This window comes from Typha latifolia, chromosome 7 (assembly GCF_019914945.1).
Source record: "Typha latifolia isolate L0001 chromosome 7, TyphaL0001v2, whole genome shotgun sequence".
In the NCBI taxonomy this organism is placed as follows: domain Eukaryota; kingdom Viridiplantae; phylum Streptophyta; class Magnoliopsida; order Poales; family Typhaceae; genus Typha; species Typha latifolia.
Window position 1 is genome coordinate 1,003,735 of NC_133092.1, and position 268,689 is coordinate 1,272,423.

The 268,689-nt window shown below is 37.6% G+C and overlaps 38 protein-coding genes, 4 long non-coding RNA genes and 3 pseudogenes across 64 annotated transcripts; 28 read left to right on the plus strand and 17 right to left on the minus strand.

Annotated features, from left to right (window-relative positions):
* Nucleotides 1-2,209: 2,209 nt before the first annotated feature.
* On the plus strand, nucleotides 2,210-3,459 carry LOC140792427 (transcription factor RAX3-like). Its single transcript, XM_073143426.1, has 3 exons — nucleotides 2,210-2,577; nucleotides 2,663-2,792; nucleotides 2,885-3,459. The coding sequence occupies exons 1-3, from the start codon at nucleotides 2,442-2,444 to the stop codon at nucleotides 3,327-3,329; spliced, it is 711 nt and encodes a 236-aa protein (XP_072999527.1). The 5' UTR covers nucleotides 2,210-2,441; the 3' UTR covers nucleotides 3,330-3,459.
* A 3,437-nt stretch (nucleotides 3,460-6,896) lies between these two features.
* Nucleotides 6,897-10,185, plus strand: LOC140792492 (serine/threonine-protein kinase Aurora-2-like). The gene is made up of 9 exons (XM_073143534.1): nucleotides 6,897-7,037; nucleotides 7,415-7,525; nucleotides 7,924-8,070; nucleotides 8,198-8,293; nucleotides 8,547-8,642; nucleotides 8,709-8,805; nucleotides 8,886-9,003; nucleotides 9,504-9,576; nucleotides 9,733-10,185. Exons 1-9 carry the CDS (start codon nucleotides 7,005-7,007, stop codon nucleotides 9,832-9,834), a joined length of 873 nt encoding a protein of 290 aa, XP_072999635.1. The 5' UTR covers nucleotides 6,897-7,004; the 3' UTR covers nucleotides 9,835-10,185.
* Nucleotides 10,186-10,561: 376 nt separating this feature from the next.
* LOC140791979 (uncharacterized) lies at nucleotides 10,562-22,443 on the plus strand. Of its 2 annotated transcripts, XM_073142723.1 has the most exons (15): nucleotides 10,562-11,445; nucleotides 11,624-11,679; nucleotides 11,977-12,035; nucleotides 12,177-12,248; nucleotides 12,933-13,016; nucleotides 13,725-13,832; nucleotides 14,660-14,722; nucleotides 15,537-15,617; nucleotides 16,949-17,014; nucleotides 17,984-18,139; nucleotides 18,770-18,847; nucleotides 20,270-20,308; nucleotides 20,522-20,604; nucleotides 20,934-21,006; nucleotides 22,189-22,443. In XM_073142723.1, the coding sequence occupies exons 1-15, from the start codon at nucleotides 10,685-10,687 to the stop codon at nucleotides 22,363-22,365; spliced, it is 1,956 nt and encodes a 651-aa protein (XP_072998824.1). In that variant the 5' UTR covers nucleotides 10,562-10,684; the 3' UTR covers nucleotides 22,366-22,443. The 2 variants fall into 2 exon arrangements, with proteins under 2 accessions (XP_072998824.1, XP_072998826.1); XM_073142725.1 differs by lacking the exons at nucleotides 20,934-21,006; nucleotides 22,189-22,443 and having other exon boundaries at nucleotides 10,572-11,445; nucleotides 20,256-20,308.
* A 315-nt stretch (nucleotides 22,444-22,758) lies between these two features.
* LOC140791980 (ATP-dependent 6-phosphofructokinase 3-like) lies at nucleotides 22,759-28,155 on the minus strand. Its single transcript, XM_073142726.1, has 14 exons — nucleotides 27,653-28,155; nucleotides 27,288-27,334; nucleotides 27,113-27,152; nucleotides 26,902-26,964; nucleotides 26,682-26,819; nucleotides 26,401-26,559; nucleotides 26,211-26,264; nucleotides 25,916-25,984; nucleotides 25,677-25,806; nucleotides 25,170-25,210; nucleotides 24,804-25,028; nucleotides 24,341-24,389; nucleotides 24,107-24,261; nucleotides 22,759-23,169 (listed from the first exon to the last, which is right to left on the minus strand). The coding sequence occupies exons 1-14, from the start codon at nucleotides 27,908-27,910 to the stop codon at nucleotides 22,990-22,992; spliced, it is 1,608 nt and encodes a 535-aa protein (XP_072998827.1). The 5' UTR covers nucleotides 27,911-28,155; the 3' UTR covers nucleotides 22,759-22,989.
* A 5,250-nt stretch (nucleotides 28,156-33,405) lies between these two features.
* LOC140792902 (NAC domain-containing protein 75-like) lies at nucleotides 33,406-38,726 on the plus strand. 5 transcript variants are annotated; one of them, XM_073144130.1, is made up of 7 exons: nucleotides 33,406-33,455; nucleotides 34,447-34,655; nucleotides 34,753-34,930; nucleotides 35,374-35,960; nucleotides 36,584-36,838; nucleotides 37,070-37,150; nucleotides 38,297-38,726. In XM_073144130.1, the coding sequence occupies exons 2-7, from the start codon at nucleotides 34,533-34,535 to the stop codon at nucleotides 38,375-38,377; spliced, it is 1,305 nt and encodes a 434-aa protein (XP_073000231.1). In that variant the 5' UTR covers nucleotides 33,406-33,455; nucleotides 34,447-34,532; the 3' UTR covers nucleotides 38,378-38,726. The 5 variants fall into 5 exon arrangements, with proteins under 5 accessions (XP_073000231.1, XP_073000233.1, XP_073000230.1 ...); XM_073144132.1 differs by having other exon boundaries at nucleotides 33,408-33,455; nucleotides 37,073-37,150; XM_073144129.1 differs by lacking the exon at nucleotides 33,406-33,455 and adding an exon at nucleotides 33,623-33,732.
* A 4,199-nt stretch (nucleotides 38,727-42,925) lies between these two features.
* On the minus strand, nucleotides 42,926-43,550 carry LOC140792112 (acid phosphatase 1 pseudogene; annotated as a pseudogene).
* Nucleotides 43,551-44,568: 1,018 nt separating this feature from the next.
* On the plus strand, nucleotides 44,569-52,522 carry LOC140792113 (probable LRR receptor-like serine/threonine-protein kinase At1g51880; annotated as a pseudogene).
* A 1,914-nt stretch (nucleotides 52,523-54,436) lies between these two features.
* LOC140792114 (putative leucine-rich repeat receptor-like protein kinase At2g19210) lies at nucleotides 54,437-58,408 on the plus strand. The gene is made up of 8 exons (XM_073142949.1): nucleotides 54,437-54,506; nucleotides 54,731-55,301; nucleotides 56,051-56,529; nucleotides 56,623-56,752; nucleotides 56,901-56,972; nucleotides 57,385-57,456; nucleotides 57,824-57,904; nucleotides 58,017-58,408. Exons 1-8 carry the CDS (start codon nucleotides 54,437-54,439, stop codon nucleotides 58,234-58,236), a joined length of 1,695 nt encoding a protein of 564 aa, XP_072999050.1. The 3' UTR covers nucleotides 58,237-58,408.
* Nucleotides 58,409-58,421: 13 nt separating this feature from the next.
* On the plus strand, nucleotides 58,422-60,092 carry LOC140792119 (probable LRR receptor-like serine/threonine-protein kinase At2g28960). The gene is made up of 5 exons (XM_073142960.1): nucleotides 58,422-58,610; nucleotides 58,782-58,908; nucleotides 59,061-59,135; nucleotides 59,225-59,420; nucleotides 59,572-60,092. The coding sequence occupies exons 1-5, from the start codon at nucleotides 58,422-58,424 to the stop codon at nucleotides 59,996-59,998; spliced, it is 1,014 nt and encodes a 337-aa protein (XP_072999061.1). The 3' UTR covers nucleotides 59,999-60,092.
* Nucleotides 60,093-64,715: 4,623 nt separating this feature from the next.
* On the plus strand, nucleotides 64,716-71,730 carry LOC140791732 (probable LRR receptor-like serine/threonine-protein kinase At1g05700). Of its 2 annotated transcripts, none has more exons than XM_073142371.1 (13): nucleotides 64,716-64,819; nucleotides 64,967-65,531; nucleotides 67,454-67,932; nucleotides 68,247-68,376; nucleotides 68,525-68,596; nucleotides 68,827-68,898; nucleotides 69,295-69,375; nucleotides 69,488-69,651; nucleotides 69,844-70,092; nucleotides 70,274-70,402; nucleotides 70,569-70,634; nucleotides 70,724-70,919; nucleotides 71,055-71,730. In XM_073142371.1, the coding sequence occupies exons 1-13, from the start codon at nucleotides 64,750-64,752 to the stop codon at nucleotides 71,491-71,493; spliced, it is 2,712 nt and encodes a 903-aa protein (XP_072998472.1). In that variant the 5' UTR covers nucleotides 64,716-64,749; the 3' UTR covers nucleotides 71,494-71,730. The 2 variants fall into 2 exon arrangements, with proteins under 2 accessions (XP_072998472.1, XP_072998473.1); XM_073142372.1 differs by having other exon boundaries at nucleotides 69,844-70,034; nucleotides 70,276-70,402.
* Nucleotides 71,731-72,640: 910 nt separating this feature from the next.
* Nucleotides 72,641-77,397, plus strand: LOC140792120 (LRR receptor-like serine/threonine-protein kinase IOS1). Its single transcript, XM_073142961.1, has 13 exons — nucleotides 72,641-72,704; nucleotides 72,894-73,458; nucleotides 74,175-74,659; nucleotides 74,758-74,893; nucleotides 75,038-75,109; nucleotides 75,181-75,252; nucleotides 75,347-75,427; nucleotides 75,545-75,735; nucleotides 75,995-76,251; nucleotides 76,331-76,457; nucleotides 76,545-76,607; nucleotides 76,694-76,889; nucleotides 76,968-77,397. Exons 1-13 carry the CDS (start codon nucleotides 72,641-72,643, stop codon nucleotides 77,395-77,397), a joined length of 2,739 nt encoding a protein of 912 aa, XP_072999062.1.
* A 750-nt stretch (nucleotides 77,398-78,147) lies between these two features.
* LOC140792121 (acid phosphatase 1-like) lies at nucleotides 78,148-79,106 on the plus strand. The gene is made up of 3 exons (XM_073142962.1): nucleotides 78,148-78,524; nucleotides 78,642-78,848; nucleotides 78,929-79,106. Exons 1-3 carry the CDS (start codon nucleotides 78,148-78,150, stop codon nucleotides 79,104-79,106), a joined length of 762 nt encoding a protein of 253 aa, XP_072999063.1.
* Nucleotides 79,107-79,384: 278 nt separating this feature from the next.
* LOC140792974 (leucine-rich repeat extensin-like protein 7) lies at nucleotides 79,385-81,010 on the minus strand. Its single transcript, XM_073144252.1, has one exon. The coding sequence runs from the start codon at nucleotides 80,905-80,907 to the stop codon at nucleotides 79,648-79,650; it is 1,260 nt and encodes a 419-aa protein (XP_073000353.1). The 5' UTR covers nucleotides 80,908-81,010; the 3' UTR covers nucleotides 79,385-79,647.
* Nucleotides 81,011-83,216: 2,206 nt separating this feature from the next.
* Nucleotides 83,217-84,089, minus strand: LOC140791799 (protein OXIDATIVE STRESS 3-like). Its single transcript, XM_073142458.1, has 2 exons — nucleotides 83,754-84,089; nucleotides 83,217-83,636 (listed from the first exon to the last, which is right to left on the minus strand). Exons 1-2 carry the CDS (start codon nucleotides 83,957-83,959, stop codon nucleotides 83,333-83,335), a joined length of 510 nt encoding a protein of 169 aa, XP_072998559.1. The 5' UTR covers nucleotides 83,960-84,089; the 3' UTR covers nucleotides 83,217-83,332.
* Nucleotides 84,090-85,878: 1,789 nt separating this feature from the next.
* On the plus strand, nucleotides 85,879-90,189 carry LOC140792889 (derlin-1). The gene is made up of 7 exons (XM_073144115.1): nucleotides 85,879-86,024; nucleotides 86,763-86,898; nucleotides 88,416-88,489; nucleotides 88,602-88,695; nucleotides 88,874-89,002; nucleotides 89,108-89,268; nucleotides 89,714-90,189. The coding sequence occupies exons 1-7, from the start codon at nucleotides 86,008-86,010 to the stop codon at nucleotides 89,823-89,825; spliced, it is 723 nt and encodes a 240-aa protein (XP_073000216.1). The 5' UTR covers nucleotides 85,879-86,007; the 3' UTR covers nucleotides 89,826-90,189.
* A 1,708-nt stretch (nucleotides 90,190-91,897) lies between these two features.
* On the plus strand, nucleotides 91,898-95,221 carry LOC140791800 (profilin). The gene is made up of 3 exons (XM_073142459.1): nucleotides 91,898-92,087; nucleotides 94,400-94,537; nucleotides 94,867-95,221. Exons 1-3 carry the CDS (start codon nucleotides 91,965-91,967, stop codon nucleotides 94,999-95,001), a joined length of 396 nt encoding a protein of 131 aa, XP_072998560.1. The 5' UTR covers nucleotides 91,898-91,964; the 3' UTR covers nucleotides 95,002-95,221.
* A 5,496-nt stretch (nucleotides 95,222-100,717) lies between these two features.
* LOC140791708 (protein IQ-domain 26-like) lies at nucleotides 100,718-103,973 on the minus strand. 4 transcript variants are annotated; one of them, XM_073142334.1, is made up of 4 exons: nucleotides 102,785-103,973; nucleotides 102,237-102,650; nucleotides 101,604-101,810; nucleotides 100,718-101,525 (listed from the first exon to the last, which is right to left on the minus strand). In XM_073142334.1, the coding sequence occupies exons 2-4, from the start codon at nucleotides 102,639-102,641 to the stop codon at nucleotides 100,818-100,820; spliced, it is 1,320 nt and encodes a 439-aa protein (XP_072998435.1). In that variant the 5' UTR covers nucleotides 102,642-102,650; nucleotides 102,785-103,973; the 3' UTR covers nucleotides 100,718-100,817. The 4 variants fall into 4 exon arrangements, with proteins under 4 accessions (XP_072998435.1, XP_072998433.1, XP_072998436.1 ...); XM_073142332.1 differs by having other exon boundaries at nucleotides 103,679-103,963; XM_073142335.1 differs by having other exon boundaries at nucleotides 100,718-101,522; nucleotides 103,679-103,876.
* Nucleotides 103,974-109,997: 6,024 nt separating this feature from the next.
* Nucleotides 109,998-112,024, plus strand: LOC140792576 (protein DETOXIFICATION 52-like). The gene has a single exon (XM_073143650.1). It carries the CDS (start codon nucleotides 110,202-110,204, stop codon nucleotides 111,864-111,866), a length of 1,665 nt encoding a protein of 554 aa, XP_072999751.1. The 5' UTR covers nucleotides 109,998-110,201; the 3' UTR covers nucleotides 111,867-112,024.
* Nucleotides 112,025-117,512: 5,488 nt separating this feature from the next.
* Nucleotides 117,513-121,705, plus strand: LOC140791963 (hexokinase-2-like). The gene is made up of 11 exons (XM_073142699.1): nucleotides 117,513-117,625; nucleotides 117,734-118,050; nucleotides 118,319-118,469; nucleotides 118,558-118,740; nucleotides 119,648-119,722; nucleotides 119,871-120,026; nucleotides 120,173-120,271; nucleotides 120,367-120,497; nucleotides 120,890-120,971; nucleotides 121,058-121,421; nucleotides 121,556-121,705. The coding sequence occupies exons 2-10, from the start codon at nucleotides 117,767-117,769 to the stop codon at nucleotides 121,400-121,402; spliced, it is 1,506 nt and encodes a 501-aa protein (XP_072998800.1). The 5' UTR covers nucleotides 117,513-117,625; nucleotides 117,734-117,766; the 3' UTR covers nucleotides 121,403-121,421; nucleotides 121,556-121,705.
* A 4-nt stretch (nucleotides 121,706-121,709) lies between these two features.
* Nucleotides 121,710-125,109, minus strand: LOC140791962 (uncharacterized). 2 transcript variants are annotated; one of them, XM_073142698.1, is made up of 2 exons: nucleotides 122,408-125,109; nucleotides 121,710-122,335 (listed from the first exon to the last, which is right to left on the minus strand). In XM_073142698.1, exons 1-2 carry the CDS (start codon nucleotides 125,022-125,024, stop codon nucleotides 122,313-122,315), a joined length of 2,640 nt encoding a protein of 879 aa, XP_072998799.1. In that variant the 5' UTR covers nucleotides 125,025-125,109; the 3' UTR covers nucleotides 121,710-122,312. The 2 variants fall into 2 exon arrangements, with proteins under 2 accessions (XP_072998799.1, XP_072998798.1); XM_073142697.1 differs by having other exon boundaries at nucleotides 121,759-122,327.
* A 5,988-nt stretch (nucleotides 125,110-131,097) lies between these two features.
* On the minus strand, nucleotides 131,098-134,957 carry LOC140792435 (amino acid permease 1-like). The gene is made up of 7 exons (XM_073143436.1): nucleotides 134,686-134,957; nucleotides 132,783-133,016; nucleotides 132,618-132,711; nucleotides 132,311-132,528; nucleotides 132,082-132,221; nucleotides 131,765-131,992; nucleotides 131,098-131,672 (listed from the first exon to the last, which is right to left on the minus strand). Exons 1-7 carry the CDS (start codon nucleotides 134,804-134,806, stop codon nucleotides 131,247-131,249), a joined length of 1,461 nt encoding a protein of 486 aa, XP_072999537.1. The 5' UTR covers nucleotides 134,807-134,957; the 3' UTR covers nucleotides 131,098-131,246.
* LOC140792436 (uncharacterized) lies at nucleotides 131,398-133,232 on the plus strand. Its single transcript, XR_012109756.1, has 2 exons — nucleotides 131,398-131,535; nucleotides 131,613-133,232. It is a non-coding gene; the product is annotated as an uncharacterized lncRNA (long non-coding RNA).
* Nucleotides 134,958-136,589: 1,632 nt separating the features above from the next.
* LOC140792782 (auxin-responsive protein IAA16-like) lies at nucleotides 136,590-139,612 on the minus strand. 4 transcript variants are annotated; one of them, XM_073143972.1, is made up of 7 exons: nucleotides 139,464-139,610; nucleotides 138,595-139,315; nucleotides 138,335-138,500; nucleotides 137,498-137,745; nucleotides 137,175-137,322; nucleotides 136,978-137,041; nucleotides 136,590-136,869 (listed from the first exon to the last, which is right to left on the minus strand). In XM_073143972.1, exons 2-7 carry the CDS (start codon nucleotides 138,911-138,913, stop codon nucleotides 136,828-136,830), a joined length of 987 nt encoding a protein of 328 aa, XP_073000073.1. In that variant the 5' UTR covers nucleotides 138,914-139,315; nucleotides 139,464-139,610; the 3' UTR covers nucleotides 136,590-136,827. The 4 variants fall into 4 exon arrangements, with proteins under 4 accessions (XP_073000073.1, XP_073000070.1, XP_073000072.1 ...); XM_073143969.1 differs by having other exon boundaries at nucleotides 137,498-137,748; nucleotides 139,464-139,581; XM_073143971.1 differs by having other exon boundaries at nucleotides 138,595-139,612.
* Nucleotides 139,613-143,358: 3,746 nt separating this feature from the next.
* On the minus strand, nucleotides 143,359-145,542 carry LOC140791894 (clavaminate synthase-like protein At3g21360). Of its 2 annotated transcripts, none has more exons than XM_073142614.1 (3): nucleotides 145,056-145,542; nucleotides 144,735-144,988; nucleotides 143,359-143,890 (listed from the first exon to the last, which is right to left on the minus strand). In XM_073142614.1, exons 1-3 carry the CDS (start codon nucleotides 145,416-145,418, stop codon nucleotides 143,530-143,532), a joined length of 978 nt encoding a protein of 325 aa, XP_072998715.1. In that variant the 5' UTR covers nucleotides 145,419-145,542; the 3' UTR covers nucleotides 143,359-143,529. The 2 variants fall into 2 exon arrangements, with proteins under 2 accessions (XP_072998715.1, XP_072998714.1); XM_073142613.1 differs by having other exon boundaries at nucleotides 143,359-143,944.
* An 85-nt stretch (nucleotides 145,543-145,627) lies between these two features.
* Nucleotides 145,628-148,148, minus strand: LOC140791895 (small ribosomal subunit protein eS24z-like). The gene is made up of 5 exons (XM_073142615.1): nucleotides 147,868-148,148; nucleotides 147,733-147,774; nucleotides 147,437-147,607; nucleotides 145,975-146,061; nucleotides 145,628-145,827 (listed from the first exon to the last, which is right to left on the minus strand). The coding sequence occupies exons 1-5, from the start codon at nucleotides 147,940-147,942 to the stop codon at nucleotides 145,786-145,788; spliced, it is 417 nt and encodes a 138-aa protein (XP_072998716.1). The 5' UTR covers nucleotides 147,943-148,148; the 3' UTR covers nucleotides 145,628-145,785.
* Nucleotides 148,149-149,253: 1,105 nt separating this feature from the next.
* Nucleotides 149,254-155,038, plus strand: LOC140792803 (NADP-dependent malic enzyme-like). 2 transcript variants are annotated; one of them, XM_073144007.1, is made up of 20 exons: nucleotides 149,254-149,391; nucleotides 149,684-149,892; nucleotides 150,431-150,551; nucleotides 150,631-150,705; nucleotides 150,826-150,977; nucleotides 151,063-151,168; nucleotides 151,246-151,311; nucleotides 151,465-151,560; nucleotides 151,638-151,709; nucleotides 151,802-151,885; nucleotides 152,021-152,119; nucleotides 152,462-152,509; nucleotides 152,698-152,751; nucleotides 152,842-152,940; nucleotides 153,344-153,433; nucleotides 153,520-153,597; nucleotides 153,836-153,910; nucleotides 153,988-154,078; nucleotides 154,500-154,628; nucleotides 154,709-155,038. In XM_073144007.1, the coding sequence occupies exons 1-20, from the start codon at nucleotides 149,362-149,364 to the stop codon at nucleotides 154,795-154,797; spliced, it is 1,863 nt and encodes a 620-aa protein (XP_073000108.1). In that variant the 5' UTR covers nucleotides 149,254-149,361; the 3' UTR covers nucleotides 154,798-155,038. The 2 variants fall into 2 exon arrangements, with proteins under 2 accessions (XP_073000108.1, XP_073000107.1); XM_073144006.1 differs by having other exon boundaries at nucleotides 149,319-149,391; nucleotides 149,660-149,892.
* Nucleotides 155,039-156,023: 985 nt separating this feature from the next.
* On the plus strand, nucleotides 156,024-158,042 carry LOC140792948 (uncharacterized). Its single transcript, XR_012109849.1, has 2 exons — nucleotides 156,024-157,772; nucleotides 157,878-158,042. It is a non-coding gene; the product is annotated as an uncharacterized lncRNA (long non-coding RNA).
* A 228-nt stretch (nucleotides 158,043-158,270) lies between these two features.
* On the plus strand, nucleotides 158,271-160,407 carry LOC140792949 (uncharacterized). The gene is made up of 3 exons (XR_012109850.1): nucleotides 158,271-158,285; nucleotides 158,445-159,431; nucleotides 159,640-160,407. It is a non-coding gene; the product is annotated as an uncharacterized lncRNA (long non-coding RNA).
* LOC140792947 (transcription repressor MYB5-like) lies at nucleotides 158,651-160,033 on the minus strand. The gene is made up of 2 exons (XM_073144210.1): nucleotides 159,626-160,033; nucleotides 158,651-159,501 (listed from the first exon to the last, which is right to left on the minus strand). Exons 1-2 carry the CDS (start codon nucleotides 159,943-159,945, stop codon nucleotides 158,973-158,975), a joined length of 849 nt encoding a protein of 282 aa, XP_073000311.1. The 5' UTR covers nucleotides 159,946-160,033; the 3' UTR covers nucleotides 158,651-158,972.
* A 3,565-nt stretch (nucleotides 160,408-163,972) lies between the features above and the next one.
* On the plus strand, nucleotides 163,973-167,590 carry LOC140791808 (transcription factor MYBS3-like). The gene is made up of 3 exons (XM_073142466.1): nucleotides 163,973-164,594; nucleotides 166,572-166,780; nucleotides 166,878-167,590. Exons 1-3 carry the CDS (start codon nucleotides 164,345-164,347, stop codon nucleotides 167,400-167,402), a joined length of 984 nt encoding a protein of 327 aa, XP_072998567.1. The 5' UTR covers nucleotides 163,973-164,344; the 3' UTR covers nucleotides 167,403-167,590.
* A 3,512-nt stretch (nucleotides 167,591-171,102) lies between these two features.
* LOC140792978 (pseudo histidine-containing phosphotransfer protein 2-like) lies at nucleotides 171,103-173,567 on the plus strand. The gene is made up of 6 exons (XM_073144259.1): nucleotides 171,103-171,191; nucleotides 172,355-172,485; nucleotides 172,574-172,642; nucleotides 172,960-173,031; nucleotides 173,189-173,261; nucleotides 173,384-173,567. Exons 1-6 carry the CDS (start codon nucleotides 171,132-171,134, stop codon nucleotides 173,432-173,434), a joined length of 456 nt encoding a protein of 151 aa, XP_073000360.1. The 5' UTR covers nucleotides 171,103-171,131; the 3' UTR covers nucleotides 173,435-173,567.
* Nucleotides 173,568-173,966: 399 nt separating this feature from the next.
* Nucleotides 173,967-188,252, minus strand: LOC140792977 (probable RNA-dependent RNA polymerase 3). 4 transcript variants are annotated; one of them, XM_073144256.1, is made up of 20 exons: nucleotides 187,725-188,240; nucleotides 187,425-187,647; nucleotides 187,204-187,333; nucleotides 186,413-186,487; nucleotides 185,687-185,876; nucleotides 184,732-184,924; nucleotides 184,153-184,240; nucleotides 183,893-184,036; nucleotides 182,921-182,995; nucleotides 182,737-182,808; nucleotides 182,117-182,223; nucleotides 181,833-181,981; nucleotides 181,423-181,645; nucleotides 180,647-180,693; nucleotides 180,468-180,550; nucleotides 179,022-179,167; nucleotides 176,813-176,972; nucleotides 175,863-176,007; nucleotides 174,626-174,798; nucleotides 173,967-174,528 (listed from the first exon to the last, which is right to left on the minus strand). In XM_073144256.1, the coding sequence occupies exons 1-20, from the start codon at nucleotides 188,068-188,070 to the stop codon at nucleotides 174,292-174,294; spliced, it is 3,006 nt and encodes a 1,001-aa protein (XP_073000357.1). In that variant the 5' UTR covers nucleotides 188,071-188,240; the 3' UTR covers nucleotides 173,967-174,291. The 4 variants fall into 4 exon arrangements, 3 of the variants coding, with proteins under 3 accessions (XP_073000357.1, XP_073000356.1, XP_073000359.1); XR_012109854.1 differs by having other exon boundaries at nucleotides 175,900-176,007; nucleotides 180,468-180,693; nucleotides 187,725-188,248; XM_073144255.1 differs by having other exon boundaries at nucleotides 180,468-180,693; nucleotides 187,725-188,237.
* A 603-nt stretch (nucleotides 188,253-188,855) lies between these two features.
* LOC140792625 (uncharacterized) lies at nucleotides 188,856-189,749 on the minus strand. The gene has a single exon (XM_073143728.1). The coding sequence runs from the start codon at nucleotides 189,649-189,651 to the stop codon at nucleotides 189,004-189,006; it is 648 nt and encodes a 215-aa protein (XP_072999829.1). The 5' UTR covers nucleotides 189,652-189,749; the 3' UTR covers nucleotides 188,856-189,003.
* A 2,287-nt stretch (nucleotides 189,750-192,036) lies between these two features.
* On the minus strand, nucleotides 192,037-196,393 carry LOC140792903 (uncharacterized). Its single transcript, XM_073144133.1, has 7 exons — nucleotides 195,719-196,393; nucleotides 194,492-194,530; nucleotides 194,121-194,191; nucleotides 193,423-193,487; nucleotides 193,227-193,316; nucleotides 193,047-193,139; nucleotides 192,037-192,808 (listed from the first exon to the last, which is right to left on the minus strand). The coding sequence occupies exons 1-7, from the start codon at nucleotides 196,156-196,158 to the stop codon at nucleotides 192,395-192,397; spliced, it is 1,212 nt and encodes a 403-aa protein (XP_073000234.1). The 5' UTR covers nucleotides 196,159-196,393; the 3' UTR covers nucleotides 192,037-192,394.
* A 2,999-nt stretch (nucleotides 196,394-199,392) lies between these two features.
* Nucleotides 199,393-200,231, plus strand: LOC140792646 (uncharacterized). The gene has a single exon (XM_073143756.1). It carries the CDS (start codon nucleotides 199,444-199,446, stop codon nucleotides 200,008-200,010), a length of 567 nt encoding a protein of 188 aa, XP_072999857.1. The 5' UTR covers nucleotides 199,393-199,443; the 3' UTR covers nucleotides 200,011-200,231.
* Nucleotides 200,232-200,886: 655 nt separating this feature from the next.
* On the plus strand, nucleotides 200,887-205,937 carry LOC140792122 (phosphoribosylaminoimidazole carboxylase, chloroplastic-like; annotated as a pseudogene).
* A 3,109-nt stretch (nucleotides 205,938-209,046) lies between these two features.
* Nucleotides 209,047-209,391, plus strand: LOC140792124 (uncharacterized). The gene has a single exon (XM_073142963.1). The coding sequence runs from the start codon at nucleotides 209,047-209,049 to the stop codon at nucleotides 209,389-209,391; it is 345 nt and encodes a 114-aa protein (XP_072999064.1).
* Nucleotides 209,392-211,450: 2,059 nt separating this feature from the next.
* Nucleotides 211,451-213,824, plus strand: LOC140791687 (nuclear pore complex protein NUP35-like). Its single transcript, XM_073142300.1, has 3 exons — nucleotides 211,451-212,123; nucleotides 212,472-212,583; nucleotides 213,164-213,824. The coding sequence occupies exons 1-3, from the start codon at nucleotides 211,531-211,533 to the stop codon at nucleotides 213,503-213,505; spliced, it is 1,047 nt and encodes a 348-aa protein (XP_072998401.1). The 5' UTR covers nucleotides 211,451-211,530; the 3' UTR covers nucleotides 213,506-213,824.
* A 12,075-nt stretch (nucleotides 213,825-225,899) lies between these two features.
* On the minus strand, nucleotides 225,900-227,050 carry LOC140792540 (ethylene-responsive transcription factor TINY-like). The gene is made up of 2 exons (XM_073143609.1): nucleotides 226,919-227,050; nucleotides 225,900-226,798 (listed from the first exon to the last, which is right to left on the minus strand). The coding sequence occupies exon 2, from the start codon at nucleotides 226,744-226,746 to the stop codon at nucleotides 226,105-226,107; it is 642 nt and encodes a 213-aa protein (XP_072999710.1). The 5' UTR covers nucleotides 226,747-226,798; nucleotides 226,919-227,050; the 3' UTR covers nucleotides 225,900-226,104.
* A 4,206-nt stretch (nucleotides 227,051-231,256) lies between these two features.
* LOC140791934 (uncharacterized) lies at nucleotides 231,257-231,905 on the plus strand. The gene is made up of 3 exons (XR_012109657.1): nucleotides 231,257-231,417; nucleotides 231,494-231,544; nucleotides 231,796-231,905. It is a non-coding gene; the product is annotated as an uncharacterized lncRNA (long non-coding RNA).
* A 1,103-nt stretch (nucleotides 231,906-233,008) lies between these two features.
* On the plus strand, nucleotides 233,009-241,705 carry LOC140791932 (probable serine/threonine-protein kinase At1g54610). Its single transcript, XM_073142659.1, has 8 exons — nucleotides 233,009-233,749; nucleotides 234,745-235,029; nucleotides 235,191-235,508; nucleotides 236,587-236,814; nucleotides 238,154-238,254; nucleotides 239,480-239,591; nucleotides 240,054-240,503; nucleotides 240,875-241,705. The coding sequence occupies exons 1-8, from the start codon at nucleotides 233,333-233,335 to the stop codon at nucleotides 241,142-241,144; spliced, it is 2,181 nt and encodes a 726-aa protein (XP_072998760.1). The 5' UTR covers nucleotides 233,009-233,332; the 3' UTR covers nucleotides 241,145-241,705.
* An 826-nt stretch (nucleotides 241,706-242,531) lies between these two features.
* LOC140791933 (beta-glucuronosyltransferase GlcAT14A-like) lies at nucleotides 242,532-244,761 on the plus strand. The gene is made up of 4 exons (XM_073142660.1): nucleotides 242,532-243,151; nucleotides 243,228-243,303; nucleotides 243,382-243,497; nucleotides 243,689-244,761. Exons 1-4 carry the CDS (start codon nucleotides 242,533-242,535, stop codon nucleotides 244,186-244,188), a joined length of 1,311 nt encoding a protein of 436 aa, XP_072998761.1. The 5' UTR covers nucleotide 242,532; the 3' UTR covers nucleotides 244,189-244,761.
* A 392-nt stretch (nucleotides 244,762-245,153) lies between these two features.
* Nucleotides 245,154-250,068, minus strand: LOC140792068 (proton pump-interactor 1-like). Of its 4 annotated transcripts, none has more exons than XM_073142885.1 (8): nucleotides 249,762-250,068; nucleotides 248,038-248,399; nucleotides 247,643-247,837; nucleotides 247,386-247,565; nucleotides 247,079-247,273; nucleotides 246,570-246,668; nucleotides 245,865-246,500; nucleotides 245,154-245,750 (listed from the first exon to the last, which is right to left on the minus strand). In XM_073142885.1, exons 2-8 carry the CDS (start codon nucleotides 248,386-248,388, stop codon nucleotides 245,436-245,438), a joined length of 1,971 nt encoding a protein of 656 aa, XP_072998986.1. In that variant the 5' UTR covers nucleotides 248,389-248,399; nucleotides 249,762-250,068; the 3' UTR covers nucleotides 245,154-245,435. The 4 variants fall into 4 exon arrangements, with proteins under 4 accessions (XP_072998986.1, XP_072998985.1, XP_072998987.1 ...); XM_073142884.1 differs by having other exon boundaries at nucleotides 248,038-248,818; nucleotides 249,762-249,871; XM_073142886.1 differs by having other exon boundaries at nucleotides 249,556-249,779.
* A 949-nt stretch (nucleotides 250,069-251,017) lies between these two features.
* Nucleotides 251,018-252,002, plus strand: LOC140792571 (transcription factor bHLH162-like). 2 transcript variants are annotated; one of them, XM_073143644.1, is made up of 3 exons: nucleotides 251,018-251,191; nucleotides 251,286-251,678; nucleotides 251,784-252,002. In XM_073143644.1, exons 1-3 carry the CDS (start codon nucleotides 251,066-251,068, stop codon nucleotides 251,865-251,867), a joined length of 603 nt encoding a protein of 200 aa, XP_072999745.1. In that variant the 5' UTR covers nucleotides 251,018-251,065; the 3' UTR covers nucleotides 251,868-252,002. The 2 variants fall into 2 exon arrangements, with proteins under 2 accessions (XP_072999745.1, XP_072999746.1); XM_073143645.1 differs by having other exon boundaries at nucleotides 251,034-251,191; nucleotides 251,286-251,657.
* Nucleotides 252,003-258,134: 6,132 nt separating this feature from the next.
* Nucleotides 258,135-259,130, minus strand: LOC140791672 (VQ motif-containing protein 4-like). Its single transcript, XM_073142282.1, has one exon. It carries the CDS (start codon nucleotides 259,006-259,008, stop codon nucleotides 258,376-258,378), a length of 633 nt encoding a protein of 210 aa, XP_072998383.1. The 5' UTR covers nucleotides 259,009-259,130; the 3' UTR covers nucleotides 258,135-258,375.
* Nucleotides 259,131-268,689: the final 9,559 nt, after the last annotated feature.

Sequence of the window (268,689 nt, forward strand, 5' to 3'; positions counted from 1 at the left end):
GATGAAAGGAAGGGGGAAAAAAAAGGGTCCAAATTCTGTCTCTCCAAAGATAATGGCATAACCTAACTATAGGATTTGTAGATCAACAAACAGATCTTAAAATTTAAGACGTAAAAACCTAACTGGCTAACCAAGAAGGAAAGAACATCATAGACTAGTTTCACTCAACTAAAACATACCCATTTAATTTCTTCACAATTTAGCTGAATACAGTCAATAAACCAATTCTGAAGATGAGTGCGCTTTGTGAATTTCAAAATGATGTATGCATTGTTTCCATTCATAACTTACTTGAACAAGCATAGGAAGTGAACTGAGATGACCTGCATGATCCAAACATGTTAAGTTCTGTTTGAGACAAGCTACAACACGAGGCCCAATTTGAATTGGACGAGGTCGCTAATATCCAGCCTCTCAAAATATTTGTGAGTTCGAAGCACACGTCTATGTCCAATCTAATAAAATCAGGTCATAGTTCGTCTCAAGCCCACTTTGGACCTGGCTAACCTGACCCAAAGTTCTATTGAACTAATTCGGGGTTAAGCCATGTCCAAACCCAACCCGGCTCGAGCTCATAGCGCCCAGCTCATCCATTATGGCCCATAGATTAATTTTTGCCTTTTTAGCTCTAGCCTATCTGCCCACAGTTAGTTTGATCCATATCTATTAAATTTAAATTTAAAATTCTTAAATTCTATTTAATTACTTATATTTCTTAAACTATAAATATTTATTTCTATTACTGTGCTCATTAGGGAGTATTAACAACAGTCACAAAATTGATTGTAACTAACTTAGCCGAGATTAAAAATAATTATAAAAGTGAGAATATTTTTAAAAAGTAAAAAAAAAAACATTCTTTCCAGTCATTTAGAAAATTTTCTACCATATAAAAAAATTATTTCCACACATTTAGATTCAATTAGACATGATTTTTCAATCGGGCCCGCCCAAAAACTTGGGGAGGATTAGACCGGGTCAGAAAACTTAAACCCGGCCCGAGCACTGAGCCAAGTCTTGTCTAAGCCCGAGCTTAATTTTATTTTGTCCGGCCAGGCTGACAAAATAAATTTTAGCCACTATTTCTGGTTTATATAAATTGAACGCTTTTCTTCATCATTGGATCTGCACATGTTCACAGGAACATTGAGAGAATTGCTTTCAAGTTGCATGACGGTAAACTACTATCGATAACTCTAATTCCAATTTGGCATTCTTGTTCAAATTTTCTTTTACCATAAATCTTAACCACTGTTTACTTAGCGTGCATTAGTTCACCAAAAATTATAAGAGAATTGTTGAGATAATATTTTCAATATTCCTAAAATTGGCGAGAAAATCTTTGCAAACCTGGGAACAATCCTCCTGTGTAAAGTGTGTAACACAAAATAAATCCAAAGAACTTCACATGATTCGCCCAAAACCTCAGGACTTCTTCAAACTTATTCGGTATTTGAAAAATCTACAAGATATAAGATAAAATTTGGACAAATCACACCTTCGTAAGTGCCAACCGTTGCAACTTGCTTGCTTCCTCGAGCAATCGAACCAGAAGAAGAGAAGAGAACCCTAGCTCCAGTGAATAGGGAAGGCTAAGATTAGGGCCTGGAATAGCGGGCGGAGGGAAGAGAGCAAGCAAGAGCGGGTTTTTATCCGAGTAGTTTTTTTGGCGGGGATTCGAATTTGAACTCTGAAGAGTTTGGGCTTCTAATCTTAAAAACAGCCTGGCCCAATGCAATTTTTGAAAGAGGCCCATTAAAATTTATATAATTGGATCTAGGAAACATTTTTATTTCAACCCCTCCTTTTTGTCTATTTAATATCTAGAGCACCCTTCGTTAGTTTTCTTTATTAAGACTAGCTATAATTTAAACTAATTTGTGGTCCGTAATACTACTGTAGTATTACTAGAGTTATCTTAACAGAGTATTCTATATTTGATACATTTAGAACAGGATAAATTGACGAACTCTTCCGTATTTGTTGCTTTCTTCTCGCCAAACGGCAAAATGGAGATCAGCTCTGAGATCCGTTCCCACCACCATGCGAGGTCCTAATCACAGCCGCCCATCTGTCGCCCTACCAGGGAGCCTCCAGTGGTCCCCGCGCCTACTGTGGGCCCTACTGATCCGACGGTCGAGATCTAATCTCTGGCAACGTTGACCAATCTCTCTCTCTCTCTCTCATCTTCCTCGAGAAGGAAGCAGACAAAGTAAGAGGAAAGGTATTACCACCGGAGTGCATGAAAAGTATCTTTCTTTTACAATGTATATAGTTCTCGGGTCAGACTCGGTCAATCCTTTCCTTTGAACCCTTTTTTTTCTCACCCAGCTTTAATTCTCTCTCTCTCTCTCTCGCCCCCTCTCTTAACTCTTTTTAAAGACTTTGTCTTGCAAAATCAAATCTCTTCTTTGCTTGTTCTCGAGATCTACTAGCTAGTGATGGGGAGAGCTCCGTGCTGCGACAAAGCAAATGTCAAGAGAGGACCATGGTCTCCTGAGGAAGATGAGACCCTTCGCAACTATGTCGAGAAGCATGGCAGTGGTGGCAATTGGATCGCTTTGCCTCACAAATCCGGTACCTTTGTTTGTTTCTCCTACGCCCATATGTTAAATTTCTAGCATCTAATTTAATTAACTCTAGCTGTTTATTATTTTTCCAGGGCTTAAAAGATGTGGGAAGAGCTGTCGCTTAAGATGGCTTAATTATCTCAGGCCAGACATCAAACATGGAGGGTTTACGGAGGAAGAGGATAGCATCATTTGCACTCTTTATAACAAAATAGGAAGCAAGTGAGTTATTTTCCTATTCTTCTTCTTCTTCTTTTTCTAAAATGTTTGTAGACAGAGATTTATAACAACTCCTTGTTTTGTGTGAGATTTAGGTGGTCAGTTATAGCTTCCCAACTTCCTGGAAGAACAGACAACGATGTCAAGAATTACTGGAATACCAAGTTAAAGAAGAGGATGATAGCATCAGAGAATAGCCTGTCAACTACAACCACCGCTTCTTCTAGTATTCAACTTGTTCGTAATTCTTCACCACCACCATCACCTCTACCTTCTCTAATCATACCAACTATCAAGACTGAAAAGTACACCTATGAAGATTTCATGGCCCCTGCTGGATTAGCACCGAGCTACCAATTGCCCTACGCCGCCTCGCTGCATGAAGACAGCTCGGCTGCTTCGTCTTCCATGAGTATGGATAACAACAGCAGCAATTACATCAATTGGTCGACCACTGGATCTGGTGAGAAAGATGGGTTCTTTTCGGACTTTGCCTTGGGTTCTCCTACTGAGTTCTTAAGTGGTTACTATGCTTCTTAGTTATACCAACAGGCTATTTGCCACTGTTCAAACCTCATGTAAATGGACAGAAGAAACCACTTCGTTAGCTCGAATTGGTACTTAGCTTGTGTTTGATTTAATACGTATAACTAATGTTGAATGAGACCAAGTCTATCTAGTCCATGGCGGAAAGATCCTCCTATTCTTCTTATGTCTTGTTTCCTTCTTCATGCACCTTTTGCTATAAACTTGATACACGGAAAGCTTCAAATTGTATAAAAGCTGAGACAGGATGGGTCCACTGGGTAAGAAGATAATACCATTTGGGTCCATAAAATAGATAAATATGGTTGCAATAATTTAAGAAGAAAGAGAAAGTCTCATGCACGAGGCACATGAAAGTTTGAACATGTCAAACGAATCAATTTCGAAGAGCCAATCACGCCTGCCACCTCCCTGAGTACAAGTATCTTTTCTGCAACACCCTCTGACTCGTGGTTCCCTAATTAATTAGTTTAACTTTTCTCTTATGCATCATGTGAATATTAGGAATTAAACATACGAACTATTGTCGCTTATTCCTACTTATATTGAAAGCCATGAAATATAGATATTAAACCCACCCCATGTTTATATGTATATCTATAATGCAGTCTCGAGTAACCTTTAGATGTTTTAAGATTTCATTACGAGTAATGTTTTTTTTTTTCTTATAGTGAATTTGCAGTATTAGAGTTGAAGGTCTTTATCTTAAGAAATTTCTTTTAAACTTTCTCCTTGCTCTCTTGTATCAAATCTATAATTTAGGTTGAATAATTAAAAGTTGAGTGGCACTTTTGTAGTACATACTCCAAAAGGGAGGGGACCAGACTTTAGTACCAAAATTAAGCCAAGACTAGAGACATAACGATAGCTAAGTTTTATCTTCACATGCTTGTTCCATTCTTTTTTCTCAAAATTCTTTCTGCAACCAAGCGAAATTGTCCAACTTCTTTGTTTTATGCTTCCTGTGTCTTCCTTGTTTTCATTGATTCCCATGAAAACACCTGGAAAACAATTTAATGCCATGTTTAATATACTGATCTTTTTTCTGTCAATTTGCGAGATATTCTTTAACGATTTGGTCAAAAATAAATTTTATTGAAAAAAATTGAACGAGCAACAAAAAAAAGGGGGATATCAAAGGATTTTAAAAAAAGAATTCATATGAAATGAGCAATATTTGGAAAGTTCTGAATGTAATTATCACATGTCTCTCTTGCAATGGAATCGATCAAAATAAAAGGTGCGCTCTTTGTTACAATTGCTTAATGATTTACTGTGTTGACCTTGCAAAGTGAAGTAGAGAGATGATGTTGATGCAGAGTGATAAGACTTGATTGCATCCCAAGATATACAAAATAGGTCTTCTAGACGAATGGCATGTGGAAACTAATCTTTAATTGATTAATAATGTTATCGTCAAATACTACTGTAGTGGAGGGCTAGTCATTGAAGAAAAATAAAAATAAAACCTTTGCTACAAGATTCTTAGATCAGTTTAATTATGGAGGAAGTTTATAAAGTTATAATATCCTCTACTTTATGAATTATATATATATTCAGGTTTTTGATGATGAAAGCCTCTATCAGAGGTCAATTTCCAGTATATATATTATATATATACACCGAAATTTGGACCCAATCTGCAGCCATACTGCTGTGAAGTCCACTTCTATTTTATAAAGAGAAATATTTTACTTATTAAAATCTTTGATGCGGTAGGTGTTGTTTGCACATATTTCTTTTTTTAACCTAATTATTATTTTTTTCAATTTCAAATAATTTATAATTATTTTATTTTCAAATAGTGATATATGCGATCACGTCATCTTGCAGAAAAAAATGACCTCCTAAAGTCTCGTCATTGGATCTTTGACACTATTTTAGTTAAAAGTTATAGAGAATGGGGATAAAGTCAATTAGCCTCGTATTACAGGGTAATATACTTGGCCATCAGAGCGAGTTAATACTAGACGATCAAATCCTTGTTTAGTATATTCTCTTCTAAATTCCACCTCGGTTGATATTTATTACACATAAAGTCTGAAACAACTGGATTTCCTCGCAATAATTCCTTTAGTCACGCTTGAGCCGTAATAAACATATAAAGTAGGGTGGGGAATGAAAAATTCACTTGATTTTAATTAATTGCCGGTTTGCCACCCAGAAGTCCAGAACACTACTAAGGCTTATGAACCCAAGCAACAAATTATATTTAATTTTCTTTTTCTTTTTTCGTACATGCGACAAAAATATAAATACCACCCTGCCTTTTCTTAAATTGGACGCAATGCTTTATTGTGGTTCACAGCTTTTCTCAACTTGTCCTAAGTATGATGTCCGTCGCTTTACTGGCACCGAACTCGTCCATCTCTCTCTCTCTCTCTCTCTAACCTTTTTCGAAACTCGATCACGTCTCTATCCTTTTTTCTCTGTAGATCTGTACATGCTAAGCAACTTAGGCAAGAGGAGGAGTGACCACTATCTCACACTAAACACTACTCTCTCACGAACTCTCAACCACATCGTAGTAAAATATTCTGCATGCAAGGTGTTTGTTGGATAGCCTCAAACACAAATGGTTGTACGAACGTATTCAGATGTTATATTCCCGAATGCACTCAAACAAAAGGCAAGCTATCTTGCGGCCGGAGCACTCAACCTAGTGCTCACCACAGTGATATATCCCACTGCTATCCGACACCACCGTCAATCCAATCGCTCCGACTTATGCCTACCTCTCCTTCAGCTACACCACGACTTCATAATTGGTTGCCCTCCCGCCTGAGATTCGCAATGTGCACCTCATTGCAATATCCATCACCTTTTGGAGTGACCTTGCATCGTAGTCACCTTGTAGATTTGCATCAATTATGTACCCATCGAACTACCGGCAAGCCTGCGATGATCTTAAAAAAGAACAACGTACGCCAAACCTTCAGCAGCAGCACTTGCAACTCGAAGCCTCCCTATATATCCAGCCTAGCTAAGACCTTACTGTATGTACGCGGCCACTCTTACCTGTATTGAATATTTAACATGTATTAAAAATTTAAGGTTTTTTAAGCAAGATCCATATATTACTACAACCACTAGTGGGTCATTGTTCTCTTTTATGCTTTCATGCACTTTTGATTATTAAGTTACAACAGTTATATTTTTAATTATTTGTTTTATATTTATATGTTAATATATAGAGAGGTGTAGTCGATAAAAAATAAAGTTCACGGGATAAAATTAATTTAGTTTAAAGAAAGGGGGTTTAATCACATCAGATGCAAAATTACTAATCATTAAATAACTGGGGCTATTTGCACAAAATGTTTTTATTTTTTAAAATAATCAAAAATAATATCTTATATCTGGTATAAAAATATAAATGTGTTCAGTTTCAAAGCCTAATCTTGCTTTTACTAAAGCTTAAGCTTTATTTTTTTACAATTAGCCCATATAATTATATATAAAAAATTAAGTATCATGTGCTAATATCTACAAACTATAATTCGCTATTCAAATTCGCTATAACCCCGAAAGCAGTCTCGTGCTGGGATACAAGGGACACGTGCCTGTCACATGGGAATTCGACCGTTGCAACTCAATCTGAAAATCCCCAATTCCCCTTCTTCCCCGTTACCCTTGAATTAACGAATTCTCTCTCATCCAGTCTCTCTCATGGCGATCTCCGCGGAAACCCAGGAAGAGAAGGTATCTCCAAGAAATTTGCGCACTTTAGATTTCTTTGTTGTTGGGGATCTTGTCGTTTTCTAGTGCATTGGATCATCACGTCCGGGGAAAGCTAGGGCTTTCACTCCGCCAAGTTATTATCACTAGACATTCTTTTATATGTTCTTGGTATCCGAATTCGTGATCTCCTTCCTATGCGTTCTCTTTGTATTTGGAGATTCTATATCTCACGGGCGAAATTATGGATCCATTAAATGCAAAATAATTTACATTGATTTTTGGGTTATTTCTCAGTTGGATTTATCCGCCTTCCAAGGTCTTGCTATTTGATTTCTCTAAAAATAGGTACTGCTATATGATAAAAGATAGTAATGTTTTTCCCTATTTCTTTCCGGCAGTGTTCATCAAAACCGACGGTTGAGAAGCGCTGGACATTGAATGACTTTGACATTGGAAAGCCTCTTGGAAGGGGGAAGTTTGGTCATGTCTATTTGGCCAGAGAAAAGAGGGTAAAATTACTTCCTGCTATAAAGTTTATGTGTGTGTGTGTGTTTGTCCAGGGATAAATATTTTCTTCAGCCTTTCACCTTAGGGATTATGCTGTAGTGCAGAGGACTTTATAATCTATAATGTTCTATCAGCTGATATTCTTTACTCTTTAGTGCCTGTTTGGTTTGATAAATTGCTATCAGCTGACGACCCAAAGAGGTTTTCTTTTTTTATTCTTAAACAGCTGATAACTATTAATGTATCTGTCTATTTAGATGGTTAATAGAGAAACCTTGAAACCATATTTGGGTATTCACACTTGAATGCATCCAGTACCGCATGCCAGTCTTCTTTTCTTCTTTTTAGTTGCTAACTGAAGAGTTTAAGAATATTGACTCACTGAACTTTTAATCGACAGAGCAATCATATTGTGGCTTTAAAAGTTGTATTTAAGAGCCAGCTGAAACAATCCCAAGTGGAGCATCAGCTGCGCCGTGAGGTGGAGATCCAAAGTCACCTCCGGCACCCAAACATACTACGTTTATTTGGCTATTTCTATGATCAGGTTTACAAGCTCCCCTATTAATGTTATCTATATTAGACAAAGGGAATTTTTATATCTCTGTTTAACATCTCTCTCTCTCTCTCTCTCTGTGTTTAACTTGATTGCTGGATTGGCCTTGATACCTCAGACTCGTCTTTATCTGATATTAGAATATGCTGCAAAAGGTGAACTTTATAAGGATTTGCAGAAGTGCAAGTACTTCAGTGAAAGGCGTGCTGCTACGGTGAGCTATGATATGCTCACTTTGATACAGTTTCTTTTCTCAGATTATGTCAATTGATGAATTTACATTATAAAGAATAGTCATTGCTAGAATTACCTCATATATTATCGCCTTACATAACTTCTCCTTTTATTCTTTTAACTTGTAGCATCATATTACTTATTTGTCAATACTTGAAACTGACAAGCTAAGTGTCGTTGGACCTGTGTCTGCAGTGGATAATATTTTTCTTGTACTCTTGTTTTGCTTTCAGTACATCTCGTCATTAGCAAGAGCACTGATATACCTACATGGAAAGCATGTAATCCACAGAGACATCAAGCCGGAGAATCTTCTCATTGGAGTGCAGGTGTCTCTCATCTGGTCTTATCTCCAAACTTGGGGCTTCAATGCTTATATAGGTTCTTTTTATTAGGGTGAACTAAAAATTGCGGATTTTGGGTGGTCCGTTCATACTTTCAACCGAAGGAGGACAATGTGTGGTACACTGGATTATCTTCCTCCTGAGATGGGTATGTTACCACATATGATTTTCCTCGAGATTATGTAATAAGATCTTTGGTCCCTTCTTGAGTGGACACTTTTGTTGTAGTTGAAAGTCTAGAACATGATGCCAGTGTTGACATTTGGAGCTTGGGTGTCTTGTGCTATGAGTTCCTCTATGGGGTTCCACCTTTTGAAGCTGAAAAGCATTCTGATACATATAAAAGGTAATATTAAATTTACCATGAGTTCTTTAAGTTTGTATGTACTGGCAAGCTTTCTTTTTATAATAATTGAAATATTATGCACCTCTCTAAAAGATTCTTGGGCCTGGTAATGTTGCCATCTAGAATCTTAAAGCCTAAATAAGAGGCTTGCATTAGTATATTTTCCTTGCTAATGTTTATCTTCTCATATGTGAAATTCAATTAACTATATTTCATGGTACATCTTTGTGCTAATCACTTGTTTTTAAATAGCTGGATTAGTGTTGATTTGTCTTAACTAATCTTCATCTTGATGGGTATTATACTATTATGTCAAGGCCTTTTATGCATTCTCGAATTTTCATGAAAAAAGCTTATCAAATGCAAGATTTTGTCATAATTTCTCTGAGCCTGTATCAAAGTCATATTTTAATCTGTCACATGTAAGTGTTTTTGTCGTGGACTTCAGCAGTGAGTAACAATAGTTTGAATTCACTATTCAAACTGTGTTCTTGATACAGGATAATCAAAGTAGACCTTGAGTTCCCCACGAAACCCGTTGTTTCTTCAGCTGCAAAGGATCTCATTAGCCAGGTCGAACTCTGTCCTTGTACTTTATTCGATCTTTACTTGGAAATCAAGAAGTTATTGAATTATTTGTGCTTCCGATGACTTCCCCGAAAAGCAGGGAGTTTGTGAATTTTCCATTCTTGATATTAACTCAAGGTTCTTCATTTTTTTTTATCTCAGATGCTTATAAAGGAAGCTTCACAACGCCTACTCCTTCACAAGCTGCTTGAGCATCCATGGATAGTTCAAAACGCTGACTCGTCAGGAACATATAGAGGGTGATTTTTGGGTTAGGGTTGACGTTATTCTTTGTATTAGAACAAGTTCTTGGCTTCTTCTGCAAAGCAGGAGGTTTATGAGTTATCCATGCTTTAAATGAACTCGGGAGAGACTCCTGGACAAAGTCTTCTCCCTCACAAGCTGCCTTGGCATCCATGGATGATCCAGTGTGCATATATGGGCGATTTCTGGGTGTTTTTTTCCTTCTTTCTTACACTGTAAGCTGAAATAGCTGAAACGAATCACTGTATTATTCAGTTCTTTGTTGTACTTGATATTGAACTGTGCTCGAATGATGCTTTTGAGTGTGGTAATATATTCCAGGAGATTGAAATGAAACCTTCTTCTTAGTTATCTTGATTTGTTTATTATTAATTCAAACACTGTATTATTCAGTTCTTTGTTGTACTTGATATTGAACTGTGATTGAATGATGCTTGAGTGTGGTAATATATTCCAGAAGATTGAAATGAAACCTTCTTCTTAGTTGTCTTGATTTGTTTATTACTAATTCAAATACGATTTCGAGTTCGACATACTATTACCTTACATAGCCATTGAAATTTAAATCAACCTCGGATGGGTTGACTTGTGTTTAATTGTAGTGAGTTGACTAATATCACGAGTACGTCGCCCAGAAAGTTATGGATCGGGTCCTGTCCGGGTTCGGACCCGCTGCCACGTCGGACGACCTTCTATGAAATAGAATAAGATTAAGAGCACTTCCAGCAGGCAGCGGCTCGCTTCCCTCCTTTCTCGAACTCCTGTCAAAGAAATTAGAATTACCTTTATCGTATAAGCTTCCCGCCCCTCCTAAACCCTAAACCCACTGTACTCTTCGTCTTCCTGCTTGATGCTAAAATCCCATCGCCATCTGTATCAAATACCACCCATGCGATCGCTCCGCAATCTCCTCCACCTCCGCAGAGCTCGTTTCCTCCTCAATTCTCGACACCTCTCCTCGAACCCCTCTCAGAGATGCAGTTCGTTTCAAAAATCCAAACCCGTGATTCATAAACCTAGTGTTTGGTATAGCTCTAGGGTTTGGACATCTTACGATCCCGTATCGAATCGGCTCGTCACGAAGCGAAGTCGATTGGAGAGTTCTGAGGAAGAGGGTGGTGGAGGAGAAGAAGCGGATTCGAGCGATGGAGAAGGTAGGCGTCCTGTTTTGGCGTACTACGATCCTGTGGAGGAAAGGCTCGTGGCGAGGGCGGACGAGGAGGAGGAGATGCTCAGGAAAAGTGATTTGAAGAAAGTGAAGGATTCAAAGGAGGAGGATCCGAGTGGGAATGATGAGGAAAGGAAAGGTTCTTTGGGATCGAAGAAGACGTGCTCCTCTATTGTTAGGAGGAGGACGGGGAAGATGAAACTGTCTTTTGTTTGTGAGAATTGTGGTGCGAGTTTCGGGCAGTGGTGGGGGACTTGCCGGTCTTGCCACACCACAGGATCCGTGAAGGAGTTCTTGGAGCCGGAGGTTAACAAGGCCAGAGGGGTTGATGTTTCGGAGGCGGCTGTGAGGTCATGGCTACCGCAGCAGCAGGGGAGGTTGGTTCCTATGAGTTTGGTAGATATTAACAAGGATAGGGACCAGTCAGAGTGGCGAATACGGCTGTAAGTTTGCTAGGTCTTACGATGTTTTCTTTTACGTAGATTAAGTGCTAGAGAAGTCCCCTTTTTCTTATTCTTTTTTAAGACACATAAGTAGCGCATAAGCTTGCTTTAGTTTGATTATTATTCTGGTACGTATTTGACTCATGGCATCCCATACTGATGACTGCATAATATATAGGGCTGGACTTTTTGGGATGGAGGTTGCTAGGGTGCTTGGAGGCGGTATTGTACCTGGTATGGCTTATGATTACACTCTGATGTTTTTTGTTGGTTAGGATTGGTTAAATGAATTTTTGCAATAATTTAGCTGATGTTTAATTCCACTGTCTGAGAAATTATAATTACTTGGTACATGATGCGTGGTTTATTTAACAGCTTTTCTTGTATTATCAACTATTTAGAATTTTCCATTTCTTCACCAGAATGACATGCATATGCAATACTATTAATATCCTTGACACAAATAGATGATCTTGTTAATTTTTTGATGAATTTAGTGTGAGTAGACCAGTCTTTCATATAATCTGGCAGGCTCCTTGGTTTTAGTTGGAGGAGACCCAGGTGTTGGTAAAAGTACATTGTTACTGCAGGTTAGACTGTTATATCTTTGCTTGTGATTCTTTTGTGAATAAAATGTGGTTTTGTGCAGACATAGGTTCTTGCAATGCTATTTTGTATATTTGAATTTTTGATCTAGGTTTGATACAGAGCTTTTGTTTTTGGATTTGAAGATTGCTGCTATTATAGCTCAAGATTTCAACTTTAAGGAGCCTGCTTCAGTTGTTTATGTCTCTGGTGAGGAGGTTGGTTCTACTTTTGCAATTTGTGCTTTTACTCACACTCATCTTGCTACTGACGATTTTCAAGCATCTGTCATGGTGTTTTTCCTGCATCATAGTGACCGCATTTACTTTACTTTATGCAGCTCCCCATCACTTATATATGTTCTGTGTGATATGTGTAACATCAAGATATGATTCTTATTGTTTAGTTGTTGGACGTATATTATCTATAGATACCATGTATATGGGTCACATAGGTTATTGTTATTACCTTTTTTTTTTTTTTTTTTGAAATAACATGGAGAGTAGGTTGTATTGGATCTTAATCTTTTCAAATATGGTAGTTACATCTGTTCAATCTGCTCTGCATTTCGTTTGTTAGACTCTAATACTAGAGCATGCTCTTCTTACATACCCATCAGTGGCAGTGGACACACTACTAAATATTGTGAAAAGTCCAATGTGCAAAGATTTTGAACCACTTATTATTTCTAATCTGATGTCCTTTTTCTCTTCTATCAAAACGGGCATTTTCCTTGCATTTTTGCAATTTTAGCTTGCTAATTACAGATATAAAATGCTACGTATATGTCACCGCATCAATGTGGGTAATTGTGTTAAACTCAGTGTTTTCTCTTGGACTGGATAATTGTTTTCTTTTCTTAGCATGCATATGAAAAATGTGTTTTCCATGTGGATTGGCAGAGTATTGAACAGATAGGGAACAGGGCTGACCGCATGCGGATCACGACAAGGAATCTCTACTTATACTCAAGTACAGATATTGAGGTGCTTTATATTTATTCTTCTTTTCTGTACCTTCCATGACTTGTTTTGTGCTCATGAGGATTTTTGGGGCTGTGTTTCTGACGTACATGTTATTCTGTACCTCTGAGTTACCATTTCCTGTTCTAGTTATTATCTGAAATATATGCCAATGAATTGGGAAAACTGAAGATTACTATGAAAATAAAACTCGATTATGGATCATTTATGGACTCAGATGGCCCTAGCAATGGGATATTTCCATCTCTTATGATTGCTTCTTGAGCGTCGACACTCTAGAGCACATCTGTGCCATCTTAGCCCAATCAAGACATATGTTGTGTATTCAAATGAGATCAGAAGAATGAAAGAGAATATCATGGATGAAAATGGTTAGGAGTGAGATTAGACTAGATTTGGCTTTTATATGATCATGAATTGTGGATATCTGTAATTGTGGAGATATTAAAGTGTTCTATGTTCTGTTGATTCTCATATCACTTTATTAAACTGTTTGTCCTAAACTTGTTCCAACTTCCTTATAGAAATTCTGCATGTGCTTTCTGCTTTCTCTTTTCTTGTTAGGACTAATTTCTAGGTTGTAACACGAGGCTTGAATTATATATGAAGTTAGATCTTTGGTAATATCCTAAGGAAATTGAGTTTTCAATATCATATTATGGGGATTTTTTTGTATAATTATTTCCTTTGGTTTCTTTACTTCTTTTGCAGGACATCTTGGATAAAATACAACCACTCTCTCCAGCAGCAGTTATCATTGATTCAATTCAGACTGTTTATTTGAGAGGAGTAGTTGGTAGTGCAGGGAATATTATGCAGGTAATTTTTTTGATTATGGATGTAATAGGAATTTCTTGATTGGCTTTCTCCAACAACAACTGAACATGATACTCTTCATCTCTGGAGAATCTACTCGTGAGAAATTTATATGTCGCCATTAGCTCCTCTTCTGTAGGTTTTTATCTTCAGGCATAGACCTATTTATATCACTAAGGTGCCAAATCTTTTAACAAATATAAACAAGGTTTTGAGTATCAGCTTCGGAATCAGGATCGGATGTTTGAAAAAATGATACATATCGGCCGTATCGGTCTTCTATTTCGGACAATTTGGAGCGAGGATCAACTAAATCGGCCATATCAATTGATCCACTTTGGCGATACAGATAGGGATCAGCCGATACTTGAATTCATGAATATAAGTTTCCATGAATGGACTTACTGGATTCAATCACATTTATTGGTTTGGTTTTCTTTGCACATCCATCCGTTTGATTACCCCACAATTTATGTTGGCAGCTTTATTGTTTTATATCCTAAATTTTGCTTTATTAATTATAAGATTCTTATCCATATGATATAGAATAGTATAAGCTGAGTTTTTGAGCCTGATCCGAGACTAGCGCTTAGGTCAAACCCATTTTGCTTATCCCTTAAAAGGTTTAAATGCCCTCTTTTGGTCATAAAGTAAACCATTTTGGCCGATCTGAATATTGCAGCCCTTGACCAGTCAATTTACTAGTTCGCCCTGGATCAGATTGGGCCTAATCGATACTGTTAAGAATCAGCAGATATAGGGAGGTATATGCTGACCTTTTTTCCCCTGAGAAGTATTTCATATAATGCTAACGTCTTTTGTCTATCCAGGTCAAGGAGTGTACTTCAGCCTTGCTGCGTTTTGCTAAACAGACAAATATCCCCATCTTTTTAGTAAGTTAACTATATATTGAATGCTGCATTATGTTTTGCTGGTTCTAAATAGAGACTTAGCACATTTTATAATTTTGGATTGTGCAATTTTATTATAATATTTGGCAAGTGATGGTAAGTCTTTTGCATTTTCCTTTCTCCATACATTTTTAAAACTGAGAGCCTCAGATTCTAGTCCATATACTTGTGCCATTCCGAGGAATCTAATTTCTCATGATTGAAAAAAAATAAATTAAAAGAATATATCATGGTTGACAGCAACAAGAATGAGGATGACAAAAACAACCACATGTTTTGTTCCAAATTCCAACTATTTGGGATCATTTACCTGAATCATTTGCAGCATTGATTTTTTGTCACGTTAGCTCTTGATGAGAATCGCCATATTTTTTCCATTGCTGCAAGTCCTTTTATGTCTTCTGTTCCTTTTGGCAGTTTGAGATAAAATCAATTCAATCGGCAACCTAATATATAATGGATATACTTGAACCATATTAAATTACTTGAACAACTGAGGTAGTATCTGTGAAAAGAAGTTCCTACCTATTGCCAGTCATATACACAGTCATGGTTGCTGATGGTATCACACGTTTTATGTTAGTGCTACTTGAGATATTCCATATTTTAATGTACACAAACATGGTTATGGATGTGTAGCAGTATAGGTATGCATTATGTTGTTCTGCTTGGGAGTCAGAACGTTGAATCTATAGATGCTTTCTGAGGGAAATATACATTTGAGAAGCATTTCTTTAACATTTATCCAACTTCTGTTGCTCATCCGGAAGCACTATTATCCTTTTTTTTTTCTCAGATAGGACATGTCACAAAATCTGGAGATATTGCTGGTCCTCGTCTTTTAGAGCACATAGTGGATGCTGTTTTATATATGGAGGTTGGTGCTTTATACCTTTAGACAGATCTCTCTCTCTCTCTTTCTCTCTCCCCGTCTCTAATTTTGAGGTCAAATTGCTTTACCTATTATATTTGACATGAGAACTGGTCGCACATGATCTCCTTTGTATTTATGAAAATATTGTTGTTCTATATGAGGTCAAGTGTGAGATATGGAGGCCAATATTGTTTGATTGTTTCGACTCTGAAAACTTGCTATGGTGGGCAGGCCTCAACTTGTCATGCATAGGCTTTCAAAGGAAGCCACCTGAATGGGGATCACTAAAGATATTATTTGTTTGGTTATACATAAGCTAATATAACTCTTGAAGGATAAGTTTGCAAGGAAAACTTCTCTATTTTTTGTTGTAAGACAACTTTTAGCCTTTTAGGACATATATAGTTGCAAGTGGGATAGCTGTAAGAAAACATTGTGGTTCAACAAGAAAGTCTTCTCTGCTCCTAGACTGCACGACTGTTTGAAATGATTTCCCCTGCCTTGATTTCTGCCACTTCAATAGATATACTTCTTTTGACTTGCATCTCATCTTAACAACTGGCTGAGTAGTGGTAGGATTTGGTTAGATAGTGACAATATCAAGAGGATATGATGTCAACAATTTTGAAGGTAACAGTTGAGGAGGACTCAAACAATTAACAAGGGTCATATTTTTTTCTACCATGTTTGACCATGATCCGTCATGCTACAAAAGATGTAATGACTAGGATATAAGCTGCAGTTTATATTGCTAATCCATATATTTTTTTTCTCTTCATGTCATAGAGTTGATGTTGTGTAACATAGTTGGAGCTAATACTAGTTTATCAATATTATTTATTTCTATATAACTATGTATTCTAATTGCATTATTTTACGTCATCTCAGTGCATACCAAGTAGTCTTGATAATTTATTCAATTCTTAAAAATGTTTCCAAGCCGTTAGCAAGTTAGTGATGCCCATTTTCTAATAAAATCTATTGCAGTTATAGTTTTTCTGTCTGTCCATGTGTTGGACAATGTTCTTTTATTAGCTTGTGCTTTATTCATGTGTGGATAACTTTTTCTGAAAGATATGAGCATATGCTAGATTGGAAGAAAAAATTAGCACTACATGGAAATCCCTGCTTAAAGTGGTGGATGTATGTAACTGTCCTAATGTGGAGGGAAAGAAATAGGGGGCAATTGCTTTCTGTTATCATTTTTTTCATAGATGTTAACTGGTTGCTACTCCTTTATATTAGTCCTGTAGAAAATCGTTGGCATATGTACTCTTTCATTACGCATTTGCCTGAGTAATTTGTTCTAATTCTTATTAGTTTTTACTGTTTAGGGTGAGAGGTATTCATCTTATCGTTTATTGCGAGCTGTGAAAAATCGGTTTGGTTCAATAGATGAGGTATCAAATCCTTTCCCCTAATTCAGTCATTTAATTTTGTTGGTTATCATGGTTGACAGAGGTAAAGTATGAACTTATGTAGTTCCTAACCTATATAACTGTATATCATCTTATGCCCTGTATCTGTTGTTGATCATTTCATTCTGGGAGAACTTTCCCTTAATATTGGTGATGCAATTGCTTAAAGTCGGTTTTCTTTATTAGATTTTGTTCCTCTTTTGGCAGGTTATAGCGGAGATTGTGATTAACAACCATCATAACATCAAGTTCCCTAACTAGTGGGACAACATGAATATTTTAATATTTTCATCTACCATTAGGCAATATCAAAATATCATTGAACTCTAATTGGGTGCTACTTTGATAAAATGATCCAAACAGAACAGGTTTTGATCTTCTTCCATCAAAGTGCAAAAAGAGCTTTTTACCACATAAGTTACCTCGACATCTAAGTGAAAGATTCAAATGAATTGAAATATTTTTACATAACAACAATCCTCCAGAAGATGTTAGCAAATTTTAGAACAAAGCAAAATCAGATAATAGAGGGACTTGCTGCATAACATTAATAAGGCCAGTTGGCAGGTAAACTTCTCAACCTATTTTGTTGTTTAGGCTCATGCAACCTTGCAGCACACCCCTCTAGGAAGTCCTCTTGATGTGGAAGTTGCAGTCTAGGGTGACAACCTAATCTTTATATTTTGATTGTTATGGGCTTCAATAATTAGAAATCTAGAAAGCCTATGCTTATGCTTCAATTAGTCTATTTGCTATTTATGGATGCCAGTTGCAACATGCATTGACTTGGTATAATCTCTACTGACTTCATTAATGAACACAATAAGTGTTTATATCATAAATTTGTTCAGATATTATTTGTTGCTTTTGTATTAAGTATCTTCCCTAGATTCTTTATGTTTATCTTTGCTGTTAAGCATTTTACAAAGTTGTTGATCTCTCTTCCATCAGCTTGGGGTGTTTGAAATGTCAGAGTCTGGTCTGCAAGCTGTTTCAAATCCTAGTGACATATTCTTGAGTGAAAATAACAGTGATTCTGAGATATTAGCTGGACTTGCAGTTGCTGTGGTTGTGGATGGATCTCGGACTTTTCTTCTTGAAGTTCAGGTAATTGTTGCTTGGATTTTTGGAAAATGTAATCTAGTGCACTTATTTTTCATTTTGTATTATTTTCTTGTCAAATCGCTTTGGATACAACAATTCAAAAATGATTAGCATTATGCTTTTGTACATCTATTCATCTATTTATTGTTGTATTGCATTTTAAAAAATACTTTTTCTTCCTTGTGATGTCATGTGCTATGGACTACAGTCTTTGTAAAGCTGGTAATTGGAGAGACTGCAAGCTTGTCATGATATAGGACAATAACGATCAAATATGATTATGCTTTATAGTTTTAGCCCTAATATGATATGGAAAATAGATAAATAGACATAGACAATAAGTTTTTGTTTGCAGATTAATAAAAAAGATTAAAACACTTGACAGCTGTTGGTGAAAATTGTATCAGCAATTTGGCAGACAATTTAAAGACATGCTAAACATTTAAAAAAGTAATTAAATGTAGATTGGAATTTGATCACAGTTGCACCTACAGACTGAAAAACTATTAAAGAAAAGCATGACTGGTGTTCCTCTAGAGGACAATATGCATATGTGGTTGCATAGACTGCATTCTGGAATGCTGTTTCACGCCTTATAATTTCTTCTGGAATAACAACAAATATCTTTTGCAGGCATTGTGTGTATCTGGCTCATCAGTTGCAGGACATGTGAATGGAATACAACCAGGCAGGGCTGACATGATAATTTCTGTAAGCAACTAAATAAGAAGCTCAAAGGATGCTTGAGATGTTCTATGTTTTTACCAAAATTATTGCTTTCATTTCTATACGTTTACATACTGTAATAAAGCTGGAGTTTCTGATTAGATGTCTTATTAGGGAGAAAAGGAAAGTGGAAGTGGTCAATGACTTCTGATTATGCATATTATTAATTTGATAGCATAATGTAAACATTGTCCGTCAAATGCCTTTCACTTAGGCCTCGATTGCTTTGAGATTAAGGAAAAATCTAGATTCTTACTTGTAAAATTGTATCTCCAATCCAGGGAAGGGTATTCTAATGTTTACTTGTAATATAAAACAGTAGTGTGATAATTACTTTTGGTATGATATAAAGTTGAGATAAAGTACAAATAAGAAGTGAAAATTGACTTAAATGCTCTCAATTGGTGTATAAATTTAAATGAAAGTGTTCTTATTTTTTATAGGTATTCTGTTCATACTTGTAGATATGCATTTTATATTTGTAAGTTTGTAATGGGATAGGTGGGTAGCAGGGGAGAGAGAAGAGGTTTTTCAAAATAACTTTAGTCAAATTGAATAATATTTCTAATTTAGAGTAGAAATAATTTGATATATCTTTTCTAATATAGAGTACTGTTTCCTAATTGCAAATAGAGAATAAGATAATCTTTAAGGTCTTATTTACTTTAGGAATAAAGCTAATTTTAGAATATATATTTTTCTTTGTTATTCTTAAAATGAAGAATTATATGAATAATTATTTTTATATTCACTTGTATTCTGGAATAGGAGTGCAATAATTATTTTTGATGTGATATAAAATAAAGAAAAAGATGAGGAAATTATGTTTTATTTTTTATAAAATTATTATAAATATCTTTTGATTTGATATAAGGTAGATTCATGAGATAGATATTAGGATAAATTAGTAATTAAATTAATATATAGTATAAGATATAATTTTGATAAATAGTATTTGTATTATAGAATAAGGTTATTGTGATGTTTAGCTGTTATTCTGAAATAAAGAGTTTTATTCCAGAATAAGAAAAAAATTATTCCTAAAGTGAACATGTGCTAAGCAGATGGGGCCTTAAAGATTACTAGTAAAATGTTCTACATTTACAAAAACATCAACTGAAGATGCATGACAAACAAGTCAGAATAGCTTTTCTATGCAATGAGAAAATTATCCACCCTGCAGAAATATCCAGGAATTAGTCTGATAGGATTGTCATTATATATATATTGCTTTAATTGTTATTTACAGTGTACTAGATAACATATATGAACCTTCAATTTTCTTGCTAATTACAGCTGGAAGTGCAAGGTTTAACCTTGAACTTAGCTATTTGTATTAATCAAATTTATTTGTTCTTTTCATTCTTTAAGCAATTGACAAGTAATTTTAAAGCTTTTATGTTGAAGGTTCTTATGAAGCAAGCTGGTCTAAAGCTGCAAGGCAATGTAAGTAAATTGTATTCTGGCTCCGCTCCTCTCTCTTTCAGTAATGTGCTCTATCAATTCCTTTATCTTATCTGGTTGTTTAATTGCAAAGAATCCATTTTCTTTTTTCTAGGTCTATGACTTCTGTTGTATTCACACCTGGAGAAATTGTCCAAACCTGATCTTGATATTTTAATTGTTAAGCCTTTATTAGGTTTTTGTTTTGCTCTGCAGGCCATTTTTCTGAATGTTGTTAGTGGCTTTAAGCTGACAGAGACTGCAGGAGATCTTGCAATAGCAGCAGCAATTTGTAGCAGGTACTGCCACTTCTCTTTTCTTCTAAAGTTTCCTTTTGCACTGGTAAGTCTATTGAAGTACTATTTAGAAAAATTAAAGTTTCCTTTTACACTGTTTATGAGTTTATGGTTCGTTTAGTGACATTCACATAGTGCTAGTCTGGAGGTACATTACTTGCATGAAAATATTTTTTCTTTTGTATATTTTGGGTGTATTGTTTAGGTCAGAGCCTTCTATCATATATAGCATTATTAGGTTCTTGTGTTTTGCTCCTTTGCCAAATATGGATTCACTTGTATACATATACACTTCTTCACTTTTTAAAAGAACCTTGTTTGCTCATCTTCAGTTTCTTGGAACTTCCTATTCCAAATGATATTGCATTCATTGGAGAGGTTGGCCTAGGTGGTGAGCTTCGCTCGGTGAGTACACCTCCCTTGTTATTTTCTACATGTTTGTATAGAACTGTTAACAAGCTTTTGTTGGACATAGCCTTTATTGCTCAAATTGTACTCACTTTTGATTCTTAGTAGCATTTAAATTTATCAGATTTTATTTGTATAACGAAGGTTCCGAAACTCAGTATCAAGATCGGTATCGGTTGTCCGGATAAATGATATATATCGGCTGTATCAGTTGCCCATATCGGATTAAATTATTTTTTAATTATAGAAAATTTTAATATTATTTAAATATATAGGAATTTAAAAAAAATAGAAAAAATGATAAGAAAATAAAATTAATCATTTAAAAAACTTATTTATCTCTTTTCTTCTCTTCCTCCTTTTTTCTCTCTTAGCCTCTCTTTACTCTCCCTCCTATTGCCGCAACCCGACTCGCAAGCATAATTTTATATTTTTTTTCTCCATGTCTTCTCTCTCCCTTCTCTTTCCCTCTCTCTCTCTCTCTCCTTCCCTCTCTCGCATCCTAACTCCTAAGCATGAAATTTTTTCCCTCCATTTCTTCTCTCTCCGCTTCTCTTTGCTCTCTTTTTCTTTCTCTTTTCTTCCCTCCCTCTTATTCGCAACTAAGCATTGCTTTTTTTCTTTTACATCTCTCTCGCTCTCCCTTCTCTTCCCCTCTCTTCCTCTCTTTTCCTTTCTTCCTTTCTCTCTCTCTCCCCCCCCATCTCTTTCTCTCTTACCTGTACTTATTTCGGGTGAGATTAGCTGAAAACTAGGATCCATGTGTGCAACCATGCAATGTTAGTGAAGTCTGAAATGCTCTAATCATTAACTAGCATAAAACTAATTTCTTATCACCTTGACTTTTCCCCCTGGTATTTGGCAAATAAAATTCTACCAGGTTGTTGCATCCAATCGTGTAGTTTGTGATCATCCAACTCCTACTGAAAAAAAATAATTTGAGGCCTTTGTTTCCATTTGCATTTTCCACTCAAACCTCATTCCCATGTCAATTGCTAGTTGTTGGCATATTCATCTCATATTTGAGATAAGTTGGGTTCACCATGGTTTAGTCTTGTATGCCAAATGGTAGCACAAATGTTGGGAAGAACAATTTTCTAGATTTTATGTCGTCCAATAAACTCAATAATTCTTTTTTGTTTAATAATGCCCACTCTTTTGCATGGATTTCCTTTGAAGGTTCCGAGAATGGATAAGAGGGTGATTGCTGTGTCTAAGTTGGGATACAAGAAATGTGTTGTACCTAGGACGGCTGAGAAGTTGCTTGTAGCTCTTAATCTGGACATTGCAATTTTGGGTTGTAAGAACTTGAAGGAGGTAATCAATACGGTATTCAATGAGGGATGGAGCCTTTGAAACTCCATAACCTGCTTTATTCAACTATGTATAAATTTGTAGTTTTTGGTATCCTTATAAAATATTCAATTCCTAAAAGATCTAATTATCAGTAGAATGTTTATTCCTGTGATTAACATATTGATCGCTCTGTTGAGGTGAAGGGCCAGGCATAGGATAAGTGAGGATTCTAACTATTATGCGGTTGGGCCTGAGAGAGGTTGTATCAAGTAGACGCTCTTGACGTAGTCATTTTCCTGGTGCATGTTATGAATCAAACCATGCTCCAGTATAGTGTGACATTGTTGGTGCCTGCTAGGAAATTACACTCCATGCCTATGTTCTGCTAAACCTCAAATGGTCAATAAAATGATTTTACAAAGCATATCCAGTGGGTATTAACAATCCTGGAAGTAGAGAAAAACAAAATTTTATTTATTTTGCGGATAACAAATTTATTTTATTTTGCAGATAACCTTTACACGATGCACACAAACAATATTGCATCTCCACGAACAAAATTAGGTAGACCTTTCTGATCAATAAATCACAGGTCCCCTTCACACCAGTAATTTTACATCCTATGGGTTTCAGGCACTACAACCGCTGAACCTGATCTAAACTCAATAATTTATTTACTAAATCTCAAAGAAGAATATCATAACTAACTTGATGATCACCCTGCGTCGCGGTTGCAGCTTCTTCTTCCTCTCTTGCATCCTCTACATCTTTATGACTAAGGAAGCTTGGTTGATTAGTTGAAGATAGCAGCCTAGCCCACATCCTGTCAGTTATCACAACTTTGCGCTGTTTCTCTGTGATCCTCTGCATTATTGATAAACCCAAGGGTCAATATTTGAAAGAGAGTTTACGATGAATCTCCAAACTGAAGCATTAGTTGGCAGAAACAGGAGAAAAATTATCAGATTCCGTAAAAGGTATTCTTTTAGTCTATAGCAGGATCTGTTATCGGGGATTCAATAGAAGGATGATCGATAAGGGTACAGGCAGTCACTTGAATTCTCTGCAGGTTATTCTTGGAATGAGAAAGTGGGGGCAAAAAAAACAGAAAAAGGCAGTATAAAAGGACACCCATTAGTCACAGATGTCCGCAATACTGTGCTATGAGAGTGGAAGAACAATAACCACAAACTTGTCGGAGACGAGAATAATGAGCATCTAATTCTCGCCACCTTTCATCCTTGGTCATCAGGTCAACAGGTATTCAAGTTTAAAGTTGCTCCATTACTAGTGTTCTATTTTCTAATATGCACTAGAGCATCGTAAGGTAATTTTAAATGCTCTAACCCAAACAGTAATAAAGTAGACAATGAAAGGAATTATTGATGCTCCCTACTCCGTAAGCAAGTAGAATCTCGTATGCACTGACAACTCTGTTAAGATTGTCAATGTGCGGTGCAGGTATTCAAGAATCTAGTTTAAAGAAAGCCTGTGCTGGAGAGAGTTTCCTTCACCGCTATCAATCGAAAAAAAGTCAGGATGCATGATAACTAGTATTCGGTTGCCTCAGGATGAAAAAGCACAGGCCAAACATATATGGGGGTGAAAATGCACCAGCGGACTGGTTAAGCCCGATGATCAAGTATTTTCTACTTCACATAGCCCCTAATGAACTGGTTGTGTGGGCAAGGTTACATTTACTCTCCTCTCCCAATAGCAGATTAGGTCAATTTTCGTCATTGTAAAATAAGAATGAGCTATGTAATATTAGGAATGAACTTGATGAAAAGATGGAACTTACATAGAACGGAATATAAGCATGCCTGCCATTAACAGGCCCAACCGTGAAACCAGTATATCCTGCCATGGCTCCATGGACAGCACTATGAGCCAGTAATGTGCAGTATACGTTGTCAGAAGCATTGCTTGGAACTGCACGTATCATGTATGTAGGATCTGCAATGGGAGTACAGTAAGTTAGGTATAATCACCTCAATGATATAAGCAAATCATGTCAATAAGATTCCTCACCGACCTATATATTTAAGATTCATGGGCATCTTCTGTAGTTTTGCAAAATGCCCCTGCATGATAAGAAAGCCGACGATTAGCTTTAAAAACCAATTTCATCTGATTCCGAAAGTTTAAAAGGTTTTAAGTTAATAACACAACAAATTTAGCATATGATGATGATATACCATGACAAAAAAAGGTGCAGTGGAGTCACCCCTTAGTCATGAGGCAAAAAGTTATATGACTACATTAAACATGATTAAGTATACTCTTTATAGGAGAGCAAGGTGGCTTAGGCAATTAAATTTGAAGGTCAGGCTAAAGTGAACCATTCTTTAGGAACAAAGAAAGTCAAATTCAAATGCAAGAGGCGTATAAATCTAACATGTTAAGTTGGGATTATTGACTCACTATTGACCGTAAGCTGCTGTATGAAACAGAGGCAACTTAATTGTTGATACTAACAGTTTGTCCATAGGTCTAACCTTAATCTTTTCAGACAACCAAAGTCCAACATCAAGGAGAAGCTTATTTCCAGAAGGATCTTTATGGTCCATTGACCGCATACTTTCAGCAATAAGCTCCTGTCCTGCACCCTCGGCAACAACAATGACCATATGGCCATTCTCCTTAAGACGCTTCTCTACGAATTCAAAAAGTCCACCTTTCCCTTCCAGATAGAAGGGGGATTCTGGAATCAAGCAGCAGTCCTGAAAAGAGTAACAGAGAATTCATTAGTCTAACAAGGAAAAAGAACATTCACTATTTTCTTGTCAATGGCATCTGGGAAGGTGATTATTTAGCTAGAAAACAAGATCATTATGTACGAGGAATGGAAGACTTCAACATACCACGTCTCGACTCGCAAGAGTAGCATACATTGCAATGAAGCCTGCAACAATATAATATATGGTTATTCACTTAAAGTCAGATAATAAAGACAGTAAGCAAAACATGCTATCTGTAATAATGGAAATTCTCTTAAATATAGTCCTTTATAATGCAGTTTATTCCCTAGAAGTTTGGCTGTGACTTATAATCAATCACTTAATGCAAGAATGAAAATCAATAAACTTACCAACACCAAGAGAGATTCCACCAATTCAACACAAGAGAAATACGCTGAAAGTAGCATATTTCCATGGAAATGTTTCAAAAAGATCTTAGAATATGGGAATAACACGGTTTTAGAAGGATATTATCTAAAAGGATAGGAATGGGGTAAAAGTTCGATGATGTTTAATCTGATAATAATAGAAAATTGATTAACAACAGAGTTTGTATGGACATGATATGCAGATGCAGATATCAAGAAAATCAGAGCAAAAAGGAAATTGCAACTCAGAAGAGAAACTTACCGCTGTAGCGACCCATTAACTTCACAATGCCTATACCATTCTCAACACTTTCGGCCTCCACATGTGCTGCATTTATTGCGCGTTGAGCCTCCTCTACGGCACTATCAAATCCAAATGACTTGTCGATTGCCTGAATCAACAAGTGATGCTAATAGTAAGATGCTCAAGTCTCGAGACATTCTAATATGCTAACCATTAAAAAAGAGCTCAAATGAAAAATATATATGAAGATGAAGTACCGCAATGTCGTTATCTATAGTCTTTGGGATGCCAGCAACAGCAACTTTGAGACCCCGTCTTCGAATTTCCTACAAAATACACACACCCAACATTGTCAAAATGAATTGATCTGTATATTACTGCTTCCATTATTATGTGATACTGATTATCAATACACTGTTTTACTTTCCATAAAGATTAGGAAGAAGTGATGTCAGAAATAAAGATTGAATAGTACAAAAAAATATTTATCACAACAGTAAACATAATGTAATAGAGAGTATTTCTACATAAAGTTCATCCATAGAATGTTACCTCGAAAATCACTGAGGCACCTTTTTGAGTACCATCTCCTCCAATTATGTAGACCTGGAAGACAAATTATAAATAAGTAAAACTAGATCCTAACTGGAGGTGTTGTGATTGTGTAAAACTTATTAGATGAATTTAATAAAAAATTTCAAGCAACAAAATGCTAAAATTATTAAATAAGTAGTATTCTCACCTGATTGATCCCGCGATCTTGAATGCAATCAACAATCTTTGAAGTGTCATGACCCCCTCGAGATGTTCCAAGGATGGTTCCCCCTCTTTTATGGATATTGTTGACAGTCTTGGGAGTCAAGGTAATGGTATTTCGAGCATAAAATCCTTTGTAACCACCCTAATGATGCAATGATCCAGATTACAAATTAGAAAACACAACCCAAAGTACACCAAAAGAATGGAGTAGTACTATAAAAAATAAAAAAAAAGGAACGTAGCCTGTAGGTCTGCAGTTCTCACCTCTATGCCAAGGATTTTGGTTACCCCATACATATCAGACAAGCCGCATACAATCTCCCTTATCACTGTGTTAAGTCCAGGGCAGAGGCCCCCACACGTTACAATGCAGGCATGCACCTCATCAGACTCAAAATACACCTGTTCATGATGCAACAAAGGTCAAGAGCTTGAGCCTATATCCCGACAGTACTATTTGATGTTTAAAATCATCATGACCTACCTTTTGTCGAGGCCCAGAGCGTCGAAAATGCATTCCTCTGGGGCTGCTCTTGTGAACCACAATCTACAGAACAACCGTAATAGATGATTAGCAAATTATCATTAGCACATATTAGCTCAACAATTGAAGAAGATGAGCAATTATCACGAACGTTAATCAACGGCCAAGAAAACAATCTTAAATTTGGTAATGTAATCCAAAAAGGGCTCACCTTCTGAGCAACAGTATCATCCGTATTAACGAAATACTGCCTGCAAATTACAAAATACAAGGTTGAAATTAGTAAATAGATTGTCCACTTCCAGAAATAATGGACAAGATAAAAGAACAATAAATTACTGAATTGGGATAGGAGTATAGAAATAGAGGAAAGAGAAGAATCATACTTAACAACCGAGTATGCTGGATTGTCTTGCAGCGGATTGGAATATGTCTGTGAATTCAGAACATCAAAAACGTCAAAAACTTATCGAAATTTATTGCATTAAATTGATAGAGTACTCGTGTAGTCCTATCGCAAGTAAATGATTAAGTGATTAAATTCTAATAATTTGGAATACTGTATTCAACAAACAAAAATATCGAAGAGGAGTAGAATTAAGAAGAAATCCACTTCAAACAATTTGATGCTTCAAATCACAATCACAACGAAAAACAGAAACAGAAAAAAAAACAACGAAGAAACTAAAAAATCCATAATAAATCTCTCTCAAATTTCCAACAAACAGAGCAAAATATAAGGTAAACTCACAGGGAGATCAGGGATGTAATCCGTGAGATGCGGCACGTCTTCAAGAACATATCCGGCTTCTCCATAAACAATCTTCTTATCAAGTTTCCCCTCGCTCCCCATCTTTCTCAATCCAGTCCTCACCTCGCCGTTGCTCGCCGGAATCTTGACCGCCGAGAGCGAGCTCCTGAGATTGAGCAGATGGTTCGAACTCGTTGAAGCGGAGTTCGGTTCCGTGCGGATGGTCTGAGACACTGGAGGATTAGGCAACGATCCCATTGGAGCAAGGAGAGATGGAGAATGAAATAGTAGTAGTAGTAGTAGTAGTAGTAGTAGTAGTAGATTTCGAGGAGAAGAAGAGAGATGCTGGAATATTTGGAGGAGCTCTTGGAGAAGCCATCAGTAAATTTATAGCTTTTCGATGTCACTCGGGTTTGACGAAACCTGTGGGTTTCTTTGACGCTTGGTTTTGATGGAGATGGAGAGGAAGAAAGGCGAGCAGAGAGACGAATAAGGAAGGAGGTGAGGGGGTTCCTTTGGTCGTGGGAGAAAGAGGGTGTAGTTGTCAGATGCGGTTTCGTTTGTGTTTATTTGCGATTTTGCCACTGGAGGTTACGAACGGAATGGAATATTCGGATAATTTTGGATTTCATTGGGGCTTTGACGAGAGTGAAACGCGGACGTAACTTTCGGTGGTAGAAATGGGGCAGGCAACGGATCCCCCCAAGCCCAGGGCGCTACAATCTGCTGCAGCCCGGGATGCTTGGCACTTGGCAGCTCTTGATTTGGCTGCTAAATCAGTAAAATTCATCACAAAAAGCCTTCCTCTTTTGAGTCACCTCTTTCCTATCACTTTTCTCATACATTGAATGTAAACATAATGGAACTGAAGTGGAGGAAGGAGAAGTAATTTACAAAATGAGCAGAACCCTAACGAATTTAACTGCCGATTAATCGAGGCTGTAGCAAATTCGTGCATGTTGTGGCTAGCCGCCAGTTGGTGGTTGGATCCCTCGCTGTTCCACGTGAATCGGCACGTGCTTTGAAATCACGTGGTGGGCAAGGTTGGTGTACTCCCGCTGGTCCTTTTTCCCTGAAGACCAGTCTACTGCAGCCATCAAATTGGACAGGGGTATCATCGTAATTTACTGGGGTAGGGCATTTTAGACTTTCGCACGAATGCCGGTAACTAGGCAATAATGGTAGTTGGGAACGCAGGATCTCTAGACAAAGGAAGTCTTTCTGGGGCGCGAAATAGTAACAGAAACGGATGCAGTGCATCCCTCGAGTCCACGAACTGCGTGCAGTCGAGACACTTGGCATCTAATATATAAGCCCTTCCCTGTCCAAGAGTGGGACCCACTTAACCGACCACCTTGTCTTGTGCTAGTTTAAAAGTACACGTGGATCCGTGACCGGACTATCACGTTAAAAAACCGACGGCGGAGTGACGGGAGCCAATGGTGACTCCGTTTGCCGGTTTTTGTGTGTGTGTGTGTTTGTGTGGTTGGGGGGTCAAAGATGGAATTAAGTCTCAATTTTCACGATAAGCGATTCATAAGAGAGGTCTTCGTATCAGATTACAATGGGCAAATTAGGACTTTGCTTAAGATTACGATTCTTCTCGAAGGCTTAGGAGTTTTGAAATTATTTATTGCTTTTAATTATAGGAATAAAATAATTTGTGTTTTTGGAAATCGAAGAGGATTATTCATGGGTTCATCGCATATTCTCTTGTTTTGATCGAATTGCTTTTTTTATTAAAACTCCCATATAAGCGTAAAATATTCCATGAAATATTCTACTTTAATCGAGAGGGCGATAAAGTTTATTATAACAATCCGTGAATAGCACGGCTCTTCTTTAATAATCTTTCTTCAACTCAGGTACCAATCTGAGAGAATTTAGATCGAAGTATATGCAAATATTTTATAATAATAACAAAGAAAAAGAAAATAAGGACTTGCATTATTTAATTTGTAAGCTTTGGCAATTGATCACTCAAACATGACAAACATAATGCTCTTCGTCACGCATCTAAGCGTATTTTTTTTTTCCCCGTAGCATCTCCAAATTGACTTAAAAGAATTCATAAATAGAAAGAAGATTTCCTTTTTATATATAAATTTTGTTGTGGATTTCTTGTGTGAAAAATTGAAACCGTAATGCAAATTGCAAGCCTGCGACCAGGTGAAGGGAGTAAAGAAAATTATGTGCTCTTCATCTGGTTGTCTTGCGAGATGTCAAAAGTATTCGTTTATGTACGCCGTACAACTTAGTAATACGTGATTTTAAATAGTTTATTGGTGCTTGGTTTTTGCAATATTGGACGCTGCGAATGGTCGTGGATTGCACCAAAGGGCAACATGGCTTCCCTTAATTTAAAATTCAGAAATAGCTGAAGAAAGAAAAAAAAAATTAGTGACCTCTAGGATGATAACTAGAATCTAATCCTAATCCAACCTTGGATTCAATCTGATTACAGGTACTTGGACTTTTTTTATTGTGCCGATTCTTTTTAGAGCATTTATATATACCTTTAATGTGTAGAGTATCATAGAATATCAATTTTTGAGAGGCATACATGCTAATAAACATTTTAGAGAGGTATAGATGCGGAAAAAAAATAATCTAACATTTATATTTTCACCTTGTATTATTTTTCTTTACCAAAATCTTATAGTTTATCTTAATATTTTTTAACTAAAGAATGTCTTTATTGCGGAAAAACGAGACTGCACTCAGTCGTCAGAAATAAGATGGTGGATTTAAAAATAAAATAAAATAATATGGTGGTCAAGTGGCATTGACATAGGCAAAGCAAATTGGCTTCTATGACATTAAACTAATGGCAGCACACAAATATCAATTAATCAATCAGATTACTTTCTTGCTGTTCTAATCTATATCCCAAGAGTCACCTACAAAGTTCCTAAAATAACAATGTGACGAGATGAATGATGCGAGTTTGGACACTAGAATATAATTTATTAACTTATAGAAAGAATCCTTGCAATGCTTTTGCTTTCCTTGCTCATAATTAAATCATAAATATCACCTTCATCTAGTCGTCTATCACCATTATGATTCACGGGAAGTAGTTTACTAATTCGACATAGCATGATTAGCACTTTTCTTAATGCAAGTAGACTTCTTAGATTGCAACCAAAATTTAAACAACTAATTTTGGGCTTGTTAAAGTATTGACATTGTGATATAAAGTATTGGCATTCTTAAATATATATTAAGAATCGAATAGGATAGCAAAGATGGCTAATTGGATGCTACCTCTCAATAACATCGATTAAAACTTAGGTTTACTAAAGACCCATCATTAATTCATTAACTTTCAGAGATTATAACAAAGCAGTCTGATACAACATTATAAATGAAAAACAAAATATCAGGAACATAAAATAATTAAAAATGAAGCACGACCCATCCAAGGTCTTTCTCATATTCATGTGCGTTACCAAATAACAAAAGTACTACTTTTTCTTTTTATAATCCAATTAGATCAAAAAGAATGATTCGGTTGTACAGCGTAGGACTATGTATACTCTTGTACTCCTCTTCTTTTTATGCTGCCAGAATCTATCCATCAATGAGATTGGAGGGAAGTAGAACAATGTAGAGAAGAGAGCCAAAACTGGACGGTTGAATTTTCCTGGAATCGTGCGGAGATGTTACTGGTAGCTTAATCTTAGATTGTTACCATTATTCTAGGTCTTTCAACCTGCCAATGGCGAGTTTTATCATTTAAACATAAGTTTAATACACAGAAGAAATAAGATCACAGCCCTTGGAACAGGCTCCTTATCAATAATATAATGAAAAAAAGAAAGATATAATACAAGGGCAAATCTTAGGAACCAGAAATTTATTTCGTTTTATGTTTCAATGATTCAGTTTGCGAAGTAAGTAGAACTTTCGCTGATCTCAAATGCGAAGGGTATTCTGATCACTTCAGCCTTGGAGCTAACTATGCTTACATATATAGTAACGTAACGTCAGGAAACTACGATATGTTTCCATTGTTCTCCAGGAAAGAGTTTCCAATCTGCTTGTTGATATCTCAAAGCTGTTGCATGGTAAACTTTGCTGAGAAAGATGATAAATCGTAGATCGATTGCAAGAGATGATCATGATAGCTGTGTTTCTCTCTCTTTGGATTAGATGAGCAAAGAAAGCTGGTGGGCTGGACATCTCCCTACATTCCTGGCCCATGGCGTTCAACTTAACTGGGCCTTTCTTATCTACGTTAATGTCATCATATCTCGCATATCCAGTTATGTTGATATTTGTAACTAATTTGTGATTGGAAGGAAGAAATTAAGCACTAGGTGTGATTATTTTTTATTTACTTATTGTCTTTAAGGGTTTTAAATATGAATGAGATATTTATATGATCATCTCCACACAAAAAAAAAAGAAAAAAAGAAAAAAGGAAAAGATTAAAATTATACTAATTAACACCTTGTGTCAGTGAAAGCCTGAACGGTGCACCGTCCATAGAATAAAGCTTTTCTTGTGCGCTGTCCCACCACAGTCATTAATTTGACGCAATTGACCGTCCCTCTATCTAAGTTTTTATTTTGTTCTTCCCTTTTTAGGAAAGCAGTAAGTCATTGAGGACAGTGTGGTCTATAAATTAAGAGCTAAAATAGGATCATAATTTGTGTTATACAACACTACAATGAAAAATATAATATTAAGTTAACTTGCGACTCCATCGCGATCCGCTAGTTGAAATCACATAGCTGTACAAATATTTGGAAGGCCGGAGAAGGGAGATACTTAGCCGACACTAAAAACATAAATAGAAAATAAATGATCCAGAGGTGCACAATGCAGCAACATGAACTAGATAACTGACGACACGCTAGCCCGAAGTTGCCCTATAGTTAGACAAGCGGGAGCTAGAGATGAGCTCTCCCTGACTTGCACCCAATCCATCAGATCCATTATGACAGGAAAACAAGCCAGGGCAAAGCAGGCAGTTTAGAAAATAAAGAGAGGGAGAAAGAAAGAGGACTGCTATGACAGAGAGGAGAGGTGGATATGAACAGAGGAGAAAGTAGGGCGGACTCGACGGCAGTGAAGTAGTTAAGAAGAAGGATGGTGACAGCAGATGCTACAAGGACCAACGGAGACTGACAATAAGAGAGGAGAGAGCTATAAAACTGAAGAGACAAGTAATTACTTTATACGGCGACGAGAAGAGGACACAACAACAAGAGAAAAAGAAAAACAGATATAAAAATGAAAGAGAAAGAGAATAGATGGCGGCAAAGAGAAAGATAGATTAGGGCAAACTCCTATGGAAGAGAAGAGCCCGCTCTTTTCCCTTCACCTAACCACTTGGCTAGAGAGGAAGGAAGAGGGGGAAGTCGTCGATGATGGAAGGAAGATCCTCAAGACGATGGAAGAATTAAAAAACTTTATATTCTAAACCCTAAATTCTAGGAGAGCTCTAATGTAGCAATGATGAGCTGGAAAAAGGAGTTGACTATTTTCTCTTCAGTTCTTATATTAATCAAAATATTAGTTTCTCTACTCGTCTAAATTAGATAAACCTAACCATATCCCACACTCTCCGTCCTCACGGTTGTACCCACTCAAAGACAAAGAGCAAGAAGCTATGTCTAAGATACTACGTTCTAGTTAACCATCTTCACACACAACCTCCTCCACGACGACGACAAGAGTATATTCTCCCCGTGGGTCCAAGCTCATGATGGTTCTATAAAAACTGCATGAGAGATTTGTACTCTATGGAGCTTAAACACGACACTTGTCTATGGAGGGTAAAGTAAATCAGCAGGTACGCTTCTTTTCTGTATATTGCTATATCGATGTTATTAACCATTTTTAAGAGTAAAATAGTAATATATATATGGTGGTGCGTGCAGTAGAAGTTTGCTCGGGCATGTGGCATTTTATATCTTTTGGTTTAATTTTATTTGGGGCCCATCAAGTGTACTGCTCCTTGCCTTGGGTATGAAGCAACCTATGGATTCACACCCTTCTTCCTCTCTCTCTCTCTCTTCTCGTTCTCATGCCAAAAAGTATCATCATTTCATCACAATCCCAAAGCCCATGTGAGTTCTGATCACTATAATACTACCCTTCCCTTCTTTTAATTTCCTTTTATTTCTTATTGCACCTCCGTTTACAACTTATTTCATGCAAGAAAATATACGAATCATACGTTACTTCATTAGGGTTTTTATCTTATTACCTTGCCCTTTATGTTAAATTCCAAGTACTAAGTTTTAATGCCTTTTGGTTTAATAGTATCGAGTTTGGGTCTTTGGAATGTGCGGTAACAGCTGGTGATGGCCGTTTCCTACCCTTTTGCTTTACCAACTCTTTCTCTCACTCTCTTATCTCCCTCTAACCGCGTAGAGGAAGCTTAAATTAGCATAGGGTTTAAAGGTGTTCTGTGTGTGTGTGTGTGTGTGTGTGTGAGAGAGAGAGAGAGAGAGAGAGAGAGAGAGAGAGAGAGAGAGAGAGGGGGGGGGGGGAGGAGAGAGTTGTTTTAAGAACCTTTTCCTTTTTCTCATGGGCTTCAGTTAAAGTAGTCAGAGTTCTACTAGTGTCTTGTTTTAATTGTTAAAAAGAAGATATAATTATATTTATATATATATATCAATATCGCACTCCGCACTCTCTCTCCTTTTCTTCTCTTTCTTTTTATTCCAGCATCTCTCTCTCCTTATCTCCCCCACCTCCTTCCTCTTCTACCTTCTATTTCCTTCTCTCTGAGTTCCTTATTTTGTCTATCTTCCTGATGAGTTCAGTTCTGGAATCAGGCTAGGAGTATTCATGTGCACTTTGATGTTGGATGGAATCAAGCATAAGAGAGTTTCTTAGGAAGTTTTAAGCCCATGCAAAAGCCATGAATAGGAATCAGATAGGATCAGGAAGTAGCTCGAATCTCATCGACGCAAAGCTCGAAGAACATCGGATGTGCGGATCCAAGCAGTGCCCTAGTTGCGGTATCAAGCTCGATCGTAAGCCGGTACGGAAATTTCTATTAACACGGTGAAACTATTTTTTATCTTACTTCTTTGGAGGTTTCACTGTTCTTTGTGTGTGTGTGTGTGTGTAATTTATAGGACTGGGTTGGACTACCAGCAGGTGTTAAGTTTGATCCAACAGACCAAGAGTTGATAGAGCACTTGGAGGCAAAGGTTAAAGAAGAGGACTCAAAATCCCACCCTTTGATAGATGAGTTCATACCAACTATTGAAGGAGAAGATGGCATATGTTACACTCATCCTGAGAAGCTACCAGGTGAGAGAAACTACACCTAGAAAGTGAGATACTCTTTGTTTCACAAAATTATTCTTGTCACTTTAGTTTTGGATTGTTATTTTGAAAAAAAAAAAAAAACAAGTTGAATAAGGTATAGGATCCATTTCTCTTCCTCCCTCCTGCAGCACTCCACTGTACTCCAATTTTTTAATATAAAAAGTAGTACCTTAAATTTTTTGAATCTCCAAGTCTCTCTCTCTCTACTCTCTTGAAATATGTGCCTCCATCTCTCTCTATCTCATGATGGTAAGATGCTTCTGAAGTTTCCAACTGAGTCTTTCCAAAACCCTCTCGGAGTTTGGTGTTATCTCGCAAGGTTGTTACATCTGACAAGAAAATCTGAGCTTGTGGCCCTATTGGTCACACCTAACCTTGCACAATTCCTTTTTCCGATCCTTCCATATCTTCTATTTGTTTTTTAGGTGTGACAAGGGATGGCCTCAGCAAACACTTCTTCCACAGGCCATCCAAGGCCTACACCACTGGAACAAGAAAGAGGAGAAAGATACAAACTGAATGTGACCTCCAGAGAGGCGAGACCAGGTGGCACAAGACAGGCAAGACAAGGCCAGTTATGGTCAATGGCAAGCAAAAGGGATGCAAGAAGATACTGGTCTTGTACACCAACTTTGGCAAGCATAGGAAGCCTGAAAAAACTAACTGGGTCATGCACCAATACCACCTTGGAGAATTGGAGGAGGAGAAGGAAGGAGAGCTGGTGGTGTCTAAGATATTTTACCAGACACAACCAAGGCAGTGCAATTGGTCAGACAGGTGTCCTACAGTAGCAACAACAACAACACCACCACCATCACTACAAGTAGGTGGGGATGGAATGGAACACAGAAGGGATAGTGGGAGTGGGAGTTGCTCATCTAAAGAGGTTGTGAGTCAAAGGGATGAGCTCTCATCTGGGACTAGGATCTCAGGCTACAGTGCCATTGATATGCAGCAGCACATGAAGCCTGACAACTTCAGTTTTGCTCCATTTAGAGGAACCTTTCCTGAGGTACTTCTATGAACTTATGTTTTGATTGTCAGATTTATCTTTTTTTAATCACTCAGCAAGCAACACATCTGCCGCAGAATTTGTAAGCCTTTCTTTTGTCTTTTTTTTTTTTTGGAAACCAAAGTATTTCTAAAGTTTTATGGGAAAATAAAGGGCTAGTAACGAAGGATAGTGCTTGATATGTTCATGCATGATAATCAAATGAGAAGTGAAAAGAAGGGGCTAACCTAATGCGTGCGTATGAAATACTAATAGTGATGTACTGTTCACACCACTATCTTTCTTCATATGGATGAAGAGAACTTTCTACTAGAAACCAAATATGACACGTCTATTTAAGGAAACATCATAAATGGACCCTCTTAGATAAACTCTCACATCATTTTATTTCAATCACAAGCAAAACCTAGGAATCATGTACACATTGATCATCACAAGAAACACCACCAATATTTGACTTATAAACAATAATTACAGAATCTTCTACATTTGGATCACCTACCCCATCAAACCAAGTTTTAAGAAAAAGACAGATAACAAAGAAAACTGAAAGGGAATGGGGAAAAGAAAAACAAAGAATAGAAAAAAAATTGACTTGCAATTGTTTCATTGTTTTGTAACAGGTTGGCATAGGAGAAGTGCCATCCAAGGGCAGGGAGGACCACGAAGAGCATGAGCACCACCACCATAGGCCGCTGCAGCATCATATGAATCAGGAGCAGCAGCACCGGCATGCGGCTTCGACAGCGGCCTTCCACATCAGCAGGCCGACAAACGCCATCTCCACAATCATTCCTCCGCCGCTCCACCAGACCTCAGTTGTTCTTGATGACCCGTACCATGTGCCGCCGATCCTTCTCCAAACCAATAAGTTTCAGGTATTTATTGGATTATTCTCATCAATAATGCTAGTCTACATCAATCCAAATTAAGTTTGAATTATGGAAAATCTCGATCGACTCAGCCTCAGACCCTGCACAACGTTTGATGATTCATTTTTCTTCTCAAATAAATAAAAGGAGATCATTGCATTACCTTCTCTTAATTATTTTCTTGTGCCATTACTGAATTTATCATCTTTGATGTTTTCTTAATTTTTCTGGGTGCAGCAGCAGCCGCAGCTTGACCGCAGATCTACATCTGGCTTGGAAGAGCTGATTATGGGTTGCACTTCAGCGGGCATAAAAGGAGTAAGTATTGCTATTTTAAGCAGTAATCTTCATACAACAGCATTTCACTACCCTTTTTCCATTTTTGGGTGTTCCTGGTTTGTTACAGTCTACTTACTGCCTATATAAAATAGAGCACCTGCATTCAATTTTGTAAAAGAAAAGAGATGAAAATAAGCAGTAAATATTATCACCGATGTAATTTATTAATTGTCGTTGCTCAAGGGCTACCCGCACCCCACATCCAAATAGATGACTTTCTCATGCAACATATATATATATATATATACTTATCTGCATTTATTTATAAAAGAAGATCTATGTAGTTTTATTACTGGACTTAAGAAGACAAATGTGAACTATACAAAGGAAAGGTTTACAGCGGTCGAACAGCTAGAAGAGAGAGAGAGAGAGAGAGAGAGAGAGAGAGAGAGAGAGAGAGAGAGAGATCACTTGACCAATAAAAGAAAAGATACTGAAACATCCCTTTCCTTCAAAAGACATAGAAGTGAAATATAATAATTAATATATATACAGGACCACTCTTCCTTCACTTTTCAAGATCAAAGAAGAGAAGCGCAGTTACCAATACGAACAATATCATCCTTTCTTTCCTTTTAAGACCATAGAAGTGAAAACACAAGCTTTTTTTTTTCCTTGTAGGCTGTCTTCCTTTCAGACTAGATCCTAAAGGCTATTCTGTTTACTTAATATTTTCTAGAACAATGCATAGGAAAAGAAAAAGGATTCTTTACTTCTTTTACTTTCATGTCTATTGGCATTCCTTTACCATTAAAATATTGTTTATAATAATCATGTTTGATCACTTTTTAATTTTCTCCCCTGTGCATTAGAAGACATAAGTTCCATTCCAATCTTAATTGTAAGCAGTATATATATAAGAAAGTGCCACCTTTTTTCTTACTAATCTTCTGCTTTTAAAGAAAGAGGAAACTGAGATATTTTTCAAGTCTAAGCATATGTATATGCACTCCCTAAGCAGCTTCATTGGTAGCACAGTGAAATAATCCATAATAAATGGAGAACATAGTTTCTTTTTTTCCATTGAAACTTCTATTATCTTCTATGCTACTATTTGTCATTAACTGGTTCATTAAACTGTCGCACTTCAGTAGTTCCTTTTTAACTCTTTGCCTGCTATTGCAGGAAACATCCATTCCACACTCCCAAGAGACAGAATGGCAGTACCCATACTGGCCGCCTGACAACCCAGATCATCATGGCTAATAAGAGGTGGAAACCAAGAAAACTAACACAACAGTACATCATAACTACCTGGACTTGCACCTGGAGTTGTTTTTCCCAAGGAAGAAGCAAGCTAGGGAAGAACGAAAGGTTCCTTCTCTCTTCCTCTTCAGTCAATGGGGTTTTGGGACAAGAAGTTGAAGGAAGCTGAAGATTCTGCAACTAAAAACTAACTATATATTAATGCAAGATAGAAACAACAAGACAAGATAAGATGTTGGTGGAAAGAAAAAGAAAAAAAGGAAATATATTTAAAAAAGAAAGAAGAGAAGGCAAGGAAAAGAAAAAGAAAGGTACTGCTGTTGCTGACATCAGAAAGAAGGGCAAAAATGCTTAGAGATAATCAATCATACGTCAAAATCAACAATGTAATCATTATCAAATCATCTTTTTCATTGATATTATTTATATTATTCTGTAATAATTAGGTGTTTTCTATGTGTTATAAATTTCTTTACTTCTCAGATAGTATTTTTGTTTTATTGTATGCAAGAAAAATGTGAAGAGGAGAAGACAAAACAAGAAGGTTTTGAGTGGTGTTTTGGAAATGATTGGAGGAATGAAAATAATAAATGGTGTTGTTCATTTGCTAGTTAGTTCTTTGTATTCATACATACGTGTGATCTCTGATCTTATGATAACAACTACAGATCTGCCCTTATGTACGCGCTATTAGGAAGTGATACTGGTCTTACTTTGCCATTTTTAGACCTACAGAACTCGGTTTCTTTAAGTCATTAAAATATGTCCGCATCCTATGTTAACCGGAGTAAGAAATTAATCATTCCACTCCTTGTAAAATTCCAAGCAACATATTCTAGAGAATAAATTTCTTTTCATATATATTACTTGCCAAAAGTACATTGCTTTTTCTTCTTCTTCTTCTTTTTTAATTGGAAATGGAAACTTTACTATTTCACAACCAACTCTCTACACACCTTCTGCTCCGTGCCCTAATACCTTTGCATGTGTATATAGCTAACTAAGATTGTTTTAATCAACTCATTTTATGCTCAAAAACAAAATTCCAAACAATGATATCCACTTTGTTAAGTGCTTTATGCTGCATTATTCTATTTGGCTGTGCTCTACTAGATACGAAGTTTCTCAGCACTAATGAATCACCTGGCTTTAGCCATTAATTAGTATCTTTTACTCACTAGAATGAGAGAGAGAGAGAGAGAGAGAGAGAGAGAGAGAGAGAGAGAGGAACGTGCATGCTTTGAAGCATCTTTTGCTCACTTAGCTTTGGACGTGCATGCAGAGAGCCTTGCCGAACCTTCTTTGTAGTTTCACAGCGAAAGGAATAAAGTGCGGTAATGGGAGGATTTGACTGAATTATCCTTCTTCTTCTTTTTCTCTTTTTTTCCTCGAAAGTCGTGTACTACTACTCTGCCACTCCCACACTATCGATTTCGAAATCCCCTCCTTCCTTCCATGTATAACTCCAGATCTTACTCTCCACAATGTTTATTATATATATATATATAATATATTACTTGCAAATGCAAAGACAAGCTGCAGTCCAATTGGTGTAACTTTTCTTTCACTGTATCATTCATGACTCTAGCTTCAAAGATAGCTCGATATCCAGACGATGACTTTTAGCTCAACTAACACAGCGGTTAGATATATGCTGCAGCTAAAAGCAATCGGTGGCATGCTTCCCCTTTTCACTTGGAAAATTTCTAATGCAGTCGAATGACGGTGGAGATGCTGATGGTAATAGTGTTTGCGTTTGGGGTGGATTAAGAGTCGGTAACCGAATCTAAATTTGACAAGAAAACGGAGCAAAGAATGATGTAATCGACTAAAAATTGGACAAAACTTAGTACATATATGGAAAATGTAGAAAGAATTAAAAGCTGGACCCTTTGGCGGTCATGATGTTTCGTGTTATCTTCGAATAAGCGATTTCACTATTTTAAAATATATATATATATATATATATATATATATATATATAACTTATATCTTCCTGTGTGCTTGAGTCCAGCCAAGTTAAGTATCTATAAATCCAAGTATCGAAACTTTCTATTCGTAAAAAGTTTGTCATTTTTATACGATTAAGGTTTTGGATCCTTGTACTAGTCTACAAATACTCCTGTTGGCATTTGGTCGAGTTGCTTCATTTTTATAAGATTGTTTATCTTTCTCAACACTTCTCTGCATAAAAATTAATCCTATAATCTAAATCGAAAATAGGTTTCAGGGGGGCATGATAGCCATTTTAGAAAATGCCATGCGGGCGAATCCTTGTACAAGGACAAGGGATGGCTTTGGTTCTGAAATCCTCATCCAAATAAATAAAGTAAGAACCAACCAACCCTTCCAAGTGGGCGTTGAGTGGAATGGAATGCAACTGTGCATCTATCTGTGTCCCTTTCGACAGGAGATAGAAAGAATGCTGTGTCTTGTTCTCCCTTCCAGAAAGCTTTGATGTTTCATCTCTTTCTCTTTGTGTGGAGATCTTTGATTCTCTTCAAAGGTCTTGGCTTAGCCTTGTTAGGCTCCCATGTGCTGATTCGGTTCCTTAAAGAAGTTGCAAGAGGAATTGTCTAAGTGGGAGAGAGAATAATAGAACATGGCCTTCCTTTTTGGATTCTCACCCAAATGATCTACTTTACTTATCATCTTTAATTCCCAGAGATAGCTCCATTGTTAGTATATCTTATTCTCTTAGGTTAGGCAAATTTAACTTGTAAGATTCGTCTTTGTTAGGTTGCAAATGACAGTGTTGTTTTTATGTAATAGAGATGTATTACATATTATAAAAAGTCCTAGATACCAGAAGTATTAATTTAACCACCTCTTTGATACCTTAACTATATTATTTCGAACTTAGTGCATGATCACTGATTCGATTCACTAAAAGAAGCTAAAGAATGATGGCTTCCTCTCTATAAATACTCTCATTTTATTGTTGCAACTCCGTTAGGCTTATCCAGTTTGTCGATGTCATTAATGAATGTCTCGACTCTTGAGCTCTCATGAGTCATGAGCATCTTTTGGGCTTCTTTTAAGTTTATTGGGACTCCAAAAGGTAAACTAATTAGCTCAGGCAAATAAACAAACAGGAAGAGTGCATGTGGTAAAGTTGGCCCAATAAAGAGTAAAGACCCATATCCATGCCAACCTAAGAGGTTTTTTGTTAAGCCCATTTATATCCCAGTAAAGGAAAAATTATTATGGGCCGGGCTTAAACATCCTTTTCGGTCTTCTATATCCAATTGCAATTATATATATTTTCAACTTTTTTTAATAAAAGTCAATGCAATGCACAATAAAAACTTAATCAACTAAATGTAACATGGATAATTTCACCTGGACTAATTATTTTTTTTAAAACAATTCCTTTCTAAATTTACATTACCTTGGATCCATCATCCATCAGTTAGCCTATGACAACTCTTCAGGTCAGAAAGAGGAACTAACCTTTTTTCTATAACCATTTCGACTCATTGGATTACTAATCACACTTTCAGCATCTTCTTATCCCTGGAGAAGTATATAGTGGAGGTGATCTAATAGTTTTTGGCGTCCTTTCATGTGATACACGTTTCCTTCTTGTTTTCTTTTATTCTTTCAATCCATAGGATTAAGGGGTTAAGATAAAGTGCATGCCACTATATTCGTGACCTGTTTCACGTGAGGCTCTTATATTCGATGCTCATTAGATTTTTATAGATACGTCTATGTTTTATTCGACAAACTATTCAAATCCAATAATTATAATAATCTAAAAGCTGTATAACATATAACGAGAAGTCTTGTTTGACGAAGAAATGAACACTAAGATAAAGGCTATTTAAAGTGTGCTCTCCTACTGCATGCAGTAGTTCAAATAACAGCAATAGTTCTTATTTCGCAATTACAAACTGCTAAGAGACCTTGGCTTCCAATATTACTGATCATGATAGAAGAAAATTGCTAATTGTGCTACACAATTTTGTAGATCGCAGCTAATCATCCTATGTGATGAGAGCCCATTAGAAGCCCACTAGAAGCCCAGCTCTTCGTTGATAGTTCAAAGGGTTATACTCCCGACTAGATACATAATTTTGGTTTTTTTTATATGTACTCTTTTCATATCTCTTATTCATTTATAAACCTCTCAAAGATTAGTAATTATATGTATATCCCTCGAAATACTTGGTATTTGTATAGATATCTCTTAAAAATCTTATGTTTCTTACGTAGAAACTTGAAGGGCAGTATCGTAAAAAAAAAAAAAAAACTTTACGGCAGTATCCATCTTCATATGCAAATTTGATTATCAGATTTGAGTGAAAAATTTACCCAACTTTAGCATAACCACATATTTTGACTAGCTCGGGCATAGTATCAATCATGCTTTATGATTTATGAAGCAACAACGTGCAAATTAACCCACACTTCTCGATCGTTTTGGAATTCAACTAAAAGCCCTGCCTAATCGCATTATTAATCCTCATAAAGGAGCTCCAGAGTGCAACAAAGTTTCAGACTAGAAAACATCTGCTAATATATAAGATGCAAATCTAATGCAAATCATTCCTTGTAGTATATGGGATTAGGGAGTTTAAACGATCTTAGTGCCATCGGATAACCCATCAAGTCACTCCATTGATCCCCTGAGCTTCCTCGAAGGATGTATCCTTCATTCCCAAGTTCTTCTCGCTTCTCTGATTTGAACTGCCTCGCAGTCTTCGCGGTGTCAGCCTCATCCCTATGTCGTGCATCATTCATTAACAAGTCAATAGCAAATACTTTCTCAAAAATCTTTAATGTAGCAGTGAGTACCAACATATATATATATATATATATATATGTATCAAACCTTAGAATAAGCCTTGTCCAAGAGTCGTATCCTGCATTCAGTAGCTGGCTCACAGTCTCGTTCCTTTGATGCTCACTTTCTCCCAGACAAGATGAACAACTTAAAGCCCAGATTCTTGAGCTCATTGTACAGCCATAAACTTGAAGGTATGGCTGATGGTGCATCAGATGATAACTCCTTTGGATCCTTCCATCTAAAATGTTAGAAAGAGAAAGCAGGGGATTAAGTCTGCATATCGCCTTATACCTTTTGTCTTAACAGGGAAACAGGTACTGACCCAAGTTGCCCAATGTTGGAAAGCAGGGTGTCATCAAGGCCAAAGACCCAGCCATTCATCCCAGTTCCTGAATTCGACTCTAATTTGGCGAAATCAAGAGACTGTTTGGAAATAAGATCGAAGTCTGAGTCATATTGGCCTCCTGTTATGTATATAACTTAACTTGGTTGGATTTATATATATAGTTGTGGGCGCCAACTTACATATTGAGGGCAATGCCAATCATATTTCTGTAATTAATAGTCCACAGTTTTGTGCACGTTGACAAAATCCCATGAAATCTAATGTGGTTTGCTATGATTAGGTGATGTAACCAATAATCATAAAAACAATCCATAGGAAAATTAAGTTGACAATAAGTGACATGTTGGAATAAAAGATCAAAACAAACTACTTTGATTTAGCCCAAGAAAACTCTCTCCCTCTCTCTTGTCCCATTTTTTTTTTTCTTTTATGTTTTTCTTCAACTGACTTATGCGTTATTTATTAAACTATCTGTTAGGATAATTACATTTAGGAGTATCATGAACTATCACCTATTTTTATATATACCTCCTCATATACCGCCTCAACTATATATAACTTTATAAATGTTTCTTTCGCCAGCTATTTGTTTAATTTTTTTAGTAATAAAATATCAGGTGACTCTCACATAATTAATTTTAGGCTATTTGAGAATTATATATATATAAAGTTAAAATTTTGGTGTCCTAATTAAATCAATATTACTAGGATTTGAACCTGGAATACAATATAGCATTTTTAACAATCTAAGCATTATGCAATTAGATGAGAATTATTTTACCATTGTTTTAAAAGAAAGAAAAAGAGAAGTTGGAGATAACATGATTATTTGATATTTTTCTTCTATATTTATAAGGAGAAATATATTAAATAGGTGAGGAAATCCAAATGCTACCAAAAAATAAATAATGTGCTATATAATATAATAAGAATAATGTTCGGAGTGTCTCAAAGATGTACAGCAAGATGGAATATCGACTATATTCCATCAAAACTATGGTTATCTCGATCCAGAGTAAGGCTTAGTTATGTCTCTGTATCACATCATTCGAGATGATCATTCGGGATATTTCTACTTTTAGGTACTCGGAGAGTTGCCAGCTGAACGAGAGGAGTGTAATGTGTACAGTATTGGAGTCGTACGTCCTCCTGGAATTGATCACCGGCGTGCCGGCGGTGGAAACAAGAGGAAGAGGTCACATAATCGAGTGGGTGGGCAAGAAGCTGGACAATCGTGAAACTGCAAGCATTGTAGATGCCAAGCTACAAGGAGAGTACGAGCCCAAATCGATGCAGAATGTTGTGAAGCTTGCTATGAAATGCACGATGAGATCGCCAAGGGAGAGGCCGACGATGAGTGAAGTGGTAGTGCAGCTGATGATGAGCTTGGAATTAGAGGTTGCAAGGCAAGAGGAATTGGTAGGAATGTCTCTAATGAAGTATGTGAAACGAGCTAGTGATCAGAGTGGTTCGACTGAAACGATGCAAAAAAAAAAAAAAGTCTTAAGCTTAGGTCTAGGTCTGAAGCTTTTATATATATCTACCATAAAATATCAAAATTGCTTTTGAAAAGTTAAAATTGAATTCAAATAAAATTGTGTTAAAAATTGGCTCAAATTCAGTTTCAACAAATTTTCAGCATGTATCAGTATTTCTGTACTAGTGCGTTCGAACGAGCCCTCGGGGTGTTCGAATGCGGGTTCTAGACAAAGAGCAGTCTTTGATACAGGCGTTCGAACGGCTCAACCACATTCGAACGCGAGCCAATCCGAGAGCAGCCTTTGATGCAGACGTTCGAATGGCCCAGCCGCGTTCGAACGCGAGCCAAATCGAGAGCAACTATTTTTGCAGGCGTTCAAACGGCCCCTCGTATGTTCGAACGCCCCTTTTGGTTCTGTTGTATTGATATTGGGCGCGTTCAAACGCGCCCCCGAGGGCGTTCAAACGTATCGCTAAAAAACCTTAAATCTGAACCTGCCTATAAATACTAAAGTGTGTTTTTAAGGCTTGATAGTTGGAAGAACATTTATGAGGGTTGAACCACCATTGTATTGAGAGTGATTAGAGTTCATAAACTCTTTGTAAATAAGGGATTTGCATAGTAAAGAAGATTGTTCCGCCCGTGGACGTAGGGCGTAAGGCGTAGGCACATCACTGAATCACGTAAATCTGGTCTCTCTATTATCTCCATTATTGGTGATTGCGGTGCACTCTAACGCATCGGGCTCCATATATATTAAAATAATAATATAATATATATTATTTTATTAGTTATTTTAAATTACTTAATAGATCATCTTAGCGTTATTATTTTTTAATAAAAAATATATGATTAGAAAACTCTCATCGAGATCTTTAAAATAAGACTAATATTCAATAATTTAGAAGTAATTTTAAATTACTAATTTTTTAATTAAATGCATCGAAATTACATACTCGACATAGGAAGATCTAAGATAAAGAGACTCATTTTGAGTTTCGAAATGCACTAATTGAATACTTATGGCAGAGGCACGGGAATGAAGGAATATAAATTTTAATGTAATTTTTATTTGATGTATTTTATTTTTAATGTATTTCATGTTTGATGTATTTCATGTTTGATGTATTTCATATCTAATGTATTTTAATTTTTAATATTTACATTGGGGATAATTTTGAGTAATTATATTTTAGGATACATAATTTATTAGACTCATTTTTATAGATAATAAAAAAAATTAAATTTAAATTAACTCAAAAATAATTTAATATTATACTCATTTTTATAAATAATAAAAAATTTAAAATTTAAATTAACTTAAAAATAATTTAATATTAGACTCATTTTAAAGGTCTCGATGAGACCTTTCCAATGGTATTATTTTTGTTAAAAATATATTAGTAAAACTAATTATATACTCAGTTTAACTAACTAAATTATTTAATAAAGGATACCAATAAAATTAAAATGATTGAATATAACAATTATTGGGCAATTTTGACATTTTCAAAAAGCTGATATGACAAATGAAGCCCGGCTCCATTTTCATGGTGGGGCTCCAAATTTGAAGCCCCACTATTCCTAGCTCCAAATTTGGAGCTAGGTTTAGAGCCCCATTAGAGCTCAACCGGGCTCTAAATTTGGAATTTGGAACTCGGTTGGAGTTGCTCTTAGGGTGTTTAATCTGTGATTAGAACTTTGTTAGTACTATTCTATCACCATTAACACTTCTTTGGAGTTTTCCTAAACATTGTATTGGTTTTCCTTCTCTATTCCCATTTGTGGTATTTGGGAGTGAAAGTCTTGCTTTCGCTTCCTTCGCCCATTTGGATAATTAGCACAACAAATTGATTCGATGAGTTCGAAATTGGTATGAACTACTTTCTAACACTATCCGTTCTGGAGAAATCAATTGAAATTGGTTCTAACCACTTCCTAACATCAGTCACGCTGGAAAATATCAATTGATATTAGTTGTAACTACTTTCTAACATTAGCACAAAAATTCATGTGTAATTTTTCTTTGCAAAGCATTGCCGCAGAAATAAATTATTGACTTTAAATTCATTCTTTCACATGAAGATTATTTATTAAACATCTTATAACTTGTGTTATAGCTCATACATAGTTACTAGACATGTTACATAAATAAAATTATGTTCGAAACACAATTTACCTTACATGATGAAAATAAAACCTATGGCGGTCGTTTACAAATAATAAAAACTTAGCAAGATGTCTCAAGGTACTGCAGTGTCATTGTTGTCATGTATTATTAAATTTGCAATATTTAGAATTATTTCTTAAAATATTAAGAAAGAAATATTCAGCATCCTATTTTGTGCCGTATGTTTGTATTCATTGTTTCATTGACTAACAAAAAGTAAACATTATGAGAAGCAAACGGTGGAATTAAAAATTTAATGATATGACACGTTTAATAAGTCAATTAAGCATATAGAAATTAATAAAAGTTGTTCAGCAAGTGTTAGAGATCAATCTATTTGCTGGTCACTTCATCTTTCTGTGATAGGCCAACGATTTGTTTTTCCGTAATAGCCCAACGATTTTAGCTAGCTGCATCAAATCCATAGAAACTGACGTAAATTCTTGAACATAGATAGATAGATATGCCTTTAACGCTGACAAAATTAATTAGATACTAGTATCTTTACTTGTGCACCGCAAAATACAGGGGTATAAGTGTATAAATTAACATGCTAGTAACGCCCCCTATCAATTATTATTCACGGGTCAACGAGTCTGGCTGTACTATATATATCATGACTTATCAACAGGCCAGACAATATAAACAGGTACTTCAAGATTAGGGTGTGCATATTCCTACATAGATACATACATACTTATCTGTGCCCTTATCCACCAACAAAAATGATGGCGTTGTTCCTCGTGCTTCTCTTCTTGGCGTCCACACTAATTCCCCTTCATGGTCAGCAAGGTAACTAAATCTTTTAATGTCTTGTTTTAATGAAGAGAATAAGAGGAAGAGGAGAAAATAAATTTCTCTTATTTAGATAAAAATTTTAGGAGATAATAATAAAAAAGGAGAGATTGAAAAAAAAAGTCTATTGCGATTACTTTTTTCTTCTCTCCACAAGTGATCAAAGGAAAGGAAAGATAGAGAAAAACTAAAATTTCTCTCCCTCTTTTATATCCATACTAGAGAAGAGAACAATATTAATTCCTTTCCTCTTCTATCCTTCTCTCTCTTTCTCTTGTTTTCCCTTATATGAAGCTTTACGTAGTATGGTCATCAACTTGAAGCCACGATGTATAACGACGGAGTGGTAAAAAAAATTAGGAAAGTTTTCATTTGACACCCTATAATATATTTTTCAACTTGAAGCCACTATTTTTAACAAAATATTAGAAAACAGCCTTAGTTACTAATGATATTTTGCCTGCAACAGGCTTCGTGAGCATTGATTGCGGATATGATGGAGATAGTTATCCTGACGACACCACTGGGTTAACCTATGTTTCTGATGCCAAATACATAGACACAGGAAAAACCTACAGTGTTCCAAGGAAGAATACCCATGGCCAACCTATGCAGACGTGGTATGTAAGAAGTTTTTCAGATGGAGATCGCAATTGTTACACCTTGGATAAGATGAATCAAGGAGCCAAGTATCTTATTAGAGCCTCCTTTTTATATGGGGACTATGATGGCCTAGATACCACTGGTGATCGGCCTATTATATTTGATCTCTATCTAGGGGTCAATATTTGGCGAACTATTAATGTCTCTTACATCGAGACACTCTATGTGGCTGAGATTGTCACAATTGCTTTAACTAATTATTTCTCGGTTTGTCTAGTAAATACGAACTCAGGAGTTCCATTTATCTCTGCACTTGAATTGAGGCCTATTGATAATAATAAAGTGTTCAAGGATGTCAATCAATCCGTGTCTCTGGTTCTCTCCGAACGTTACAACTTGCATCCTTTTACCTCTGATGTACTCAGGTAACCCGAGATGCTTAATCACGAAATGCCAGTTTTGTCTGTTTCTTTATGCTTTTTTTACGTTAATATCTTCTTCATTATTAGGGATGGCTGTGTTTTGTTATATTTTGAAGTACTTTACAACGCAAATACTTTAATGGTCAATATCTACCTCGTGACGATGAGATTTGCTACTTATATATATATATATCTAAGATACCATGAGTCATATAATATTGCAGGTATCCCGACGATAAGTATGACCGGACTTGGAAGCCCTGCGTGAATGACTTATTATGTGGTGGGCTGCATATGAACACCACTTCCCTTGTCCAGCAAAGTAATGCAGACCCCTATGACGTGCCCTTGAAAGCAATGCAAACTGCTGGTGCCTCAATCGGTGGCACATTCTCGTATTACTTGGACGCTTATAATAATGGGATTATTCGTCCCACCTACTACATTTATCTGCACTTTGCCGAGTTATACTACCTTAATGGCAATGGGAGTAGGTCATTCCAGGTCAGATTGGTGGGACAATCCAATGTCTACAGTTGCAGTCCTACCTACCTTTTGGCCACTCACATATCCTTCAACTACGTGATCAGCACGGCAGACGAATTCATTTACTTTAACTTGACTAGTTTAAATGGCTCCACCCTTCCTCCCATGTTGAATGCTGCAGAGGTTTATACTGCCATTAATCTCCCCGATTTAGCTACTGATCAAGGAGATGGTATGTCATTTGTTGCTAACAACCGGGAACTAAAACTAGCTGAGTCGGATTAATTGATTTGTTGATTCCCTTTTTCACCTCTTAATATACGGAGAGGAAAGGTAATTGAGGTTATCCTGAATATGCTAACAAATACTCTTCTGAAATAATCAGTTGTTGCTATGATGGATATCAAGAAGTTATATCAGATAACACAATGGCAAGGAGATCCATGCGGTCCTGCAAGCGTTTCATGGAGTGGAGTACATTGTATATCCATCACCTCTAATCCTCCAAGAGTCACCTCTGTGTAAGTTCCCCAACCTAGCTAGCTAGCTCATATATTTTATTGTGGTGATCGATATTTGAGATATATATATATGTATTTATATAATTTATATGTTACCGTTCAGAAACCTAACTTCACATGGATTGACCGGTGAAATACCCGTTGCTTTCACGAGACTCAATGCCATCCAAGAATTGTAAGTTCTCAAACCTCCCAATAAGTTGATGACAAGCTTTTTGACACACACTAAAATGCTGAAACTAGTATACCAAATTTACTTTTCTTTTATTTGGAGTGGTTCTTTGGTTATTAAAGGTCAATTAAGCAACAGTGATGGATTTAATGATTCCTCTGTTTCAGGGACTTGTCTAACAACAGTTTAACTGGCAATATACCAGAATTTCTAGCAGGAATGACATCCCTTCGATTGCTGTAAGCATTTGGATCAGCTTCCTTTTTATTTATGCGCATATATACGCATAGTGTACGTCGATAGACTTTCCAAGTCATGTATATTATGAAACCGGTACAAATCTAAGCTCGTGTTATATCTATGAGGTACATATATCTAGAAATAATAAATAAGGTGGTAGTAAGATATAACCACTGTAATACTGATAGTCCTCCTATATTATGTACATCTCGCAGAAATTTGTCATGCAACCAACTCAGTGGACCAATCCCAGCTGCTCTTCTTGAAAGACAAAAATCTGGGTCACTTGCTCTGGGGTTGTTTCTTTCAACCGACATCCATTAATGATTCCTTTTTCTTCTTTCAATTCTAATGCACCGAGTCTTGGATTATGTAAATTCTATTAGGTTGGAGCACAACGATCATCTCTGCCACCCTGGTGATCCATGTGCACATAATTACAAGACGAAGAAGTTGTGGATTATTTTGGTTGCTTCAATAGTTCCCACTGTGTTTATATTGGTGGCCATTGTATTAGTAATCATTTGGTTAAGAAGAAGATCTAGAAGACAGCAACGTAAATTTCTTTATTCTTCTTCTCCCCTTTGTTCTAATAGCTTAACTATGGATTTTATCCTTTATATTCTAACAATGATGTGTGTATTACAGCATCACCTTCTTCTGATCTCCCAGTACGACCGACACATGGAGTGACGCCTAGAAGAGACAAGTTGAACCCACCGAAAATCCGTAGATTCTCGTACTTGGAGGTGAAAGCCATCACAAACAATTTCGAGAGGGTCATCGGGAAAGGTGGATTTGGGATAGTTTACCACGGTGTCTTGGAAGACAACACCACAGAGGTAGCAGTTAAGCTTCGCTCTGACGCTTCTGCGCAAGGGACCAAGGAGTTCAACGCTGAGGCCCATCTCTTGTCTACGGCTCAGCATGAGAACCTCGTTTCAATGGTTGGGTAATGTGAGGAGGGCACCCACCTGGCCTTGATCTACCCTTACATGGCCAATGGAAATCTCAAGGAACATCTCTTTGGTAACAGCAACCTCTTGCCTTTCCACGTACTACTTACTGTTTAATGGATAACTGAGAGTTATTCCAGTAGATATCCGAAATCTGATGTCATTAATACTGATACAGATGGCCATGAGAAGGTGTTAACTTGGGCTCAGCGGATCCAAATTGCAGCTGACGCAGCGCAAGGTTATGAGTGAATTTGTTTGTTTACTTTGCTATTGGTTTAATTTGGAGTAGTAACAAATCCCTCTTGTTTAACTAACAGGGCTAGAATTTTTGCACACGGGATGCGGAACACCGATAATTCATAGAGATGTGAAGCCCAACAATATCCTCTTAAACGAAAAATTCGAAGCTAAGATTGCGGACTTTGGGATGTCCAAGTCTTTCCCAGAGGATGCCCATAGCTTTATCGATGCGTCAAGAGTTGTTGGGACCTTTGGCTATCTCGATCCAGAGTAAGGCTTAATTATGTCTCTGTATCATAATATTAGGGATGATCATATAATTTACGCGTGTTTCTAATTTTCAGGTACTCGGAGAGTTGCCAGCTGAATGAGAAGAGTGATGTGTACAGCTTTGGAGTCGTCCTCCTGGAATTGATCACCGGCGTGCCGGCGGTGGAAACAAGAGGAAGAGGTCACATAGTCGGGTGGGTGGGCAAGAAGCTGGACAATCGTGAAACTGCAAGCATTGCAGATGCCAAGCTACAAGGAGAGTATGAGCCCAAATTGATGCAGAATGTTTTGAAGCTCGCGATGAAATGCACGATGAGATCGCCAAGGGAGAGGCCGACGATGAGTGAAGTGGTAGTTCAGCTGATGATGAGCTTGGAACAAGAGGTTGCAAGGGGAATTGGTAGGAATGTCTCAGAGGAAGTATGTGAAACGAGTCAGAGTGATTCGATTGAAATGATGCATGTTCAAATGGGCGGCATGAGTTCCCTAACTACAAGGTAGTGATGTTATTCCACGAGCATTGCGAGGGATTTTTATGCTCTGATACGCATGGTGTGCTACTTCAAGATGTATTGGTGTACGTTTCTCTATGAGTTAATTTATGTACGTTTGCCATCCCAAAGTTTGAAAGTTTTGAAATTCTTTCACATTTTTTGCCCTTAATAAAAATTGGGTTGGAGACTTTGGAGACGATGATTATTTTTTCACATTTTTGAAGATCCTTAAATATGAGATTATATTATATTAGTGTTGACATGCTCATGATGTCATTACACCCCATAGTTTACTTCTTTTTAAGGGACAAATCCGTATACAGGTATACATAATAAATGTTTATTGCTCTGCAAATATCATACCTTAAAAAAAGTCAATTATGCAAATCATGCCGAACTCTTGCAATCACTTTGGATTTATATTTCTATAAATGATGATTGAAAAAAAAAAACTAATTCAAAATGAATTCATTTTATATAAGTTTGGGAACGCAATGTTGTGGGTAAGGATGTAAACTAGTCATATTTCTTGGTTTAAACTAGACTCAGGTCAAACCGAGCGGAGCTCGAGCCTAGCTGCACTAAGCTTGAGTTGAGCTAAGTCTTAATCTTGTCCAATTTTAAAATGAGCCCAACTCTTAAACTAGTCCAAACTTTTAAAAGAGTCCAAAAATTTTAAATGAGTCATCATATTAAAAATTAAATAGTTACAAATATATATATATATATATATATAAAATATTTTTTGAGCTTATTGAGTTGAGCTTGAGTTAGCTAGCTTCGACTACGCTCAACTAGTTTAATAAACGAGCCAAGCCGCTTTTTTTTTGTGACAGCAATGCGCCAACTTACATATCGAGGGCAATGCCAATTCATATTTCTGTAATTAATAGCCCTTATTTTTGTGTATTTTGACAAATCCACGAAGTCTAAAGTCATTTGCTCTCCCCCCCGGTCCATTTTTTTTCCTTTTATGTTTTCTTTAACTGACTTATATGTTACTTTATCTCAAAAGTCTTATGTGTTTACTTTTTAAATTATCTTTTCACATAGACTACTTCAACTATATAAAATATCACATAATTTTCACATAATTAATTTTATACTATTTAAAAATTATTTTAAGAAAAATAAAAAATGTAATGTTGTCCTAATTAAATCAATACTAGTAGGACTCGAATCCGAGAACAATTATACAACATAGCATTTTTAATCATCTAAGTACAAGTACTATCTCAATGGCTCAGAATTATTTTATCGTTATTTAGAAAAAGAAGAAGAGAAATTAAGGGCAAGATTATTATTTAATATTTTTCATCTATATTTTTAAGAATGAAAAATATTAAATAGTTAAAAAGTCTAAATATCATAATAAATAAATAATGTGCTATATATGAAAAGGGTAATATTGTAGAGAGTGTGGGGGCATAATTAAGCCTTTGTCTTATGCTTTATATAAATTTCTCTTTTCTCCACCGTTGCTAAGTTCTTATACAATATAATAAGAATAATGTCTGGAGTGTCTCAAGATGTACAACAAGACGAATATCGGATATTTTCTATTGTATTAGAATAGTAAGACGTGACTCCCCTGTAAGAAATAATAGTTATGATTCTTGCGGTACTCCTAGTATTACTAAGGCAACAAAAAAAAAGTCATTCAATCAGAAGTGGTGTTTCTATTTCGACGATGTAGGCCTGTCACCAAAAAAACAAAGAAATTTTTTTACCCCAGAATGATTTATTGGACTAGTATCAGCCAGTATATTAGATTATTAGTCTGGTAGGTAAAAAAAATTCTTCGTAACTAACTATTTCATCGACCTGAAATCAAATAAAGAAGATATCCAACACGTTTTAACTAGTGCACCATCAATTAAGATAAGAATAATATATTCTGGGTGAAGTTCCCTTCCCTTTTAGGCTTTCATTATTCTCAGGTCAACTCGCCTAGCTGTTCTATATATATATATATATATATATATATGTATGTATGTATGTATGTGTATATTATATAAGATCAACAAGGCCTATATAAACAGCTGCTTGGAAACAAGGCAGAAACGAACATGATGGCTCTCTTTCTTATGCTCGTCTTCTTCGTCTATACAATGAACATTTCTGTTCATGGCCAACAAGGTATGTATATGAGTACGACCGACCAGCTTTTTTAAGGTTAGTCTTTCTTGTACATCATCATTTTGAAGCCACGATACCTAGAAATGGGTGATAGGATAAAATTAAGTACGAAAACAAATGCGATCGAATTAGCTTCTTCAATCCCTAAAACCCAACTTTTTGTCTATGTACAAACAAATTTTTATTCAAGCACAACTGTCTGCAACTTGTGTTTACTGTTGCAGGCTTCGTGAGCATCGACTGCGGATATGGTGGAGATAGTTATTCTGACAATAAGACCACTGGCTTAACGTACGTTTCTGATGCCAATTTCATAGACATGGGGAAAATCTACAGTGTTTCCAATGTTTATACTAGCAATCAACCTATGCAGACACAATATGTAAGAAGCTTTCCAGATGGAGATAGGAATTGTTACACTTTAGATAACATTAATCAAGGAGCCAAGTATCTTATTAGAGCTTCGTTTTTATATGGCAATTATGATGGCGAAGGTAGTACCAATGGGAATGCGTATATTACATTTGATCTCTACCTAGGGGTTAATTTTTGGCAAGCTGTTTACATTTTTAACTCCAACGAACTCTACGAGGCTGAGATTGTCACAGTTGCTTCAGCTGAATATTTCTCAATTTGTCTACTAAAAACGACGAAATCAGGAGTCCCGTTTATCTCTGCACTTGAATTGAGGCCTATCGAGAGTACTGTTAATGTGTTCGAAGACGTCGACGAATCTGTGTCTCTGGTTTTCTATGAACGCTACAACGTGGGAGGTCAAGTTGGTGATATAGTCAGGTAACCCTAGACCTAGATGTTTAACCAAGAAATGTCATCCTATTTGTTTCGATTACATATTAATGATCAATCTCCATTATTAGGGTTGGCTGCCTCTTGCCATATTTTGATGTTTCTTTGTAAGACAAATAATTCAATAAAAACCAACAAATTATTTCTCGCTCCTAATCTAATTATTTAAATTAAATAAAATTAATTAGTCGTATTTAATTTTTTTATTAATTAGTCGTATTTAATTTCTCTCTTTTAAATAGTCTCTTTTAATTAAAGATAAAAAATAGTAATAAATCGGTAGTAATTCGCACTCCTTCCATGAGCCAGCAAACAAAGAACTCAGTAAGACCCCTACTTTTTTATGAAATATTTATAAAAGAACATCCTATCCTATAGTCAAATTTATTTAGTAAAACTAAAACGTATAAAGTCCTTTTTTTTATTTGCTTTTCAAATATATAATTAATGTTTGGCTTACTTTATAAATATGAAAACAAATCAAATTAAAATACAACTCTAGGTAGAATAGAGGTGAATTATCTTATATACCCCTTTAATTTATCAATGGATAAAATTTTCTTAATAAATAATTAGTTTGTATCGAATGAATCTTTGCTCTCTTTTAAAACCTTTTGATTATTCTTATTAATTATTATGTCACAAAATTAATATGTGGAAACCAGATAGATAACGTGATATATATATATATATAATTGTATATAATCTCAGGAAACTAAGTGCAATCCTTGTTGCAGGTATCCCGACGATACGTACGACAGGACATGGAAAACCTGCTTTAGTACCCGTTCCTGTAATGGAACGCTTATGAACACGGCTTCCCTTGTCGAGCAGAGTAATGGAGACCCCTACGATGTGGCAATAAAAGTAATGCAGAGTGCTGTTGACACACCATGGTATTACCTGGATGAGAACAGGGCAATAATTAGTGATCCCACCTACTACATTTATATCCACTTTGCGGAGTTGGAACATCTTAATAGAAGTGAGAGCAGGTCATTCATGGTCACATTGAATGGAGAATCCCAAGGCTACAGTGTCAGCCCTGCATACCTCTTGGCAACTCACCTAGTCTTCAACTACGCCGCCACAACGAGCGAAACCGTTTACTTTCTCTTGACTCCTTTAAATGGCTCCACCCTCCCTCCAATCTTGAATGCTGTAGAGGCTTATGTTGCCATTAAACTCCCCGATTCAGCCACGGATCAAGTAGATGGTATATACGTATGATTTGTTAATTTCATTTTCTTACATCTTTATTTATCTTGAATGCACACGCTACTAACAAATACTCTTCTGCAATAATTAGTTGACGCTATGATGGGGATCAAGAAACTATATCAGATGAAACAATGGCAAGGAGATCCATGTGGACCTCCCAACTTTAAATGGGTCGGCATAAATTGTACAGCCTCTAATCCTCCAAAAATCGCCTCTCTGTAGGTACCCCAAACTCATATATTTACTTAATTTTATGGTGCAAATCCTAAGACATATATGATATTGGATGATACTCCATGTTATGCAATATAAATTTTGATTTATACAAGTCGTTTATACTAACTATATAACCTTTGTACCATGCAGAAACCTAAGTTCGCATGCATTGACCGGTGAAATACCCAATGCTCTCGTGAATCTCACTGCCATCCAAGAATTGTATGCCTTGAAACGACCCAATACAGTGTGAAAAATACGTTAATGAAACTGCTGTATTGCTACTAAGCTGAATAACTAAATCACGAGACTTTCAGACACACTAAGATGCTGAAACTAATTTACCTAATATACTGTTCTTGCTACTATTTTATTTTCTTTGGATCGAGAGGTTTTTCTGTTAGCAGAGGTTAACTAAGCATCATTAATGAATTTCGTAAACCTTTGTTTCAGGGACTTGTCTAACAACAGATTAACGGGCTCTATACCAGGATTTCTAGCAAACATGTCATCCCTCGGCTTGCTGTAAGTATTTTGATCAGCTTGCGTTCTTAGTACCTTTTTCTTTTATTTGGGATTTGTTATTAGAGCTTTATTAAGCAATAATGATGGATTTTATGGTCATCTGTTTCAGGGACTTGTCTAACAACAGTTTAACAGGCACTATACCAGAATTTCTAACAAACATGTCATCCCTCCGCTTGCTGTAAGTTATTTGGATCAGCTTGCTTTCTTAGTTCCTTTTTATTTTCATTTGGGTTTTGTTATTAAAGATTCATTAAGCAATAATGATGGATTTAATGGCCCTCTGTTTCAGGGACTTGTCTAACAACAGTTTAACATGCACTATACCAGAATTTCTGGCAAACTTGTCATTCCTCTGCTTGCTGTAGCATCCTATGTGTATTATAACTATGAGTTTTATATATCTATGAGAACTTTACTAAAATTGATTTAAAGAGTAACCAACACCATCACTCTGTTTTACACGTATAATGTATGATATATCATAATAAATAAGGATTTATTAATCAATTTCAAACTCATAGTCCTGCACTATGTGGATCTTGCAGAAATTTGTCATGTAACCAACTAAGCGGACCAATCCCAGCTGCTCTCTTTGAAAGACAAAATTCTGGAGCACTTTCTCTGGGGTTGTTTCTTTCGACCAAGTCTTAACTTGATGTTTCAAATTAATTTTCTTGATTCCTTTATTTTCTCTCAATTACTAGTGCGTTAAATCAAGTGCTGTGTATATTTTGTTAGGTTGGAAAATTACGATCATGGCTGCTACTCTAGTGATCCACGTGTGAGTACTGATAGTAATAGTAAGAAGCTGTGGATTATTTTGGTTGCTTCAATAGTTCCCGGTGTGGTTATACTACTACTCATTGCCATTTGGTTAAGAAGAAGAGCTAGAAGACACCAGCGTGAGTTTCTCCTTCTTCTTCTCGGCCATGTATGTAGATGGGTAACGCTTTTATAATCTCGAAAATTATGGAGTTTGTATCTGTAACTTTTCTTTAAAACATAGAAAATCCGAGCCTTCAATAACATTTTCGTGCATGTTCGGAATGCTTGCGGCTCATCCATGTGTGAGTTTTAGCAGCACCTTATCCTGATCACCGAAGAGGATCGACACATGGAGTAATGCCTAGAGGAGGTACGTCGATGCCATCTGAAATCCGTAGATTCTCGTACTTGGAGGTGAAGGCCATCACAAACAATTTCGAGAGGGTCATTGGGAGAGGTGGATTTGGGATAGTTTACCACGGTGTCTTGGAGGACAACACCACAGAGGTAGCAGTCAAGCTTCGCTCTGATGCATCTGCACAAGGGACCAAGGAGTTCAATGCAGAGGTATTCAAGTTTTAATGATATGAAAAATATGAGTTGGCATAAACTTGAGGATCTCCTGCTCCGATACTATACTTGTAACTCAGTAATCACTATTTCCTTTAAAAACATTTTTGGGGTTAGTTAGAAAAATCCCATGCTTATCACGTCCTAAACTATGTGCGTTTATCGTAGGCCAATCTCTCGTCTAAGGCTCAGCATAAGAACCTGGTGTCCTTGGTTGGCTACTGTGCGGAGGACGACCACCTGGCCTTGCTCTATCCTTACATGGCCAAGGGAAGTCTTAAGGACCATCTCTTTGGTAAGTAACAATCTTGCCTTTGCATTAGCTAACAAAAAGTACGTTTCTCTCATTATTTAAAGGCCTCTTAGCGAAGGTTATTAGAAGCAAAAGAAAGAACCGTGGAACTGCCTAATAAGCGATCCATTTTGTCAAATATTGTTCATCTTGAGTAATTGGAACAGATGGCCGTGAGAAGGTGTTAAGTTGGGCACAGCGGCTCCAAATCGCAGCTGATGCAGCACAAGGTTCTGACTTAATTAATTTGTTTGGCACAACTTTACACTTGATTTAACTAATCAGGAGACTAATCAATCCTCATGATAACTAAAAACAGGGCTAGAATTTTTGCACACGGGATGCGCAATTCCGATAATTCACAGAGATGTGAAGACCCACAATATCCTCTTGACCGAGAGTTTTGAGGCTAAGATCGCAGACTTTGGTATGTCAAAGCCTTTCCCAATCGCTAACACCCAGAGTTTTATCACGGCCTCAAGAGTTGTTGGCACCGATGGTTTTCTGGATCCGGAGTAAGGCTGCTGAATAACTAATCTACACACTTTGTCCATCCTTCCAATTTTCAGTTAGATGTTATAGACAGTATAAAACCTCGTTTTGTCTTAGATATATTAATTCTGCAATGGTGATGCATGAACATATAACATGCGGTCTTAATTTCAGGTACTTGGGCAGTGGGCAGCTCCATGAGAAGAGTGATGTGTACAGCTTTGGGATTGTCCTCCTGGAATTGATCACAGGAGTGCCGGCAGTGGAAAGATTGGGAAGAGGTCATATAGTGGAGTGGGTGGGCATGGAGCTCGACAAGCACGAAATTGCAGGCATTGTGGATGCCAAGCTACAAGGAGAATATGAGCCCAAATCGATGCGGAATGTTTTGAAGCTCGCAATGAGGTGCACGATGAAATCGACAAGTGAGAGGCCAGCCATGCGTGAAGTGGTAGCGCAGCTAAAGAAGAGTTTGGAACTAGAGGTTGCAAGAGGAGTTGGCAGCAATGTGTCCATGGAAGTCTCCGAAACGAGTCAGAGTGATTCAATTGAATTAATGCATGTTCAAATGGCCAACATGAGTTCACTAACTACAAGGTAGATTTTTGTAGATCTTATATGCATGGTGTGCTACTTCATGATGTATTGGCGTACATTCAAGTGGGTTACGGAGTGATTTTTTTTTCCTTTTCTCATAGAGTGATTTCTGGTTTATGTTATCTCTTCTTCAATACCCTCTATATCTATCTATTTATCTATCTTTCTAAGGTAGAGAAAAATAAGAATACTGAAAATGCGTGCTCGACGTCAGCAACCTTAATAGAGCATATCAGGCTTTTGATTGGGATAGACATTTTTTTCACATCTTAAACTGTCATGTTGTGTCGCGCACAATTTTACAATTCATTTATGCATGTAGAAAAGTGCTTATTATCTATAAGCAAAATTTTAAATTTTTACTAGATAAAGAACACTATTAATGAGGCCGAGACTTTTTAAAAATTAAAAAATGAGAATAAAACATGCATAAACAATACAACTTTAAGGTGAAAAAACCTTTGTCAACGACGGGTAAAAAAAATCATATACCCCCTTCTATAAGGTAAAACTTTATTTATTCTATGAATTTAGCGGTTACAAGAATATTTACAAATTGATTGCTATTACTTAAAATCATCACAACAATATTTTACTTGACTCCCCTTAATACAACCATCTCTTGTGTCTGGTTCTCAATCTTATTAAGTCTTAAGGTTATAACTCGGCCCTGATGACTCTTGGGGCAATCTCAAGTACCTTATTTAGTCTTAGACTAAACAAGTGTGAGATAAATCCAATACCTTCAAGCTTATTATAGCCTCCAAATATAACCGTCACATTTTTAAGTTCTCCTTTTATATTCCTCCATAAAGATAGCCTCAAGAAAGACCTAATTTGGTCTAATAATAACCATAATAAAATCATTCAAATTAGATCTGAACCGTTCAAATGGATTGAAGTTTTACTTTATTGCATTCTAAAATCTCATTCAAATGGGTTTCCAACATTTAAAGTCTTCGGCTAAAAAATCTCATTCGAACACATTTTGCACATTGAATAGCCATTTCTCTCTTGCCGTGCATATCACATTTGAGTGAAAACAGCATTCCAGAAAATTATTCCAACGGATTTCTAATTCTTATAAAAATATGGTTTGCGGGAATGAACATATTGATCTCGTTCAAACAAAAAAAAAAAATTTGTCTCTAAAATATGTTTTTGGTTTTTACGAACAAATCTAACAAGTTACAACTCCATAAAGTTTTTATTTTGTCACAAATTAACTAATTACAAGTGCCAGCATAAGCATCTACAGGCTAATGAATGAAATGATGGACATCTTTTAAGTGTGCGTATATTGTATCATTGCTAGGATGCGAACTTCCATTTGATATATTCTTTTGATGGCCCTGCTCAATTCATAGTTGACTTGCATTATATAACTTAACACATATACTTTTCAGAGTTGAATTGAGTTGATTTGCGTTATATACTTGCATGTATACTTTCAAGAGTATTCATGGGGACGGTGAGTGAATTCTGCATAAAGCATGTGAATTGTCCTGTGATCATCATCAAAAAGAAGGCTGATGAAGCTCCACAGCATCCCGTTGACGATTGATTACTCTACCATAGCGAAGACCTAACATGGATGAGTTGTGTGTTGTATCAAATGATCAAATGTGGTCTCGTATTTTCTATGATGTACTTGTATATATATATATATATATATATATATATATATGATACCTTTTAAAATCTTAACCTTCTTTTTTCACATAGATACTCTTTGAAGCTAACTAATATATATATGGAATCAGAGCCATTCCTCTGTTCCATGCCTTATCGTTTCTCTTTGGGAAAATAAGAGACGAGACTAGCAATACCATTAGCAAGAGCAAAGCACTAGCATAGATGATGGCTATTTTTTGTAAGAGGATGGACAGATTTGTAGGATCCGGTGCAAGGAGGTGTTTAAGAGATTGCCTTCCTATCGGCCAAGGATGAAGACATCTGCTAACCTTTGGCAGCTTGTGGTTCGCTATGAATGCTGCCAATCATAGACTGCAATGTTCTCAGAATGTATGAAATTCCTATAGTTGGGGATGCAGAAGAAGCAAAAGGGAAGGAAATATTAAACGTCGCACAGCGAGTAGAATGGAGTTAATATTATTCACTCAGGAAATTCAGCAGTGTAGCTAATTCTAGCTAGCTTCGTTGTTTTCACTCATTAGAGTACACTTTGAATCAAGGAAACGGTAGTGCCTCCCAAGATGTAGGTGGAGAAGGAGAAGGTGCTAATAAAATCGGCTCTGGCACGATAAAATACAAGCGAAGGTGCTTTCGTGATTGAATTGTAGGTCTGGTGCATGATCAGTGCCGGATTATCCACTAGTTTCGGTCCCCTAGCGACCGCTGGTTACCTGAGAATATCCCATGCTTCTCACATCCTATGCATTTGCCAACTCTTTGCATAGTGGACTTTGTGGGAGAAGAACCGATGGCCTTGAAAAAATGTCTGTTTACTGTCTTGCTTACATGTTTGAGGAACATAAGAACCTTTTTTATTTATTAAATAGGCAAACTTTCAGGATAGTTCAACACATGAGTCTCCGTTCACTTCAGAAATAATAGAAAATCTTATTAGAGAATATGATCCCTTATTTTAGAATAACAGTTAAATATTAGAATAGTCATATTTCAAAATATAAATATTATTTATTAAAATTATATTGTATATACATACTAACTCCGATGCTAATTTATACTTAATTTATCTACAACTTCTCTTAAATATCTTATTATAATTTATCATCCATCTCTTATCTCTTTCAAATATTTTTCATTTTTTCATTACTCTTCTCTTATGTCTCTCTCAAACATATCATAATTTATCACTCACCTCTACTCTCTCTCCTCTCTTATCATATTTTTTTTATTTTACACTAAATAAATAAAATTCAACTTAAACAACATAAATGGCAATAATTTATATTTCATATAAATAAACACATTTTAAAAAGTATTATTATTATTAAATATTATTTTAATTATATATATATTTATTCAAGTATAAATATGAAAATTATAAAATTCTTAATAATATAGTATTTAATTGATATAATTTTTTTTTAAACTATGTTATTATTAAAATAATTTTTGTATGTACTAATAACATCAAAAAATAATATTAATAAAATAATATTTTATCAAATTAAATATTTATTCATAGATAAAATAATATATTTACTATTTAAGTAAACTATGTTGACCTAATTAAATATTTATTTAAAGAATAAAATAAAATAATATTATTAATAATCTCATGTTTTAAGCTAAAATAATATTTACCATGTAGAATAAAATTTAATCTTTTTGACTATAAAATATAATAATATTTAGAAAATATTTATGTGGTATGAAAAATATCATAGCATTGCATAAGTAGATTCCTACATGTGTATTGTATACCTACCGACCTAGCTGTGTATACTGAGCTAACTATATTGCATACTTAAATATAGATTGCATAAATACCGCCCTACATGTGTATTGCATATCTATCAGCCTAGTTGTGCATGCCGAGCTAACTGCATCATATACATAAATATAACATTGCATAACTATTATCTTATATGTGTATTGCATACCTATCGGCCTAGGTACACATACTGAGTTAACTGCGTTGCATAAGTACTGCCCTACATGTGTAATGCATGCATTGTATACATAGAATATTTTATTTTACTTAATATATATTCTATCAATCTACTTTAAATCAAATCAAAAGGTATTTTAGTAATTTGTTCTTCTTTATCTTCACATCAAACATAATTACTTTTATTTCAAAATACAAGTAAATATAAAAAATAGTTATTCATAAAATAAATCCCTTATTTTGGTAATTAACAAAATTTATTTGCTATTTCTATTTCACCTCTATTCCAAATGTGAACATGATTAGAACCATTTGTAATAACCAAAAATAAAAATAAAGAAAAATGTATAATGACAATAAGTATGATAATGCACTTATCTTTAATCAGTATTAGAAAAAAAAACTAAATCCGTATCTCTTTAGGATTTATCTCCTTATATAGTAATAAAATATATATATATATATATAGAAGAAAAAACCCTAAATTTTAGAGAGAAAGAGAGTGCCGACTTTCATCAGAATGCAACAAAGTAAGAATAAGAAAGAGAAAGAAAAAAAATAAGAAAGGAGGTTTGACACACAAAAAAAAGGAAAAAAAAAAGTCAATAGAAGGGAAGAAAAAGGACGGCTTCGAGAATTTTTAAAGAAAATTTTAAATATCAGAATTTGTTTAGATTTAGCCCTTGTATGAAGGGATGGGAAGCTTCGTTAAACTTTATAGCCCATCAGGCCATGTTGGATATTACACCCTACCTACTATTGTTGTATTGTATTTCATTCAGTCCAGTTCAGTCATTTGCATGTGAAACGTGAACGAGTGGATGTAGAGATTTCAATGCTCGTGTTTGTTCGGAGAGATTGGTCAAAGTTGTCAACTGTAAGAATACGATGCAGGTGGCACTATTGAAAAGAAGCATAATGATTCGAATAAAAAACAAAAATCTTACCACATTTTCATTTGCTCCAAATATTATTTTCAAACCATGTTGACTAGTAGTCCTCCTCCAAAGAATAAAATATTCTGGGTGAAGCTCCCTTTTATTATTCTATGTGTCAAGTCGCCTAACTGTGCTATGTATATATATATTATATAATATCAACAAGCCTATCTATATATGCACTCATATAATCCACACCCTCAGCTGCAAACGTAAATGATGGCTCTCTTTCTTATGCTCGTCTTCTCCGTCTCTACGATGAATCTTTCTGTTCATGGCCAGCAAGGTATGTATATACGTACGATCGATCAGCTTTTTTAGGGTTACTGTTTCTTGGACATCATCAACTTGAAGCCACGGTACCTAGAAATGAGTGGTAGCACAACTATCTGCAACTTGTATTTACTAATTAATTGTCTTCTTATCGTTGCAGGTTTTCTGAGCATTGATTGCGGATACGATGGAGATAGTTATTCTGACAACAAGACCACTGGATTAACGTACGTTTCTGATGCTAATTTCATAGACACAGGAAAACCCTACAGTGTTCCCAAAGTTCAATCCAGTGATCAACCTACGCAGACAGAATACGTAAGAAGTTTTCCAGATGGAGATCGGAATTGTTACACCTTAGATAACATTAATCAAGGAGCCAAGTATCTTATCAGAGCTTCTTTTTTATATGGCAATTATGATGGCGAAGATAGCGTGGATGGGAGTGCGTATATCTCATTTGATCTCTACCTTGGGGTTAATTTTTGGCAAACTGTTGACATCCATGAACCCAACAAATTATACGAGGCTGAGATCGTCACAGTTGCTTCAGCTAAATATTTCTTTGTTTGTCTAAAAAATAAAAAATCAGGAGTCCCATTCATCTCTGCACTTGAATTGAGGCCTATCGAGAGTATTAATGTGTTCAAGGACGTCAACCAGTCCGTGTCTTTGGTTTATTGGGAACGTTACAACGTGGGAGGTTTTAAAGATGTTCTAGTCAGGTAATGATCAAAGTTTGTTTCGTTTACATATTAATTATCAATTGTTTTCTCCATTATTACGGTTGGATGCCTCTTACCATATCTTGATGTTCTTTTTAAACCTTTTGATTATTCTTATTAAGATAAATGATTTGATAAGATGACTGATTTCTCTCCCCTAATCTAACAATTAAAATTATACTATTCGCTAAAATTTTAACATACCAATTAATATGACCTAATTAGTATGCCTCACCCTTTTAATTTGTATAGAAAATTTAGTTTTTTTTTTAAATTTTTCTCTCCTAGTGGGCCCATTTTTTTTTTTTATGAAAAGTATAAATAATAAATTATTTTACTTAAGAAGATTTTTATTTAACACCCTACTTTTCCATTTTTTTTAATTTACACCTCTGTGTTGTAATATTTATAATTAGATCCACCACAATTTGCAAATATTTAGTCAAACATGGGGCTTAATCTACGGGTCTCGTTTACTTTTACCTACTTCAGGAATAACAGGTCAAATTTAGTACAAATATTCATTTTTGTATTCTTAAAATAAGATGTTTATTATAGAAATAACTATTTTAATATTCACTTGTATTTTATAATAAGGGTGTAATAATTATCTTTGATGTAATATAAAGTGAAAGAAAAAATATAGAAAAAATATATTTATCTTTTACAAAATTACTATAAATACTTTGTGATTTGATAAATTGTAGGTTGCTATAATAAATATCAAGGGTAAACTAATAATTGAGTTAGTCTGTGGTATAAAATATAATTTTAATGAATAGTATTTGCATTTTAGAATAGATTTATTATAATGCTTAGTTGTTATTTTTTGAATAAGAAAAAAGTTATTCCTAAAATTAAGGGGCTTTATGAATAATGTCAATTCTAAGATAGACATTCCTTTTTATTATTCCTAATAGAAGGTAATTATTTTAAGAATAACTATTCCTATATTCACTTCTATTTTAGAATAAAAAGATAATAAAAATTATCTTTGATGTGATATAAAGTGAAAAAAAAAATATTTTTTTATTTTTTATCAAATTATCATAAATACTCTTTGATTTCATGTAAAGTCGACTTAATGGAATATATAGCAAGAGTAAACTAGCGATTGAATTATAGTGTTGTATAAGATATAATTTTTATTAATAGTATTGTTTATATTATAAAATGAGTTTATTATAATATTTAGCTATTATTATGAAACAAGGAGTTGTATTCCAGAATAAAAAAAAATTATTCTTAAAGTAAACGAGGGCTAAATATTAAAACCAATTAAATAAGAAGGAAAGCTGTTATGTCATAGGAGGTTAAGTTGGTGGATGGATGGTAGGATGATAATGGTGGCTTAGTGAAATGAGGGGGAAAGATGGATGACAGTCTAGATCAAGAGATCAAGGGAGAAGAAGAAAAGAAGATAGATAGATAGATAGATAGATAAATACATAGAGAGAGAGAGAGATTCGAATATTTTTGTCAAAATTTGCACTCTCAGATTTTGGTGTTCGAATGTCTCAGGATGATATTTGAATGTTACAATAAACATGTCTGACCTAATGAATCCAATTTTTTAGATAATTAGTTGTATCAAATCACTGCTCTCTTATTAATTATTATGCCATAAATTAATATGTACAAACGAGATAGATAACGTAAAAATTATAAATCTTATTTTCTAAACGGCTTAAGATTTTAAGTTGTAAATTAAGATGCTATCAAAAATAAGATGTGCATGGTACTTAAATCTGATTAGGACTTCTCGGGCATTTCTGTGATTAAATTTATCTTTAACAACAAATTATTTAAAAATAAATAGATTAAGATACACTAGATTGCATTATTATAAAAAAAGCCCATTGTCATATATATATATACATATATACATAATCTTAAGAAACTAAATCCGATGCTTATTGCAGGTATCCGAACGATATGTACGACAGGACGTGGAAAACCTGCTTTGGTAGCCGTTCCTGTAATGGAACGCGTATGAGCACGAGTTCCCTTGTCTTGCAGAGTAATGGAGACTCCTATGATGTGCCATTAAATGTAATGCAAACTGCTGTCGACACATTAAGGTATTACCTGGATGTGTATAGCAATGGGATTATTGATCCTACCTACTACATTTATGTCCACTTGGCGGAGTTATTGCTTCTTAATAGCAGTGAGAGTAGGTCATTCATGGTCACATTGACTGGGGAATCCAACGGCTACCGTGTCAGCCCTACGTACCTGTCAGCAACTCACCTAGTCTTCAACTACGCGGCCACAACGGGCGAAACCGTTTACTTTGACTTGACTCCTTTAAATGCCTCCACCCTTCCTCCAATCTTGAATGCTGTAGAGGCTTATGTTGCCATTGAACTCCCCGATTCAGCCACGGATCAAGTAGATGGTATATATGTCATTGCTTACAAGTTGGAACTTATAAAACTCATGCAGTTCTTTATTTATGCATGTATGGGCTCTCTTTTTTCGGCACCTTAGAAATCCGAACTCCTTGTTTGTAAAGCTATTTTATCGGCATCTCCAGACAAAACAAACAGAACAACACCTTAGTTTCTGACTAAACTAAAACATGGCATGGAATCACTAGCTAAGTATGATTTGTTAATTTCATTTTCTTTTACATCTTTAATTACCTTCAGAAATCGTAATTGGGGTTTATTATGCACACGCTACTGACAAATACTCTTGTGCAATAATTAGTTGACGCTATGATGGGGATCAAGAAACTATATCAGATGAAACAATGGCAAGGAGATCCATGTGGCCCTCCCAACTTTAAATGGGTCGGCATAAATTGTACAGCCTCTAATCCTCCAAAAGTTGCCTCTCTGTAGGTACCCCAAACTCATATATTTACTTATTCTTATGGTGCAAATCCTAAGACATATATGATATTGGATGATACTCCATATTATGCATTATAAAGTTTGATTTATTTAAGCCGTTTATACTAACTATATAACCTTTGTACCATGCAGAAACCTAAGTTCGCATGCATTGACCGGTGAAATACCCAATGCTCTCGTGAATCTCACTGCCATCCAAGAATTGTATGTCTTGAAACGACCCAATACAGTGAAAAATATGTTAATGAAACTGTTGTATTGCTATTAAGCTGAATAACTAAATCACTAGACTTTCAGACACACCAAGATGCTGAAACTACTTTACCTAATATATTGTTCTTGCTACTATTTTCTTTTTCTTTGGATCGAGAGATTTTTCTGTTAGCAGAGGTTAATTAAGCAACATTGATGAATTTTGTAAACCTTTGTTTCAGGGACTTGTCTAACAACAGTTTAACAGGCACTATACCAGAATTTCTAGCAAACATGTCATCCCTCCGTTTGCTGTAAGTTATTTGGATCAGCTTGCTTTCTTATTTCCTTTTTCTTTTATTAAATGTTCATTAAGCAATAATGATGGATTTAATGGTCCTCTGTTTCAGGGACTTGCCTAACAACAGTTTAACATGCACTGTACCAGAATTTCTAGCACACTTATCATTCCTCTGCTTGCTGTAGCATCTTATGTGTATTATAACTATGAGATCTATATATCTATGAGGACAAGTTAATTAATATATTGGCTTCGTTTTGCTATACTCAAATTGATTAAAGAGTAACCAACACAACCACTCTATTTTACACGCATAATGTAAAATATCTAATAATAAATAAGGATTTATTAATCAATTAAGATACAATCAATTTAATACTGATAGTCTTACATTGTGTGGATCTTACAGAAATTTGCCATGTAACCAACTAAGCGGACCTATCCCAGCTGCTCTCCTTGAAAGACAAAATTCTGGAGCACTTTCTCTGGGGTTGTTTCTTTCAGCCAAGTCTTTACTTGATGTTTCAAACTAATTTTCTTGATTCCTTTATTTTCTCTCAATTACTAGTGCGTTAAATCAAGTGCTGTGTATATTTTGTTAGGTTGGAAAATTACGATCATGGCTGCTACTCTAGTGATCCACGTGTGAGTACTGATAGTAATAGTAAGAAGCTGTGGATTATTTTGGTTGCTTCAATAGTTCCCGGTGTGGTTATACTGCTACTCATTGCCATTTGGTTAAGAAGAAGAGGTAGAAGACATCAACGTGAGTGTCTCCTTTCTTTTTCTCCTTCTTCTTCTCGGCCATGTATGTAGATGGGTAACGCTTTTATAATCTCGAAAATTATGGAGTTTGTATCTGTAACTTTTCTTTAAAACATAGAAAATCGTAGCCTTCAATAATATTTTCGTGCATGTTCGGAATTCTTGCGGCTCATCCATGTGTGAGTTTTAGCAGCACCTTATCCCGATCTCCGAAGACGATCGACACATGGAGTAACGCCTAGAGTAGGCATGTCGATGCCATCTGAAATCCGTAGATTCTCGTACTTGGAGGTGAAGGCCATCACAAACAATTTCGAGAGGGTCATTGGGAGAGGTGGATTTGGGATAGTTTACCACGGTGTCTTGGAAGACAACACCACAGAGGTAGCAGTCAAGCTTCGCTCTGATGCATCTGCACAAGGGACCAAGGAGTTCAATGCAGAGGGATTCAAGTTTTAATGATATGATAAATATGAGATGGCATAAACTTGAGGATCTCCTACTCTGATAAATATGATAAATATACTTGTAAATCATTAATCACTATTTTCTTTAAAAACACTTTTGGGGTTAATTAGAAACATCCCATGCTTATCACCTCCTAAACTATGTGCGTTTATTGTAGGCCAATCTCTCGTCTAAGGCTCAGCATGAGAACCTGGTGTCCTTGGTTGGCTACTGTGCGGAGGACGACCACCTGGCCTTGCTCTATCCTTACATGGCCAAGGGAAGTCTCAAGGACCATCTCTTTGGTACGTAACAATCTAGCCTTTGCATTAGTAAACAAAAAGTGCGTGTCCCTCATTTTTTTAAAAGGTCCGTTAGAGAAGGTTATTAGAAGCAAGAGAAAAAACCATGGAACTGCCTAATAAGCGACCAATTTTGTCAAATATTGTTCACCTTGAGTAATTGGAACAGATGGCGGCCGTGAGAAGGTGTTAAGCTGGGCACAGCGGCTCCAAATCGCAGCTGATGCAGCACAAGGTTCTGAGTTAATTAATTTGTTTGACTCAACTTCACACTTGATTTAACTAATTAGGAGACTAATTAATCCTCATACTAACTAAAAACAGGGCTAGAATTTTTGCACACGGGATGCGCAATTCCGATAATTCACAGAGATGTGAAGACCCACAATATCCTCTTGACCGAGAGTTTTGAGGCTAAGATCGCAGACTTTGGTATGTCAAAGCCTTTCCCAATCGATAACACCCAGAGTTTTATCACGGCCTCAAGAGTTGTTGGCACCGATGGTTTTCTGGATCCGGAGTAAGTCTGCTGAATAACTAATCTACACACTTTGTCCATCCTTCCAATTTTCAGTTAGATGTTATAGACAGTATAAAACCTCGTTAATTCTGCAATGGTGATGCATGAACATATAACATGGGGTCTTAATTTCAGGTACTTTGGCAGTGGGCAGCTCCATGAGAAGAGTGATGTGTACAGCTTTGGGATTGTCCTCCTGGAATTGATCACAGGAGTGCCGGCAGTGGAAAGATTGGGAAGAGGTCATATAGTGGAGTGGGTGGGCATGGAGCTCGACAAGCACGAAATTGCAGGCATTGTGGATGCCAAGCTACAAGGAGAATATGAGCCCAAATCGATGCGGAATGTTTTGAAGCTCGCAATGAGGTGCACGATGAAATCGACAAGTGAGAGGCCAGCCATGCGTGAAGTGGTAGCGCAGCTAAAGAAGAGTTTGGAACTAGAGGTTGCAAGAGGAATTGGTAGCAATGTGTCCTTGGGAGTCTCCATGGAAGTCTCTGAGACGAGTGAGAGTGATTCAATTGAACTGATGCATGTTCAAAAGGGCAGCATGAGTTCCCTAACTACAAGGTAGCGGTGTCATTTTGCGAGCGTTGCAAGGGATTTTTATATATATCTTATATGCATATATGATGTGCTACTTCATGATGTTTTATATATCTTATATGCATATATTGGTGTATGTACGTACAAGTAGGTTACAGAGTGATGTTTTTTTCCCCCTTTTCTTATAGAGTGCTTTGTGGATTCTGGTTGTATTCACAAATGAATTTATTCGTAATAGATTCAAAAGATATGGTACTATTTGTAATTTTTTCTATTATATACTAAGGTTACTATTTCTTTTGTTTTATTTACGAAAACACCGCCGTGAAATTAGTTGGGTTTTTTAATAAATATATACCTAAAGGAGGAATCAATTGGTAAATGATGGAGTCGAAGGTTAATTACATTTAGTCATCTTAAATTATTATTGTTTTTCATATACATCCACTAAACTCTTTTTTAACTATATAACCCCTACATAACCCATTCAATCTAAGAAAATTCTTATTTCAGGAAGTTCATATCATTTTTTTTCCTTAATTGATGAGTATATGTAGATATTTTTTAAAGTTCAAGAGATCTATGTAATACTATAAAATTTTAGAAAGTGTAATAATAATAATTTAGGAGAGCTAAGTATACTTATCCATAAAAATATCAGGTTACCAGTTTTTCCAAATAAATACATCCCTAACTTTATTTCGATCCGTCTTTAATTTGGAACTCGAATTGGAGGTTGCTTATTATCCATGTAATAAGATAATATTAATAGAATTCACAGATTTTGTACTTATTTTAAGATCTTTAAAAACATTCATTATTATAACGAAAATTTAATGGTTTGATATTTCTATGGTCTCCTGTGGTATAGACTAAGTTCTTCTGATATGGTCGGAAAGTGACTTGTGATTTAATTGTTTTTTTAATTTCATTTCATTTTTTTATGTTTTGCGTTTCTATCCAAAAAAATGTCAACTTGTCAACCCAAAAAAAAAAAATCTGTCTCAGATGAATCTATTGGCCAATGTTTTACCCCCTAAGAAACCATTAGACTACACATTTTAATTAGTCCACCATCAATTAAGATATGATTATATATGTAGATATATGTATAGCTAGCCTTAATATACAGTTATACACTTTGTCCATAGCATAATTAGCTGCAAACATAAATGATGGCTTTCTTCCTAATGGTCGTCTTCTTCGCCTCCGCAATGGAATCCGGTCATGCCCAGCAAGGTACATCAATTTGTATCCATGATACTTCAAACTGGGTGGTAGAATAAAATGGAGCACAAGAACAACTGTTAACCTTACATATTAGCACATTTAATCCCTTAAACTAAACTTAATTTAGTGATCTATAACCAAAATTTGATTGTCGCCAAACTTGTCTTTACTAAGTAATTGTCTTTTATTTTTTACCAGGCTTCGTGAGCATCGATTGTGGATACAATGGAGATAGTTATTCTGACGACATCACTGGATTAACCTACATTTCTGATACCAAATACATAGACACAGGAAAAGCCTACAGTGTTTCCAAGACTTATACTAGTGACCAACCTATGCAGACACAGTACGTAAGAAGTTTTCCAGAGGGAGATCGCAATTGTTACACCTTAGATGGCATGAATCAAGGTGACAAATATCTTATCAAAGCCTACTTTCTATATGGTAATTATGATGGCAAAGATAGCACTTCGGGTAGTGATCAGCATATTCGATTCGATCTCTACCTAGGGATTAATTTTTGGCAAACTATTACCATTGATATGACCGATACGCTCTTCGTGGCTGAGATTGTCACAGTTGCTTTAGCTAATTATTTCTGGGTTTGTCTAGTAAATACGAGCTCAGGAGTCCCTTTTATCTCTGCACTTGAACTGAGACCTATTGATAATAATAATGTATTCAAGGATGTCGATCAATCCGTCTCTCTGGTGTTTCCGGAACGTTGCAACTTGGGAGCTCTTACCGATGTTGTTATCAGGTAACTAACTTCAGATACTCAATCGAAAAGGTTATAATTCTATCGTCTTTGTCAACCTCTTGCTTATTCTTATTAATTATTATGTCAAAATAAATATATAGATCAAACCGGATAAAAGCGAGAATTATAGATCCTGTTCCCACTATGTTAGAATATGAAGGATTTAAGAACTCTCGTTTGCTAATAGTATCAGAAAAACTGGTATTATGTTTATCAAAAACTTTAAAAAAAAAGTAAAAGAAAATCCCTGTATAGTAGACTTTTTGAATCCTATCTTATCAATTTCTTCTAAAAAAATGCTGTCTTTTACCAGAAATATAATGTATTAACACCATTCTTTACCACTATAAAACGTTGGTATTATCATCATAAAACTAGGTACCATTAATGAGAGAACAATCTGAGCACCATTGACATAAGGATAATTTAGTCTAAAAGTAGAAATAGAAAAAAAAATCACTTTAAATAAGATAAAATAATCATAGGAGAAACCATTCCCTATGAGCTAATTATGGTATTGAATCTATTGATTATGGTGATATATGATTTTTTTTTAAAAAAAATCACTTTGAATAAGATAAAATAATCGTTTCTAAATTCTTACAAAAATAAATTTTCTTTCCTTGCACTCAGGTAACGTTAGATAGCTTCAGAACCTTTTTAAGTAAAAGTTAATTTCTTAGCTAGCAAATAAACTGCATGGTTAATTATCGTAGGTATCCCGACGATAAGTACGACCGGACTTGGACACCCTGCAATGGTGTCGGTTTGGAATTAATGGAGACGAGTTCCCCTGTCCAGCAGAAGGAAGGAGACCCCTACGACGTGCCATTGAAAGTAATGCAAACTGCTGGTGCCTCGACTGATGACACACTAACGTATTACTTGGATGCTCCCAACGTTGGAATTATTCATCCCACCAGCTACGTCTATCTGCACCTTGCGGAGTTACTCTCCCTTAATAGCACCGAGAGTCGATCATTCCAAGTCAGTTTGGATGGGCAATCCGGTAGCTATAACTGCAGCCCGGCGTACCTCTTGGCAACTCACATACCCTTCAAGTACGTAGTCCGGACAGTCGAAGAACGCAGATACCTCGACTTCACTCGTTCAACTGGCTCCACCCTACCTCCAATGTTGAACGCTATAGAGGTTTATACCGCCATTACTCTCCCCAATCTACCCACGTATCAAGGAGATGGTATGTATGCCAAATTAAACATGACACAGAATCACTAGTTGAATATGATCTGTTTAATTTCTTTCTATGCTGACGAATACGCCTTCTGGAATAATCAGTTGCTGCTATGGAGGAGATCAAAAAATTATATCAGATAAAGAAATGGCAAGGAGATCCATGTGGTCCTACAAATTTTATATGGACTGGCATAAACTGTACAATCGCTGACTCTGGTCCTCCAAGGGTCACCTCTCTGTAGGTTCCCTAAACTCATATATTTGATTGTGTCGAACGGACGGTGGAAATCCTACTATATATGTGATACTTGAGAGTATGTATTATGGAATTTGATTTATATAAAGTTGTTTATACTAACTAATATATGTGCCATTCATGCAGAAATTTAAGTTCACATGGATTCACTGGTGAAATCCCCGCTGCTCTCGCAAGACTCACTGCAATCCAAGAATTGTACGCTTTGAAACCTCTCATTTAAGTGTGAGAAATGAGTCAATGATGAATTTAATGAATCTTTGTTTCAGGGACTTGTCTTACAACAGGTTAACAGGCACTGTACCAGAGTTTCTATCAGGGATGTTATCCCTCCGATTTTTGTAAGTAATTGGGTCATGCAACTTCCTTTTTATGACTTGCATCTTATGTGGATTATAACTCTGAGATGTATATATCTATATGCGCTTGTTGCAGAGATTTGTCATGGAACAACCTCAGCGGACTAATCCCAGCTGCTCTCCTTGAAAGACAAAAATCTGGATCACTTATTCTGGGGTTTGTTTCTTTCAACCGAGTCCATGATGTTCCAAACTAATTAATTTCCTTAGTTCGCTTTTCTTTTTTTTCTCAATTACTAGTGTGATAAATCTAGTACTATCTACATTTTATTAGGTTGGAACATAACAATCATCTCTGCTACCCCTGGGATCCATGTGGAAAGCAGCAGGAGCAGCAGCAGACACAGACGCAGACGCAGAAGAAGAATAAGCTGATTATTATTTTGGTTGCTTCAATAGTTTCCGGTGTGGTTATACCGGTACTCGTTGCCATCTGGTTAACTAGAAGAGCTAGAAGACAGCAACGTAAGTTTCTCCTTAATTACTTATTTGCTCCTCTATGTATGATGATGATGGATCAAAGATTTTATACTCATGAAAATCATTTGGTTTGTATGAGTAGTTTGTATTTATAAATCTTTTTATAACATAAAACATCCTAGTCTACACTAAATTTTTCTGGAGCACAGCCCAGTAAATGTAAGATTTAACTGTACTATTTATAATTTAGCCTAGATTTAATTGAATTTAATTGGAATTCTTGTGGCTTATGTGTGAATTTTAGCAGCACCACCTTGTCCTGATCTCCCAGGAGGATCGACACATGGAGTAACGCCCAGAGTAGGCAAGTCGAACCCGTCTGAAATCCGTAGATTCTCGTACTTGGAGGTGAAAGCCATCACAAACAATTTCGAGAGGGTCATTGGGAGTGGTGGATTTGGAATAGTTTACCACGGTGTTTTGGAAGACAACACCACAGAAGTAGCAGTTAAGCTTCGCTCCGACGCATCTGCGCAAGGGACCAAGGAGTTTAATGCTGAGGTACCATACATATTTTGATGTAAAATAATTAGATTTTGTTTGTTGCGCATAGTGAAATAAAAACTGGGTGATATGGCAGGCTCATCTCATGTCTACGGCTCAGCATAGGAATTTGTTGTCCTTGGTTGGATACTGTGAGGAGGAGAACCACCTGGCCTTGATCTACCCTTACATGGCCAATGGAAGTCTCAAGGACCATCTCTTTGGTATAACAATCCCTTTGGTAATACAATTTTATATATACTAGTGCTAGCCTTCATGGATAACTGATTTCACTAATGATACTGACACAGATGGCCATGGCAAGCTCTTAAGTTGGGCACAGCGGCTCCAAATTGCAACTGAAGCAGCACAAGGTTAAGTTAATTTGTTTGGCTACTTTACTCTGTACCCGGCTTAGTTTGAAGACTAATATTTACATAAACCTCGTGTTGACTAACAGGGCTACAATTTTTGCACACCGAGTGCGAAACACGAATAATTCACAGAGATGTGAAGACCCACAATATCCTCTTAACCGAAGATTTTGAAGCTAAAATTTCGGATTTTGGGATGTCAAAGCCTTTTCCAATCGATACCACCAAGAGTTTTATCGAGGCCTCCAGAGTTGTTGGCACCGACGGTTTTCTGGATCCGGAGTAAGCCAGATGGATAACTAAACTAGGATTTAATAATAGAGATGAACATATACGTAACATATGTTGTTAATTTTTTAGGTACTTGGATAGTGGGCAGCTCCATGAGAAGAATGATGTGTACAGCTTTGGAGTCGTCCTCCTGGAATTGATCACCGGCGTGCCGGCGGTGGAAAGAGACGGAAGAGGTCATATAGTTGAGTGGGTGGGCAAAGAGTTCGACAATCATAAAATTACAAGCATTGTGGACGCAAAGCTACAAGGAGAGTATGAGCCCAAGTCGGTGCAAGACGTTTTGAAGCTTGCGATGAGGTGCACAATGAGATCGCACAGTGAGAGACCAACCATGAGCGAGGTTGTAATGGCGCTAAAGAAGAGCTTGGAACGAGAGGTTGCAAGAGAAGATGGAAAGAATGAGATCTCCAGGGTAATCTCTGAAACGAGTCAGAGTGATTCCATTGAGATGGTGCGTATTCAAATGGGCCGCATGAGTTCCCCAACTGCAAGGTAGTAGTGATTGATGTTATTCTCTCAAGGTTGCGATGGACAAATATCACGTACGGTGTGCTATTCAAATTCATGATGCATTGGTTAACTTTCTCAGAATAAAATTTTCTTTTCTGATACCCTATTACTGGCTAACCACTCTAAAAATTAAATTTTTAGGAACAATGGTGTAATTCCTTCTTAAGTTCTAACTCCTCCCTTAGCAGCCATTATAGTAAAAAGTAAATTATAAATTTTATATTGTTAATGAGGAGATGGAAAGCCTGCCCCAGGACAAGGTCCCAGCTAAGCAAGCAATGGATCGGCTAGTTACTGGGCCACTCATCTATGAACTCACGTGTCAAGGAACAGGATACAAGTTCCAACACCTTAGCATAAACCTTTATTTTTTGGAAAAAAAAAAATCCTTGACAGAAAAGAGGAACACCTTATCTGAAATTTTTTAACAGCAGAATGCTTTCTTTAGTGGCCAATCTCGTGAATTTTTATTGGTAAATGCATTCGTATATAAATATACAATCTTATCTCACTCGTCCATGTACAAGATACCGAATTGCTTGAACATTGTACATTAATGACGACGTTCATATATATATAATTTGCCTCTCCATACTTTGTTCCCTGTGCACGCATCTCGCAGCACCTCACTCGCAAACCAATCAGAATACAAAGACTATAACAACAAATCTACCGTAAAGCACTCATGTTCTTATATATATCTATAGCTGCATCCAAAGCTACTTAACAAATCAAGATGTGGCGTTTCCGTTGCCTCCTTTTGTTTCCATTTCTCCTCTTTCTCACCACCAATTCCTCTCAAAACCTCCTCGAAGTCGTCCATGGGGATGGGGATGATAACTCCGAGCTCTCCGATGGCTACAATGACTTGTATTGTTCAAGTTGGCGTCTGGCCGTGGAGACGAACGATGCCGGTGTATGGAACAGGGAGCAGGAGAGATGCATCGAGTACGTGAAGAGTAATATAAATTTTGGTCAGTATTTATCGGACTCTTTTGTTGTTGCAAAGGAGGCATTGGCTTTTGCAAAGACTGTGAATATTGCTGATGATGGCATGGATGCATGGATCTTTGACGTCGATGACACGTTGATCTCCCACGTCGGACGAAACGGGTGGGTCATATGGTGGTACAAATTCTATTCATCATCTCTTGGTGTACTTTGAACTAATCACAATTATATATGCTGATTATAAAGTGATTTGCTTATCTTGGATGAGTAATCTTCCAGATCAAAGGTTGCAGAGTTGTCATTCAGCATTTCAGATGCTTCTACGACTCCGGCGGCGTTGCCGGCGAGTATGTGGCTGTACAAAGAGTTAAGAGAACTTGGATTTCAGTTGATATTCTTAAGTGGCCGCGGCGAAGATGAACGGGTAACCACCGTAGATGATCTCCTAAATGCCGGATATAATTCTTGGACGAGGCTAATTTTGAGGTACATATTGGATAGATGACAACCATTGGACTTTTTTGACGCAAACAGTGTACTAACTATGGCAATGTTTAATGAAACAGGGAAGCTTATGAGACGAAAACAACTGCAACTGAGTACAAATCACAGAGACGAGCAGCATTGATGCATCAAGGTTACAGGATTCGTGGCGTCTCAGGAGATCAATGGAGTGACTTGTTGGGTTCACCCATGGCCACACGATCCTTTAAGCTCCCAAATCCAGTGTACTACACTGGATGAATTTTGAAATGTATAAGTATAACAGGCACACTGGCCCATGGGCTGTTGTCTTATGAGTTGCCAAGAATTCTCAACATAGCTAACTCCATTGAGCTCTTCAATAGTTAATGTTGTAGATAATTTTCGATGATTTTTTTCTCTCCCTTAAAATACAGGACCGCTGATATTGTTACGTTTCTCTTTCGTACTATTTCTTAGATCTAAATTCGATTCATGCCCTTATCACCTGTTGCTGAATGAAGAGTTGTCATCTTTGCCTCTGATTCATAACTCCATCATACTCTACTATCCTTTTCTGGATTATCTCAAAAATTAGATAGCAGCATTAGATATGTAAGAGTAACAACAAGGTGGCGGTTCTTTAGCTAGTTGCTCATTTGAAACATTAAAAATAAGAGCACTTATGAAGCCAGCCAAGATAGAAAAGCAAAACAAACTTTGCCTATGCCTGGTAGATTTTGAAGACAGCTTGAATCACTAGTAGATACATGTAGCCTTTCTACTCAAATTAATGGCCAACTGCCGCCTCCGGACACAAACTTTATGGAACAGGAGAAGGCAATGGAAGTGAAGTGGTCAATGTGAACGGTATTTTTGGTATCCCACCTCCCTTTGTCATCGAACCAGCACAAGCCACTGGCCCTGTTGATGGCATTCCAAAGCAGCCAAAGCCACCTCCAGGAATTCCCATGCACTCGGGTGGAGGCCTTTGCATGTCCCTCCCAGGTATGCAATTCCCAGAGAAATCGAAAGCATTCCTGAAGGACAACTTTGAGCAATCCTGGCTGAATCCAGAGAAGAAGTTGAAAGCCACAGTGAGGTTTGCAAGGCTCTTCAAGTCACAGACAATGTCTGGAAGCTGCCCTGTGAACTGGTTGTGCGCTATGTTGAGGACCTCAATCCCAGTGAGGCATGACAAGGTATTGGGCAAGTGGCCAGTGAGGGAATTGAAGCTCAAATCCAAGACCTCTATGTCTGATAAGAACCCAAGTGCATCTGGGATGCAACCTGTGAGCTTGTTGTTGAGGAAAAGAACCTCCTTTATCCGGGAGCTCATGTAGCCAAAGTTGGCCGGGATTGATCCAGAGAGCTTGTTGTTAGCCAAGGTGATCACAGAGGCAGGGGACGCCCAGAGACTCATAGGGATCTGCCCTTCAAATTGGTTGTTGTTGAGGAAGATGGCATCCAATTCCTTCTCAAATACCTCCTCTGGGACCTCACCTGAAAAACCATTGAACCTGAGGTCAAGGTATTTGAGGCTTGGGATGTAGAGTGTGGTGGTGGGAAAAGGCCCTGAGAAGAGGTTGTTGCTGAGGTCTAGTTCAGTGAGGAAGTTAAGATCTCTGAAGGCATCTGGGACCGTGCCTGAGAACCTATTGCTGTTGAGGTGAAGGACATTAAGGTGGGTAAGCAAAGAGAGCTCCTTTACCAAAGACCCCTTGAGGTTCCCACGGTTGAGATCTATGACAGCAACCACATTGGAAGTTGTGGAAATGCCTTCAGGTGGCTCTGAGCAGAAGACACCTTTGTAGGAGCACACATTTGGGCCAACCCAAGAGGCTAAAACTCCATTTGGGTCCTCTGTTATAGCTGATCTCCATGCCTGCAGAGCTGCATACTCCTTGCTAGGGTTGCTCTCGGAAGGGTTTGGTGGTGGAGTTTGACCGTTGGGGGTAAAGATCCCCCTCCCATTGATCCAGACACCAACACCACCACCACCACCAATTCCAATGTAGTTTAAGGCTCTGAGGCAGAAGAATTGGAGGGGGAAAAGGACTAGGAAGAACAAAATTCTCTGCATCTTTGAGAGACAGAGAGAGGGGGTGTTCGAAGGTTTTGGTTTCTAGCTTCGATCTCTGATCTCTCCTCTCAACTGTTCGCTTTATTTTTGATTAGTACCTTCTCTGACACTTGGCTTCTTGGCATTGGGTAGGTTCTCAAACCAACTGACCAGTTGGTGCATGAGTTGGGTCACTAGTCAAGGGGTTTAAATGTGGTGGGGAATTGTTATTTATGGCTCAAGTCAGCTAACCTTTCTAGATCTGGTTAAGGCTGGATTGATGTGTGCACCTCTGGTTAGATAGAACAAGCGTGCTATTTTAGAGGCTTTTCTTTGTTTTAAAAGATCCATGCCAAATATAAGATACGGTTTTGAAAGATTTAGGAAATCTTTATTCTAAGTTTTCATAGGGATAAAATTTTGGAATTAATAAGCCACTCATTTTAGTTAAGAGAAGAGCAATAATTTTATTTTTTTTATTCTAATTATCACAATCAAATACTCTCATTTATATCCGTTATTTTAAGTATGGCAACCAAACTAGCATGCACTTGAGCTTCAATGGCATATAGCTGCATGGATACAGCTGGCTCTACAGCATTATAACATCCAAGTGAGTGAGAGGCAACTTGCTGGCTTCCACAACCTTTGGTAGTACAATTCCTCATGCGCCAATGAACCATTGAGTGGCTGTGGTTGTAATGAGGAGGTTTCAACCACTCCCTGCTCATCTATTCGATAATGGAGTTTGAGTGAATGGTTTACTGCAGCTTGGAAGATTAATAGCTTCTCAACATGCCCTTTTTTGTGCACTTCGTCTCTGTGATTGAAGCAATGGAAAGCTTGATCTATGGCCTACGGGGTATGTGGTCCCTTCTACACTATCCGGTTGGTTGTGAACTGTGATGGTGTTCTCCACTCCATTATTTCTTAGATGGGTGTAATGATTATGTGCAATAGATTATCATTTTTGGTCCAAATATTGGTTTAATTACGGTGACATCTCCGAACTATATTCGATTTTCATTGAGACCCTTTAAATTATTTTACGTTAAAATGTCACATCTAAATTTTGGAGCAAAGTGAAACAAATAATAACGATGACGAAAAACACATAATGACCAACAATACTCCTAATAAGTTAATGAGGTTATTAATTTAGCCATAATGAGTAAAATAAAATAAAATAATTAAATTAATTTAGCCATAATGAGTAAAATAAAATAAAATAATTAAATTACAAACCACCATCTCCTCTCTAAATACACTGTCATTCCTTCTCCCCAAACCATCCGGTCTCCTCGCCGACATAGCGGCCGAGGGCATTTACAAGCTAGTGCACATGGCCCTCTCGCCCTCACTGCATTCACCCCATCGTGCTTGCCCTTACCGCCCTCATATTTGGTCATCGCCCTCATCGCCCATGCTGCTATCCTCACCACCTCCTCCCTTATCTGATCTGATTTCTCTATCGTGCGTAACCTCACCCACGCTGCGCCACCGTCCTCGACCACCCTCGCCCATGTCGCGCTTCCCTTGTCCTCACCACTCTCGACCTTGGCTACCCTCACCTTCACTACCTGTGGCTGCTCGTGACCTCGCCTTTCTCGACCCCGCAAACGAAAACTCCTCCTTAAGGTCGGCAAACAGTGCTCCAGCGCTGCCCCTCGATATCCTAGCTAGCTCGCGCCCAATGTAGTTGATGGTGAGGCGGGGAAGGGAGAGGAGGGAAGCATAATTAAATCTCATTTAATTATCCTAATTTAATTAAATTATTAAAATAAGATTATATTTAAATTTTTATTAATTTAATTGAAATACATAACGATGACATCTAGGTCATTTCGGAGAAATATGACTGCCACGTAAGCTAACTCGCCTAATTTTTCTCACGGCACACTAAAAGAATGATGACATTAAAAAATTTCTAAAGTTTATAAGTGACATTATAACCTAAAAAATTTTAGAAGGTCTTCGTGAAAACTAGGTATAGTTTAGGGTGTCGGCGTAATTAACTCGTCAAACATTAGCTAGTGTTCTCATGATTTTGGTTAAAAAATTTTTATCAAAAGTATTCTAAGTTTATATAATTACTGATCATTCAATTTTTTCTGTTTAATTTCAGCTTATCTGAATTTGAATTAGGCGTAAGGAATAGGAAAAAAAAAAGACAGAAGGATTTGATGTGCAGGGCCGGATTGGGTCCTAGGCGGGCCAGCAAATAAGCTAGACTTTGCGTATTTTGGGCCCCAGGTGGCCAGAACCTAATATTTATGAGGACATCAAGGCCCATGCCGAAGGCCCATCCATACGTAGGAGAACAAAAGAAATTGAACAATCAATTCCTACTGTTGAATTTCGCGTAAAAGAAAAGAAAAGAAAAGAAAAACTCATCAACGAAACAATGCGAGGTTTCTCGAATCTAAAATTAGATCCAACTATGGCATCACAGGGTCTTGTGCAGTGGTACAGGAGGTGGTCTGCTACTGTACAGGAGACTGCTGCTACTCCTCCTCGAGACTAGGGAAGCACATGAACCCCTGGAAGGCTTCTTTGATATGGCCTTGCTACAAAGCCCTGGTGTGAAACTTTGCTTGCTGTTTGCATCTAATCCTCCTGCGTAACTCCGGCATGTCTTCATCCTCTTCCCGTAGGGAGTCTCCTTCTTTGCAAGATCTTCTATGCATCTGGCATCAAATAAGCAAGTAAAGGACTGAGACTTCCCGTGAAAGTAATTGGAGAGTCCTTTCCTGTAACACCCACACAATAACTAAAATTAGTAAGCAAAGAATACTAAATGTACATGCCAGCAAAAAAAAAAAAAAAAGAAACAAATCTATAAACTCGAGAAAGATTAAGTCATCTACCTGACAGGGAGATCTGACATGAGAGAAGATAACTCATAGAGCGGTCCATCTGAATCCAGTTGCAGAGTGTTGGAAGAAGAATGCGACGAGGTTGCGTCGTCGGTGAGATCGGATGCTGTTGATGAGAAGATCGACTCATTGGAATCACCAGAGAATGATGAAGCTTCAGATAACTCATGACCTGCATCTCCATGGGAATCACCCATATCTTCTCTATTTCTATGCAGCTACCTAGCTAGCTCTCTGAGATGGCTTGAGAAAGAAAAAAATTAATGTGGACTTAAATTTCTTTTTGCAAAAACAACTTGTCCGTTGTATGAGTAGGCAACTCCATCTATATAGCCAACCTTTGGGTGGTCAAGAAGAAGTAAACAAAAGTTAAAAGGGTAGCCAAGTTGATGGATTGGTTAATATTTAGTAATAGACCTCTGCCATCTGTCCCTAATTGATGAGAGAGATTCGATGTTATCATCTTTGTTTGAGATTACTTGTGGGGTAGTAGCATGCAATCAAAAGGGGAGGCAAAAAAGGGAAAGAGGTGGGTCCGGGTGTGGATAAGAACCATTCTTTCTCTCATCCATATCCTACTCACTACCCTTTTAGATTATAATAAGCAACGCATTTTCCTTGCATTATTAAGTTTGTGTCAGGAAAACAAGGGGCTTGTGTTGTGCCGATGGTTTTGGTGAGCTTTTCTATTTTCATTTCATACTCTCTATTATAACATGTGTTTACTTCTTCTTTAGCGCTTTTTGAAAGCCGAATAATTTTATTTTTATGGATGGTTTTAAAAGGAGTTAATTTAAAAATTAGTGAGAAAAGAGAGTATAAATTACAGTATATATATATATATATATATATATATATATATACATAAAATAGGGAAATTGATTAAAAACATCCTTTTTTTTAACTTTTATTATCATTTGTACCCTACTTTTACTCCTTAATTATAAATTTAATCATAAAAAATACCTCTTGTTAAACTTAACCTAACAGCAACTAACATGTTATTTTCAAAAAAAAAAGAAAAATAAATACTTAAATTATATTAATAAGGTAAAATATAAGTTATAATAAAAACAAAAGACAGAATATTTTAAATAAATTTATGTATATAATATTTTCTGCAATATAAAACAACGGATGAAGATTAATTTAGAGAACTTCTAGAATAATATGATACTATTAATAAGAGATATCTGTGGTGGGGTCTAATAAGATTTCAATTGTCCCAGAGTTAATTTACACGGTCAGTTATGTCTACAGATGGCAAGCGGCAAGCAACATTTATTCCTTTCTTTATAGTTTGAATGCTGGAAAAGAAACAAATGGTACCATGGAAACTACTAGTTTATGTGAACTTTACCGAATTCCAAAAACCAACCCAGGTCCCAGTACAAGCTGGCCCCCCTGAAACCTACTAGTCATTTCAACCTTGGCAAAAGAATTTGACAAAAACCTAATAAAGCTTTATGCCAAAAGTAGCCTCCTTTGGGCTTTGGAGTACTACTACAACTAAGATAAATCCTTAATTAACTCGTTGCCTAAAACTTTAGGGGTGGTGAATTATTCTTTAATCCACTCTCCACTCGCTTTTTGATCTGATCCCTCGAGGGGGGGGGTCCGATAAGGATGACACGATCCGGATACAAGGGGGAATTGATGGTAACCACGATTTATGAATGGCGTAATATTATGAGCTTTTAATGGATTTCTATGCTGACCTTCCAACGTCCACTGCGTTAAAGAGAACCACTCGTTTTATTCTTATCTCCAAAACGTGCACGTACCAAGACTAATAACTTTTCTTATCCGTGAAGTAACACGGATAATATTTCTTTTTCATTGTATTAAAGGGAATAATCTTATTCCGGAGTTGGCCCATAGATATGAAGCCCAAGCCCAGATCATACGCTGTGGATTGGCTTGGCCCATCAATAGTGGGCCTCTTGGGCCGCGCTTTTATATCTCCCCTGATGATAGAAAGCATTCAGAACCGTCGGATCAAGATATCCAACGGTCAATACTGTTTCGCCACGTCACTAGTATACAGATAAGAGGATAGCCGTACGATGTCAATCAGAAGACTCCCGTGCTTTCTCTCGCCAATCCGGCGGCCACCCTCTATTAATTCTTTAATACTTCTCGGCCCCTCAAGAAGCTTCTTCTTGTTCGCTAAGCTTCATCTTCTAACCTCCCCCCCTCGCGAGAGATCAACTACAGCGATTGCTCGTGATTTGAAGTTCTAGTGATGTCTTCTCCCGGGGAGTGAGTTTCAATTCTCTTCCCCATCAATTTGAATCCGTTTTCGAGGTTTAAATTTAACGCTTTTGTGGGGTGGGGTGGGGGGGGGGGGATCTGATTACTTTGTACAGATGGGTTGTTGTAGGTACTTGCGTTTGTATGATTTAGTTCGATCTGAGGTTCATAGTCAATGTAGTAGATTTAGCTCTGCAAGTATGACCTAGATATTATCTTGATCGATTCTATCGATTCTAGGTCAAAGATTTAAACCCGAAAACTTTTAGATTGGATCCATAAAATTTTGTCCAAGATTCACACTCCAAGTAATTTGTACCAGGCCTTTCAAGTTTAGGCTTTTTAAGTTCTCGACTCTAGTTTTTTGTTTGTTTACTCGCATGCAAAATGGGTAAACTTGAGTAGAAGATATTAAGGTTTAAGCTTGAATATAGGTCAAAATTATGATCTGTCGGAATTAGTTTGGTTCTATATATCTATTAGTGTCAGAGGTAATCTTGAGGAGGTCATTCTGTTAAGGACCTGAAAAAATGGCATGGTTATGGAATTCTGAGGTAATTTCTTATAGATGTGATCACACATTGGCCTCATTGCCAAGTGTGTGTGTGTTTCTGTTATGAACATGTATGCCTGTTTGTATATACCGATTGGTTTATTTTGTAGAAAGAAAATAATATCTCAAAATGCATTCTACCAAGTTGTTGTTATTCATCACTAGTCTCATTAAATCTGTTTTCCTTCTTTCAGATACTATAATTCACTTCCACCAGTGAGCAAGGCCTATGGTACAGCTTGCTTGTTGACCACGACAGCTTGCCAGTTGGGTCTATTGAGTCACTTGCATATTGCTCTACTATATGAGCTAGTATTTCAGCGCTTTCAGGTATTATTTCTGTTAACAATGCCTTCCTGATTTTTATTTTTTATTATTTTCTAGGAGCTAACTTTTGGTTTAGGATGGAAATGAAGGATAGTGATATTTCATGATTGTTGTAATTTATTAATTAATGAAATACTTAAATTTGATGATTAATTCTTGACAATGAGGAATGGGAGTTTAAATATGGAGTTTTGCATTGGTGTGGATTTGTTAGAAATAAACAAAAAGGGGAACATGTGATAGTTTTGGTTGCTCAAAAGTGTTAAACATTAAGAATATGAAGCATTAAAGAAGTGGCTAACAAAGGGGCAGATTAGTAGGTACCTTTTTGAAAAAAACTTAGTTAACAGGTTAAGAAAAATGCTTTGGCTGCCTACTTGGTTTTACAGTGCGAGTAAATCACAGATAATAACTATAATTTGAACATGTATCGTTTATCAAGTTTAGGTTTCCATGGCAGTAGAAAGCTATTACTTGTATATAGGGGTGAAAATGGATCGGGTACGAATTGAATATTGCTCGAATTACATCCCCGATCCATATTTTGGGTTGAGATACAAATTCAGATATAGATAGCAAAATTTAAAACTATATTCTAACTAAACAGATACGACTAATTTTCAGATACAGATCAGATAATTTTTGGATAGAAGATCAAATTTTAATCCGATGTGGATCAAATTTTAAATAAATTATGACATTTACTTTTGGAAACAATTAACGTAAAATATTAAGATTTTCAAAAAAATATACATGTCGAATACATATAAATTTAGTAAAATCAATCTTAGAAATAATACAGAATACATTATTAGTAACGATATCAATATTCACTATTTAAATAAGCAAACTAAAAACTATAAATCATTCAAAAAAATACGGTTAGACAGATATTCGATATCCGTATCTATGTTTAAAAAGTTATAATCGTATTTGAGTTTTTTACCCGTATCTGAATTTGTATTTTAGTTTTTTAAAAATCTTACTCGTATTTTAATCTGTATCAGGATCGGGTAGAAATTTTTTTATCTAAATCCAATTCGAATCGGATCGGGTCAAGTCGGGTCAGAGTTAATCCGACCCATTTTCACCCCTACCTGTATAGGTTCATGGGTTCTTCGTATCATCATATGCTTACAAGTACTTAGAACAAAATAAGATATGAGACATCAAATCGAAGACTATTTTAAATTTGGCTTATGAAACTATAGAAGCAAGTATGGTTTCTAGCCATAATTGAAAAGCTGGAAGATCAGTATAAAGTTGGCAGCCAACTAGGAGCCATAATAGAACTATAGAAGGTTATAAAATTCTAAATTATAATGCTTGACGGATAATGGTTGAAGCCTTCATAATAGAGCAATGTTATTTGTAAATATCACCATAAACTTGGTCTTTATACATCATTCATCTCAAAAGGACCGCTTATAAAATCAACTAGAATTATTGCAGTGGATCTCTTGTCTGGAAGTACATGGAAAGAAACTGATCTTTTACAATATGTGACCATCTACTTGCAGATATGGAGGCTGTTTGCCAACTTCTTTTTCCTTGGGAAGTTCTCAATAAACTTTGGTATTCGCCTCCTAATGATGTAAGCATTGTTGTGCAATAATTTTTATTGTACCTGCCTCTTTTCTTACATATTAATTTAAGAGATAAATAGAGTCATTGAGAATCTAAGTTGGTATATATTTTGTATGTAGAGCAAGGTATGGTGTACAGTTGGAGAGAGGTCCATTTGACAGACGCACTGCAGATTTCTTGTGGATGATGATATTTGGTGCCATCTCTTTACTTGTCAGTGCTTCTTTATTTTAATGTATCTTTCATCTATTAATTTGACCACTTTTTTCTGGAAAATCTATATATCTTAGTAAATACGGTTAACAGCAATATTATCATCTTTGTGATTTTGAACTCACTGATAGAGCAGGCATGTGTACTGATCTTTATATTTCAATCTCTTTGGTATTAGGCCTTGTCTGCTATCCCACCACTGTGGACTCCATTCTTAGGAGTATCTATGGTTTCCATGCTTCTTTATGTTTGGAGTAGAGAGTATCCAGATGCACAAATAAATATTTATGGCCTTGTCTCCTTGAAGGTATCGTTTTTCTATCTCTCTCTTTTGTATTAGTTTTACTTATTCATCTCCACATAGTTCATGTTTCTATTATAAAGATGTGTTTTTCCTCGTTTGGTCTTGCAGGCATTTTATCTACCTTGGGCGATGCTCGCATTGGATGTGATATTTGGTTCACCCCTTATGCCTAACCTTCTGGGCATTGTTGCTGGTCATCTCTACTACTTTCTTACAGTGTTACATCCACTTGCTGGTGGAAAGAACATGCTGAAGACCCCAATCTGGGTGTATCCTTTTTTTCCGTCTACCTGCATTATCATAATCATTCTTTTTGTCAGGCGTTACATATCTAAACTTTTTCGTCATCCAAATTCAGTAATTATATGAATATACAAAAATGATCTTTCTTGGCCCTGACCTTCTCAGTGTTAGGTAATGTCGAATAAAATAGTTCACTTAAGTAAAGAATTGTTCACTAGTCTGTCAAATGTTTGACCGCAACATTGGCTGGCTGGAAGTTTCAAGTAAGCTCCGTACAGGAAGCCACCACTTTTTAATCAGTTCTGTTTCTAGTCTTTATGCTAATTCATGAAATAGTGCCTTATAGTTAGCCTATAGGTCAGAACTTATAGAAATCTGACTTGTTTATATGCAAATTGCTTTTAAATTACTAGATTAGATTTCTCCATAAGAAATTTCATTTGGTGAGAACCTTGACCAGTTGTCTGACAGACACAGGTTGGTTTCTCGGTGGAGGTTGGGAATGCAAGCAAACTCCCCTGTGCAACCTAGCAGCACCGGCGGTGTAGCCTTCAGGGGAAGAAGCTATAGACTCAACAGATAAGAGAGTCGCCTTTTAAGCAGACATAATTTTCCAGTGTGCTCTTTGTTCATGATGGTCCTTAGGATGCAGATTTATCCTAAGTTTATACATGATTAAAGTTGACATGTTCTGTCTTCTTGGTGGCCATTCCCACTGGTGGAAAATGAAAAGGAAAAAGAAAAAGAAAAAAGCTTCTATTGCTGTAGTGTAGGCGTTTAGATCTTCAGAACTTTGTCTTTGTAACATTCTTTCTGCAATTCTATGGAAGGAAAATTGAATACGTATTTGTTCTGGACCACATGCCAAAGCTCTGGATAAGATATGTTAAGACAATTCAATGAATTGTTAGATGTTATTATACTTGCATAAGCTATTCATTTGGTAATGTTGCTGTTAGTTGTGGCCTAATTTGCTTGCTCATTTTGCAGCCGTTTTTTTTTTATGCTTATTATTTGCAAAGCAAGGTCCTCTCTTCTGTCTCTCTGTCTAGTGTCGCGGAGGGCAAGGCAAGGCTGAGCTTTTTGGCACCCTGGATCTTTGAATTTGGGCCGAAATTTTTCTGGGCCGTGATGCTAGGAAGCCTCACTAGGTGTTCTGCTTGAGAGATATTTACAGTTTGGAGGCCCAAGAAATTCTCTATTTTGCTATTTGCTACTCCTTTTTATAATTCCTTATTTTTCAAAAGATTATATTTTGCACCCTATATTTTAGAGGCATTTATGATTCTCACCCGTCCTTTAGAGTACTTATATTTGAAGACAAATCATATGTTTTGGATTTGATTCTAATTTTTTTTTTTTAAATCTGATCCAAAAGTACTGAAAATTAATTATTTCTCACAAATATACCACTATTATCTTAAGTGTGATAATTTTGACAGTTATGGAAAAATGAAAATAACTTAATATTGTAGTAAATATGAAAAAAAAGACGATTTATATGAAAAACCCTGTTATGGAATTGACAGTTTTGCTTTCTTAATTTTTGGATAATAAATTTGGTCGTTTTTACTCATTTAGCTTTTATTAAAAGCGTACATTTTAGATAAATTAGAACTTTATAATTTGCATATTTTTCACGTATCATTTACATAATTTATATATACTATTTTTTTACTGAATTTTAAATAATACTTTCGTAAATTGAAAAACATTTATTTTGTAGTCTTTGGATATAGTTATAGTACAAGGTAATATTTTTTTACTTTGTTATGACTAAATCGATAAAAGGAGATCTCAAAGTGTAATTCGAAAATAAAGAAGCTCAAAACTATCAATTATAAGGGTTACTTATGTTTACGCCCCTCGAACTATATTCGGTTTTTAACATACTCCATAATTTTTTTTAGGTTATAATGTTATTTCTAAACTTTAGAAAAAATTTAATATAATTAGTCACAAAAATTGGGAGAATAAACTTACGTGTCAATTATGTCAGACGTAATTATTCCAAATGACTTAAATAACCTTGTAATCTTTATATGACCTATTGATTAAATTATGATAAAAAGACATTCTAATAAAAATTAAATTTTTCTTATTATTATATTTAATTATCTTCTTCTCCCCTTCACCTTCACCTTCACCCTTCCTATTCTCTCCCTCCTCGAGTGAGGGCATTGGAATGTCTCCACCACGGACGAGCTTGCTGTCATGCCATGTGGGATGGCGAGGTCATAGTGAACTCGTTGTCGCGTTGCATGGCACAGAGAGGTTGTAGTGAGCTCGTTGTCAGCCCTCTCGCTCATGTGTCGGCCACCGTTGCCGTCACCCTCCTACTCACATTTTGCCCAATGCATACAAAGGTAGAAGAGTGGAGATGGGAGAGAAGAGAATAAGTTATTTACTATTTAAATTTATTTTTATTTAAAATTAATAAATATTATGATATATTAATTAGGAGTATAGTTATTTATTAGGCTTTTTCGTCACCGTAGTTACACGTTTCAGTTTGCCCCTTAAAAATCAGGTATAGTTAAATGGTAGTCGGAGTAATTAAACCAGATTATAATTAAAAGTTTTAAATGCAAATTGCGCAACAAAAAAAATCACAATTTAAAATATTATTTTATTCTCTGCTAGATGTCACAGTTTTTGAGAGAAGCGGAGAGATGTATGAACTGCGTGTTATCAAAGTGGAGAGAGAGAGAGAGGGAGGGAGATGTCGTGGCAAACGTACGTCGACGACCATCTGATGTGCGAGATCGAAGGGCAGCATCTCATGGCAGCTGCCATTGTTGGCCACGACGGCAGCGTCTGGGCTCAGAGCGCCAGTTTTCCCCAGGTGATGCTCGATTCGATCTCTCCCTTCCCCTTCATGACTCCTTGATTGGGGCGAGGGTTTAATTTTTAATCTCTAACTGGTGCGATCCGAGTTTGAGCTTATTGTTTGAGGATTCCATCTGATGTTGTTGATTGATCTCTGAGGGAAACTGTGTTGATCTGTGATGATCCAGGTTTCCATATGTTTGGATTCGTGTTTCGTGTCCAAATCTTATTTTTATTTGCTAGGAAGTGTACAGTTTCTGGATATTGCGGTCCATTATCTGGACAAATGTTTCTTTTTTCCAATATTGTTTATTGTTTTATACCTGGATTCTTTGGTATGGGATTGTCAACAGTAATGGCGTGGCTGGCAACGTTTATGTTTATTACTTACCTGTTTAATCTGAAAAAATGAAGAATTTTATCAGTAATGTTCTATAATATCACATTGATTGTAAGTATTGCTGGTTTTAGTGTAGTCAATATTTTGGAAGATTTTGTATGTTTATGATATAGATAAGAGTTGTCATTGTTACATTCTCTTACTGGCCCCAATAGTTGGATTTGGTAACTCTTGAGACTTCTAAAGCTTTTTAAGCTTTGTTGGCTATGTTATTTTGAATGGTAAGACAGTGAGAGTTGCATTTGAACACTACTACTTATATTATCCAATTTGGATGATTTCAGCTAGAGATGCCTTTGTTTTTCTTGAATATCCTAATCGTGTTTCTTCTAATCCACCCTGCGCACACATGTGCCGCTTCATATAGGATCCTCAATAAATCTACATTGAACTTTGAACAATTAGCACTACCTAAATCTGTTTTAATATCATAATTGTTTGTAGCAATGGCTAGCTTTTTTCTTTGTCAAAGCTCTTCTGATTTTTATATGTTACATTTATCATGTCATGTGCTGGAACATTCATTACTTGAAAAGTTACTCGGTCACATATTCATAATTCATATAATTTTACTGTTCATTTCAAACTGATGGAGCATTTGTTTTTGCTTAACAAATCCACTTGGGCACATGCAAGATAATTTGAGGATCAACATACCCTTCTATTGATGAGGCACTTGAAACAAGTACTGATGACATGTATGGATATAAGTATCAGAGAGAATCTATATCATTCTTGTGGTGAAGGACTCAATGTTGGTAAAATAGGGAGAAGAATTGGTTCACAGAGATTTCATTTTTTTTTCATATCCATTTAATTTGGTATAGTATCATATGAGAGAATTGTTGGTTTGCAGTTCATGCAACATGTCCATGTGTATGTATAGCTTTTGACAAATGAATCAAGGATTGAAGATATCTTTAGCAAATGTCTCTTGGCTGGACTATATATTTTACCTAACTAGTTGTGTTTTTTTTATGTGGTTAGTATTCTCCTCTCAAGGCTGCTGGCACTAAGTGGCCATGTGACATTTTTGTTATAATGTGTCATTTCAGAAATAACTATGAATAAAAAAATTGTGAGGAACATATGATTGGCATCCCTAAATAAATAAAAGAATTAGATTTGGGCTTCGCTCACTGTAACTGTAATGTACTGATATCAGCTTGGAACCTCGCATCAAGAACTAGAGTCTACAATGGTATATGTTAAATTGCCCTACACTAGTATCTTCACTACATTATTCTGGTTATTGATCAGATCTCTTTGGTGCAGTGACCAATAGACACTTTACACTCTATAGGTTACTCAAAACTACCAATTTGCAGGATTTGAAGAATGGTGCAGTGAATTTTTTTCACCTCTTATTTTTTTCTCGGACATGGTGTCTGTTGACATAATTTGGTGAATCAAAGCCCTTTAATACTCATATTGCCTTGTAAATCTATGGCATGCTGCATCGCAAACTCGCAAAGCTTTCTTTATCCAATTTGATGCATTACAAACTCTTTAATCACAGATTTGGGAAGAAACGTAACAAAAGTAATTAATCTAGAGAATCCTCCCACCGGAGTGTCGGAATCCACCGATATTGGAATTCACCAACATAACACTCAGAATATTAAAACTCTCAATATATTTATTAATTAAAAAGATAGGATTACAAACCTTTATATAGACAAAGTAAAGTAAAAGACCAAATTAACCATAATGCTCTAATAAATAAAAGTCAAAAATAATTTAATAAGAAAAAAAATAACGAAAATAAGACTAGTCAAAACTCTTGTTGAGCCAGAGAGTTATGAGTGCAACTCTCTTGTGCCTGCGAGAGTAACTATGCCAAACAGTGGTATTCACACCATAGTTGTTCTCAATGCTTGTGGTTATTCTTGCCCTTTTTTTATGACATTGTTTCTTCATCGCTGCAGTTCAAGCATGAAGAGATTACTGCCATTATGAATGACTTTGATGAACCTGGATCTCTTGCACCAACTGGCTTATATCTTGGTGGTACAAAATACATGGTTATACAAGGTGAACCTGGGGTCATCATTCGAGGAAAGAAGGTTTGAACTCCTTCATCTTTTTATTTGATTGCTTGTAGCGAGCTATTGGAAGCAAGGATGATATGCCTGTGCATTGCCATGATGGACTGTGCCACAAGCACAATGCTGTCAAACCTCTCTAGAGGTGATCCGTAATTGCAAGTTCCTCTGTCCTCATGGTGCCACTTGGATTTGTGTTTGGGCCTGTGAAACATAGTAATTTTCGGTGCTCTTCTTCATTGTATTATATCTCATGCATGTGATAACCGTAATTTCTTAACCAAAAATCCATAATGCATGCATTAAAAGTTATGTTGTTTCACCTTTCTGCATCTTGTTTGTGCTTCCAGGGTTCTGGAGGTGTGACAGTCAAGAAAACTAATCTGGCTTTGATCATTGGCATATATGATGAACCAATGACTGCTGGGCAGTGCAACATGGTCGTGGAGAGGCTTGGTGATTATCTTCTTGATCAGGGATTTTGAATATAGTTTATGCTGTTTTGGAACTGTTCTTATTCTTCCTTTTTCTATGATCCTTGAGATGCTTTTTGAAAGAGATAATTTATAGCTTGAAATCATTACTGGCATGCTTTCCACCTTGTCATTCATGTCTGTAATTTCAAACTTTGGTTTGTGATGTTTTACTTAATTTATGATACCTATAAGTAATCAATTCTTGAAGGTTTGTTCACTTTGTTGCTTACTATACGTGCATGGTTATGGGCTGCATCTATACTGTGATGATGGTGCTGGAATAAATGGACTGCGTTTTTTGCTTGATTGCTTCTCTATGATGTGGAATAGCAACTCATTATTTTCTTAAGCAATTATCTTCCCTGAGTAAAACTTGTATCAATGAAATAGTTATACCCAGCTTGATCAACTTTTATATGCAGTGAAACCATGGATGTATATATTGTAAAAGAAGTCAAATATATCCAATGCACTTCGTAGTGGATTTATGTAGATGACCAGACAACATCTCAGTGTTTTCTGAGAAGCTCTCACGTGTTCCATGGAAGTGTATTTATGATGACTATAGTGTCGAATTTAATAGCATGGCCAGAATAATTCCTACGCTGTTAGAGTTGTTGGATTTCAGCAGTGCTTACTGATGACTGGCTATGCGATGTCCAGGACTAGACAGATCCATGCAGGATTGTATGATTCCATCATCTCATGCTACCATAATTATTTTGCCAAATAGAAATTCTCAATTAAATTTCTAGTTCTCTAGGATTCAAGTATATCCACTCTCTTCATATGAACAACATTAATGCAATCTCTTTTAACTATATTAGTTGCAGGCTTTCAATTCCTTCAGCACTCGTATATCGTACCTTTCACTGGCAAGAACCACATGGTCTAATTTAGCATTCAGAAGATGCCTGCAAGTCCTACATTTATAGGGCAGCATTTACTTTATTATCTACGCAATTCTGTCCCACTTCACTTACATAGAGAACATCCCGTCATTTTAATGGCAGCCAATAGCCCCTCTCTCTCTCTCTCTCTCTCTCTCTAATGCAACAAAGTTAACTCAGAGATAAATACCCCTCTCTGGAGAGAAAGCTCCACACTCTGACATTTGCAGTGGAGGTAAAACTTTTCCAGCATTAGGGGAGTTGTTAAAATTTTATGGAATTTTGGGCTCTGCTGAAATGGTACCAGTGAAACAAATCCATGCCTTATAGCATTAAAATTTGGCTCGATCGAGGTCCACTTCACTTCTTGCAACTTAAATGTTGTCAAGAGAGAGGAACTTTATCTTGCGTTTTACTCAATTTTGGCTTTATAATTGAAGTAAGAAGGTTGTAATTCAGAATAGTATGTAGTTAAATGGGATGGTGGTCCCACTTTGAGCTAAGGGCTAGACCTACCCTGTATTAGTTATTCTCGTTTCCTTTTGTATTCATTTTGGATACACTGCGCAACAAAAGATCATTCAATTCTGGGTCTCCAATTTAATACACCAGAGTCAAAACATTAATGACAGTGGCTCGTCTTGTTTGAACTAAATTCATTAAAATTGCACTCCGAAAGGGATTTGATACTAGGTGCTGAAAATCTCAACTACCAGCTACGCACACCCACTCTACTGTCAAGAGGAATTAATTATCACTGTAATTCATTATAATAATAATAAGAAAAATTAATTAAAACCACGTTATATTTTTCTTTTATTATCACTCGATCCCGGTCCGTAAAAAAACTATTTGAATTAATTTTCACCTAACAACAGGTGACCCCAATTGAAACTTTAAAAAAAAAAAACCAGTGTGTTAAGATTATTTTACTTCTATAATTAATTTAACTTATATATAAATATATAATAGAGGGTCTAACAATTAATAACACATGAATAATAACAAAGTATTTTCTATAATAATATTAATCAAATCCAATCAACTCAGCATGGTTCACGTGACCCGCATAGTATATCAGTGGTGACCGACACGGCTGCGGCTCCGAAAACTCGGACGACATTAATGAAACTCCAAGTACAAAAATTAATAATAATAATAAAAAAGGAAACCAACACTTTTAAGTGCAGTTAATCTTCGTCATTTAAGTCTTTTCTAAATGATAATAATTTAGCCAACTCGATCTCGTTGCTTTGCTTCGTAGCAATTGGTGGTCAAATATTAGTTTAGATCGCCCAACCAACTGACAACTTTGGGATGCATGCACATGAACGATGACAAGGCCTAGGTAGAAACCCTGCCATTGGAATGCCCACAAGAAGCTAAAGACGAGACGCAGTAATTAATAAATGTTGTATGCCTTGCTTAGATCGACTAGTACCGGGAAAGATCGATCACACCCTTTTCAAAATTTCAAAAAGTTTGGGTGGTAGTAGTAGTACATTGATCTACCTCAAACAAAACAAATTAGAAAAAAAAAAACATTATTCCTATATTCTATGGTGTTTAGATTTTTTTTCTTTAAATAAAAACAGTGAAAAGGGAGGTTTTTATTTCTATTTAATGTTGTGAGTGTGATCCTTGTTATGATATTTTACTATGTCATAGTTTTCTTTTAGTTGTTTGTTGCTTATGATTAAGTCTGTGTTATTAATAAAGTACTTTGTTATTAATAACATAGATAAATTTACTATAATCCGTTAAGTCTGTGTTCTTTCTTGTAATATTCTTACCACAATTTTTTTTGCTGTCTAAGTTGGAGCCTTGTTTTTAAGGTCATTGCCCCCTCCATTTTATCTTTAAGATAAGTGTTTGGCTCGTATTGTTATGATCTTGCTACTTGATTTTTGTTGTTACTCTATACATGTCGCATAAGTGTAGGGACTTATTCTAAGATTGTTGTCATTTCTCTATTGGTGTCATAAAATATATAAAAATTATCATTCTCTAATAACTTAAGCTCTTAGAATAAATAGTGAGTTAATATTGCACGAGAGCTAGAGGTTATGAGTTCAAATTCTATTATGCCAATCTTTATTTGAAAATATAAATTTTCACCTATTCAAATTAAATCTATTTTTTTGGACTCATCGAAATATATTACCTTGTGAAAAAAAAGAAATTTTAGAGCATAAAATAAAAAATTACCATTCTCTAACATTTTGTACTCTTAGAGTAGATGATAAGCTGATATTTGTGTAACCATCTCATCTCATGTATACATGGACCTTCCTCAAAAAATTTATCTAACTAAATGCATATTTTGTTGAAGAATAAAGTACTCATTTTCATTAATTAAGGATGTTTTATTCATAGTCTATAGTTAAACACCATCTAAATCTAGCATAACTAACAATGTAGTTAATATTCTCATAGTGTTACTAATATCATAGATATCAGATCATTTATTCATGTTTTCTTACTCTAAATAAAGAAGAGAAACTTCACCATAGTTAAGAATAAATAGATAATTGCCAAAATATAGCTAACAACAAACAACAGTTACACTCTTTTAAAAGCATCAACAGTATTTTAACATTTGGCTTTAATCCTCCTCCTTATTTTATATTTTAACAATCGAATACCTTTTTATTTATGACACTATCTATTTCAGTCCTGTAACCTAACACAAAAAAATATAAATCTTGTTTCATTTGTGCAGCTTTGCTTATTTTGCTAATTAACTCTCCGTTATTTCTAAATAACATCCAAACATCAATATATTTATCTCTATAAAAATGTATATAAGCGTAGTCAACATATATAACATTAAGTTTTGCATATTCTTCTATCTGAATCACGAGGCGCCGTATACGATCGACAAAGCGTTAATCTTTGAAAAAATAAAATAAGCAACGCTCCAGATCTCCTATGATTTCAGGTGTCCTCATGCATGCATCCATACAAATCATGCACACCAACAAAAGCGAGCAAAAAGAATAGAAAACAGAGAGGCACGTACGAATAACCCACAGAGCGATCGACTTATCCGACCCAAGATAAACCCCGTTTTGTCCCAAGCAATCGTAATAAATTAAGATTTACACCTATGTACTTGTGTGCATTAGCTAGCTTCGTAAACTCCACAGTATTGCTGTCATTTATCAGAACGATAAGAGTTATGATAATATATATATATATATATATATATATATATATATATATACACTTATCGATCAGAGTAAACTTGGATAGCAGATCGATCCTTAAGTACGTACCCTAATAATAATATATATACAAACTATGAGTGACATCACAAACATCGACTCGATTCATATGTCCTTCTGAATAGTCCAAAGTTACGATCAGATTCTTATTTCAAATGACCGCAGAGATCGTATTAGCTAGCTTTTGAAATTTGAAGTGGGCTGTCCTTTTCTTCACAGTGACCGTTATTGCACCACAGGAATCAGACAGATATCCGTACGTTACGTACTGGGATAGTGGGATCGATATGAATAGAGACCGGAAAGGAATACAAGTTGCATACTCTCCACTGTATCAGGAGCACTGCTACAGTGGTTTTCTATCAAAGTTTTTTCCCTAATATCAGCTATAAAACCTTACTCTGCGCAGAGTTGATCTCGATCTACTCCAAAGCATCAATTATTATTCTTCGTTTTAAATTATAATAAGTCATTTGCATTTGAACTCCAACACAGAAGAGTGTCATTAGATGCATGCATGCGATCAATTCACATTTCTGCTGCATCGAATCTCTCGCCGCAGAAGAGACAGGGACGCCAAAACTGCCAAAGTCCCCACGAATTGATCTTTATAGAAGAGGAGAAGGATTGGATTGGATTGGATGGTCATGGTCATATTTGGAATTACGGAGGAGGTGGTGATCACGTGGCAGTGTGGGGATGGGAATAATGAGATAATACGTCATGGAGAGCTCTGTAGCTGCAGTCCAATGAATAAAGGATGCAGCTTGCATTACTGGACAAAGGAGAAGAAGCCAAATAGATCCGGTTCGGCTCGTTTTCCCAAACTGCCCTTGGAAAGGAAGTGATGCAAGCAACCAAGCAAATCCTTCTCATCAATCAAATCAAGACCTAATCATTATAGAAAAGAAATTTTTAAACCCTCTTACTATCACCTACTACCTACTTCCTACTTCTGTGCTAGCTAGCTAGTAGCTAGTGGTTTTATACCTACTGAAGATTTTGGTACCACTAAATTATAGCATTAAGTGGTTATGATCTATATATAGATATATATATATATAAAGTTATCTCCATCAGAGAAGTTAAGGAATCACTATCAACTTTATTTGGAGGAGATTCTTATTAGTGAGCGTCATAATTAGCTAATATCTTGATTAGGGGAGTAAGTAGCAGTGCGACCTCACGTAAGACTAGACGACGAATTTAATTTGTCAGCGAAGAAGTTTTAAAGAGCTATATATCACACGACAAAAAATACAATACATCCCCCTCTTAAGGGGGAGGTAAAGAAGAAAGATGTAGCATGAGTTTTGATAGATCAAGGAATGTCCAGATTAGGGTCGTCAAAGTCGCAACAAAAGAGCAGAGCAGCACATGGATTTAACGTGGACAGAAGAAGGCAAGTTGCAACTCATGCCAAAATTACAATAATATCAACTAGACATGAAGTACGAGACACTCTGCATGGCTACAGTCATTTGAGGTGGCCGAAGCCATTCTTATGTCCGTGGCTCTTGATTCCACAATCAAAAACACCATCCCATCCATCTGATGCTACTGTTACTTAGTTTAGAGTTGTCCTTTAGTATTAGCAATCCAGAGGAAGAATCGAAGAATTTTGCGATCCATTAGATTAAAGAATTTACACCCGACTAACTGCTTGATGAAATCTCTCTCTTATTCCTACAGTTTTTACTCCCATGGATCACCATTTCCTCTGCAAGTAGAACTCTCTATCTACTTCCTTGCACAGCTCTAATGACTTGTCAAGCCGATTTAATACTGCAGACTTGAAGTTGAATGCTTCTTGCACTTGAGGGCAAGCCTTTTGCATTCCAACACTACTCAAACTGGCTCTGGACTCCGCCATCACTTCGCTTAATGGTAGTCTCTTCCTCGTCGCAGCCGGCTCCGGAGACGGGGCTGGCCTCTGCTTCGGCGCGCTGTGCGACCGCACCTTTGCCTCGAAGGATTGCGTGTTCGCCATGTAGTTCGGGCAGTTGTTCAGAAAACGGCGGAGGACGGCATCGGCGCCCGAAACGCTCTTTGAAGGAGTTATAGGTGGATTCCCGGAGGAATTCATGTATCGCGGTGTGTTGTGCGCAGTCACGGAGAACCGGCATTGTTCGCCAGGGGGACACCACTCGTAGTCTTGGAAGTTCCGGCAATTGGGTATCGAGATCCGAGGTGGAGCTTGGCGTGGGAGAGGAGAGGACATGGAAATTGGATGGAATTCCTCATTTGGGTCGAAAGCAGAGGGGCTTGTTCTACGAGAAGAACGCGACTTGGGTCGATAGGTATCAATTTCCACAATCTTTGGGCTCCTATCGGATCCATTGTCAAGGCTCGTAGATAGCCTTCGACTGTGGAACGAAGCAATCTGTTCACTTCGAGTGTCATCGTATCTTTCCTGCTGTTAAAGAAGATAAACAGAGTTAAAAAGCCGCAAACTTATAATGCACAAAACTTTTAATGAGAGATTGAAGCATACTAGAGATCTTCTTGGGTGGAACTCTGGAAGAAATCTTCGATCATTGGAGAGTACATTGCTAGATTTGTGAGCTCGAATGGTGGCTTGGGCTCTCATGAGAGCTTGCATGCTATGTAGAGCAGCAGCTGCTTGTTTACGAACTAGATAACCCCTGACAAGAGCCTGCAACTTAACCAGAGCTTTGAGAGCTCGGAGAGCCTTTCTTGCCTATAGGAGAAGTGAGCATTAAGAGATCAAAACGATGATAGCATTTGAAAGGCAAGCTTAAAAAACACTTCCAAGGAAAAAAAAAAACCCATCAACCATAATGGTAGAGAAAACCATGTGATGGATTGAGAGAGATGGAAGAAAAGTATGCGATAAAGGAAGACTCAATAAATGCAACAAGACATGGGGAAGTAATAAAAGAAGCCAATTCAAAAAAGAACCATTGAAAGCTATACATAGAGGAAAAGGAGTAAGAATAGTAAAGAGAAAGAACAAATAGAATGGCGCGAACATAGTTCACCAGAGAATCTAATCATACAAGGGGAAAATAACAGTGAATTAGAATCTCTACGAGAACAAACCACCATAGGAAAATAAAATACAAGGTTGGTTTTTGTGGAAAATATTAGATTTTTTATTCATTACCAAGTAGCCTCTGAAGGCAGTTTGGATCTTTGCAGCCGCAACACGATCTTGTACTCCACCAAACATGGTTCCTCTCCCTTGGCTCGTGAGCCGCACCACAGCCACAGCCGCCTGCGCCGCCGCCACAGCAGCGTCCGCGGCAGCTGCTGTCGCCGCCGCCACCGCGATGGCGTGCTTGCTCTGCTCCTTCTCGCTCTCAGAGTACACCGAGCGCCAATCCGCTTTCGCCATTGAGGAGTTTTGACTCATCCCTACCACTTCTCCCGACTCCCTCGAAGACTTAAAGCTCCACCTTTTCTTCTCTCTTCTCTCTTCTCCGCCATAGCTGGGGTACTCCTTGCGCTGTTGCTTGGCCTCCTTCTTACCACCTAAAAGGTTTCTTAACCATCTCGTAGCGCGACCCATCTCCAAGTTCTACAAAGAGTTGAAGAAGAGAAATTTAAATGGGTCGGAACCCAAACATCAAACAACAATTTTTTTTTAAAAAGAAAGCTTAGGAATAGATAGTAAAAGGATTGAAAGGAGCGAGCTTTTTTGGGAGAAAAGACCTGTCACCCCCTCGTGAAGAACTGCATTACAAGACAAAAGGATGTCCAGGAAAGAAGCAAAGTTTACAGAGCGAAGTGGTAGAGATCAGAGCAAGACCCACACAACTGGAAGCCATTAGAAAACAAAAGGAGAGCGGTAGAGAGATAGATAGATTAATTGTTAAAGACTCAAATTTCTAAGTAGAAAGGCACAGGAGGAAGCAGCTCAAGTTTCCATAAGTTCTCCACTTCTCCAAGTACTTGGCAGAAGAAGACAGAGGAAAAGAAAAAGGGAGAAGAAAGAAGAAAGAAACGCCCATCTTAGACGCGAAGATAAGATTGGATTTTTCTACCTCTCTCCCCTGCCCCAACTTACCAAAGACAAGCTACCACATCACTAAATACTTGATGTAATGCTCCTGCTAAGAACAATTAAACCAACCTCAAAATCAATACAAACTCAAACAAAGCTTGGGTTTCTTCTTTCAACGGAAGCCTCAGTAAACCAGAATAAAATCAAGCCTCTCTCTCTCTCTCTGTCTCCCTCTTTTCTCTCCAACACCACCAAGTATCACGAGAGGATATATATTCCTCTGTTACTACAGTAGCTGACACTCTCGTGAAGTACTCATTACAACTTTTCAATTAAGGTGGATTCTCTCTCTCTCTCTCTCTCCACCCTTTTCTACGAATCCTATGCCATAGCAGTGAAAAGGAGAGGAGGGAGCATTCTCCTACTCCCACCGGCCACCAGTGCAAGATCTTATATATAGACGTCATCAAATAAACAGACGAATGGCTCTCCATCCCTCGCCATTGTAGGATTCACTCCCTCTGCCGTGTCCCAGTCGACAGCTTTGAGCTAGTAATTATGGAAAAAGAAAACCTTATGGCAAAAGGGTGAAGAAGGCTTACTCCTCTCTCTCTCTCTCTCTCGCGAGTCGCTATTCCCAAATAAAAGTCTTCAATACTGTAGGAGATCTTCGGGGACGAGCATTGGGTTTGGTGACCGGGACTATACTGAGAAGTAGAAGAAAAATGAGAGATTTTTATATATGAGACGGAAGGAGAGGTACTAGAAAGATCGCCTCTTTCTTGTACAATCTCTTCTCTGCTTCCAAAATGGCATAACAAACCTGGCTTTTGAGGAGAGAGAGAGAGAGAGAGAGAGAGAGAGATTTGAAAAGCGAATCCCTCCTCTCTCTCTCTCTCTCTCTCTCTCTCTACAAACTTTTATTTATTTATTTTTGGAATAGAAAATTGTGTTTTAAACGGAAAGAAGCTCTTAATTTCCTTTCAATGGGCATAAGTGAGGCAACGTTCTAATCTATTGCCCGCATATGGTATTAAAAAAAAAGAGGTATGGATACCTTTCACCTCTCACTGCGCTTCCACGTGTCTTCGTAAATTTGACGTTAAATTCGAGTCTTTTGCTGACGTTGGCGTAATTAAAGTTGGGAGAAGATCTCGCTCTTCTTGCGGCCAAAATCCAAACGGGTTAAAAAAAAATCCCACAAATTGCGGGAACTGAGGGGTTCTTTTGTAATTTACGCTCCTTGCGATCTTATTATATCTTAATAGAAGGTATATATTCCCAGAGGAAGGTTATTTTCGTCATTATGGTTTAACAGTGATAGAATCTATTTACCACAGTAAAACCAAGCTGAAACTGAGAGAAACTGGATCCGGTTTTTAACGATAATTACGAGGTTGTCCCTATTTGAATTTCCCGCTAAGATCCCGAATCTTTTTAAATTTTTGAACAGAGTACATCTTAAGGCAACGGAAGATTCCAACCATGTCGGGTTTACTCCCCCAGTTTACGAATATAATAATGCATGCATACGCTTCTGCGAATATCTCAGACGTGTGGGAGGGCATTTAAGTAATTTTCTTGTGTCTGTGTGTGTGTGTGTGTGTGTGTGTGTGTGTGTGTGTGATATTAATAATTCTTATGTATCTTGTAGTTAACTAAGATGTGCAATTGAATGATTTGGGAGAGAGTGCGTTGGAGTTTGTACGGATCAAATCATTTTGGACTCGGATATAGATGTTGGATGTGAGCTCTGGACCCGACAAGGTAAGCTAGTATTATGTTTAATGAATGGCTGGACTGCTGCATCATGCCATCATGGTATGTATCTAATGGCATGCAAGACTTATTATGCATACTGATGGATGGACATACTTATGGATGAACATGATAGTATTGGATTAATAAATGTACTTCGTCTGAAGTTACTAGTTTTCTTTCTTCTTCTTCTTCTTCTTCTTTTTTTTTCAAATGGAGGAAGCAAAATCATTGATGCATGCTTATGATGCTTTAATGGGAGGTTTGGTTACACAGCAGTGTGGTTTTATATCATCATATCATATCTTTCGCAGTGTCAGTACGCAGCTAGTAAAATGTCCGACATTAGTGATGGTTATGTTTGAGTGAATTGGTTGCTTATGCAATGACTGCTAGCATGCTTATTCTTGGAATCTAGGTTTAACATTACTTAGTAAGACATATTATATTTTATTTATTTGACACTCAAGTTGGTAATATCTAAAAGTGATTTTTCTGTTGGTATATAAAAAGTACTTATTTATAACTTAGATATCTTTCAAATATAGTTTATATTAAAAAAAAAATTATGTATATTTTGATCAAACACTACATAAATGTTTTCTTATAATATTTCTACTAGTGAGAAATAATCAAAGTACCCTCCTCTATATCTAATCCTTTTTCACTTTTCTTTTTCTTTTTTCTTCCACCGACGTGCAAAAATACTATCGTAATTTTTATTAGCAAAAAATTATCAAAATATCCTCCTCAAACACAAAAGCACTTGTGATATATTAAAAGTGACTATTTATCTCTTATATTATGATGGTAATTAGTCTTTTTATCTTAAAATGGCCTTATTGACTATACTTACTCACAGTAGAGTAATTTATTTAAGATAACCATTAGAGTTGTATCTTTTTTTTGTATAACCAATAATAAAATAAGAGTAAAATTATAGAGGTATCTAATTTGCATTTAAGACGTACACATAAAGTTACTCATAGAAAATCCAAACAATCTATGTCTAAAGAAATTTCATATTGAGCTTCTTTTCCGGGTAATCTCATTAAAGGTCAGAAAGGCCCAAACTAGGCCCATGGACTTCAGCCCATAATGGCCTTGAGGACCTTTGTGAATACCAAATGAAAGCCCATATTGGCCCATTAGTGTGCTATGTACAATTTAGTATTCCATTGCTACAATTAGACCAAGTTACATGTCAATTTAGTTAAAATTCAGAGTGCTTTCTCAATCTATGTGCAACTCTTTAACAAGTATTACTTTTAATTCGAAAGAACCAAAAGGGGAGGATAAATCTCTGGCTCTAATTATATAAGCCAATGTTTATCCCCAAACTATTGTGAGCTATCACACTAGTAATTAATAGCTAATAGCTATCATATATTTGAACGTTTTCCTCCCTCGGCTCTTGTTTCCATAGTTTCAGTCATTGTCTCTAATGGAGTTTCCTTCAGTACGATGCGCTCCGTGAATCGTATGTTAGACAAGTCAAATTAGTCATGCCGACAAGATAAACGATCCTTGATCACTCTCGAGATTAGATCACTTTGCATTACTTTATGGTAAGTGACACTATTTTAATGTCCTGTATTTACCTGGGGAGGCAGCAAAGGGAAGACTACATCACTACACTACATATATCCTAGTCTAATTACTAGGGTGGGTTTTTTATTGGCCAAGTGGACAAGAATCTAAGATGGGAAACATAATTTATCCTTGGATAAGAAGGCCAAAGCCTTCGACTTGCCTCTCAGATATTTCGAGAGACATCATTATATATATCCCACTATTAATAATTAGAATTAATTTATAGTAGTAGGGAGGCACAGAAACAAAGTTTAAGTCCAAGGGACAACATCAACTTACGAGTTCAAATTCTCTACAATTAGTTCATTGAGTTAGAAGAATGATTTGTCCTACTAGTAAAATCTGGTCATCATCCATGAGGTCAAGCAACGAAACCAAAGTTCACAGATATGGAGAAGCAAAAAAGGAATCCAAACACCAAAAAGTTTTCTAAAAGGAACGCATCCCACATGAGGATTGCTCATGCGTGTGGTTCTTCTCATGCACATCAAAGCATCGTCTTTAAGACTTTATTTGCACCAATTGGGTCGATGTGTTTACTTTTCCTATGGATCAAGCGAGTCTCCAGCATTTATTCACCATTTGTTACGTTTAAGGTTGTATTAGACCCTCGAGTAGGAGGAGTAGCAGAATGTGACAAGGAAGAAGTAGTAGTTACGTGCATGAAAGGAATTATATATTAAGTGACCACGAATTGATCGAGACCCCGTGGAATGGCTGGTTAGCTACTTACGGTATGCATATGTTTTCATGGCATCTATTCTTTGTTAAATTATTTACTTAGATAACAAACGTACTTTTTTCGGTGCATCTATTTATTTTACTAGTAATTTTAGAAATACAATAATATAAATATTAATGCACTAATGCTCACATGCGACTAGCCCGAGTTTTTCACCTAGTCAACTCGATTTCCTAGTGTACAGGGATCCACTTCAAAGTGTTAATAGTTGTAGGAGGTTGATATAAAAAGACAAGACAAGCAATTTTTAAATTTTTAAATTTTTAAATTTTAAATTTTGGTGCCTAATTTAGGTATCTCGTCATCCGCATGCGTGCGAAAAGGAGGAGTGGAGGATACGAAGGATCCTTTAAATTACTAAGATGTGATGGATTCATGCAGTTTACGGTCAACTTCTGCTATGGTCCGCATGCACGAGAAGAGATTTAATGGAAGGGATCGATGAACACGGAGCTGATACGTGGACCCAGGCAGTGCTTCTAAATCCACTTCGCCATCACTATCTGAGCTCCCCACTTGGGATTTCACCTTTGTTTAATGGCAAAGATCGGGAGGAGTACCAAATCATAATCATTTGATTTCTTTAGAACAGGAGAGCACTCACTATATATATTATTAACATCTCATTCCCTGCGGGGAGAGGAGTGGCTTAGACCGAAACAAAGTCAAGAAAGATGGCCGGGCCATGCATGCATGCATCTGATCGAGCACTCCGCAAAGTCTCTACGCAGTTAAGAGGAATGGATTGCATGTAGATCTCCACTTCTGGATCCATGGAAGTTAACCTTGTAAGAGGCCATGATAGAAAGCTATCGAGTAGGAGATAAAGCTATGGATAACAAGCTTATCGCCATCCACAGGAGTGGCTATCAGGATCACCCTTTCCCTTGCTCCCTCGTGACCCAACTTGCGTCACTCGACCCACGACGAATGCGAGCCGAGCATAGACACACTTGACCCCTATCCAAAGACAAACCCGGATAGTTATCCGAATTCTAGGGTCGATATCTTCCTTTCATGATAAGTTCCATCTCGGTCTCCTCACCTCCATCAACGGAGACACGCCAAAAGTAAACGGGAACAGTTTTCGTGATTGACCGAGTCCTAACTCCTAACCCCGCCCACTCTTTCCATTAATGAGGGGCCCAATGGGTTTTGATTATTATTTCGGGATTTTTTTTTACACAATCACCACTAAAGTTTTTTACAATATCATATTTGCCACTATAAAATTTTCACGACAGTTACCCTGTGACGGAATATTCATAGAATATTTTTAACGTATGGCTAAGTAAATGAGTAATAACCCTTGCTTCTTGCAATCTAAGTAGATAGCTCTTATAAGGCCTATTTTTTTTTAATATATATAGGCCACGTACTTATTATTTTCCTTGATTTTATCTGAATTTTTTCTCATCTGATTAGATGAAGAGGGAAAATTAAATATGCGAGGATTGTCCCCTTGTCGCATGCAGTGCTACCAATTGTACCTTCTTATAGAAGATTTGGGTAGAGATTAGCATACCGAGGTTAACAGTTCATATTGTCTCGTGATTCACGTTGTTGTATGGACACCAATAGATATATAGCCATGGGCATTATTAGGTATTTATTTTCAAAAAGAATTAGCCTAAGCTTAACACTCAGGATTTACTAGTTTTATTTTTCTTCATATTTTTTTCCTTATTAACATTGGAACCTCTATGCCCTACTTATCTTTATATATGTCATTAATAAACATGGCACTTTACAGTTATGCTATAATAAAAAAAAAAAGAAAAAAAAAAGAAGGCTAACGCGTTTATCTTGGGGCCCGCCAGTGGGATCAAGCCAGCCAATAGGGTCACCCTTCCACTTCCGGCCTGCAACCAACCGGGATTAAAGTACAAGCGTGCGTATGTTTGCACGTGCGACTACCACGTGTTTCCATGGAACGAGCCATCCCCAGCGTTAAAGCTAACGCCTCGTACTGTACCTCATGTGTTACTTTATGTTAACCCGGCCCAAATCCCGACTGTTTAACCCCCTTAACGTGATGAAATCATTAATCGCGAGATGCGATCCAAGCCGCAGACCGTACGCACGTGTCACCCTCGCACGAGGGGGACGGTGGGATCAGGGCCCTCCATTCCATGATGGATGGGTTGCATTCATACTGAAGCAAAGGGTTTTTTCTTTCTCTCTGTTTTTCTTTTTTCCGCTAGAGAAAGAGTCAAGGTTAGCTGGGTCTTTCCTCTTTTGGGATGGGCACAAGCCTACATATCCTACACATATAGGCCACCGGTGTACGTTAGCAGAGTCCCTTTAGTCCCCCACAGGGGCGCAGGGCCCCCAAGGTCACAACGCCCCAACGCCCCAACGCTTAATCCATGTGGTCCATGGAACTATAATAATACCGCCCATGGCCACAGTTACCTTCTAGTGTGTGTGTATATATATATATATATATACTCACATATAGAGAGAGAGAGAGAGATGGCACGGAGTTATAAAGTAAGCCACTGTTGGTCGTGTAGTAATTTCAGCGGCGAGAGTAAACCGTCGTTGTTATACAAATAGATCCAGGCTGCAGTAAATTATAGTTGTTTTGATAGAAATATTAAACGAGTTTATGAGTTTTTGGTATTCTATTCGTTTTCTTGGGCAAGTAACTCGGGTCAGAAAGTTAAAATAGTATAAGAGTTCGCTTTGCTTTTCTTAATGATGGTATGGGAGAAAAAGAAAGAAAAAGACGGCTTAGATTAAATAAATCCCCGATATCCCGAGTATACTCGGGGTATTTATTTATATAGCTTCCCAGTTCCCACTATCGAAATCGCATACAGGCAACGCCTTTCATCCCTACAGACAAAGAGTAGCCACATAGAGGAGAGAGGTTTGAGAACGAAACAGAGCGTTTTCTCTGCTCTCCTTTGTCGCTTCGGTTCATTCCAAAACCATCCATGAAGTCGTAAAAGGATCTAATTTTTCTCCCCCACAACCCAAAAGCTCTTCTCTTTGCTTCAAATTCAGCAACAAGACTGAAGCTTGGCATGTGCAACTCCACCTCCACCTCCACCACCATATCCATGGCGAGCGAGAAGAAGAACTCTCTTGCACCCCACCTCTATCTCACGCTTGTACCCTTTCCCACTTCCACAAAGAACCCACCTCTAAAATCCCCTGAGATTGCGATTAAACCAACGAACCAATTGGTCTCTCTCTCGTTCCCCACCCCATCCGAGAGCTTAAAAGAAGCCACTTCCCTCTTCCGCCTCTCCTTCCCCATTGCCATAACCGCTCTCCTCCTCTATTCCCGTTCCATCCTCTCCATGCTGTTCCTCGGATCACTCGGCGACCTCCCCCTAGCCGCCGGCTCCCTAGCCATCGCCTTCGCCAACATCTCCGGCTACTCCGTCCTCTCCGGCCTCTCTCTCGGCATGGAGCCACTTTGCTCCCAAGCCTTCGGAGCAAATCAACCCAAGCTTTTAGCCTTGACCCTTCACCGCTCAATCCTCTTCCTCCTCTGTTCCTCTGTACCCATCACGTTCTTATGGTTCCACATGTCAAAAATCCTCCTTTTTCTCAACCAAGATCCCGAGATCACTCAATTAGCCCAAAGCTACCTCCTTTTCTCCCTCCCCGACCTTTTCTCCTTCTCCCTTATCCACCCACTACGTATCTATCTACGATCCCAAGGAATTACTGTTCCCCTAACTATCGCCGCCGCAGCCGCAGCGGTCTTCCACCTCCCGGCGAACTTTTTCCTCGTGACCCACCTCGGTTTCGGCCCCGCCGGCGTCGCCGCCGCCGCCGCGGCCTCTAATTTCCTCCTCCTCCTCGTCCTCGTCGCGCTCCTCCTCGCCCGCAGCGACCCGGCCGTCCACGTGGCCCCCACCCGCGAGTGCCTCTCCGGGTGGGGCCCCCTTGCGCTTCTCGCGGGGCCCAGCTGCGTCTCGGTGTGCCTCGAGTGGTGGTGGTACGAGATCATGATCCTCCTATGCGGACTCCTCCCGGACCCGAAGCCGGCCGTGGCGTCCATGGGCGTGCTCATCCAGACCACCGCCTTGGTCTACGTCTTCCCCTCCTCTCTCGGCTTCGGGGTCTCGACACGTGTCGGTAACGAGCTCGGCGCCAACCGGCCGTCTCGCGCGAGGTCGGCCGCCGTCGTGTCTATCGCCCTCGCCGCTTCCATTGGCCTCCTGGCCATGGGGTTCGCTGCCGGGATGCGAGAAACGTGGGCAAGGATGTTCACGGACGACGCCGACATCCTACGGCTCACGGCCGCCGCGCTGCCCATCGTGGGGCTGTGCGAGCTCGGGAACTGCCCGCAGACAGTGGGGTGCGGTGTCTTAAGGGGAAGCGCGCGGCCGGCGCACGCAGCGCACGTTAACCTCGGGGCGTTCTATTTAGTGGGGATGCCGGTGGCGGTTGGGCTTGGGTTCGGGCTTGGTATCGGCTTCGTTGGGCTCTGGATGGGCCTCCTCGCTGCCCAAGTGTGCTGCGCGGGGCTCATGCTGTATGTTGTGGGGACCACGGATTGGGAGGCTCAAGCCCGAAGGGCCCAAGCGCTCACGGCGGTGGGGCCCGGAGATGTGGAGGGGGGTAAGGTGGCAGCCGGGGGGAACGAAGACGAGGAGGAGGAGGGGAAAGGCGGAGGTAGAGTCACTTGTTATGAGCCGTTGATCTCGATCAGGACGACCGAGATCGAAAGATAGATATGTGATGTATACGGTGATGATGGTCTTCTAACCTTAGAATCCAAATGAGCGGGAAAGATGAATTTTTTTTTCTTTTTTTTTTTCTTTCTTTTAACTGAGGTTTACTGATATGCTTTAATTTATTGCGGAGTAATCTATGATTTCTCTTATTTGGACCCCTTTGTTTCCTCTTGGATAGAGTTTGTATTCTTGGTTATAGGATTTACCGAGCTTGGGTTGGGCAAGAGAAATTTAACTCTTGTTTTCTAAGGCTTTCACTCTTATCTCTCACACACTCTGATGTTTGGATTAACTATGTGTATAGTCAAAATACATAGTGATGTCAGCATCGTCCTATTAATGGCCTACGTCGTTTGATCTGTAGACGCACTTTATGCCCTTTTCTGCCAGTTGCCAACCAACTTTAATTGCCGCAAGGTTGATAGCCAATGATAAGCAATTCCAAGTTCCCACCATCTGCAGGAATCTCCTGCATCCGACTAGCTGTACAGGATCTCTGTCGCCATTGCCTTTTGAGAGCAGAAGCAATCACATATCTGCAGCCATTCCCCAAGTCTTATATCTCTCGTCAGAGCTTTAGATTTACGTGACAGCTTCCTCTCATCACATGAAATTAAACATTCATTCATTCACCCTCCCCTCCATCCCCCTTCTTCTCTTTCCATCTGTTTCTGGTCCCCTTCCTAGCTTATAATGGAGTCAGTAGGTTGCATCAGAAAAACTATTAGCTCTACCCCCGCTCCCGAGCACCAGACATGCATGATTGTGATGTGTGATGTATTACGTTGTATTATGCTCCAAAATGTTTCTTTCGTTAGTTATTAATATTGCGACGGGTCCAATCCATTAAAAGTTTTTTCCTTCTTTTTTTTTCCCTGTTGCAAGTTCTACGCAATCAACTGTACTTTTTAAGATGTAATATCTTATAACCATTTGCAATCTCGGCTACCAGATGTGTCTAGATTCACCCTTGCATATGAATGATTCGGTCACTAGTCATAGAGATCCAAGTATCTTGACAATAACAATGTGTCGTAGTTGGATCTGTAGAGAATCGCACAATCGACAATAATAGAATGGTGGACCAAGAAAAATATTCCAACTAAGATCTTGGAGGACAAGGTTCCTGTAGAGGAAACTGTGCATAGTTGATGGTCCCAATTAAAGGAACCATAACGTTTTGAATCTTCCATTACTCCGAACTGGAACGCCGTCTTAACTTAGCTATGCAACTACACACCTTTAATTTCTTGATTCATGCGGTGTTGAGATGTATACGTCTCCGAATTAGGTGGTGGGTTGTGGATTTCATGACTTCGTTGCGTCTCAAATATTAAGCTTCATACTCTTCATGATGGCCCAGTAGAACATGAATCATGTGTGTCTGGCGCCCAGGATCCCAGATTTTGATGGCCATCGTACACTAAATGGGTTAAGCTAGACAACACGAGTCTTATGGAATTCCATCTTAATTACATTCCTTTTAGTTTACCGTCTAATTTGGAAGACTTGGGCACATGAACTCCTTTTAATTCTTATTTGCATGCTTTCAATGTCTACATATATATATATATATACTTCACCAGTACGTACAAACGCTTGTGAAAGCTAAATTGTTTTTACCTCAATTTGAGGTCCTTTGATCATGTGGGATGTATAGATGTGCCTAATGATTAAATCAAGTAAGTATTAATGTGCGGACGAGCAACATGTGATTCTTTTGAATGGATATGATAAATTCGCATCTAAATTAGGTGCAATTATTGCACGTGTATCCTGGAACTTTGGAGGAGGGCAAACAGTTAGGTTTTCCTACTCTAGGACAGCTGCCGAGCTGGGTGAGACTTAAATAGCTGCCAATATCTTTGATACTATTCAACATCTTGATACCCTCTTCAATTTGTTAGTCCTTAAGCTGACGTTATAAAGGCTACCATATTAATAGCATGCAATGAAAATTCCACACATTCTATGTATGTGTTTGGGTAAACTCTAACAGAAAGTTCTGATCTTTTTTGTTTTGGTTTGGTTTTTCTCCTTGTTCTCTAATGAGAGGAATACGAGTGTGTGTCCGGCAAAGGTTATAAATTGCGTGCGTCAAGGCTCTTAAATGAACCTCTGCTAGCATTTCGTCATACACCTGCAGTGCTGCAACACTTGACATAATAATTAGCAACAGAATTCAAACAGCAAGAGAAGAAGGCATGAATTGGAACGCACTTACAACCAACATACATTTCATGCAAGGATAACACCATGAAATGGACCACAAGTTGCAGCCAAAGCTTCCAAAATTTGTGTCAGTGCCAACTCACATGCCACTAGATGAGAACATATATAGAGGTATAGGTGTTGATATATGCTCTAAGCTTTAGGTATCACTGCTCTTCCATGATGCCTAGTTTAATGCCTTAATTCTCATATAGCTAGGATGATGCACTGCATGAAGCTAGCCATGAAGCTAGCCATGAAGTGAGCTTTTATGCAGCTAAGGAAAATATCTACCGTGACCACTAGCACTAACTGATATTGGACTGAAGGAAAACGCCAAGTGTCACAGTGTTGATTTTATAACACTTTTGGGGCCCATAAATTTTCCAAATAGAGGCATCTCAACTGCCTCTGCTTGGGTTCTAGCGTAGCATATGCCTCCCATTCTTTGATGTTGCAAATTTATTAATGCTAAAGAAGTAGGACAGCATCATCACTTACGTGCGTAGCATTATATATATTCCTCATGGTTGTGATCCAATCCTGTCATCTCACATCAATTAATTAAAACTTTTATCATATCCTCTTATGATGCATGATGCCATAATGGTCTCTTGGCCTCAGTGCCAAATTGGTTATTTTGGATTCTCTTTTTGCTCCACCACTACCCCCAAACTATGCAAAGTCTAGGTATGGGAAGATGCCCAAGAGAAGACACAGCTAGGGTTGGCTTTATCTACGCTTATTGAAACAAAAGAGCAAAAAAATATAGTACCTGGATCTTATTCTTTGCAGCCTATCCATGCATGTGGGTGGCTAAAATAAGCTAAGCAAGGTAGCTATTTGCATTCTCAAATTGGCTCGGGCATGTCACCCCCACACACTGACACACATGGCCATGACATGGTACGTTTGTTGCATTCATGCATGTTCGTGTCCTCATTCTCATAATATTTACCACCTCACTGGTTGACACAAGGGCCCATTGTGGATGATTGAGGCTTATAAGCTAATAACAAGTACAAATACCATATTATGTTATGGTAAAGTAGTGAAGTACCCAAAGGATCATGATCTCCTAACGTGCCTTCTTGTAATAACAACCACCAAGTTATGGGAGAGAGAGAGAGAGAGAGAGAGAGAGAGAGAGAGAGAGAGAGAGAGAGAGAGAGAGAGAGAGAGAGAGAGAGAGAGAGAGAGTGAGTGAGTACTCCTAGGAGCTCAAAAAGACAAGTACTACTGACGAAGCCATGCACAACTGGGTTAAATGATGAATGTCTGAGTTCTTGGAACTTGGAACAAAACTGGACCCATCTCTGATTCATTTATAGATTCTTTGATAATTATATTTGCATGGCTCAGAACGACTGAGATTAATTAGTGCTGCTTGTGTGTATGATTCATCATGTATCCCAGCAGTAAAATATGTGATGGTACAGTGTTCTGCGTTGTTTTGCTCAATATATTTTACATATATAACGTGTAACAACTTGCAAGATCAGAATATTCAAGTATAACTGTAATTTAAAAGTTGCTGATTCTTACGTACACTTCCATGCTTTTGATCATAGAGAGACATCCTGCAGATCAAAGATACGAATTTAAGTTAAATATAACTATATATTTATACGGAAACAAATTAATCAATTTTGTGCAGGTACTATACTGCATATGTAAGTGCAATTCTCTTAAAATGGGTCTGTTAAAATTTAGCAATTTGGGAAGAACATTTCTGACAATATGTCATTAAGCATCAGGAACCCATTATTATATGTTATAAAAAATGGGCTTTGTGATCATGTTACATGGGCTGCAATTTTTCTCAAAGCCCAGTAAAGATGAAGCTGGGCCTTACCCTTGATATGGGCCTATCTTGATGGGCTTGGCTAAAAATCTAATTTTAGATTATGTGGTCAACCCCATGTAGGGCATAAATTGGACACACCATCAAATGTATTCTTTTACACTTAAGATTAAAATTAAGACTAAATTGTAGCAATATAATCAGAACTGTCAAATGCTGATGCCATACGGAGACCAACCCACACTACTAACTCATAGATAGAAGTGTAAACAAATCAAGCTTGAATTAAAATTAATTTCAAACATAAATTTATGATCAAATTTAAAATAAAATTATTTTAATTTGAACTTATTTGGAACTCAAGCCTAACGTGTAAACGGACTGCTCAATTAGCAATTTTAAGTCTTATCAATTCAAGCCATTTTTGAGTCTGAGCAAACTTGAATTAATTTGGGCTTAAATCAAGCCTAATTCAACTATAAAGAAAGAGAAGTTGAGTCATTAGATCAAAAAATTTAATAGTTCATATTACTCATATTAAATATATATATATAGAGCTTTATTGAGCATAAATCGAGCTGGGTTTAAGCTCGACTCAAAATTAATCTCTAGCTTAAACTTCGAGATCAAGCTTGGCTCCACTTATTTTGGAACTAAGCTCTGATCCAACCCTAGATTATTTTGACAGCCCTTTTCATAGTTTTGGCGGTGGGGGGGGGAGGATACAAATAATATATGTTAGTTGTTGGTTTATGCCGCCGGGGAGATGTCAAAAGTGATGCAGCAAGAGCTGTCGGCGGCGTCAGAGCCCAGAGGCCCACCATGAGAAAACTGAGCACATTCAAGTGCGAAATTAATTCTCCAACTCCTTGATCAATGATGAATTGATGATGCCATGGATATATGGCAAAGACTATATCGCCTCCCTTACCAAACTAACAACAAAAAATATTTTAAAAAATGCGCATATAAATATGTTAATTGGATTTTTTTTTTTTAAAAATTTATCTTCTACAAGTAAAAGTAATAAAAAGGGGGAAAAAAAAAATCATATGAAGTAATATATGATTGCATCCAAGAGGGGATATATTCGAAGGTAGGCGCTCTCAGAAGTCTTCCCCACTTGCATTTGATCCCCCTGGATTGTCTTTTGTTTCTTTTTTCCTTCCACTATGAATTGTGCAATTCGAGGAATGGGGTCAGAATAGCACGTTGTTAGAATTTTCAGAATCATGCATCCTATATTCAAAATTAAACTCGAATTTGACTTTCTTTCATCTCAAAAGGCCAGCAACTAGACTTATCCCCCATGTCTTTCCCCTGAATACTTTTATTAATAGCAGTCAGAGTTTGGGTCAATCTGAACACTTTCTCATCCGAGTTATAGATCATTCGCACATTAACTCCGTCGTCATTTATCCTAAAAAGTCCCTTATCCATATATTTATTCGTTAAACGACCTTCTCAAATCTTTCTCTTCTCCTATTTTAGTCAACAACGAAGACTATCTCGTTTCTTGCCACGCAGACGTGACGTGTCGTTTGGATTCTGTGGGCCTTTTCCGGCAATCCCAAACCTTAGACTGTTCTATCCTTCTTCTGCAAAAGGTAATTCGACTAGTATGAAGGGCGTATAACGATATAAAGCCATAGCAGTGGTTTCGCACTTGAACCCATTTCAATTCTCTGTGATTACAAAGAGACAAGCGAGAATTACTAATCCCAAGAAGGCGAGACTCGAGGTAGAAAAAGATCGCTCTTTTTCTTTTCTTTTTCTCTCCCTTCCACTATTCGCGTCGAAATGCGATCATCTCATGTCTTCTTCTTCTTCTTCTTCTTCTTCTTCTAAGGCTGAAGGCTTATCGTTAGAGGGATTACAAAGGATGGGGAAAGCGACGGCAAGGGCGGCGGTGGTATGCGGTGCCGCGGCGGCGATGGCGGCGGTGGCGCTGGTGGTGTGGCGACGGAGGACGAGGAGCGAGGAGACGCTGCGGTGGGCACGCGCGGAGGAGATGGTGAGTGAGCTCGAGGAGATGAGCGCGGCGCCGGTGGAGAAACTGCGACGCGTGGCGGATGGGATGGCGGAAGAGATGAACGCCGGGCTCGAGGTGGAGGGGGGGAGCAAGATTAAGATGCTCATCACCTACGTCGATAACCTTCCTACTGGGTATACTATGCTCTTTCAAAATTTTCGTTTTTCCCCGAATTTTGTCTTCAAAATTTCATTTTTTGCTGTTGTTGAATTGTTCGAATATTAGTATATGAGATATATCGTCTATAGATGACATATAACATAAGAGAATAAAATAAGTATATGATTCGACGCATTAACTTTCGAACAATATTTAGATGCTTATGAAGGTCATGCTTGGTTCTTTCATACTAGTTGCATTAGAGATGAGAAAGCTTTGTTTGATTCATGTGTGCAACTCTAGGAGTGAGAAAGGATTATTTTATGCTCTGGACCTTGGAGGAACAAACTTCCGTGTTATGCGTGTACAACTTGGTGGGGAAGGGAGGCATGTCGTGAAACGAGAATCCAGGGAGGTCTCCATTCCCCGAGAGTTAATGGTTGGAAGCTCCACTGTGAGTGAATAATTGCATTCTATTTCATTGGTTTTTAGGTCCTAATACCATGCTTCAGTATGATCTAACTACATCTGAATGCATTCAGGGGCTATTTGGATTCATTGCTTCTGAATTGAAAAAGTTTGTTGATTCTGAAGGTGAAGACTTTCACCTATCTGTGGGCAAGCAGAGAGAACTTGGGTTTACATTCTCATTCCCTGTGAGGCAGACTTCAGTTGCATCTGGCACTCTTATCAAGTGGACAAAAGGCTTCTCCATTGATGACGCGGTAAATTTTTTCCTTCAATGCATTTAGTATATTCTATTGAATTGTGCAACGCGTCCCATAGACAAATTCAACCCTGAAATTTGCAGTATGTCCTGACACTATTTGCCCTGCACACAGTTTCTATGTTTTGTCATGTACTCCAAAAATTTACACCAAAATGTTCTTGACTTGAGCATATCAAGTGCGGTGCTACTCTATGAATTTTTTCTTGAGCATGATTATTATTGCATAATTATCAAAAACCGGACCAAGAAACGGACTACCAACCTGGTTAAATTTTGTTATTGGACCGAAAATGTAATTGACCCGATAAAAACCGGCCTACTCGTTAGCAAACTACACAACCCGGAGCAATTTTTGCAAACCGACTAGGTTGCGCATTCTTTTTAAAATTACCTAGTTGTCCTTAATATTCAACCGTCGGGTATTTTAGTCCTAAAATTCAAATAACTATATTTTAAAAATTAATAGGGTAATTAAGATATACTTTTGTACAAGCCATATGATTTGATGTACTTAAATCTAAAATATTGGTTAAAAAATGACTGAATAAGGGATCAAGTACAATTGTATTGCTCTTATAGATATTTCTCTTTACTTTATAGAATTATTTTAGAACTATAAATATATTATTTAAGTATTTAAAATAATTCTAAATAAAGTAGTAATATGATTGGGTGACCCGTTGGTTGAATCAGTGACCCAACCTATAATCGGGTCAACATTTGGTTCGGTTCCGTGAACTATGAATTATTGAGACCTCAATTTTGAATGATGCATTTTATAGTCCACTACCTGTCAAGGAAAGCAGATTATTATGCTTATGACATGAATTGGAGTAGACTCTAAAGAAATTTTTTGTAGCTGTTGGATGATTCTCATGGATTTATAATCTATTTTGAGCCAGTTAGGGGAAGATGTGGTTGCTGAATTAACCAAGGCAATGGAAAAGGAAGATCTTGACATGCGTGTAGCAGCATTGGTGAGTTTGATTGATCTATTTACAGCAATATGGTACAGATAGACATGTATGCATGCCATATTTTGTGTGCAGTGCTATGGTTACTTTGTCAAAATAATTGTGATTCTTTAAATGATCTCAAAAGCAGAGAACTTATTTTTGGTATTAGGTCAATGATACTGTTGGGACATTGGCTGGAGGCAGATACTATGATGAGGATGTTGTTGTTGCTGTAATATTGGGTACCGGAACAAATGCAGCATATGTGGAAAGGGCTCATTCAATTCCAAAGTGGCAAGGCCTACTACCTAAGTCAGGAGATATGGTGAGGTCTAAAGCTCTAGGCTTTGTTTCATCTAAGTAAAATGAGTATAGAAATCCACATGTATGTTGAATTAGTTGTGCATTTAGTGTAGAAGGTCTTATATCTGAGGAGTTCTCTTATAGTAAAGTGTGTGTACTGAATTTTAGGTTATCAACATGGAATGGGGTAACTTCACGTCATCTCATCTTCCTATCACAGAATATGATCGAGAATTAGATGCTGAGAGTTTAAATCCTGGGGAGCAGGCATGTGTTCAAACGAAGTCATGATAAGCTTGGTTACATTCACTTGTTCGTTATAATTTTATTTTTGCATTGGTATTGTTTCTTGAATTTTTCAGATCTTTGAAAAGTTAATTTCGGGGATGTATTTGGGGGACATTGTACGGAGGGTACTGCTGAAGATGGCCGAAGAGGCTGCCTTTTTTGGCGATACTATTCCCCCTAAACTCAGAAATCATTTCAATCTAAGGTATGCTGTAACCTTCAAGTTGTCAATTCTTGCTCCAACAATACAACAGCTTGCAGGCTAGTTACTAGTTTACTATCTGTTGAAGTATTGCAATGCAATTGAATTTTTCTGGAGTACTAAGGTGGTAAAAAAATGCACTGAAGCTTGCATATATTGATATGGTTTGTTTGTAATGTGATTTACATGTTTTATACCTATGTCAAATGCCTGCATAGAGTTATGAAACTTAAGCAATTCTTTGGAGTTAGTACTACTATTCTGGTCATTGTTTTCGTTACATGGTTGTTCTTGGTCATTCCGTCTCTCTTTCAGTTAAAACCTCAGAAGTTGTCTTATCTGTTTTAGTGCTTTAGGCTACATGATTACTTAATCTTAGGTCATGAAACATGCAGTTCCCAGGATGTCTCTGTCATGCACCATGATGCGACACCTGATCTCAGAATCGTTGGCAACAAATTGAAGGAAAAGATAGGGGTATATACGCTTACATTTAGTTGAATTCTGCAAACCTTCCCAAGTCTTTGTAAGATCTGAATCATCTGTTCACTCTGAAACTTCAGGTCGCCGATACATCCCTAAAGACGAGAAAGATGGTCGTTGAAGTCTGTGATATTATTGCCAAGCGAGGGGCGCGTCTGGCCGCTGCTGGAATAGCGGGTGTCCTCAAGAAGCTGGGGAGAGACACCGCAGGTGGTGACAAAAAGAGGACTGTGGTCGCCATTGATGGCGCGTTATTTGAGCACTACACAATATTCAGCCAGTGTTTGGAGAGCACCCTGAGGGAGTTGCTTGGCGAAGAGGCCTCGCGGTCAGTAGTTATCAAGCTTGCTAACGACGGGTCCGGACTCGGGGCAGCGCTCCTTGCGGCATCTCATTCACAGTACAATGATTTTGAAGAACCATAGCAAAATTACCAAGAAAGCCGTTGTGTTTCCTCTCTTCTTCTTTTTTGTGTCTTTTTTTTCCTTCTTTCCTTCTAGTATAGTGTATTTGCTCAATTCTTGTTTCACTAAGATGAATGATTATATAACGCCTTGTTGCGGGCTCATAAAATGCAGGAGCTGGGAAGTAGCTGGAAGTGAAGATATGATGCATTTCCAGCCTGCTAAATTTCCTTGGCATTTGATTAATTTTCGTTCCTCTTCGCTTCCTTCTTCACTTTGTTTCTCTGGAACAACCTATCTAGCAATAAAGATGGAACTTAATCAGTCCTTTTAGCTTGCAGCTGATGGCTATGTTTGTGTTCTTAATCATGACAACATAGAGGATAATACAGAGCTTTATTGTACTCATATTATAGAAACAGGGTAGCTACTCTTCCAGCTTACACTAGATCTAAAACTAAGGGTTGCATCTAGTTGTTCGCATGTACATGTCAAACAACATGCATCAAGTAATCGTCATTCACTTCTCCGGCATCCGACAAACTTTTCCGTCGGCTGCCTCGCTTGCCTTGCACAGCCGGCGGCGGCAAAAGTGGAGCCACCTCGAAGTCGCCGTGAAGCACGCTGCCGCTTCTTTCCCTCTCGCACCGGAGAAGGGTCTGCAGCACTTCCCTCATCGACGGCCTATGCGACGGCGCTGGACTGGTGCAACTTAGGCCTAATGTGAGCACCACCTCAATCTCTTCCAAGTATGCGGAGTCTTGCATCTCCTTTGCGACGGCATCCATGAGTTCACCGTCCTCCTGAAAGTGCCGCCACGCCCAGTCCGCCAGGCTCGTGTTCTCATCCCCATGGTTGGCTGCTTTTCCCGTCGTCAGCTCCAAAAGAACGACTCCAAAGCTATACACGTCCACCTTCTCGTTTACTTTATTCAAACATTGGCACTCTGCACGACTGATTAATAAGCTAAATAATAAAAATAACAATAATATCTCATCAACAACAGCAAGGCGAAGTGAGGCTGACCTGGAGCCATGTATCCAAAAGATCCCTCCATAATCGAAACTGATTCGGGCTCGCCCGCCTTGACCAGTATCCGGGCGAGCCCGAAATCCGCGATCTTGGCATTAAACTCCGAATCCAGCAGTATGTTGCTGGACTTGACATCACGGTGTACTATCGGCGTGGAGCAATCGTGGTGCATGTAACATAAACCTTTGGCGGCACCGACGGCGATCCTGAACCTGGTAGGCCAATCTAAGGGGGCAGAATCGTTTCCCATCCTATCCCTTCGATGGAGCCACTTATCCAAGCTACTATTCTCCATGTACTCGTAGACCAATAGCTTCGAGTCCGCGCTCGAGATGCAGCACAGGAGCTTGATGATATTGGCGTGGCGGATCGAACCCAGGATCCGGACCTCCGAGTCGAACTCCTTCTCCAGCTTCGCGTCCATCTTCGCACCGTTGCATATCCTTTTGACGGCCACGATCTCACCCCCCCGATTCGCAACGCAGATGCGGTACACCTTGCCGGACCCCCCGCGCCCGATCAGGTTACCGTCCGCGAGCCCGCGGACCACGCTCCGCACCATGAAGTCTATCTTGTGGAACGGGGTGAGCTTCCAGGCGGCCAGATCTCGGCCGTCCATCCTCCTCCGCCGGTACATCAGGAGTCCGATCACCGCCGTGCCGCATAACGCGATCCCACCGAGGACCAGGAACGAGATCAGCAGCCTCCTCGATAGCTGATCCGAGCCATCGGACTTATACCCGCACATGTGGAGGTTAGCGATCGAATTGGTCGACCAGCATAGCCCGGGATTGGAGAAGAAGCTCTCCTCGTACGCTTGGTTTTGTAACGAAATTGGGATCTCTCCGCTGAGTTGGTTAGAAGACAGATTGAGGAGATTAAGCTTGAGATTGTTGAATTGTTGCGGAATCGATCCCGATAGCTGGTTATCCGAGAGATCAAGTGTGGTCAGCACCGGAAGTAATCCGATCTCGGCAGGTATCGAGCCAGAGATGCGATTACTGCTAAGATTGAGCTCCGTCAGAGACTTCAATTCCGATATATCCGCTGCTATCGACCCGGATAAGTTATTACCGCCCAGCTGTAGTACTAGAAGGCTAGAAATGCCCGATAAATCTGTCGGAATTTTACCAGAGATTTGATTGTTTGATGCCTTCAACACTTGCAAACGCCCAGCCGACGACGGAATCCTGCCGTAGAATCTATTGTTGCTTATATCCAATCGCGTCAGATTCCAAGGGAGCTTATCAGGCAGCGCGCCGGAGAAGGCGTTGTGGTGGATAATAACGGTGGATAGATCATTCGCCGACCAGATGCTAGTCGGGAATTCGCCTGAGAAGCTATTCCGATACAATTGGATGTCATCCAGTGTAGGACACTCGGATAATGCCTGCGGGATTGTACCTGTGAGATTATTCTTGAACACCACCAATGAAGTCAGAGTCTTCCGATAGCAGAGATATTCCGGTAGCTCCCCGGATAGCTTATTCTCGTTGACTTCGAGATTCTTCAAGTCTGAATGCTTGCCTAGTTCTGGCGGGAGGATGCCTGATAAGTTGTTGACGAATAGCCGGATGTCGGATAGCGCCGGGAGCAATCCGATACCCGCCGGTATCTCGCCCGATAAGTTGTTGTAGTACATGAAAAGGAGGTGTAAGTTCTTGAGCTTGCCGAAATCCTCCGGTATGGATCCGGTCAGGGCGTTCATCGACACGTCGATCTCGAGCAATCCCAAAGCTCCAACGGGCCCGGAGATGTCTCCGGAGAATTTGTTATGATACAAGTACAAAAATTTTAGCTTCTCCAGATGCCAAATCCAACTGGGTATTCTTCCGGACAGAGAATTCATTGCTAGATCGAGGTGTTCGAGCTCAGTAAGCTGCGACAAAGTCTCCGGGATCTCGCCCAAGATTCCCATACTTGCCATGTAGAGAAACTTCAACCTTGTCATCTTGCCAAACTCAGGTGGTATTCTTGCAGGAGTCAAAGGATTGTAAGCAAGAGTAAAGAATTCCAAAGTGGTGAGTTTTCCAAGCTCAGATGGGTACGAGCCATTGAAGAGATTGCCCTGGAGGAGAAGACTTTTGATGGCCGGGAGTTGACCGATGGAGCTAGGTATGTCACCTGTGAAGTTATTAGCCGAAAGGTCAAGGTATGTGAGTCTAGGAGACAAGTGGTAGATATCATCAGGGAGTTCACCAACAAAGAGGTTTTCAGAGAGATCCAAGTACTCAATATTGGAGCAGTTGTACAGAGTTGTAGGAAATGTTTTAGGTATGTCATTGAAGGAGAGATCAAGATGTGTGAGGTTCTTGAGGTCACAAATGGTGGATGGGATTGGGTTAGTGATGCTTTGGTTGGAGAGAGAGATGCCTGTGACAAAGCCATTGGTGCACATAATCCCAGTCCAGTTGCAGTGGCGTGTGGAGATTGAGCCCCATGAGCTAAGAGCAGGTGGGCTGCCCCAATTCGTCTTCAGATTCACAAGCGTTCGCCTCTCCTCCTCCTGGACTGTTGTGATCTGGGAGTTGGATTTTGGAAGGAAACAAGAGGCCAGGAGAAGATTTAGTACTAGTATGAAGAGGAGTGGGATAGATGGAGAAGTATCCATGAGAGGCGTCTCTCTGGTTTCCTTGAGGTGGAGAGAAAGTTACACAGGTTTGGCTGCCTTAATATGGAGATTAGTGTAGCCTGTTCACTCTGTTACCATGATGTGATTAGCACTAATTATATTCACCTTTTCAGATTTAGTTGGTCAAACAAGTCAATGCCAAGTAAAGATAGCCATTTGGTTTGCTATTTGAATCGACCACCAACTACCATGATGAGTCAAATCTGGTCCATTGTGGACTCCCATCTTACCCACTATACGCAAGCAATCTCTCGAGTGCTGTTTGAAATTGTCACAGTGGCAGGCGAGTTTCACGGGGGTAAGATTGATGCCAAGAGATTAAAAACCATATAGAGCTCATCATTATTCTCCTTATAGCGTATTTAAGGGTCAAATTATTCTTTCTTCTTCCTAACAACATAGTATAAGGTTTGATTATATTCTCTCATGAAATTATTTGGGCCACCTCCACTCCCCTAATGTTCCACCGTACCTAGAGTCTAAGCTAATGTGTCGCGTTGGCAATCACTTGTCTGCCAATATGACCAGTTTCCAGATGCGTGAACCTAAAGATAGTTAGATAGGTGAAGATGCTTAGGATTAGTATCATCATTAGTCATTATGTTACTGAGATTTCTTACAGTTCCTGGCTTCTTCCTCAGCATGGTTTTTAACCTCTTTGCAGTCCAGTGACAATTGCTACCACAAAACTAAGCTTAATGAAAAAGTTGAATAAAGAACTTGGAGGACCATAATATAGCGGTCGGGGTCACCTATCATAACGGGTGGTCAAAAGGTGCCGAATAAAATGTATTGTAATTTGACTAACTATAACTTATTTGTATACAAAGTTGTCCTAATTATCTAATTAATTATAGAGAAAATTTTAAATAACATCCTATATTTCTATTATTTTTCCTCTATAATTTTATATTACATGCCGAGTTAATTAAACTCAGCTATTTTCAAATAAAAATATATCAACAAAGAGATGTTACTTTTTTTTGGTGGATTTAATTAGATTTAGGAAGAGGTTTTTAAGTTGTTGGAGTGAACTAGAGTGTGAATGGCATAAAGAGGATTTAGTTGGTGTGGAGCAAGGCCAAAAAATAAATAAAGAAAATTCAATAATTCAATTAATAGAGTTATATACACAATAAATTAGGATGAATTATAATTAGGTTTGAGTTAATTTCTCTTAAATTTCTTCGTGGACTTTTACAAGACTTAGTGTATATGCTTAAGAAATAATTTAGATAATTTTACAAGATTAAAATATTTTAAAATACATTATCAATTGCAATAAAACATTACAACTGACTGTTAGCTAGCTGAATAGGCCTCCATAAGCATGCTAATACTCGATTTAACACACTAATATTGTCATTGTAGCCCAATCCGTTAGCAATTTAATTTAGGAGAATCTCAAACTACAATAACAGGGCTAAGAAGTCTATTAAAAGTTGTGTGTCAATTAATTGGTGGTCCCACGTATGAACTTTAGAAAATTGAAGTTGGTGCCATCCAAGTAACTCACAACGACATTGCTTCAAAGCAAGTTCAAAGTTTTTGGATCCACATAGGGCGATTACGCATTGCCACGTAACTTAGATTTCCGACGTGACACCGCTCTATATCGTAGAGTTTGGTGTTTGGTGTTCGATGGATAAGACAGAGCTTTTATTGTGATGCACGTGAACTCCTTCTCAAGTCTTCTCTGGCCGCCTTTATTGACTACGACTAAAGCTGGTCAAAGTCGTCTCTAAAATCTGACATATTTTTAGGTCAATTTTAAAAGAATACGACTCAAATCAATCAATTCTCGGAGATTCTTTTTAAACTACATTTTATTGGGTTTTTTTTTAATAAAAAAATTAATCTCTTTATTCATCTGTATACCTTTTACAACTAATATATATATGTATTTTAACTATCTAGTTTTTGTATAAATATCTCTTTATACTCTTATTTTTGGATCGATACTCCTCAAACATAATTAACTGTTATTTATTATAATATTATTTAATTATTACATCCTAATTAAACCTAGACTTCTAGAATGTCTCTTATGTTAGTGGCCCTTTAGTTTAAAAAGTTATGTCGTTATCATGTGATCGATTTCACGCGCTCCTTTGAAACGATTCACCCTTATTTTAAATACAAATAGGAGAAATTAAGTGTAACTTAATTACTTAACTTTTTATTTATATCATCAAGGGTGAGATATCATATAGTTTAAAAGATTAATATATATATATATATATATATATATATATATATATATATATATATATATATATTGGCAATAGGTCATAAGTGTAGAAGTAATTAAACCTTTATTATGTTTATTGATGGCTGAAGCTAGGGGATTGATATTTACAAAGCAATAATTACTATTAACAAAGTAATCACTAAAATTTAAGTATTGTGCTCATACTCTATTAGGTTGGACTCTACTGCATTAAATTAAACAAGTGCATTTTTATCATTTTTGAAAAGATTATTCTGTACATACCAATTTTTACTCTATCAATCATATATATCTTTTTCCCTTGAAGCTATGCTAAGAAAAATATAAACAGAGAATTGTAATCTAATGGCTTTTGGTCGGGCTAGAATAAATTGGCCCATTCTAGGTGCCTTCTTGGGCTTATTTTACCAAGCCCAAGACCAACCCAGGCCCAGCCTGCCAAATGATCGCCATTCACAACTAATCATTTTTCTGAATAAAAAAAAACATCGGTGGATTGTTTGTGTATTCGAATTTTGAAACTAGTTGTTCAAAACACACCACAGTAGTAAATGCTCGTACTTCGTCTACCAAATAATTTTATATTTTTATATTTTTTTAATAGCCCTCAATACCACTAGTTGTGACGCGTTAATAACCTCATGGTTCAGGTATTTTACATATTTTTTAACAATTTTTTTATTATCCAATGTTTTATTTAGTATTGAAAGATAAATATCGGATGATTATTTTATCTAAAATAAAAGTTATTTAATTTATAAAGTGTCTAAAATTAATCACAACAATCAGATAAAAATCTTAATTAAAAATAAATAAATAGCTAATAAAATAAGTATTTCAATAACTTTACATAAGTGAGAGGGTCAAATGCCTAACAAAAGTAACCTAATATTTTGGTGACAGATTAATTTGAATTCAAACTCCACCGATGGGCTAGGTTTTTTTTTCATATTTCATCTCTTGCGTTGCTCCACTTAAGGTGGCGATGTTGTAATATCCAACAATCATCTCTAGTAACCACTTTAATTTGGGATTGGGAGGGTCATTTTTTCTGAATCAACTTCCTATTATCTTCAGTCTTTTACGATAATGTCATGCGAATGACTTATATTCTTATATTCACTCTTTCTCCTTTTACACATCTTTCACTAGAAGTGGCTGTGGAAGGTCTAAATCGGAAGAGACAAGCTTTTCTTTATTGTGATTTTTGGCTCAACTAAAAAATCTTTTTCTTTTACTGCGACCATGAGTCGTCGTCTCATGATAAGTGAACAAAAACTTTTTGTGATCCCTCCTCTACTTTAGAACTTGTTCCTAAGGAGAGGAGATCTTTTTTTTCCTATCTTTCAATGAGCTATAAGTGGAGGTGGTGGCGAATATATCTTATCTATATTTTCTTTCATTTCGATTTGTTTCACTATTACAGATCAGTGATTTTTCATTCTTCAACCTTTAGAGATTCACGAGATCGTGACCTTGAGCGAAGCATAGATTGACTTGAGGCATATTTTATCGATGTTCTCTTAGTGCCCTTAGATTTTATGCATTGTTTTATTTATAATTTTGCTTAATATAACAAAGTATAAAATTTGTGTCAGAGTAAACATTTGGATGCTAATAAAATTTATTATCCATGAACTTTTCAAGAAAAATCTGTCACAATGGATAATTGTTTAGAAGGTTATGATTATTATCCCGAATCCAATCTCATGCTTTATTCATACATGGACAATACATTACTGACAAATAAATAAAGTTACATTATTATTAAGTGGGACAAATAATTAAAAAAATAACGTGATTTCTAACTAATGCATCCACATGTACACTTGTATGATGGCAATTAAGAGTGCATTATAACTTCATTAATTTTCTACAATGCAATTGGATAAATTAATTGATCACGTGATGCACAAACCCCCAAGTCCACAACCGTCGATTCCAGTACATTTTGATGATATTACAAATTAGGCCTTTCCTTTTTGTCTATTTACATATCGACCATTTTTTCACAAAAATATCTGAGGACGAGCATTAAGAAAGATATCCCGCACACAATAGAAGGACGGAATACGCAATAGTGACATATGTAGGGTGTCATAAATAAGTTTCACAAAAAAAAAGAAGAGGAAATGAAAATAATGGCATTTCCGCAATTTTCGACATCGGGTGTCGAAACGCCTTTATGCCTCCTCCCTTAAAACCTCGCCATCTTTTCCCCGGGAGAGCGGGAACGACACCGAAGGAGAGGAAAAATTAATAAACCGAGCCCAAACAAAAAGAAAAGAAAAGAAAAAATCTCTCCTCGTTCTCCCTCGCCATGGAGACCAACGCTTCCCTCCCCGTTTCCGCGATTCCCAGGCCAATACCACACCGATTCCCTCATCTACGGCAGCTCCGCCGCCGCTCCTCCGCCCTCCCCGTGGGCCTCTAAGGTGTAAATATTCGGCACACAGGGTTAAGCCAGGCACAGCAGCAGAAACAAACTCGCAAACCTCGGGTTTCTTGGTTCCGTGGGAGAAGCTCTTGTCAAATCTTTCTTTATACAACTTTTGGTGATCTTTTATCTGTTTTCTTTCTGTTTAGTTGAGAAATGTGTCTTGCCCATCATCTGAACCCTAATATGTGGGTTGGTGATTTTTACGCAGTATATATCTAATTTGAAGTATTTGATCTGCGTTGTTAGATTACTTGGGTGCTTATCAAATTGAAATAAGTTATTTTTGCTTGAATTTATAATTTTCATTAAAAACGCAAGATTTGTGCATGTTTGATTAAATCGAGTGGTTTTTTTTCCGGACTATGGAGTTAAGATTTAGCAGACTATGGAGGTAAGAAACTATAGCAGGATTTCACTAAAAACTGTGTCATTTCACTTTTCCTTCCACTATACAATGCTAAACATGGCATTCTTATTGCTTCTGTTGGAAGAGATGTGATCACTTTTTACTTGCTTTTTGATGTTATTGTGAATTATTTGAAAGAAAGAGGGGCCATTTGATAGTTAGAGAATTCCGCAAAGTTCTCAGAATCTGATTAGTTACGAGCATAAAGTCTCTGCATCATTGGTGCAGGTGCAATCATTGAGCTGTTATGCTTTTAGAAAAGCCTAAAAGAAGAAGCGTTCCTTGTTCTCTTAAGTTTAATAGATAATGTTCTTCATTTGATCCGTTCTTGCTACTTGACAAATAATGTTATTTCTCTGTTGAGGTGCATCTGCAACCTGTAAGCAGCCGTTTCGCACTCTCTGCTACAACTTCTGCTTTTATTGCTTGATTTATAGGTTAATAGAAAAAAAATATTTCTGCTTGTTTTTTGAGTGCTATGCTTTTCTCCAGTTATTTGTGTACTAACATCTGTAGACCAATATTTTTTCTGTTCAACTGACAATTTATTCTGCTTGGTCCGGTTTTGCGAATCACAATCATATTCGCGATCAAATTTCCATCACGAGTTAATAAGAAAACTGCATTTTTTGTTTGTTTGTGTGGATTTGATTTGAGAAGCACCTTCAATAGTCTCTGGCATTTGCTGATTTTGACGTCTCTTAAGCACTATGAGTTAATAAGTGTTATAATCATTTGTCGCTATCTTTGTTTCTACTTGCATTTTTTTTTAAACAATGATACTTTGCTTCAGGGCACGAAACAGCTTAAAATAAACTTCTTTCTTCATATACTTTCGAAGGCAAAATCTTCTTAGCTGTGTATCACAAATTTGACTAATGTATTATTTGGCTCATGCAGTGCTTTTATATATGGCCTTTTAGACATTAACAGAGTAGAGCGGATATTGGATCTTCTTTGTTTAAACAAATTAATATTCAGGCCATTGATGTCTTCAATATTATCAATTAGGATAACGTTCAGGTCTATGACAGGAAATGCTATTAGTTCCAGGTGTAGCTCGGCATCTTTAAATGCTTGCAAAAGCTCCATCCACAATCCTGGAGGGAGTTTCGCAGGGTTACATCATGATTTAGTCTTAAAAGGAATATAATGATGAAGTGCCTTTATCACCCCTTCGGTAGAAGCACAAGCTGCAGCAAGCGAGATGAGGAAGCAGAGAAAGCTTAAGCTTTTTAACGCAATCCACCTGGGCGTGAACTTTGTGATGTTCTTCTGTGAAATGTACATCTCGATTGGGAAATGCACTGTAAGAGGCCAGAATCCAACGGCACCCAAAAATGCAAGTACATCATTGAAGAAAGGCATCAAGATTGCAAGGAGGGTACTTATCGCCACAAAAACAGTTCTCCAAGTAAGTCGAAATATATTGATTCTACATCTGATGTGCTTGTTAACCATCAAGGGATGCTCATGAGTCAATATTTGTAGGTTTGGGCACTTTTTGGCGATCCATCTTTCGACAGCAGCATAAAGTGGTTGGCAGAATACCTAGATGATTGGAGATCAAAGATGAAATATATGTTCCTCTAGATGGTTGAGATGGTACATGAAGTGATTTCTTGATGCACTAACAAGATTACCTGATATGCACCTAGTAAGTGCACAACAATGCAGACATTGGCAATATTGACAAGCCAATAGGGTTCGTAAAATCCAAATCCAGTAAGGATGTTCCCTGGAGCATGGTTCCCGAATGTAGCATAACCAAGACAACCGCAAAGGATGTAAAATGTTGTAGTTGTGGACACGCCGATGAAACTTGCCCTCTTCATTACTTTGTTCTCTGCTGGAGAAGATCTTAGAGTGTCCTTAATGAAAAGATGACGAAGTTAGAGCAGCTCTGTGATTCATAAGTTGCAAAATTATGATGATTCGGTGCAGGTTGACAATGATTTACCTGGATTTCTATCAGAATCATTGAGTATGAGTAGGCAAATGCTATGTCTCCTAGTGCCTGGAATGCCTTCCATACCTTCTGAGCTGAATCAATATCTACTCCCACTTCTGTCCCTGTTAGGCTGGTTTTTCCAACAGTACCTGCAGAGACTCTAGAGTAGAGTCAAATCTCTAAATATCTAAGAAACTGAAAGCTCTTGTACCCAAATGTTTCATCAAAATAAGATTACCTGATATTATTCTGGCTAATGAGAGGCCTACAGCAATGGTGGAGTAAACCAGAGACATAATTGCAGCAAGAACGGACAGCCACCACAACTTGTGAAAGTTGGGCAATTGGGAGAGTAATATCTGAACAACCCCGAAAGCAACCATATACTTACTGTCAGTGACACTGCAATCAGCTCCATGTCCTCTGTTATGAAAACAATTGGACTTGTGTACTGCCCTGTGATAACTCGAAACAAGCTGTTCTTATTGCATTTTGTAATGATTTGACTTCATTATTAGATGCAGGAAGAAGAGTTATGAGCTTACCCAGCACTGATGGAAGCCGTGATTGTGTAACCGACAGCAACTCCGAATAGATTAACATACTGGCAGAGCCCACATAACCAAAGTTGTATGCCACCTGCATTCAGAGATGCCTAATTTGTTCTGGAGGAGCTATGTTACAACAAAAAGGTTTGGATATGGAAGCACCTAGGTTGGATTTCACTGCATCTATGTAGGTGTAGTTCCTTTTCCCGGAGATGGGATCCGAAGTCCGGTAGCAATCAGCCAGTAGACTGGATGTGTAGAAGGTGATAAATGAGAACAGCAGCAGAGTTACTGGCCCAGCTATCCAACCAAGTTGAGACATTGCCCATGCCAACGATAGCACACCAGAACCTATCACTGCTGTTATGATATGTGCACTTGCAGTCCACACAGTTCCTGCAGATTACGTTGGACATGAAGTGTAACATCATATCCAAGTTGTATTAGGAGTACTGCATCAAAAGGTCTTGAACATGATGTCAGTGATGAGCAAGCTATTTCGGTCAAGCTCGACTTGATAAAACTCAATTTATGTGTAAAATATAAACAACATATATTGTAAATAAGATTCCATTTGTTCATATACTTGATTTGATTTTATAAAGTGCAGAACTGCAGATCATCAAAGATTCCATTCAAGCTTAATTTAATTCAAATTTGGTTCAAGTTTAATTTAATTCTGTTTGAATTAATCAATTCAAACTTTCAAGCCACGCTTGAACAGAGCTTGGGTCAATCAAGTTCTGACTCCATTATACACCCCTACAAATGAAAACAAATGGGCGGAATAAGGCGGGGCCTATCCGCAGCTTATCTCTTGGAATTACTATTCTTATTCCTGGTTCCATGGGTACTTATTCTTCTTGCTGGTTTGCCGCCGCTCAGATATATAATTCGGTTCGGACGCTGCCGCCTCTTCAGAATCCCTGTCTCAGCTCATAAGAGCATGTAGGGCACCCGTCGATTGCGAGCTTATCCTCCCCTCAGCAATCCAAGTATTCGCGAATAAGGAATAGGAACGTAGAGGGTGGGTTCTCCACGCTATCCTACTAAAGGACAAACACAAGGGAGACGAAACTGCTACGTCATTAGTTCACTTAATGCTGTCCTTTTATTCTAATCTAATATATTCTACTCTACATTTCATTTTTATTCAATGCTCGAATAGGTGACCGTGTCACACTACTCGCACTATTCTTGTGAAAGATGCCAACCCTTCGTTATAGGAGGGTTAGGGTAGCTAAGCACGGCATCAATTCCTCATTGAATGCACTCCCCCTGTGCCATTTCGTTCTAACCAATATAAATTTAAAAATTTTGCAGATTGAACCCTGAAACTTTTAATATTTGAAACTTACTCTATGTCTATTTATGAAAATACACTACTGCAATTTGCAAATTGTGGGGGAAAAATTAAATAATCAGTTCTCATTACCGGAACGGGTCAAAGGTCGGGTTATTCGTCCAATCAATTGATTTTTTTTTAAATATTTTAAAAAATATTTATAATGGTGTGTCTTTAATTACTTAGCTATTATTTTTCACTAATATTTTTGTTTACCATCAAATTTTATAAACCTATGGTCTTGCATGTCAAAGCTAATATCATATTAATCAAATTCTAAATAATAACGTAATAGTATATTATTAACTACATATTTTTAACACATAAATAAAATTTATTAGCAAGAAACATGAAATTATATAGAACTATAGAAGTAAATATAGTTTTTTTGGACTAAGATACCTTTAAAAATCAATTGGGTTGCATTGGCTGTTGGTTCAATCAACGGGTTGATTGATTTTTACTGATCAATTGCTTATTGATTTGATGATAAAATCAAACTGATTGATAGTGGGATCATAGATTTAATCACCCATTTTCGTAAAATATTAAACCTATATATCAAGCGGACTGCTAAACAAGCATTAATTATAAGGACATAAATGCAAAATTCCAATCTCTGTAATTTCCTACAATCCTACTCTATGTGCATATATACACATAGGAGTGGATCGATCATAGAAAATAATAAAGGAAGAGAAATTAAGGTCTATTTAGTACCTGTTCTCTTTGGCTTTCCATCATCATCGACCACCTCATGATCTCTCTGCCCTTCATGGTCTCCTTCTACACTCCCCTTCTCTCCCATCTCTACCTCTCTGATTCCTTCTTCTCTTCCCATCTCTCTCTCTCTCTCTCTGAGGAAGAACTTCTTTAGATGGGATGCAAATAAATATACATACGTTACAAAGAGTGATACGCTACTGGGGAGGGAGAGAGAGGTATCATACTGCTCTCATGCAGGGAGATGGAAGTCTAGAAAGAAGCAATTCGAGGAGTAGTAATTAGTGAATGCAGTATAGCTATGCCACGTAGTAGTAGGATGGAACCCTTGCTATCCTACTAGCTTTCGGTAGCATTTGTCACCATACGTGCCAAAGTCGGTCCACGTATTGGTTCCTCCGCACTCGAAATGTCTCAATTCCTACCTCCAAATCTGGATCGGATCTTAAATAGTGACTAGGAGTTGATTAGCATAGTGTTAATTTCATAATAACATAAGAGTCTATATTACACTTTACCTCTTCTATTTTGGCTTGAGTTTAACTTATACCAACATGTATTTAACTACCATGTAGTCTAGACTAAGTTGCAACTTCTAATTAACTAATGACGAATATATAACGAGACTTAAAGCACTCTCATAGAAATACAATTTGATTTAATGATGTCGAGATAATTTGATCATTAAACAAATTCCTTAAGATAGAAAATGTTGGCAAGTTCATTAGATCAAACCACATGCGGATAAGATGTAATTTGCTTAATACAGGAAGTGGTGTTCTGTTAATCGCTTGGAATCCTCTGTTTAGAAAGTTTGAAGACAGCAAGCTTTTGAATGATTGAAAACCATATGTAGGTTGTCCTACGTAGCTTTCAGCAGGAGAAAAGAGAAGGGACAGACGATGATGTATATATATACATGCATGTTTGTTTCTATTAATCACGAGGCAGAGGAAGGAGGAAAAAAATATGCTAGTTAGCTACTGCATGGAATTCGTGGGGAAATGGCCTTCCATCTTTATCAGAACTATGCGACAAAGAACCTTTATTCCTTCCAAATAAGGGTGAACGATTTTGTGCAATCACTTGCTTCACCTCGAATAATTGTCTAGGGTTGCAATCACTTTATAAACCACTAACGTTGTCAATCGAGAACCACTCCTTTGGTGCCACAGATAAGGTTCAAAGAGACTTGGACTTCTAACTTTTGGCTACACACATTTTACGTGGGTGTTAAACAGAGTGATTCACATTCTCTGTGTTCATATAGTATAGTTTGGGTTCGATTCGGATTTGGATTCGGATTCCAAATCTTAGTAGGTATCTGTTTAGGGTTTCGTAGTTCGTTATCGGTAACTTATCTTTTTCTAAAAACAGTGAAATTAGTGGAAGTTAAGACTTGTTCTTGCAAAAGCAGGGGCTATTATCAATCAAGCTTTTATCAATTAGCAAAAGCAATTTCTTTTAGTGTTAGTTAATCCAACTCAGAGCTTTGGCTTGTCCTTGCAAGCAGGGTCTGTTCAAGTTAGGTGTATATTATGTTCATGACTAAGCTTCAGATAACTAGTTAATTAGCTTGTTAATTTGCATAGGATGCCAAAACCTGGAAGTACTGGGCCAATTGTTTAGATTAAGCTATAGTTGGATTATGATGACCTCTTCCAGCAAATGGACTGACTGCCTCTTTCTTCTCTTCTTCTCCATTTTGTTATCATTGTTTATGCAATCTTAGGATTTATCTCACAATGATTGGGTTTATAGTGAATCATTCCTCAGAATAAGCAGCAAATGAAAGGATACAAGTTGATTGGGCTAATGACAAATGAGCATTTTCTGATAAAGAGCATTCAATTGAGTAATAAAGTAAATATAATAGCATTCATGATTCCAAAGATAGATAATTTTGGTAGTAAATTTACATATAATATACTAATTTCCACAGGCAATTCCTTCAGAACTACATTTCTCTTGAATGAAAAGAACAAAACAAGAGAAGTGCGATGAAAAATCTCAAGATCATCGCTTTACAGCAAAGATTAAAAGGAGGGCAAGGGCCAACTTATTCGCTGCTCAGGAATCGCAGCTAAAGTAAGCAAATGCTTCTAGTTCTAGAGAACACTGAAGACTCATTTGTCTTGCTCAATGCTCATTTGCTGTTCTTTTCCTGCCAACTGTTCTTAACTGGAAAAGCAAGAACAAGGTGAACTCAATGAGATCTAACTATAATAATTTGCATGTTACAGTGAGAACAGCTAAAACTACATAGTGAGATCTGGCATGCAGGCTTACAAATATTGCTGATATATCGGAGCTCTTCAACACCCGCAATCTCCTGGCAGTGGAAACAAACATGCTGCAAGAATTGAAGGAAAAGTTGATATAGATACATCAAACAAAGAGCTATAATTTATTTCAACACTGGGTTGCATGCCATGAATATATGGAGCAAATGAAAATTAGGTGGAAGAAAATAAAGTGAATCTTACTCCCATGGAACATCTCCAACCAATATCCTGTCACCTTCTTCGTCCTCATAAACCAGAGTGTATTCACCACTCCCATCTAGTAAACCAGCGATTGCCTGCTTTTCTTCACTACTCTCTGGATTACTAGCAGAAAGAGGATCCCTTTGGGCTAAATATTGTATAGAAAAAAAAACCTCGAATAAGTGCTTGATGGAATTAAGCAAGCGCAATATAAAAAAGAAGAGAAGAAAAAGCAATAAATAACAAAGCTTAATTATTGTATATCAAATATATCTATCTATCTATCTATCTATCTATCTATATATATATATATATACACACACCTGCAAGAAGGCCTCGGAAGAGCTCGTGTACAGCCAATGAGAGCTTCTCATAACTATCATAGGCCCTCAAGTCCACTTTTCGACCAATAGGGATTCCTTCCATATTGATTTTCACAAATAAGCCCTTCCTGGTATTCTCAATCTTACTAGCAGTCTCCGTGTTACCATTCTGTGTCTTTGAGGAGCAAGCAAGGTTCTTTCTGAAAGAACGAATGGGAGGCCATCCAACAACAGGGGCAGTCGCAGTTCTGCTAACGTAACAACAACGAAAGGATAAGACTCAATATATGTACATACTATTTGAACACTAAATAAAAAATCCAGATTAGTTTACGAACTAGGCATCCATAGAACTTAGAAGATGCAATGCACCTCGGAAGAGTTCAGGAAAGATGAGATTTTGATAGACATCCATCCGTTAATAGAGAGGAAGTCAAATATATATATTTAATATACTACTGATTGTCATGTCAAGGAGGGCACCAGGAGAAATTAACATAAATTTTAAAGACAATATCAAATAAAAGTAGCAACAATGATAACAACTATATTATTGCTGTGAAGAGTTCAAATATGACTATTCTATTACACCAAGGAAAGTGCACAATCTTTTAAGTAAACGAGACAAGGGAAGACACAGTAGTTATGTCCTGCCAACTCATGGCCATGGTTGGCACAATTGTTCCACCTATATTTTAGTAATGATCGATCAAAGCAAAAAGATATAAATATATATAGCAAGCATATGTGTATACAAAAAGCAAGAGATAACTATCAGTTATTTTATTTTTACGAAGGAATAGGTTCAATCTAAGTAGCTGAGGCTACAATCAGTACCTTGTCTGAGAGCTATTGTTGTCTACAGTTGCCTTCCCAGTGTCTGCCCCAAGTGTAGCTGGAGGACCACATCCCTTTCTCTCAAGGCTTTGCTGCTCGGCCCTCCTCCCATTTGTGTTGATCTGCAAGTGAATGAATCCAGGTTTCTCCTGTTGCTGATAAAAATCTAAAGAAGAAGAAAAAGAAGAAGAAGAAGATATTAAAAGTGAAGAAAACCACAGTAAGCAGATTACCCAGACACTAAAGCATACTTGCAATACCTTGTGGGTTGGACTCAACTTTACCCAAGAACCCTCTCATGGCTCCAGCACAAGAGTTAGAACCATTGCTCTTAGCAACCTTAGAGAAGCCGCCCAGAGACAGAAGAGATTTAACAGAGTGGTCCTCTCTCTTCCCCTTGTCCACAACCCAGTCATCTTCACCAGGGGGGCCAAGCCTCAGCTCCAGAATTTTCTCCTCTCCTACTCCAAAACCATTGCCCCCTCCAATCTCCGTCTTAACCATCCAACTTCTCTCATGTCGAATGAGATGAAGCAGCTGTGGACATCCATCTAAACTTCTCCTGAGTTCTTCCTCCATTGCTCTCTCCTGGTTCAACTCCAAGCACAAGGGATAGAAAAGGGGACACTAACAAACTACCTTCCAAGACTGCAACCAGTAGCAGAACCAGATAAAGCTTACAATCCAAGAACAAGTTATCGATTGGAACGACGATCCGAATCACAAGGGACAGAAACCTCTGAGTAGCCACAGAGAAAAGTGGTCATCCTTTTTCTTTCCCCCTCCCCGAAGCTCGCTCATTCTCCCAAGACCCACAACCCCAAGCCACAAGATCAAGAACCCAGATAAGAAAGAACAATTACTAACCACCAAAACTATCAAAATACGATCTTGAGAGGACAATAAAACAGAAGAAATCTCCCCAGCCTTTTGAATTGTGGCTTGTACTCTTCTTTCCTCTCTCTCTCTCTCTCTTTTTCCCTGTATATATATATATATATATATATATATATATATATATATATATATATATGTAACAGAGATTATGATCAGACCAGGAACAAGAGCAGAGCAACCATGAGAGATTCCAAGACTGGAACCAATCCGTATAAGGGCATTAGACCATTACTCACGCAAGTCTTCGACAGTGGTAGCAGCTGAGGAGATGAGTGCCTCTGTGACAACTGCGCACTTACCCAAGCACAAGGATTGAGATGTTTGCGCCTCACTATTCTCACTCTTGTCTCTCTCTCTCCCCCTCTGCGTCCTCCTTTATGGAAGAAAAAGTAATACTAGTAATCTAAAGTTAAGACTCTCTAAATCTTAATCATGACACATTTAATTAATCCTTGCTTAAAGGTTAGTTAGATCATCATGTGAGGCCCACACTGTTTGGTCCCGGATAAGTCCATATTCGACGCATCTCTAAAAACTCAAAAAGTGTTACATTACTATATATATTAGCATTACTTAATGGGATAAAGATGAAGTTTGGATAACATATAATAAAGCTTTCATATGTAACAAAATCTGCATATGTGTTTAAGAGTAGGTAAATTTTTCACTAAAAAAAAAGAAGAGGGTAAATTATAGATAATAATGGGAGAGAATGGTAGGGCTGCAGTGGAGAAGATCTGCATGATATGATATAGGAACTATGAGAGCGTTCCCTGGAAAAACTGTATGCAGGAATCTCGTGCAGTCAGGATACAGGAAATGATTAATTTGGGCTGCCAAGTTGGAATAGAATTTGCTGCATCCGGGGGGTGCAGGAGATCAACTGCCTATCAAAACACACAAATCCCATGATCTTGTCCGGGGCAGCAGGCTTCGGTTTGCGAGACACCTCGCACATCCTCGGGGAAAGGAGAAAGCGAGTAAGTAAAGATAATTACTAATACTGCCTTCTTTTTCTCCGAACGTTGGGCTCAAGAAAGTTCAAACCCTCTTTCTTTTTACTTCAATGATATTGAGATCATATTTGTTAAATAATGTACTTTACTTTTTCTTTTTCTTTTTTTTCTTTTGGGGATCATTAAAAATGACAGAGGGTGTTACTTGGTATATATAGATAAAAAAAGAACCAAATGAATTGAAAATATTTATAAAGATGAGGTCTTTTGATTAGGTTGGGATCGCCGATAGAGTCAACGTGGCAGGACATAAATGGTGCCGACGGGCTACAGCCCGTCGATCCCGGTAAAGAGGCGCGTGCAGATTCCAGCCAATGAAGGACCAAAACGTGTCCTGTCGCAAGAGATCCAAGGGGGGTGGGGCCCACTACAGCCGTATGCGTGGATGGCTCGTGACCCCGCTTCTCGCCACCCCAATCTGGACCGTCCAATCCTAGGAAGCATCTGGTGCTCGAGTTGGGGGTTTTGGGTGAATCATAGTAGATGGGTAGATGAATATGCTTTCATGTCATATCAACTCATCACCTTCTCTCTAAAAGCTTAGAGTGCAACGTACCTGTCTCTAAGTTTCTTTGTGACTGTAATGTTCGGAAGAGATCGATGTTTATTCCGCACTTCAAGTACTGCCCATTTATATTGCTTGCAAATATTGGATCGATCGAGATCACTAAGTAGGATTAGGATTAGGAATCAACATTACATTTCCATATGATATGGGACCATTTAATAAAATAAAAGTTTCTGGTAATTAAATAATGACCACACAAATAAAGACACCTCTCTCTCTCTCTCTCTCATATGATCATATCCATAGCTGTGAGTTAAAACAAATAAACTAGACACAATAATACATTGGCACATCTATCCTTCTCGTCTCTCTGGCTGCTGCTGTTTGTGTTCTTCTTCCTCTCTTTTGGACGTACATAACGCCACGTTTTCAAGTGAAGTGAAGTGAAGAGCAGAAAAAGTTACAAGCAGCTGTGTTCAATAATGCAAACATGCTTGCTTTCTCTAGCTAATGGCGGTCCCCTATTTTGCCGCCATGGCAGGTGATCTGGTACAAAAACCGGCCCACAACAGTGTTGTTATAAAGACAGCCGTTTAATTAATACCTCTTAATTAAGTTAATGCTTTTGAGATCGATCGATCTACTTAACCTAAAAAGGAGCCCTATCGAATAGTTTATTAGCTTATTACGTGTACAGTACACTTAGCCTACAAGATGATGAATCGAAAGGCATCCATATTTGAAGATGACGCTTAATGACTTTGGGATTAAAGTGGCAGCTAAAAGCCCATTACACTTTTCTTCTGAAAGAGACTCAAAGCACGCTTACATGACATTACAGATGATGAAGGGATGATTGTGATAATAGAAAGCTCAAGCTTGAAGTGATCTTATTGCTCTGATGAGTGATAGTATTACTTTTCTCGATCTTTCCGCCCAAACTGGATAGAACCGAATGTTTGGTGGCCGACATAAAAATGGCACAGGAGAACAGTTACTTTGAGTAGTTTATTATTAGTCACTCTGTTGTATGTACTACATAACTGCAGGAAAAGTAACAAGGTAATTTGTTTTATTTGTGGTGCAATACGTTACTGGATGGACGCTGGTTCTCTTGAGGCCATTTACAATTTTAATAGGCACAAAATCCAGTTCAAAGGCTTTTATAAAGTATTATGGAAGCTTAAAATTACTCCTAGAGTGAAGCTTTTGCCTTGATAGGCCCTTAGAGGTACTAAGGTCCTCCTCCAATCCCAATCATGCATATTGGGCCTTGTGATCCCTGCCCAATGTGTGGATTTTGGGATGAAATAACTCGTGGTTAGGTATAGGAAGTTGTGGCCCAGAACCTCGATGCTTCCTTTACCATTGATCAATTACTGGATCAACTATGATTGGTCCTCCCACCTTGGAGGCTAAACTAGGAAAATTAAGGCTATTATCACCACCGTTATATGGATCTAGAAAGCTAGAAATAAACTTTGCTTTGAAGGCCTTAGCCAAAGTCTAAATATCACTACCTAGCTGTCCTTACAGATGACTAGGAAATATTTTGACTGCGACGGCACAACCTGTAACAAAGAGATTCTGGTGAATTAGACCCCTCCGAATTGAGACCGCATCAAAGTTAACTTTGCCTGGAATATGGACGTTTGCTAGAGACAGCAGTGGCAACATCCTTTTGGTTAGTGCTAAGTCGAAGTCAGTTTCGACGTCATCCCCTCCTCATGGCAAACCTGCAACATCTCACCAGTATAATCTTTGAAGGAGACTCTCAACTAGTCATTTTTTGCAAGCCAAGGATTCAGTGACCCCTAGGAACAGTCATTTCTGGAGGTCGTCTTCCTCGGCCTCCAGAGTTTAATTGTATCCTCCTTTTTCACAGCTGGGGGGAGACCAATCTCTCCCAAGTGTCTATAATATATAGAGCATTAAGCTCTTTTTAATAAACAAAACATTACTCAAGGTTTTTTTTTTTTTTTTTTTGGCTCGTGCAAACTTATATTTTTGTCATATGTTAAGTAAATCTAGTACAGATCAACGGACTCATAGGAATGTTTACTAAAGGATGTGTTTGGTTGCTAAAAAGTACTATAAAAAATAAGAACTTTGTGAAAGTTCATCACTCCATGATGTGTAGAAAAAATAGTAATAATAGAGTAAGAATTACTCACATTCATCCAACACTTTTCTTAAACACTAATAAATCATAATTACTTATTAAAAATGACTTCACTATAAATTTTTATCACTTTCTCCATCCCAGTTCTTATTAACTAAACACAGCCGAAGTTAGTGTTACTCTAATAACTGTGGCTTTTACTGTGTTGCAAGTAGATAAACTAGGAGTAATCAATAATACCAAGGAGACGCCTAGAAAGAGACATAGCTCCTCACCCAATTTTCTGGGAACTTTCGTTTCTTGGTCTATCTAATACCAAATGCAGCAAGATCTACTCGAAGATGGAAGTTGATAAAAGCAAGAGATATCCAGATTTAAGTAAAAGCATATATTATGCTACTTTTGATGATCTTGAACAAACAAACAACACGACGAATTATGCATTTAAGAATGCAATTATAATTAGCTGATTACAACAATGGAGTTGAAAAGCTAGCTTTATTACCAATAACCTGATCTTGTACATGAAAGACCACATATGTAAGCAGGAAAGCTGCTTATTGTGGGCAAATGTGTGAGGAAAGGAGGCTAGATGAAGAAAATGGAGGTGAATTAGTATCAGAAAATTCTAGAAAAGGGGGAAAAAGCAATCTCATTGACAAAGCGAAGCAAGAATGCGTCGAGGAGGTTCAAAGGATCGACGTGAGTGTAAAACAGCCAAATTATCCAACAGAAGGATGTCACCCTGCTTCCAAGGTATAGCAACGCATTCCTCTTCAAGGATCTTTAAGCACTCATCTATAAGATCAGCAGGCAATGGTTCCCCATCTCCGCAAGTAACTGCCTTGACAGGATCATTGCGAGCATCTTTCCAGCCAGTGTAAGCAGCAACCATACTATTGAACCATATCTTTCTTCCCCTGGTTTCATCAAACTTAATAGCTGGTATAGGACCCATTATTGTTTTCACACCATCCTCCGTCCATTCTAACTTCATACCGAGTGGTGCAGCCCTACAACATTGGCCAACTACAATGCTAAGTTCAAACTGCATCGCCACTAAACACCTAGATAGTTATAAGCATAAGATAAATATGTGGATATGTGTAGGATGAATGTAGAAAATTTCTACCTTGTTGTACATATACAAGCAAGCACCCAACGTAATAGTACACTCATTCTAAAAACTGCCAAAATAATACAGCTCACATACCTGAGAATTTCAAAAGTCTGAAAGTATTTAGGTAAGTTTCTCTTTAAATTGCATTGAAAATGATGGAGTTGCCAGGAACTCACTTTGGTAACTTGATGGCACACTGGTAACTGTAAATTTCTCTTCCATGTTTACCATTCTAACCCTAATTTTCACAGATAATATAGAATATTTTGGTGCCAACAGCTTCTCAGGAAAGGTATACATCTTGATCTTGTAATAATCTATCAATAATTTCATAATCTCATTGAATAACTATTATAATATCTTCTACATCAGGACCACTCAATTCAATAACTTTTTTTTTTGGAGCAAAAATCATTCAGTTCAATATCACGCTAGCTTTTAAGAGAGAGATCATTTGATAGCTCACTCAATATACCTACTTAGTGTAGTAAGATACCAAGGAGGCATGAGAAGTTGCAGATCTTTGAACTTTCTTGACAATATGGTCATAACTAGATGCATGACCTAGTGCCACATACATCGATTACAACAATTATAAGCAAAAGCCCTTGTTGATTCAAGTAAAGCTAATTCCTACAAATTTGATACGTCAATTGACAGATGCATGAAAAATAGTACTTAAGCCAAGATAACCAATGGCATAGAAGCAAAGTAATATATGAAACATGCAGGCAAACCTTTCCTCGGCCACGGCTTTATCCTTGGTCAAGAATGTGGATTGCCACCCACGGCCGATTGGAGAAGACGGGTCATCGCCCTCCCCCAACACTCGCGTATATATTAATCCAAGCTTTTCCAATCTCTCGACAAACTCTGGAAACTTCTCCCTCATCCTTTTGTACACGAAATGACTCAAAACTATAGGCGTCTCCCCTCCTGCCCTTGGCTCCTCCTCACAGAAAAAGAATAACTTGGCCGGGAACTTCGGGACCTTCATACATATAAAGGGCTCACTTTGGAAAGTTCCAGGGACTAGACGGAAATTTGCAAAATTTTACCTGGGCCATCTCGTGGTGGAAAGGGATCTTTTGGTCGGGCGGGGACTCGTTGGCGGTGAAGACGCGGCCGACGACGTTGGTGCGAGGGGCCGCGCCGCCTATGTAGGGGAGCTCGTCATAGCCGAAAGCGTCGACGGCGCGGTCAAAATCGGCGGCAGAACGGACCGGGAAGCCGCGGAGGAGGACGGCGCCGCTCGATCGGAGGAGAGACTCGAGGTAGGGCTTGTGGGCTCTCACGGCGTCTAAGAATTGGGGGTGGTCGAGAGGTAGGGATGGATTCGGGGTGAATACGGCGGGGAAGAGGATGCCTTCGATGGTTTTCTGTTCGGGGATCTGGGACTCCACGAAGAAAGCTTCCGCCATTGATTTGGTTGCTTACTGTTGGTTGGGATTTAGAGGCGATTATTTAGGGTAGTACAAGGTTGGAGAGTGGATGGGGTGAATGAACCTGACCAAGATTTTGGGCTCATCCAGCCCAGAAATAGTTGGCCCCACCAAAAGGATATCGTGACACTACCGTGGCACAGAGGAAGAAATATTTTACGTGCTGAAATGTGATCAGATAACCTCCAGACCGAAAAACAATCTTTTATAAAATCGAATGCACAAATTACAGAATCTTCCTACGAATCATAGGTTATCTAAGACACAGTGCTTGGAATTCAATGTTCATTCTAACACAGCCAAAACTGAACGTAACACAAAAACAGAAGACAAACAACAAGTTCATTCATTTCTTCTTCCCTGCCTTGGCAGCATCTCCAGCTTTTGTCTGGATATCAATGAATGGAAGAGAATTAGTTAGTCAAATAAATAACTCAGATGCAGGTATCTGAAACGGAAGGATGAAAAAACTCAAAACTGTGATCAAATTGAGACGGAAACCAGCTGTGCAAGGAAAAAAAAAATATCAACTCACCTTCTTTACTCCACGGATCTTCTTTGCTCTGTTCTTCCTTTCCTTCATTTGCTTCCTTGACTTCTCGACCTTTGTCGCAAGCCCATTCTGTCAAACGAATATAATATAAATCAGAATGAAGAATCTTGCAGATATCAAAGTATGCATCATCAATCAAAGATGTTGTCTCAGTACATAATCAAGAATTGAAAAGGAGAAAACAATGTACAGAGAAACGTCTGATGCCTACTATTGGCGTATTCAATATTTAGATTGTACAAAAAACATGCTAGACCAGCCAAGACAAATCCAATTTCATGCTTACTTTCTAAGAAAAAAAAGTAGTCATATGGAAAGAACAAGCGTAATGAAAGATAACATGCATCATTACATTATCTAGAAGAATGTAGTGCAGCAATACTCCCACGAGCATGATGATATCTTATATTGTAAAGGAGATCAAATTTAATCAGGTCCCTGACCACACAGCAGATAATGTGAGTTCACTAGATTTCTCCACAGAAACAGAAACAAATCAACAAAGAGGAGCTAATTTATGAATTAGATCATTCGAAAGTTAATATTATGATATGCGAACACAAAAACAAGTATTCCCTTCCTCTATATTAGAAGCTTGAGGCTATAGAAAGGTTATATCAAAGAGATGTATTCTTTTTTGGGGGCAACCATGCGCCATTATTTTCCTGGCATTTTCTGCATAAAGATCTGTCTTAGATTACACACAACAGTCGATGACATCTCAAATAAGAAAACATATGATAAAGGGAAAAGGCAATTTACATTAGATTTGATGCGATTAACTTGACCAACTTAACAGAGTTGGCAAATAATCCTCCGCTATACCACAAACTTAAGTTTTGCAAGCCTTCCAACTTTGCTTGAACTAATGCACTGGAAAACCAACATAGAATGGGTAAATTGACTGTATCATTTTCTTTCCCATACTTTAAGTACTATAGGAGCTAATGACTAGGTCGTGCAGAGGACTCTATTGACTTCCTGGAGAGAAGATGAGTCGTAGACAGATTGACCTTTAAAATGTTAAAAAAAGAGACAGGACCTTGAATTTCCCTATGATCTATCTAACCAAACAAATTGAAAAGATTTAAAGTGAACATCTTTGTATCAGCTTATGCAACTGCATACTAACCGCAGAATAAATATGCCAATACAAACTCTGTAGGTGCCCGGTTTATTTCTCATTAGCAAGCAACAGAACATTGTGGCCATGCGCCAAAAAACACTTCTTTAACCCAAGAACTGTTTCCAGGGAGGACACTTCAAGACGCAATAATAAAAACAAGTATCAAAGCAAACCACCATGCATCAATTATCAGCTCATTTCGTAACGACTAGCAATTCTCATGATTAATAATACCTACCAAAACTTTTACAAAAAAAAAGTGTCTTTTAACAATGTAACTAGATATCAACAAGATTACCAGATTCAGATGGTGCTTACCCTGATAAGCCGGTACTTAGGCTCGTACTTCTTAGCCGCCTCAACCGTGTCATAAATAAGACCAAATCCAGTAGATTTCCCTCCTCCAAAGTGCGTTCTGAACTTGAACACGAAGATCGAGTTGGGATCCTTCACCTCGTACAGCTTCCCCAACTTCTCCTTCAACTCCGCCTTCCAGGGGAGAAATCACACCAAAACAACAAATTGATTCAAAGCAAAGAACAAAAGAGGGGCAAGCTCCGATTCCAGAGAAAGAAAAAAAGAAGAAGATAAGAGATAAGATGGGAATCCAATACCTTGGAAACATTCGCCCTTCCGGGATGAAGCACATCAATAACCTAGATAACAAAGAGAAATTAGATCAGAGAAATTGGGTTTCGCTATTCCAGAGAGAGGACGGATAGGAGAGGAATTAGGGTTTATGCACTCACGAATTGCTTCCTGGAGAGAAGCCGGTTGGTCATAAACTTCCTGGTTCGGATCGTAACCGCCTTCGTATCCGCCATTCCTTCCCCTTCTTTCTAAGAAACTCTCTCTCGCCGGCGCGAACTGTTGATGAGCAAGAGGAGGAAGACGAAGCTGCAGACACAAAACCCCTAACCCTAGAATGCAGCGGCAATTATATATGACTATTGTTAGCGTAGTAGATATCCCATGGGCCTGGGCCTAAGCTTTAATGCGTTAAGCCCTTGCTATCAAGATAAAGAAGATCATAGAGTACGCACCAATTTAATTGGTATATATTTATTTATTTTGCTGTTACTTATGTATCTTTCTACCATTGATATATACCCTTTGATTGAGATAAACAACTTTAATCATGGTTTAAAATTAAAAAAAAATGATGACGTGTGAAAGAGTTTAATTTCTAATAATCCAAAAGTATTCAGACCAGTAACCTAATCCTCCCCCAACATATTCACACACGTTCCAACTTCAGACCACGTTTGCAAAATGTTAATCTCCTTTTGTTTAATCGGAATGACGTGCCGGTAGCACTAAATATTCGAATCTCCTCTTTGTTTTTAATTGAAACACCGTGTTGGCATTTGTAGTGCTCCCTCTCCTCGAGTAATTTGTTATCATCCTTATTAAATAAACTCAGAGCGAAGCTGTACGTTTAAGTGTTACAAGAATTTTAACTGGTTGCCCTGCCACTGTGGTCGACACGTAAAGAGGTGCGAGTCACGATCATTCTAACTCGATCGGATCAACGCATTAACCATTGAAGTAGTTATAGCCTGTGGTCTCTTCTAGACGTTACGATTTATGTGGTTGTTATAGCCTATAGTTTTGGACCATCGCTATTAAATCTTTGGTAGATCCATCCTCATAGATTCACCCGTTAACCCGAAAATTTTCATTGTGTAATTGCTATTGGTTCACATTAAAACGGGAAAGAGACCAGCTGAAAGATGTTGAAATAAAATACGCTATGCAGTAAAAGTGAGCTCTATTTTTTTTTCCCTGTTTCTCTCTTTCTTTTCTGTGTACTTGTGTGTGTCATGGCTTGGGCAATGTACTTCAAAGCTACATGATCCACAATGGTCATGAAGAAGACTTGAGTAGTGCTTATTTTATATTTTCTTTGGGTTTGATATAATATAATTTTTTTTATTGTGCTTTCTATGAACGAAATATCGGAGATGCACCTCTCCACGTCCACGTCCTCATCATTATCAATTTTATGTGCTTAACGCAACATTTAACGGTCAAAATTAGACAACCCAGCCGGTAATTTTGCATCATAATTTTCCAGCACCAAATAAACCACACATAACCCACACTAACTCTATGTAAAAGTGCATTTGACTATATTTCCAAAAGACGACACGTGTTCATCTTCCCTTCCTATACCCACCCTATCTCCCTTCCCGTTTCCACGCTCAGCGTCACATTTTCTAAATCCAACCTCCTCTCCCGCGATGTTCGCACTCAATCGAAGCAGCTCTCTGGTAAACCCCCCTCACTTTTGTCATAATTACACCGCCAAGGCTAAATAAAACAGTCCATCTAACCTGCAACTAAAAAGTCTTAAACAATCTCCATTCCACCCCGGTTTTTCATCGTCGTTTCACACAGCACTCCCTTCTCCCCGCCTTCTACGCTTTAATTTTTTTTTTCTCTTTACCCCTCGAGAGATATAATAATTCAAGTCTAGGACGATCGGGTGTCTATATAAAGGGGACATGGTGCCTACTGCCTTTGTGTGTTATTGTTGAGAGCGATAGGTTGTCTCGCGCGCAGAGGAGAGCGGTAGAGGCGGTGGTGAGCTTACCGGTGGTGGTGCGGTTGTGCGCTTCGAGAGGGTTCGTGATGGAGAAGAAGGCCAACGAGGAGGTGGAGGAGTTGATGGATCCCAAGAGCACCGTTGGCGGCGGCGTGGAGGACGCGTACGGCGAGGATCGCGCCACGGAGGAGCAGCTCATGACGCCGTGGACCACCTCAGTTGCTAGGTTGGATCCTGTCACTTCCTTCTATTTGCTTCGCTTGATCTGGATATTTTGTAAATGTTTTGAACTTTTAAGATTATTCTTTGCTTGATTCGCGAAATGCAATTGTTTGCGACATCGGTGAGTTGTTTTGTTCCGATGGATATGGTTTTGGTAGATCCGAGGTTACTTTTATTTTTCAATTTTCACATTTTCCCAATATATCCGATTTGTTGAATTAATACCAAATTTTTGCGTTTTTTTATACACTTTACTGACGACGTTCGCTAGGTGGTTGGTAGTTCTCCAAAACGAGAACTAGCTACGCTTTGGATCTTAGCTAAATTTGATATGCATATATTTTAAGATTTTCTTTTTATTGTTTATTATAGATTCTGTTGCCAAATATAGCAGCTAAACATCATCTACTAGATTAATTTAGAATATGAAGTTGTAACGGAGTCAATACTAGATGCCTTGAGAATTACAGAAATTTTTTGGAAATTTCCAATCAAATAGCCGAGTAATGCTATCTAATGTTAGTTCTCTACTTGTTCATTAGCGGTTACACTTTACTAAGGGATCCACATCACAACAAAGGTCTTGCATTCACCGAGCATGAGAGAGATGCCCACTATTTGCGAGGTCTCTTGCCTCCAGTAGTCGTGAGTCAGGAGCTTCAGGTGCGTATCGTTAAACTTGGGAGCAATTTTTATCATCTTTCTATGGTTTACAATTACAATAATTGTTTTTGTTATTCAGGAAAAGAAGATTATGCACAATCTTCGCCAATATAAGGTCCCGTTGCAGCGGTATACAGCAATGATGGACCTTCAGGTAATTGCCGAAATCTTCCTCTTACCCTTTCCCAATGTGCTTTCCTTAAATTTAAGATTTATAGGTAATTTGAAATTGTGACAATTAATTGTTTAATCTCAAAATTTATTCTTTCTTCAGGAGAGAAACGAAAGGCTTTTCTACAAACTTCTGATTGACAATGTGGAGGAGTTACTCCCAGTTGTTTATACACCGACAGTTGGTGAGGCTTGCCAGAAATATGGAAGCATCTTCAGGCGCCCACAGGGTCTATATATCAGTTTAAAAGAGAAGTTTGTCTTTGATTTGTTGCGTTGCTCTTGAATTATTGCTGCCATTTTCTTGTCATGTACACTGATTTGCAGGCTATTATTTTAGGGGAAAGATTCTTGAAGTGCTGAAGAACTGGCCTGAGAAGAGCATTCAAGTTATCGTGGTAACAGATGGTGAGCGCATTTTGGGGCTTGGAGATCTTGGTTGCCAGGTAAAACGTCTGCAATGGTTCTCCATTTGGTTTGAGATCTTTACTGATCTAGATTTACAATTGTTTTTATTTTGCAGGGGATGGGAATTCCTGTAGGCAAACTTTCTCTGTATACTGCCCTTGGAGGACTACGACCATCTGCTGTAAGCTATTCATTTCTTACTGATTTTATTATAACAATATTTGTTTCATCACATTATTCCCTTTTTGTTAATTGCTAATTGCTATGGCTTCTGAATAGTACAGTAAGAACTTGAAGTTATAATATGATGTCATTGTTGTTATTTATTTTGCAGTGCTTACCTATCACAATTGATGTGGGGACAAATAATGAGAAGCTTCTAAATGATGAGTTCTATATTGGGCTAAAGCAAAAGCGTGCTACTGGCCAGGTATACACAATCAGTCCAACTGTTGAACAGGCTCGTATCATTTCAATTGCTAAATTGTGGATTTACATGTGATTTAGGAGTACGCTGACTTACTGCATGAATTCATGTGTGCTGTTAAGCAAAACTATGGAGAGAAAGTCCTCGTTCAGGTAAGTCACAATAAGACAATGCCATACTTGTTAGAATTAGATGAGTTCTACGTATCTTTACTAGAAACTCAGTTTATTGTTTTCTCTCACAGTTTGAAGACTTTGCTAATCATAATGCATTTGACTTGCTTGCAAAATATAGCAAGACGCATCTTGTCTTTAATGATGACATCCAGGTAACACCATATCCTTTTTATTTTTGTAAACTCACATAAAGTTGGTCCCATTAGTATCTGTTGAGTTCATTATTTACTCAGAATAAGGTTAAGTTTACTGCTATTTCTTTAAGAAACAAAATTCTTGAGCTGCAGGGAACGGCATCTGTAGTCCTTGCAGGTCTTGTTGCAGCATTGAAATTGGTCGGGGGAACCTTAGCAGAGCACACTTACTTATTCCTTGGTGCTGGTGAGGTTAGTTTGTTTTTCCTTTTATTTGGCTTGTTTATAGTGTTTCCATATACTACCTTATCATTGTCAGTCCAAATAGTTGGACTAGGCTTTGTTCTTATATAAACCTAAACATCCAATCTGTAAATTGTGGAGATAGATAACTCTAACTCCTAGTATAAAAGGGGTGGAGTTTACATAACCAAAAAACAGTATTAATCTAAGACAAAATGCCAAACAGAATGTTACTTCATATAAAGTAATGATCAGGATAACTCTATTTATTCTTCTAGCAAATGAACCATTCTCTAGTTCATAGTATATTTACTAACTACCTCTGTTGCATTTCATTTGTTGTTTCTACAGGCTGGAACTGGTATTGCAGAACTCATTGCTCTTGAGATCTCAAGACAGGTACTGACTACTGAACCATTATCCTACAAGCTTTTGATTACTCTACATCTGCTTGTGCTCAAAAACAAGAAAAAGGAAAGACTCATCTAGGCAGATGTATTTGATTTTATTTTTTTGACCAATTTATAGTACTGATAAAATTTGTGCTATTTTTAATGAATTTACTTACTCTTTTGGTTGCTTTCCAGACAAATGCTCCAATTGAAGAGAGTCGTAAGAAGATTTGGCTTGTGGACTCTAAGGTGGAGAATCAAGCAATGAAGACATTGAGCATGCTACTTATATATTATGTTCATTGTCCAACTAACCTTAATTTTTTTCTTCTAATATAGGGACTGATAGTCAGCTCCCGGAAGGAGTCCCTTCAACACTTCAAGAAACCTTGGGCACATGAGCACGGACCTTTGAAAAACCTCTTAGATGCTGTCCAGGTATGACGTTCCTCAAACATGAATCTCGTAGCACTCTTATTCCTCTATATTAATTATGTTGTATGAAGATCTTCAAAATAACAAGTCATCCCTGCAAATATTTGAATCCCTCAACACCTCATTGCATCCCTACTGTCTTATCTAGTTAGAGGGACACCATTCATTGCTATTGGAACATAATTTGATTTTCTTTTACAATGAGAGTTGCATATGATTGGGTATGTAGTTGTACTACAAATGTTCAATATCTTTGTGAGACAACTTTTAGAGACTGTTGGTTTCCAATGAAACAGCCTCCTGATGCATGTGATTTACTGTTTAGCTACTACTGGTCAATCATCTCTCTATTTCATTTAAAAATCAGTAACAGTGCTTTAAGAATCTTGAATTTGAGTTCTCACAGGCCATCAAGCCAACTGTACTGATTGGAACTTCTGGAGTTGGAAAAACTTTCACACGAGATGTAGTTGAAGCCATGGCTTCCTTTAATGAGGTATTTTTTGTGTCATGCTTATCCCATTCATTCCGTTTGATTACATATTCAATTAATAACAACACCAAAATGTTCTTATAATGCAGAAACCTATCATTCTTGCCTTGTCAAATCCAACTTCACAGTCTGAATGTACTGCTGAGGAAGCATATAATTGGAGTAAGGTAACTTTTATATTTAAGTTGGTCCTCTCCCAATGAAGAAGACGTGATTTCTGCTTAATCCTTCCTTGGATGTCTGATGCCATTGTGAAAGAGTTAGCTATATTGTATTAATGTTAAAATATATCTAGCTATGTCACCAGTAATAGTGAGAAAAAAAGGAAGACGAGATGGTATTCAGGCTTAAGGTGCAACTTGGATCAGAAAACAGCTTTCTTGACTAAACTTTATTTTTTCACAGGGTCGTGCAATATTTGCTAGTGGAAGTCCATTTGATCCTATTGAATATGATGGAAAGATTTTTGTGCCAGGCCAGGTTTGAAGTCTGCCACTTGCCACGGAGGTTGCTGAATTGGAGAGATGCCTTATCTCATTTGCATGTTATTCTTTCAGGCAAATAATGCATACATATTCCCGGGTTTTGGTCTTGGTCTGGTCATTTCTGGAGCCATCCGTGTACATGATGAATTGCTTCTAGCTGCCTGTAAGTAGATTTCAGAAGTAACTCTACCTCCTAGATGTGCTCCCAAGTCCTTTAACTTTGTTTATTTAGTTGACTTCGAATATGCAAAAAAGAATTAGCCAACAAGTGTTCTGAGAGGATGATGAGACTATCAACCAGGTCCACTCACTGTTATTCTAGTCGAGGATATTGCAATTATGTAGCTCCTACATTTAGCTTTTACTGGAAGCTGCTAGTAGTAGTTTGAAATCAATGAATGATGTTTTAATTTCTTTCCTTAATTACAAGTTGGTGACCTCTGTTCTGGAGAAGCATTTGAATTTTATATTTACAAGGAATTTCCTTGTACAATGACAAAAGGACTATGATTTATTAACTCATATATAGGTATGAGCAACCAATCAAATTGTTTGTTAATCAATCCTTCATCTTCTTGGAACAGCGGAAGCATTAGCGCAACAGGTAACAGAGGAGAATTTTGATAAAGGGCTGATCTACCCTCCCTTCACAAATATCAGAAAAATATCTGCTCAAATTGCTGCCAATGTGGCTGCTAAAGCTTACGAACTCGGTATGTTCCCTTATGTTGCTTGTTTTGCTAAGAAATTCTTACTATTCCCTTGAACTTATAGCTCCTCTCTCTTTTTATAGGCTTAGCTAGTCGCCTCCCTCGCCCACGAGACCTGGTGAAATATGCAGAGAGTTGCATGTACACTCCCCTCTACCGTAGCTACCGATAAACTCACGGAGGCTCATATTTTTGCATCTTCAACATCTAGGTGCTGTTGTTCCAAAATTGATTCCATTATACCTGTTTCAAAGTCATGTAGACTTCTATGTCAGCATGGTTCACGATCTTGTACTGCTGGGACACATGAAAGTATCTTTCTCCCTTGATTTCCCTTCTTATTTAAGTGCTATTAATAAGGAACTCTGTTATCTTTGTCTGTTGAAGCAGTGTGGAAGATTCAGTTCTTGATTTATTATGCAACTGCAGAAGTAGATAAGTTTCAATGGTCGCTATGTATTTTGCAATCAGGGGCCCGTCCAGACCAACATTACAAGAGAAATCCTATAACAATCTCATCTAAACTTTTAGTCAGAAATGTAACAGAAATGCTTCACATCCCCCATAACTGAAAACTGTTGTCTTTGGCTACAGGGGCATGAAAATATAAAATTTATCATCTCATATTATCACCTATATTGTATCATGGTCTTTTCTCTTGCCACATCAATGACATCAGTAGCAATGTTCAGAAATGAGTATCTCTCAGTAAGTTGCTTGGATACAATGCCAACTCCCTGGGAAGTCACAACTACTGGTAATTTGCTAAGTAAAGCATGATCAAACTATTTGGTATCATGCATTTCCCTTTCTGCAGCATATCCTAATCTAATTCCTGCGATTCAAGCACCCAAAGAAGAGTCAACCAGAAAGGTACCCAAATCTACAAGCTAACCAAGTATTTTGACGAAACAATTAGTACGAAGATTTCTCGTCACACGACCAATTTTATACCTCAGAATGAGGGTTAAAGGCTCGGCTCACCCACTAACGCGTCAGAAATTGGTGGTGGCGAAGCAATTGATCATTCTTTAATTCGCTAACTCTTATGTGTGTTATTCTCAAATTTCGGTCATTTCTAGCTAATGCATCACCCTGAGGTGGGTTTTCATGGGATCCAAGTGAAACGAATAAGTTGAATAACCATTGTGGTCCCTTATTAATTAAAATCCTTTTTTTTTAATAATCTTTCTTTTGTTTGCCAAATTGGTATATGTACGTAGAAATTATTAGGCAGTCATTTCGATGCATAATTAAAGATTAATAAAGTTAGAAAGGTTGGTGCTCACTCCCCTTTGGGACCCTTTGTTTGGAACGTTTGGTTGCAAAGCCTCTTAGCTCCCTTTCCAAATGCCAATGGAGGAAATGCATGGCTCCCAATAGCTACCAGTCAATCCATTTACACTTCCAATTTTTGCACCAATAGATGTTACATATCACCATAAGTTCTCAAGTCTAACCTATCCCACGTGCAGTTCACATGATCGATGCATGCGAATATATACATCCTCCTCGTTTCACTTCTTTCCCTCCAATAAAACAAGCTCGTGCCATCTCTTTGCCTTGCGAGAGCAGTACCTGGAGATTATTACGCAGAGAAGGACTTGAACTGGAGATTGGAGATTGGAGTATCAACTCTCTTCATGGCTTCTAAGGTCAGTTGTATCACTGCAACGAGATTTCGATGTCATGCAGGGTAGCTTCACGGGCTACATTTGGTGAATACGTTAGTATATATGAGATGGCGTTAAAGTTTGTTTCACTGGTGTTTCTTGTGCCATGATTTCTGATAGTAGATAGCATGATCTGATTTACCTTAACTAAGTGTTTGTTGGCATGTTTAAGCCTATGCAATGCGTCAAACTAGACATTTACTTGTATCCTTACTTATATTTTAGAGATCAATTTGTTCTATATAATATGTGGTAGGCTGGTAGCAATTACAATTTATGTAAATTGGAACAAGTACTTCTAAGGTTTATAAGAACTTTAGTGCGAATAGTTAGTATTCAACTGCCTCATTCTTAGTGCGGTATTAGGTACAATATATATACATATATATAAGAGAGAGTTCAAAATCCTGATCACATAGTTCGATATCGTACTTGGATATATAACCTGGATAAACAACTGCTTTCTATTGAAATCCAGGTAGAGATGGATCTATGCTTCACTCATCCAAACCTCATAATTGTGTAGCTAAGATGACCAACATGGTGTCACAGTTTATTAAATGCAATGCTCATTTTAAAAAAAAAATAATAAGCAAAGGTTGACCTTTGTTTTCTCTTTCAAACGTGAAAGTTTGAAACGTACAATAAAGGACTGCCACGTAATGTGGTTGTTGAAAATTCCAGCAGCTGGGGTTATAGAGAATCTGCTGCTCAGCATGCATGGACTCTGACGACTTTGTCTAGTCGTCAATAGATACTAAATTTGTTTCGTCTCTTCCTTTCAACTGCTTTAAGTTATTTACCTATTCTGAATTCTCAACAAACGTTCAACTTTTGACTTACAGAAACTTTGATTGGTAGTAGATAATAATTAGATTATGATATTAATTGGCTGGCCATTTGAAAATTACCCATGTTAATCGGAAATTATTGCAGCTACTCATTAGCTAAGTTTATATTAAAATCATTATTTTTTCCGTTTGAGATGTTACCCGTATATGGGTAAAATTTGTAATTGAAATCTTGATTGCTAAGTGAGGGCTATAAAACTTTTGACTACTTTATTACCATCCACTAACACTCAAGTTTTCTTTCAACAAAACAACATCTTTCCTATTGAAGGGCACAAACCTTTTCAGATTTAAGTTCACCAACCAGCCCAATCCTATCACATTTAATAGCACCAACTTAAGAGTGGCTCAACATTTGGTCCAACCTAACCAAGCAGTCTCTCCACTTGCAAAGCAAGAAATAAGTAAATTGCATTCATCTAGCAATCAACATCAGTTACTTCCTTCACGGTGATTGGTGAAAGTTGACAAGCTGGTATGGTCGTATTCCACCATATATATATAGTTGAGAATTAATGCTACGTTTATGTTCACGAACTGTGTAAACTATAGTTTACTTGCAGGGATGAAGGGTGATCATATCCGAGCCTGGTTTTAGAGAAGATATTATTACAGGTTAAGCTGTACGTACTTGGACGTAGCTACATGAGCTCTTTACCTTTGCAATTCAATCTAAAAGTCGTTAAACTTTTCTTAATCCAGCTTTTGTTCATATTCCTTGCTATCAGGTCCTTACAGGAGTTATTACCAATGTCATGATTCATACAGGCTAGGAATGGGTTAAGTCACATGATAATCTACCCAGTAAATTGTATTTCTATATTTTATGTCCAGCTATGAAAACAAGAAATATGTAACTACAACTAATTAAGCTCAGCTCTATTTGTTCTCAACATGAAGTCTTTCATAAATACTGTTTACAATTCTTCCTGGTGGATTCTATTACGCTTTAGTCTCCTATAATCTTTCTTGGTATTGAGTAACAAAGCAACGTTTGCTAATGCTTAAATTAGTTGTGCAGGATCCATTTTTTAACCTGCGGATTCTTATCAAGTTGATCCCCAAGAATCAATAATGATTGAATATAAGCTATTAATACGGTAGTTAATTTGGTGTGGAAAATATAAATCTCCCATGTAAGTTTTCTCGCATATTAATTTTGTGTCTGCCGTAATTTAAAATAGTTGCAGTGGAACAATGTATACAAAATGTTACTACTTATATATAAGCAAAGATATATACTAGTATCATCAGTTTAATCTTGATCAAAGTTCTTATGAATTGTCGGAACGCAGGTCACATGGAATGATCATACTTGGATATAGTCTATTAGATTGAGATACAGATTAGTTACTACTTGAAACTATTAAGGTATGCCACATACTTAATCATAGTGATCTTATTAGATATGATCACATGACATTAAGATAATACCAGTGCTTCCATATATGTAGACAGTTGTTTCAAGTAATACTGCCTTCAAGAAGGTGCAATCATGATATATATAACTTTCTTCGTCATCCTTTTATTTTTATAACTGAAAAAAAAACCCTGCAGATCGAAAACTCTTGCAAGGTTAATTAAAATAACAAAGTAGCAAATAAGAAGAGAAAGATCCCTATTCTTCTGTTCATCATTACCGCGAAAATCCACATGCGGTGATGAGCAGCCCGAAAACCATACCACATAATTATCATATGTTTGGAGTACTCTTCCTGATAGATCAAAGCCTAACAAGGATCGATACATAGATTTGTACATCATAGCATATGTTCTTATACAACACAGCATACATATATATATATATATAATTTTTCTTAAAGTTACTTGCCTGCGTGGTTTATGAACTGCCCGTGAACATCTTCATCCAAACTCATCGGTGCCGAGATGGTAGCTTCCCACAAGCCGCCATATCCGAATCCCGGATCTATCACTGCAGTCTGATCGTTGTTATAATTCTTATTATCATCAGCAATATTCTGCTGCTGCTGATGTTGTTGTAGGAAAATATCATCATTGATCAAAGATTCAAAAAAGGACGAGAAGCCATCGTCGCCGACGGCCCCGCAACCCTCCATGTTCAGCCACCCGTTCTCTTGGTCGAGATTTATCCCATCAAAGTAGCTGCTATGACCCATTTCTTGGAGAAGAGGAGGGGCGGAGCTAGTGTTTGGTTTAGGGTTAGGGTTAGGGTTAGGGTTTGGAAGTGGTGCAGGTGTTGTGTTGATCAAGGGCTTGTGAGTTCGCGGATCTATCCCTTGGCTGATGAGCTTCTTGCTGAGGTGTGTATTCCAGTAGTTCTTGATTTCATTATCCGTGCGCCCCGGGATCCTTCCGGCTATCAGAGACCACCTATGTGTTATAGTTCATCAAAAGAACGATGAACACGAGCATAATTATGCACGTCGATCTGCTAATAGAAAAAATAATAACCATTTTATTTGTTTCTTTTGTTGTTGTTGTTTTTCTTTTTTACCTGTTTCCAAGAAGGCGGTGGAGGCGGAGGATGAGGTCTTCTTCGTCGGGGGCGATCGGGCCGTGCTTTATCGAAGGACGTAGGTAATTCATCCACCGCAGCCGGCAGCTCTTGCCGCACCGGAGAAGCCCGGCTCGCTTCGGCAGCGTCCGCCACTTCCCTTCGCCTTCTTGACGTACAAAATTCGCTAAAATTTCGTCCTCGTCCGCCGTCCACGGCCCCCGCTTTACTCCCACTTTGCTGCAGCACGGCGTCGCCCCGACGCCGCCTCGCCGACGAGATCTCGACGATGAAGGCGTAGCCGACTCCGGAGTTCTCATCTCTCTCTCTCTCTCTCTCTCTCTCTCTCTCTCTCTCTCTCTCTCTCTCTCTCTCTCTCTCGCTCTAGATCTCTTCTTCTTCTTTGATTTCTTTGTGAGGAAGGACGATTTTGGAGCTGACCATTGTGGGCGCCGCGGACAAGAAGCGAGGGTAGCAAATAACGACAGCTGTCGTGCATAGGAATCTCTATGCGAGTTTCAGATCTGACCATCCATTTTATCATCGTGGACGACGTGTGTTAGGAATTTATTAAGGATTCCTTCCCATGATAAGCGATAAGGTTGCTATTATTTATTTATTATAAGGTTGCTATTTTGATGGTAGGATGGAGTGGAAACCGTAATGGAGTGATTAAAGGGAAGATGATTATACTGGGAAATCAACAAGACTTTTTTATTTAATTTTTTTTTTGTTCTAAAAGAGATAAAATATTAGGGCGAAGTTGATATTTGTTATTATCACTATTTCTCTTTATATATATATATATATATATATTCCATTTTATGTATACCAATAATAAACACCCTCTCCACACCCGCTACATATTCATTTTTGTATATGTATATGCAACTAATCTACTGCTTGATCATTTGTTGGGTTTATTCCAGTAATATCTTTAAAAAGAATAAACCAATATTTCTAAAAGAATCTAAGATCACACTGGCCTAAGACTCTCCCATTTAGACGAATTATTCAGCATGTTTGAGCCATATGACTATTAACTAATACGTTTTGATGTATCATATGTTACATTCTTTAGTTTTTGTCTCAATGTATTTCTATGTTCATATTTGAGAAATTGTAATATGAAGTACCTAACATAATATATATATATAAGCAGGAATATGAAACATTGACTGTTAGGTTTCCAGCCATTTGGGCCCTTCTAGTTGTAGGCCCAAGTAGTTAATTGGGCTTGTGCTTGCCCTCTTTCACTTCTTTTAGTTTCTCTTCAAAACACTTGAAAAGGGACTAAGGGAGTAAGATGTTCCCCATTTTATAAGTAGGAGTGAGAAAGTAAGGATTAATTGAGGCTCATCCAGTCAAATATCTTTATAATTGTCACTCTTGATTACTCTCTAAAATTCAGAGCTATATTGAGTTATAGATATTGTAGACGGTTATCAAAATTATTCTAGCACATTCGGTCATTTTTTATTTACAATTCATGATCATAAAAGTTAGATATGTACTGAACAAAATATCTAACTCTTTTTAGATATAAAGACACTTAGATTTCACAAAACTTTTTAGAAAAATAATAAGCTGCTTAATTTATGCTTCAAGTCGTGTGTATCATCAAATAATTGCTCTAAACCGAATGTCGCCGAGATCTACTCCTAGTCGTTGCACTGCTGAGTCATTAACCTCACTGTTAAACCGTTAAGCCGAGTCATTCCGTAAAATATTAAATACTTAATTATTACTGGAGTGCTATTTTACAAAAATCCCTTGCACAATCCTATTTGTACCTAAAAAATTGAAGTAAACAGACAATTCCCTATTGGTGAAGAGAGCTTTTACTTTGCTTGATTAATAGAAATATTGCCTTCTTTTTATACCTGACAAGAGACCCACATCCACATGCCCCGGTCGATTCGATTAGATTCTCCTTTATGGTATATAATCTTTATTTAGTCAGCAATAGGTAGCTAAAGTGACTCTGAGGTTGTGAATGAAACAGGGTATATTCCCTGGACAATCCACATCACCTATATTTAATCTTTAAAGCGATTTTTATAATATAAAAAATAGTCTTTTATTTTAGATATTAATGCATGCAATCACCACTTTTTTATATTAGAATACGTACACAAATCCAATAAAAATACTACGTAATTTTTCAAAAGGACGGCGAAGCAGAAGTCCCAAAGGAGATGCATGAACTCAAAAGCGGCGTGTGGATAAGATGATAAAGTAGTTAAAGAGATATATTCTCCACCAGAGATAATAAAGAAAAAGACATGCAAGTGATTAAGGTTGATGGCTGTAGCTTTCACTGCTAATTACTTTTCCTGTAAGCAACTAATTTTCCTGTCATTCTCCTTGCTTTGTTTTGTTTTAGTCATGGGCTGCTGTAATTACTGCTGGCTGGGTTGTAAGATGATACTACTTTTTCCTCACGTTTTGCAAGTGTTGGTATTATTTGTTGTTTTCCTTTCTGTTGGTGATAGACTTGTACAGCTGCTTGTGTCTACCACACTGGTACGTATAACGTAGCTGCATTAGAAAGACCTCTGCTGAAACCCAGATCTTTAAGAGGGAGGCTGGAAGCCTAGTGTAGATTAAGACCTTCCTGCATGGGGATAAAACTTCTATTGCGCTCCTTCCACAGCAACCACCATAGGAGGCCAAACAACTAGTCAATGGTTTAACAGTTGACTCTCCGAATGAAATCCTTACACTAAGAGGAACGGTAAACATTAATAAACGGGCATAAAAATGAAAGAATAATTAATGGAAAAGAAGAGAATCCAAAGGCTTAATGAAATCACTCCCCATGGAAAGGAGATTGAGTGATTCAATTTCTTCTCTATATAGAGGACAAGGGAAATGACCTAACAGCTAGCCCTATTCGGTGCAAGATGTCTCTCATCATATAAGCCCTATTGAGGACAACCAGCAAGAACCTCTTTAATTGGGATAAATGTATAAAGAAGGACTTATTCCAACCACCCAAGTAAATATCATGGCCGTAGAAATCTAGCAAAGACCTTGAAGAGTTTATATTTAATAATAAATCAGAATTGCTGATAGAAAATAATAAAAAATAAAAAAAAAGGATAGAGAACCCGACCAGCTCCTGTTTAGTTCAAGGTGGAGGATGCATCATCTTGTCTTTAAAGTAGTCAATGCTTCTATGTGACTAAGTGCCATAGTGGTGTACTATTTCGTTTAGTGGAAATGCTATATATCTACTTAGAACTTATTAGTCACATAGAAGCATTGACTGTTAGATAAATAGCTTCTCTTATAAATAAATGAAAAAAAAAAGGTGTATATCATAGTGTAGCCTCCCTCAATTCCGTCTTTTTTTAATAAATATATATACGCATAGAATACGGACAGAGACGCCTATGCACGTGCAGAATTTCAAAGTTCCACGTGGCTAGACTTTTTTGGTTTTGCGAATCACGAGGGCGGCTTTTCCCGATGAAGATATATGTTGTGGCCCAACCAGTGAGAGGTCAAGTCCCCTCTCCCTCCAAAGACTTGGTTTTAAGACGCACCACCAAATCTCTTATCCTCTCAAATTATATGCCTCTTGATAAAAAAAATTTAAAATAAAATAAAAAAAAGATAGTGAAGTCCAATGCAAAGATAATTTATTTTTCTCCATCCACTTGTTTTTAATAGTCCCGCGTAATAGAAGGAAAGGACGAGGCGAAGAAAGAATCCCAAGCTAATCTACTACTAAAAGAGACCTCCTAACCTCTGATCCACTACATTTTTTAATAGGATAAAAATCTAATTTATCCTCTCTTTTTTTTTTAAGTGCTCTGTCCAACCAAGCAAGGAGTTGCTCAAAGAATAAATAAAAAGAGAGCAGTTCAGATGGAATTGCACATGCTCTGTTATTCCCTTTTCTGCCCTTCCTCCAATTAAACTATATCACCGTATGCTCAACTAACCGCTTCAAGTAAATTCCTCGAGACGGGTAGGGGCAAAATTGACTTTTAAGAGTCCCAAAGTCGCCGACGGCTCCTATTCACCAGTGGGTCGCTTTCGTGGCCGTAACGTGGCCTCGGCCTACGACCGTACACGTATAACTCATTACGCTTCGCCAGGCGATCGGAACCGTCCACTTGTATCCGAGACCTCGAGGGCAATCGGGTCATTTCGTTCTGCAGCTGCATGCAAAAAAGCTTACAGCGAGGCTTCCCACGTGGATCGCAGATTGACTCCACGAAACAGTAACGGGATCCCGTGCATGCATCATGTGAGATGGCATTTCCGTAGTTCCGTATAAATCTCAGCCTTAAATTATTATCTTTTCCTTGTAGGAAGTATGCGTTACGCGGTAAAGACGGAAACTTCCTTTAAATAACCAAGAAAGCCACTCGTAGTATCCGACTCGGCGAGGTTATTCTCCACCACTAGCTATCCTTTCCTCAAAAATGACTTACCAGGACATAATACCCTCTTGATTCATTTCCAAATGACAATGATGTCCCAACCTAAGTCTACGAGTTGCAGGTTAAGATGAGCGGCCGTGATGCATATGCGCAAGAATATTCCCGGCCGTCTCATATGGGGTGTATCGTAATTTAGCTGCAACACCATGCCGTAATGTGTAAGGTCCTGGCTTTTTAATACTAATACCACAAAAGCAACACCACTTACTTACCTCGGAGTAGTTCTTCCTTCGTCTCTCCTCTGCTGAGTCGGGCGAAGGCGATGACGAGGCGGTGCTCGCACTGCAGCAACAACGGGCATAACTCCCGCACGTGTCCGACGCGCGCGGGGGGCGTGAGGCTGTTCGGTGTGCGGCTCACGGAGGGGATGGGCCCCATGAAGAAGAGCGCGAGCATGGGTTGCCTCTCCTCCGCAGTAGCCGGCGCCGATCCGCTGCGCGACGCCGGGTACGCCTCCGACGACCCCGCCCACGCCTCCTGCTCCTCTAATTGCCGCAATGAGCGCAAAAAAGGTACTTCCCAAATCGAAATCGCAAAAAAAGAAATTTTCTTCTTTTTTTTTATTCCTTTTATTTTGTACACGACTTTCAAAGATTTTTTTTAAAAAAAATACTATGTGGACAATTTTTTCCAACCTTATTTCTCCTTCTCACGTTTTTCTTTTCTTTCTTCGTTTCCGTGGGAAATTTTGGGCCGTCGAATGTGGCCCAACACTTTGTTATAAACATATGTTGGAAAGCGATGGGAGACGACGATCCACGTGATATCGTCTGTCCAATTTGATTGGTCTTTATTGGTTTCTTTACTTTGATCTAGTTACCATTTGGGATTCGTATATTAGTACTGATACAAAATTTGGTGTGGTATATGTATAAGTTCTTTAATATATAGATCACATCATTGCTAATAAGACAAGACAATTTCATGAGAAAAAATTAATTATTTTGGGTTGTTGTCTTTTTTTTCTTTTTTTTTTTGAAACTATTTGCTTGAGATGTTAGGTACATACAACTAGAGTTTGAAGACTTTAGGCACCGTGAGGTTGATGTGTGATTAGGATAGGAGTTTGTGTAGTGATTGAAATCCTTAATGGGTTTTGGTATTGCTGACCCATTTGATCATTCATTGTGTATTGGATGTAATCGGTTTACAAAAATCTGGTTAAGATGTTGTTTTCGGAGGTTCGGAGTCGAAGATCTAATTGGTTTGTGCTAGATAGTTATACGCATGCTACAAGTTTGTTTCTATCAAAATATAAGCAACAAAATTGCTCTCTTCTCATCAATGTAGAGTGTGACGTAGGATATTCTACAGCATTCCCTTGTTTCATCTGTATTCGAGAAATGTGCTTCCATGATCACTTTTGACGAGTATATTTCTATCATTTCTGGATGCCACTGATTGCCAGGAAATTCATAAATTACAAGGTATCTGACAATTGATGCCATCATTCTCTTCTTGCCATGAAGCAGAATTTTTTTATGCATGTTGTGGAAATAAGCAACAGAACTTCGTAATATTTCCAAAAATCCTGAAAACAGAATTCTGAAAAATCTTGGGAATTTTATATTAAAGCCTTAGCATGGAGGCTGCTTCCATTTGCAGCTGGCATGGAATCACGATCCATGTCACCATTAAATTGGTGCTATTAATCATAGATTGCATAAGAAGAATAGTTTCACTTGTCATGTGGAGTACCTATTTTCTATGTTGGACCGATAGACCTGTATAATTTTTAAGGATCCTAAGTATGTCTTTCATGTTGAATTAATTTGTGTCTTTGCTTGGTAGATTTTTCCAATTCCTCATTAATTTTCTTGCATGCGTTTTCTTTTGCTTTCTCACAAATTGTTGACTTGTTATTTGAATGGGCTTCTTTGGAAGGTGTATCACTCTAATGTTGTGTTCATATTAAACTTGTTAGGCTGTTGTTTTATGATCTACTTATTTTTGCCTATCTTTTCGTGATACCTTATCTTCTATTTTCATAAATTAATCTACAACCATATATTCATCCAAATAAATTTGTTATTATTCCTAGAGTTGTCATCTTACAATTTTGTATGCTTTCTCACAACTGAGATCATGAATGATGCTTAGTGTGCAGTAACTAGTTCTTGTCAATTCACTTCTGACTCTCGTCGCAAAAATTCTGCTCGGATGTTCAGTTTCTCTGCACTTTCATTATTATGATCTATTCAAGCAGTTAAAATATGTTCCAACTTCTAACTCCCTGATGATGTCTATAGTCTCTTGAACCTTCTGAAAGTCGCTTTGAAAGATCACATGTTCTTTCAGCTTCTGAGTTCTGAGCCCTACTATCCTCAGCTTTCATTTGTTTCCTGTATTGCATTAAGTTCTATATGCTGTTGAACATGTTGGAATGATGATATGTTTCTCATCCATAATAAGATAGAAAAAGAACCACCGACCTCCCATGTATAATGATGTAAATTATGTTCAAGTTCTGATCTTGCATTGTGCTGCAGGTGTTCCTTGGACTGAAGAGGAGCATCGGATGTTTTTACTGGGCCTGCAGAAGCTGGGAAAAGGTGACTGGCGTGGCATCGCTCGAAACTTTGTTGTGTCCCGGACTCCAACTCAAGTGGCTAGCCATGCCCAAAAGTATTTCATTCGACAAACAAATGCAACAAGACGGAAGAGGCGGTCAAGCTTGTTCGACATTGTACCTGAAATGGTCTGCCTTCTTATCAAGACAGCCCTTAACAGATATATTGGTCCAGTTTATTCTTAATGCCTCCTTATTTTTGATACTTCTCTCCTGCACTTTACAGCCAATGGATCATCTCCCAGTTCTTGAAGAGCAGTTCATGCTTCATTCTCCTCCTGATGAAGATGAGAACTTAAATCAAGTTCCATCTTTACATCTCAGTCAGCAACAAGGATCTGAACTTAGTGGAATCTCCCAGAATAACCCTGGTTCAGATCTCAAAGAGAGCATTCCATACAGCACTGGCCCGATACCGCTGATACCAACATTCTACCCTGCCATAGTACCTGTGCCATTACCTTTCTGGCCTCAAGGTTTCACCACTTCTGCAAGAGAAGAGGTGGGAGAGACCCATGAGGTCCTAAAGCCAACACCTCTTATTCCAAAGGAGCCTGTTAATGCGGATGAGGTAGTGGATATGTCCAAGCTAAACATTGGAGAAGGTACACCGGGATGCATGGAGCCGTCTGCTCTTTCCGTCAAACTTCTCGGAGCCACTTCTACGAGGCAGTCAGCGTTTCACGTAAACCCCGCAATGACCAGGCCAGATCTGAACAAGAGCAACAGCAATGCAATCCATGCAGTTTGAACAAGCTTTCTCAGAACTTATCTGATCTTCTCTGATGTCAAGTTGAAAGTTAGTCTTCACATACATTTCAAATTATGTCAATCTTGTAACAAAGTTGTAGAAGCGTCATGCTGTAGCTAGTTTTATGTTCCTTGTTTATAGTTTGAACAGAAGCTTTTATCAAGTAATAATGTATTTCCCCAGTAGTATCTAATTGCGCAAAGCTAGCTGCTTGTTTGGTTATAACTTGAAGGGATTTATAGTTACCACAGCCCACATATTTGAAGGTCAGAATGTTCTTCATAAAGGTAATTAATTGGTAAGATGGTGCTTTCTATTTAACATAAATATGTGATTTATATTCATGACAGAATTAGACGAAGCTTTTGTATGTGAGCCAAAAATTAAGTGCTTCTCGGGTCCGGATCATATATCACATCTGATTAGCTTTGCCTTCGAGTTTTGATACATAAAATTAGATATTCATAAATGAAGCATCGGACGAGAGACAAACCCGATAACCCGATAGTTATGAGACCCGACAGCTTAGAACCTTGAGTCCTTGGGTCTATAAAAAGGAACGACGGAATCCCTGGTACATTTCGTCGAACACCTTTCTTGCTGTTATTCTCTCTTTTTTCCTTATTAATAATTTCTTGCTTGCAATTCTTGACGACCATCTTTTTTTCGCTTTCCCTCCATTACCTTTCCCCTCACACATCGCCTCTTATACTTCGAAATGGTACACGTTTTTTTTCCTAACAATTGACTTCTCTTTCAAGAATTATTAGCTTTTCATTTGCGATTTCTTTACTACTAGAAGAGAATTATGGACGTTTGCAACATAAATTAGGAGCATTGTGCTGACTATCTAAGGCGTTTGCAACATAAATTAGGAGCAATTAGGGGGTACTGGTCCACTAGCAAATATTGTGTCGACAAGCCTTCGCTTTATAAGCTTTGTAGTTTGTATGATGTGTTATTAGCTTGCTAAGTCACCAACTGGGGATGGATATATCCTTGTCAACACAAAGTGGCCATCCTCTGTAACGATGATTAGCAAGAGCAAGGTTGACTTATTGATGCTCAACCAATGAATCAACCAATGATCATGTGCTTGATTGGAATGTATTCTGTGATATTTGACAGTAGGTGGTGAAAGGAACGAGGGAATGTTTCAGAAACTGTGCTTGTTTGCTGCTACTGTAGTCCTGAAAGGGGACCGTTCTAAGAACAGCAGTCTAACAGAGAGATGCTGGTCTTGCCACCTGTCACTAGAAAGTGATGAGATACTATCTTGTGGTTGTAGTTCAGTATTTGTCTCATTTTCATGATCACCAAGATAAGAATTTTCACCTTTTCTTTTTTCCCTCATTGTGCAACCAAGTTGGTGTAAGAATCAGGTTAAGATTCTCTTATCTATACATTGGACAATGATATCGTGCAAGAATCGTGATCGTTGGACCAATTACTGTGCGCTGAATCTTCCAGCTTCCACTCCTTTTATCAAAGGTGTGGATGGGAAATATACCAAGAATAGAAAACCATGGGAGATAAATACTGGAAATGTTTGTCCATCTTACTCATATATGGGCAATGGAATAAAGGAAGCAACTGACATGTCTATTCTCATTGTCCTTCTATCTTCTTTTTTTCTTTTCACTCATTTCGCTTCAATCTTGATGGAAAGGCATGAAAAGGACCATTTATTTGTTGCTCTTTCTTCCTTACTGATGATTAGCCTTGGTATTTATTATTTTCAGCCAATAAATTGTAATGAGAAAGGTTATCTGCATGCAGAACAAAAAATAGTATTTACTTGAATATTACCCTGTGAGTCCTTTTGAGGCATAAAAGACCAGATCAAGGTAGCACATTGTTGTTGATGCTGTATTAGAAGGGCAGTAGAGCAATGTTGGAAATTAATCCAGAGGTGTTTTCTTTTCTTCACCCTGTTCATGAAAATGGTCTTCATTTGTATTGGGCATTAGAAAAAAATTATCATATTTCTGACCTGAGAAGTAATTATTCGAACATAGGAAAAAGATTTCTCTTTGTAATTGCAGAATTTATCACATATATAGGCTGAATCATCTTGTTTCTCTTCTCTTAATGCACACTTTACATACTTTGCGTTAAACTGATATGCATGTGCAGGGCAAGTATACTTCCTAGGATTTTAAAAAAGTGACCATGACGCAAAAGTGAATATGAATGGAGATGCAAGCGTACGAGTTGATAAAAGAAGGGGAAGAATATGTGAACATGCGGACATATGCAAGGTGGTAAGATGCAGTACTGTTTATATGTATCTTACCCCTTTTTATATGTTTTTTATGACCTGGAAGCTAGCAATCTACAGCCTTGTAGGATCACAGTTCAATTTTTCTTTCTGGATAACATTTTTTGGTGCATTCGAATATGCTAGAATGCTGTTTTACTCTTTCATTAGGACATCAAGAAAGTCGTATGTTTGGTTTTGGCTACAATTGATTCTATGCTGCAGTTATACAACCAGTGATCCAATGGGTAAGCAATTAATCCTATGGATTTACATACTCCTGCGGTCTTATTCAATTAATGCTATTGATACCCGAACACAGATAATTCGGTGTTTATTCTTGCAACTTAACCCAGTGGTTATTCCTGCAGCTGTTTTATCTCTGTTGGTTAGATGCGTTGGAACTACTTTTCTAGCAACTGCAGTATGTTTGATGCCAAAGTTAATCTTTTTATTATTATTTTTTCACTTTTGAGACAATTGTGGGTTCACCTAGTGAATATTTTATTATGAGCATATGACATAAAGATGATAACAGTAAATAAGGTAACAAAGTGTGGAGTTGAGGAAAAAGCAAATTGAAGAAAGACTAGCACTGCTTGCTTTCGGCTTCAACCAACTTAAATTTAAGTATATTTGACAATAAATCTTTGATAATTTATTGTTTGGTGACTGGAATCGGTACTGAGTAGATTCAAAGTGCAAGAATTATTCTTTTCTTTCTAATTGCTAAGAAGAATGTCAATGGTTGATGTCATTTTAAAGGACATTGATATTCATTCTAACATTCTCATATTACTTTAGTAGCAATTATTTTATTTTTCTTTTTAAATTACTAGCGAAGTATCTTCATAGAAAGATCACTCGTGAAACTAACTACTGATATGGCTGTCAAAATAAATGAGTTGTTCGAGATGGGTTTGAATATAAATGAGCTAAGTTGGAGCCAAATTTTAGGCTCAAAATAAATTAATTAGTGCCGAGCCTGAGCACAAGTCGGATTGCTCAGGATAAGCTTGATAAGCTCAAAATTAGTCTCGACTTATTTAAGGCTTGAATTAAGCTCGGCTTGAACTGGCCCCAGTTTGTTTAAATAGGCTCGGTTTGAGCTTGGCTCAAATGTAAATGAATCTGAGCTTGAATTAGATTTTAAGCTCGAAATTTATTTCAAGTCGAGCCTAAATCTCGGCTCATTTACAATGCAACCTACTTGTCTAATCTGCTGAAATATATGGTTATCTTGTTAAAAAAACTCATTAGATCTCTCAACCATAGTACTAAACTCAGACAGCTGATAGCAATAAGGCATCTATCTCGTTTCTAGAAGGGAGAGAAAGAAACATTGGCCCACTTAATGGATTTTAATGAGTGCCTAATTAAGTGTCAGTCCTCTATATATAGAACCCTTCATAGTTCTTAGGTCTCATCACAACACTCTATCACTCTACTTTATACAAGTGTATCCAACTATGGAGTATTCGAGCTTACTACGCCAGGCTAATAATATGAAGAAGAGCCTCCTTGATCAGGTTTCATTTCGTCTGCTCATTTTGCCATTCCAATTTGATACCAATAAGAATCCATCATGATCTCATAATGGATTCAGCTCACTGCCATCTTTCTAAGTATAGGTAGAGTCTTTTTAGCCTCCTTTCCAGCTTATCTTTTTTATCAGAAATATATAAAAACAGATCAGCTGATTCCCCACATAAACTTAGCTTATCAAAATGGATTCATCATTCATACATGAAATTGTAGAGATCTATAGAACTTACATGCAGTTGCATAAATGGACCATGGCTCAATTGTTAGAATTATTCATTACTAGGTGCAAATTTGAATATTGTACTCATGATATTGATTCCACTTGCAACATCAGGTCAAAAGGCCAGGTTGTTAAACTTCGCTTTACATGTCCTCAGTGATATATTTTTTCCTTCATGTTGATTTTTTTGAGTAGAGAATTGTTACATAGTTGCAAGGTAGATAATAGATAGTAGCACTATTATTTTTTGATATAATTTCACTTAGATCTTCTAAACTATTAAAAAAATTTGATGGTACCTTATGTTGTTGAAGGAAAAGGTGAAAAGATATAAATACCTCTTTACATTAATAATTCTCTTTCTTTTTCTCTTAAAGAAATAAGAGCATAAATATCACTAATTCACTCACGTGTGAGTCAAGGCTAGTCAGGTGACTTATGGGTGGAAAACATAATAGGGGAACTAATAAATAGAGAATTTGAGAGGTTCCTGATAATTTAGCGAGTCTGTGTATCAAAAAAAAGTATATGAGGTGTATGTGAACAATAGTTTAAGAGTCTAAATAGAATTATTCCTTATTTTTATGCACATAATTAAAGTAATAAAATAAACGGTGGATCACTTTTGGTAACGTGGATTAAATTAACAGAATAAAATGGAGACAAAGCAACACAAACAGTGTTCGGAATGTTCTATTTCCATCACTTGCTTGTGTTCCCTCCTTTCTCTAATTATTTGGAATTATGCAAGAAAAAGGTATAGTTTGGTGCAAGATTCACCACTTTTTAGTTGTATGTGGTATCACCACAAACACAAGATCATCAAGAGCAAACTAAAATGCAGTACATATTGAAAGGTCTAATCCAGATATACACATATATAGGTTGCAATAACGAGTAAATTTATGATTTTTGTGGTTTTCTCAGGGATATCTTGATGACCAATTTAACCAGATAGAAGAATTGCAAGATGAAGTTAGCCCCAACTTTGTGGAAGAAGTTGTGGCCTTGTTCTTCAAGGACTCATCCAGATTATTAGCCAACATAGAACAAGTGCTGTGAGTAGCAACTTTTGTTTGAAATGATTAAATATAAAGGTTTAGATTGGTGTATTTTGCTCATTGCATTAAGATTATTTCCATCCAGCGAGAAGTATCCCCGGGATTTTTCTAGGCTGGATTCCTTGATGCACCAATTGATAGGTAGTGTCTCCAGGTATGAACAACGCATATGCTTCGAAAAATGTCTCAATTAATTGTTGAGTTTTTACTTCATACTTTCCAAAATATGCTCTTCAGTTTGTTTTCTTTTCTTCTTTTGAAAAGGTGGAAAAGGTTCTGTTTTCTCAAAATACAAGTATGTTTTGAGAATATTCTCTATGAATGAATCTGAGGTGTCTTTTATGGATATACGTAAAGAAGATTACTTTCGCAAATTCATCAAAAAAAAAAAAGAGCTGTCTGCAATAAACTTGAGAGGTAGGTGGTGATATAAACATTTAAAAAAAAATACACTTGATGTTGTTGTTGCAGTATTGGCGCTTTAAGGATGAAGAATGAATGCACTTCGTTTAGAGCTCACTGCAGTAACGGAAATCTTGAAGGGTGTGTCTCATTTTCGCCATTCTCTATCAGGAGTCATCTCCTTTTATCTTTAATATATCTTTTCTATTAGATGATTTAGTCCATGCCCTAAATTTAATGGTTCCCGGTAATACTTAATCTGCTATCAACCTGTTCATATCTCTCTATGTGCATTCAGGTGCAAGAGATCATTTCAAAAGGTGAAGAGGGAATACACTACCTTGAAACAGAAGTTGGAGAAATATTTCCAGGTTCTCTCCCTTAGTCTCATTCCACTCTTCAAAATTTTCTATTTCCACCTTCATAATTAGAATTCACTACAGATATTTTGTTCTTGCTTAACTTGGAGTTTTTTTTTCTTTGGTGTTTTTAGTGGTTACGGCAAGCTGGTCCTGTAGAACAAGCAACAAACTCAAGGAAGTAAAACGAGCCAATATGATGCATATTATATGTTAGTAAGCTCGTGATTATTGAGAGACTGGACAGTTGTTGGGTGTAATAATATGAGAATGAGAAATGCTGTAAATAAAATTAGAAGCTTTGGGGTGTTAAAAGTAAGGAAATATATTATTTAGAATTTATGCCTTCTAGTTTGTCGTTGTTTTTGATTGGTATGCGCAGAGAGCCAGTATTTATGGATTGCATTACTGCATACCCTTGCATTTGTCAGCGATAATCACGAATAACATGCCATTATATATATATATATATATATTGGGAACAAATCTCTAATAATGTAATAAAGATGTGCCTGCACTGTACATGAAACTCATCGGTTCAAATTCACGTTAGCATCACTAATATAAGAAGAAAAAAAAGGTGGGATGGGAGAACCGTCGGATTTTTTTATAGGCCAGTAACAAAGTCATCAAAAGTAGAAAGAACGGATCAACCTTCACAAAAATGAACACTTTTTTAATAGAAATAAGTAATCTAATTAAGGGCACCAAAATAAATACTTCACCAAGTAAAAGAATACAAAACGTAATGTAGGGAAAGAGAAACTAATTATACATATCTAGGCTCTAGCCCACAGAGAATAGCCGAGTTCCTAAATACTGGTGCAACAAAACAATACATCGCATATGCACCCATAAAGAATAGAAGAGCTTGTGAATACATCACATGGCACAAGAGTGATGTGCACGAATACGTAGCTTAATACACAATAAAAGAAAATTCGGTCTCATCACCATTACAACAGAATAATTATACAACCTTTTACATAATCACCATGATACATGGCACTGCACTCCAACACCTAAGAAGAGTCTTAACTGACTAGCGAAGAATTTCCTTCAGCACCGAGCGTGAACATGAAATTGATAATTCTTCCTGTTTCATTGTATGCAGTAGACACAGTGCCCGTCCTGCAACCTTCCAAGCAAAGCCACATTTACCCACAGCCCCACTATTCTTTGCATTGTTATAAGCAATTTGATAAATTGTAACTGCTTCGTTGAAGATATCATTGCGTGGCCTTGTGCTCTCTTCAAACTCTGCAGCTCCATATAGAAGCTGAAGTTTCGTAAAACCAATTAAATGCAAGTTTAGACTCTTTCAGAGACACCTCTATATATAAAAAGAAGAAAAAAAAACACTTTGCTATTCTCACCTCTTTATATTTTTGGAAGACTTCTTGCACCATCAATTCTTTAGATTCCTTAGATTCATGATCCATAGAACAGAGCCGTGCCATCTCTTCTAAGTAATCTCGGTAGCGCGTCATCCACAGCTGCAAGCAAGACTGAGGAGCTTCCTCACTAAAGCATGGAAGTTGGCAAATCTCTGAAACACCAAAATAGAGAAAGGGAATGTAAAACAAGAAAAGGATAATGCAGCAAACCACTAAATAAAATTTATCATTTGCTAAAACAGCCATTAAGGCAAGTCCTTTCTCCTAAATTATTTCCTCATAACGTAAAACATAATTTACAACATCAATATGGTAACAAGAGTTTCTGTTAAACCATTGCCAGAATCAGCTCAAGACTTTCAATTAGGCAGATACTGTAAAAATTTGTTCCAAACTGTTGCACAAAAAGTTGGATTATTCAACTGGAATGAAACGGTAGAAGATAATAAGAACACATCCACCCTTTGCATTATAACTCAGAATTGATGTAAGTCTTGTACAATACTATAAACATGAATTGTACTTGCAACCACATAATCTCCTATTGTTTTGAGATTTTGCTATATCCATGTTTCATACACTACTGATGGTTGGCTTACAAACAGGTAAGCAATATGCAACTACAACACTGCAATTTTTTTTTATACATCACTGAATTTATTCTTACAAGTATGTTGCAACAAAATGTGGTATTTTGTGAAAAATCATTACAATGATCAGAACTATGACCATTTCTATGTATCCATAATGATAGGCCCTAAAATACTATGAACTTAGTGCACAAATAAATCAAATCAATTTACGCTTGTCATGTCCCAATCAGATCTACACAAAAGAAATAACTAAAGATTGGATGCAAAAACTGAAATAGAAAAATGTGTTATCTGCTACCACCGTCCAAAGGTGACAAGCAAAGAATAATTGACAGAATGATAAGCCAACTATGGCTTGACTATTAGTGGCAATCACAGAAAGCTCACTAAGTACTACTTTTCATGAGTAAACTGGGTGTAGTCACATCAGCAAAGTCACAGATAAATCCACAGAACGGGTATCGAGCTGCATTTACATATGCATTATATAATGTCCCACTTTGTTCACCAAATTGCAGGGTCATCCTACTATTAATCAACTTATGGTAAAAAATGGTGGCCAAACACTTACTACATGCAAATTATTAGCCACAATCACAACTCACTACAATAAAAAAGCTTACCACTTGATAGAAAATGCTCTGTTCGTGATGACTTCACCTTATCATGTATCACCCCCAAAATTGATGTTGAATTATAAGAATCATCGTCTGACCTTCCCATGAAATGAGGATACTTTTTAACCTTCAACTCAGGAGGCACCTCAACCTAACTCAGAAAACAGAAAATCAGTAGAATAACAGTTTTAAATAATACAAAAACAAGGCATACATAAATTTTGTAAATTAGACATGGTCATTGACTCATTGCCACTAGTGTTCTCGGAATCACATATTGAAGGTCTGTAATGCTAAAAAAGAGGTGCAATCTTGACATCATCTCTATCGGGGCAAGTGCAGTACAAGCTGATAAAAAGATGTTGGATCAAACTTACACGTGAGTATTTTATAATGATCCACAAGCACCAATGTATGCTAACAATTGGTGTCTGTCCAACATAAATTAATAAATATCAATCCATTCTGTTTTTCTTTTCTTCGTCTCAGTTTCTTTTCTTTTTCATTTTTCCTCTTAGCTAGCTATTAGTAGATAAGACATCCTGAATTCCAAGAATCAATGAGAAGCAAATTTGTAGACTACATGGAAAAACCAAATCTTAAATTGTCAGTTATACATATATATGGATTCCTTTAAAGTGATATTAGGATACAAATATACATTTTTACGTAATTTATTATCCTACTTTTCTTATGATTTTTCATATCTTGGTATTTGTATCATATCCTATATCCACATCCATGGTTCATAGATTTCACAATCTCAAAATAGTTAACAGCATAAAGAATTATTTAACTTCAGATTAATTCAAGGTATATAGGTGAAAAATTTTGGTATCAAAACAGAACTATGGAGATAGTTTAATTTTTAGCATCCAGAGATTAATGGGACAACAAACACAAGGAAATATCAGTGATGGAATATGTGAGTATTAAGCTTTAATGATGAAATAAACCTTTATTCCACTTTTTGGGGCATCCACAGCATCGTAATATATATCGACCAATTGAAGAATCGCTCTCCTTAGGAGTTGTTTTTCTTCAGTACAAACATTTGGAGTCAAAAGCCGATCCATATAGGCTAGCCAACAATCTGCTGCCGCACTTATTGTGTAACTGGATTGCACATCACAACTTCCAAATATAAGGAACATGAAACCACACTAAGATATACCGAGATTAGATAGTTGCAACACTCTATCAGGTCTGGGAGATAGCAAGTTCCATTAAAGGTTCTACTGGAACATCTACCAGTTTCAAAACAATTGTAGAATAAAGCATCAATGACGGTTCCATTCAGCTTAAGTAATAAAGAGTAGTAAAGCCTCAACAAGAAGAAGAAAATCCATTTATAGATCAATATAAGACACAGCAGCACGAGAGAAAAATGGCAAGATAATTGCAAGCAATTAAAGCAGATTACGAAAACACATACTTTGTAAATGGTTCTTGTAAACTTTCGGTGGATTATTCATAAGTTCAACAATTAGTTGAATATATGAGAATACAAAAGACTGTCAGAGCTAGAGTACTAGAGTAGTAAACATCTAAAGATTCATATTCTAATGTTAGATCACTTCAATATTCTTCCAAGTCTACAAGCTGCTTGAGTACTAGAATATTAAATGTCTAAAGACTCATACTATACAGTAATATTTTCTTCAAAATCACCTCCAAGGAAAAAGAACAATAATTCAAGTTCTCCTTTTACCCTTTCCTGTAGTTCATTTCTTTTCAAGATAACAAGAAGCACCTGATCGCTAATACCAACTATCTGGGGTCAGCTATATAAGATTACAACAGTATAGTTTCTATCTTATTACCCTATATTAGCATAACAAACAATCTAAACTGACAAAATACACTATAGTTCATGACAATCGGGAAAAAAATGTAATATGACTTTGATTCAACTTTAGAAACTTCCTCCTACCTCGAGGAACAAGTATTTATGAAGGTGAGGCATTTATCATGTTCCAACACCATGACACCAAAGGATTGTCGCAGACTATATTATATTTCCAAACCATTACATGATTTCTTTAAGACTTCGTCAATAAAGATAAAAAAGGGCAGAAAAATTGCTTTGAGGAATAAATTCTTCCAAAAGTTAAATAACCTAAGGGCAATATAATTCTTCGGAATCATGCTAAAAACAAGGTTCCAAGAGTTGGGATCAGGATCAGCTACCAAAAAAATACAATACATATCAGCCATTTCGATATCAAACTACTTTTTAACTGCATAAAATTCTAGAAATTATTTAAAAATACAAGAAAACTTCTATAATTCAAAAAAAGGACGGAAAAAAGAAAATAAAAATTACTCATTATGAAGAATAAAAATGAAACAATACTCCTTTAAAACCAAGGTTCCAACTATCAGTTTTGATATTGGGATCAGATGCTTGAAAACACGAGACATATCGATCATATTGGTTGTATCGATCTTCTGTTTCGAACGACCTGGATTGGGGATCAGTTGAATTGACCATAACGGCCAATCGGTTTCAACGATACAAATTGGGATCAAACAATACTTCAATCCATGCTTGAAACCATAATGAAGTCCGAACTAAATCTAGTAAATTTATATATTCGTAATTTATAGCTACAAAAGTGAGATAAAAATATCTCTCTTCATTGTTGTTCTGCAGCAATAAGAAAGAGAGAGAGAGAGAGAAAAGGGGAGTATAAAAATATAGAAAGAAAAATAAAAGAAAAAACATTCACTCGAGTATACCAGAGTGCAAAGTCGTCGAATGAGCTTAACAAATCGTAAGTGGGAAACGAATGCGTGGGGAAGTGAGAGAGAGAGAGAGAGAGAGAGAGAGAGAGAGAGAGAGAGTAAAAGCAGAAAACTTGAAAAGAAGGTAGATGGGAACAATTACCTATGTCCCTCAATTAGATCCATTTTGGATCCGACTCGAATCTTTAAACAACCCGTTTTGGTTGGTCCCAATATGACCAAAATTGGCTCGAAACCAAGGTGGGACGAGGTCAGCAATGGTCGATCCCATTCCACCGTTCCCTATCTATATTCAACTCGAAATTGGCCAAAACAGCCATATCTGGCTAAAACATAACCTGATGTGAAACATCACAAATATGAACTACAATGAATGCAATTCAAGATTCAGTAAAGGCTACAATATGTTAGGAACACCTTGGTTTGAATCGATTGACTAAAAATTGCTGAAAGAGCATCCTTTCCAAATCTGTACTTGACAATTGACTAGGCCTTGCATGTTGCATTTTCTTTGGTGGAATTGCCCGAACCCATGGTTCACTTGCTTTAAAATGCTCCAATAACTGAAAATCATCCAAGAAAATTCTCATTGTAAAAGTGATGTAATGAGCAAAAAAGCGCATTACTTAGTTACATTCAATTGACATCACATATCTGAAATAGCAATACACCTCAGGTAAAAAGTTTGATTGCACCATAAAATTAAGTAAATAACCTAGACAAGATATGGTGCTAAAGACTCCAGAATACCTGAATAGTCAGTATATATTTAGAGACTAACAAAGTAATAAGGCTCAGAAGTATCATCGCCCATGACAAGTAATGAAATCCCAAAGACCTGCAAATAGAAAGGTGACCTTCTATAGCTATTTCAAAAACAAAAAACATTGAACAACACAATTGACTCTCAAGCTTGCTTATTTATGTAGGTTTCTTTCATAGCCTATTTAAATAAATAGCTCGATAAAACAAGCAAGGGTACATAGTTCTCTTTTTGAGCCCATGCAAATAAAAATTGCTGACCAGGAAAATTGGGACAAAATATAACACTTGAATGTGAAGATATATAGAGTTGAAATAGAAATTTTATTTAGAACTTGAGAAAAATTTCTATCACTTCCTGGCCATTAAATGCACATTGGAATAGTGAAAAGCTAACCTATGATGGAGAGAGAAAAAATACTCAATTTATTCCACCTTGTGATGAGTTTGTGCAAATATAGAGGTGCATGCCAAAAAGTGTCAACTTTTGCTAAATTTTAACACTACATATATATATATATATATATAATCTGCAATAAGGTCAGACAAGAGCTCCACGTTTGTGCAAACACAGAGGTGCATGCCAAAAAGGTGTTAGAGCTAAACTTTAACAGTACATATATATATATATAAAATAATCTGCAAGAAGGTCAGAGAAGAGCTCCATGGGCTATTACATCATTACATGTGCTTTTCATGATTCAGGGGCTATTTAGACAATCAAGTTCCATAGATGTTGACTGGCTGGTGGTACTGGCAATCTAGGTAAAAAGACAAATCAAAGGGAAAAAAGGGAATCTCGCCAATCAGCTTTTCTTTCTACGATTCAAAGAAAATACTACTTCAACTGAGTTGTGGGCAGAAATTCCATTGGAAAAAATGCCAGAGAGGTGATTATTGCATTCCCCTCAATTCACCTCATTCTATACATGTGTAGGCAGCCAACCTCAATCTTCCTCTTCTGAGAAGCACAAACACAGATAAAGATTCATAAACATGAAAGAAAATTTTCTAAGAACATGATGTTTTGACATAGACAATAACAATCAGGTTGTATACACTAATGAATTGAACAATATATCTCAAAAAACAGAAACCAACCTGTGGATTTCTCGATACCCAATAGATGTCACCATCAAAATCACTGTTTGCCATCTCGTCAGCCAAAGACCTTGGCCCATTAACTGGGAAAAAGATAGCATATTTAGCATTTCCTACAATCTTCTCCAAGCCCTTGATGTAGGTTGCAGTTAAGATGTGTATGTCACCGAAGTGTAAACCTGGATGCTTGTAAACAAGAACACTCCCAGAAACATGCCCATTTTCACTGCGTGCATGAAAGGAACATAAATGCCAGGTATGCAAAAAAACTTACTAATGAATACATAATCAACAGTCTCCAATATAAAATGGAGCACAATAAAGAACAGAGATATCAATTTGATGGCAAAAAATCAAGAGAAACAACACCAACATTTTCACAATATTATAAATCCCTATAAATGCAGCATCCTATTTGCCAAAAGATACCAAGCAACACCCTGAGTTAATTTTAATTTAACAAGCACATGACTGAGTGAATTAAAAAGTAGAATATTTCACTCATTTCAAATGATATTTTTATATTTCGTAATTACCCTAATCTCACTCCTCTAATATGACCTTTGAAAATAAATTCAGTAGTTCTTAGATCTTAGATTGGTTGATCTTGTGGAATTCAATATTTGGATGCAATTTTAATAATTTAATGATTTGATTTGCTCCTATTTTGTTCGAGATCAATGTTTTGGTCTATCTCTAAGCTGTTTTGGCTGCTTGATTCAGTTCTATAATTAAGTTAATCTAATGGTCAGGTTAAATTATATCTATCTATCAAACAATAGAGTGTGGCTTAATATTTCTTAGCAAATAAAGGGTTTTGAAAAGAGAGCTTATTTGTAATATAGTCAAAGCGTGGGGTGTCAGTTGTAATTGTCTCAAAAAAATTAAATATGCTGAAGCTTTTACTATTAGAGATTTGCACGAAATAAAATAAAATACAATTGTCTATACATACAGTATAATGCAAACTTCATTAGGTTTCAATGTTCCAGTGGGATCTGTTGTTCCCATCAAATAGTAACACTCACTCACAGGGACCTTTCCTCCCATAAGTCCCTTCTTTTCCTCCTGCATCATCACGGACAATCGAGACTTCAAATATGGTTCATTAAGTGGTATTCCACAGAGAATCATTCTGGCCGCAAGAGAGTCATCCATATCAGCATAATTAAGTGCAACTGCCATGTTAAGCCAACAAAGTAGGTAAAGGATAATAAGCCAACACGAGTACAAATAAACATATAAAATTCTGAGTGCACCAGATCTTTCTACAAGTAACATTGACATCATTTAGAGCAATAAAGAATATACTTTAATTTACTGTAACATGTATAGCACGAAAATAATTGTACCTAGAAAAGTTACCTCGAAGTGCAGCCCTTGTACTATATCTAGCACTCTCTGCATCATCTAATGCATTCCTCAAAAGTTCCAAAAAACACTCTTTTGGAACTCCTCCATAGTGAAGTAGTACAATTAAGTACCTCGATAAACATGTTCTCTTTGGTCGATTGCTGGGATAAGTATAGAAGCATCAAGCATCGAGCATCAAGCATCGAGCATCAACAGAAATTAAAAATAGAAGAATAATAAAAGCAGAACAAGAAAGAAAATAAACCATACTATCCTTAGAGATCCGGAAGACATACCTTGTGTTAACTATTTCCAAAGAGTTGCAACATTGGATGTACAAAATGCTTGGGTCTGATTCCACTTTTATCATTGAAGGTCGTATACAAATAGTTCTTGGAGGAAGCTACAACAGAAAATAGGATATCTACTTAAAAGAAAGAGCTTGAAATTAAAAATACAAAACAAAAAGGTTAATATTCTCTATACATGAATGCCAGAACACCATTTTCTGTGAGGACGTTATTTGACTTATTTCATTCACAAAAAAATGTAAAACATTTATAACAGTATGATAGAATGTAAAATTGTTTGATATTAAGCAGACTTATTGACAAATGACTGCAATAGTGATGTATCAGAGATATGCAAACAGAATCTTATACTTGTTTAAATACAAGGTCGCTTAGATAATTTCACCTTGACTATAAGCATTACAGGGTAAAAGTTCGTAGGCTGCATTTGTGTGCAACAAGCCAACTATTTAATCTTATGATCTCATCTCTATCTTCATATTACTGTGCCATAGAAATTGACCTGGTCTACAAAGACTACATAAGTTACAACCAAATTCCTTACATTGGAGAAAAAGAATACTTTTAAAATGATTGATTTTACAATCAGAAGATTCAGAACATACCCGTTTATCAATGAGAAGTGTTCCCTTGACAGCAGAACCATTGTAGAACAAACGGAACTGGATAAGAAGAGGCTATAGAAAATGCGAGAGAATTATTAGAAGCTCCATTAACCATGAGCAGTATTAGCTCAAAATTGAAGCCAAAGAACTTCAAGAAATTAGAAATTACATCTACTGTGCATACCGGTTCAGCAGCAAGATACCTATGGTTTTTTAAACTAGAAAATCTCTCTGAAGAATCACAGCCACCCAAAACATTCTGCAGAGAATAAAATGAATAAGCTAATGGATATCACAAAAGGATAGATAGACAAAGCAAGTGGAACTCTACTATAATATATAACATTAGAATGGCTTCTGTTACCACTTTCTAGACTTAAGAAAATGACAAACGAGAAACTAAGGCCCCCATTGGTTGAAGAATAAGATATATTTATCCATAAATAAGGAATCCCTTATTCATGACTTGTATCCAAACATCATCAAATCTAATATAACTAATAGTGTAATTAACATTCTCATGGTATTACTAATACTATGGATACCAAATCCCTTACCCTTGTTTCTAGAGTTGGAATAAAAAGAGACTATCTATCCTAATATTGCAACCAAACACAAAAGGCATAGCTCTCCTCTAAACCATGAAAAAAAATGAATGTAATCTTATCTATATATTACCTTACTCTTCAACCAAACAAGGCTAAAAAGCTCAGTCTAATGAAAATCTGAAGATGGAGAATATTTTCTAATATTCCGAGGGGAAATTACATAAAGATTCAACTCTTTCAGATAAGGGTAAAAAGAATTACATGAGAAAATTATAATGTTGTGAAGATATCTAGAAGATGAATCAAGCTTCATATTATTTAAATCCATATATCTGTAACTTAGGTTATAATTGATCTGCACAATCAATTCTAGTGCATATTATCCCCAAAGTTCCTAAGCAAATGAGAATAAATCCAAGCTAGCCTGACCAACAAACTACTATCGCAAGTTTGGTTCATTGTTCAAGCAATTTAGATCAACAATTTGAACAGCCATAAACCAACAGGGACAACCAACCGCTTTGTCACACATAATATCAATGCATAAAGTGTGACAACAATTTATGATTATTTGCCTTACTAGAAAAGTAACAAAGAATGTTTCAAACCAGGATTTCTTGGGGCATCAAGCAACTCCCTTTGACAATATTTCCAGGACATTTCATAGCCAAATCTTCAGAAATAAACCCAGTTCCATCTGTATGGATCCTTGGCTCGCAATCTTCATTATAAACAATGTTTCCATATTCATCCTAAATGAATCCAATTGACACTGAATAAGATTCCACCAATAAGCTGAGCTACAAGAGATGCATCCAGGATAAGTATATAAAACCTACTTGAGGAACAGAAGAAGAAGCTGGCTTACCATGCAAGGTATGTCCTCAATTTTTTCAATATGAACAGATGATAGATCAATATCTAACTTGATAGTCTTGGACAATATTAAAGAGAACCTGCATTATCCATTTGAAGAATTGGTAAACACAATCAAATCTCATATGGTTTTGTTAGGCTGCCCACAAAGCTACTTGCAGCTACAAACCACAAGCAAAAATTAGACCGAAGTAGACATTGAATTAGGAAGCTACAAAATCCTTCTCAACTGTTCTTTTTCCTGCATCTTGACACATGACAAGCATGTCTACATGTGAACTTGTACTCATCCTCCCAACCAAGTCCTTTTTTTATATAGAAGGCAAACCAAACCAACTCATTTATTGCTGCAAAAATAAAACAGAACATCACCATCACCCCTTCCGCACTCCCAAATGGAATAGGAATCTCTCCTGATCTTTCTGGACAATGCTGTTCACTGTGGTCTATACTTTGCTTACAGTTGCAGCTCCAGGTAGCTTTGCATGACGCGAAACAGAACCTACATGTATAAGCACATGTATGAAAAATCTAAGTACATAGACAAACAGAGTACAGTAAGAAGCAAAACCTGGCCATATATTTTGCCAAGCTAGAGACCGTATGTACATGCATAAAAACTGTACGTGCTTCATGTATCAATTTGTCAGAAAGAGTATATTTATTATCCATAGCCCATCCAGACTTGGTTCGAACGAAATAACACCTAACAGAAGAAGAAGTTATGCTTCTCTTCTTCTCTGCTTTGCCGCCATCCTTGAAAACTGGTAACGGAAGAGATTCGAGAAAGAGAGTGTTAGTTACACCAGAGGTCAGATATGAAATCATAAAAGTATCAATCTTAATAGATAATTTAAGTGGAAACGAAACAGAAAGTAATAGAAATGAACAACAAGAAAAATTAAGTGTTAGTCACATTATATATGTATGTATGTATGTATGTATGTATGTATGTATGTATGTAATTTAAGTGGAAACGAAACAGAAAGTAATAGAAATGAACAACAAGAAAAATTAAGTGTTAGTCACATTATACTAAAACTACTAGACAGTGAACCAAGCTAAGATAATGTGGTCTGCCATCCTTACAAAAAGATGGATATCACATGCCTTGTAAATGTTCATATAGAAAGCTTTTTTGTAAATATTTGACTACTTGTGCAGATTCATAAAAAATTCTCAATAGTAAAAGTACATTCATTTCTAATTTCTAGCAGTACATAACTAGAGTCGATAGATCTTATACAACTAAAACATTCTCGCTTCACCTTTCCAGCCTTAAAAAATTTTAAGAGTGGGCAAAATATGTACATTTTAAAAGACATGCCAAAGGACAAAATGACCAACATATAACATCAGGAAATGTGCATTTAGTGAATGACACCAGGTACTATAGGAAACAGGTTATCATCTACTGAGCATGCTCAGAAGCAGCCATTGAATCTACAACACATAACAAATATAAATTGATGGAAAAAGAAAAACATACTTACAGGAACAATTAGAAAGAAGAACAAACAACATACCAAAGAAACGATAACAGTGTAAACCCACCATGATGCCCTCCTCTGCAACTCTGTCGTATACAAAACAATAAGTGCCAAAGCTGTAAGCAGATCTACTTTCTTCATTCATCTCAGCAAACTTTACAACCAATACATTGTCATCTCCAAGGACTCGCTGCAAGTGGGTTTTGGTGGTCTGAAGATAGGGTCCCTATATCCATTAACTCAACAAATTAGCATTTGCAAAACAAGAAAACAAGTAGGAGAAATATTTGAAAGGAAAAAAAAAAGATAACACCTAAACAGCACCACCACCTAAATGATTAGAGAACACAAAGGAACAGAACTTGAGTTAAGCTACAAATTTTAGCATAGTCGATGCAGAAAAGTGAGCTACATGATAGTACAAATATCAACAAGTCTGAGTAAATAAAGAATATGGCTTTTTTTCTCAAAATGCAAGATAAAAAAGAATATTAGAAATTTAGAACCAAATCATGCTGAAGTTACTGCTATTAACACACAAACCGAAAGAAGGATAAAGTAAAACATCAACTAAGCTTTGATACTCACAATGTAACCAAAAATAACTCAAAAAGAATTATCCGATATAAACTTCTTCGAAGCCCGACACCAAATCATGAATATATGGTAGCATTAAAAGAAAACATGAACTCAGACTACAAACAGAATAACAAAAACAAAGAAACAGCTTTGTCATGCCAAATCGTCGGAACTAATACAAACCTTAAATGTCACATTTCCTTCGATATCAACACAACAGTGATAGACATGTGTCTTTCTTGAGTCCCAGTCAAGATTCTGCAAGTGTGAAGAACAAAATTTTATTTCTTAAAGTCACTGTAGTAGACAATATGTTACTCTTATAAAGAGATTGGAGGATGGGTCAAAATATCAGATTGATGGAGAACAGCATCTAAATCAAATCTTAACTCCAAGATACAGCTGATTTTGACAGTTTATGGTTTGGAACATCCAAAGGGTCAAGTTTTCACCAATTCAGCAAGTAAACAAGACTGATTGCACCACTGGAAATTCATGTAAAAGCTAACTTCTAATACAAGCTGCAAAACAATATGCAGGGCAAATCTTCACCTGGTAACAAAATTATCATCCTTCCGTAATTTATCATCAACAATTCTTCTACCCACGCACACCTAATTTAGTGTAAAAGAATGTGATACCCCAAAAAAAGTTAAATACTTGAGCCAAAGATAGACTTAACATTATTCACTAGAAAGTAATAAGTTATTTTTTGTGCCAGCTCTATTTAACAGCACAACAAACATGCATTGCATATCAGAGCTACACTACACAAAGTTTCAAATCATTTATGACGATCTAAATGACTAACTCTATGTCAACAAGGTAAACTTAGCAGTGGATGAGTGTTTCTTATATGCTTTTATAACAAACATTAATGTATCATTAAAGAACATCTAGCTACAAAGATCAACTTCATGTATAGCTTTCAAAGAAGAGAGCCCATGATAGAAGAAAATTCCATGAAGCATAACCTTTCTCCTATCTGATTCTGAGATATACTTGCACCCAACCTCTCTCCAGACCACCGATTCAAACTGAATCATTGGCAAGCTCTCTAAACTCTTAATGAAGTCCACCGGTATTGCCTCTTCCAGCTTTTTCCTGTGAAAAAAGAGAAAGTAAATGCAAGACAGCTTAACCCACAGATACCTTCTAATCTTTCGCCACCAATGACGCCTACGCCTAAATTTACCTTCCAAGATAACTCAAAATCAAGAAAGCCTTTCTAAACTCGAGTTCTCCCAAGGCCAACATCTGTGGGGTCGCCAAATTCTTCAATGGATTCTCACCATCCGCCTCCATAGGAGCCATCTTGCGAATGGGACTAGTCATCTCCCCACGAGCCATATGAATAACGGGACTTACCATCTCTCTTGGACTGATCTCTTGAGACAATGGACTAACTACAGATTCCTCTGTCGAAGAACCAAAAGGTCCAACACAGAACGTGAATATTGACGCATTTGATGTAAGAATTAATTATGGAAAGTACCTCTGACCGAGCTAAACCCAGGGGAGGATGGCCCCGAGAAACACGAGCTCTCCCGGGTGGAGATCCCCTCGGCGTTTCGAGCCAAGACGACATCCGAACTCTTCGCCATGTAGGTGATGAACCTTGAGAGGTCCTTGACTCTGGATTCTGCGATCTGGCGCAGGATCCGCAGCGAGGCGTCTTCCCCGATGCGATCGAGCACTCGCCGAGCCACGTGATCGGGAGGAGGAAGGGATTGGTTTCGGCAGATCCGACGGAGTAACTCTTCCACCGCGGCGGGGAGGTGGAGGTGGCGACCGGAGGGGGATCGCGTTGGAGTAGGAGAATGAGGAGGAGGAGTGGCCATGGTGGAGACGATGAGAAGACCGAAACCTAGTAGGGGGTTTTAGAAGAAGAAGAGGGTTTTTGGTTATCTTTTGAAGGCGTAGGCAGGGGAGAAGGAGGTGACCGCTTAGTAAAACGTTCGAAAAGCGGTTTCGCGCCGTGTGTGAAGAGACGGTTCGATGGGTCGTATGCTGGACGGACTGTCGGTTGTCAAAACGATCTCCACACATTGCGATTTCTTAGCGGTTAAGCTTTCTGCTAAAACTAATTACCTACTTTAGGTGATCTTCCCAAATACATATTATACATCGTGTAGGTGATTTCATGCCACGTCGGCACCTTTGAGATGTTCCTCAATAGAACTAACTTAGCATGCGATTAGAGAATTTTAACAAACTAATGGTCTGATTCGGAACGTGAATCCAAATATAAACCCACTTCTATTACTAACGAATTTTAGGGTCGGATTTAGAACGAACAAATGGGTTAATGGAGTTCGTTACCACCCCCGTAAAGGAGTGGGCCGGTTAACCAAAAGGAAAATCGACATCAGCTTTACCTTAAAGTTACTCGGTTAAAGTCACAAAACACTTGTGGAAGAAAGCAATGCACGACTCGTGTATAATATATTAATTAACATGGGATGGCAATAATTGCCGACCGAGAGCAGATTAATTAGGAGGTAATTAGGTTTTCGGTTGCAAACTTCTTAATTATTAATATTTAATAGAATATGGCTCATCTTAAGACTACAATGTAGAAAAGAAAACTAAGCAAAGAATAATACAGAAAAATCTTCCCAAATAATTTTACAAAACAAGTAGTCTAATAATTAAACTGAAGAAAATAAGCAGCTAAAGAGATTAGAACTCACAGCATAATAATTCCAGCAATTTAAGCTTACGATATTTACAATGGAGCACAAATATATATTATTATCTCAGTGTTGACTAACTCAACCTCGGAAACTATACTCCGGTGTGTTTGCAACACTCCTCTGTAGCCGGAGCTGCTCGTAGAACCTCCTGATGAACTCCTCCGCCTCCTGGTCGACGCGGCCGTCCGCCTCCCCCTCCTCTTCCCTGATCGGGAATGGCGAGTCCGTTATCCTCAGCTGCCTCACCACCGCCGGGCTCTTCCCGAAGCTCCACATCGGCGTCGCCGCCGCCGACTCGGCATCCGACGCCTCAGAATTGAGCATGTCGAACACCTTCGCCATCTCGGCGACATCGTAGTCGCTGTACTGGTTAACATTGTTGTTGCGATGGCGATGCTTTCGCCTTTTGAGATGGAACGAGGGATAAGAAGTCGTGTTGCTGCAACTGAATTCGACCTCGCGAGGATTGGAGAAGGAGAGGTTCGGGTCCATGGAGCGGCAAAAGAAGGCCGAGGCGGCGCTGCTCGTGCCGGAGTAATGGTCTTGGTGGTGGTGGTGGTGGTGGTGGAAGGTCATCAGATTGCCGAGGGCTTTCCCGGCAATCTTACCACGCTGGAGGAGGAGGTGGAGATCCATCGTCAGCTTCCTCTTGGAGACGCCTTTCCGTATCATGTAGTACACCACCCGTACCATATGCAAAAGACGCTGGGCTACAGTCGTTTCCATTGTCGGATTCTGTCCTTTTTGGCGTTTTTCGGCTCTTTGGAGGGGTTTTGTGGAAAATTTCTGAGAGAGAACGAGGAGAGGAGAAGGAAGTGATGACTTGCAACGAGGAGGAAAGTGGGGGGGAGAGGTATTTAAAGGGGAAGTAAAGCGACAAGAGGACATTATTGTTAGTGGCGAGGATTTTACTATAAAGTCCTCACGTAGGGACACATCTCGAAAACGTGGTTTTAGTTAATTGAGATAGTTATTACTAATTACTAATTAGCCTGGGGTTGGCTCGAATGAGTGGTCGACACCTCGCGAGCCACGTGGCGTCCATATATACACGTTTGCGCCTTAGAGAGTAAGCTAGAAGAGTTCACGAGTAGCTTTACTAGCTACAAACCTGGTGCTATGAAACCAATACCTTGGTTGATATAATTAATCGGATTCTACTTAATTACTCCATGGTTGATATAGTTGATTTGAGCATCATGAATTGAATTCATGACCCGCGTAGGGGGACTCTTCAAATGGAATACCAAGTTTCTCTAATTACACCTCCTCCAAATTAATATGTTTCTTTATTAATTACTCAACCGAGCTAGCTAACCAATGGACCAGAAATTATACACGTCCGTTGTCTTTTTGGACTCAAAAGGCGAAATTGGATGGCCGAATGGGGGTTGTCACGATAGCAACATATGTCCTTAATGGTGGGCGCATGCAAGAGTAGCCTCATCGGACCCTAAAAAGCACCAAAGGAGGGAGGCCATAACTTTATGCTAATTAATTACAATTATAATTAATTAATTAATTAATTAGGTGAAGATCATATAAAGTACTACCAAGACTCGACTAATAGAGCTGGAAAATTTTGCTAACTAAGTTGCCTTTGATGTTCATAATTAAGCCCGTATAATGGATAAGCGTTTTTTAAAAAGATCTAGATATAGTTCTCAATGGCATGCATAAACTTATCCATTAGGAAAGCTTAAAAGGTGAGCCAAAGTGCCCTCCTCTATTATTAACTCATTCTTTTTCTCAGTTCTGAAAAATAAAGCAAAAGGAAAAAAAAAAAAGAAAAAAAAAAAGAGAACTCTATCATATGTCCGATTTCCTGTACCTGGCAGACGTACAAAGAGAACACCCTTTGAGCTGTTGATCAAGGAGTACCACGAAAGTGTACCGGCAGGAGATGGACGACCTAATCATTCATAAAGTTTTGTTGATAATTATTGGAATTCTTATACTTACACAGCAAAAAGAATCACTCGTCTTAAATTATATGACAATTTTATATCCAATGTAGCTGAAGATGAACAAAAGTATGAAGCTATTCTTAGGGGCAATGTTTTAGTGGTAAATATTTGTCATATATTTCCTATAACATCTTCCTTTAGCTTAGTATGTGGGCTATTATACATAGTGAGTGGTGATCACTTTTGAGCAGCATTATGATATTTGGAACCAGAAGCCCTTTAATTCCTTAACAGCACTCCTCTTTGAAAGATACTAGCTAGCAGCTGTACTAATGAGGCAGTCCACATCTAGATGCACTTTAATTGTTACAGACTTTATTAGTCCTCAATTTGATCTTATGATAGTATATATTTTTTTTCTAAGACACACCGGGAATTATCTGAAACTAACAGAGAAAACCCCCAGCCTGTAAGGATAAGTCTTAAAAATTGCTACTTGATTTGAGTTCCTTTTTTCTTCACTTGCAACGAGATAATTAAGAAGTGATTAATTAAAGGGTCGACAGAGATTTTGTAGTAAAGATAAGATCAGAATAAGTGGATATATATTATACTTTTGAGTTTAAAGGATTTGGACTTTATTATCAGATGGGCAAGCAGAAGAGATGAGGAGGAAGAAGTAAGAGTGGAAAGCAAAAGAAAAGGCTGTGATTTGTGAGAAAGGAAAGAGGGCTTAATTATTAAATTAGGCAAGTTGGGCAACAACAAATGATAGGAGAGCTTTTAATTAGGGCATTCATGAGACTTTAAACTTAGCCACTCATCCTACCACACTTGACCAGTAGCCCAATTATTAATTATTCGGTTACTTGATTGTATATTTGTATGTTGCTCTGATGAGCAATCAATTGGTCGACACCTCAAATCCCACATATATGATTTTGAGGGTTTCATGTCACCATCTCCATGGAAATATCAAATAGGTTTTGTGGCCCATAAGATGCAAATGATTAACGTATATATGGCAAACAGATTAGATAAGAGTCACAAATAACAGAGCTTTATGAACCATTTGGTCATGTGGCAAAATTTAGTGCTTCTTTTGCTTCTAATGGATAAATATATGTTGGATAATTTTTCTCACACCAATTCCCTGTAAGTTGAATCCTAAGAGATGTGCACGACACCAGAAACTATAATTAAATGAGAGGAAAAACAAAAACCAATATCTTACTCAATCTCATCCATACTGTTCTAGTGGCTGAGACACCAAGTTCCTTGGAACAATAGGACAAGATTGCAAATATAGAAAGCAAATGTTTTCAACATTTCAACTAAGCTGCACTTATTATTTACAATCTGTTACCCTTTTCTTTTATTTTTTGCTTTTGAGGAATGCATTTATACAAACGTTGATTTCACAAGTTAGCAATGCCCAAATGTGAAGAAAATAATAAAGACACGGTAGAGATCAATGGATTCAGATGAATGCGAGAAAGGTCCAGGTTTGCCAGGAAGTTTGCAATTAGAAGCTGTTTGCACCATTTGCATTGTTATCTCCATTAGTTTCTCTGCTGTAACATCCTCTCCATCCAGTTGATGATATCACTGCCTATTTCATCACGCTCGGGCTCAAAGAGAAGGTCGTGTAAGAAGCCCTCATAGAGCCTAATGTCTTTGTATATTGAGGCAGCCTCATTGTAAAGATCTTGAGAAGCCAACGGATCTGTCACCAGATCCGCGGTTCCATGCAGAACCAGGAACGGAACGGTGATCGATTTCAGGTTTTGCATAAGATAAGATGATATCCTTAGAATCTCATGGCCTGTCCTAACCCTTATTGGCCCAGTGTAAACCAGAGGATCAGAGTATTTAGCTAGCATAGCAGCAGGATCCCTTGACACAGGAATGCCTCTCTTGTTGGCTCCCTTGAATTGGAACTTGGGGGCTACAATTGAAAATATAGGTGCCACAGCCTGCAAAATAGCAATCAATGTGTTATCACATTCTTATTCAATGGGAAAAATATCAACTTCGATATTGTTACATGACATCAGCACCACAGGCGTGTGTGTTTTGATCCTTTTATCCAAATGGTGCTTCACGGGCAACAGTTAAATAGAAAGATGGCATATAAAACAAATATACAGAAGAAATAGTGAAATACTAATACAGGAAAATGTCACATATGAGGATAGTGTAACAAGGATTTACCCCCACAATAGGATGAGCCGGTTTTACCCGCAATGCTGGTGAGGTTAGTATAATTCCTTCCAGCATGGATTCAATATGAGGATAGGAAGCTGCCTGTGAAATTCTAACTAGAGATGAGCCAAGAAACAAGGACAGTCTAGAAACTGAAGTTCCAAAACAAAATCTCTTTAGATGAACTACCTTTAGAACCACAGCTCCACCAGTAGAGTGACCAAAGAGGAAACATGGAATGCCAGGATTATCCGATTTGACTTTCTCCAGGACCATTCCCTATTAATTGACAGAGGAAACAATCAGTACTGATTGCCAACCAGAATGATCAAATAATCAGTTATAATGCCTAATAATCATCGGACAATAGAAAAAAAAAACTTACTATGTCCTCCACAACATAATCTAATGAAGGTACATATCCGTGCAATCCATCACTACCACCGTGGCCTGTCAAAAAACAAGATACATCTGGTTGTTTTTTAATCTTATAATGAAATTTTATGTGATTTGTGTTTCTGACTAGAATAAATTCACAAGGATATCAAACCAGAATAAGGATCTAGCAATCAAAACTAGAGTTCGATAGATTCAATGGAAACTGAAAGGAGGTCTGGTCAAGAGTCAAGACAAAAGGTTACAAACAAGGACCTTATGTAACTTGCCATGGATTAAGATGAATATAGAACATCTAAAATTTATAATGCATATTGATGGTTTATGTTTTCCTAAACCAAACAGTAAAGAACATAACTCAGTAAAAGTAAGAAAACAAAAAAAATATTTGAGCATTGGGGATCATCATCTCTCCAATTATGCATGACGAGAGATTATTTGTAGAAAACAGAAGGAAAAGATGAGAATTCTTTTCTAAGAAATCTAGAGTTGATGATGCTAGAATATTTTTTTGCACATCAGGTAGCAGAATTATTTCCAAGATAAATAATCTCCACTAACACCCCTTCCATCTGAGAATACTTAATCTTGGTTCTTTGTCGACATAAAGCCAACTGCTGGGATAAATTGGGAAGGGAACCTGCAAGCACATAAAAAAGTTGGAAGTAAAAAAAAAAAAAACCCCACCTATCCAATCCATTGCATATACTCCAAAGTTGCATGATGTTAGCTGCTCCGCAAAATGTGCATATCTTCCACTGACAAGAAGGTCAAGATGCAATCAGATAAGATTCTATATAAGTTGACAGTGTTGCTTTGGTGTGGGAATCTTTTGCAATTAGCTAATTGTTTAGACATGTCCAAATGAGAAGTATGGAATAGAGGAAAAGGCAAACGTCAATAACGGAGTCAGACAGACTGATGGTCTTCACAGGATTAACGTGAGTAACCCAAACTAATTTTGATAGTTCATTCTACTTTTTTGTTAACCATTTCTCACGCAAAATAAAAAAATGGAACAAAAGCTACAATATTTGACAAGTTCATGAATCAATTACCTGTGCTCATTGAGACCATGAAGAATCAGCAAAATGCCCCTACAATTGACAACAAGAGAGAGAATCTGTAAACGATGTCTCATACAACTCATAAACCAAATAACTAATATCTTTGCAGAACAATTCTGAAAAGGAAATAAGGCAACTATTTAACACACACGAGCATGCAATAACAAGTAATGTCCGTACACAATATTGTTAGAAATAATAGAATGAACTAGATATGCAGGATCATCTGTTAGATTGTTAACTCCCTAGGAGGGAGCAAGCCTCATGTACCGAATCTTAATAGTTAATAACTTAATATGATCAAAATCTTAAAAAGTGCTAGTTGTATAATAACTTTTTGTGAATAAAGGAAGATGCTATAATGGGATAAAGTATGATTTATCTAATACTCTCCGACGCACAGGGTTCTCAATGGCCAGCACAAAGACATTAGTGCATCATGTGTGTTAGTCTAAGCTGTCCGACTGAAGTCTAATCAGGAATACGTAAAGTACGCATGAATCTAGAAAAATAGTGACATGCAGAAAAATTGTCACGAATAGCTTTTGAAGTCCTTTGCCCCCAAAACTAATATAAGTTTTGATGATTTACGAGGAAAGTACTAAACTACATAAATCTTCTGGTTTTAGGATCAAATTATGTATGACTTAAAGGTCCAAAACCTTGCTACAAGCTAGCAACGTAACTTTTGCAGTCCACCATCTATTAACAAGGTGTTTCACAAGGGATGTTCTTCCTTGTCATACATGCAAGACTTCACTTTTCTTCATTTCTACATCTTTACATTGTCAAATTTCTCGATGCACTTAAACCTTCAAAATAAGGCATATCATAAAATAAGTTTAATCAAGTACAGTCTACTTTCACTCTTCAGGCGCCTTCAAAGAATCAAAGGGGGGTAAATAGGAAAGGTAAGATAACACCGACAAAACAATAATCTGGAAATAAGACAACTTTTGTAAGAAATTGTTCTGCTCACATATCAAAATAAATCCGCCAATCGTAAAATAAAAGTTCTAATTTTAGCTCTTTTAAGCTCCCAAAATCATCAATTCCTACGATTCAATATTTCAACACCCAAAACCAATAGGAGCATAGAGTGTGATTGTTTTCCACGACTTCGAATCAATCGACTGGAATTGAAGCTGATATATATAATTCTCCAAATACTAATCAAGAGAGCATGAGTCTTAACCCTATAATCGGATCGAAGCTCACCTCATGTCCCCCGTCGTCGCCGGGAGCCACGATCGACAGAAGAGCGCGTTCCTTCTGGGTCCCACTAGCTCGAAAGTTTCCCACCTACACCTCCCTCCGCCGGTGCCGTCCGACGATCCCATCATATCCACTGCCTCCGCGAGCGCCTTCCGCCTCCTCGCGTCCTCCTCCTCCGCCGCTCTCCATCTCTTCCTCAACCCCCCTCCTCTCCGACTCCCCGAAGAGACCAGCGCTGCCGCTCCCGCAGCCGAGGAAGACGAAGACTTAGAGCTCCGGCGGCGAACAAGGACGAAGAACCAGAGGACGATGGACTGGAGGAAGACGAAGAGGCGCACGAATGTTCTATGCGACGGGAGTGATTGCCCTATGTTCCTGACGACCGGAATTATGCGGCCGCTCGCACCGGACGTCAGCTCTTCGACCGGTACGATTCGCTCCATGGTTTGTATCTTCTCTCTTCGCGCAACCGAATTCTTCTCCGAGAGGAAGGAGGACAAATGGATAATGGTTACTATTATTTAATTCACTACAATGAAATTTCTTCTTTTATTTCAAAGTAATCCTTCTTCTACATATTCAGAAATCGAGCACGCAACATTGCCTTCCGCTACTATAGAGTATAGACCTCTTTCCCTGCTCTATGAGGAATTGCTATTTCACACACTGCAGGAATTTACAACACCACCATTGCGTGCCAGTCTTTCAGTGGCTGTATGTCTACGCGCTTGTGCTGTTTCAGCATGACACGTGGAGGGTTTGGGTTACTGATGCGCTGGTCCTCGTTTTTTTCATTTTTATTTTAGTTGGTTGCGTTGGACTTAGGTGGATCAGTCACGTCACAGCTGACGGAGGAAGGGCGTGGTTCGTGATCAAAGGGGGCATCGGGTTGATCCGAACCGTTGATTAGATCAATTTGGATAGATAACTGCGATCCTTATCCGAGATCTCATTACTTCCCTATGTAATCCTAATGTGGCCGTTAACCGTTGTAGGCTCTGTTTGAGACCTGCAGTTTGCAACGTCACTCTACATCCGTACGCGATGATACTTCTCTTCTGGAGCAGTTAATTTAAGAAAGAGAGAGAGGGACAATCTTTTTAGTCCAATTCTAATTAGAATGGGCTCTTCTTGGGCTTGGAGGTATTCATTCAGCCCATGCAAACAAAGTAATGGCACCTCTACAAATTTATGGAAAACACTGTATGTTTTATAGCTCTTCTTCCGTATCAAATACTTAATAAGAGTATAATAAGAATAATCGGTTCAACATGCGATTACTTATTTTTAAATTATATTTTTAGTTTAAAAACATAGTACATTTTTGTATGTATATTCTTCTAAAAATATCTTATTATATGCATACTCTTATAAAAAAAATTATTTGGATATATACCTTTCAAAGTTAATATTTGACTATATTATATACCTTCTAAAAATCTCTTCTTTACATATATACACATATGTTAACGAGTTATTTTGCATGTAGACCCTCAAATTTTTTTTATGTATGTATATATTCTTTTAAATTTTATTTTTATATGTATATCATTCATGATTTTTTTTTTTTACAATTATATTATGTTGGTAATTTATCAAATAAAAAATATGTATACTCTTAATTGAGAGTAATGTGTATATATCAGAATAAGGGTATCGATGACTTTTAATAATTAACTTAATAAAAGTTAATTAAATTCTATTTCCTCAATTATATACATATATCTTATATGTTTAAGATTAATTTAAACTAAAATTTGATAACATATAAAGATAAAGAATTAAATTTAAATAGAAGTCTATCTCTTATAGAGATAAAGAATCCAATTTAAACCATCATAATATTAAAAGATATATCTTATAATCAATGCTTAATCATATCTATCACATCTAAAGGCTAAAAGAGATAAATCTTAATAGAATTAAAGAACGTGTAACTTGGGAGTTAGGCGTAGGTAATCTAACTTTCTTAAATAACTAATATGTCATTGTTTAGGTAATGTGGTGTAAAACTGGTATGAGAAAACTGATTATTATAGCTATTATATTAAAATTATAAATTTTAGAAAGCTACTGAAGTATTTGCCTTATTATCATCATGTACATCCTACCATATTTATTATTATTATTTTTTTAATCCTACATTTTGTTTCTAATGCCTCGAACATGTTAGTTTTCTAGATGAAAGATAAAAATAGGGGCGATAAAAAAATATAAAAAAAATAGAAATAGGAACTAGATTTTAAGGTTACATGCAGAGTATTTTTAATTTTTATATTAAAAATAATAAAATATTTCATATTCCATGCTATGGTTGTATTAAAATTAACAGAAGATACCTTTTAGACATTAAAAGAAAAATATAGGTGACATAAATATTCATATGTAGAGTGTTAATGCGATAATAAAGGCAACACTATGATGTTTTAATAAATTTCTCAAAAAATTATTTCAAAAAATGTAGTCAATTTTACGCATAGTAAAAGAAAAAAAACACCACAAAAGGTTAAGCCTTTAAACTTGCCACATATCCATCTGAGGCTGGCTTCGGGAAAGAGAAGCCAGCATGCATGCATATATGCTCTTGAAGTAATTAAAGGGCACCTTACTCACAGTAACAACGAATTTGATTCTTTTCCACACCAAGTCCAAGTTCATTGTGTATATATCCAAATGCCATGCAGCCATGCAGTGTGAACGCGCCACCCAAAAAGAAAGGCACACGTCCCTAGGTTTCATGTGATTATTACGTACCTCTCTCTCTCTTCCACTCGCCACCTCACTCTTATCTCTTTCTCTCTGCATTAATGCTCTAATGATGCCATTCACTTGACCACTCATCAACTCTCTGTCTCTCTCTCTCTCTCTCTCTCTCTCTCTAGCACAGTACGCATCAGGCTTCACGTGATTTCTTCTCCTTTTCTAAGATTCAAGGTATCTCATGGTTGAGAGAAAACCATGTCGTTATGTACTCCATCCACTCATGTTATGATTCAGAGAAGAGCATGCATGCATGGCCAGAACAGTTCGACGCGTGAATCTACCTATTTCGTATTACCCTTAACTAGCTAACTTTCTACAATTATTACGCTGCAAGTTGCTAATACCATTTGGTCAAGTTAAAAAGTTTATTTCAACCAACAACCATCTAGAGTGAACAATAAACTCCTAATCCTTAGAGAATTGAATTCTAAAAGACATTAAGACGTATTAGTATTGTTGCTATATATATATATACATATAATACATCCACTTGCAAATTCTTATGGTCCAGGGAAGAGTGTTGTCATCTCTGAGGAGATATATGCTGATCATATAAACTAGTTAACAATCACATCAACTTCACGTGCATGCAATAGAATTGCACAAGACCTGGCTCACAGATTTGTTTGAACCTGTTGGCTATAATCCGCTGATGAGGTTAAGAATGCTGGAAAGCCAATATGTTGATGTGCATGTCTTCATTGCCATAGATCAACAATTCGCTAATAAACGAAATATGTTGTTTCTAACAAATCTTCATGAGAAATCTAGTGCTTTCAAGTGTCCTCTATCTTTAACTTTATCACGAGGATGCTTGTGGTCCACATGAAGTACACTTTTTAGGCTCACTGAATGGCACACAACTAGTATAAATAAGCCCTACTGTGACCTACATGGTATTACTATCTAGTTCTCTTGCTACACTAATAGCACACACTGTTCCTAAAGCTGAGAGTTCAACAGCCATGGCACCCAGTGGAGAAACCCTAATCATGTCCTTCTCGCGCAACAGCTTCGACAAGCCTCAGAAGTCCCGTAGGCTCTCGATAGAGGGACTCCAACGGGCGATGTCCGATCTCTCCTTTGATCTAAGCAAAGAGGCCATGGACGTGAAACTTACACCTATATCGGAGGTGGAGGACGCCAAGTGTGAGTGCTGTGGCATGTCTGAGGAGTGCACGCTGGACTACATCCGGCGCGTGAGGGAGAAGTTCTCCGGTAAGTGGATATGTGGGCTGTGCTCGGAGGCGGTGAAGGAAGAGGTGGAGAAGAACGGCGGAAGGAGAGCCGAGGCCCTTGATACACACATGAGCGTGTGTTCAAGGTTTAACAGGATAGGAAGGACTCATCCAGTTCTCTTCCAAGCTGATGCCATGAGGGAGATACTAAGGAAGTCTTCGAGGATTGCAAGGTCCAAGTCTAATAGCCCTAGAGAGAAGGAGGTCAATGCAAAGAAAGGTGGCATCACAAGGAGCTCAAGCTGCATTCCTGCCATAACAAAAGATATCAAGGATAGAACACTGACCAAATGAGCTGCTTACGTACTACAAGAATCGTTCATGCACGATTTATGAAACATATGCAGTTAATTAGGGTTCTAATTAATTACTCTGAGGGTGGTTTTTTTTGAGGGTGTTTATATTTATACTTCACGTTTAAGTGTTTTCTCCCTCATTTCTACCGTCAGAGTTTAGTTGAAACTTGGTTTTAACTTTTCAGAGGTCTATAATCACCTCTATTCAGTTTATTTTCACTTTGGTGTATGTTCTTTTTCTTCCTTTTTTTTTTCCGTGCGTCGGTGTAATTTTATGAGCCATAGTTTATGCATGGCTCTAAGAAGGATTAGTTCTAAATCCTCTAATGAAATGTATGCTCATGTAATTAATTATTATATGAATCTTAATGTCATTGGGAAATGAGACTCTCTTTACTTATAGTCTGCAGACTGCAGATTCTCTTTCTCCAAATGTATTAGTGTACGTGTTTATATGCTGCATTAATTCGGAACAAATAATGAGTTAAAACAATAATGGCAATGGTCTGAAAGATGAGACGATTGGAAATGTATGACATAGCTACAAGATCACTACTCTATTTCTCGTTTTCTTTTGCAAACGAACACCTATCCTTTTTACACATTGCAAAAACTTCTCTGTTTTACAAATTTGCAAATGGAAATGTAAGAGAAAAGGACAATATAGTATTAGAAAAGAAAAACAAAATACTTTCAGAGTAATACGCATAAGCTACTCAGAGTGGTGAGTTCAGAGCCGATTTGTGAATGTGCGTTAAACCCGGACCCGACCCGAATCCGAAATGGGCCCGGGTCGATCCAATCCGGAGCCAATTCGGTTCGAACTGGGTTTACCCTCTTCCGGCCCGGCCCGAGACCGGAGAGGGCAGCCCGTCCCGTCGACCTGGAAGGCTGGAACCCTCCCGTTCTCCCTCTCCCTACTAGTCTAGTAGTCTTCCCCTTCTCACTCCTCCCCCGTCACCCTCTTCCTCCTCCGCTGTTGCCGCTGCCTGCGCCGCCGCGGCCACCTCGTATACCTCAATTAGGGTCGGAGTCTCGTGGTGGCCTCGGCCTCCAAGAATGCTAGTGAAGGTTCCTCCCGCTCCGAGCTGTGCTCTTTCCAACAATCATCATTCCCTATTGCTCCCCAATCCACAACCTTCCTTCTCTGCCGGTGGTTGGAAGACGTTGGGGTTCTCCACAAGAGAAAGGACAAGATATCTATGCTGTCAGACTCTCCTTTGCCGGTTATTCGTTCGTCGGTCCTAGAAGAGCGAACCCCGTCTATTGAGATGTAAGGCGTTTTAATATCTTGTGGCGTTGCGTCAAACTGTTGCCGCGTAGTTACTATTTGATTTGATTTATTACTGGTTTATATGGCCGACTGGTATCTTTTGCCATACATGGAAATATTTCGCCACTCAGTATTTTTTGGATTTCGAATTATTTCAGTGTCATTCTCATCAGAGGAAGATAATTTACAACTTGTTTCTTGATTCATGGAGCTTCTACGTAAAGATCATTATATGCTCAAAATAGGATTAAGTTTTTAATTGCTTTGGATGTTTGAACTCGTTAAATATTATTTTATTGGATGAACATGCTGTATGTCATATGAAACATCTGTATAATAACACTAAATGTATCTGCTTTGCTTATTTTATTTTTCCTGGTATATTTTCATCTTTTAGACAGCATGGTTTACCTATCCATAGGGTGTCAGATACAATTGTTGGGGTTCTTGGAAGAGGCCAATTAGGTCGAATGCTGCTTCGGGCAGCAAGTAAGATGGCTATCAAAGTAGTGAGTTTGGACCCGTTTGACAACTGCCCAGCAAGCTCCTTTTCTCATCAGCATGTCATTGGGAGTTTTGATGTTGGTGAGACTGTCCGAGAATTTGCAAAAAGGTTGTCTGTCAATGAAATTAATTCTATCTTGGTTAATCTAGACACAGTCCATGCTCTTTTGTTTATTTCATTTTGCTTTTTCTGTGCATTGGATGAGCATATACTCGAATTTTTTCTGTTATCCAGGTGTGGAGTGTTGACCGTCGAAATTGAGCATGTTGATGCTGTTACCCTTGAGAAGCTTGAGCAAGAAGGGGTTGATCAAAGGGGTTGATCACTTGATTGTCAACCTAAAGCTTCTACAATAAGGATAATCCAAGTTAGTATTGGTGTCTCTTGGTTAACAGTGCTTTACCTTTTAAGTAGAACAACAAGTTTATATAAATTTGCACAATTAGGAAACGTTATTTTCCGTAAAACTTTACTGGTCCAGGCCTGGTAAATAAACGAGAATGAAAAGGTAAAACCGGTGCCTATCTAAAAAGATAGCTAGTTGTGATATTACTTATTAGAAGTCGTATTATATCTCGAACATATTAAGAACTTTTTTCATGATCAATTCTATTGGGAATTAAAGAAAGTAACTGATATATTATTCACAGTATGATGGAAATCACATAGAACTCTAAGGATTTGTTTGACTTTTAGTTATTCGCTATATTGCTTCTATGAAGCTTTAGGTAGTGAAGTTAAGCTTCATGTGTTTTATTTATTATTGCAGGATATATATAAGCAGAAAATTCATTTTTCTCGATCCACTTCCTGATTCTATGCAGGTGACAATTTATTCTTAATTGTGTAATATCACAATATATTAAGGTTACTAGATCATGATGTTATCTGTGTTCTTGTCAGGGCAGATAGATGACTTAACTAGTGTTGAGAAGGCTGGGGACTTGTTTGGTTATCCTTTAATGATAAAGAGCAAGAGGTTAGCTTATGATGGACGAGGGAATGCTGTTGGTTATAACAAAGAGAGCTTCCTGCTGTTGTTGCTTGTACGATTATTAGCTTTTAGCTTAAAATGTTTATTCGTGTTCTTACTGTTCTTGGAGGATAGACTTCTTGCATCTACACTGGTTTGAATCAATGGACTGAGAAGTCTTTGCTTAAAAATTTATTCAAAGTTTTTTGTTTGAATACTAGATCTTTTAACTGGACATTTTTAATAGTTTATCACACCGGTGATTATAGATAAGATTCAATCTCTTTCTTAGACTTGGTTAGACTCTGAGAACACCAAAACAAGGGGAAACTGAATGCCCTAAGATGTATTTTTGTTGGAATTTTGTTCATTTATCATACACATTTGGTGGAACTTGTTTCACTTTTTTTGTTGTTCTTACTTTGCAGTTTTTGTTTTACATCTTTTAGGTTGTACATGATTCAATTTACTTTAAATCTGTCAGCATTTTGCTATATTGCAGTTTTGTTTGAGTGACATTTAGGGGGCTAACAAATTGACTAAAATTCTTTCTTACCCTTTTTGATCCATTGTTCTGTATCTGTGTCCTAAGAAAACAAATTTTGCTTCAACCTTACTTGTAAAATTTTTGTTATACATATCTTTGATCCTGGTATAGTTTTCTTCACTAGATACCTTTTATTATACTATCTATTTTAGATATATGCTTCATTGGAACTAGATATCAATTATTGTTTACTACTTAAAAATTTTAAACTGAAATATATATGCCACTATCAACTTAGGAGATGTTATATGGGCATGCAGAAAATGAGAAAGCAGAAGCATTTTCTCTTATTCTCACATAAGATGGGATATTCATACTTGTAGTCATGATTAATCTTTCTTTGAGATAAATTCATGCTCTATATTATATTCCTCATTAATTCTCTGATTTCAAGGGGGATTTCTGTTCTTAATTTAATGTGCTGCTCTTTTGTGTAGTTTTTCTAAGATATTATTATTATACTTGGAGTACAGACTGGTGCTTGAATTATCATTTGGTTTGTAAAAAGAGGGTGTGAGAACTCATGAGGCTCCCGCAAATGCTGTGTCTAAAAGTGAATTGTTGTAAATCACTGAGTTTTGATAACTCTTGTTGGGTGGTTCTTCACTGTCCACCTTGATGTTGGATAGGCATAGAAAAAGATATCTATCTCCAAGTTATATTTCATTCTGTTTAACTATACCTAGTCAGTCATCTTTATTTTAGAAAAGAATGTTTTGTGGTTTGGTTTGGATAAACTGATATGCAATTCTTAGCTGCAGTTAGTCCCGTGTTGCTATAATAATGGGCTCTGATTCCAATCTTCCAACAATGAAAGATGCTGCAGAGGTTTTGAAAATGTTTGACATCTCCTTTGAGGTTTGCTCTCCTAGAAATTATTTTGCTATTGCTGACTATGTCCATATGTAACGGAAAAACTGTGTTCCTTCATCAGACCTGACTGAATATTATTGTATTGTATGTTGAATTTTGCAGCTGACAATTGTTTCAGCACATCAGACACCTGAAAGGATGTATTCTTCCGCATTGTCTGCAAAGGAAAGAGGTATTCATGTCATAATTGCTGGTTACCAGGTTAGTTGCATTGGTGAAAAAGAACAACATCTTTATGATCATTGTAATGCTTTCACTTAAGTTTGATATAAGGCTTATAGAAATGCTTTGCATCCCAGGAATGATGGCTTCCTTGACTTCGTTACCTGTAATAGGAGTCCCCATCAAAACGTCCTCACTGAATGGAGTTGACTCGCTATTATCCATTGTGCAAGTATGTAATGGAATTCCTTTTATCCTTCAGAAAATGTTAAAACTTAAATTACGTAAGATTATTTGGTGATGTTATTCTATTCCTATGATCCTCCCTAATCTCTTTTTAGTAGGATTTAAGTGTTTCATCCTATCATGTGAAATTTGATTGAAGCCTCAATCTTATCATCAGAATTGAAGATCCATAATGATGAATGCTGATCTGTCCTGTAAAAAATGTGTAATGTTCAGTGTGAGAAATATTAGAAAGATTTTTTATTAGGTTACCCAACCTCAACCCATGACCTAAATGAATGAATCTATCAGAATAGTTCATAAGTGTGGAACTATTATGTTGATTTTTTTTTTCCTCGCATATAACATAGAGCTATAAGTTAGACTTATTTTATGTGTAAACCATATAGATGCCAAAAGGTATTCCAGTTGCAACAGTTGCCATAGGGAATGCAGCAAATGCAGCTCTGGTATCAGTTAGGATGCTGGCTTTTGTAGACCCTGATCTATGGGACAGGTGGATTATTATTTTTTTCTTTCTTTCTGTTTAGAATTAATTTGATCATCATGTGCTGTCTTTTTGAACTATGTTTTACTTGGTGTTTCTCATAGGCTAATTAAATATCAGCAAGACTTGAAGGATGTTGTGCTTATAAAAGCAGAAAAACTCAAGGGCATAGGTTGGGAGGCATATGTGAATTATTGATCCCCATGTGCTCATATTGGTAAAAGCTCCCTCATTTTATAAATAATTCTGGCTTCTATCTCTGTATGTTATGTTAAAATTTTACATGTCTATCTTTTGCAGGGGAGCTTTAACTTTATTAAGTAATAGAATTTCGGAAGAAAGAGAAACCAGCCAAGTCCAGAATGAAGAACTAGAGATCCCCAGGGAGGAATGAATCGTGAATATTTTCCCTAAGAGGGAGCTCTGAATTTGATCTATCCTGGTACAAGGAAGGAAGTGCCTTTGCATCTGACTGGTTGAACAATTGTCTTCAGCAAATTTTTCCCTTCTTTTTGTCAATGATACAAGTCACTACGAATGTAGGATAGAGGCTCACGACCTCAATAGTTTGTGCAATCTTGAGGTTATGAACATATATGGAACCCAGTAATTGTAAAATCTTATCAATAGCAGCAAGTGTTGCCTTGAAATTTGATATCCAGTTGGCTTGAGAAGCATGGTTAAGCAACACCGTAATTTGCGGTTATCTGGAGGGTATCCATTGTAGACATCACCCCTGCCAAAGAGTTTAAGAGCAAATTAGGAATTGTTTTGATCTTTTCCACAGGTGATTTGATGCTGATATCTTCTGTACAAATACGATTCACTTGTTACGTGTAAATTTCTTGTTTGCTGGTTAGTTCTTGAGACGTATTAAAACCACCTTTGTTGCTATTATCTCGCTCTTTGTGTCGTTGCTTGTAAGCAAAAATCTTCTCCCCTGTTATTGCAACTTTAGGTTGGTTAGTAGAAGATATTGATTGTTTGTTGCCTTTTTAACCTTTTTTTTTTTGGTGTGCGATCAATATTACTGCACCTCTCTCTCTCTCGATCTCGATCTCGATCTCGATACAAAATATCTTGGTCTTAATTAGTCGCGCTTAGGTAGATAACCTTCTGATTGGTTTCGGAACTTTAACAGCTCTCCTTTTAATTAAGAATACACAAATAATATGTTTAACAACGGGCTTTTTTCTGAACGTTTTAACTCTTACAAATGTTCGCATGTACACACGCTAACGCTAACAACACATGTATATGGATTTTTCTTCTTCGTCACACCCTATTACTCCCTCTCTTTTCACTGTTTTAGCGTTTTCATTAAATAATAGAAAATAACTTTTTTTCTTTCATATATACCATTATAAAATCCCTTATTTAAGTTGATATTTGTAATATATCCCTTAAAACTTATGTTTTTTTTATACAGAAATACTCTCAATTACTTTTCAATAAAAATAAGGTTAACTCTTGAACTAAGATAAATATATAAAAACTAGAATAAAGACATTTTTATCTTTTTGTATCTAAATTATTTAAATCTCAACAAATAATTAAGTTCAAGGGATGTCTATTGCCAAAGGAAAAAAACAAAAAGAACGCTTTAAAGCATACAAGGAACTGAATTAGAGGAGAACGAGTAAGGGGAGGGCAGAAAATATTGGATTGATTGATCGAGCTAGTAATGGAAAGTTGGGCAATTCATGCTCTTCCGTCTATATTCGCCCCCATAACCAATATGAATAAGTGTGTTCTATCTACCTACGTTTTGTTTGTATAAAAATATCTCAAACTGTTGTGATCTTTTCATCCCAGGAAAATAAAAAAAAGTTAGTATTTCCCTTTTCTTATTGGGCTTATAGGAATGCACTTTAAAAATGGGAATGAGGCACATTTCCATTTCCATGTTGTTCTATTAATCACACAGCTTCTAACGTTTCCTGGATATTATGGCAGACCAACTCGAAGTGTGGAAAGCATCTATTATATCAGGTAAGGCCAACTGTTCTGGGAAAAGCTGATGATCTGTATACATGCAAACTAATATCAAACTTTAAAGGAGTATACAAGCAAATAACTGAGTGTACCTAACCCTAGAAAATACTCTCTTTTCACAACCAAATAATTAATGTAACATTCAATCTACAACTCCATGAAAGAGCTCACGAGATTGGTTAAATTTAGGCTTCAGCTTTGAAAGGAGAAAGGCTTTAGGCCAGGAGGCATGCATGTTGGCTCCCTATACGAGGATGGTCCCTCCCTCCCTCCCTCCCTCCCTCCCTCCCTCCATCCCCTCCTTAATTGCTCTATCCACACGGATCTCTTGTGCTTTTACTCATCTTTCTTTGTTATATTTGCCTCCTCCTTTTGGTTTAGTAGTTTAAACCTGAGGTCTCTGACAAGCATATATTTACACTCATCGTCTATGTATAGTTGTATACCCACCACTAGTCTTTTTCAATATCTTTTTATCCCCCTCCATTTCTTTCTCTTAATTTGCATGATATATGAATAAGATTGCTCGTGCTAGTGGTCACGATTGCAGCTTGGTGAGGTTAGAACAATTGGTGATCCTCTCAGCTCACATCTCTCCCTTTCCTAACCGCTACTTTTTTTTTTCGGTTTTGAAACAAAGAAGAAAGTTATATGCTCATGGCCCTATCACTGATCATGCGAATGGATCTACTTTTACTATTTACCTTTTTAACGTACGATAGTGCTACTCAGTTATTAACCATTCATGCATTAGACGAGGATGGTCACGTTATATACTTTGCTCATATTTTCTCGAGAAAAATTAAGAAGCAAACTCATGATAGCTTAAACTTCTGTAGCTATACTTAGTTTCATGCATGAAGTTTTAGCAGAAAGATTGATGTTAACTGACAAAATTCTAGGTTGCTAGAAGCTTCATTAATTGCAAATCGAAGCTCGAATAACACAATCAGATTGGATTTAATCAGTGTTGCATGCTTTCAACAATATTGCAACTTGTTTTCAGCTTTTATTACTGAATATTCTATCCACAGGGTTAAGATATCTGATAGTTATCCAGGCATCAATCTGATAGCCATGCGAGTTGCTGAAGCAATTTAATTGCAACTCATAACATTGATGGCCATGCATGAAATTCCACTCTGTCACAAGTAAATCATATACATCAGTGATCAAGGTGGTCCATCTAATGTACATTAATTTTCTCTACTAGATCATGCATGTATTAGAGCTCATAGGCTAGCTTGTAGATGCACATCAAAGGCGGCTAATCGTGATACGTAGCTCGTGATAGATCACAAGCCGCAATCTTGAGAAGACTAGAAATTCCATGCCTTTTGCCACTTGAAGTATATCGAAAAAGGAAAAAAGAAGAAAAAGAAAAGGATCCATTGAATTAGTCAAAATCCTGCGATTCGAGTGCAGAGAATCTTGTTCACCAGATACATCCCAACTGATGAAGGTTACAACTTATCTTACTTTTGTTTGTAACACTCTCAACTCACGATCTCTATGGTTCTTTCCTGCATCTAAACTTTTGGGACCGCAGTTTAAAGCGACAGTCACCATCTATAAAAGGGTGGGCGTGCCATTGCAAAGGTTTACAAATGAGTTATAGAAGAGTGAGAGAGAGAGAGAGATAAAAGTTTTCTTGAAAGAGAGAAACCATGCAATTCAAACCAGTTACACAAGAAAACAACTCATGCTTACTTCCACCAAAGGTAAATTAATTACACCACCCTGATAACATTCTCATTGCTCCTAAAACCAACATCATCATGCATGTACTAATCTTAATTTAATTCTTTTTTTTTCTTTCTTAATTCCTCGACCTCGCCAAACAGAAGAAGTATCAAGAGCTTCGTAGGGTTTACTCCGACGTCGTCCCGACCGGGACCGACAATTTCATCGAGGATCTCCGGCCAGCCACCATATCTAATGAAGTAGAGCTGGTCAAGTGTGAGTGCTGCGGCATGTCCGAAGAATGCACTCGCAGCTACATCGACATGATCACGACGTTCTTCTGCGGCAAGTGGGTCTGCGGGCTTTGCTCGGAGGCGGTGAAGGAGCACACGAGACACGACACGACGATAACCATGGAAGGGGCTCTGGAGTCACACACGGCTCTCTGCAAGAAATTTAACAAGACAACAAGAGTAAACCCTACTCTTTCCTTGGCTGGTGCAATGAGGGATATTGCAAGGAAGAGCTCACAGAGAAGGAGCTCTGAGGACTTTCGCGATCGGTCGAAGGTGGAAAGGACTATGAGCTGCGGTCCGAGGTCGGATGTAAAGATTAGAAGGTCATCCATCCAGTGAATCTGAATCATATCTATAGTCTGAGATTGGCATTCTCTCAAATCATTGTAGGATTGGTAGTTCATGTATAATAGTTGCCTTTGCCTCAATAAAGAAGGGGTAGTTGTCAGTTCATGTCTCCAGTGATCTTTTTGGGAAAATTGTCGATTAAAATGCATGATATATATTGTTGCCGTGATGTCCAACAACTTAGACTATTGCTCTGTTAGATTAATGGGTTATCTAACATAAAAATATAAGATGACGTGTTAAAAGACATTGATATATATATTATTAGTGTGTTATTTAACGGTTTAAGAGCTTTTGTATCAACTTATTATTCAAATATATGCTCAAATAATTATATTACATTTAATGTGTTAATAACTTAATCAGAATAATTATATAGGCTAGTCGACAACTTATAATAATGATTCTGAGTAGGTGGGTAAAGAGCTTGACTTAAAATTAATTTTTAATTTAAATTTCAGCTAAGCTCAAGTTAAGCCCAGTTACACCGAGCTCATGGAATTACTAATAAATTTGAAGCTTTTGACAACACAACAACAACAACAACAACAACAATAACCTTCCTTCTGATCAGTCTACATGTCATGGGATACGGACGTATAGTGAATGGAATTAGTCTAGCATAATTACTTTTTTTAACCCTAATTATTGTTTATTAATTCTTGGGTCCCTTGAGGATTTGAATTCATCCAAATGGTAGTGCCATATCAATTAGGGATTGCAGACCTAATTCTAACATAAAATGCCGCCTATGCGGATAGGGACATCAGGACGGTGTGATCCCTGCCAAGCTCTTCATGGAACTCTGGAGACCATGCAGGAGATCTTGCAATGTGTAAGATTGTAGAAGGTGGTATTGGTGTAGTTCATCCAGAGCAAGCAGTAAAATTCTCTATGACTTTCTTGAGATGAGATAAGTCCCAGGCATCTAATGTGATAGGATATGGGTAGAGAAATGAAGGTGAGTTTGCAAATACATTTAATGTAGTGGATCTATTTAAAGATTTACATTTAAGGCCGTGGGTGTGAATAGGGATTAGGTATAGAGATCATAAGCCTTTAGATCAAAATCCAACTGTGTAATATATATATATATATGAGGGTTTCTTCCGTGCAATCGAATTAATTCTTTATCAATCAATTTGATGAAGATCTAACGGTTAAGATCTTTAAGGGTATAATAGGAATGAAAGATATTACCGGTTTAGCAGGTAATTTTTTTTAGATATATAATCTTGCACATTATTTTTTAACAATTATATTATCTTAATATTTTATTAAGTAAAAGACATATATATCATTAACTGAGAGTAATGTATATATATTAAAATAAGGGTATTGATGTCTTTTATAATTAACTTGATGAAATTTTAATTACATTTTATCTTTTTAATTATTTTTTATTATTTACATATATATCTCCCATTAGTTTAAGATTGATTTAAATTAAATTTTAATAGATAGAGATAGAGAATTATATTTAAATTAAAGTTTATCTCCAAACAATCAAATTTAAATTATTTAATATTAAATAATATCTCCTATAATTAAGGCATAATTATATTTAAGAGAGAAATCTTAACGGAAAAAACGTGTAGAGCACTTCTTCCGTACTTATCAATCACTTTGATGAAGATCTAATAGTTAAGATTTTTAAGGGTATAACAAGAAAATTGGAAAGTTAGGCACACGTAATTAATCTTCTTAACTGATATACTCTTTTTCTTACGTAATGTGGTTTTGGAACCGGTACCGGGAAACCGGTACCGGGTATGAAAACTGGCTATTATAGCCGTTGGATTAAGATTATAATTTTTAAAGGTGCATTGAAGTATTTGCCTATATATATATATTTCAAGCTTTTTGAGTCGTGCTTGATTGGCAACTTAAAATTAATTTTAAGTCTTATTTTTCTAATTTAAGCTCGGCCCAATTTGATAGCCAGCCCTACCTATGAGCAACCTTTGAATGAGCCGGGCCATTTACTAAATTGCCCACCCGGCCCAAAAGCCCACCTATTTCTAATCAAGATTTTAAATTTGTTTTTTTTAGGGCTTCACCGTAAATTACCCGGTGAAGAATTCGAACGCATTCACTTCCTTCCTTTGAATCCGAAGAAAGGTGAAGAAGATGAGCACCACCGCCACCGTAGAGCGAACCCCGAACCCTAAACGCCCCTCCCTCTTCCTCCGCGACCTCGCCTCCCCTACCCCTTCCCGCCGCTTCGCCACCCCAAGCCAAGCCGCTGCCGTGTCCGCCCTCCGCCGCGAGAACTTCGCCTCGGCCGCAGCCTCCTCCACCTTGCCTCCTCCGCCCCCCGTCCTCTCCCTCGACGACCGCCACGACTTCTCCCCCGATCCCCTCCTCGACCTCCCCGCCGCATCGCCGGAGTCTTTCCGAAACCCTAGGCCTTCTCCTCCTCCACCCGCCAAGAGCTACCTCTTCTCTTCACCGTCTCCTATCAAAACTAGGTCCAATTTGGGTGCATCGGGCGGAAATGGAACACTTCAGCAGCAGAGCCCTGGGAGTGGGAGTTGGTGGTCACCGGGGAAGAATGGTGGTGGAGGTGAGGAGAAAGGGAGAGGTTCGCCGGTGGACGGGGTGATGCAGCCGGGGGCGCTGATCACGTTGCCGCCGCCGAGGGAGGTGGCGAGGCCTGAGATGAGGAGGGATTGCTTGCCCGTAGGAGAGATCGACGAGGAAGAGTGGGTTACTGTTTACGGGTATGATTTCGATCAAATTCCTTGTTTATATTGCTCTTCTTGCTACAAATTTTGCTACGTAAGATGCTATGATTCTTTTCCTACGTTCAAACAATGTTTTCATGCAGCACAATTATGGTTTGCTCTAGCTATTAGTTCTTCGTGAGATCATTATGATAGCTGTGGATGTGAATTTACTGTTTATTGATATGTTTGATTGGTTATAAATGATATTATTCGCTGTTAGGCAATATGGATATCTCCTATTTGGATAAATATAGCCTAGGAAGTACTTCGTTAGATAACAATGATATCGGGTGTAATTTTCACTAATGCAATGGTGATCTCCCTTTTTGTTTTCCTATCTAGATTTTCTGCTGGTGATATCAACTTGGTTCTTAGAGAGTTTGAGAAATGTGGAGTCATATTGAAGCACATCTCTGGCCCAAGGGATGCTAACTGGATTCATATTTTGTACCAGGTACCATTTTCATCCCTTATTTATATAGGATGTTTAATTCTATTATACCATTTGGCCGTGTTGTGCAACTAAGAGAGCCCTAAGTGAACTCATGTGATTTCTCTGATGGTTTTGTTGACAAGGTAAGCGACGACAAACATGAGTAACATTTTAAAGATAAGAGGCAGTTGCAAAAGAAGAAATAAATTGACTCTTGTTTTTACTCTGTAATTAGTTAACCTTATGAATTTTGTTTACTCGGATATTCAGATCCATCAAAATTGCATGCACCGCAGAACTTCCTAGTAGAGGCACAAAGAGTCGTGAACATATAAAGTGATCAGGCTGGATATGTAGATGCATACAATCATCTGATACCCCAAGATAGGTTAGCCATAAGAACAATCTGTATAATTCAATTGTAGCTTCTACAGTGCTGAAATTTGGGACTTGTATGCCAACAAATTTACTGATGCCCTAACAAAAATCTGTTCAAATATTCTCATTACCAGATTGTTCTGGGTCTAGCTCAGGCATAAGAATCTTCTGTTAAATTCTCTTTGATGTTACTTATTTGTTTTCTGTTTGTTTTATTGTTTAGAGCCGATACGATGCCCAGAAAGCCCTTGCTAAGCATGGTCAGCAGTTAAATAGTGTTCTCATTATTGGGGTGAAGCCTGTGGATCCTTGGCAGCGCCAATATTTGGATGAGAGCCTCAATAACAACTACAATGGGGGCTTTATAGCTCCCTTGTCCTTGCAGCCTGCAGTAGGGAGCAGATCTCCAGCTTGGAGCACGCAGAGACCATCTCCTCACCCTTATCTATTGCAAAATAGTGTTACAAACACTGATAAGAGTGTCCACAGCTGTTCCGCTGGAGCCATTGCTTCTCCTACAAAATCGGTCCTCTCCAAAGTTATGGACTTGATGTTTGGCATATGATTCTGGAATGCTTCCTTTCTCATTCTCTTCTTTTGTAGGATAGGGCCTTCGACCTACAAGGAAAATCTGAGTTTTGCCTATGTTTTTCATAGTTTGTAGCTGAATCTGGCCTCATATCTTAAATAGTTGCTGCTGTTACTGAGATGTCAAATGTCTGTGCCTCTTGATGCCAATTCGAATCGGTTGTTGCTGCTGAAACTTGGTATTCATTTTGGGCAGTTTATGTGCAGGTAATACTGTAGGAAGAGAATTATTCCCCCATCATTTTGAAGTATTTCTTCTTATGTTATAAATGGATATTTCTTCCCTTTTTTTCATATTCGTACGAGTTAATTGCATGATATTTTTCAATCATGCCTATGTATCTGATGATTGAACTTGAGTCGTGGGCCATTTCATTTCCTTTTTTAAAAATTCTTGCACCTCTTCTTCAAAACTGTACATGAGTTCATAGTTGACTCATCCCATTAATCCGGTTCTAATATGATACCGATCAAATCATAAGTTGACATCAATAAGCAAATGTGCACGTATCAGAACAAGAATATTAAACTTATACACTTATGCGAGGTTGTTATATAAACCATAGATGGAAAATATTCAAATATCCATAAGATTGCAAATTTTACGAACAAATACGTGCTGCCATAACCGCTTTTATTAGAAGGTCACGACCACGTTCTCCACTTTTTAAGCTAACAACGAACTAATAACGGCTACTTCGCATCTCTCCGTCACAAGTATTCCTTAAAAAAGTTTAGAGCGTTAAACAGGGATAATTAAAGTTAGGCGGATCGAGGAGATTAAAACGAGAAGAAGAAAGAAATGGCTTCAACCTTGAAGTCTCTGATCATCTTTCTTCACCATAACTTCGCCGATCATCTTCGCAGTGGCCGCAGGTCGATACGAAGTCGGCGACGCCGTCGGATGGCATCTGCCTGTCATGAACAACGCTGAACTGTACGAAACTTGGGCCAGCAAGGTCACATTCCATTGTTGGGGACTCGATTTGTGAGTGAATTATCACTCATATTATTAACTTCATGTGGCCTCTAGATCTTCTTCGTATTGCTTGATTAATATCACAATCTCTTCCTATTCCAGTGTTCACGTACCAGAATGACTCAGTTGTTAGAGTGGATAAAAGAGGCTACCACCATTGCAACGAGAGTGTTCATGGTACTACGTTCAAGGATGGAAACACCCTCGTTGTTCTTGATAGGCCTGGATTTTACTACTTCGTCAGTGGCTACATCGATCACTGCAAGAAGGGCCAGAGGTTGATGATCGAGGTGATCGTGGACCGGCGAACTCCACCGGCAATATCGGCGCCGTCGCCGGCTCCTATGCCGAGTGAAGCAGCCTCGTGGACAGTATCATCTTTTCATATCTTGGTGTCTCTATGTTACCTCTTATTGATGATGGCTTTGTTGTACCCTAAGTGTCTTAGTAACTTACTTTCTTATGTAACTCTATCGGAATTTGGTGTCTAGAGAAGGAGAATTGAAAGTTTATCATAAAGTTTTTATGCATGAAGACGATGAATAACAGATAAAGTTCTTATTTCCTTCGTAGGGGACCTTTATTTGTGTTTTTTTAAAAAATCATTTTTAGTACATAAAATCTAAAGTATTGATTAAAATGCATAAGTCTAAACTAAACCACGGTTACTATTAATAATTGAAAAAAATTGAAGACTATACCACGTGTCCGCACCACGTGATGCCGACAGTCGTTCTCGTCTTCTGCTCTCTGGTATTTGATTCCCCACAGCGATCTGAGGCGGTCTCGATTAAATAAATACAGAAAATTATAAATGATATATACCTTTTTTTTTTTATACTAGAGGGCTATTTGAATTAAAATAAAACTTAGATTTTAGTAATATAAAAATTAGGCTTTGTTCGCTTTTTTATACTAAATATATTTTTTATAATGAAATAAATACACACGATTTTCTCATAATGACCCAATTTTATTATTTTGAATACTTAAATATTTTATACGCAAATGTCTCTCATAAAAACCTATTTTGTTGTAAAATATATATATTGCCTCAAAATAATTACAAACAGGTGCCCTTCCATATGAGTAAAAAGAGGGTAACTAGCTGGTTGGCTGCTTCGTTTGTAACATAATGGGAAAGAGAAAAGAAAAGAAATATAATTAAAAGAGATTATTACATTGGTGGAGATGCCCAGTAGAAGGGCACGAGTCAACTAAGGGGGATCAGAGAACTGGACTCGAAGATGACTGATTCCAGCACTTTACTATGAGCAAATAGAAGGGCTTTTAAGAGGCTCTCAGCCTTAAAATGTATTAATCTTTTGAAAGGTTGAAGGCAGAAAGCAGCTATGAAGGAGGTGGAATAAGATCTCCTATTTGCTTTTTATATTAAAAAAAAAAAAAAAAAAACTCAGACAACAATCTAATTAAGTTTAATTAATAAGAACTCGATGTTTTTATACTTCCTAAATTACTCTTATTTTACTCCTCTCCTCTAATATGACTCTTGAAATTAAACAAGAGTACTTCGATACATATATCCTGTGGATTCAATTTTTGGATACAATTTTATTATATTAGAGCCTTGATTAATTAACGTTTGTTTTCAAACTTTTTCAAAGGCTTCATTTAGTTTCATAAGTAACTTGAAATGATCTTCATGTTAAATTACATCTATCTGTCAAATGGAATGATATGACTTAATAATTTTTTAGCAACTAGAAGATTCTATTTATAAATAGTTAAAAGATAGGGATTTTTATTTATGATATGAATAAAATATAGATCGTTATTTACAGTTTGGTTCTTAAATAAAAGTTGATGTATATTTGTCTGCTTAAATTTAAGCAGCATAGTAGAAAGTCTTAGTCGTTAGTCACATCTAAGTTACATTCTTATGCGATTCAAAAACATATCACACGATCATATGAATTGAAACCAACCGCAGAGTTGGTTGTACGTACATTAATATCTACAGTAGTAAGTTTGGAGCTTTGCCATTTATCTCGAGATCAACCAAACTTGGTCTAATTAATGATCAAAAGATCTTACAATTAATCATGACAGTTACAAAAGGTGACCTATCGATGAATAGTACCAAATTACAGTAACAAACGAATCCTACCAAACGACCAAAGGTTATAACTTCAAATCACATCTAAACTCAAATAGAGAATTTTGCACGGACACAGGATATGTATATATATATATATATATATATATATATATATATATGATTAATGTAGTATGTATCTGTTATCGATTTAATTTATTTGTGGCCCATTCCAATAGGACATTTTTCATGATCATGTCTTATAGAATCTTTAATTATGAATAAAAATAAATAAATAAATAAATAACAACTAATTATGCTTCGCTTAATTATAAAAAAATTAATGAGTGATCATATATCCTCCAAAGAAAAGAAAAGAAAAAAAAGTTTAAATACATTTTAGCCCGTGTACTTATGCCCAAAATTATTTTAAAATATTTCAAACTAGTTTATGTACTTACGACTAAACTTAAATTGTTAATTTTCTATCAAAGTTAAGAGAGCGCGCCAAAGTGACCATAATGCCCCGTTGTAGTTTATTAGGCAAAATAGATGAGTTTTTTTATTTATCTAATTTTTTTAATCTCATATTTGTCTTGTTACCAGATGTGATATAACTATTAGACTTCATAAAAATCGGGTTTAATAAAATTTACTATATAGTTAGCACATTCTAAAAAATAAGAGATGAAAATAGGTAAATATTTTTTGAAGATAAAAAAAAATGCTTATATTAGAGAGGAATAACATTTTTGCCCATAAAAAAATTAAACATAGATAGTATTTAATAATTCTTTGAGCGCACTACGTTAATTTAAATGAAAAAGCTAACGGTCTCACTTTAGTCGTAAGTATATGAATTGATACGAGACTTTTTAAAATATACAAAAATAAATTAATTTTGAACATAAATACAAAATATAAAATATATTTAATCTAAAACAAAGAGAAGAAGATACTGTTTACATCCCCTTGTTATAGTTTGTCTTCTTCCTTCTCTATTAACATCTCAACAAATGGGGAAGTCATTGTCATGCTTAGTCCATTAGTTCGAGCAAAATCTTGGAGATCTACCAATGTTTATTTGCAAGCATTCTATCTCTCTCTCTCTCTCTTGCTGTGTGGGCTCTACAATATTGTCGAAAAAGAATAAAACACTAATCAATTTGATTGCTTGTGATACGATGATGTAAGAGTGTAGGTGGGCTCCAATTATTTTATTTTTTTTCAAAAAAAATAACTGTGGGTGGGCTCTACAATCTTTTTGAAGAATCACCACCAACCAAGTTGATTGCTTCTTCATGGTGATATGACACTTTAGCTAGATGGTGATGACACAAAGATTGGCTGGAATTTCTTGCTTGCCTCCAATTTCTTTTTGGTGGAATGTGGTCTCTTCCTTGTTCTGCAGTTTGGAAGAGAATCTCCTTAAGTCAACAGTTCCATCACTAAGATTATTGCACTACTAGATCTCATTATTGGTGCAAAGGAGGGGATTCTACTGGAGGAGTTAAGCTTAGGATATTGTTGTAACAAGGAATTAAACCTAGAGCAAAAGTTTTGAAGTCAGATTTTGTATTTGTTTATAATCATATAAGCATTTTATATTTAATTTTGAGATGCAAAAATAATTAAATATGCAGAATACTGATATATATATATATATATATATACGCGCACGAACAAATTTGATATTCTTTATGCAAAGTTAATATGCACAAGTGAGGATATATTTTAGTGTATAGTTAAGAGAGATTTTACTCAGATAACTAGCTATTTTGTGATCATAATTATTGTTGATAGAGTACGAGAGTGATTGAGAATACTACCTTACTGGTCTAATAACAAGCTAGAGTAAAACTAGTTGATTTTGAATTTAAACTTTTGAAAAAGATTGGTTCAGTGGATGTGTCACTGATGGTTGATCTGAAGAAAAGAAAAATATGATATTAACAAATAACAAATAATAATGACATGTTGTGAGATAAATGTGCGTGTAGTGATCTATTAGTATATATATATATATATTAGCACGCATAATCTTAAGTAATGCTATACTTACAAAACCTCTGCAAATATTCCAGAATTGATACTTTACTTTGATGTGGTATTATTACGTTGGTTGATAGTTCATTTCTCTATTTCATAACTATATATCACTATCAATAGAAATAATAATACAATATCATCTTATTTATATAATATTTATAAAGTGTATTTTTGTTTAGCATCTCTAGAATCTTAGTGTTACACGTGAGTACTGATACTATACAAGTGTCTGTACAATCATTAATGCACAATATCTCTAGCCACAAGTTATTTCCAATTGTATCTCTAGCTCACTGTTTCAAAACTCAATTGGTAAAGTAAAACCAGAGCAATTTTCTAGCGTTTTCTTACAGACTTCTTTTTGCCGGCCGAGCTCTCCTAGGGTTTGGCAAAGGAGCTTTTTGTCAGGTTTTCTTCTTCGCAACCTCGTCAATAAGATTTTTTTTCACTCTCATTCTTTTACCCAAAGGCTAATGAAAGGGAGAAACCCCCTTCCCTCGTTCTCCCTTTTTTTTTTCGTCTCTTAAAAGTTGGAGCTTTCTTCTCTCTTCATTTACGTCCTCATTGCCACCACTCACCGTCCAAAATCCTCTCAACGTTATTGTCCACTGCTACCACCCTTCTCCATTTTCACATCGCACCTTCCCTCCACATGCTCCTTTCCTTTCCCGTTGGCGCTCTCCTCTAAGCTCTTCTTCACACCCTCATAGGATCTATGCTTGGTCATCGCTCCTATGCTGAATCCAAGTCTATCGCATCCCTACCCTACCCCACCCCCCGCCCCTGTTGGATTTGAGTTTCTCGTTGCTCCCTTGCGTAGATCTAGACATGTCGCCCCTCCACCTCACTCCCTATCAGAGAATAGACTCAACCATTCTCCTCTTTACTGAATCTCTCCCATCCCTTCCTCTGCCTGATCTCTTGTTGCTACTGAGCTCCCTCACTCATTGGTGCCCATGTGCTACTGGGTGGGTAAGGCTCCTCTAAGTGCCGCGCAGATTTGGGACCTGTTTAGAGTAGCAACTTGTGCTTATCGGCGTGTGATTGACTCCGAGTTTTACTCTTTTATTTTGCTCTGTTGCTAATTTAGGGTGTTGTAAGTCTTCTAGTTTACTGTTCTAGGTGGATGTTCTCCAATTTCTATCTTTGTAGATTCTCGGGGCCTATGCCAACTGGACTATTGAATATGCAAGCGAGACTTTTTGCTCCTCCAAATTTATAGGTTATTTTTCATTTCAATTCTCCAATGTGCACAACACTTGATGCTCTATTCTAAAATTATAGCGTTGTTTATTAATTTGTGTTAAAAGAACCGTCACTCTATCTTCCCTCTATTTTGTGTATCAGGTTGCATAAATATAACTTTTAGATGTTAATAAATTATCCTACCTTATAAATAACTGTCACTCATGAACTTAAACCAATTTTTACGCAACTTAGGTGAGTTATAAACATTAATTTTATTTACAAACTACACTAGCATTTATACTGTTTGCATCTTCAAAATTGCTTGTAGAATAAATAGACGTACTAAAAAATAGTGCCTTTATTATCCAGCTAAATTTTTTTTTCAATGCTTTATATATATATATATATATTAACCAGTCTTCATCGTTTAACTTTCTGAGTCTAGTTTTAAATTTAGAGATTTTTAGCACTCTTCTAGCTAGTTTAGATTCATGCACCCAGGGACATATCCAAAGCAACCTCCTTCAATTTTTATTATTTTTTGCATTCTATCATTAACAGGTTAATCATATAACATCAATTTAATACAGTATCAGAGCTCCCTTCTCTCTCTCTCTCTCTCTCTCTCTCTCTCTCTCTCTCTCTCTCTCTCTCTCTATATATATATATATATATATATATATATATAAATATAACTATAAGTAATTTTCAGAGGATTAATGGTTGCCTGGGGGGGAGGCAACTCTAATTGTATGCAGTGGAGGAGTTGAGAAGGTGCAATCGACCCCACATTTTTAATTAGGTTGGCAAATCCAAGCTGGATTGCAGGACATGTCATGAGTGAGCTAAGGTGTAAGTATAACAAACCAGATTTCGGTTCATTAAACACGCTCATCCTGTCATCGATTCACGCCAAAACATTCCAGTGAACATAATATTAGATTCCAGATCAAAATGTAAGTGGAGGGGTTGCAATTGCTCCAGATATCTTCTTCCATGGCATGGCATGGCATGGCATGGCATGGCAGTCCTCTCTCTCTCTCTCTCTCCTCGATCCCGCTAAGGGGAAAAATTAATGGGATTAGGTAGACATTGGCATCGGTGGGTTGTCAAATTGTACGAACGAAGGACCACGGATGAAGGACAGTAGGAGAGCCAAGAAATACTCCTCATTATTCCATCCTTCCATCACTTTGTTAATCACTTCTTAAGACAAGAGAGACACATAAGCTTGCGGTTTTGTTTCTTGCTTCTTGTCTTTTTAAGTTTTTTGTTCAGTTAATTTCTATAACACTTTTTTTTTCTGAAAAATTCGAGAGCATTTGCAACATTTCTTCCAACTTTGTAGTTAGTAACTTATCCTAGGCTCTTGCAATTTTGCAATTTTTTTTTTCCTTTGATAATTAGTCCGTAGATATATTCATTACAATTCAAAATGTTACATAATGATAGATACAATATTATAAGTTATCGAGTTATTTTTTCTACTCGAGTAAAGAACCTTGATAGAGGAGAATTGCTTGGACAATCTGACGCTACTTTATTTCTCGCCTTCCAAATAAACCACACGGTGTTAAAGTCATATCTCAAAAGCTTTTTCAAAAGATTAGCGTTAAGATGCATCTCACCCATTCGTCCAAGAAAGCTAGTAGCCGATTCGGATGAATCCCTAACGCGTGAATTGGCAAGAGATGAGGAGGAGGTGGTCAACTGCCCGGCGCACACCAAGGAGGTGCAGCAACAATTCTCCGAAATGCTGAAGGGGAGCTAGTCCAGGCGGCATGGGAGCCGTGCCCGGGCAACTCGGCGTTGCAAACCGAGCTCTGGGCCCTCAGAATGGCCCTGCAGATGGCGAGCAAAGAAAGCAGGTTGGTGATAGAAACGGACTGCTCGGAGGCCATCAGATGCATGCAGCAGGTGGACCACTGTCCATGGCGAGTCCGCAATCTGGCGCAGGAGTGCGCGGAGATAGCAAAAGAATTTTTGGACGTTAGGCTTGCCCACGTAGGGAGGGAAGCCAACGCAGTGGCAGACTGGGCAGCAGCGAAGGCGAGGGTGGCCTCTGGCTACTGCTACGCAGAGCGGCTAAGCCAGGTTCCATCTGAGCTTTGTAATCTTCTAACTGTCGACGCGGCAACGTCTCGATCGTCTATTAATATATAGCTGGTCACAGCTCTTTGGCTTTGAAAAAAAAAAAAAGAGGAGGTGGTCAACTATTTCTTGATTGCACTAGCAGAGCGGGGTACACTGCATCGATTTGTGGCATTCATTTGATTAGGATTGCTCGGACCGGGACTACACCCACTAGGCTCTTGTAGTTAGGATCTTAATCGTCGATTAAAAAGCCGATATTCTAGAGTAAAATAAAATAAGTAAAGTGATTCGGTAATATTCTAATTTTAGTGGCCTATAATTAGCGACTCCATTCAAACTCTGCTTGCTTTCACACTAGTTCATAATGTTCTGCATATAAGTTAATTTAACTCACATAAATAACATTATTTCTTTTACTATAATGCCTTTTTTTTTGTTATTAGTGTACGTACATATTTGTTCTCAACTATACCCGAAAAAAGTAGCCATTTATGTTATAAAAAGAAAAGAGATTTTTATATAATAGTCATTGAAAAATATTATATCACTCTTCGTTAATTTATTTATATATATTTGTTAATTTTAATAATACTTTTTAAAAGGAATATTATGTTAAAAACTATCCATAATAGCAATTCTGATAACTTAAAAAGAATTAACAGTAATTATGATAATTTAAACAAAAATTGTACATTAAAAACTTATTTGAAAATAATTATCTAACTAACATAAGCGTTAAATTTAGGTGATTATGCGTAAAATCTTTTTTTCCCCTGATTTTAGACGAATAGTATACTGCCACATATCAGTTGCAGTAAATACATGCAACCGTGGCTGCAAAATACCATTTCGTCTTCAATAAATAATTAAATAAACAATTCTTTGAGCGCTCATAGTTTTGCTCGTACATTCTTACTACTAAATTAAAGTAGGTTTAACACTTAATTAACGTAGTAGGAGGCTATTAGTGACTCAACCACAATTAAAAACTACAATTCCTCCTCATCACACGCGTGGACTTGTGCTAACCGTTCGATTCATCCACTAGACTAATTAAATTTCATTACAGAGCTTTTTATTGATGGTATAATACTCGTAGTATAAGTGAGGAAGAATAATTGTTATATAAATGCATCATCCTAATTATATAATTAAATACATAATCACATGCTAATCATGTCTATAGTTCGATCTGCCTTAGATCTATTGTATCTTATCATAATTAAAAAAAATAAAAGACATTAACATATGCTGACATGTGATGCGTCTATTAGTGGAGGTCTTTTTAAAGAAATTAGGCTTAAGCTACGTAGGCTTAAACTAAGATGGATTGTGTTTAACTTTATATAATAACGCCACAATTATATTAGAAGAAGGCAATAAATGTAAATATAATCTATACTTTGGTCCAGTATATATATTCAACTATATATACGTTTGACTCCCCAAGGAATTTGTTTGACAATGCAAAGCTACATGATTGGCATAACGATTTGAGTTAGGATTTTTACTCGATTTGAATAGAATAATACTCCAAAAGGGAACCAAGTGCCTCCCACGTATGCATTAAGCATTAAAAATTGCAATGTGGTGCTAAATAAGGAAATGGACAAGAACAAGTTAGTTGGGTGACGAATTAAAATAATAGTCTACATTTAGTAACCAGCCAGGGAATATTTAGACTTAAATAATCCTCAATATTTAAGACATGTGTCTTCAAAAAAAAAAAAAAAAAAAAAATATATATATATATATATACAAACAGACCAATCAATCAATTCTCCATGCAATATTTGCCAAAATAAACACGCCTTGTGTTTTATTTATTACCGGTTATGCCTTACTATGTGGATATTTTATTATTTAAAAAATCTATTTTTATTTTAGTGTCTTGAAAAATATTATGATTAGTTTTCTTAACTAATAATTGTTATATAGGTAAGTTCAATTCACCCTAGGCTGTGTCCGATGGCTCTTTAAAATTTAGTCAAGTTTAATTTGAAAGTAAGTTAATTCAAATTTAAATTATAAATCAGGCTCGAAATTAGTTTTGAGTCGAATTTGATCACAAGCTAGCTCGGCTCCATAAAAATAAAAATATATAATATATATATTTTATAATGCATAGTATATATGACTAACATGGACCTAAAAAATTAAGATCTTTTAAGGTTCATAATATTATTATATTAAATTTATATCTTCACTATTGAATCAGACCTTACAAACTTGATAATGCTCGATTTAGACCTGAAATTGTTTAGCAATTGAGTCATTTAAGCTCGAGCTCGAAATTATATCAAAATGATGGTTATTGTTGTTGTTGTTGTTTTTTCTCTTGGATTTGTGTGAGTGGGTGAGTTTCATAGTCAATTTTTATTGGGTGGTTCTGGCGGCTAAGCTAAGACTTAGTAAAATGTGGTCTTATACAAAGGATAGAGTGCATGAGCTAATTAGGACTTATACCTCAACATGCAAATGGTAGGGTGTGTATATATAAACTAAATCTCCTCCCTAATATCTTAATATGGATGCTAATAATAATGGGAGTAGTAGTTAGCTACTGACAAGTGGCCGTCCATTGTCATTATTAAAGACCACCTCATAATTTAGGTTGTCCACTTCTATCGTTTGAAGCCACCTCATTATTTAAGTTGGTCTCGGTTCTCTTTCTCGCCCACATATAAAATTAAATACAATATACAAGAAATAGGAGGGCGAAAATGATAAATTTCACTGCCCCTAAAATGATCACGTCGAGGTGTTGCCGCGTTACGTGGACAAGTGGCGAGAAAAAAAGAACGAGCTTAGCTGTCACGGATGGGGGCGGTGGGAGGTGCGAAATGACCGAACCGCCCACGAGCAATGTTCTTGTTATTTATTATTTTATTTATTTGCGAAAAACGACCTACATTATATCTTAATTATTGTAGCAGTTTTTGTCTTTGAGTGCATTGGCATTCATTGAACTATGACCCATTTTTATTTCCTGCAACTAAAAGTTGGGGATGCTGTCTACCTTTTTAATGCAACTCGTGAATTACTATACATGGCATACTGCTGTACTAAAGGTTACTGTTGTCGAGTTGCACAACAAATAATGTACGTATAGTTCTTCCACAACGTTGGTATAAAGTTGACGCATTTTGGCTCACCTATTCTACAGTTAAGATATACTTATTTAACTGTGTAGATCTCTCATTTTCTTTTTTAAAAAAAAAGTATAAAAAATGTAGCGAGAGATTACTTAAGAAGACCTCATTGTAGATTGTGGAACATTGAGATTAAATATTAAACCACTCATATTCTAGTTATAATTTTACTTTTGGTTTAAATTGTTAAAAAATCATCTCTCATTTTCTCTACCATCCACCTATCTCCTTCCAAAGTCAAGGACAAGTGAAAAAGAAATGTACATGTCAAGTATGCATTATATGCCTACAAGTCTCACAGGTCAATCTTTCCTAAAGATATTTAAGTAAATTCACAAAAGACAAAAATAATTCCCTGTTTGTATTTATACTTTTAGTTCAATTTCATGTCATGAATTTCACTATTATTTTTAAATTATAATTAAATATAATAAGTTTTAATTCGAGTTAAAAGTATAATTAAAAAAAAAAAAGTAAAGTAGATTTCACTTAAACCGGCAACCAAAAAGAGAACAAGAGAATACGGAGGTGACCTCCTTGAAGAATTGATACCATGTTACGGTTAGAGACACGTATGAATTATTTATCTTGTCACGTGTGGAATTTTAATCACATCATATATATTGCCCTCTTTACGTGGTTAGCAGCAACTTCAACTTGCCCACAGATATATTGGCATGGACTATAGAGTCGTTAAAATAAGTTTGGTTTTGTCTGCAATTTGCTAAGTTGAAATGACCTTTTGCGAGAAATTATTAAAAAAGGTACAGATTTGCTGCAGACTGGAATTCACTTTTTTTAGGGGGGGGGAACCTTAGAAGCTAGAAAGGTATTGACATTTTACACCAAACCATGAATCACATTTCTCCTTTCCTTCCATTCCTTTTCCAAAAACACTGTACAGTTGATCAGGGAATTTAAAGATACTAGAAACCCAGATAAGACCAAGTTATGAAATGGAAATGGGAGAAAAAAAATTAAATAAAACAAGTAAAGGGTGGGAAATAAAAGAAAGAAAGAAACAAAGAAAGAAAGAGGAAGAAGAAACTCCTCGGCCCCTATGGAAAATAAGAATTACAGCCATTGGATAGACCTTCGAAGCAGGTCGGAGCGCATCCGTCCGACAGGGCCCACATCAGATCGGAGGGTTCGAAATCCCACAAATTCACCGAGTCGTGGAAGACGAACTCGGCCCTCGACTCGGCCGAGTCCTCGAGCCGCGGCAGCTCGATGATCTCCGCAAGCTCGTCCAGAGCCCCCGCCGCCGCCGCGGACGTGGAGGACGGCTGGTTCGGCAGCTGCATGGCGGCGGCTTTGGCCGCTGCGGCCTGGACATCACGAGGGGAGAGCGTGGCGGGGCGCGGCAACTCGGCGGCGAGCTCGGGGAAGTTGAGGACGGCGGCGGCGCCCTTGATGCTCATCGCCGCTACGTCATGCGCCCGCGCCGCCATTTCCGGGGTAGGGAAAGTACCGAGCCATATGCGCGACTTCTTCCTGGGCTCCCGGATCTCGGAGACCCACTTGCCCCAGTTCCTCATGCGGACGCCCCGGTACACCGGGTGCTTGCTGCAATCCCGCATGCGTTTCGTGCCGTCCTTTTTGGAGCTTTTGGTCGGCGTTTGAGGGGACGACGGAGAGGAAAGCGACGACGTCGAATTCTCACTGGTTTCGAGGTCGGACGAGTTCGCTGCGTCTCCCATTGCTGTCAAAATGTCAACTTTCTCTATGTGGGTACGTCTTCACAGGATTGGGCTATAGGAGAAAGCAATCAAATTTGGGTCACTCATTGGCATCAAAATGCAAACTTTTAATGTGGGTACTTGCTTAAAAGAAGGAAACAAAGAAGACAGTGGATGCTTTATAAAAAGATACCAAATTGGTCGAGTGGAGCGAGGAGGGGAAGACAAGAAACAGAGAGGAGGAGCCAAATTGATTCCGGAAAAAAAGAATCACTCAGAGGAGAGGAGAGGAGAGGAGAGGAGAGGAGAGGCGAACAAACATGAGGAAGGTAGAGGAGGCGATGGGGTTTTAGTAGAAGGGTGGGATATACCGGATGGGAAGCATGCACCATCAAAGCGACCCTCAACCCACCTGTCCTCTCATCATTTCCCAATGGGCCAATGACACCTCCCAAGAACCGGGCCCCACACAAAAATTACCCATGCCATTTTTAGTCATCTTTTCACTTCACTGACCCCGGCCACGGCTCCTTTAGCTTGCCATTGTCTATCGATCTAGGTCTTTGACATCACAGTATAGGTAGGCCAGGGAGGAGGGGAAGCTAGATTTCCCCAACCTTTTTATAAAGACGGTAGAGAGGGAGCACCTGGTCATTACAAGACAATAGCTAATCGGGCATTCATCTGACTCACTGTACTTTTCATGCTCCAAATTAAACCCCCTTTTAAAAAAAATATATATATATATATATATATATATATATATATTTTCTTAACTTCGCGGTTGGAGGATTCATTAGTAACCTAAATTAATTAGCTAGCTCTCGGTCGTCGTTCGATCGATGGGGTTCCTTTCGCTACGACTACGAGGGCTCCACGGCTTTTAATGCTTGCAATATTTTTGTCTCGGATTAGTGCAACGAGACTGCTGGATCCAACTTTGTCTTGGTGGAGGGGACGCTAGTAGGCTTGTCATCATCCTCGACATCACCATCCTCCACATTGTCTTCTCATCTAAACCAGCAACTCCACTTGTACGTACGAACTTCTACTCGTTCGGATCTCAGTACGTATGAATACCATGGAGTACTTAATTTGAGAAAGACTCTTTTTAGATCCTTTTCCGTGATCCATCCATCCATCCATCCATCCATCCATCCATCTAACCACACGCAATAATTAAATAAGTAATAGGTGGTCACTGTGTGTCCAAATCGGTTCATCACTGTGTTCACAGGAAGCCCATGAGACGTTTTAAGGCACGTGGTCAATCAAAGCGTAGCCTCTTCTGCAACCAAGTGGTTTATTTGTTTAACTACTGTGGAGTCTGTGGATGCCGTATATATCTTCTTCATGTATATATATATATATATATATTTCACGTATATTCTATCGATCTTCTCGTAAATCTAAAAAGCTCAGATAATATATTTTCACAGCTACTTTTAAGTCCGACTAAGAAGGTTGGCGAAGAGGTGGGGGAAGGACCATGGCTGGTGTTCAATTAAACACAAGAGAAACACTTGGTGATGGGCTACACGAGCCCAATCGATCCGGTTAAATATCTATCTCAGATTTTTTAAATATTTGGACTGCCAAAACTGAGGAAATTTTACTATAGAAACAAAAATTATACTCTCTTTTAGGTTATCAATTTCTCCCATATTGGAGCCACATGGAGTACTGCACAGTGTGGGCCTGCTGCAAAAATCCAATTTACTTTTGTTGCAGTTGTAGTCCGTCTACTAATAAATTAAATAATATGCAAGGCAAGCAGCACGATACTGTAGAGTTTTATAAATGCAGAAGGTTAGATTATGTCATGAATAGTTGCTGCCATATATTGATCATGTCTTCTTCTTCATCCTCTCTTTGCCCTTTTATATTTATCTTGCATTATTTTGGACGTCAAAAGACTAGACTATATTTTATGTTCATAGATTTTTACCAACTAGTTCTATAATTTTCATTTCTACCTGTACAAATCTGGGTCAAAAAATTTATAATCGTTGACATTTTTCTGGGCCATATTAATAATGTAGACTTTTAAAAAAGAAAAATGTCAGTGTGCTTGGTGCCTGACATGTAGAGAGAGGTTATAAATAACATTATATATATATATATATAATCTAATATTATTCGAGCTAGTTTCTTAGTGTTATAGGTTTAAATAGTTTATTTCACATATACTATTATTTTTATACATTTTAAAAACATATTTATTAAAAAATAAATTTATATTTCGGTGGACTAGCTAGGAAAATAAGAGTACTAATTGGGCTTATAGTCATAGTTTATCTTTCGACCTTATTGCTAATAAGGTAGAGCTTTGCAAGTCTTATTAATTAATACGATAAACTATCCATACTTCGTCTAGTCTCATTAAATCTAGCAAGCCCTACGGCTTAGAGTTGGCAAAAATTAAGACCGACTGCTTGATTCCCATGCAGATTAGACTAAAGTCCTACTAATTTGATAGGGTACTTATTAAATCCGGTGGACCAAGTGTTGACATCTAATATTTACATTGTTATTCATCTTTTATACTGGTATGGTAAAAATATAATACATCAAAATATAGTTGTGGTTGGTCAAGTTCTTTATGCCGTTCTAACTTTGCCACTAGGTCATTACATTAATACAAGATTACAACTCTCTATATTTTAAACCAAAATGATTGAACCACCGTATAATTAATGTTGTATCACTGTACATTTTTACATTTTTGAGAGATGACAAAATGACCCTACATTTGTAAAACAAATATATATGCATTGAAAGATAAAATTCCTAGTGACTTAGTAGCACAAAATAAAAGTTCAGAGGTTTGAATAATTTTTTGTAGCACAAAATAAAAGGCACGGACATCGTTAACTTTCGACGAATGTTATAAAGGACCCAAAGGGAGAACCTTTGAGCCAGTCTCGAAATCTTCGGCCTAGGCCCAACTTAACCAGGCCATGAATGATCTAGAAGTCGACAATGTGGAAGAAATTAAACATCCTAATGGACAAGAACCAATGCAGGATAAGATGTACTTATCCGTGTAGTCAGAGATGTTCCCTATCGGTAATAATATCTTCACAATTGACTCCAATTTAGTGCGAGTTCCTTTTTAGTGATGAGTAAACACTAACTATTTTTACGAACAAAAAGATAAGAATTTTTGGATGGTGGGGAACAGAAAGATGCTTGATATCTTTAATTAGACATTATTCCATGTTTAAGTAATTATTTTTCCCTAATAAATGCACTGCTCTAGGATTCCGGATTGAGATAGAAAGGCGAGTATAGGAGTCACTCCTCAAAGGCGTGTAGTAGAAGGATTGGGGGAGAAGATATTGGGGTGGTGCCCAATGTCTTATGTGATTGGTTCTTCGGTGCATATCGCTTTGCCGTCTCACTGGAGCCAAGTGTTGATATAGACATGATAAAGTCTTCAGGAACAACCAAATGTGGTGAGGTCCACTGGGAAGAAATTTTGGATAAAGAGACAGACTAAGAATGCAGTCTCATGCATGAACTCTTTACTATCTTTATAGGTTTTCAACTTAAAAGCAGGGTATTTTTAAGTATTCGATTGAGATCTTTTTGACAAATAACTAATTCATCTAAGGATTTATTTAGGCTATGAGACAACGAACTACATCTGAGTAAGAGAAGTGTGGTCCATTCATATTACACCAGAATAGATGGTAAAAGAAAACAATTAGGACTTGATGCAATTTTGCTTTTTAGTATATATGCTCTTTATTTAAGATGAAATAAAGCTATTGTGAGATTCTTGGACGTGCTATCAATCGCTTCCTATATTTAATTTTACAGCTTTCTCACAGATGCTATCTTCTGCTGTTTTACTTGAATTAACTTTTCCATATCTATATTTCATGTCCTAGTTTTATAAACTTGATTTATTTAAAAGAAAAAAAAGAAAAAGAAAAAGAAAAGGAAATCAATAAGATTGTTACCCTCCATTATCCCTCTAAAAGGAACTCACTCATTTTTAATTAAGAAAGAGGGCATTTCCGTCAACAGCTTCGGTAAACTAAGATGCAAAATATTAAAAAAATAGGAGCATGCATGGCCTAGTTTTCTCTATATCTTATCAACCAATGACGCAAAAAAAGAAGAGAGAAAAGGTATAAAAAATTCATCTCATCTTTAGTTTTCTCTATACTTTATCAATCATTGAGGCAAAAAAAGAGAAAAAGTATAAAAAAATAAATTCATCTCATCTTTCTAATGGACAAGCGAGCGATTGTACACAAGAACTTGAGATTGGCCATGCAATGCATGGCATTGCGTGTGCGTCGTTCTCATGTGTGCGAGTTGTGCCAAGATAGCGTCAAGTGATCAGGGAAAAAGGAGAAGGAATTGACGCGAGAGGTGAGAAAAAGCCCACCACCGCTACCATTATTGAGATTCCCTTTGGATGGCTTCTCGCAGCGTGTGCCTATCTTTGAAAGCGTGTGTGATTCGTACAGCTAAAAGAAAAACCATTCTATCCCTCCCCCCCCACCCCCATGAAACCCCTATAAATATCCCCCAATGCCAGCCTCCTCTTCTCACAGCAATCAGCAACTACACACCAGAGTTTCCATTTGCCAATCTTCCTCTCTCCTTTAAGCTCATCTCAGTCACCATGTCGAGCACCTGTGGCAACTGTGACTGCGCTGACAAGAGCCAGTGCACGTAAGTCTCTCTCCCTCTCTAATATCTAAGATTTGCATCTTGATGCTAAGCTAAAGTATCTTCTGGGTGATCGCAGGAAGAAGGGAAACAGCTATGGCGTTGTGATCGTCGACGAGACAGAGAAGAGGTACAGCTTCAAAAAGTTATAAGTTTATAACCAGTTTGTTGCACTTCTGCTTGGAAAAATTACATTAATTGGACCCAATTCATATGGGCCTTCGACAAAGAGGAGCCCAACATATTATTTTAAGGCCTATTGAGCCATTCAGCGGCCCGTGAGAACGATCAGATGTAGAGTAGTATAAACTCTCTCCAAATTAATTAATGGATTTAGATTTGATCCAAATTAATGTTGTGTGATGGCTGGATTCATTGCAGCTACTTCGAGGAGGTCGTGGAGGCCGGCGAGCACGACGGCAAGTGCAAGTGTGGCCCTAGCTGCACCTGCACTGACTGTGGCTGTGGCAAATGAGAACCCATCCCAGTGGTAGCAAGCTTAATTTGCTACCTAGTAACTGGGTGCTAGAAGATGGCGATGCATGCATATATGGTGTTATACGGATCCTGGTTGTGTATGCCAAAAATAATTGTCTCGTGGTAGTGTGTTTTTATGTTTGTGGGTCTTGGGGTTGCCACTGTTTGGCTTCTCCTCTTCTATGTTGATGATGGTAATGTCTGTTACCTACTTATCCAGTTAATTAAGTGAACCCTGTTATAGTATTATAATATGCTTTCTGTTTGAATAATCGTCTGTGGTGATACTTGGATAAAGTAAAATACCACAAACTTACTTCCTAATTTAATACATTCTACCAATCACAAGCCTCTCATCATTAGAGACCACAATGCAAAAGATGGAACACTTAAAAGAAAAATGGTATTCGAACATATGGTGCTCCTTTCTTCTCGATCAATTCTAAATGTTACGGAAGAGGAAAAGAGATGTGATGATGTAGACCGCACCCTGCGTTTGTGTCCAAGAAGCAAGAAATGCCAAAGTCGATCGATAGGTCTTCTCATGGCCTTTTTCTCTTCCAAGGTTAATTAATAAACAACAAGTCAAAAACAAAAACAATTTTTTGGATACATGCTTTGCTTTAATGGCCTAATAAAACTGGGGAGGGTGTTCCACAACATGTGAACTTGAAACAAAAGACAAAGATAGGACGTCTGCAGGCAAATCTATTGCTTCCCATGGGTGGATCTTTTATGACACTGTATCTCTGGCTGGCAAAGACAAAGGAACGTGTATCTACTCTTCCGACTCATGCCAATCTCCTTTTCTCTTTGAAGTTCTTCGAGTTGGTATTTTGGGAAGGAGTTGAGATAGATTTCCCAGCAGGCAGCAGTTGTTGGCTTCTATCAACTTTTGCTATATTTCTACCTATTATTGTATCAATTTAATCATGTATATATATATATATATATATATATTTGATAAAAGCCCAAATTGCTAAATTTATTTTTATGTATTTATAGTTTGGAGTTTCTGAAAATGTTGACCCAAAGCCGCCTGCTAAAAAAAGATAATTAACTGTCAAGTGAGCAGTTTTTGCAGAAACAGTCCTGTCGAAAGAAAAAGACGCAGAACAGCGCAGTTAGTAAATCGCATCCTGCTGTATTAATTTATTAAAAGTACTCGAGGATTAAATTCCATCTCGGCCCCTACATAATGGCAAATTCTGAATTTCGCCCAGCTCTGTCTCACTTCTTCACCTTGCCCTAATCACAAACACCTCTCGGGTCTCTTCTCCGAGAAGCCATTGAGAAAAAAGAGTAGACGAGGTTTGGAAACCGAAAAACCCTAGAAGTCTTCCTTTTTTGTATGGTTTCGGCTTCTGGAAATGGCCGTCGGCGAGGTGGCTATCGGGAGGAGGCGTAGGTAAATCGGTGGTTTGGGCTCTCCCGCCAAGCCATGGGCTGCGCCTGCGGCAAGCCTTATGCTATAGAGGACAGCAGGGAGAGCCCTAGCTCGAGGACGGGCGCTCCGGCGGCATCGGGGGGGTCGGAGCCGGCAATCGCGTCGGTGAAGCCCACGTCGGAGGCGGTTGGCGTTAGGGGAGATGGTGGCGGCGGCGGCGGGATTTTGGCTGCGGAGAGGAGGCCAGGGAGTGGCTCGGTTAGGGTTAACGGCGGTGATGTGGAGAGGAGGAGGGAGAGAGAGAGGGCGCTGTTTTATAGTCATTCTCTGAGGGTGGGGGTAGGTGTTCCCAAGGCTATGGAAGGGGAGCAGGTGGCGGCTGGGTGGCCGCCTTGGCTCGCCGCGGTGGCCCCAGAGGCTATCTTGGGATGGGTGCCTCGGCGTGCTGATTCCTTTGAGAAGCTCGACAAGGTGAGATCTTTTCCTCCCTTTAGTTTTGTTAGAACAGGAACAAGGTTCTCTGATTTAGCGCATCGTTTTCTTGAAAAAGATTAGCCAAGTTCATACCTTTTCTGTTTACAAGGTATACTTTGTACTGTTTGTGTCCAAAGTATCTGGTTAGTAATGTTGCCAGATTTTGTCAAAAACAGTAATGTTGCCAGAAACAATTGAGAAGAATAACGCTATTGAACAACTGACTAAAGCTCGGGAATTTTGAGGAAGTTTAGGCACCTTTTAAGTTCTATGTGAATCCGCGTTGTGTTGGTCGGTTATCTTTATTGTCAACCTGGTTGCTCTGATGTTGAGACTTGAGAGGCAAAAAAAGTATGCTCTGTTCTGGGTTGATGGAAGACATGATATATTAAGAATTTATTATGTTTGTGATGTTAAAAGGGGCTTATGACATCGCATTAAATAGGATAAATCTACATCTTCGGACCCTCAGATTGATACGGCTTTTGAAAATTTTGAGATATTGCCTGCTAAATTCAGGGTTTTGATTGAATTAAATCTTTAATCGATTTAATTATGTACAGTGCAACATTCATACGGAGATGGATTTGGAGGATATTTCAATATAGACAGTTGTAGGTTTATTGTGGTGGTGGAGATATAAGAAGTTACCTATTCCTATTTGGATTATGAAAGAGTTGGCATCCAGGTCTACTTTTGGTGGCATAATGCCTTAAATCAAATCTGTCAGTCCAGGAGAGCTGTTTTTAGTTTCTATTGGGCTTGTTTAAATCCATTTCTTTTTTTAATTCAAAGAAGGTCTTCTTGGTATGTCTCTCATCGGAAAGCTGTTGGATCCTTTTCACTAATGACTTTTGAAAGGTTTTAAAATTGTCGGCTACTTGTTTCCCCAAGAGAACTTTACTTTTCCTACTCATTTTATATACCTCTTGAAGTATGCCATTATAACCTTTCTTTGCATTGGTTTTGTAATATTGCTTTTTGGGGTGCAGATTGGACAAGGAACATACAGTAACGTTTATAGAGCTCGTGATCTTGAAAAAGATAAAATTGTTGCTTTGAAAAAAGTACGTTTTGACAATTTGGAGCCTGAAAGTGTAAAGTTTATGGCTAGGGAAATACTCATTTTGCGCAGACTTGATCATCCAAATATTATTAAGTTGGAGGGCTTAGTAACATCACGGATGTCTTGCAGTTTATACCTTGTTTTTGAGTACATGGAACATGACCTAGCTGGACTTGCTTCTTTCCCTGGACTCAAGTTCACTGAAACCCAGGTATGTAGAAGTTAGTAAGATCATCTGTTTTTTTTTAAGATTGGCTTTGGCTGTGTTTCTGTAACACATCTCTATATCTTGTTTGAGAAAGACATCACCATAAACATGATAATCATTTTGACGAATGGCATATAATGTAAACTTTTAGTGCAATTTTGCAGGTAAAATGCTACATGCAACAACTATTACGTGGACTTGACCATTGTCATAGTCGTGGAATTCTGCATCGAGATATCAAGGGTTCCAATCTCTTGATTGACAACAGTGGCATCTTAAAAATTGCTGATTTTGGCTTGGCTAGTTTCTTTGACCCTGACCAACAACACCCACTAACAAGTCGAGTAGTTACTCTTTGGTATAGACCTCCAGAGCTTTTACTTGGGGCCACCAATTATGGTATTTCTGTGGATTTATGGAGTACCGGCTGCATTCTTGCTGAACTTTATGCAGGAAAGCCGATAATGCCTGGAAGGACAGAGGTAGTAAATCGTGGTCTCTTCTTTCTTTCTTTCTTTCTTCCGATGAATGATGTGTCGAATATATGATACAAGGTCCATTACTTTTGAGGCAGCTATAAGTTTACATAGTTGACTTGACTGAGAACAAAAACACTTGCTATGAGCAAACATTTCATAGTAGACTCTACTCTGTAAGTCCACGGAGCTAAAACAGAGTGAGATTTGACCTTATGACTGTAAGGGAGCTAGCCGGATCCCCTTGGCCCAATCAACATAACATGAATTTCTATCAAGCTAAGAATGGGAATCAAGCTCAGCCTGTTTTTAGTAAAAAGATGAATATTGAAATTATAACAAAATGTATTAATACACTTCTTATTGGAAAATTAGCAGTAATAGATCTTATTAATTTATGCAGTTATTTTCTATTAACCTTTGAACCATAAGGGGCTGACCTTATTCAAGCTGTTGTTTGCTCAAGACTGTTTAAACTTAACTAACTTCAGAGGTCAAGCACAACTTTTTATTCTTCATGTTGAATTTGGTTGAGTCTAATATCAAGAGAAATTGGAGGCTTGCATTAAAGGCAAACTCAATCTATTCATGGGCATATTATTTATTTTTGAGTTGGCTTAACTAGTTAACTCGTTTGATAGTCTTATACCTAAAGATGCTTCAAACAAAATGAGCTGTTTTTGAGCAGCTGGGCTCGGTTATCTATAGCTTGACTTGAGCTTGGTTTGGTTATTTGATCAAGCTGAGTACAAATCCTATTGTAGCTCTTTTCATAAAGAAGTCAAGTATACGATCTCTTACTAGATCAGTTTGGTTCAATGTGGCAAGTCATTGGGATTTTGACTAATGAGCAGGCCTTGAGAACATCTTCCAAGTGAGCTCGAGTTCGACTTAGTTCATTACGATTTTGTAGCAACTTAGCCAAGTGCTTAAGCATGAGAACTCTAGTATTAGTCTCAGATTTTGTTCTTTTCTAGCCCTAGCCCTAGATATAGCAACCTATTAGTTCTGAATTATAAAATCAGGCTATCATGTTTTTCTTGTTTAGATTACATATCTTTCTAATTGAAATAGTATTCTGTAGGTTGAGCAGTTACACAAGATATTCAAGCTCTGTGGTTCACCATCTGAGGACTATTGGAGGAAATCCAAATTGCCTCATGCCACCATCTTCAAACCACAGCATCCTTATAGGCGATGTGTGGCAGATACATTTAAAGATTTTCCTCCACCAGCTTTAGCATTAATGGACATTCTTCTTTCAGTAGATCCAGCAGATCGTGGAACCGCTGCTTCGGCTCTTAAGAGTGAGGTATTCAACTTCTATATACATTTTTCTTCCCCACTATGGTCTGACCCTCTAATAATAATTGTTTTAGTGGTAAGCTTTAGTGTTGAGTGATCTCTTTAGATTCACTATGAGAACTCACAAGATGTTTTGCATAAGGATATTGTAACTTTTATTTATTTACTTAATTAATCAGATAGATTTTATAGTTCATTTTTATTTGCCAATTTTTTGCTTTTAGAGTTTCATTTGTATTTCCAGTTTGCATATGTTCACGTTTGATGTACGTAAGATTCATGGTTTTGAAAGGCATTTTTTGCGGCCACCAAGGTGGCAGCCACGCAAATTGGCAATGCTGCTGGCACAAGGTGGGAGGGTGGCGTTAGAGCGGGTGATAAGATTATGAGAGAGAGAGAGAGAGAGCCTCTTCTTATTCTTCTTCTACTTTTCTTTTTTTCCTTCTCTCTTTCACTACATTAGGAGCCCACAAATTTTCTTTTTGAAACATTGTGGTCCCACATGCACTTGAGTTGGTGGATATCCTCTCACTACCTGTCATGCTTCCTATACACGCGCGCATACACACATATATACATTACACATATCCATATATATTTAGTTGATTTGTGAGTTTTGGTTGTTATGGTTGTAAATTACTATTAAAAGAATTTATATGCTATATTAATATATATTATATATCATAGATAATTATTTTTTTATTTTTTATATATTAAAAATACTAGATCGTCTTGGTGCCCGTCTTCCACCTAAACACTAGGCGGTGGGAGTGGTTGCCCGTCATCCACGGCCGCCTTTCAATTCACAACGTAGATTCCTTTAATCAGACATGCATTTTTGACCATAATGGAAATTTGTGAGGGTTGACTTTGAAATATTGATGATTTGGAAGGACTTGGAATTGCCACTCTTATCGGCTACCGTATTTCTCTTTGTGAATATGGAAGGTCAATCACTAACTTAAGCTAAGGCGTCGTTATAAACTTATAATTCAGCATTTCATGGTTGATGCGTATTCCAATAGAATGGTGTACTAGTTGCAAGTGATGTTTTAACTTTTTCTTCCTTGCTTTCCATTTTTAATGCTTTCAAACCCATGCAATTGAGGGATCCTCACCGGTTTCTTGAATGTCTTGTTACTCTTGTATTCCTAGTTGATTTCAATAAGATGTATCATGCCTTGTTTCTCTCGTATTTTTTTGCTGCTTGTTACGAACTGTTTTTCTTATGGTGGCATCTGAACCTACTGCAGTCTTTTAGCCATTTGATTTCTTTTACATCAATAATGCATGATAAACTTTTTTCCCTGGAGGAGAAGATCTGAGTTATGTTGATTATTTTGTAGTTCTTCACAACAAAGCCACTTGCTTGTGATCCGTCGAGCTTGCCAAGGTATCCTCCAAGCAAAGAGTTGGATGCAAAACGACGAGATGAGGAAGCTCGAAGGTTTGGACCACCTACCCACTTTGTTGATCATTTAATTGCTTTAGCCTCTTCATTGAAAAATCGTGCCTAGGTTAAGAAAATTTCAATTATTTGTAATCTGTGCTTTGAATACTTTTTCCTTTTCAAGCAGTAGTTTTCTTATCTTGATGCTGCTTGACAGCATTAGGGTTCAGGTATATCTCACAAATTTATGTCATAGCCTACTCTCTCTCTCTCCCCTCCCTCTGTCTCTCTCTCTCTCTCTCTCTCTCTCTCTCTCTCTCTCTCTCTCTCTCTCTCTCTCTCTCTCTCTCTCTCTCTCTCCCCGCCCCGCCCCTCCCCTCCCCTTCTATCAATTAATTTTGCATTAGATTTCTTTTTCTTTCTTTCTGTTCTATTTTTTGTTCTATCAATTTGATCACCTATGGTGGTAAAATCTGAGTTTGTTTGCAAAGTAATCTAAAAGGTTTTATGTCAATGATCACCTATGGTGGTAAAATCTGAGTTTGTTTGCCAAGTAATCTAAAAGGTTTTATGTCAATGTTCGTATGGAAAATGAACATGATATTATGGATCACATGACTCAAATAAGTTGATACAACATAGTATAAACCTTGAAAAACAAGGATAGGATATGCTAATGTTATAAATGTACTTTTGTATATTTGTCTGTGCATGGCTATGTAACTATTGTGTATAGTTGCAACTTGTGATAGAATATAGCTGAGGACATCTCTTTTTCTCTTTATCAAGAACCGGACATTCATATGCTACTGTTCTAAATAAAATACGGAGGGTAGATAAGAGATCAGATTTCTAAATCATAAGAGTAGCTATATTTGCACAAGATCCTGATCTCTATTCTAAAATCTAAAATACACCACAAAATAACATCTAAGAGCAACATTATTACAAAGAGAACCTTCTCAACTTAGTTATAAAGAAATATACTTCAATGCTAATTATCTTAGTAGACTTCCATCACTAACAAATATCATAACCTTATATCTCCAAAATGTCGAAGAGGTATATTAGAAGTGCTTGCATTTTTATTTTATTTAAAAATATATTACTAGAACAAGTATCTCACGTATCTGTGAAGTTCACATCCGATACATTATGTGTAATACAGACAAACCTAGACCATGGAAGTAGACCGGAAACCTTTTATATTCTGAATATAAAGCAATCTAATTTGCTTTCTTCTAGCACAACTGATGTTCTCTTTACCATGTGAAACTTACAGGCAGGGTGCTCCTAGAAGCAAGGGTCAAAGACTCGATCCAGAAAGGAGACAAAGAGAGTCTAGAGCAATTCCAGCACCTGACGCAAATGCTGAGTTAGCTTCATCAATGCAGGTAAGCCTTTTATTTTGAAAAGAAATTATTGATATAACAGTTAACTGGATGCACTTCCTAGCTTTGCCAGTGTCTTTTTACCTGCTATTTCCACTTACTGATGGTTCCGTGATGGATATGTTTATAAGCTTAGTAAATTAAAGAGCTAAGACGTTATTTCATATTCCAGTCTCAGACATAATGTCCATTTATCTTCTGTATGCCTACCGCTTGACAAATTGTATCATTTTTAATTGCTAGAACTTTGATGATCCTATGTTGGTTTAGCAATTGGCAGACAAATGTCAAAAGTGAAACCTGCAATCTATTTTATAACATAATACTGCAGATAGTATCCCACTTCCGTTAGAGCTATTTTAAAGAGTGTGCTCTTTTTTTCTTTTTATTTATTTTTTATGTCCGCTAGCAGAATCCATATATCGTAAATTTGTAGTGTTATATATGTTTGTGTTTCTATTCCAGAAAAGGCAAGCTCAGCCCAATTCCAGAAGTAGGAGTGAGAAGTTTATTCCACATGAGGAAGTTGCTTCTGGGTTTCCAATTGAACCACCTCGTCCAGCTCCAGGCGTTGGAGCAGCTGAAGATTCACAAGGTCCCTCTTCTTATAGGTCCTCACACTCTGGGCCATTGGTCCACCGAAATCAATGGTCCAGGACTCGGCGGAATGAGGGGGAAATACCTAGAGCTTCTGGGGTTGCCAATCTTTCAGCATTGGCTGGATCAGTCTCAGCAAGGAGGAATGTCTCATTGGATGACAACAGATCATCCAACGAGAAAGTTGGTGCTCTAGCAGAACCAACAGCTCACATGGGCAGGTTGTCTGAATCTATTAATGAGCACTTGGATGCCACCAGAAAATATGATCAAATTTTAAAAGAAGATGAGAGGAGCAGCAACATGGATGCACCCGCTGTAAGTGGTTCAAACATTGTCTTGTTTTATTCGTCCACATTTCTCTATCGTGGCAAGTACCAATTCTAGTTCTTGTGCAATATGAATATCAGATAGATCTAGATAAGCCCACCCCGATGCATTATTGATTGTGTGAAGAAACTAATTAATGTTTTTTCTTTGGCATTTGAAATGTGGATAACAAGAATATCATTGGATACTTTCACTTTCTATTTAGGCACTTTATATCACCACAACTATATTAGTTGTTATGTTTTCCCTGCTGTTCACTTGTGCCAAACAAAGGAGATGGTATTACGGCTTCCCTTTTTGTGTTTGTTCAATTTATTAGCTCCACATTACATAATGTGATAAATCACTGTTTAATGTAGGTCTATGGTCCGAAGGGAAATAACATTCATTATTCTGGGCCGCTAGTACGCCCATCAGGTGATGTTGATCAGATGCTCAAGGACCATGATCGCCAGATCCAAGAAGTTATCAGACGATCCCGGTTTGACAAGTCAAGAGTAAGAAAAGTCCAGGGGGAAGGAAATCTGTTTGGCATAAAGCCTGGTGATTTTGGTGCTGCTCCACTCTATCCATCGAGCCGTGGGACGTCCATTCCACTCTTCCCCTCCAGTCGAGGAGGTCTGCAGTAAAATCTTGGAAAGGAGAGCCAGAATTTATCGCATACACAAATTGAAGTCGAGTATCACATGGTGATTGGTTTTAGGGTGCCTGAGTGCTGGTTATGTACATAGAGGGCTGTGTAATGTTTGCCTATTGTCAATCTTCGAAGAAGAGGAATGATTTGTTAATTGGAAGGCGGTGTAGTCACTTAAGCCAAGAGCTCCTAAATTCTCAAATTCGGATGATGTAACAAGTCCATTTTCTTATTTCTGCTGGACTGGCGATTTAAGGACTGGATGGTGGTCTTCTGTGCTTGGTCAGCCGCTATCCATTGATTATGGGAGCACTGGGTATATAGATGAATCCTAAGACATGCTTCGTGGGTTCTAGTGTCCTACATTTTGGATGCGGTAAGTCACCTCAGGCATTTAGCATCTAAATTTTGATCTTATGGATGACACTATGGAGTTTGGAAGTTTTTGCAATTAGCAAGCATGTATTTTCCCATTAAAGATGTCATAAATTGGGAGCAGTTGTTTGCTGTGGTTGCCTCTAAGCCACTTTTGGTTTATGAAAGAGCTAGTTTTCAACGATCAATCTTGCCCTCCTCTTTTTCTTCTTTGAAAAAAGAAAAGAGAGAGAAAGTGGGTTCAATTGTGCTCTATTGGACTTGCAGTTTTGGAACGAAAATTTTAAAAAAGGAAGAAAACTTAGCAATGTCTTATCTTATCAGCCTTACAAAATCTCATTTTACAGGAAAAAGGAAAAAATAAATGACTTGTTGCAATTCTTTTCTTCTCTTGTGCACACGTGTTATCAACTTACCAGGCATGGTTTCAATTCCACACCAAACGAGAACTGTAATTGAGAGACGAGAGCAATTTGTCAACTTTCCAAAAATCGAGACCAAATCAAATCTAATTCGGTCGAATTATCCAAGGTTGAGAGTCAACTAAGTATCGCCAAGATTTGGTTCCTAAATTGCAAATGTAACAACAACTCTTAACCGTATGAGTAGTGCGTCAGAGAGATGTGGTTACGTAGCCGTCGTCCTCGTCGTCGTCGGCGAGGGATGGGAGTTGAGTTGCGCGTAGTTGTTGCCGTCACGACCGGGTTGAATGCAACGTTATGCCAAGTCCCTAACTGCTACTTTCCACAACTATTAGATCAACCGTTTCCGTAATATTTGCGAGCTCTTGTTACCTCATCAATAAACACAACCATTTATTAGTGGAGGAAAAAATTTAGGTTAATTTAAACTTAGGACCCAACCAATCAACCCCAAGGGATCTCATTTCTTTTTCACTTACCGAGATTGATCAATCGAGTCTAAACTCTTTCACGAGGGAAGCCAACAATGGATCCTTCTCTTATTCTGCTCTTCGTGACGCCTTCCTTTTTGATTAGCTAGCCATATATGAATGGAAAAGACATAGCTCCGTTAATGGATTCCACGAAATCTAGAGCTCCTACCACGGATAACAAATGGCTGTTTCCCCTCATTGTGAGCTCCCTCGTCTGCGTCACACTCCTCATCACCTCCATAAACATGGGCCTCCTTTCTTCTTTCTACAGCATCAATTCATTCCTCTCCATTCTACCCACAAAGTTGTACAACCAAACCAGCCCTGTCTTCGTAGAATCACTACTCTCGTCACATCCTCAAACACCCATGAACAAGGGCTCATCGATTCCACGCATGGCCTACTTGGTCTCTGGATCAAAAGGCGACTTGGATCGCTTGTGGAGGACGTTGCATGCTCTATACCACCCTCACAACTTCTACGTACTGCATTTGGACTTGGAATCGCCTGTGATCGAGAGACTGGAGCTCGCTTCTCGTGTCGCGAGTAACGCCATGTTTGAGAAGGTCAACAACGTGCACGTCATCACCAAGGCTAACTTGGTTACTTACAGGGGTCCTACCATGGTTGCTAACACGTTGCATGCTTGTGCTATCCTACTTAAGAAGAGCAAGGAGTGGGATTGGTTTATAAATCTCAGCGCTTCTGATTACCCTCTTATGACCCAGGATGGTGAGTTTAAATTTTCATGAGGCATGATGTTTAATATTTTGGTTAGAATTATATTGATTTGAGCTTGTTGTTACAGATATTTTGCATGTGTTTTCGTCTTTGCCAAGGGATCTCAATTTTGTAGATCATACGAGTCGATTAGGATGGAAGGAGTGAGTGAATTAATTCTTCATTTGGTTTTCCTAACAAGTATATGTTCACAGATTGTATTTATGAACATTTGATTTCAGAGAACAGCGAGCTAAGCCTTTGATAATAGATCCTGGGCTTTATCTGTCAAAGAAGCGTGATGTCTTTTGGGTAGCTCAGAGGAGACAAGTACCCACTGCATTCAAGTTGTACACAGGTTGAGTATAATTAATCTTATAATTTAAATCCAATTTAGGAGCTTAGAAATGCTCTCTGTTCATCTAGTTGTAATCTGAAAGATTTCTTACACCATAAAAGCTCTACAATCAACAAGATTTTCCTAGAGATATGAACAACATAATTGCATTTAAGTTACAAGTAGCCTTTTTTTCCCCCTTTTCTTGAAAGGTTCTGCATGGGTGGCTCTAACGCGAGAATTCGTGGAGTTCTGCATCTGGGGGTGGGACAACCTACCAAGAACTCTGCTCATGTACTACACAAACTTCATCTCCTCCCCTGAGGGCTACTTCCAGACACTAATCTGCAACGTGCCAGAGTTCGCGCGCACGGCCGTCAACCACGACCTCCATTACATCTCATGGGACGTGCCGCCAAAACAACATCCACATAGCCTAACCATAGCAGACAAGACTAAAATGATCGGGAGCAATGCACCGTTTGCACGGAAATTTAGGCAAGGCGATCTTGTGCTGGACAAGATCGACGTCGAGCTCCTTGGTCGGAGCAACGGGAGCTTCACGCCAGGGGGATGGTGCGGGGGGAACACGACGTGCTCGGAGGTCGGAGACGCGACGAGGCTGAGGCCAGGACCTGGAGCACGTAGGCTTGCAAGGCTGATGGATACGATGGTTAGATCAAACAAGTTTGCTCAGAACCAGTGCAAATAATACTAGTTGGGAAACCATTCTTCCCCTGTGCCAGCACTAGCTCTACTAGGTTCCATCGCAGTTCATCTCATCTCTCTTTTAAAGGGTTTTTTTTTTCCTCGCCGCCGGCATGCTCCTCCCCATCCCTCTCCTAGCCCGAGCGGTTAGGGCCTTAGGGGGAGGGGAGAGGCCTCTTCCCTCTCTCTCTCTCTCTCCTCTAAAGTTTTCTTTCCCATTCGCTTCACTGCCCTCTCCCTCGCCGCTCGCTCCTCTCTCTCCGCTGCATTTTTTGCCGTTGCTATCGTCCTTGCCGCAACTACCTCGCCGTCGTCGAGTCCACAGTACCATGAAAGTCCCAATTTTGGCAGACCTCAGTTAATTTTACCCTTCTATCGAGTTCAACACCTCAGCTCCCGACTCGACCTCATTCGCCTCACCTCCCTTGCTACCGCCTACAGCCTCACTCTCCTCGTTATTGCAAAGGGTATTCCACCTAGTTCTTCTTGTCATACCTATTATTTCTCTCTCTCTCTCTCTCTCTCTCTCTCTCTCTCTTAATTTCTACTGTAGGGTTTTGTATTGTTTGCATTTGTACTTCAGGACTTGATATCATATTATTCTTTAATGTGATATTTTATTATTGTAATTAAGTTTTTTATTTGAAAAAAAAGGTCAAGAAAGATTTCGAATGCTCTGCTCTCAATTGTAGGCACAGTATTTTCATAAATGAAGTATAGCAAATGGTTATGCGTTGCTACTTCATGTCATGAGCTGCTGGCTGTTGGTATATTGTTCTTGATTACAACTTTTGTCTGCAATATTCAAATCACAGCTTACTATAAGATCTTTAGCACGAAGGAGTTTTCAAACTTCACGGTGCTCAAAGTGTTTTCATTCCTGTAAACTAAATCTTCAACAGAAGTTCCTGAAGTATCTCGTTGCTATGCCATGACGAAACAGGAGCTCAACACCCAATCATAACATAATTAGGACTTCCAATCTCAACACAACTAGATTTCTCAATCCCCAACTGAACAACAGAAAGCAACCGTTATCTTACATGCAACATACTGGATAGCCTAATGAACTTCCTTAGATGTAAGTTTCCATCTCAGAAAGAGAAATAACAAACTGTATACAGCTCAGCGGGACTTTAAGCTACTAAGAGCAGCTGTCGAGTTCGGCACCCACCATCACTCTGCTAAGTGCTATAAGTTATATCTACCAAGTTTCCAGGATTGTTCACCAGTTATGTCGTGTATAGATCATTAATTTCTCACAAAAGAGAAGTAATACCCTACAAACAGAAGGGTCACCGATGCAGCTGCTGCAGAAGCACCCCATACCCAATAAGAATGTGACTTCTTCTTCTTAATCATGACCTTCGCAGTTCGGCCCTGACCTTTTGGACGACTTCTGTACTTTATGTTTTCTTTTTTAACATCTACTTTTTCCTGAACAGGAACATCTGCGTTAGTATGTTCTGGTTCCAAATACACATCCTTCAAGTCGGTATCGGTCTGCACCGCAGAGCTTGCAGTTGCTGATGCTTCGGCCTTCTTCCTAGCCTTCTTCTCCTTTTCCTGTGCACATGATATTAAGATAACAATTTGTCAGCTGCATGTTCCGCTAAGGCCCTCATTATATTTTATAAATAAGTCCCAAGGAATAAGAAGCAGAAGTATGAAATCATTTGCCTTCAATTTTCTTTCAGCTTCCTTTTCAGCTCTGATTGCTGCTTTTGCGGCTGCTTTCTCAGCCTGCTTCTTCTTTCTTTCCAAAGCCAACTTAGCTTTTGCAATCTCCTCTTCTTTTTTCATCTCCTTCAACTTTGCAGTATCAGCCTCTTGAAGATCTACAGATTCCTTTTCAGAAATCTCACTCGTGTAACTATCATCAGCAGCCACTGGATCACCTGGCTTTCCTCTTGGTCCTGCCTCCGTTGATATAGCAAAGCCATCATCTTTTCCTGTGTGTCTTGTGCTTGATCCTGTCCCTCTTGATTTTGCAAGGCCATCATCTTTTCCTGTGTGTCTTGTGGTTGATCCTGTCTCTGTTGATTTAGCAAAGCCATCATCTTTTCCTGTGTGCCTCATGGTATCATCTTGTACGACAGGAGATATCTTCTCCTGCACTTGCTTTACAGTCACCTTAGCTGGTGTTGCCTCCGACTCCATATGAGCTGGTTCTTCTGAAACAATTGATCTTTCATCAGGGTTCCTCATCCGGGCATCCCTGCTCAGCTGGCGTTTGTCAAGTGAAAGTAAGATCCTTCTTTCATAATCATCTCTGAAGGCTCTATTTCTGCTCCATTTTAACAAAAAATTCTCTATCTGATATGGGGAAAAACATCAGAAAAAGTAAAGAGACCTGAACTGGATCAAGATGAATATGATACAAACCTCATTCTTTGATAGCTCTCTCAGAGCAGCTATATCCTTTTTTGCAGATAGATTTCTGGCATTGTTTAAGAGAGAACGGTTTTGGAAGTAACAAGCATTCTGAAACACAAAAAAATATATCATATAGGTAGGAATTCATACAATGGTATCCATCTTACAATTCCATAGCTTGAGAAAAATACAGGCTCAACAACCCTCACCAAAAATTAGATAGTGTTATATTATATGTCATAACTATCTAGCTATCGAATTATATGCATTCCAAAGAAATTTAAAAAGGGCTAGGATCCACATATTACTATTTTAGACCAGCTGCTCATAAACATGCAACCAGTTACAGCTTACACCCTAGAAAATTAGAAACTATAATAAGGAATATTAGTGGAACAGCAGTCGGACCTACGAAACCATCACAAGAAAAGCGACTCGTATCACGATGATGAAATCAGCAAAGTTGACAGATTGTGTCAATAATAAGTATGCAGTAATTTGATGTGAAGATCCAATACCACTTCATCACGCATGTTTCTTAGTTCAAGAAGGTTCTCATATGCCTTATTCCTTTTCTCATTCACAGCAGTCAATTCTACCAGCAGGGCATCAATTTCATGATCTATGACTTTGAGTTTATCCTCCATATGCTTGATTTTCTTTCTAACTTCTTGTTGCTCCTTTCTCACTGTATCAATATCACCACCTATTAGCTGCAAAAGTGTAAAGAAAATCAGGGACACCAACAGACACTAAGCAAATGAGCGGATGATCATATTAGATATCATAAGTCAAAAGGCAAGAAAAATAAAAATAAAGACTTACTTTAACCTGTCCCTGAATACTTTCTCTTTGACCTAAAGAATCCTGAATCTTTGCCCTCATAGAAGCATTAGCAATTACAGTTTCTCTCGTTTTCTCAAGCTGTTTGATCTCCTTAAGTAACTGCTTTTCCTCATTTAAGGTGAGGCTCTCATGTTGCATACGGTAATGCAAGCTCTTAATCTGTTTGATATGTGAAAAATCAACAAGATAAATAATAGGAACGCTTAAAAAAAAATAATGTGATTCGTCCAACTTACAAGATTATTAAGCTCTTCTTCTGAAGAGCATAGACTGGTTCCCTTCTCCCTTACAGCATTATTGGCACTACGAAGCTTGCCTAGGGCATCATGAAGAGGTTCCATCTCCTTTCGCTTCCCATCAATTATCTCCCGATAGTATTTGTTATCAGCAGTCAAAGGTTTTAATTGTGAAATGACAAGTGACCGATCAGACTGCACGAGAAATACAAGGGAAAATATTTAAATAAAAGGTCACTCAATATCTCTAATTTGCGTCACATCCCAAAATTATCAATTCACATGGAAAATACTAAAAATTTGCATTATGCAAAACATAGCCTGAAAGATCAGCCCACCAGATATGGCAAATAAAGTTCAGTCATTGGGACAAGCAGTGGAGATATATAACATACCCTTTTTTCCCTCAATGCTTCAGTTATCAGGAACCGGGCTTGATTTTTCCTTTGAATCTCCTTGTCAGCTTGTTCAATTTTTGCCTTCAGCTTTGGATCCTCATATGACCGATACTTGGCAAAATAGAAGGTGTGTATCTCTTTTGGTGCAGGCCACTCATCCACCACATCCTTTGGAAAGTTTGATGCATCCTTGATCCTTCTGGTTTGTTCATCCACAACTCCGATCTTAATTTGTTTGCCGAATACCTCCAAACAATCTTTTTCTTTGTCGTCCATCTCAACTTTTGGGTCATCATGCCCTTTAATTCCTTTTGCAAGAGCTGACATGCTGTCTTCCCCTAATTCCATAACAATGCTTCCTACCAACATAGTTAGGGGGGAAACAAGTTCTTTAGGCCCAATGCCTTAATAGAAAATCTAAATGCATCAATTCCAGCAAAGATCAATTTTGTATGGAATGGCATAAACAGCTAGGCCCAGATTTTCCATGAGAGCATATAGTAAGGGCACATGCATCTATTGTGTTTATCCAAAACTTCCCTTTTAGGACTACCACCTCACTTTACTCTTCTCAAAAGGAAAAAAAGCTTGTATACTCCTTTGTTTTGTGGACACATTTTCTCTTGATTCATCTCATTCTTTACATATTAAAAAGCCAAGATAATAAACCACCAAAAACAGGGATTGTCCATGATGCAGAAGTAGAAAAAAAATATAACAGGTCGTCGCTCTTTGCAGAATCACTTCCAACCACCACTCTTAACTTAATGTCCATTGCCTGTGACAAGTTCTGACCGAAATTAGACAAGCATGTGCACTGTACAGACTTGCGCATGACAAGAACCCATGCATGAAATGATTCATGCAACCGTGAAAAGGAAGGATCATTTTCCACATTCACATATAACAAAGTAAAATCATAAGCATTTAAAAAGAGCATAAAGATGCAACAAAAGTATTATGTCCAGTGTCCATCAGAACTATATAGCAAAAGATCTAGCAAGAAAGAACATGACTTTACAAGGAAATCACTGAATTCCGGGAAATCAAAGTAATCCCTTTTTTTTCTCCTAAGAGCACAAGCAACTTTATGGACATATAAACCATCAACATGCAATAAACATAAACCTTTAAAAGAACATGTCAAATTCATCAATACACTAATGGACGAGTTAAAACACATAGCTAATTGGGTGGATGAGTTCCGACCACAGTTAAATTAAGCTAAGCTAACACACAAGTGGTAGACCTAGAACTAGACATTTCATTCAATAATTTACCAATTTATTCACTAAAACTTTCCAGGAATCATCCTTGGTAGCTACGTCACACTCAACTGATTAAGCCCAAAAATTAACCTTCCAAGGGATTCATTCAAATAAATCGACACGATTTCAAAAACTTTAAAGAGGTTCTGAAAATTGGGGGATCACACATGTGACGACCTTTCCCTAATTCTATTGACTAGCTAAAGCTACATATAAGCTAAGACTTCATCTTAGATTACTTCAAAACCTTCCAAAGAGACTGGAAACGCCACAATTGACCTTCCTTTGTTCCTCTTTAAAATCAAGCAAAGACTCCAAGAACTCCCTTTTCTCGCTCCATCGAAGAAATAATAAGCATCAAAGAATCCAGGAAGAGATAGCTTAAACTACAGGCCGAATCCAAAAAGTCCAAACTGGATAGACATATAGTAGCCAAGAGAGATCATAGCTTACCTGAATCAGAGCTAAATTGAGGAAAGGAAAGGAAGCTCCAGTTTTTAACAAGACCCGAACTTTAGAATAGAAAGCGAGTATTCGATGGGTCAGTTTTACGGGCTACGGACCTTCTTTCAGGGTTAAAATAAACGAGGAAAAAGGATGGGTCAGTTAGAATTTACGGACGACAGAAGTCCGAAAGATTTCGCTGTTCCGGTTTCGGCGAGGACTGAAGATCAAAGTGAAAGGCAAGTCGTTGCCGTTATCTCCGGGACGGTGGACCAAGAGAGTCTTTGACTATTTCAAGTCCGCCGAACTTTTTCTTGTCGGGTGCTTAATTCAGTTTCAAATATAAATATGAGGTTAGATGAATCAGAAAACCGCTAAATCAACAGTTACTTCTAACTATAATTTATTGTCTGATTCAACGAATTATATATATAATTAACTAAGTAATACTGTTAAATATTAGGAAGAGAAATTTAGAAGTTATTATTGGCTCGTTCAATGTGGAATATTTTTTTTATAACAATTAACATTTAATTTTCACATATAAGACGTTGAATTGAATAGTAATTTATATTTAAAAGTTGTCATTTAATTTAACAATTGTATATCTTATCTAGTCTTATATTTAAGTTTCAAAATATTTAATATAAATTTAAAGGAAATGGGAGAGAGTTAGTTTGCACAAAAACTCTAAAGAAAATAGAGGGGCATCCTCGGAGAGTTTTTTTACCTCTAGGATAAAACGCTACTAAGATAAATATTTTTAATATATTTTTTAGTTTATGAAGTTTATGTGAACGATCAAATAATTCAAAAAAGTATACGTATAAAACAGTAATAGTATGGTAAGAATTTACCTATTAAGAGCCGCAATGCTCGTGATTTAATTAATTTGTTTCCAGAAAATGTTATCTGTCCCGGTCCAACCGGCCATAGTGATATCTACTCCTTGGACGTGTAACATGTTTGGGGTCTAGTCAATCTCCATTCCGCTGCCTGCCGACATCCGAATCCAAATCCACGATGATCACAGCCGTCCAATTTTCACACGTCACATAGAATCATGTTTGACTCGAAAAGGAAATCAATGACAAAGTTTGCTACAATCAACTCAAAGGGCTTTGAAATTTCCTTCCAAGATCTCTGCTGTTCAGCGCACCGAGACGCTTTGACAATTACTTTTCGAAAAGAAATTCTATCCCCCTTGTTGTTTATTGCTCCATTATACCGCTACTAGTAGCTTTCGCTGTCTATGAGTAGCAAAGAAAGCCTTTAAGAACAAGGCTAGCTACAACTAACTAATCCAAACCACCATGGAGAACGTCCATGGATCGACTAGGCCTGATAGGAAGACGGTGGAGAGGAATAGGAGGATCCACATGAAATCTCTCTACTCCAAGCTCAACTCCCTTCTCCCAAATACTCCACCAAACTCAAGGGTGAGTAATATATCTACGATCTATCTTAATTATTGCACGTATCGATGATGGTAGTATTAATAATTAATTTGTTGATTTCTTCGATGTTTACTAGGATGGGACGAGTAATCCATCGCTTCCCGATCGACTAGAGGAAGCGGCGAACTACATAAAAGGGTTGCAGGAGAAGCTGGAGAAGATGAGTGAGAGGAAGAGGCAGCTCAAGAGCACGGAAGGATCAACAAGCCATGCAACTCGTGAGGTGGTTGGTGGTAGTAGTAGTAGTCGTCGTCGTAGTAATATAAAGTTGCCCCACATAGAAGTCCAAGACCTAGGTTTTGGATTAAAGGTGATCATAATTAGCAGTCCAAGTGAACAAACTGTGTTTTACGAGGCGATTCGAGCTCTCGAAGAGGAAGGGGCCGAGGTCTTGAATGCCCACTTCTCCGTCGTCGGGGCGATGGCCTTGCACACCATGCATACCTTGGTGAATACATCAACTAATTATGTAGCTCTCTTTTTTTTTTTTTTTTTTTTTTTTTTTTTTTTTTTTTTTTTTTGCGTTCGTTTCTTTTGTCTAAATTTGATTTGACTTTATATTTGTGCTATATAGGTTGGAGACCCAACTGGTGGTCTTGAGGCTGGGAAGGTATTGGAGACTTTGAAGAAGGCAATAGTTGATGCAGATTTTGTTTGAGTGGGATCAAAAGGGAGAGGTGTAACGGTGTGGGCTTTTCATACGTTGACGTAACTTGTCTCGTTATCTTTCGTATTATATTTAGCTGTCTCCTTACTTCTTTGTGGGAATAAGACCACTGCTTTATTTGCTTTACGCGACTATCTTGACCAACCAACTAAACGGCGCTGTTCAGATTGTAACTTACTATCCATTGGGCTAAAGTTTGATTTAAACTTTATCTAATGAACCAAACTATCCATTTGCTTGAGTGTTGAAACCCATAACTCGGCGCGTACTACTATATCATATAGGCCAAGTTTGATTAGTTTATAAGCCTTAAATACGAACATGATGTTTATGCATATTTTAATTAAAAAAAATAGGTGCGCTAGTTTTAGTTGAGATAGGAAAACATGCATAATTCAAAGTTAAAAGTACTTTAACTGCCTTATTCATCTTTCTAGGTTATTTATAAATAAGGAGCGTTAATATATATATAAGAGAGTCTTATGCACAATAAAATGTGGCCTATATTTCATATCATATATTTATCTATATTTTGGATTTTCTTTGTTTCTGTCAAAGCAAATTTATACTTTTCATAATAAAATATAAAATAGAGAGATAGAAGTGTAGATATTATATGGGCTTCTCTGATATTTTTTTTTAAGAAATATGTGTTAGAGCAGTCGAAACCCTAGCTCATAGAGGGGAGAGACCTTTCTCCCTCATAGAGAGGTTTCTCTTACTTTTTTTCATTCTCTCCCTTCTCATTTTTTTTTCTTCTTCTTCATTCTCTAGTTGTGGTTGGCATTTAACCTCAACTCTCTTCTTCTTTGTCATCATATGTTTCCACCTCCTCTCCTTCTTCGCCTTTTTCCTCCACAGTCGCCCATGTGCCAATAGTATTCGACTAGTGGTTATCATCACTCCGCTGGTATATATCATTTTTGCAGACTTCGATATCCTTGTTGTTGGATCTAGGGTTGTCAAGCTTGACGAGCGGCTCAGACTTGGCTCGGGTTGGGCTCGGCTGAAGCTCGAGTCCGACTCTTCGGTTAGAGATGAGTCAAGCCCGAGCCGCTAAAACTAGTTCGAAATTAATACCGAGCCAAGCCTAATAAGCTCGGTATAAAAGGGGTGAGATAAACCCCAATCCCCAATCCCCAATCCCCAAATCTCATTTCCACATCCCTGCCTCCTTCGCCACGGTGTGCCGGTGCCGCCTCCTCCTGCTCCTGCTCCTGCTCCTTATTCTTTTTCTTCTTCTTCTACAGCCGCGGTGCCCCAACTCCTCCTTCTTCTTCTTTGGCTCAACTTGGGTTCGATCGGCTTGGTCTTGGCTCGATCCGGCTCGGCTTGAATGAATCTTTTAAGCTTGAGCTTGGTTCAGGCTTGGTCTAGCCGGCTCGGGCTCGGACTCGGGTTCGGCTCGAGTTGAGCTGAGCTAAGCCTGAGTCCAATTCTAAAACTCGAAATTAATTTCGAGCTGAGCCTGAGCCGGAGCTGGAGCCGGCTCACTCAGGCTCGGCTCATTTACACCCCTAGTTGGATCCATCTCCTTGTCCTCCTTTGCTCGTGTTAACATTCATCCTTTGTTGTCAGTGTCATCGTCTCTCTTCTCCCTCCTTCACACTCCTGCCATCATCTACTAAGACAGTTGGCCTTTTGGAATTTATTTCTTTGCTTATTTTCTTTTGTTTTAATTAATTGGGTAGGATGTCGCTGTAATTGCTTCAATATTAGTTCTAATCCACTAGGATCGCAATAGAGCATATGAAAGCTCTTATCTCGGTGCAATGACGCGATCATAATATGTTTACAATTGGATTATTGATGTTTCCCTAAATTGTGAGACTTGTTCAGATTATTTTTTTCATCTTTATGGACATTGTAATTTACTGCTAGCGACCAACTGGTTTAAAATAAATGATATCTCGACTGTGACTAAGCTTTCCCTCAAACGAAGAAGTGTAAATATTGAAAGGACAGGGACTGAATTGTAATATCGCGAGAATATTGGTGTGATTATCTCAGTTCTTTTTCGTGGGTTCCGTTATACTTATCACCTAAATGATGTTTTAATTGGTACCTTCCAATCCGTTCCTCTTGTCGTCCCTCTTCTATGCACGCGTTTGCTTTCTACTTCCCCGTTTGATCTCATTGTTTATTTCGCTTTGTTCTTGATATTTGGACATCTTGGATTGGAGGAGAAATGATATCCTTTTCCCAAGGTTGGGTGGGTTTTTCTTATGGTTTTAATTGCAAACAGCTGCTGAAGATTTTTATTCCTGATCCCATGATTTCTCTTGGGGAGTTCTCATCTCCATGCTTCGATTGGTATAGACTCGTTGTGATTCAGATAGTCATTGAGTCAAAATTCTCTCTCCATTCTCTTGCATAATCTAGAAATCCTGTGGTTGTTAAGGGCATCATCTTGTACTCAAAATTACAGATGCGGAACAATCTTTTTTTACAGCCAATGTGTAGTTTAAGTAGATGTAAAACATTGTATGCTTGATCAGGAATTTTTTTAGTTTTCTTAGTTCAATATTATCCAACGACATATTTATGAAACAAAATGTATGAAAAGAGGCAAGTTCGAAGAACAAAAATAAGCAAGGCATCCTTAATGGTCCTGACTAAGTTATTTTGACTGTAAATTTATAAAAATCATGCATGTTGCTGATGAATTATGTACTTATGCGATTGTGGAATCATCTCAATAGGCTATTCTATGCATTAGTTTTTGTGTCTTTCTTTTACTTTTGACAAAGTTTCCAACTCGTCCTATCTGTATATCTTATGAAACTAATAATATTCTCGGCTTCTTTGCCTACCTTAATAACTACAGGCTTAAGGCATGAAGCGAGCTCGGGCTTTTGGAAAGATGCTTCCTTAGTCTTTCTTTCTTTATCAATAGTGAAATCACTTGTAACTTTCTCACGTTTGCCACATCTTCTTTGACACTGATCAACTAATGAAGCTAACACGAACAACATAATAGAGATTGGAGATTTGAAGCAGATTTATGCCACAAATAATTGAGTTTGCAGGCCAAAGCATCCAGATCCAGGAATTTGCAGACTTGCAATTGAGTTAACATGAGGGTCTGCTTCAACGATTGTTCAGCTTCTTCTGCTTTCCACACCCATACCTACATGCTCTGCCATGTGAATGATGATTGAGCTTAATTTGTTCTCTGGCTGCACAATTTTGCAGGTACTCTTCTGTCCCTGACCATCTCGTAACTTTTATGCTATGTTGTTTGATAGTTCATACATTAGTCTTTAACACAAAAATTCACATCCTCTTTGGCTAGCAAAGTCTAGATATATCCAAATCTACCTTACAGTGAAAGCTCCTTGTTTTAACAATTCAGATTTCCATTTAGCTAGGACAATGAGCCTTTTTAATTGATTGTAGAGCTCTTCCACACTTAAGAGAGTCAGATGTCACGTGGACAAGGTATTTAGTGTAGCCTTGTACTGTACTTAAAAATGAATCCAAATGGGAGGCAATTGCATGATTGGACCATAGGACCTACATGGTACTATGTACCCCTTTTCAAAAGTCTTAGAATTCACATGTCCATCTCAAATGGGACCAAGGATGTCAATATTGTCCAAGGTGGTGTGTCTTGCCTATTTGGGTTTGTTTGTTTGCTGAACTCCATGATAGATATGAGTTTTTGAGGCATGCTACAAAGCTATCAACATAGACAAGTGACTGTAAACCATTTAAACTACAATCAAGTAATTCAACACATTTGTCTGCATTGACTTTACTTGCGATATTTATGCTATCATATCTTTTTATAATTGGCCAGTGGTGTATATTACACACACTCTGGTAGTAATTCATCTACTGTGAGCTACTGTGAGATGGGGGGGGGGGGATGTCCTAAGTCTTAAGTCCTAACTAACAGCATTGAATTCTCTTCAGTGGTAACTTCTTTTTCTTTGGCTGTGATGTGAGATATTAAAAGCAAACACCTTTCATAATTTAATTAGAACAGTTTGCATTTGTCATCTTGAATGGGGAATTGATTGCCAGTGCAACTTTTCTTTAGTGTGGTGGGAAACAAGGATCAGATGCTATATAATTTTGTAAAGGGAAAAATTAGATAATGGGAACTGACCTTCTCATTCTTACTTGACGGAGTCAATTTAATATACGGCAATTGGCAATCGTTTGTGGTCCATGTCTCTTTGAAAAGTTCCTGCCAGTGCCAACTTATTTCTTCATGTGGACCACTCAGTGCTGGGATTCTTATTTAGATCTGCCCTATTTCCTCTGCTCAGATCCAGTGCTTTTCTTGGACATTGTAGTGATTCTTTCACCAAGAAGAGTAAAAATCACTGATGGGCATGCACAATAAATATAGTTCTCTATGCCTCTTTTGATAGTAGATTTGAACTGCTTCAAATATTAGCTTTGGTTTAAAAATTCAGATTGGATTAATTAAATTTCTGACTACTTGGATGTCTTCTGGCTTCTATTGGTTGCTGACCAGATTCAGGAATCAAAAAATTCTGACGACCATTTTGAGATTGATTAGTAATTCATAGCCCACTAGTAATCCATATTTCATGGGATAGTCTAGATGTGCTACTTATAAATAACTATTCTGACTAAGAAATGCTTACTTCTGCATGTGATATGCTATGGTCGACCGGATAGTGTTACATTGAAGAACCAAAAGCAAACAAGATCAAAATCTAAGGGTTCATTTTCCATTTTTTTAAATCTCTCGTGCCGTCGGCCGACTAGGGTGACCATTGTAGCCTTTCTCCCTCTCTCTTTCCTTAGTTGCTCTTCTTACTAGGGTAAGGGAGGCGGGTTTCCTCCATAAGGGTCGTGGCTTTTTCTCCCTCTTATTTATCTGGCGTTGATCCCCCAGTCTTTCATTGGGGGTATAAGATTTGAGCTCTTGCCTTCACTTGCTCTTCTTTTATTTGCTGCTCACCGGAGCCGGTTATGAAAAGCGAAAGCCAAGTGGGGTAGATGATATCCTAAACTTTTCTTTCCCTTTTTTTTTATCGTCGGTTTATTTGGAGGGGAGAAGTATTTTCTTCCCCTCTCCGACGAGCTGTTAGTAATAATAGTGGCTGATATATTTTGTCGATTTATTTCTTTTTTCCCTTTATTTTACTATTACAAGTTAGCAATATTTAGTTGTGCCTTAAATTGTTAGATAGCGAGGGAGCTGCTGGCTGACTCAAGACTTCCTACATTGTGAAAATGCTAGGAAATTTCTTTAACAATATTTTCTCAGTGCTCTCGGGATTAATGCACTGTTTTATTTATGGTTATGGCTCCCTATGCCTGTGACTCAAAGTCTTCTTTTTTCTATCCTCTCTTTAATCGATTGGATCGTACTGAATTTTACTGAGCAACGGGTTTTCCTATTAAAAAAAAAACAGCAGTCCATTTCCAAACTCCTGTCAAATATCAACTAGTGAGTTTGTGTCCCAGGCTGGACAAGATTGCAGCTTTATTTGACTATATGTCACTATCCAATGTGTCTGCATCATGGATTTATGGTATCAGATCATCTTCATCATGAGACAGAAGATAACTTACGAAGAATTTACTTTGACCTCTATCTTAGTAGCCATAGATAACAACTTAGCTTGAATTGTGCAGTGTTCTCAGTTGTTGAAAAAGAAAAAAAAAACTCTTTCCCTCCCTTCCAAAATTTAACAGACTAGTGGATCATGCATGAGCAGAGTAAAAGTTTTGGGTGCTCGAGGTAATTAAAGCTGCAGTCATTTTCCCTTCTTTCTTCAATTTCTACAGACACTTGCTTTCTTTTTTAACAATTTATTAGTTATCCTAGATTCCTAGTAGTAGCACTCATTACGCACATCCTATTATTTTATGAAATTCATTTGTTCTTAATGTGCTCCTCTGTTGCTAGTTGCTACTATTCACTGCTTCTATCTTTCTACCTCTGCTCATGTGCATCTGAAAGCCAAAGGGCCCTACTTATGATGACAGCTTTGCCTATCTAGTGTAGCTGATGAGTGAGGAGAAATGGGAGGAGAGGGAAAAGTGGGATGGTGGATCTTTTTCTTTTTTGTAACTTTTATTATTTTACTAAAGTATAGAATCCATAGTCTTAGGTTCTCCATCATATTGTCATCCACATTCTACTCCTACATCGGCGGTAACAAAGTAGAAGAGCATAAGGTTACAACCAATGTGATATATGCTCTGCAATTTGTGCAACAAAAATAGAATCACTATGTACAGAATGTGGAACTAGACTTGAGGGTGATATAGTTACTAAGTTGACATCCATTTTCTTGTTCTTGAGGAATCTCATACCATGATAGGATGATGCAAGTAGATCTTGTCACTTACACCAAGTAGATACACCCAACACTAAAAGAGGAAAATAAAAATAAAAATCAGAAGACATGAAAAATAAAAAAAAAGCTAGCTTTGCATCACAGAGACAATAGAAAGAGATCAAATTGTACACTTGAAGAAGACGACTACATTTATTACTTGATCTTAATCAAGGAGAAGGAGAAGATGACACTCTGGGCGACGCAAGAGGAAAGAGCGGCAGTAGCCTTGGCGGCTCGGCTGCCCTGGGAGAAGGATGCAAGTAGAACCCCTTCTCTGCAATCGCCTTCTCCTCCGCCTTAATCGCCGCCTCGGACCCAGGAACCAACGGGCCGCGACCGAAAGGGTCGGGAATCAACGGCGTCACGGGGCTCAAAACCAAGGATGGGAAATCCAACAAGCTAGGCGACAAGATCTCCGGTTGGTTGTTCCTTGGAGAGTTGTGGTTGGAGTTGCGAAAGGCAGGCATCAGAGGACTGATGATTTTGAGGTTCTTGAGGGTGTTCCGCCGCTCGTAGAGCTTGAAAGGTGGCCTCTTTGGGCCCGGAGGGCCCTTGGCGCCGCTGCCGGCGCAGGATGGAGAAGGAGGGTTCTTCGCGGCCGCCGCCGCCGCGGCGGTCTCGGCGGAGCCGGTGAGCATCTGGACGACTTGCTTGAAGGAATTGGTGTCGGCTTGGACGAAGGTCGTGGGGTACGGATTGGTCTCCGAAGCCATGGAGATGGGTTTGGGAGTCAGGGGAGGTGGAGACGAAGGTAGCGGAGATGGGCTTTCTTTGTCTTGGGGTCTCGGATAGTTCTCCATTGATGCGTACGGGAAAGCTCCCACCTTGGGAGGTGGGGGAGGGGAGGAAAAGGAGAGGAGGTTGGGAGTGTGGAAGTGGTTTCAAGTGCGGGGGGGGAGAGAGAGAGAGAGAGAGAGGGGGGAAGGGAAGAGGGGTAGAAGAAGAGAAGAAAAGAAAATGGAGAATTTTGATTGGATCTTGATTTAAAAAATAATAATTAAAATAAAAAAGGGTATGGTGTTGGGATCTGTCTCTTTTGTTCTATTTGATTGGGTGTGTGTGTGTGTGTGTCGAGAGGAATAAGCCCATGATCATTATTACATTTAACTCCCTATTTTTATGTAATTGTACGTTAAGAGCCCATCTCTTCACTACGTCCAAATTGGATCCTACAGTATAATGCGTAAACAAGCTAGTTACAGTGGCAAAATCACTTAACTAAATGTAGGGGGTTACATGCAAATATTCCCATCATGGGATTGCGTAGTAATCATAGATATGTGACGGATTTAGAACCGTCCATCAAATCCGATAGGACATGAGAGGAACATGATGCATACACCTCTCACTTGACGTGTGTCAGAGTGCGATTTGACCAATCGTTGGATGATCAATGTTGTGCTAGTGGATTGAGGTCAGAAGTTGCCATGTAGAATTAATGCTCCTCTTTGGAGTCATGTCAATGTTTCAGTTGAGCTCCTCTTGGAAAAGGATACAGAGAGGCATCTAATTCCTAATTAAATAGTCAACTTGATCTTTTCCCCTTCACTTATTAATCCCCTCTGTCTCTCTCTCTCTCTCTATAGAAAATACTTTATATTTACTACAATAAAGGTAAGCAAAGGCTCCCAGCATTAACTGTACTCATAATAATTGTCGATTGTAACAGTTTCTTTTCTGTCACCTTTTCTTCCTTCAGGAGGAGCTCAGGAAACTAAGTATGCATACCAGTGGTCTTTAGTTATATTAATCTGAAAAGAAGATACCCATTTGAAGGCATAAGATGTACTATCAAAGAAAAAGTGAGGTCCATTTCAAATTTAACATAATATGCTATCGACACATGTAGTTAGGCCTTTGCTTTTCTAGCTACACTCATGTCAATAAAGCACCATTCAGTCTATATATTTTCTTGGCTCAAAACCATTTTTTTAATCAATTTTCTCCACCTAAGTTTCATATTAGACTATACTAAGAAGTTTATTTCAGCTACAGCCGGCCATTGTTTGGCATCACTTTGGTTTTTGGCATCAGTGTTGCTTTTGTCTTGGAAAGTTGCATGTCATGCATGCTATTATATATTGATATTATGCTAAAATCAATGGAATGTTCGGTTGAGTGCATGGGTTAGAAAGAACCAGGCGAAGGAGGGGCAAGTGGAATCGCTTTGAGAACCTTCTAAAGTTAATCTTTAATTTCACTTACAAATGTTAGTTTAGAATAAGTTGAAAGTGAGTTATGGAAATAAGAAAGTATAGCATAAAGAGCTTGTTAATTAATCTCTTTACTCATATATTTTTACTTTTCCTACATTTATGAATAAAAAAATAGGTGGATTGGAATAGGAGTTGCATTTCTACCAAAAATTTTAGTGGAGAATAAAGTTCCTGACTCATAGAAGTTGACTTATCAAAGATCAAGAGTAATCGAGGATAAATTAAAAAAAGAAAGGTAGTTCTATTATTTTAGTAAAAGTTTTTTTTTTTTGTAACTTTTTCAAAACACCTCCAGAAAACCTTTATTCCAGATGCTCTTCTGCAAGGGCCTAGCACCAATATATTAGTCCAGGAGGCCCAATTAATTAAATTCACCTTACTTTTGGCACAAGTTAGCCCTACCATATGGCTGTCCTACGTTCCCGTGATGCGTACACGTTAAGGGAATTAGGCCATCTTTGGCTAATGGCTAATTGATTAATACCAAAATATAAACAAGGAATGGACTAACCAAATAAGTAGCTTGTTTCCATTTAAAAAACCTCCGTTAGATATGCAAAGAAGCTTACTGGAGAGACTTTGACGGCTATATAATGGGCCAATAGAAATGGAAATTATACAATCTTGGCTTTAGCCATGAACAACTACTATATATATATATATATATATATATATATATATATATATATATATATATATATATCTTTAGCGTTTCCAATATGTAGAAGCATTACGTCTTATGGCTGAGGTATGTAATAATAGCAAGTAAGATAGAAGGAAGTAGCAGAGAATGAATAATTCGGACGTACGAAACGCCAATACTGGGAGCATGAGCCATGCTTTCTCCCTTATTGTTATTACCAAAGAGAAACAAAAAAAAAAACATTACTTTGTTTACATAGCCCTTGTATAACCCCCTCAACAAATCATAGAAGTAAGAAACGGCACAAAGACCAAATGGTTTACATATGGATCTAAAGAGCATCTATCCTTTCCTTCTCTATTACCCAACCCTAGTACGCATCATCTACAAGTAGTAGAAATAGCACTATATATCGCTCGACCATGACCATCATCTAATGCAACAAGATGATCAAGCATACCCGCATGCACCGTACTCGCACCGGACTCCCGGGTTGCACACAACCCCACATTTGCCGCAGTTGTTCACGTCGTACGCCACCGTGGTGCATTTGCCATTGCAGCAGAGTTGCCCGAACCCGCACCGATTACTGCACGCGCCGCAGTTGTTTCGACTTGTTTGCAAGTCGGTGCACTTCCTTTTGCAGCATTGGAGGCCGGCAGAGCAAGGGTTTGCCACACTTGGATCGCAGCGATCACCCTTCCCGGCGTTTGTGGCAGCTAGAAATCGACTGCCCATCCTTGGATTGAGATTTATGAACTGGTTACTCACCACTTGGGCGTACCCCTCGTCGATGGCTGCTGACACACTGTGGATGTACACCGCAATCGAGAGGATTGCGATAAGCAGTTTACAAGTCAGCGGACGTCGAGAAGAGACGGCGGCCATCGCCATTCTCTCTTCCCTCATCTCTTGGCACTCTCTCGCTACTCTTAATTAGTTAGCTGGACTTAGGGTTACATGGGCTTTTGAACGAGAGGGCTTGGCATTGTTTATTCGTGGAAGCAAGTTAAGTAATGCGGAATTAATTTGGATTGCCACCTTTCCCTCTCTGGGGGTTTGGGGTTAATTAAGATGGAGCACATGACTGCGTTGATGCTATGGAGCTTCGATGAGAGCTACATGAACATTGGATCTCGATCTCCAGTGGGAGCCAGTCTGGGCGTCTTCAAATATTAATGAATTGAGACTTTCTTCACACAAACCCACCTCATGCAACGTGACCGAAGCATAAAAGTAGCGATAACAATTCAGATCTAGTACGTTGACCGTGATAGTATGTGATTCTATGACTTTTAGGCCATCTACGGTATTATAATCTCAGGCCTCAAATATATTCTGCGGAGTTAGTGATTTCTATAATGTTTTCGTCTCGCCAATAGGAATTTCCTGCAATATGGGTATTTGGCAGTCTGTGGTTGGAGGATTGCAGAGGATCCGCGCCAAGGGATCTAAGGGTTGCTTGGCTCTCAGATTTCAGTAACTATTTTTAAAGGGGCATAACCTGATTACAGCTCCTTCCTCCAAAAAAATAAAATAAAGAGAAAAAAAAGTACTATTACGAAAGTCGGCAGCGAAGCCTAATAGCTGAACGTGTCATGTTATCTACTCTTACGGCGGGAAACGCGGGGAATCGGTGAAGAATTCCGTCCCGTTCCGTTCCGTTCGAGTGACGCGTACATTTAGTTGATCAAGGCATCTGCCAGACTGCCACATGGTACACATAGATCATCAATTATAGCACGAATCTTATGGTTAATGGATTGGGGCGAGTCGCGCAGAGGGTCGCATTGACGTGGCGAGTAGGGGATCGAGGTAACGCGGCGTTGACTTGGATTGGAGCCTCAGTGGAAGAAGCATTTAATTAGAAATTAGCCCACCATAATTTACCATAAGAATGCGTGCTCTAACTAATTCCTTCTTTTAATTCCTAAATCTCTCCTAGGGTCAAATTAATTCGGATTTAGCTCGAAAGTGTTACGCTCTGCTCGACCTCTGCTCGCTTAGAGAACGAGCAAGCTCAAATGCATGCATCTATCTAAGCGTTGGGATCTATCGATATGCTTAATTAGCTACGCTAGCTAGCTTCTAATTAAAGGGAGACCTCGATTTGGCCACCTTAATCAATAGGCTAGTGGACTCGAGGCCAAATCGTACTTGAAGTGCTCGCTATATTTACTCTTGTCCAGCAGCTAGCATTTGATATGGTTAGATGTTGACACTGTAGGAGTTGAGATAAGCTACATTTCTATGGTTCAATATATCGGATTTCTCTAAGAAGTTACCCTTGGAATTGTTTTGTGTGATATGGTTGGGAAGAAATTCAGTTCATATATATGATGATACCATTATTTACATAGCATACTACTGAATGTACGTGGTACTACGTACATGAACATGTGATCCCACGAAGCAGGGAATTCTAAATAGTACTAAGAAGCAAGTGAAGTGTTTAATTTTTTGGTGTAGATCTTTCTAGATATTCAATTTATATCCGGAGACATGTGATCCTGCATATTGCATACGAGAAGTAAAACTTAATGGGCAACGATGCAAGACGAGAGCTAGCTCAAGTGAGCGATAACAGCCCTTCGATCGCTTAAACTTTGTGCATGCTTGGAGTGTTATGCAAGCAGCTTGCAATCGAGAGCTAGTAATAGTGGAAATTATCACTGCTTCTAGATGAGATGATCTACAATATACACTCAGTTGGAGTTCTCCACACTTTGCTCCCCCTATTCCCTCTAGCAATTAATATTGCTGAAAAGAATGTGTTTTGCTTAATTTGTATTTTCCCTCTTTCTTTAATTTTAGATACCCAGATATCTTCAAAACATTTCCATTCTAATAGAATTGTTGTAATATATTGCAGTCATGTTGTCAATAATTAAACAAATATGTACATTACTATGTGCTTTTAAACACAAGTTCATGTTAAACATAGATATGATCATTGTCGTGGTCCCGCGTGTATGAACGTATCCTACCGAACAAGTTGGAAAAGTTTCTAGTACTAGGCGTCCATCATAACACTATCATTTTTCTATCATAATATTCAACTTTTTATTTCCTTACGCAAAGCGGAAGATGGAGAGCTAATAAGGTAAAATTAAGAACAAATAAATAATCCAAGATAAGTATCTCTTATGTTACACAATACAATGCACGGTGGATGTAAATAATCGATGGTACGTGTAACATAATTAATAACGATTTAAACAATATATAAAGGTCGGAGGAAAAGAAAGAGACCTCTAGATATAAGCATCCGCATTCATACAATAACTCATCTCTCTCTCTCTCTCTCTCTCTCTCTCTCTCTCTCTCTGAAGTCTTTAACCCACGCATACATGCACGCATCCTTTCTAGATCTTCTCTCTTCTAATATTTCCACGCATCGATCGTTAAATAAATTAAGGTACCTCGCGCACCTAGTGATGGCGCTGCATCCACGACGATATGGATTTACTCTCTTCCTTTTCTTGCAGTTGTAGTAGGAATTGCCACGTCGGCTGCATGGCAGGCCGTCACGTCGCAGAGCTTCGTAACTTATAAATCTGGGACGAACCCTATATAGCCCACGACGGCTCAATTCTGAATCCTCCTCCTCCTCCTCCTCCTCTAACTTCTCATCGCACTCGCCGACGAGCCCATTACACACGAGCAAGCCATCGTCATTGAGGAGAGAAAGGGACCAGTCGTGGTCGAAGACGGCGGTTTCGATGACCGATGAGTTTGCAACGAAGGCGAGGATGGAGAGCCATGGGGGCCGGGGATTGATGAGGGGTTAAAGTAATTTGTTGGTGGTGTAAGGTTCCTTAATTCCCCTGCAAGCTGGGTGTGAGGAGGAGAGAGGGGGAGGAGATGGTGAGGTGTTGGAGTTGTGGTTATGGAAAGGAGTTATACGGTAGGGTCTTGTTTGAGGTCCGGTTTAGTCGGAGTATATCATTATCGAGTGCCAATTTGTTATTGCTACTGCTCCTCTCACTTTTACCTGAAATTATAGGTGTATTAATCTTTGTCATATTATATATCAGTAAGTTATAAATCGACCGGTTGATGCTACTCTTCCCAGTTGAAACCTTAAAATGTTCTGCTAAACCCAAAGTTTTGCAAATTAATTACACATTTATTTAATAGCTTATCTGATTAGCTTGTCTGAAAGACACCCAACTTAAGGTCTGTTACGGACCAATGATGTATAACCAAAAGAACGAAATGGGCCTATTTATCTATAATATTAATGCATTAACTGTTCTCATTTTCATTTATGAGCCAGTTTTTCCTTTCGAAGAAACTTCTCCTCTTTTCTCGGTTTAAGATCGATCGTAAAGAAATTAAAGTCTTTCTTTATTATTCGATCGTTTACTAACTTAGTTAATGGAGAGCAAACTTTTACCATATAATCTTTAAAACCACTTTTTTTGTAACTAAACTCCTCCTCCGAAGAGTTACTCTTCACAGTGATGCATATACTATCTGGTACGCAGAAGCAAAAAGAAACAGAAGAACAGGGAAGAGTACTGAAATGCAAAGAAGAAAAATAAATCTATGTTAATATCGAAAATCTATTAATTACCATATGGAAACAAGAAAACAACTATTCACTAGTTATTCAATAGAATCACTACAACAAACACAAATTCTTCAAATCCACTTCGATCACCAAATCAATTTAGTAAATGACTGCACCCACAACCATAGCCACCATCAATCCAAGTGAAACCCATGAAACACGCAGAAGAGAAGATGACGAGGAGGAAGAAGAATTCTCGGAAGACGATGGAGGGGAACTTGGAGGCGTTACTTTTCCCGGCACTGGCAACGGAGATGGAGAGGAGCTCGAGGAGGATGATGGAGACAAAGGTGGTGGGCTCTGCTTAGTATTAGCATTTTTAGTAGCCAGCACCACTAATACTAACTTCTCACCCTTCTCGCAATGGCTGTGATTGCCACTTATAAAAAAGAACGGCCCTGATCGGCTGAGAACATACACGGACTCGCCACTGTCTAACTTTACAAGTGGATTGGTCGTGTCGCATGACTCGTAGTGTTCTTTGCTCACTACTAGAACAGAGTCTTCTCCCTTGTTATACTTGAAAGCTACAAAACCAAGAATATAACACAGACGGTTAGATATAGGAAATTAAAGTAAAAAAAAACTAATACGTATCAGTAGTAGTAATAGTAATACCAAGCCTGTCATTAACTTGAAATCTATTCCTCTCGGCCCATTGGTTGAGTGACTCAGAACGGTCAAGTACCCAACCCTCTCTTCCACCAACATAGAAATCATAAGCCTCGCATGAACACACCACGCCAAATAGAATAAGAATAACACCGTTCCACCCTTTGCTTGCTTCCATCTCTATCACCGCGTCAAAGAAAGAGAAGAGAAGAGAAGAGAAGAATAAGAACTAGGAATAGGGATAAAACTAGAGTATTAGAGAGATCGATAAGGTTATTTGGAGGCATAAATAGAGCAGAGATGGTTGGTTTTAGCATGGGATGGTGTAATTATGGTCGTCCGTCCGTTTCTTAACCAGCGTCTGGACGTAATGGCTACACGACACGTGGCAGTATTCTGTGGATCCAACGGTAAGTTTGAATGCTTTATCGCCTCGTGAACGACACCGCACCGCACGCTGCTTGCTGTTTTCTTTTAACGGCCTAGATTATCCGATCCTTGGTGCATCGGACGGCAAAGAAAATTTGAGGAATCTCCAGGATCCAGATAAGCTGTTTGATTATGACAGCGAAACAGCGTTTCTCATGGCTGCATGCAAACAGGTACGCTATGATGTCTCTTATTCCTACGGGATAAAAGGATATTGGCTGTTTTCCACATTGTAGTTTATCTTGCTTAGGCTTTTTCGGCTGTTAATTTACTCTTACAAATTTGTTACTCTAAGCCCGGTTCACTAGCAGGAGCGTCAAAATAAAGTAAATGAGCAGCTAGGCTTTTGCCAAAATCGACTTTCTCAGTCTAGGTTCAAATATAATATTTATTAATATTATAAATTATTAATATATTTTATAAAAATAAACTTATAACCATCTTATCTTTGATCCAATAGTTCATATCTCTATCTAATCCTAACCCTAGGTCTAATAAAATCCTCCTCTCCGACAAGTCTAATCTCTCTTCCTTTGCCGAGCTCCTCCTTTGGCCTCCTCTACCTTCTTCATCGGCAAGCCGCCACCGCTGTCTCCTTCTCCTCTTGTCAGGCTCATACTCGAGATCGGTCTAGCTTAGCTCGAGTTAAGTTGAGTTAGACATGATCATTAGGCTCGACCCCACCTAAACTCGGCCAAAACTCGCCCGATTTTAATAGGGCTAAGCCCGGCCCGAGCCCGATTTAGGCCTGACCCAACTCGAGCCCAAGATAGTAGTGGGAGGCATGGGCTAAGCCTTTGCCCGTTCAGCTCGGTCCGAAAGCTCGATCCACTACTCTAACCCAACCCATAATGCACACATATTCCTATAATTCTTTTAGTCTCACATTATATATTTAGTAAAATATATCAATATATAAGTATGTTTCCATAAAAGATAACTAAAATGTCATTATATAAGCCCATTAAACTTGGCTCAATAAGATATAATATTTTTTATATTTAACCCATTATGTTAGACATATTATACCCAACCCAAGCCCAATATTTAATGGGCTAGTGGGCAGTAATAGGCTAGAATATTTTGGCTCGGCCCAAACTTCGCTCGGCCCAAGTAATTGGTGAGTCGGGTCGTAAATAAATATTTAAGCCCAGTTGGCCCGAAAAGCTCACTGAACCCAGCACGACCCACCTAATGATCACATATAAGCTGAGTCGAGCCTAAATATCAAATTAGACATTAAAATTAATGTTAAATAGAGTCTGAGCTAGAGCCGTTTGCTTATGCTTGACTCGTTTACACTCCTACCATTCACCTCAGGAATAACTCATAATAGTTTATTCTAGAATATAAATATTATTTATCAAAATTATATTTTATATCACATACTAAATCAAAATTATCAATTTATTATTGATATATATCTCATCAATCTACTTTATATCAAATCAAATAGTATTTATTATAATTTTATAAAAAATAAAAAATTATTTTATCTTTTCCTTTCACTTTATATCATATCAATTATAATTATTATACTCTTGTTCTATAATACTAGTAAACATAAAAATAATTATTTTTAAAATAAATTTTGTATTTTGATAATGACAAATAAAAATTTGTATTCTTATTTCAACGCTAGTCCACACGTGAACGAAGCCAAACATGTCATAGTTTAATGAGGTACATTAATTTCCTCTTCATGCTCTTGTTCTCTCTCTGTCTCTTTAATTGCTACAGTTACTGTTGAAATTGTACCCTGGAGATAACTAACAAAAGAAAGAAAAATATTGGCTATCTTCTGCATGGTCTTCTTGTATATGTCAGTCCTCAACTACTCCTCTGTCTGCAATTCTTTTTTGCAGACGATCTGGAAGGAAAAAAATCTTAATTGGGCCCTTGCTATCAATGAAATAACATTACAAATGCAGAAGCCAATCCAAAATGGAGGAACTTACATAATAATATGCCTAACTCCTCATTAATTTCTCAATCTTATTGGCTT

Coding starts and splice junctions, on each gene's coding strand:
- LOC140792427 (XM_073143426.1), top strand. CDS start 2,442: ATGGGGAGAGCTCCGTGCTGCGACAAAGCAAATGTCAAGAGAGGACCA. Junction 2,578..2,662: donor CGCTTTGCCTCACAAATCCG/GTACCTTTGTTT, acceptor TTATTTTTCCAG/GGCTTAAAAGATGTGGGAAG. Junction 2,793..2,884: donor TATAACAAAATAGGAAGCAA/GTGAGTTATTTT, acceptor TGTGAGATTTAG/GTGGTCAGTTATAGCTTCCC.
- LOC140792492 (XM_073143534.1), top strand. CDS start 7,005: ATGGCGATCTCCGCGGAAACCCAGGAAGAGAAG. Junction 8,071..8,197: donor TTGGCTATTTCTATGATCAG/GTTTACAAGCTC, acceptor TTGATACCTCAG/ACTCGTCTTTATCTGATATT. Junction 9,577..9,732: donor CAAAGGATCTCATTAGCCAG/GTCGAACTCTGT, acceptor TTTTTATCTCAG/ATGCTTATAAAGGAAGCTTC.
- LOC140791979 (XM_073142723.1), top strand. CDS start 10,685: ATGCTAAAATCCCATCGCCATCTGTATCAAATACCACCCATGCGATCG. Junction 13,017..13,724: donor ACTCAAGTACAGATATTGAG/GTGCTTTATATT, acceptor CTTCTTTTGCAG/GACATCTTGGATAAAATACA. Junction 21,007..22,188: donor TAGGTGGTGAGCTTCGCTCG/GTGAGTACACCT, acceptor TTTCCTTTGAAG/GTTCCGAGAATGGATAAGAG.
- LOC140791980 (XM_073142726.1), bottom strand. CDS start 27,910: ATGGGATCGTTGCCTAATCCTCCAGTGTCTCAGACCATCCGCACGGAA. Junction 25,807..25,915: donor CTATAGATAACGACATTGCG/GTACTTCATCTT, acceptor TTGTTGATTCAG/GCAATCGACAAGTCATTTGG. Junction 25,211..25,676: donor GTTAATGGGTCGCTACAGCG/GTAAGTTTCTCT, acceptor ATATTGTTGCAG/GCTTCATTGCAATGTATGCT.
- LOC140792902 (XM_073144130.1), top strand. CDS start 34,533: ATGAATAGGAATCAGATAGGATCAGGAAGTAGCTCGAATCTCATCGAC. Junction 34,931..35,373: donor TCATCCTGAGAAGCTACCAG/GTGAGAGAAACT, acceptor TTTGTTTTTTAG/GTGTGACAAGGGATGGCCTC. Junction 35,961..36,583: donor TTAGAGGAACCTTTCCTGAG/GTACTTCTATGA, acceptor GTTTTGTAACAG/GTTGGCATAGGAGAAGTGCC.
- LOC140792114 (XM_073142949.1), top strand. CDS start 54,437: ATGATGGCTCTCTTTCTTATGCTCGTCTTCTTCGTCTATACAATGAAC. Junction 56,530..56,622: donor AGCCACGGATCAAGTAGATG/GTATATACGTAT, acceptor TGCAATAATTAG/TTGACGCTATGATGGGGATC. Junction 57,457..57,823: donor ATGTCATCCCTCCGCTTGCT/GTAAGTTATTTG, acceptor TGGATCTTGCAG/AAATTTGTCATGTAACCAAC.
- LOC140792119 (XM_073142960.1), top strand. CDS start 58,422: ATGCCATCTGAAATCCGTAGATTCTCGTACTTGGAGGTGAAGGCCATC. Junction 58,909..59,060: donor TCTTAAGGACCATCTCTTTG/GTAAGTAACAAT, acceptor GTTCATCTTGAG/TAATTGGAACAGATGGCCGT. Junction 59,136..59,224: donor CGCAGCTGATGCAGCACAAG/GTTCTGACTTAA, acceptor AACTAAAAACAG/GGCTAGAATTTTTGCACACG.
- LOC140791732 (XM_073142371.1), top strand. CDS start 64,750: ATGATGGCTCTCTTTCTTATGCTCGTCTTCTCCGTCTCTACGATGAAT. Junction 65,532..67,453: donor TTTAAAGATGTTCTAGTCAG/GTAATGATCAAA, acceptor TGCTTATTGCAG/GTATCCGAACGATATGTACG. Junction 68,597..68,826: donor CTCACTGCCATCCAAGAATT/GTATGTCTTGAA, acceptor CCTTTGTTTCAG/GGACTTGTCTAACAACAGTT.
- LOC140792120 (XM_073142961.1), top strand. CDS start 72,641: ATGGCTTTCTTCCTAATGGTCGTCTTCTTCGCCTCCGCAATGGAATCC. Junction 75,110..75,180: donor CTCACTGCAATCCAAGAATT/GTACGCTTTGAA, acceptor TCTTTGTTTCAG/GGACTTGTCTTACAACAGGT. Junction 76,890..76,967: donor GACGGTTTTCTGGATCCGGA/GTAAGCCAGATG, acceptor TTAATTTTTTAG/GTACTTGGATAGTGGGCAGC.
- LOC140792121 (XM_073142962.1), top strand. CDS start 78,148: ATGTGGCGTTTCCGTTGCCTCCTTTTGTTTCCATTTCTCCTCTTTCTC. Junction 78,525..78,641: donor TCCCACGTCGGACGAAACGG/GTGGGTCATATG, acceptor GTAATCTTCCAG/ATCAAAGGTTGCAGAGTTGT. Junction 78,849..78,928: donor TGGACGAGGCTAATTTTGAG/GTACATATTGGA, acceptor TTAATGAAACAG/GGAAGCTTATGAGACGAAAA.
- LOC140792974 (XM_073144252.1), bottom strand. CDS start 80,907: ATGCAGAGAATTTTGTTCTTCCTAGTCCTTTTCCCCCTCCAATTCTTC.
- LOC140791799 (XM_073142458.1), bottom strand. CDS start 83,959: ATGGGTGATTCCCATGGAGATGCAGGTCATGAGTTATCTGAAGCTTCA. Junction 83,637..83,753: donor ATGTCAGATCTCCCTGTCAG/GTAGATGACTTA, acceptor TGGGTGTTACAG/GAAAGGACTCTCCAATTACT.
- LOC140792889 (XM_073144115.1), top strand. Junction 86,899..88,415: donor TAGTATTTCAGCGCTTTCAG/GTATTATTTCTG, acceptor ATCTACTTGCAG/ATATGGAGGCTGTTTGCCAA. Junction 89,003..89,107: donor ATGGCCTTGTCTCCTTGAAG/GTATCGTTTTTC, acceptor TTGGTCTTGCAG/GCATTTTATCTACCTTGGGC.
- LOC140791800 (XM_073142459.1), top strand. CDS start 91,965: ATGTCGTGGCAAACGTACGTCGACGACCATCTGATGTGCGAGATCGAA. Junction 92,088..94,399: donor AGAGCGCCAGTTTTCCCCAG/GTGATGCTCGAT, acceptor TCATCGCTGCAG/TTCAAGCATGAAGAGATTAC. Junction 94,538..94,866: donor TCATCATTCGAGGAAAGAAG/GTTTGAACTCCT, acceptor TTGTGCTTCCAG/GGTTCTGGAGGTGTGACAGT.
- LOC140791708 (XM_073142334.1), bottom strand. CDS start 102,641: ATGGGTCGCGCTACGAGATGGTTAAGAAACCTTTTAGGTGGTAAGAAG. Junction 101,811..102,236: donor CTGCCTTCAGAGGCTACTTG/GTAATGAATAAA, acceptor CTTCTCCTATAG/GCAAGAAAGGCTCTCCGAGC. Junction 101,526..101,603: donor TCCACCCAAGAAGATCTCTA/GTATGCTTCAAT, acceptor CTTCTTTAACAG/CAGGAAAGATACGATGACAC.
- LOC140792576 (XM_073143650.1), top strand. CDS start 110,202: ATGTGCAACTCCACCTCCACCTCCACCACCATATCCATGGCGAGCGAG.
- LOC140791963 (XM_073142699.1), top strand. CDS start 117,767: ATGGGGAAAGCGACGGCAAGGGCGGCGGTGGTATGCGGTGCCGCGGCG. Junction 119,723..119,870: donor ACATGCGTGTAGCAGCATTG/GTGAGTTTGATT, acceptor TTTTGGTATTAG/GTCAATGATACTGTTGGGAC. Junction 120,272..120,366: donor GTTTAAATCCTGGGGAGCAG/GCATGTGTTCAA, acceptor TGAATTTTTCAG/ATCTTTGAAAAGTTAATTTC.
- LOC140791962 (XM_073142697.1), bottom strand. CDS start 125,024: ATGGATACTTCTCCATCTATCCCACTCCTCTTCATACTAGTACTAAAT. Junction 122,328..122,407: donor TTTTGGATACATGGCTCCAG/GTCAGCCTCACT, acceptor TCAGTCGTGCAG/AGTGCCAATGTTTGAATAAA.
- LOC140792435 (XM_073143436.1), bottom strand. CDS start 134,806: ATGGGAAGAGAAGAAGGAATCAGAGAGGTAGAGATGGGAGAGAAGGGG. Junction 131,993..132,081: donor TGATTCTGATAGAAATCCAG/GTAAATCATTGT, acceptor CTTTTCATTAAG/GACACTCTAAGATCTTCTCC. Junction 131,673..131,764: donor ACTTACTAGGTGCATATCAG/GTAATCTTGTTA, acceptor CCAATCATCTAG/GTATTCTGCCAACCACTTTA.
- LOC140792782 (XM_073143969.1), bottom strand. CDS start 138,913: ATGGAGGAAGAACTCAGGAGAAGTTTAGATGGATGTCCACAGCTGCTT. Junction 137,323..137,497: donor CTTCCGAGGCCTTCTTGCAG/GTGTGTGTATAT, acceptor TACAATATTTAG/CCCAAAGGGATCCTCTTTCT. Junction 136,870..136,977: donor CCGATATATCAGCAATATTT/GTAAGCCTGCAT, acceptor TTGCTTTTCCAG/TTAAGAACAGTTGGCAGGAA.
- LOC140791894 (XM_073142613.1), bottom strand. CDS start 145,418: ATGGCGGAAGCTTTCTTCGTGGAGTCCCAGATCCCCGAACAGAAAACC. Junction 144,989..145,055: donor TCCACCACGAGATGGCCCAG/GTAAAATTTTGC, acceptor ATATGTATGAAG/GTCCCGAAGTTCCCGGCCAA. Junction 143,945..144,734: donor AAAGCCGTGGCCGAGGAAAG/GTTTGCCTGCAT, acceptor ATAACTATCTAG/GTGTTTAGTGGCGATGCAGT.
- LOC140791895 (XM_073142615.1), bottom strand. CDS start 147,942: ATGGCGGATACGAAGGCGGTTACGATCCGAACCAGGAAGTTTATGACC. Junction 147,775..147,867: donor TTCTCTCCAGGAAGCAATTC/GTGAGTGCATAA, acceptor TTTGTTATCTAG/GTTATTGATGTGCTTCATCC. Junction 147,608..147,732: donor GAAGGGCGAATGTTTCCAAG/GTATTGGATTCC, acceptor CTCCCCTGGAAG/GCGGAGTTGAAGGAGAAGTT.
- LOC140792803 (XM_073144006.1), top strand. CDS start 149,362: ATGTTCGCACTCAATCGAAGCAGCTCTCTG. Junction 150,552..150,630: donor TCGTGAGTCAGGAGCTTCAG/GTGCGTATCGTT, acceptor TTTGTTATTCAG/GAAAAGAAGATTATGCACAA. Junction 151,169..151,245: donor TTGGAGATCTTGGTTGCCAG/GTAAAACGTCTG, acceptor TTTATTTTGCAG/GGGATGGGAATTCCTGTAGG.
- LOC140792947 (XM_073144210.1), bottom strand. CDS start 159,945: ATGAGAACTCCGGAGTCGGCTACGCCTTCATCGTCGAGATCTCGTCGG. Junction 159,502..159,625: donor CACCGCCTTCTTGGAAACAG/GTAAAAAAGAAA, acceptor TATAACACATAG/GTGGTCTCTGATAGCCGGAA.
- LOC140791808 (XM_073142466.1), top strand. CDS start 164,345: ATGACGAGGCGGTGCTCGCACTGCAGCAACAACGGGCATAACTCCCGC. Junction 164,595..166,571: donor CCGCAATGAGCGCAAAAAAG/GTACTTCCCAAA, acceptor ATTGTGCTGCAG/GTGTTCCTTGGACTGAAGAG. Junction 166,781..166,877: donor TCGACATTGTACCTGAAATG/GTCTGCCTTCTT, acceptor TGCACTTTACAG/CCAATGGATCATCTCCCAGT.
- LOC140792978 (XM_073144259.1), top strand. CDS start 171,132: ATGGAGTATTCGAGCTTACTACGCCAGGCTAATAATATGAAGAAGAGC. Junction 171,192..172,354: donor AGAAGAGCCTCCTTGATCAG/GTTTCATTTCGT, acceptor TGGTTTTCTCAG/GGATATCTTGATGACCAATT. Junction 173,262..173,383: donor AGTTGGAGAAATATTTCCAG/GTTCTCTCCCTT, acceptor TGGTGTTTTTAG/TGGTTACGGCAAGCTGGTCC.
- LOC140792977 (XM_073144255.1), bottom strand. CDS start 188,070: ATGGCCACTCCTCCTCCTCATTCTCCTACTCCAACGCGATCCCCCTCC. Junction 185,877..186,412: donor AAGGAAATGTGACATTTAAG/GTTTGTATTAGT, acceptor TAATGGATATAG/GGACCCTATCTTCAGACCAC. Junction 180,694..181,422: donor AATGAAGTTTGCATTATACT/GTATGTATAGAC, acceptor TCATGCACGCAG/TGAAAATGGGCATGTTTCTG.
- LOC140792625 (XM_073143728.1), bottom strand. CDS start 189,651: ATGGAAACGACTGTAGCCCAGCGTCTTTTGCATATGGTACGGGTGGTG.
- LOC140792903 (XM_073144133.1), bottom strand. CDS start 196,158: ATGGAGCGAATCGTACCGGTCGAAGAGCTGACGTCCGGTGCGAGCGGC. Junction 194,192..194,491: donor CATGGTCTCAATGAGCACAG/GTAATTGATTCA, acceptor CCTTCTTGTCAG/TGGAAGATATGCACATTTTG. Junction 193,140..193,226: donor GTGGAGCTGTGGTTCTAAAG/GTAGTTCATCTA, acceptor AGAATTTCACAG/GCAGCTTCCTATCCTCATAT.
- LOC140792646 (XM_073143756.1), top strand. CDS start 199,444: ATGGCACCCAGTGGAGAAACCCTAATCATGTCCTTCTCGCGCAACAGC.
- LOC140792124 (XM_073142963.1), top strand. CDS start 209,047: ATGTCCGAAGAATGCACTCGCAGCTACATCGACATGATCACGACGTTC.
- LOC140791687 (XM_073142300.1), top strand. CDS start 211,531: ATGAGCACCACCGCCACCGTAGAGCGAACCCCGAACCCTAAACGCCCC. Junction 212,124..212,471: donor GAGTGGGTTACTGTTTACGG/GTATGATTTCGA, acceptor TTTCCTATCTAG/ATTTTCTGCTGGTGATATCA. Junction 212,584..213,163: donor GGATTCATATTTTGTACCAG/GTACCATTTTCA, acceptor TTTATTGTTTAG/AGCCGATACGATGCCCAGAA.
- LOC140792540 (XM_073143609.1), bottom strand. CDS start 226,746: ATGGGAGACGCAGCGAACTCGTCCGACCTCGAAACCAGTGAGAATTCG.
- LOC140791932 (XM_073142659.1), top strand. CDS start 233,333: ATGGGCTGCGCCTGCGGCAAGCCTTATGCTATAGAGGACAGCAGGGAG. Junction 235,509..236,586: donor TAATGCCTGGAAGGACAGAG/GTAGTAAATCGT, acceptor AGTATTCTGTAG/GTTGAGCAGTTACACAAGAT. Junction 239,592..240,053: donor AGTTAGCTTCATCAATGCAG/GTAAGCCTTTTA, acceptor TTTCTATTCCAG/AAAAGGCAAGCTCAGCCCAA.
- LOC140791933 (XM_073142660.1), top strand. CDS start 242,533: ATGAATGGAAAAGACATAGCTCCGTTAATGGATTCCACGAAATCTAGA. Junction 243,304..243,381: donor AGTCGATTAGGATGGAAGGA/GTGAGTGAATTA, acceptor ATTTGATTTCAG/AGAACAGCGAGCTAAGCCTT. Junction 243,498..243,688: donor TGCATTCAAGTTGTACACAG/GTTGAGTATAAT, acceptor TTTTCTTGAAAG/GTTCTGCATGGGTGGCTCTA.
- LOC140792068 (XM_073142883.1), bottom strand. CDS start 249,223: ATGTGTTTTAACTCGTCCATTAGTGTATTGATGAATTTGACATGTTCT. Junction 247,838..248,037: donor AAGCATTGAGGGAAAAAAGG/GTATGTTATATA, acceptor TTTCTCGTGCAG/TCTGATCGGTCACTTGTCAT. Junction 245,751..245,864: donor AAGCTGAAAGAAAATTGAAG/GCAAATGATTTC, acceptor TCATGTGCACAG/GAAAAGGAGAAGAAGGCTAG.
- LOC140792571 (XM_073143644.1), top strand. CDS start 251,066: ATGGAGAACGTCCATGGATCGACTAGGCCTGATAGGAAGACGGTGGAG. Junction 251,192..251,285: donor ATACTCCACCAAACTCAAGG/GTGAGTAATATA, acceptor GATGTTTACTAG/GATGGGACGAGTAATCCATC. Junction 251,679..251,783: donor TGAATACATCAACTAATTAT/GTAGCTCTCTTT, acceptor TGTGCTATATAG/GTTGGAGACCCAACTGGTGG.
- LOC140791672 (XM_073142282.1), bottom strand. CDS start 259,008: ATGGAGAACTATCCGAGACCCCAAGACAAAGAAAGCCCATCTCCGCTA.